General features: G+C 39.3%; 7 protein-coding genes across 9 annotated transcripts; 2 read left to right on the top strand and 5 right to left on the bottom strand.

Moving 5' to 3' along the window:
- Window positions 1–5,454: 5,454 nt before the first annotated feature.
- On the top strand, window positions 5,455–16,792 carry mnx1.L (motor neuron and pancreas homeobox 1 L homeolog). Its single transcript, NM_001096823.1, is given in 3 exon segments — window positions 5,455–6,217; window positions 12,465–12,625; window positions 15,776–16,792. Coding segments are annotated over 3 exon segments (1,002 nt in total). The 5' UTR covers window positions 5,455–5,742; the 3' UTR covers window positions 16,142–16,792.
- Window positions 16,793–51,590: 34,798 nt separating this feature from the next.
- LOC121394851 (histone H3.v1-like) lies at window positions 51,591–52,609 on the bottom strand. The gene is made up of 3 exons (XM_041567031.1): window positions 52,442–52,609; window positions 52,190–52,276; window positions 51,591–51,822 (listed from the first exon to the last, which is right to left on the bottom strand). Exons 1-3 carry the CDS (start codon window positions 52,603–52,605, stop codon window positions 51,618–51,620), a joined length of 456 nt encoding a protein of 151 aa, XP_041422965.1. The 5' UTR covers window positions 52,606–52,609; the 3' UTR covers window positions 51,591–51,617.
- A 5,780-nt stretch (window positions 52,610–58,389) lies between these two features.
- LOC121394850 (protein SQS1-like) lies at window positions 58,390–59,684 on the bottom strand. Its single transcript, XM_041567030.1, has 3 exons — window positions 59,533–59,684; window positions 59,281–59,367; window positions 58,390–58,607 (listed from the first exon to the last, which is right to left on the bottom strand). The coding sequence occupies exons 1-3, from the start codon at window positions 59,646–59,648 to the stop codon at window positions 58,421–58,423; spliced, it is 390 nt and encodes a 129-aa protein (XP_041422964.1). The 5' UTR covers window positions 59,649–59,684; the 3' UTR covers window positions 58,390–58,420.
- Window positions 59,685–65,480: 5,796 nt separating this feature from the next.
- Window positions 65,481–66,470, bottom strand: LOC121394849 (histone H3.v1-like). Its single transcript, XM_041567029.1, has 2 exons — window positions 66,095–66,470; window positions 65,481–65,727 (listed from the first exon to the last, which is right to left on the bottom strand). Exons 1-2 carry the CDS (start codon window positions 66,211–66,213, stop codon window positions 65,508–65,510), a joined length of 339 nt encoding a protein of 112 aa, XP_041422963.1. The 5' UTR covers window positions 66,214–66,470; the 3' UTR covers window positions 65,481–65,507.
- A 12,211-nt stretch (window positions 66,471–78,681) lies between these two features.
- On the bottom strand, window positions 78,682–96,589 carry nom1.L (nucleolar protein with MIF4G domain 1 L homeolog). Its single transcript, XM_018267144.2, has 11 exons — window positions 95,489–96,589; window positions 92,503–92,627; window positions 90,144–90,339; window positions 88,978–89,301; window positions 88,772–88,882; window positions 87,061–87,225; window positions 86,082–86,203; window positions 85,080–85,212; window positions 83,434–83,565; window positions 81,915–82,024; window positions 78,682–80,228 (listed from the first exon to the last, which is right to left on the bottom strand). Exons 1-11 carry the CDS (start codon window positions 96,497–96,499, stop codon window positions 80,051–80,053), a joined length of 2,607 nt encoding a protein of 868 aa, XP_018122633.1. The 5' UTR covers window positions 96,500–96,589; the 3' UTR covers window positions 78,682–80,050.
- A 7,409-nt stretch (window positions 96,590–103,998) lies between these two features.
- On the top strand, window positions 103,999–215,624 carry lmbr1.L (limb development membrane protein 1 L homeolog). Of its 3 annotated transcripts, none has more exons than XM_018267142.2 (17): window positions 103,999–104,176; window positions 124,144–124,216; window positions 126,830–126,869; window positions 131,116–131,255; window positions 136,630–136,733; window positions 170,913–171,039; window positions 172,523–172,591; window positions 174,146–174,210; window positions 177,208–177,280; window positions 184,071–184,151; window positions 186,402–186,478; window positions 187,378–187,455; window positions 189,072–189,145; window positions 193,124–193,214; window positions 195,980–196,046; window positions 210,629–210,790; window positions 211,796–215,624. In XM_018267142.2, the coding sequence occupies exons 1-17, from the start codon at window positions 104,114–104,116 to the stop codon at window positions 211,867–211,869; spliced, it is 1,458 nt and encodes a 485-aa protein (XP_018122631.1). In that variant the 5' UTR covers window positions 103,999–104,113; the 3' UTR covers window positions 211,870–215,624. The 3 variants fall into 3 exon arrangements, with proteins under 3 accessions (XP_018122631.1, XP_018122628.1, XP_041421732.1); XM_018267139.2 differs by lacking the exon at window positions 103,999–104,176 and adding an exon at window positions 105,652–105,869; XM_041565798.1 differs by lacking the exon at window positions 103,999–104,176 and adding an exon at window positions 106,936–107,110.
- A 1,778-nt stretch (window positions 215,625–217,402) lies between these two features.
- Window positions 217,403–259,663, bottom strand: LOC108718741 (RING finger protein 32-like). The gene is made up of 9 exons (XM_018267136.2): window positions 259,511–259,663; window positions 257,060–257,155; window positions 253,182–253,455; window positions 246,815–246,957; window positions 243,259–243,291; window positions 240,752–240,876; window positions 239,853–239,961; window positions 221,328–221,495; window positions 217,403–218,025 (listed from the first exon to the last, which is right to left on the bottom strand). Exons 2-9 carry the CDS (start codon window positions 257,129–257,131, stop codon window positions 217,789–217,791), a joined length of 1,161 nt encoding a protein of 386 aa, XP_018122625.1. The 5' UTR covers window positions 257,132–257,155; window positions 259,511–259,663; the 3' UTR covers window positions 217,403–217,788.
- Between the last annotated feature and the right edge of the window lie 28,695 nt (window positions 259,664–288,358).

Genomic DNA, 288,358 nt, shown 5'->3' with positions numbered 1-288,358 from the left:
ACTCATGCAATATTACTTAGGGAAATTAATATATTAAAGGGACCATTAGCATCCGGCGCAATCCAATCCGCTGATCGCTGGAGATGAGGCCACACACACACACAGCCCTTGTAAAGCAATGACAAAATATCACCAGCCATATCCATAATGAAATCTGTGATGGATTTTGTGAGCTCTGTCTTGTAACGTTCTATTCTGTATCTTTTCTCCTTGCCCCCAAACTTATTTTCCTTTCAATCCTGGGGACATCGCCCTTCTCCTGTGACACTGCCAGCCTAAGGCTTTATTCTCACTTACCTTTCATTTGTTTTATGGACACAAATGAACACATAGAAATTATTACATATTGTATACGAAAATAAATGTTAATTATCTATATATATAGAGATTCAAAAGTTTATACATACAGCAATCAAATGCTAAGTTATGTATCTATATGTCTAAATCTCTCTCTTTACCTATATATGAATATTTCCTCATTCCACTGTTTAAAATAGACATCTATAAATAACATTTAGAGCGCACAAAATATCCGTATTGACGCGCCTTTGCTGTATGTGTCTAGCAGTGATTCCTGCTTAAAATATTGTTTTCTCATTTTTATAAAGATACATGGAACCCACCAATTAATTGCCCCAAGAGCTCACTTCCAGCCTTGGTCTTCATGTTCCACATAAACTATGGGTCATTAATTCAAGGGGTAACAAAAATGAGTTCAGGGGAATTCGCACCACTTTAAATTAAAAATAAAAAAAGATCTAATGGATGTATGCGTATTTTTTTTTTAAATTAATGTCATCAATATATCCATATTTCCCTGTTATATATATATATATATATATATATACACATCCCTAGCATCAGTTTCTCAATTTTACTATGACATATTTATTCATCTGTATCTATATTTTCTATTCGCTTATTTAGGTATCTATCATTTTTAATTCTAATATATCATTTTTATATATTACTTGCTATATCTATCGCTCTATTGTTTCATATATATATATATATATATATATATATATATATACAGACTTTATTTTTCTTTATACACACACACATATATATCTTTATCTATATATATATATATATATATCTATATCTATATATCTATATCTATATCTATATCTATATCTATATCTATATCTATATCTATATCTATATCTATATATATATATATATATATATATATATATATATATATCACTGACATCTCTGTGCATGTATATTATATTATAGTAAGCCTGAGTTGAGTGCAGTGAATATGATGTATATGGTGGTGTATTACAGTCTATTATACCATGTTCAGTACAAAGTCATTCCTGCAGCAATACCTACTAATCCTGTATAATCCATTCACCCCCTGACAGCAGAGAGGGGCCCCCAGACTGGGGAGATGGGAATTGCCTGTGCCTAGTTTGGGGCTGATTTGTTGGCCTGGGTTACCATGGCACTAAATCTATAATGCTATGTACAGTGTACGTGCCACTGCCTGTGGGATACCTGCTATAGCAATGCCTTTTATATTAATAATATTAGTAGCACTGATATTATTACTTGCAGTGCCATTAGAACTAATAGCAGAATTACTCTGGATGCAGCAAGGGCGATCGTATTCTATACTAATACACCTATGGTAACTAAAAACAGGGGTTTGTCCAGGGAGCTTGCACTCTGCCTGATAATATACACAACTGACCAGTGTGGCTGATCTGCTTATCTAAATTATTATGTTATTAACCCGCTACTACAAGATATTAAATACGATTTGCATTGCTCTCTATACCATAATAAATGATAATGATACTATATATTATACTCATGCTTTATATACTAAGCTGCCATACACCACCAGGAGTACACACCTTTGTTACTTGTCATCATTAATTGTGTATAGTAGATTTTTTAACCTGTGTAAATGCACCTGAACTGATTATTGTATGCCACACACACACACTATAAATAAATATACATGCAACCCCATACATATAAAAATATAGACACAGTGACAAACTTAAAAACACAGAGAATTACATCAAAATACATGAAGGACATATACACATACACATACACACACAGTCAGGTCCGCATACAAACTCACACAGACAAAAATACACACACACATGTACACATACATACATGAATATTTATTAAAACAAATATAACAAACAATACCAAAAAACATTCTCCTGCACACATTCATACAGAATAGACACATTACTAATTGGAGCACTTGTACCCGACTGATAAAATGGAAGAACATTTATATAAATGATCCCTTTAAATGGGCGGTTTACCTTTTAGTGTGTTATGGAATGGACAATTCTAAGTAACTTTTCAATTGGTCTTCATTATTTATTTATTTATTTATTATAGTTTTTGCATTATTTGCCTTCTTCTGACTCTTTCCAGCGTTCCAATGAGGGTCACTGACGGTGACCCCATCTAAAAAAACAAATGGTCTGTAAGGCTACACATTTATTGTTATTGTTACTTTTTATTACTCATCTTTCTATTCAGGCCTCTCCTATTCATATTCCTGTCTCTTATTCAAATCAATGCATGGTCGCTAGGGTAATTTGGACCCTAGCAAGCAGGGGCACCTAATAAGAGGGGTTCTTTATTAATACAAAGAGCTTACATGATGTGTATGATATTGGTATAAAAGAAAGTAGTCAAACTGAACGTGATGTAAATTCGTTCGTGCTAATAAATGAACCCATAACTGTGTACAAAGGATTATATCCTTACTGTAAGTGCAGGGGGCTGGGGCACACGCACACGGGCAGATTGGTTTAGCCCAAAAAAAACCTTGTGTAGGCGCAGAGGAATTACTTGATTTATCTCTATCTACAGCCTTGACAGCCCCGAGCCCTTTATATTATATCTGCCTTATTATTGCGTCACATTTCTGGAGGTTACAAAGACCCTCACAGCGAGAATCCTCTCAACCTTCACCTGCAGCTCAGCATCACCTGTACAAACACTGGGGTCGGTCACTGCACTGTGTATATAACACCAGTATAGAAGCACCGGCTGATACACTCACCTCTACACGCTTCCAACTATTATCTGAAATCTGTACAACTTGCCTATCTTTTTACTTATCTATGATATAAAATGCTAACTTGAATCTCTTTTCATCCCTCACTTTATTTACCCTTTAAATTATCAATCTGTTCATTTATCTGTTTATGTCTCTTCTTAAAAAGATCTGTTTATCTACCATCATCGTCACCACCATCCTCTATCCATTATCTATCTATGTATCTACAGTATCTATCTATCTATCTATCTATCTATCTATCTATCTATCTATCTATCTATCATCTGTCTGTCTGTCTATCTATCTATCTATCCATTATCTATCTATCATTTATCTATCTCTGTCTATATCTATCTATATATCTATCTATATATCTATCTATATATCTATCATCATCTATCTACAGTTTCTATCTATTTATTTCTGTCTTCTATATATCTTTAATTTGTCTATCAATAATCTATCTATCTATCTATATGTAATATGTATCTATCCATATATTTATCTATCTGTTTATATTTACATCTATTTATCTATCTTTCCATTATCTATCTATTATCTATCTATCTATCTATCTGTTATCTATCTATCTATCTATCTATCATCTATCTATCTATCTATCTATCTATCTATCTATCTATCTATCTATCTGTTATCTATCATCTATAAATCATCAATCTATCCATTATCTATCCATCTATTTATCTATCTATCTATCAATTATATATCTATCCATTATCTATTTATATATCTCTGTCTGTATCTATCTATATATCTATCATCATCTAGCTACAGTATATGTCTATTTATCATCTATTTCTGTCTTCTATCTATAATTTGTCTATCAATAATCTATCTATCTATCTACTGTATCTATCTATCCATCCATCCATCCATCCATCCATCCATCCATCCATCCATCCATCCATCCATCCATCCATCCATCCATCCATCCATCCATCCATCCATCCATCCATCTATCTATTTATCTATCTATTTATCTATATATCTATCTATGTATAGAATATTATTACTATTGTTTTGGTGGCAGATAGTAGCAGTAATGTAATGTCAGTGGATCGCACTTTCTCGCTGGTTTAACCCTGGAATTTATATTTTCCCCGAGTAACACAAATGACGGAGGTTGAGGCACATCTTGGTCAGGGAATAAGTTAGATTAGTTTGTTTGTGTGCAGTTTAATAGTAGTCAATGTGGGCAACAGTGGCCCAGCAGCTGCTCCTGAACTACAACTCCCTGTATTGCCAGACACAAACAGCTGTTGAGTCCCAGGCTGATTAACTCAGTTACAGTGTAACTAAAAGTCCTGACTATTCATTACTCAGAGGGGTGACAGTGTTAATTATTAATTATGCAGGTACCAGTGGGTGCTGCTGGTGGAATAGTTATATTGTGTTTTTTATTGGGCATAGCTGGGAAGTTATTGAATCCCTACCCGGTGTGTCTGTGTCATGAGCTGATGTCAGTGTTTAATGGGTTCATTGGCTGAGTAAGAGTATGTGTGTCTGTGTATATGTGTGTGTGTCTGTTTGTATGTTTGTGTGTGCTAGTGGGTAGTGGTGCCTATGTGTGACAATCAGCCAGTGTGTGTAATAGTGCCAGGATGGTAGTGTGTAATGCTGTGTGAGTGTGTAATGTTGTGTCAGTGTGTAATGTGTAATGTGTGAGTGTGTGAGTGTGTCAGTGTGTGAGTGTGTGAGTGTGTAATGTTGTATCAGTGTGTGAGTGTGTAATGTTGTGTCAGTGTGTAATGTGTAATGTTGTGTGAGTGTGTGATTGTGTAATGTTGTATCAGTGTGTGAGTGTGTAAGTGTTAGTGTGTAATGTTGTATCAGTGTGTGAGTGTGTAAGTGTTAGTGTGTAATGTTGTATCAGTGTGTGAGTGTGTGTGTGTAATGTTGTATCAGTGTGTGAGTGTGTGAGTGTGTGAGTGTGTAATGTTGTATCAGTATGTGAGTGTGTGAGTGTGTGAGTGTGTAATGTTGTATCAGTGTGTGAGTGTGTGAGTGTGTGAGTGTGTAATGTTGTATCAGTGTGTGAGTGTGTGAGTGTGTGAGTGTGTAATGTTGTATCAGTATGTGAGTGTGTAATGATGTGTAATGTGTGGGCCCTAAGGTTGAAGGCAGAACCTTCTCACCAGCCGCACAGCTGCCCGGACCTTCCCATTCACTGACAGGTCTCAGAAGGCACCAATAGAATCCGCCCTCCAGTGACTGACCTACCAATCAGGGAGGGTGATTGGAGCGGCCAATAGGCAGGCAGCACGGGCCTTGAAGTGAGAGCAGTGGGGCTGCAGCCGGAGTGACCAGTGACAGCGCTGCTGGAGTTACTGAAGCCTCATAGTCTCTTACCTGTTACTCCTGAGACTCACATCTCACCTCTCACTCCGACCTCCTCATACTCAGGGGCCACAGCAGCAAACGCCGCGCCCCACAAGGAAAGTGACAGTCTGTCCGGCAGAGCTGAAGCCTGAGGCACAGAGAGCGGAGCAGGAGGAAGGTCCCTCCATTATACTCAGGGGTCGCGGATTCTTCTATCCGCAGATCACAGACAGACTGGTAGAGACAGTGTCAGTGAGTTGAGCCCATCGGATTCCCTCCTGCACACAGCGCAGTGTCACTGTTTGCCACTATCACTCCGCAGGGAACACACGGCTGGAGGGCCCGCACAGCTCATGGAGAAGTCCAAGAATTTCAGGATTGACGCTCTCCTGGCGATAGATCCCCCCAAGGCTCAGACCTCCCCATTGGCTCTGGTCACCTCGCTGTCCTCCTCGTCTCTCTCCGGGAGCCCCCCGTCCGAGCACACTGACAGCCTCAGGACTGACTCCCCCTCCCCTCCAAGGACTTGTGGACTGGTCCCTAAACCAGGTTTCCTGAGCAGCCACCAGCACCCCCCAAACATGATGTCATTGCACCCCCAGGCTGCTCCAGGGATCCCCCCTCAGGCCCTGTATGGACACCCGATGTACAGCTACTTGGCAGCGGGGCAGCACCCAGCTCTGTCCTACCCCTACTCCCAGATGCAGAGCAGCCACCACCCCCACCCCATGGACCCCATCAAGATCAGCGCTGGCACCTTCCAACTGGACCAGTGGCTCAGAGCCTCCACTGCCGGCATGATGCTGCCCAAAATGGCAGACTTTAACTGTGAGTAACACTATTTGTCTATAACCTGTCACTGCTGCACTAGGGTTACCCCAAAACATTGCACCCCTGCTGCCCAGTCTCTTTGTACCCCTAACCCTCTCCTATAACTTACCCAAAACTGATTGCTTGCGACACTGTATCAAACCAACCTGTCATTTATTAATCCTGCGTCTGGAAGCAAAGCGCTCACTAATCGCAGCGACTGTAATTGGACAAACTCATGTCTCCTTTATTAACTATACAGTCCCCTAGATATATATATACATGATACACACAATATAACATACAGCTTCTTGTGTTTTTATATTTACATATTTGTTCCTAAACACAACAGACATGTGTAGCCATTATAATTGTAACAACCTCCACACTCCCTTCCATATTTATTACAAATATATTATTCATAAATGCATCGCCACCTAAAGAAATCCCCAGATTCAAAGAATACATTATCTTAAATATCTTAAATGTATTTATACAGTACAATATGCAGCAGGACTGGATATAATCATTTTAAAACATAAATGTTTATCCTAAACTGAGTGTAATAATGTAAATATAAAATACAGCCTCTCTTTCTACTACTTACACACACACACAAACACACACACACACAAACACACACACACCAGTATAAATATAAACGTATAACTTGCCTGTAGTCCCATTAAACATTGCTATTGAAATGCAAGTACAATTAATAATCAGACATTAATACCTTCCGGTCTAAACTGTACAGATTTTACATTAAAGCACCATTAGAACCGTCCCCTTTAATCACCTAGTAACACATAACATTTGTATGGCATAATGCTGTTATTTTCAACAACACAATGTACATACTATTTGCAGCTTTACTTTCAATTTATAATGATTGTAAATTTATAGACAATAAAAAATGATTTTAATTTAATGTCAGCCTGTGAGACAAACAATACAGGACACACACAGATATATATATATGTCTGTGTGTATCTATTTTGCTTCCTATCTAGAATATATCTAAATATAACGGCTATATATATATATGTATATATATTTATTTATTTATTTTTTAAAAGACTGAGATTTCTGATCTGCCATTAGATAAAGTTCTCATTCATTGAATAAACAATAGACTTTTTTTTATATTGTTCCTGTATTGTTTAATTATAGGGAGAGTGCAGCGGTTTTGCCCAGAGGTACTTATTTTACTAGGAGCAAGCTAGTGCTATTGTTTCTAGGATATATATATATATATATATACACACACATATTTGGCAACAAACTCATCTGTATTTCTGCCTTTTACCCTGATTTGAGTTTGAGCTGCAACTTTAATTCTGCCCCAGAATGTCCTTCTGTTTCCTCTGGGCATGTCTAGTATAGGAGTGTATAAAAATATATATATTGGCATAACTATAGATGAAGCAGGGGGACCCAGGAAGTATAGGGACCCCATAAGGCCCTTATTTATGTACCATTTCAATAAATATTGGTAAAACAAATCCACCTCTCAACATTTTGGGGGCCTGAAAAATAATTTGCTGTGGGGCCCAGTAATATCTAGTTAAGCCACTGTGTATATGTGTGTGTATATATATATATATATATATATATATATAATATATATATATATATATATACACACACACACAGACAGGCTCTTGATTAGCCCTCAATTGCCTATGTGTGATAGATAAGGCATGCTGGTGTACTTTAATATACCTACTATATATATATATATTTATTTATATAGATATATAGATATATTTTTATATATTTATATAGGTATACAATAATATACCTACTATATAAATATATATATATATATAAGTAGGTATATTATAGTACACCAGCATCTATCACACATGGGCAATTGAGGGCTAAACAAGAGCCTGTCTGTTCTCTTATTTCATGTAACAGGGGCTACAGTCTGAGTGGGTGATGTTTGTGCTGGGAAATATCAGGCAGGTGAGAAATTCTGCTTTTCCACAGACTGGTCATCCAGCTCACATATGATGTGTTTGCCTTGTAGAAATGTGTCCCAGAAATGACAAATCTCTGAATAGAGTTTGAAGCCGCTCCCAGCGAGTGAGACCCCCCACTTGTGCTTACCATTGTGTTTGCACTCTCCCTTCCCCTCGCGCTGTTGCAGATAAAGCGATTGCAGAAAGCCTTCAATGCGTCTGAACGAAATGAAAGCAATTTTCCCAGAATGTCACTGCCATTGAGTGGGTAACACTTCCAGAGACGAAGGTCTCCTCCAATTTCCTTTGCACTGGGGCTGTAGCGGCGTCTTTTCGTGCCTGGGATTCGGTGTGGGGCTTTTTTATGACATTAATAAAGGATGTAATGTAGAAAAGGTGTTGGTGGGAGCGACGATCAAACAGAGCTGGGAAATACTCCTTTTATTAAACATGCCTTGTTGGCTTTTATTGGATAACATGTGTTAGAGTCTGCTGGGCCTACAGGGGCATCTACCTGCAAGACGCGATCGAAATAATCGCAAATTCGCTCGATTTAGTGAATTATTCACTCCCAAAGCTTGCGACTATTACTCTTTATATTTATTATATATTACTATTACTCTCTGGGCAGACTGCAGATTCCTCTCTGTATAGACAAGATCTAACCCCCCTCCAGGGACATTAGTCTATTCCATTTAATTAGACTCATTTCTGTATTAGCAATCACCGTCGGTTCTCCTACAGAAATACTTTCATACAGAATATAATTTCGCTTTTTATTTATTTTTTTGTATTTATTTTTTTCTTCCTTCATATCATTTCTTCTACTGTCAAAAAGTCATTTATTTCATGTCTATAGCTGAGTTTATTTTACCCAATTGCGCATTGAAAGAAATGTTATTTTCCAAGCAGGTTCGGTTAATTTTAACGGATCCCCTTTATGGTCTCGTTTTCTTGCGCCTAAAATAATTAACTGCTTTGGCTGCATTACAGGAGTCACAACCGGCAGTGCAATAACCAATTCTTGAACATTTGTAAAAAGAAAAAAAAATGTATTAAAATTTTCTTGTGCAAAGTGATAGTTTTTAGATGGAGTCCCCCTTTATAAACCATTAGGTATATTGCGCCTTAGCAAATATCCCTTGTGATTGTGCGTATAAACAGCCCACAATTGCTCTAAGGATCCAGTTTAAATCTCTGACTTGCTTTGTGCTGATTGATCAATCAGATAACAGAGGTTTGAATTAAAAGGCAAGGATCACACTCCTGAATAAACACGGTGTTTACCTGATAAGAAACTTATTAGGGAGGATGAAATCAGTGAAACAAGCCTTATCTCCTGCTGATTAGCAAACCAAAGTCTCCACTTTCTTTTCCTCTGCTTAATTGCGATCAGTCGCAGCGAGGTCATGAGTCTTTGGACGCAGAAGGCTGATGCATTCGATTGTATATCATGTATTTAATGGCTGGTAAAACTGTAATACCCTCATAGATACACATTGACTAAATGAATGAAATAACTAGATGTTGTTACTAGGGAATTATATGCACTGTGGAATTGTATGTGGAATTTATGTTCATAGGCAGCCACACTCTAATCTGGATTTTCTGTATTCTTTAGGGTGTAGGTTCAAAACCTTTATTGCATAATTAATCCCTTAGAACCTCACTCCAAATGTTAGTGAATCGAGTCACCTTTATTTGCATGAATATTTGTGTCCAACGTTTCTGCCCCCCTTGGAGCCATTTTCAAGGATGTGTGTATAATATATATATATATATATATATACAGTCCAAATGCTGGTGCACTCAAAACAAACGTTAATGCCTAGGTGCTGGTTATAGCAAAACATGTATAACGAAAAAAAGAACCGCACTCACAGGGCTTTATGAAGGTGCAAAATCAAAAATTGATGTTTATTTCGACGTTTCGGCTATTCACTTAAACTTCCTGATGACGGCTTAAGTGAATAGCCGAAACGTCGAAATAAACATCAATTTTTGATTTTGCACCTTCATAAAGCCCTGTGAGTGCGGTTCTTTTTTTCGTTATATATATATATATATATATGTATATATATATATATATATATATATATATATATATATATTTATTTTATTAATCCATTTAAAAAACGTTTCGGTCTCCTCCTAAGACCTTTATCAATGATAAAGGTCTTAGGAGCAGACCGAAACGTTGGCCTGTTTTTAAATGGATTAATAAAATAAATATGTTTTAACTTTGTTTGTAATACCGGTGTGCTCCACCTCTTTTTGATATATATTGATGAAGCATGTAGTGGAGGCACCCGGATTTTCATAACTGTGAACGGTGTGCGGGAGAAGCTTGGACTATATATATATATTTATTTATATGGAACATGGAGGAGCACTCACCATATATATATATATATATATTTCAAAAAAGACCAGCAACACCAGGATTTTTGTGTATCAAAACGAAGTGTATTCAATTATTGCAGGTATAGCCGACGTGACGTTTCGGTCCACGCAGGGACCTTCCTCATGGCAACTGCCATGAGGAAGGTCCCTGCGTGGACCGAAACGTCACGTCGGCTATACCTGCAATAATTGAATACACTTCGTTTTGACAAAAATCCTGGTGTTGCTGGTCTTTTTTGAAATATTTGGATATTGTACCGTGCACCCAGGGAACTTGACGTCAGCAGGGTGCTGCCCAAGTGAAGATATATATATATATATATATATATATATATATATATATATATATATATATATACCATTATATATATATATAATTCTCCAATGAGTATCCGCACTCCAAGGCAATATAGATAAAGAGAGGGGTGCACGGTAATTTTGCATACACCAATAGTTTCCAAACCAGCACTCCCTTTAATGAAAAAATGTAATTTTTGTAACAATAAAGGTTGGAAGCAGATACTATGTAACAATAAAAATTAAAAATTTTCACTAAAGGGAGTGTTGTTTTGGAAACTATTGGTGTATATATATATATATATATATATATATATATATATATATATATATATATATATATATATATAAGCAGCAGGATGTCGGCACAACTAGTGTAGGAGTATACGGTGCCTGGGTGCAGAAAGCTCAAACAAATGTATATAGGCGCAAAAACAACTGACTTTTCGGCTAGATCCCTAGCCTTTCTCAAAACCTTTGAGAAAGGCAAGGGATCTATCCGAAACGTCAATTGCTTAATAAATACCTTTATTTTTTTGTAAGTGCTGTGAGTGCGAGCCTCTGTTGTGCCTCTCTCTCTCTCTCTCTCTCTCTCTCTCTCTCTCTCTCTCTCTCTCTCTCTCTCTCTCTCTCTCTCTCTCTCTCTCTCTATATATATAGTAATTCCAAGTGGGCAGCACTCTGCCTTTATATATATATGGAACATGGAGGAGCACTCACCAAAATATAGAGGAAAAAATACCACACTCAACAGATTAGAAATAGAAAAACAAAAGAATGTCCAACGTTTCGATCACATCTTCCTCAGGGAAAAAATCTAACAAGAGTGTAAGCAGTGCAAACCCTGTGCAAAACATGGCACCAAAAACAGGAATCCAATTAATTATCATAGAAACCCAAATTGGGAGTAAAAAAAAACGAAAGAAAACTAGCCTAACAAAAAATAGCAAAAGCAAATAAAATGAAAGCAAGCGATAACTGTAGATCAAGCAAGTTATGGAAAATCGTTAAAGTCAAGCAGCTGTTGTTGGATTATTCATAGCGTAATACAAAGAAGAAACAAAGTATTTAATACAGTTCCTTGGGGATAACCAAAGATCCAAGTGAGACATATAGGATTTACTAGATATTGGATAGCAGGTTGAGGATTGTTGCCCAGGCATTGGGTCCAACATGGCATATATATATATATATATGGGGCCAGCTTAAATATATTGCAATATATGGACAAACAATCCCTGTTTTGTTTAAAGGGTAAGGCATTTTTCAGTAGCAGTATGCACAAAATGTCTCTGTCTTAAATATATTGATAATGGGTTGAGATATATATATATATATATATATATATATATCCAGCCATAATACAGAACTGTATATATATATATATATATATATATATATATATATATATATATATATATATATATATATATATATATATATATATATATATATATATATAGCTCTGCCTTTGTATTGGATAAAAAATCAATATATATCGCCAGATAAACGGGCAGTTGGAAATAACTGAGCCATTGTGTTTGTGTATGCTGGGTACTGTATATATTTATGTGTTGCTATTTTCCCTCCCTCCCCAGCCCAGGCCCAATCCAACCTGCTGGGAAAGTGCAGAAGACCAAGGACAGCGTTTACCAGTCAGCAGCTGTTGGAACTGGAGCACCAATTCAAGCTGAACAAGTACCTCTCCAGGCCGAAACGCTTTGAAGTGGCCACTTCCCTGATGCTCACTGAGACGCAGGTAAAGCAGTCAGTGCTTAATCGCTTGTACCCCCCAAGTCTCTCTCTCCCACCGACTCTCCCACATCAAACACTATTGTCACAGGGAGGTTTCAATCACAAGCACCTCTTAAAATCAGATATTGCCTTCCTTTGGCATCACTGCAGAGCTTTGATTTTCTGGGCTCACAATTGCTTTATTATATTCAACACCCCACTCCAATCTGACTTTAGGAGAAAGGAGATCAAGGGACTTGGGCCAATTGAGTTGTGTGTGTTTATATCTGTATATTGTGTATTATATGACTAGTAGATCCCCAGTTCTACAGAAAACACAGACCTTTCCTTTCATACGTAATCTTCATTAAAAGAAAGGAATGAGGGATTTATAGAAGATACTAGACCTTACTCCTTAGAGAAATATATGATGATACTATGTATGTATTTGTTGAAAAAACACAATAAATAATAAGAAATAAAAAAAAAGAAAGGAATGAGGTTTTTCTTCTCCAAGCCCTATATATAAAAATCTTTCTTTTTCACTAATATCAGTTATATATTTGTCATCTATAATAATTCTCAAACCTATATAAACTGTGATTGTATCCTCTATAGCAATAGTAATTCTAGCACCTACATCAATTGTTATTGAGAGTCAAGCAATTCTGACATCTATATAAACTTTGATTCTGTCCTTTATATAATAATTCTAGCTCCTGTATCAACTGTAATTTACTACAGTAATTATAGCACCTATATAAACTGTCCCTCTGGCCTTTATAGTACTTGTGGTGCATAGATCAGATGATGTACTTCAACATCTATTACTGTGGCAGCATAGAACTGCTATAGGTACTGATATAGTTAAAGGAGTGGTTCACGTTTAAGTTAACTTTTAGTATGTTATAAAATGGACAATTCTAAGCAACTTTTCAATTGGTCTTCCTTATTTATTTGTAAAAGTTTTTTTAATTATTTGCCTTCTTCTGACTCTTTCCAGCTTTCAAATGGGGGTCACTGACCCCATCTAAAAACAAATGCTCTGTAAGGCTACACATGTATTGTTATTGCTACTTTTTATTACTCATCTTTCTATTCAGGCCTCTCCTATTCATATTCTAGTGTCTTTTTCAAATCAATGCATGGTTGCTAAGGAAATATGGACCCTAGCAACCAAATGGCTAAAATTGCAAACTGGAGAGCTACTGAATAAAAAGCTAAGTAACTCAAAAACTACAAATAATAAAAAATGAAACCAACTGCAGGTTGTGTCAGAATATCACTCTCTACTTCATACTTAAAGTTAACTCAAAGGGTAACAACGACTTTAAAGCATGATTTAAGTAACAGAGATCATGGCATGTTAAAATAAATGCTTAGAATACATGGGATGCAGGTGTATGGATTGGAACTGATACAGGCGTTTACAAGGCATGTGATTCAGGTACCCAGAATCAGTTAGAGTACAGGTAACAAGAAGTCACATGATGCAGGTGCTGGGAATACAGCAGGTATAGGTACTCAGAAGGCACATGATGCAGGTGCTGGAAATACAAGTGTTATAGGAATGCATTTGGAGTGGGTGCTGGGAACACAACTGATACAGGTACTTTACCCAGCATGTGATGCAGGTGCCGGGAATACAATGAATCTACAGAACTGGGGAGGACTTGCATCATGTGTGCAGATTGGTGTAGGAAATGGCTTTTTAGATGAAATTATAATCAGTGGCTCCAAACCTGCCTCCCAGAGCTGGAGTTCAGAAATCTTATGTTTGGGCAATTTTCTTAGCCAGATTTATTGAAATGGTATTAAGTAGCATTTCCCTTATACAGTATGTAGCTGTAGTTTCATACAATAACTCCAGACCAAAGATACTGAGGCTTAGGGCAAAGCAGGCTATTCCCACTGGTAAGCTGGACTTGCCAAACGCTGGGGCAGTGGCGTAACTAGATATTACTGGGCCCCACAGCAATTATTTTTCAGGCCCCCAAAATTTTTAGCAGTTGACTTGTTTTACCAATATTTATTGAAACTGTATATGAATTAGGGCCTCGTGAGGCCCCTATACCTCCTGGGCCCTCCTGCAGGCGCAGGGTCTGCTTCCTCTATAGTTACAACCCTGCGCTGGGGTATTACTCATACAGTGGGTACTGGGAAAATCACACTGCTCTGGAGTACTCACAAATACAGTACTAAGGTACTCACACAGACAGTACTAGGGTAATCACACAGATAGTACTGGGGTAATCACACAGACAGTAATAACACAGACAATACTAGGGTAATCACACAGACAGTACTAGGATAATCAACACACAGACAGTACTAGGGTAATAACATATATAGTACTAGGGTAATAACACAGACAGTATTAGGGTAATTACACAGACAGTACTAAGGTAATCACACAGACAGTACTAGGGTAATAACACAGACAATACTAGGGTAATCACACAGACAGTAATAACACAGATAATACTAGTGTAATCACACAGACAGTACTAGGGTAATAACACAGACAATACTAGTGTAATCACACAGACAGTACTAGGGTAATAACACAGACAATACTAGGGTAATTACACAGACAGTACTAGGGTAATAACACAGACAGTACTAGGGTAATAACACAGACAATACTAGTGTAATCACACAGACAGTACTAGGATAATCAACACACAGACAGTACTAGGGTAATAACATATATAGTACTAGGGTAATAACACAGACAGTACTAGGATAATCAACACACAGACAGTATTAGGGTAATCACACAGACATAAACTGTATATTCTGCATTTGTTCACCCCGTGTAATTTAATCTCCTAAACTAGACACAGGCCTGTCCGTACAGTTATATATATATAAATGTGCGATTCTATTGATCTGTGTATTTACTTATTTCTTTATAAATTCATGCTGATTTTGCCAGTTTTTTCCCCCCTAAAATTAGACAATACATTTTTCTATTTGTTCTTTATTTATTGTTTACCTATGCAGAGGTAGTGTTGTAATTGTGTTCTCCCTAGATTAGACATTATTGTTTAACAGAGATGAGATACAAATGTAAAATAGGAATATGGGGACAATAATGTAGAACTTTGAGCAAACTACCCCGTTATGGATCTGGAAAGAAATGGTTATAACAATGTCTTTGTTTCTGCCTCAGGTGAAGATCTGGTTCCAGAACAGGCGCATGAAATGGAAGAGGAGTAAGAAAGCCAAGGAGCAGGCGGCGCAGGACTCAGCAGAGAAACAGCAGAGGGCAGGCAAGGGCAGCAGCGAGGAGAAGTGCTCGGATGAGCTGCAGGAAGAGAAGAAATCCTACCATCTCCATCCCAGGGGGGAGCCCATCAAAGGGAACGGCCGCCTGCAGCCCAGAGACTATACAGACAGCGAAGAGGACGAGGAGGAGGACAGGGAAGAGGAGGAAGAGGAAGATCACAGAGGGGAGGGGAAGCGGTTTTACCATCATTCTTCTGACTGCACATCCGAGGAAGAGGAGAACAGCCACAATAAGCAGAGCGGCCACTGAGCCAGTATCACCCTGGCACATCATTGTCCTCCCTTCCCTAAAGAGACTTGTATTAGAGGAGCCATGTGATCATTGTTTTGTGCTAGTACCCAGGCCCGGACTGGCAATCTGTGGGTTCTGGCAAATGCCAGAGGGGCTGCTATAAGGTGCCATAGAAAGTCAGTATTTAGTGGGCTGGTGGGGGCTCTTTGGGCCTCTGTGTGCTTGAAATGCCAGGGCCTATTTTAATTCTCAGTCCGGACCTGCTAGTACCACCCGCCGACCCCTTAGCGGAACCCCGGGCACTCAGACTGGATGAGCCCAGTCCATTCCAGCACCATGGAGAGGTCCTTGCCCCAAGCACTGCCCCATCATCACTGGGTATTGACTGTATTATCCACTATACTGACTGACTCTTCCCTGCTGGGGGGCATTTGTTCCCAGGCAGGGTCATGGGGGTTACACAGGCTACTGGGAGTCCCCTACTTTTGTGTTGACACCATCATAAGAAAACCCGCTGGGCACCTGAAGGCTACACTATAGGCTGTCTTTATTTTTGTACATTGTATTTATAAAGAAAAAAAAATACCTCTACATATGCATGCTAAATTATTATTTAGCCTCCTCCATCATAACGATGGTATGTAAAATAAATTTTGTTTTTTACTTGTATGTATCTAGTCGTTTTATTTTCACAAAGATTGGCCAGAAATAATATATATAATATCTGTCTGCAATATGTATCTACTGGGCCTTGTATCCATTTATCAGTTCATATATATCTATTCTGATTATTAGCTCCTCTGTTATCTATCCATATCTATACCCCTTACTTCCTTATTATCCATCCCGCATTCTTCAGTCATTAGCACCATTGGTTTGCATAGCACAGCATTGTACAGAACTTAACACTAAATACCCTTCTGATTATTATTCAAATTAATGCCTTCCTCCTTTCCTTCTTTCTTTTCTTGCCTTTCCTTTACTTTTACCCTCCCAATTATTTTCTTTCCCTTCCATCCATCTCTCCATCCTTTTTCCTTTGTTTTCTTCCCTTCTCTTCTATCCCCCACCTTTCCTTTCCTATCCTCCTATTTCCTTCCTTCCTATCTTTCCTTTCTTTTCCTCCCTCCTTCTCCCTCTCACCCTCCTTTCCATTCCTCCTCCCTCCCTCCCCATCCATCATTGTTTCCTTCTTTAATCATTAGCACCATTGTTTTGCATAGCACCAAGTTATACAACACTTCACAGTAAATACCCCTCTGATCATTTTTAGATTTAATACCATTCTCCTTTCCTTTCCTTAATTTCTTTTCTTTCCCTTCCATCCCTCCCTCCCTCTCCCACCTTTCCTTTCCTTCCTCCCTCTTCCTCTCCTTACCCATTCCCTTCCTTTTATTTGCCTTCTTTCCTTTCTCCCCCTATACTTTAATTTTACCCATCCCTCCTGGTTTGTTTCCATTTCTCCATGCTTCTTTACCTCTTCATTGGCACCATAGGTTTATATTGCACCAATTAATGCTGCACTTCACTATAGTTGCCCCTCCGATCATTTATTCCATTTAGTGGAGGTTGAATTATGATTCATGTCCTAATGGAGCTTTGCAATTTTTAGGACCCTTTATATTTCTATTTAACTCTAAAATGGTAAATGATCAAAAAATTCTAAATATACACCCTGTTTAACTTTCCTCTGTCAGTTTCTCTTATTCTCAACGTATTTGTTTTTGTTTCTCTTTAACTTTCATTTTGTGTCTCTGTCTATCTTATTGCCAAGTGCAGTGAATGTAAAAATAACAACAAATAAGTCCCATAAATCATTAACCAAATAACAATATCTTATTATAGGTCTTATATCTAACCTTAGTATGGTGTGAAATTCACTTTCATTTTTTCTCATCAAAGAAAATGGGTATACTGAACATTTTGCTACCCAGTTTAAATGCATACATTTAGTTAATGGCAGCTCTCATAGCGACTTATTAGTAGCTCACACTGTATCTCATCCACAAACTGCAGTGAAACAGCGCCCTCCGGCTGCCACAACAACAGAATCCTTACTGCACCAAGTGATTTAATCTGAATTCAGCATTTTTCTGTTATCCCCAGTGGAAAAAACCCGACATGCAAAATGAAAAAGTTTATTGTTTTTCAAACGACTCTGTATAATATTCTTTTTAAATGGGAAGTAAACCCCATTTTGAACCAGCGCTGAATGAATATGTGCTGCCTATTATTTAATATGTCTCACTATCTATGATTTATGTTTTTTCTTGCACTAATCAAGACGAGTAGCTAGTAATACAAATCAAAAGTTTACATATATGCCCATAAGGGTGCTGCCACAAATGTTTATTTAAGTCATGACTACATTTTGACCACTCAACCTTTTGGCCACATCCACACAAGGTCACAACTACAAAGTTCTATTATATAAAAAATATAAATAAAAGAAAATAAACATGTTATCATGTTGTACATTAATGCTGTTGTTGTCACAAAAAAAAAAGCAGCTTCCCTACAGCAGAATCATGAGAGCCAACAGCTTCAAGCAGGGAATTTGTATTTGAGAATTTGCCTGATGCTTTTACATTACCCATCTGATCCCCATATTCCTGTTTGAGGGGGCTGCCATAGAAACTCTAACTGACAGTTTAAGAAGGGACAGTCAGGCTGGCTAAACAGTCAGGGTTAGGAACTTCAACTAATAAATACTAACAAAGCAGAACTATCAGTGAAAAACACCCAACATGACATATAGGTAACTTTTAATGTACTATAATATTTTGAAAAGAACATTTTTAGTGTCAGTATCGCTTAAAGAAGAAATGTGATCTGAATATTTCAGTGCAATGTCCTGCTGTTTGTTACAGTAGCCTTGCAGCAGGAGGTCAGGATCAGCACAAGAATGAAAGAAGTATGGCAGTACTGCAGTATGAGAAATAGATCCCTGTCCTGAAGAGCTTACAATATATAATCTCCAGTTTGTAATGAGACCTTAAAAGGAGAACATACTGGGAAAATTAAGATTTGTTGTAAATATGAACACATGGAGTCTAACTAAGTAATTAGCGCTTCTTTGGGAAGAAGAGCAATTGCTGGGCTCCCTTCATTATAGTGTCACTTTGGAGCTGTTTGTCAATTCTCCCTTGGACCTGACACTTGAAGTCATCATAAGTGTGGGGTGAACTGATGTCCTCCGTAAAACTCTGTTAAATTCTCTTGTTTTGTGAATACACTTGTGCTCCCAGAAGTGCAGAGACAGAGGCATCAGAGTTTAGAGAAAGAAGAACCTGCAGCAGTTTGAGACCACTTGATTGGGCCTAATTTGATTGTAGAAACTCTACAACATATAATTTGGATAGTGCATGGAAAGCACCCCTTATCTCCCCCATAGGTATCCTATTGTGTTACAATCCTATATCAAGAAGTCAGAAAGGGGCGTGGCTTATTAATCCAGGGCATGGAACAACATGGCAGCTAAATAGTGCCAAAATGTTTTGGCCACCACCATCATATCTCTTCTGTACAGAGATATACCATGAAACTATGCCGGCATAGGTATTATTGTCTACTAAGCACAATTCTGCAGGAAAAGTGACTGGTATTGTAATGCACTCAGGGGCCATATGACAGAGGAAGGGGGTTCCAAGAAACATAAAAGTGTGATTTGTGGGTCATCTTGTGGGTAACTGGGGTAATTTAGTTGAATTGTGGGCGGAATTACAACATAATGGGGACTAGGGTTGCCACCTTTGGGGTGCATAGTATTGAGGGCAGGGCAGTGATGTAGGCAGGGCCGGAACTAGGGGTAGGCAGAGTAGGCACATGCCTAGGGCGCAAAGCTGGGGGGCGCCTGGCACGTACCTGCTCTGTCACCTAACCCCTTTGTCCGGGCCCGTCTCTCCCCGACTGGCGCTGATAGTCTCTCGGTAGTTATGCTTCTGTGCATGCGCGCATGTAAATTTGCGCATGCGTACCTGAGCGTAGTTTCGCGCATGCGCACTCCAGCACGCACTCAGCCGGCGCCGTGGCTGGCCAGGTTGCCTAGGGCGCCTGGCTGGGTTGGCCCGGCTCTGGATGTAGGAACAGGCATGATGACATCAGAGGTGGGCACAATGATGTCGGTGGAGTTATGACACCGGGCGAGGCTATTGTATCATCGTGAGACCACGATTATCTCGAAATGATTGTTTAAATGCACAATGTGTCCATCAACTGAAAAGACCATTTCAAGCAATATTGCCAGCAAAACTGAAGAGTAGCTGCCTGCTTGGACCTGCAAACATAGATAGATTGCACTGGGACCGATAATCTGGGACAGATTTTTAAACCTGCCCGATCAATTTTCTGACAGATGTCGGACAAAAAATCGCAAGATGTACGATCGTTCTAATCCCACTAACCGTACGATAATTTGACGGATTGGTCGGACTGCACTGAAATCGGTCGTTCACCAAAGAAGAATCTTTGCGTCTATGGGGACCTTTAGGTGCAACTGCCTGGATTTCTATCGAGTTTTCGCAATATTTCAAAGTATTGAAACCACACAGGTAGCAACCCCATCTCTAGCTATATTCTGCTTGATGATTATGCCCAAACCTTTAATGACAGGTATGAGATCTATTATATAAAAATCAGTTATCCAGAAAGCTCTGAAATACAGCAATGCTAATTTAGAAAAAAAAATCTTATTTTTGATCGATTTGCTTTTTTTTTGTATCTGTAATATTAAGAAATGAACTGCACTTGATAGTAACAAAGCCATGTCGAGGTGAGTATCTTAGTATTTAAATGTTTTTCTTGTATTGGACAGATTATTGTTCGGGTTTCACAAGGCTGAAAATCGAACAGAAAGTTGAGACCCGAACAGGCCTTACAAAAACCGAACTGTTCAGATCAAAATCGAACTGGTGGCAACCCTAATGGGGACCAATCAGGGTGGATCAATTGTGTGTCCGACCTTCTCACTGGGGCCCCATTCTACTTGTTGGCAGGGTCCTCAGCCCTGTTGACCAATAGGTTCATTATTAGGGACCACTCGGGGGAGGGTCTTGCTAACCTAATAATATGGGGCCCCTTGATTCCTGATGGTGAAACTGCACATGAGAGACAGAACTTTTTTAGTGTTTTTCGGCACTCTCAATTAAAGTTAGAGGGGATTAGGAGCACTTTTACCTCTATCCAGAGAGATACAAAACATTGCAAATTGTCTTGTGTTCCACTACTCTTATTGTATTTTGACAAAACCTTCAACTCTTCCAGTGTTGCCTTCTTCTTTGTCACAGAACCTGAAACCTGGACACATAATAATCAGACAAGCTGGGCCAATACAACCCAAGCTTTATTGTAACATGTCGAGGGGAAATTAAATGAAAGTGTTTGACAAGCTGCATGGAAGACAAGGAAGGCTTGACTTTATACAATGGTGCTATTTAATCCAGGCTCACCCATGTGTCATGGCACCAAAGTTGATGTGCGCTCATTATACCCCACTTGCTAATGTCTCACTTGACATCCAGATGTGACTATACGACACTGTCCCCGGGTCTGGAGAAGTGTTAAACTTCGCTGAATAACAGAGTCTATTGACACAGCTTTTATACTTTGCTAAGTGCAGGGAAGATCATTGACATCAGGTAAAGGTGCCTAAATTAAAGCCGCCAGGTTTCTTTTCCCAGGGCCATTTCGAGTTCCGCTCTCTCCGACTCAATAAAATCTTTCAGTGAGACTCAGTAGCAAGTTATCTAATTAGGGGGAAGCACTTTTAGGACAGGAACAGATAAGGTCCTGATAGAGCCATGTGTGGTGGAGAGTGTGTGTTTACACATCATGTGGAATTTACTCACATTCCCAGGCTCTGCTTTGCCTTGTCCTGAGAAAAAGTTGGTAATGGTCCTGTTGGATCTGTGTGAATGTGAAGAAGGGCAAACATTAGGCTATAGTCAAAGATCCTAAACATTTCACACCAGGGCTGCAATGGTTCTGGGTTAATAAACCACAGCAGTATTTCCCATCAATCACTGAGCTCTGAAATGCCTGGGACAGAGAGAGGCTCACATAGAATTTCCCTTGGCTTACAGTGAGCAACAATTCTGTTTTTTGGGACCCCCGTGGTGAAAGTTTATGTTTGAGAGCTATAAATATAAAGGCACTTTCACAATGGCAGATTTAGTCAATAAACTAAGCACCTATCTCTATTTACAGGAGCACCAATGCCCTACACAATCTACACGTTTCATAGAGTGTGTGTTTGCACTCTCCATCTACAATATAAATAGGACTCATGTCCAAGTAGTGAGATACCTGAGCAATTGTTTCATGGAATTTTAGTGCTATTGGGCCATACATAGAGGGGAAAATGGCATCAATGTGATGGAGGAGCATCCCAATGGTTGGTCAATAGGTAGAAGTGCAGAGAGGTTGTGCATTTGATCTGTAACAGGCACCATATGAAGATAAAGGAGAAATGAAACAGGGTTTAAGTTTTGACAGATACAGTTTGCCCCAGTGATACAATAGGCATATTGCAAAGGCTAATGTGTGGAAATAAGAATTAGTTTGGGCCTTCGCTGGTTTTCACATTGAATTGTATTGCATTGGGCTGTTTTTTTTCAGGAAGAAAGGAGATATCTCAGGGTCTCAACTGGAAATCAGTAAACAACTGTACTGCTCATTGATATTCCATTCTGTATAGGAGGGTCCCTTTGAGAACCAGAGCATGGTAGTGACGTCTTATGTTTGTTGACCACGACTTCCCAACCTGGTCTATTACCTGGAGGATGCAAATAAATGTGACTCTTCTGGCCATTGCAGAGCAGCTGTAGTTTGTAAGGCTAGTAGTGAGTAGTAATAGTAGGGCAATATAGCAGAACTAACACTTTATCTGAGTGTCTATAAAGATTCTTATTTATCCAGGTCATGATATACAGTATCTACTAGAATAAGTCAAAGACAACTTCACACCGAGTTTTTCTTGAAAATGTTTCACCACTCATCCGAGTGGCTTCTTCTATTAGATACTGTCCTTTATATGAGTTGCCTAGCTTCTATTTTTTCAATTGTTGTTGAAGTGGTTGTCAGTCTTTTTTTGCTTTAAGTCCCCAATTGGAGGATGAACTTCTGGTTGAAAAAGTCCAATATACTGAAGCACACTGCAAATTGTATAAAATTCAAAAGTGTATTTTATTGGCTCAAATGTGAGCAGACGTGGCAACGTTTCGGGTCTCACAGGACCCTTTCTCAAGCCTCTTCTGGTTGAAGGCCCCATTTAGCTCATATTAAAGTCACAGATAAAGGAAAATTTGTTTTTTTTATTAGCCATCCAGTCATTAGCCATTCAAGTTTTTTCCTCCCGAAATTCACCCTAACTGACCTTCAAGATGGACTCTATGACAACAAGTAGACATTCTCTCCAAATTTCACCCTTTTTGGTCTTCAGCCTAGCCTCACCTGCCACTGCTCCATGCCTACCTCCAGTAGGTGCTGCTCCACAGTTTGTGGCCACTAGTTTAATGCTTATAGGTCAGAAACATTGGCATAACTTGTTGACCCTGTGATTAACTAGTAATGGGGAATGGGGCTGGAGGGCCTGGGAGAGAGGGTGCCAATTAAAGGTCAAAGCCTACCCCCTTTTCCCTTCATGCTGCCTGCACCCTCAATGCAATTCTTTCTTTCGTTGACATGTGGTTGGAGTCCTGGTTGGTGTGTCTCGGTAATTTAATATGGAGGATGGCCACTGGTCAGAAATTCCTATTATAAATAATGGGGCCCATTCAGGTGATAAAACCTGTACCATTTCCATGTAGCAACTATGACTACCCAAAAACTGCACCTTATATAAAATGTGGGTTTTTTTACCTGCTATAACCATATTTCAACATTTTATAATACGTATATCACTGTTGGGCTAATTTATAAACACTGGGCAAATTTGCCCCTAGGCAACCAATCAAATGCTTGTTCACTGTTTAACTAGCAGCTGGCTGAACAAAAGCCAATCACTGATTGGTTGCTATGGGTTACTGCCCATGGGCAAATTTGCCCAGTTTTTATAAATGAGCCTCTGTTTCTTTAAATTTATTTCTGGATATATCTGGATATTTTGATTTAGGAAAGACCTTCAAATTCCATAATCAATATTGACTTTTACACCCCTAACATTTGGCACCAGAAAGACCCAAACGAAGAAATATGTTCCTTCCATTAGACACCGCCACATTCACATCTCATTATCCTGTTTTGTCAGCAGCGAGTATATCTGCGGACTTATGCGTTTCATTTTATTCTAACATTAAAGAGCGCTTGCCATTTTGCTTCAGGCGCAAACACAACGTGTTATTTATTTATAAGTTTATTAAAAAAACGTTTCAGGTGTTAAAAAAAATCATCATCAAACCTCCGACTCCTGTAAAATTTGCAGCAGCCCCTTCTGCCGAGGGAGGCTTTTTCGTTTTCATAAATTTAACACGTTGGTAAGATTTTTATTTGATTTATTTATTTCATTTTTTTTTTGGCAGACCACATGTCCAACATCTGGCTTGCATTCTGCTGAAATGGATCCATCCCCTGCTATATTAACTATACTACGTAATGTAGCATTTTATTATTTCATGTTGCAAAGATCAGACTGCCAGTGTGGTGGGGCAGGTTCTGGAGAATGACATTTCAATCCAGCAAAAAAAAAGAAAGAGTCCAACATTAAAGGCTCTTTTTTCTTCCTTTTAACGTTCTTCATAATTCTTGTAGTTAATGCAGGTATTGAAATCTAGATTCTAGACCCATAGTTCCCATTGGCCCATAAGTTCAGATTTTTGTTGTATCTAGGAGTGCAAAGAGATATTCTTCCCAAATTTTACCTAAAGCATTCTTCTAGCTGAGTCCCCTCAGCTCCAGCCTGCCAGGGCAGGATGAATATTTTTCTTCCTTTTAACGTTCTTCAAAATTGTTGTAGTTAATGCAGGTATTGAAATCTAGATTCTAGAGCAGTGGCTGTTGGATTTTTCTGGTTCATGCCCAATTTGGAGGTCCATCCTTTGGTCAGGGATAGGAGAACATTGAGGTAACAGTCATTGAGCCCATAGTTCCATGAATATTTAGGACTAAGATTTGTCTCAACCTAATTGGCCTTCAAGATCAGATTTCTGTTGTATCTAGGAGAGCAAAGAGACATTCTTCCCAAATTTTACCCAAAGCATCTTTCTAGCTGAGCCCTCTCAGCTCCAGCTTGCCGGGGGGGAGGGGGGCAGCCTTACAGTTTTGCATTCACTATTCTAGAGCAATTGGGGAAGTATTTCATAATTCAATTTGGCTATAGCATTTTGTTTCCTACTGTACACACCTTGCTCATGATGGTACAGATCCAGGGTCTAGCAAGCTGATTCCAGTATATATTTAACAATCTGATCACACATCTTTGTCTGATATGGCCATTGGCCATCCATGTGAGGTGCCAAATATTACAGGTCTAGTCCTTGGCCCGGGGTCCAATAATCACATCATCCTGCTGGCCTGTGGGGACCTGTCAGATGAGGACCACATCAACATGCCAACACAGTCCTCACTGACAGGATTTCCAAACCTGCCCAATAAATATCTGGATTATTATTGGCTAGATATTTGTCAGACAGGCAGTGCTGATTGCACCATATACGGGCCGCTAAGCTGTTGACTTGTTCTGGATGTGCTTAGTTGGCAGCTTTTATTGACCCATGCTTGAGTGGGGCTTATTTACATTGGTTGCTTTTGGTAACTGCCCTGTTGCACCTATCAGCGACTATTTTTCATCAAACTACTACAAGTTAGTCATTGGAAGATCTGATTGGTCATTCAGGACAAGTTTTGTTTATCTGTAAACTTTCTATGAACTTAGGTGGCCCTTTAGAGGTGGACCTCTAAAGGGGAGCTTACATTTAAAAAAAAAATATTGTTGTATGCCCCAAAATCCACAAATCAAGGGATGATATAATCCTGATTTTTAAGCATGTCATTAATGGATAATGTAAGGTACAATTTTAGGGGAGTGCTATTTTGTAAGGCACCCCCAGTGATTCTGTTTAGTTACCTGCTACTCCAGGCTGGCACTCCTCTTCTTCGAAAAAACGCACCAGCCTGGGGTACTGATTGCTGAGTGGCATACTGACAATTTTTTCCTTCTCCTAGGTTTTGTATTGCAGAAGCTTTTGCCCAAGCCCAAAGGGAGATGTTTGGAAGACTGGAAAAAGATGGCATGGAACCTAGAAAACAGTACATTGGCTGCTTTGGTTTTTAAAGAAGGGGCAAGGCAGCCCAGGGTAGCAGGTATGCAACGAGAATCACTGGAGGAGGCTAAATAACCTCTTTTTATTTTAATTTAATGGGCATTGGGAGTACATTTTGCATAGTTATCATCAATGTGTCCCAAGACAGAATAAAAGATATACATGTTGCCTTAGCATCCTATGTATAAAAGGCCCTAAGCGAACTTGATTTCAACTTTTCTTTAAAAGGAGAAGGAAAGGTTAAAATTAGTAAGCGTTATCAGAAAGTTACACCAGTAAACCCTCCAACTAATTCTGTCAAAGTCCTCTGTCAAAAGAAACACTACATTTCTTTCCTTCTATTGTGTACACATGGGCTTCTATATCAGACTTCCTGCCCCGAGCATGAGCATGCTCAGTTTGCTCCTCTTCCCCTCCTCCCTTCTCTGCTGTAATCTGAGCCCAGAGCTATGAGTGAGCAGGAAGTGATGTCACAGCAAGCTAATATGGCAGCTGCTTTCCTAAACAAACAGAGACAGTGTCTATAGCTTTTTACTAAGGTATGGAAAAGCATTCATTGTGGCTAATCTATTGGCAATCAACTGCCTTGGTAGCTTTCCTTCTCCTTTAATTATATAGTAAAGGGTACATTTCTCTCTCTGTCTCTCTCTCTCTGTCTCTCTCTCTGTATATATATATATTTATATATATATATATATATATATATATATATATATATATATATATATATATATATATATATATGCACTTCTCAATGAAATAATACATATGTTAAATGACCAGATACTCTCAAACAGGAGCACTTAGCATTTAGGATCTAGTTCCTCCGTGAAAACCAAGGCCTGCTGCAGAATACCTCCCAGTGCTGTACATTGTGATACAGTCAGAATCGTGATTCAGCTCAAACCTTTAATAGCCGCGGAATTTATTTCTCTAATAAATTTAATGATCAATTCATTCTCTTGTCAGTGTGGCTCTTCCCCAAATCAATTATAGCAAATTTAAATATAATCACTGGCTCGTCCTCACTTGCTCAGGGCCACATCTAACAATTCATTTCCATTAATGAGTTACTGCTCTTGTCCGATTTCCTTTTATTCAAATGTAAGATTGCCCAGGTCAACGCCTATGGAAATGAGGTACAGCTGGGAAGGAGGGACACTAAAAAAGAAGGAATTCAGTATGAGAGATCCAGAGAGAGAATGTGGCTACAGAATGCTGATAGGAGGAAAGAAGAGACAAGTAGCTTCCGAATTAAAGGCAACGCATAAAAAAGTTGCAGCATGTTTAACCTTGCTTGGTCTATATAAAGACTCTTGGGGAAAGATGGATTAAAACAACATAGGCCATAGATGTTTTAGGGGGTTATTTACTAAAACTCAAATTAATCTCAGTTTTTTATGAAATCAAAGTCGACCAAACTCCCTTCCACATACCAAACTCAGGCCTGGATTTCGGACTTGGGCGTCCCTAGGCCTACTGGGTCTACTGCGAAAACTTGATTTTTTCAGATTATTGGACGAAAACCCTTACTTATTAGGGATGAACTGAATCCACTATTTTGTATTTGGCCAAACCCCTAAGTATTTCGCGAAAGATTCGCCCGTATACCGAACAGAATTAGATTCCTAATTTGCATATGCAAATTAGGGGTATGAAGGGGGAAACATTTTGCTTCCTTTTTGTGCCCCTAATTTGAATATGCAAATTAGGATTTGGATTCAGTTTGGCCAGGCGGAAGGATTCGGCCAAATCCGATTCCTGCTGAAAAAGGCCAAATCCTGGCGAATCCCGAAACAAATCATGGATTCAGTGCATCCCTACTGATTATCCAGCTGCGCGGATCATGTCAATAAAAAATTCAGGGCCAATGACTTCTACATGATATGGACAGGTTTGAGATTAAGTAATTTTCCATTTGTAGTAACTTTGGAGTATAGTAAAAATATAAATATACGAGTTTTTGCTTCCACAAAAAATTTTAATTTTTCTCCTAAAAAACAACTTGACCAGAAAAAAATCGAGGTTTAATAAATAGGCCCCTATGTGTTTTGGTGGGAACTCTCTGCCCCACTGCCAAGGTTGCGCCTCCCCCCAAGACACTCAAGGTATATATTTGGGTTCCATATTGTAAATAGAAGACGAAAGAGCTCTATTTTGTAGCACCCCCCTTCCTTTCAAGTGTGTCAGTTTCAGAGACCTAATTTGAGGCGTACCGCAGCTGGAAGTCATTAAAACATGAATTCATTAATAGTCATTCCCAATAAAACACATAAACGTTCATTAAACTTGTGTACAAACTCATGGGGAGAGGCGGTTATTTACAGTAATTGAGAATTGCTGCTGCAAATTTGCAATATAGCACCAAGGGGGGGGATTGAAGTGGACCAATTAAAGTGAAGTGGACCAATTATCTGACATCATCAAATATACAGTGGCTGTGAGATCATAAGTTGTTTTTGTTTTATAGTTCCAAGACCAATGCAAGTGCCCCCTGAATGAAATCATTAAAAATTAAGCTGATTATCCTGCTATGTCCTGCAGTCACTTACTGATGTCCTTTAGCATGTTAGACAGCACCTACTCAGAAAAAGCATGTCTAACTATTGGTGTAAAGATACCTGGGGGGCAGCACTGATAGACAGATAGATTCATATCAACAAAGAGGTCCTCTCCACTCAACGCATTATCAATATATATGGGATATTAAGACATATTGGGCAATAAGCTACCAAAAATGCCCACAAAACAGGAATTGTTTGTTCATATATTTAGTGATCCCCAACCAGTGGCTCTTAAGTAACATGTTGCTCACCAACTCCTTGGATGTTGCTCCCAGTGGTCTCAAAGCAGGTGCTTATTTTTGAATTCTGGGCTTGTAGGCATGTTTTTCTTGTATAAAAACCAGATGTACTGCCAAACAGAGCCTTATGTAGGCTGCCAGTCCACATAGGGGCTATTAATAGTAAATCATAGTCCATATTTGGCACCCTTAGGAACTTTTACATGCTTATGTTGGTCTCCAACTTTTTTTTACATTTGAATATGCCTCATGGGTAAAAACGTTTGGGGACCCCTGATGTATTGCAGATATTCAAGCTGGCCAACTACATTAAAGTCATTGTTGGTCTACTCTGGCTTATTGCACAAAATGTCCCAATATCCTTAGCATATTGGCAATGGGTTGAGTGCAAAGGACCTTTTGTCTTTGTCTATATGAATTTTGCTGTCACACCCTTATTGCATCCCTGCCAAACAGTTTGAAATTTAGTAGTGCAACTAGCTCTTTTTTGCTGTGGTATGCAGAAAAATCAGGGAGCAGGTAGAGCAAGGCAAGATGACAACTGTAATGTGTTACTGTATATTGATGGTGCCCCGTTTATACCAAGCCAAGGCAAAGGCCTTCTGCAGTTGCTGGAAATGATAATGAATAGTCAGGGGGTATTGTGCGCATTATGCATATTTATCGCCAGGGAAGAAATAGAATTTACTGACATGCAGTGGAATTACCTTTTATCTCCCTATTTATAGCACTGTGATAAAGTCTTACTTTTGCCAGATAGGTGCACAGATGCCAACCTTCCAGGGGATTTGGGTTATATCCACAACATACACAAGTCATTAACCCCACCCTGTTACACAGTGACCGTGCATTGCCAGATTTGCATCTGTTGACCCTTTAGGCAATAGTACGACATTGAGGTAGAAAGGCCTTATAATGGAGGAATGTAATAAAAGTCAAAACAAAGAGCAAAACAATTAGCACAAAAAAGTATAAAAAGTCTCATTTCCTAATGTAATACTCTTCCTTAAAGGGATCCTGTCATCGGAAAACATGTTGTTTTCAAAACGCATCAGTTAATAGTGCTACTCCAGCAGAATTCTGCACTGAAATCCATTTCTCAAAAGAGCAAACAGATTTTTTTATATTCAATTTTAAAAACCGTTACCGACTTTTATTACATTCCTCCATTAGAGGCTGCTCTTGGTACCAATATTTATATCCCCAATAGAGCCAAAGCAAGGGGCATATGGTACCCATCTCTGTTGGTCATTTTAAACTCAACCCTTTAATATCAAACCAATAAATCCCTGCATACAGAGGTCATTAGCAATATGGAAAGGTGCAAGAGGAAGCAACATGTATAATTACTGGACCGCTATTTCAAATTAAACATCTTATTGGTTGCTAAGAGTTACTAGACTTGAAGCTATCATATTACATTACCACCATTAGAGTGTATCTTGTAATTGCTTTATAATCACTGATTATTAGGAAATAAGGGAAATTCATTTGTGTCCCTTGAGTTGTAGAGTAACAGTCGGGTATGTGTGGAAAGGACACAATATGTAGAGAATGCCTGTATGCCTTGTAAAAACGACATCTGGAAAAGACAGGAGCACAGACAACCTCATAAAGCAGCATATTCTTATATCATCTCCGAGACTTATTCAGGAGACATTGAGTTGTAAATGTAGGGTGGACAGGAGCCACAGAAAGGATCAGTCAGCCTTCTAGACTTACGACGTAAACTAACAAATAAAAGTGATCAGCCCTAGCAGACTTGCTACAGGTTTTACTAAACATTTATTTGACTTCACTTCACCCATATTGGGAAGGGCTCATGATAGCACATTATGCACCGTGGAGGCACCTCTTCCCAGAAATAGTATTGTTTCCCCCATCCAGAGCATCAGCCCACGACTCTGAGAAAAGTGCCGACCATTATCCATCCCACATGTACCTGTCCTCAGGCGCTTCTGGGCGCCATTTATATCCAGTGTACTTACAGTCAAATCATCTACAGTATGTGGAAATATCATGTTTTCTGGATAATGTCTGTTATATCTTTGTTTTATTTCTGGGCTGTGGGGCTTTATTGTTAAGCAGATTCCATATGTAGCACATACATTCCATTACACAGACATTTCTGCTAAACAGGCCTTCTGTATCACTTTACTGATACACGTTCTGTTCTCTTTTATTATCCCAGCACCGAGAACAGGTTTTGTAATGGAAAGATGTCACACGTCAGGTAAGCAACAAGCTAGATAACACTATGGGGGTTATTTACTAAACTAGTTGGCTTTTTGGGATAAAACTCAAATTTTTCTATTTTTTTTTAAGTCAAATTTTTATGAGATTTATTAAAGCCCGATGGGCGGATTCCTCTGGCAGGCGCCCGTAGGCTCGTGGTCCGATCACCCGGCCACACGGTCCTAGTGCCCTCCAGCACTCCCCCCCCCAGCACAATTGCGCTTAAGTGCCGGCGAACAGGGGATGCACAGGTCTGCCATAATGCGGCTGGACGGCATGCCGCCCCGAATTTTTTGCCGGCCTAGGCCCGGGCCTTTGTGACCTCGCCACAAATCTGGGCCTGCCCGATGCAGCAAAAAAGCCAGAGTCTGAAAATTCACCATCTCAAACCTGCAGTTGGAATTAGACCAAAAAATGCAACCCTTTCAGGATTTTCAGAAATAAGCCCGAAAAAATGGTGCGATTCGGGGTTTCGCTCAATTTTATCGAGTTTTTACCTGAACCTATTAAATTTAGCTTTTTTACTAATAAATAAGGTCAAATCGTGGATTCTAGCTTGGTCTGACTTTTATATTTAAATAGTCAGAAAAATTTGTATTTTATTAAATAGCCTTCCCCATATATTGAGTGCGTGGATTATAATCTTAAAGTTAAAGTGCCATTATACCCTGAGAGTTTCCATCAGAATTGTGTTTAGGACTGTGGAATAACTGCTCTGCCATAATATTATGGTGTCTCTCTCAGTCTTTAAAGGGGTTGTTCACTTTTGAGTAAACTTTAGTATAGTGTAAACAGTGATATTCTGAGACAATTTGCAATTGGTTTTCTTTTTTTATTATTTGTGGTTTTTGAGTTATTTAGCTTTTTATTCAGCAGCTCTCCAGTTTGCAATTTAAGCAATCTGGTTGCTAGGGTCCATATTACCCTATCAACCATGCATTGATATGAATAAGAGACTGGAATATGAATATGAGAGGCCTGAATAGAAAGAGGAGTAATAAAAAGTAGCAATAACAATACATTTGTAGCCTTACAGAGTGTTTGTTTTTAAGATGGGATCAGTGACCCAAATTCAAAAGCTGCAAAGAGTCAGAAGAAGGCAAATAATTAAAAAAAACTATTTAAAAAAATAAATAATAAAGACCAATTGAAAAGTTGCTTAGCATTTGTCATCCTATAACATACTAAAAATGGACTCAAAGGTGATCCATCCCTTTAAGAAAACCTCATGAGTTGTCTCTTTGGCTTTGGAGAGTTCCATCTACAGCCTATTTTGTTGGCTACACATTTAGAGATGTCAGACAATGACTCCTGTGCCCTTTTCCATCTTTTTATTAAGGGATTATAACACAATAGGAAGATGTGGTAAAAAAGAAGGATTCTGGAAGACCAGTAGGGTTGCCACCTTTTCGGTTTGGACCCGAACAGTTCGGTTTTTCTAAGGCCTGTTCGGGTCTCAAGTTTCTGTTCGGTTTTCGGCCTTGTGAAACCTTTAATTTGGCCACATGAAAACCAATCAAATACCAAGATAGTCACCTTGACATGGCTTAGTTATTCTGAAGCGCAGTTCATTTCTTGTTATTAAAGAAACAGAAATAAGGAAATCAATCAAAAATAAGAAATCGTTTTTCTAAATGAACATTGCTGTATTTCAGAGCTTTCAGGATAACTGATTTCTGTATAATAGATCCCATACCTGTAATTTGGTCTTACTCATCTAGCAGAAAAGATAGAGGGAGGGTTTCCAGCCGTGTGGGTTTCAACTGAACATCTCAGTTTGCCAAAGGGCTGTCCTTTCAAAACTTTCTGTCCCATTTAAAACATTGCGAAAACTGGACAGAAATCCAGTGATGTAATAACCCTGACACAGCATCATAGCTCCACGACATCATTGTGCCTGCCTCTGATGTCATCATACACACCCCAAGATCACTGCTCCGCCCCCAAAGCTATCTGCCCCGCCCCCATTGTTCGGGTTTAGCCACCGGCAAAGGTGGCAACCCTAGAGACCAGCCTATGAAAACATAAGAGCTTAGGTTAAGTTTACAAGGCAAACTGCTCCAGTTAAACCTTTGTTGATGCTCAATGGTTAAAAAAACAAGACAAAAATAATTCCAAGTTCACCAGTTTCCATTAGACAAATGCAAAGATGAAATTGTCCTCTGATGAATCTTTGGCCCTAATGATGTCTACTTGAGTACTTCGCAACTAAATTGTAAACTCACTTCTACCCATATAGTAATCTAGTAATAAACCTTAGTGCACCCCCAACTTTTTGGGAGAGTAACAAAGAATTAGAGAGGCTTAGCATGCTGAAAGGGGTTGTTCACCTTTGAGTTAACTACTAGTATGATGTAGAGAGTGATATTCTGAGACAATTTGCAATTGGTTTTTATTTTTTATCTGTGTGTGGGAGAGCTGTGTACACTTGTCTCTCCTCTCTATGGTATCTGTGCAAGCAGGGGGAGGAGCCGCACCCTCTGTGAGCTGACAGGAAGAAAACCCTCTGTGAGCTGACAGGAAGGAAGAGGGGGAGAGAAAGTGCTGCTGGGAGAAAGGAAGTGCTGCTGGGAGCAGCAGAGTACAAGTACATACTCCCAGAGTTTGTGTGTGGGAAACTTAGTAGGGAACCCCAGTGACAGAAAAGTGCGCTCTGTTCAGGGCACAGAAAACCAAAGGGAATCCTTCTCAGGACTTTGAAGCCACTGCCACATAAGTGGGGATTCCCTTCAGCAGTTCAGAGATCATTAGCTGTGTTATTTGAGTGAAGTTGCTCCTGGCTGGCAGGCTACCTGTATCACTGCAATTGAAAGGTATAGTGTCCTGTCAAATAAACACATTAACCGTCCCTCTGTGTATGTGTATTGCGGGTCAGAGAAGTTCCCAGGGAGGGGTATTAAATTTCAGCTAGGGTTGCCACCCGGCCGGTATTTTACCGGCCTAGCCGGTAAAACACCTGCCAAGGCCGGGGCTGGTTTTACAAATTTACCGGCAATGTAGCTGCAGGTAAATCTATAATACCCCTATCAAAAGCCCTTGGCCTGCCCCAATCTGCTGAAAACTTACCTTTTTTTCCCGGCGTCTGTCCAATCGCGTGTCGTGGCTCCGCCCCATTCAACATCACGGCACGCCCCCTCTGATGTCACGACACACCCCTTCAACGTCACAACACGCCCCTTTCTTCCCGCCCCCACCATGGCCGGTGGAAATCTTTTTGTCCTGACCTTGGGTGAAGGCACGCCATGTTAAAGTGTACGTGCTCTCTAGGGATGCACCGAATCCAAGATTCGGTCAGGATTCAGCCTTTTTCAGCAGGATTCAGATTCGGCTGAATCTTTGTGACTAGTCGAACCGAATCCTAATTTGCATATGTAAATTAGGGGCGGATAGGGAAATCACAAAAGATTTTTTTTCCACTTTTTCCTTTACTGCCCCTAATTTGTATAGGCAAATTAGGATTCGGTTCGGTATTCGCCCGAATCTTTCACCAGGGATTCGGCCAAATCCCAAATAGTGGATTCGGTGCATCCAAAGTGCTCTCCCATATAGCGGAGGCACAGGACTCCTGTAGCGCCACACGCAACTAAATGCGTGCTAGATCTCATGCAGTAGCAGAAGAGGGCTATATGTGGTTTTTTGAGTTATTTAGTTAATTCCCCTAGCAACCATGCATTGATTTGAATACGATATTGGAATATGAATAGCAGAGGGTCTGAATAGAAAGATGAGAAATAAAAAGTACCAATAACAATATAAATTGTAGCTTTACAGAGCTTTTCTTTTTCAGATGGGGTCAGTGACCCCCATTTGTAAGCTGGAAAGGGTCAGAAGAAAAAGTCAAATAATTCAAAAGCTATAGAAAATAATTAATGTAGACCCTTTGAAAAGTTGTTTAGAATTGGCCATTCTATAACATAATAAAGTTAACTTTAAACCCCTTTAAAAAGAGCCTGCGATGTTTTTACTGGTGTAGAATCTATTATCCAGAAACCCATTCTCTAGAAAGCCCTGAATTACAGAAAGGCCATCTCTCTCATAGACTCCATTATATAGTGAATAAAGTACCCCCTCTTGTAAAATATAAGGATATTATAAGTTACCGAGGAGTTTCATGACCATATAAAAACACGAGGCCGAAGGCCGAGTGTTTTTATACAGGTCAGGAAACTCCAAGGTAACTTCTAATATCCTTATATTTTACAACTGGGGGTACTTTATTTATTATAATACACAAGTTTCGGTGAGTCATGTGACAGAAATGACATCAGAACTCACCGTTTATAACTGATGACATCAGAACTCACCGTTTATAAGGATATAATTTACAGGATATTCATGGCTTTTGTGTATTATAACTGAATAATTCACGGTTTAAAAAACGATTTACTTTTTTCTCCGTAACAATAAAACAGTAGTGTGTACTAAGATATAATTAATCCTTATTGGAGGCAAAACCTTGGGTCTATTTAATGTTTTAATGATTTTTTAGTAGACCCAAATACAGCTATGAGATCCATTATCTGGAAACCCGAATTATGGGAAAGACATCTCCCATAGACTCCATTTTATCCAAATAATCTAAATTTTTAAAAATGATTTCCTTTTTCTGTGTAATAATAAAACAGTAACTTGTACTTGATCCCAACTTAGATATAATTAATTCTTATTGGAAGTAAAACCAGCCTATTGGGTTTATTTAATTTTTATAAGATTTTCAAGTAGACTTAAGGTATAAATATCCGAATTATGTGAATATCCATTATCCGGAAAACACCAGGTCCTGAGTATTCTGGATAACAGGTCCCATACCTTAACTAGATATAATTATAACTTTTATTCTTAATGAGGCAAATGTATGTCAGAAAAGCCAATACAAGTCAGGCTTTCTGTTGTGAATTGCGCCGCTCCAGTATACACTGTATCCTCCCTGCTTTTTCTGTTTCTCTGGCTTTATGCGCCTCTGGTTCTTTTTTATTTAGGAAAAATCTAATTTGGGCATTTGAGCACTTCCATAAGAATCTCACCACTTTATATAAAATGTGCTGTAAATGTCAGGTGCATAGGTTTGTGATTTACAAGACTTTTGTAACAAAAGCTGCAGAAACGATGCAATGATAGGAAAACCACTTGTAAAGTATTATTGTATAATGTTCAGCCATAAAGCTACAGTTTCATCTGTAAAGACCGCGGAATTCCGATGGAGCCAGCGCTAGCGTTCAGCTTATTCAAAGGGCCCTGTTAACTGTTAGCGCTAATTTTTTACCAGCGTTCCTTCAGAAATCTATAATTGTCATGGAATAAGCTCCCTAGCCGGCTCTTTTATTGTGCCTGTGATTTCTGGCCCATTTAAAACAAGCTATGGCACAGCCACAAAATAAGGGATTATGGGGTCCGTTTACTAAAGCGCGGTAAAAATATGCGCACAAAATATAGACAAATTTGTCGCCAAATCTGTTTTCGCCAGTTTATTAACTTGCAATAAATATAAATTTGCAAATTTTCTTGTGCAAAAAGATGTTATAGCCCGTTATCGCATTCGCTGAAAATATCGATACATACACATTAACGCCTGGTTTACTAAACAGCGAATTGTGCAAAAGACAACATTTAAGCAAGAATATTCGCAAAATTTTCCCGCCACCTATGTCGTGGCGTAAAAGTATTTTTTCGCCAGAAAATTCTCAAGGTGCAGGAAATATCCCATAATACTTTTTTTTTTTTTACCCATCATTCTTTGCTGACAGGAGAGAGATCTGTAGCTATTGCTGACAGAATGTTTAGGCTTCTGCTTCTATCTGCTGCAATTTCAGCTCAGAGTCGTATTATTGGCAGCGGCATCACAGTCCAAGGATTCGTCAGTCTCTACGCTTTTTTGGTTTCAATGTGATTGGCTACATTAAACTGTGCATTTCTATGAAGCAAAGAGATTGACAGGTATGATTTCTTATGGGTTTATATGACACATACATGTTTGATTGGTGTTACTTTGGTAATGTTGTTGGATGGTATAATCATCAGTCAATAAAGTTTGAGTTTTGAAGATGCATTTCTGGCCATAAATGTCACGGTAAAAATTGGCATAATAACCGCCATAAAACAGCATAAATATTTGCAAAAAACTTAATTTGTCGCCAGAAAATTCACAACTCGCTAAAATTACCGCTAACATAAGATGGTGTGTTAATGTAGTTACTGCAAGTGATCGCAATGACTTCTGCGCGCATGACTGTTTAGTAAACTTAGTCGCTGCGAATATTCTGGCGGAAAAATATTCTCAGCGATAACATGCGGAAACTTAGGGGCAAATTCATCAAGGGTTGAATATCGAGGGTTAATTAACCCTCGATATTCGACTGGGAATGAAAATCCTTCGAAAATCGAAGGATCTTGCGCAAATACTGCGATCGAACGATCGAAGGAATAATCATTCGATCGAATGATTAAATCCTTCAAATCAAACGATTCGAAGGATTTTAATCCAACGATCGAAGGATTATCCTTCGACCAACAAAATTTAGCCAAGCCTATGGGGACCTTCCATAAGCTAACATTGGGTTCGGTAGCTTTTAGGTGGCAAACTAGGGGGTCGAAGTTTTTTCTTAAAGAGACAGTACTTCGACTATCGAATGGTCGAATAGTCGAATGATTTTTAGTTCGAACCCTTCGATTCGAAGTCTAAGTCGTAGTCGAAGGTCAAAGTAGCCCATTCGATGTTCGAAGTAGCCAAAAAACACTTTGAAATTCGAAGTTTTTTTTCTTCTATTCCTTCACTCGAAGTTAATGAATTGGCCCCTTAAATTCATATTTACCGCACTTTAGTAAACGGACCCCTATATCTGTAAAGTCAGGGATGTTACAGAATCAAAATAATCAGAATAAACAGACAGGCATCAATATCAAGTGGTAAATGAAATCAACTTAAAGGGGACTTTTCAAAAATCTCGCGGGTGTAAAATAAACAGCTTTTATTAGGGTTTCGTATTGGTTATGAGATTGAACAGGTTATTTTAGCGTGTCGCCCCAGAGCAACTGTTTGTTTTCTCGCCACAAATAATTCTGATTGGCAGTTGGGTGTTCCAGTTTGATGCTATCATTCCATTCAGGGCACTATCTACATGGAGCGGGTATGTTCTCCCCATGTCTAGGTGGGTTTCTTCCCACACCCCCACACAAATATATAAAGGCAGGTTAAAGGGGTGGTTCACCTATAAATTAACTTTTAGTATGACATAGAGAATGACATCATACTATATTATGGCATCTCTCTCTCTTTACAGGATTTAAAGGAGTTGTTCACCTTTGAGTTAACTTTTAGTATGGTGGAAAGTGATATTCTGAGAATCGGTTTTCATTCATTATTATTTGTGGTTTTTTTTTGAGTTATTTAGCTTTTTATTCAGCAGTTCTCCAGTTTGCAATTTCAGCAATCTGGTTTCTAGGGTTCAAATTTCCCTGCAACCATGCACTGATTTTAATAAGAGACTGGAATATGAATAGGAGAAGCCCCAATAGAAAGAGGAGTACAGGTATGGGATCTGTTATCCTGAAACCAATTATCCAGAAAGCTCAGAATAACAGAAAGGCTGTCTTTCATAGACTATATTTCATCCAAATAATTCAAATTTTTAATGATTTCCTTTCTCTCCGTAATAATAAAACAGAAGCTTGTACTTGATCCCAACTAAGATATAATTAATCCTTATTGGAAGAAAAACCAGCCTATTGGCTTTATTTAATGTTTACATGATTTTCTACTAGACATAAGGTATGAAGATCCAAATTATATAAAGATCTATTATCTGGAAAACCCCAGGTCCCGAGCATTCTGGATAACAGGTCCCATACCTGTAATAAACAGTAGCAATAACCATACATTTGTAGGCTTATAGAGCATTTGTTTTTTAGATGGGGTCAGCGACCCCCCCATATGAAAGCCGGAAAGAGTCAGCAGAGTCAGCAAAGTAAAAAATTATTAAAAAAAAAATAATGAAGACCAATTAGAATTGGCCATTCTGTTATGTTAGACATCCAGTCACTCCAGCCTTTATACATTACATTTTTGGCTAACTAACTATATTAGAAACATGTTTTATTTTGCACAGTTTCTATTTTTATACTGAACAATTATTTTAAGCTCCACTGGGGAGGGATTGATGGAATGATTTATCATGTTGTTAATGAACCGCCAAATTTGTTGGTAATATTATAATAATAATGTCAGTTAGTTGGACCCTCTTCCAGAATGTTTGGGACCTGGGTTTTTCCAGATAAAAGATCTTTACATAATTTGGATCTCCATACTTTAAGGGGCAGATTTATCAAGGGTCGAATTTCGAGGGTTAAAAAACCCTCGAAGTGAAATCCTTCAAATTCGAATATCGAATTCGAAGGATTTAGCGCAAATACTTCAATCAAACGATCGAATAAAAATCGTTTGATCGAACGATAAAATCCTTCGAATCGAACGATTCAGCGATTTAAGCGATCAATCTAAAGATTTTTATTCAATAAAAAAAAAGCTTAGAAAAGTGCTGGGGAAGGTCCCCATAGGCTAACATTACAGCTCAGTAGGTTTAAAGTGGCGAAATATTTTTTAAAGAGACAGTGCTTCGATTATTGAAATGGTCGAATAGTCGAACGATTTTTACTTCGAATCTTTCGAATCATTCGATTCGATCGAATTTGACCAATTCGATGGTTGAAGTACCCAAAAATACTTAGAAATTCGAATTTGTTTTCATTTGAATTATTCACTCGAGCTTAGTAAATCTGCCCCTAAGTTTACTAAAAAATCATTTAAGCATGAATTAAACCCAGTAGGGTTATTTGGCCTCCAATAAGGATTACTTATATCTCAGTTGGAATCAAGTACAAGCTCCTGTTTTATTATTACAGGAAATAATTTGGATTATTTACATAAAATGGAGTCTATGGGACAATGTCTTCCCTTAATTCTGAGCTTTATGGAAAACGGGTTTCTGGATAATGGATCCTATACCATGGCCAACAGTGTGACCCCTTTTGTGCTCAGGGCTAACTTAAATGGGGGTTTGAGCAATGGCAGTCACCCATGACTCATCGTGGGGCCCATAGAGTGCCAGCCCCGTTTTTTTGGAAGGAATTGCTACGGCTGGTCATTCTGTTGTGTAGTGTAGCATTTTTGTTTTCAACTCTTAACCGGTATTGTTACCCTTATACTGGGTCATTACAGGGTGCTATGTCTGTCATCAGTACTACTTGTAAAGAAGGTTCTGTAATTATAACTTCAGTGTGAAAACCCTTGAAGGTGCCTACAAGAGAGAATTCTGGTGCAAAAAGTATCTAGACCAGTCCACTGTGTGTAGGTTGGGATCTTGTGCTTTAGTAAGGGATAACAATATAGCCCTACTGTGGACACTTGAAGAGTCAGAATATGGAATATGTACAAGTTATACAGATGGATGCAAATTACTTTTACGGGTATGGGACCTGTTATCCCGAATGCTCGGGACCTGGGGATCTTCCTGTAATTTGGATCTCCATACCTTGTCTACTAGAAAATCATGTAGACATTAAAATAACCCCAATAGGATGGTTTTGTCTCCAATAAGGATTAATTATATCTTAGTTGGGATCAAATACAAGCTACTGTTTTATTATTAGAGAGAAAAAGGACATACGGTACTTTTATATAAATTTGAATTCTTTGGATAAAATGGAGCTCTAATTCAGAGCTTTTTGGTTTCCAGATAACAGATCCCATACCTGTACCAGTATCCAAGGATTCATTTGGCTGAGGATGCTGGGAATTCAAAAGTGCTGGTGGCTTTGAGCTCTGTATTACTCTGTTATATCTATTCGACGTATGGCTGAACTTTTCCCCAGTACATTTCCCCAGTACATGCATATGGACAGCTCGGTTATGAAGAAGAGGCTGTGCACTGCCCATTAAGACCACATTATAAGAATTACAGGGAGCTTAATAGAGCTCATTTGATGAAGTTGTGGTTTATGTGATGCTGGCAAAACCACAAGGACATTTCATTAATGGATGGGAGAACGCTGCTGGGCATTTCGGAGAGATTTAAAGGGAAAGTAATGCTGGGTATGTTATAATTCAGCCTGTGCATGGAGGGAGGTAGCTAAATTTGCACCTTTTTCATCACTGTTGTAGATAGGTTGAATTTTTGGGGCTGTGGTTGGTCACCTGTGCTCATATTCCATCTACGAGTGCAGCAAATTGCACAATGTGGAAGAGGCCAGGGCTTTGTGAGGCCAGTTGTCTAACACCTTGCGATAATCTGCTTGTACTTTTCCATTTTTCAGCAATTCTTAGCACATTTTCCTTTAAATCACTTTCATTCCTTCCCCCCAGCCCCACCAACAACTTTTAGTTCAGGGAACATCTGGCGGTTGTATAATGATTTACGAAGTGAAAGTGTTAAACGTGGCCCCCAGCTGGAGGGAAAAAGACACGGCTTTAGAGATTTTATTAGGTGCCCTATTATGGAAAATAAAGTTTAATCCATCCATAAAAGCCTATATCTGAAAAACATCCTTCCCCGTTATGACCAGGGACAATAGACACTTTCTAGCATTTAACTAGACTGTCCATATTGCCTGGTCTCTAGGGGAAAGCCACAAAAGAGATTCCAGTGACATAGGTAGGAAATGTTTCCCTTTCTTCCGAGCCTTAGACATATAATTGCCCTGATGAGACTGCAAGGTATACGTCTGGATAATGGAGTCAGATTTAAAGAGAATGTTCTTAACAGGGTCCATACGCTATGATGCAGATTAGAATATTCTTAGACAATTCTGTATCATTTTAATGGTTTCTGTCTAACTTGAACTTTTAAATTGCCGTTTGCAGAGGTCGTTGCATTCTAAGGTTTGAGTTGTATTGTTGCTGTTATCTATAATTTTTCTGTCTATTTACATCCATCTGTATTCATCCTGCCTCTCATTCAGTCCCCAGTTAGGGTCATTATTATAATTTTATAATAACACAATTTATATCACTGAACTGCAATTATAAGGAATTATATGCAAGCTAGGGTCCCCCATGTCTTCTTCTGTACGCACTGCTGGCAAACAAAGCAACATTGAATGGAAAGTAAGGTACAAATTTCTGCATTTCATTCTAGCCGAAGTGATTTGGGGCACAGTGCCAAAAACAGACTACTGATTGAGCACTTTCCTGATTTAATCACTGACCCATACCTCTTACTGTAATTGTCATCAGCTGAGGGGTGCAGCATATATGGAATAAGAGTCACCCCCAAATAGTTTCATGGGTTTCTAGCCCCCTTAGCTCATAACAAGGTTACAGATATATAGAAACATTGGGGTAACAGTCACCCTGCTATAGTTCCAGGGGTACCCAGGGCACAAATAAGCACTCACCCAAAATCTCCCTCTAACTGGCCTTTAGATTGGGCCCCCTTAGCTCATAACAAGGTTACAGATCTATAGAAACATTGGGGTAACAGTCACCTTGCTATAGTTCCAGGGGTACCCAGGGCACAAATAAGCTCTCACCCCAATTGTCACCCTAACTGGCCTTCAAGTTGGGCCTCCTTAGCTTATAGGAAGGTAACACATATATAGAAAAATTGGGGTAACAGTCACTCTGGTATAGTTTCAGGGGTACCCAGGCGGTAGATAAACACTCACCCTAAATTTTACACTAACTGACCTTTAGTTTGGGCCCCTAAAGCCTTTAGCTCATAGCAATGTCACATTCATTTTCAGACTGGGCCCCAACATCCACTGAACTGGGTCTGCCAGGGGCTTAGTGCTAATTTGGGAACCATTGCCCTAAACAGTAACCCAAAGACCTTCAGGAAACAGTAAAACACTTTGGGGAAAGTGCTGAATACAGAACCAATTTTTCAAAAAAAAACTTTCAGTCCTCTCCTTGTTTGGCCATCTTTTAATGAAGAAAACCCATATAACTTTACTGATAATATTCCAAATACAGCGCTAAAGATATTTATTGTACACAGGGCTGCTAACGTTATTTCCAGTATGTGTTTGTGTTTGTGATTCAGCACAGACCCTAGCAAGCTAAGCAAGTAAAATCCATTAGATTGTCCAAATTAAATGAATGCTAATAATATCAGTCCATATTATGGCTTCTGCCAGTAATAAAAGGTTGTTTGATTGCATAACCACAGGCGGAGGTTTACTGGCTGGAATATTTTGTTGCTGGTGTACTGGCCAAACATTATTACCATGTATAAACATTTCATTAATATTTAGGGTTCTCTCACATCCGAGCCAGTAGACCCTGGTATATTGATCATATCTTTAACCTTATAGAAGTCTACTAAGCACTATATATACAGAATAAAAGCTTCACTGAGTTCCTGTCCTATACAGGGCTGTTTTGGGATAATGGCAAACAGCAATTTTAGTTTACTAAATAAAGGGATTATTAATCACATCACCAAGGTGAGATTTTACCCTTATAAACATGTCTCTAAAATTCTATAAAAATCGTATAGAACTGAATAGGTAACTATAAATTGTGTTTTTTTTAAGGCTCACGTAATATTAATAAAAGGACTCATACAGCTCCTTATTCACAATCATGAATAAGTCATGTTTGATTTGTTGTTTTTTTTTTTTGCAATACATCTTGAACAAATAGGGGCAGATTTATCAAGGGTCGAATTTCGAGTCAATGGGAGTTATTTTAAACTCCCATCAACTCGAAATTAGAATAGAAAAAAGACCAAGCAAAATGTATTAAAATATTCAAATTTTATTTTTTAATAATTTAATTTTACTTCAGGTGAATAGGCTGTATTCGATAATTTGAATCGAATTCGGATCGTATTTGATTGAATTTAAAGAGACTGAACATGATAAATTTCGATAGAATTTCCTATTTTGGATTTTTTTGGGAATTTGGACTATTCCCTAGTCGAAGTACATTCAAATAACCTCAAAATTTGAATTTGAAAATTTGACCCTTGATAAATCTGCCCCCTAGCGTCTAGTACAAAAACATCTAAATAACACGGGCAAAGTTTTATTTTTGTTTTATTTCAAATATGCGAAAACATCAAGAAATCATTTATGCATTCAAATGCAAAAATGTATAAAAAAGTTCATTTAAAAAAAGGAAAACCCTTTGTGGCCTGCCCACAAATCTTCCTTTCTAAGAGATTATGTTTCACTCTCATTTAAAAAGAGGGAAATACTGTGATTTGTCACCCTTTGTGGCCTGCCCACAATTATGGGATTATGTTTCACTCTCTTCTTCAATTTCCTCTTCTTCATTCTCCTCTTCTTCAATTTCCTCTTCTTCATTCTCCTCTTCTTCATTCTCCTCTTCTTCATTACTTTCCTCTTTATCAGTTTCCTCTTCTTCATTAGTTTCCTCTTTATCAGTTTCCTCTTCTTCACCAGTCTCCTCTTCAGCATTAACTAAGGTTTCATTCTCGATTTCAAGACTAGGTTTACTACAACATAATAGGATAGTTATATTATATAACCTGCTTGCTTTATGAAACAACTTAAAGCATAATCAATGTATCCAGGGTTCCCCTGTTTTGGGCATTTATAGATTCCATGCAGAATTTATGCACTTAAAGGAGAAGGAATGTCTGTTTGCACTTGGGGGTGCCAAATGTTAGGCACCCCCAAGAGATTGTATTGACTTAACTGAAACCCCTCACTTGGGGGTGCCTAACATTTGGCACCCCAAGTGTAAACAGACTTTCCTTCTCCTTTAATACCCCCTGTTTTCATCCCTGTGAGATGGAAGTGTATGCAAAGTTATGGATTTAGGAAACTATGAAGAAAGAAAACGTCATTCTTACTTACCTCTGAGACTGTGCTACTGGGGTGCTTACTGTTGGGTTTTCTACATCCCCAGATTCAACTTTTCTCTTCAGTTTCACATACAGGTAACTAAAAATAAAACAAAAGTTCACAACTCATGGACACTTTCTTAATGGTGTTCTATTATTAAAAAAAATTGGGATTTTTGCTCTGTGAATAATGTTTAATAATTTGAAAAACAGAGGCATTGGGGTGAAATTCTAAAAAAAACAACCAAAACAAAACTATGGCTAATTGTGTTATTGACTTACATTCCAACTCCTGACAAGATTGAGGTTATCACGAGAATCGTTCCCATAACCATCACCACTATAACTGCCGCCTTCTTGGCACTGCTGTTTGTAGCCGGCGGCTCTGTAGTAGTCATTATAGTGGTTGTAGTGGCTGCAGTTGTTGTTTGTTCCTTGGCCCGCATTGCCCGTGACTCAGCTGTAAAAAAAAAAAATCAAAATTATTAAGTGAAGTGTGCAAATGGCATTAAAGGAGAAGGAAAGCTAAAACTAAGGAAGCTTCATCAGAAAGGTCTATATAAATACACTAGTAAACCCTCAAAGTAATGTTGCTCTGAGTCCTCTGTCAAAATAAACACCACATTTCTTTCCTTCTATTGTGTATACATGGACTTCTTTAGCAGACTTCCTGATTCAGCTTAAACCTCCAGAGCTAGGGCTTGAGCATGCTCAGTTTGCTCCTCTCTCCCCCTCCCTTTCCCCCATCTCCTCCCAGCCCTGTTGTAATCTGAGCCCATAGCTATGAGTGAGCAGGGAGAGACTCAGGCAGGAAGTGATGTCACACCAAGCCAATATGGCAGCTGCTATCCTAAACAAACAGAGAGTTTCTAGAGCTGTTTACTCAGGTATGGTAAAGCATTCTAAAGAATAAATATAGTGTTACAGCTTGCCCTATTGTGGCTAATCTATTGGCAATAAATTGCCTCTGTAGTTTTCCTTCTCTTTTAAATGACTGATATAATAAGCAAGTAAAAAGTGGCACTCAGCTTTATGCCCACGCAAGTGTCTGCCCCACAAATCATTCAACAGTAAAGTAGTCCACATATTAAACACGTCAAATTCCCCATAATCTTCCCTTTAAAGATATGATGTTCAAAGACTCACTAGAAGTTTCCTTTGCTTCCAAAACGTCAATTTTGATCTTGGAGGCGGGCATAAACACAATGTCATCCACCTTCATCATGAATTCATAAACTCCACTGTCTGTGGTTTCGGTGGGATTGATGATCAAGGTACAGTTCCCAGTTGGCACCAGCGATACAAAAAGCTGGTACTTATTACTGTTCTCATGGAAGGTTTGTTCTTTCTCACCGTAAAGGTGGATTAAAGGGGTGTATTTCCCCCCACCTACGGGAACTTTACCCCATTCTAACTGAAGTACGGATGGATCAATTGCATGGTCTGCGTAGAACCTGCATGGAATCAAATTCCGAGTATGGGCCTTCAGTGTCAGTTTATGCCGGAATAATGTGAACCGTTTCAGAGCTGAAAGAAATAAAATTAAAATGGTTACAATGTTATTAGACATAGAAAGCTAAGAAAATCTATTTATTATTATTATTATTTATACTGACACATAAGTGCAGAATAATAGAATCCTATAATTACCCGATGCAGGCTGGCAAGAAAGGAGTAGTCCAATGAGCATCATCATCATGAATTGAAAAGGACCCACACAGGGAGGTCTCTCAAAGTTCTTGTATTTCTTCTGCTGCACAAAGATACAAAGGAGAATTAGTGGAAGAACCTGGGCTGTCAGTATAGAACCACCATGTCATAAAATTAATAATTAATAAATATCATAATCTACACCATTTATTTATCTCACATTGCTATCTATACAATGCCGTATACGATCCTTACGCAGTAATCGTCTACAAATTCATTAAATTAAACCTTTTTCATATTGAACTTGTGTTCTTGCTCATTCTACTTAAAGGAATAATGTAATGTAAAGCTTAACTAAAGAAGTAGACTAGAAATGCTGTACATTAAGTTTTGGGCTTCTGTACCAGCCCAAGGCAACCACAGCCCTTTAGAAGTAAAGATCTGCGTCTCAAAAGATGCCCCAGTAGCTCCCCATCTTCTTTTCTGCTGATTCACTGCACATGCTCTGTGCTGCTGTCACTTACTGAGCTTAGGGACCCACTCACAATATACAGTACACATAGAATAGAAATGTCACAATATAAGGCTGATTAGTAATTAATACAGATAATTACTACATGGCAGCACAGAAACCAGTGCAATTAGCATCAGAATTTAATAATCAGCCCTGTAGCATCAGCTTATATTACAGACACACTTCATTTTCTGCTGGATAATTTGAGACGACCCCTTCAATAAACTCAGTATAAAATATAGCATTTTTAACCATATTCATGTTTAGGGTTTACCTCTCCTTTAAAAGCAAATCTTGCAGCCTACCCATCACTTGTCATAGGAAACAATCAGCAATTGGACCTTAACCAATGCAGAATTTATAAGTTTGCAAAATAATATTATGGGGGTTATTTACTAAACTCCGGTTGGGTTTTTTGGGCCAAAACTCAAATTTTTAAGGTTTCTTGTTAGAAACTCAATTTTTTTTATCAAAGCCCAATGCAGCAAAAAGCCCGAGAATCCCCAATCAGACCTGCCGAGGTTGTGTATAAGTCAGTGGCAGATGTCCCTCTCCTATTTTGAATTTTCGGTGGTCTGCGCTGGAAGTAGCCCAAAAAATCCGACCTTTTAGGGCAAAAATCCAAAAAGTTCAAGCTTTTTGGACGAAAAGCCATAAAAAATCTAGCAATTCCGGAAAAATCTCAGAAAAAAATGTATGGTTCAGGTTTAGGCTCGATTTTATAACGTTTTTACCCAAACCAATTCAGGTTTTTGAATAATAAATAAGGTCAAATCGTGGATTCTAGTTTGGTCGGACTTTTTTTATGTAAAAAAATTCAGATTCTAATAAATAACTCACTCCCCTTTGCAACCTTGGGACAAATGAGGTCTCAGATTGATTTGCATTTGATACGATTGTGATATATAAAAGTACATTTATATTTTAAAATGTGTTACTTTTGATTAATAAAATAACAGCATCTGGTATATGATATGATAGTAGGGTCATGTCCTTTGCTTTTTCTGTATTTTACTGGATTATAAGGGTTGCCTACTTAATCTATACAATCCTGTACCCCCTCACCCGAAGATAATTACAGATATTATATTATAATAAAATAGAATATTATAGAATTTTTTTCTATACTCACAGTTCTTTTCTCTACACAGTTATTCATTTTTTCAGCAATATCAAGGTTATTCTTTGTCGTTATTTGTTGTTTTAAAAAAGATAGATTGAGCAAGATTGTTAGATGTAACATCGTTCGCGTGTAAAAGCAAACTGAGCTGGGGAATGGGAAGCTCACCTGGTCATTGTTGTGTTCATGATGTCACAATGTCAGTTACTATAGCAACCCCATTGTGACACTCAGCAGTAAACAAGATTTGCAACCAGACATTATGACCTCATTGTTGCAATGTTGCTGACAGCATCAGAAAAGAAAGCTACGATAATCTGAGTTTTATTATTCTTTGTTTGTGCAATTTATATAAACGTGACAAACAGTGATGCGCAGACAGAAAAAATATAGTTGTCTGTAACACGGAGAGATTTTATAAGCAAAACAAGAAGAGAGAGTAGGAAAGTCACTGTAGCTGCTGTAGTGATGATGTCATAATGACCCTATCAGTTGCTATAGTAACAGTCTAGAGACTGAAGTGAAACAGTAGAGCTACAGTTAAGTAGGGCTAGAGTTAAGAAATGGAAATAAACACAGGATTCATTTAAATTTCTTTTCTATCCTTTATGTTTATAGCGCCAATATTGGTCTTACTCAGCTCACTACTGAGATTTTACATTGTTTAAATCAGTCCCTTCTTCAGTGCCACTTACAACATAAGGCTCTCCTCCTTGGTTCCAATATAAACATAAATAGAGGAGTTTAGTATAAAGCCTAAACAAAAGGAAACCAACAGTCAGTTATTGTTTTTAAATACAGGTATGGGATCCGTTATTGGGAAACCCATTATCCAGAAAGCTCCGAATTACAAAATGCCTGTCTCCCATAGACTCAAGTTAACCAAATAATCCAAAAATGTATTTCTTTTTTCTCTGTTATAATAAAACAGTAGCTTGTACTTGAACCCAAATAAGATATAATTGATCCTTATTGGAGGCAAAACCAGCCTATTGGGTCTATTTAAAGTTTATATGATTTTCCAGTAGATTTAAAGTATGAAGATCCAAAATGCAGAAAGATTCATTATCGGGAAATCCCTAGGTCCCAAGCATTCTGGATAACCGGTCCCATTCCTGTAATAACATTAAAATGATAATAATAATGAGAAAAAAGAGAAACACCATGTGATGACATATCCGTTATCACAGAAGTTTTCAGAAGTATTAATAAAACAACATATACGTTCAGTTTTACGGAGGTACAGCAGATATACTAATGAGCTTAGAATGACTTTCTAAGTATTGAGTCTAAGAGGGTTATTTATTAAAGTCCAAATGCCAAAAACTCAAAAAATGCAGAATTTTTAGTGAAGAAAAACCCTCAAATTTATTTTATATTTTTTTTATTATACCCCGAAGATGGAAAAAGTCTGAATCCGAAAATACGCCATCGCAGACCTGTCGAGGTTGTATATAAGTCAATGGGAGAGGTCTCTATCCTATTTGGACGTTTCTGTGGTCTGCACAAGAAATTAGCCCTTAAATCTCAATATTTTGGATTTTTCAGGCAAAAAAATAAATAAATTCTAGCTTTTCGGATAAAAACCTGTAAAAATCATACGATTTGGATTTTCACTCTATTTGATCGGGTCTATCCTGATCCGATTATATTGTGCTTTTATTAATAAATAATATCACATCGTGGACAGTAATGGACAAATTTATTCACCAGGCGCGAATTTGTGGTGAAATTCCGCGTTTCTACGCCAGAGAATAAATTAGCAAATTTGCAGTGAAAACAATTGGAATTTATTGCCCGACAATTTGGATGCCGGCGACACTTAACGGACTCCCATCGACTTTAATGGGCGTTGGCAGTTTAAAAATTTTTCGACAGTTTTGCGAATTTTGCGGGAAATTTGTGGAGAAACGGGACAAATTCACTCATCACCAATCGTGGATTCTAGTTTGGTCGGAACTTTTTATTTAGGAAAATCTAGTAACACCCTTAGAGAGCCAAGTCACTGCATATTGCCCATATTTATTGAACAGGTGCCGTTATGTCTTCCATGAGACAGATACCAATTAAAATAGAAATCCATCTATATACTGTTCTCTCCAGTGAATTGGAATTAAAGATTCAGCAGCTACAGGTATGGGATCCAGAAACCTGTTATCCAGAAAGCTCCAAATTATGGTAAGGCCATCACCCATAGACTCCATTTTATTAAAATTGACTTTATTTAATATTACATACATTTTTAAGTAGACTTAAGGTAAGGAGATCCAAATTACGGAAATATCCCATATCCGGAATACCCCAGGTCCCAAGGATTCTGGATAACAGGTTCCATAGCTAAAGAACAAAAGCTGTAATGGCTTAACATTCCCAATGAATTTACAAAACATATCTAAAAAATACAGGCATGAGACCTGTTATTCAGAATGCTCGGGACCTGGTCCATCCTGGATAATGAATCTTTCTGTAATTTGGATCTTCATACCTTAAGTCTACTACAAAATCATGTAAACATTAAATGGGCTGGTTTTGCTTCCAATAAGGATTAATTATATCTTAGTTGGGATCAAGTACAAGCTACTGTTTTATTATTACAGAGAAAAAGGAAATCATTCTTAAAAATTAGTTTTTTTTTGGACAAAATAGAGTATATGGGAGATGGCCTGTATGTAATTCCGAGCTATAATGACTCCAAGTTGGTTCTAGGAGGTCCCCCATAGGCTAAAACAGCAATTCGACAGGTTTTAGATGGCAAGTAGTCGAAGTTAAATTTTTAAAGAGACTGTACATGATAGATTTCAATATAATTTTCTATTTTTTTCAAATTCGATTTGAATTTGGACTGTTCCGTAGTCGAAGTCAAATAATCTCGAAATTTGAAAATTCGATTTTTCAATTTGACCCTTGATAAATCTGCCCCCTAGCGTCTAGTACAAAAACATCTAAATGACACGGGCAAAGTTTTATTTTTGTTTTATTTCAAATATGCGAAAAGAGATGCTTTCCAACATCTACAAATCATTTTTATATTCAAATGCAAAAATGTATTAAAAAGTTCATTTAAAAAAAGGAAAACCCTTTGTGGCCTGCCCACAAATCTTCCTTTCTAAGAGATTATGTTTTACTCTCTTCTTCAATTTCCTCTTCTTCAATTTCCTCTTCTTCAATTTCCTCTTCTTCATTAGTTTCCTCTTTATCAGTTTCCTCTTCTTCATTCTCCTCTTCTTCATTAGTTTCCTCTTTATCAGTTTCCTCTTCTTCACCAGTCTCCTCTTCAGCATTAACTAAGGTTTCATTCTCGATTTCAAGACTAGGTTTACTACAACATAATAGGATAGTTATATTATATAACCTGCTTGCTTTATGAAACAACTTAAAGCATAATCAATGTATCCAGGGTTCCCCTGTTTTGGGCATTTATAGATTCCATGCAGAATGTATGCACTTAAAGGAGAAGGAACATCTGTTTGCACTTGGGCCTGCCAAATGTTAGGCACCCCCAAGAGATTGTATTGACTTACCTGAAACCCCTCACTTGGGGGTGCCTAACATTTGGCACCCCAAGTGCAAACAGACTTTCCTTCTCCTTTAATACCCCCCTATTATCATCCCTGTGAGATGGAAGTGTATGCAAAGTTATGGATTTAGGAAACTATGAAGAAAGAAAACATGTCATTCTTACTTACCTCTGAGACTGTGCTACTGGGGTGCTTACTGCTGGGTTTTCTACATCCCCAGATTCAACTTTTCTCTTCAGTTTCACATACAGGTAACTGTAAAAATAAAACAAAAGTTCACAATTCATGGACACTTTCTTAATGGTGTTCTATTATTAAAAAAAATGGGATTTTTGCTCTGTAAATAATGTTTAATGATTTGAAAAACAGAAGCATTGGGGTGAAATTCAAAAAAATTGGCTAATTGTGTTATTGACTTACATTCCAACTCCTGACAAGATTGAGGTTATCACGAGAATCGTTCCCATAACCATCACCACTATAACTGCCGCCTTCTTGGCACTGCTGTTTGTAGCCAGCGGCTCTGTAGTAGTCATTATAGTGGTTGTAGTGGCTGCAGTTGTTGTTTGTTCCTTGGCCCGCATTGCCCGTGAGTGAGCTGTAAAAAAAAATCAAAATGATTAAGTGAAGAGTGCAAATGGCATTAAAGGAGAAGGAAAGGCTAAAATTAAGTAAGTTTATCAGAAAGGTCTATATAAATACACCAGTAAACCCTCAAAGTAATGCTGCTCTGAGTCCTCTGTCTAAAGAAACACCACATTTCTTTCCTTCTATTGTGTACTCATGGGCTTCTGTATCACACTTCCTGTTTCAGCTTAAACCTCCAGAGCTAGGGCTTGAGCATGCTCAGTTTGCTCCTCTCCCCCCTCCCTTCTCCCAGCCCTGTTGTAATCTGAGGCCATAGCTATGAGTGAGCAGGGAGAGACTCAGGCAGGAAGTGATGTCATACCAAGCCAATATGGCAGCTGCTATCCTAAACAAACAGAGAGTTTCTAGAGCTGTTTAGTCAGGTATGGTAAAGCATTCTGCAGAATAAATATAATATAGTGTTACAGCTTGCCCTATTGTGGCTAATCTATTGGCAATAAACTGCCTCTGTAGTTTTCCTTCTCCTTTCAATGACTGATATAATAAGCAAGTAAAAAGTGGCAGTCAGCTTTATGCCCACGCAAGTGTCTGCCCCACAAATCATTCAACTGTAAAGTAGTCCACATATTAAACACGTCAAATTCCCCATAATCTTCCCTTTAAAGATATGATGTTAAAAGACTCACTAGAAGTTTCCTTTGCTTCCAAAACGTCAATTTTTATCTTGGAGGCGGGCATAAACACAATGTCATCCACCTTCATCATGAATTCATAAACTCCACTGTCTGTGGTTTCGGTGGGATTGATGATCAAGGTACAGTTCCCAGTTGGCACCAGCGATACAAAAAGCTGGTACTTATTACTGTTCTCATGGAAGGTTTGTTCTTTCTCACCGTAAAGGTGGATTAAAGGGGTGTATTTCCCCCCACCTACGGGAACTTTACCCCATTCTAACTGAAGTACGGATGGATCAATTGCATGGTCTGCGTAGAACCTGCATGGAATCAGATTCCGAGTATGGGCCTTCAGTGTCAGTTTATGCCGGAATAATGTGAACCGTTTCAGAGCTGAAAGAAATAAAATTAAAATGGTTACGATGTTATTAGACATAGAAAGCTAAGAAAATCTATTTATTGTTATTATTATTTATACTGACACATAAGTGCAGAATAATAGAATCCTATAATTACCCGATGCAGGCTGGCAAGTAAGGAGTAGTCCAATGAGCATCATCATCATGAATTGAAAAGGACCCACACAGGGAGGTCTCTCAAAGTTCTTGTATTTCTTTTGCTGCACAAAGATACAAAGGAGAATTAGTGGAAGAACCTGGGCTGTCAGTATAGAACCACCATGTCATGAAATTAATCATTTTATCATAATCCACACCATTTATTAATCTCACATTGCTATCTACAGTATACGATCCTTATGCAGTAATCGTCTACAAATTAAATAAATTAAACCTTTTTCATATTGAACTTGTGTTCCTGCTCATTCTACTTAAAGGAATAACGTAACGTAAAGCTTAACTAAAGAAGTAGACTAGAAATGCTGTACATTAAGTTTTGGGCTTCTGTACCAGACCAAGTAGCAGTAAAGATCTGTGTCTCCAAAGATGCCCCAGTAGCACATAGAATAGAAATGTCACAAGGCTGATTAGTAATTAATATAGATAATTACTACATGGCAGCACAGAAACCAGTGCAATTAGCATCAGAATTTAATAATCAGCCCTGTAGCATCATCTTATATTACAGACACACCTCATTTTCTGCTGGATAATTTGAGACAACCCCTGCATTAAACTCAGTATAAAATATAGCATTTTTAACCAAATTCATGTTTAGGGTTTACCTCTCCTTTAAAAGCAAATCTTGCGGCCTACCCATCACTTGCCATAGGAAACAATCAGCAATTGGACTTTAACCAATGCACAATTTATAAGTTTGCAAAATAATATTATAGGGGTTATTTACTGAACCCCGGTTGGGTTTTTTGGGCCAAAACTCAAATTTTTTAGGTTTCTTTTTAGAAACTGAATTTTTTTTTATCAAAGCCCAACGCAGCAAAAAGCCCGAGAATCCCCAATCAGACCTGCCGAGGTTGTGTATAAGTCAGTGGCAGATGTCCCTCTCCTATTTTGAAGTTTCTGTGGTCTGCGCTGGAAGTAGCCCAAAAAATCCGACCTTTTACGGCAAAAATCCAAAAAGTTCAGGCTTTTTGGACGAAACCACAGATAAAATCTAGCAATTCCGGAAAAATCTCAGAAAAAAAATTTATGATTCAAGTTTAGGCTCAATTTTATCACGTTTTTACCCAAACCAATTCAGCTTTTTGAATAATAAATAAGGTCAAATCGTGGATCGTAGTTTGGTCAGACTTTTTTTACGTAAAAAAATCGGATTTTGATAAATAACCCCCCTTTGCGACCTTGGGACAAATGAGGTCTCAGATTGATTTGCATTTGATACTACTGTGATATATAAAAGTACATTTATATTTTAAAATGTGTTACTTTTGATTAATAAAATAACAGCATCTGGCATATATGATATGATAGTAGGGTCATGTCCTTTCCTTTTTCTGTATTTTACTGGATTATAAGGGTTGCCTACTTAATTTATACAATCCTGTATCCCCTCACCTGAAGATAATTACAGATATTATATTATAATAAAATAGAATATTATAGAATTTTTTTCTATACTCACAGTTCTTTTCTCTACACACTTATTCATTTTTTCAGCAATATCAAGGTTATTCTTTGTCGTTATTTGTTGTTTTAAAAAAGATAGATTGAGCAAGATTGTTAGATGTAACATCGTTCGCGTGTAAAAGCAAACTGAGCTGGGGAATGGGAAGCTCACCTGGTCATTGTTGTGTTCATGATGTCACAATGTCGGTTACTATAGCAACTCCATTGTGACACTCAGCAGTAAACAAGATTTGCAACCAGACATTATGACCTCATTGTTGCAATGTTGCTGACAGCATCAGAAAAGAAAGCTACGATAATCTGAGTTTTATTATTCTTTGCTTGTGCAATTTATATAAACGTGACAAATAGTGATGCGCAGAAAGAATAAATATAGTTGTCTGTAACATGGAGAGCTTTTAAAAGCAAAACAAGAAGAGAGAGTAGGAAAGTCACTGTAGCTGCTGTAGTGATGATGTCATAATGACCCTATCAGTTGCTATAGTAACAGTCTAGAGACTGAAGTGAAACAGTAGAGCTACAGTTAAACTAGAGTTAAGAAGTGGAAATAAACACAGGATTCATTTAAATTTCTTTTCTATCCTTTATGTTTATAGCGCCAATGTCTTACTCAGCTCACTACTGAGATTTTACATTGTTTAAATCAGTCCCTTTTTCAGTGCCACTTACAACATAAGGCTCTCCTCCTTGGTTCCAATATAAACATAAATAGAGGAGTTTAGTATAAAGCCTAAACAAAATGAAACCAACAGTCAGTTATTGTTTCTAAATGCAGGTATGGGATCCATTACCGGGAAACCCATTATCCAGAAAGCTCCGAATTACAAAATGCCTGTCTCCCATAGACTCAATTTTAACCAAATAATCCAAAAATGTATTTCTTTTTTCTCTGTAATAATAAAACAGTAGCTTGTACTTGATCCCAACTAAGATATAACTAATCCTTATTGGAAGCAAAACCAGACTATTGGGTTTATTTAATGTTTAAATGATTTCCCAGTAGACTTAGAGTATGAAGATCCAAATTGCAGAAAGATCCATTATTGGGAAATCCCTAGGTCTCAAGCATTTTGGATAACCGGTCCCATACCTGTAATAACATTAAAATGATAATAATAATGAGAAAAAAGAGAAACACCGTGTGATGACATATTTGTTATCACAGATGTTTTCAGAAGTATTAATAAAACAACATACAAATTTAACGGAGGTACAGCAGATATATTAATGAGCTTAGAATGAGTATTGAGTCTAAGTGGGTTATTTATTAAAGTCTAAATGCCAAAAACTCAAAAAATTCAGAAATTTTAGTGAAAAAAAGCCCTTAAATTTATATTTTTTTAATTATACCCCGAAGATGGAAAAAATCTGAATCCGAAAATCCGGCATTGCAGACCTGTTGAGGTTGTATATAAGTCAATGGGAGAGTTCGCAAGAATTAGCCCTTAAATCTCAATATTTTGGATTTTTCAGGCAAAAAAATAAATAAATTCTAGCTTTCGGATAAAAACCTGTAAAAATCATACGATTTGGATTTTCACTCTGTCTGTCCCTATCCGATTATATTGTGCTTTTATTAATAAATAATATCACATCGTTGACAGTAATGGGCAAATTTATTCACCAGGCGCGAATTTGTGGTGAAATTTCGCGTTTCCACGCCAGTGAATAAATTAGCAAATCTGCAGTGAAAACAATCGGAATCGATGCCCCAACAATTTGGACGCCGGCGACACTTAACGGACTCCCATTGACTTTAATGGGCGTCGGCGGTTTACAAATTTTTCATCAGTTTTTCGAATTTTACGGGAAATTCGTCAAATTAGTGGCGAAAGGGACAAATCCGCCCATCACCAATCGTGGATTCTAGTTTGGTCGGACTTTTTTATTTAAGAAAATCTAGTAAAGGTCCCAAGGATTCTGGATAACAGGTTCCATAGCTATAGAACAAAAGCCGAAATGACTCCGGCTTAACATTCCCAATGAATTTACAAAACATATCTAAAAAATACAGGCATGAGACCTGTTATCCAGAATGCTCGTGACCTGGTCCATCCTCGATAATGAATCTTTCTGTAATTTGGATCTTCATACCTTAAGTCTACTAGAAAATCATGTAAACATTAAATGGGCTGGTTTTGCTTCCAATAAGGATTAATTATATCTTAGTTGGGATCAAGTACAAGCGGAGAAAAAGGAAATCATTCTTAAAAATGTGTTTTTTTTTGGATAAAATAGAGTATATGGGAGATGGCCTGTATGTAATTCGGAGATTTCTGGATAATGCATTTCCGGATAACAGATCCCATACCTGTATTACAAAAAAAAGTCCAAAAAAGTTGTCTTTTTTTAAACTTTTATGTAGCTGTGCAAATATGTTCTTTATGCTTTTATCAATATTTTTTTGTCTCTGATGCTGGGGACTTCAAATTCTCTCTGTACCCATTAGATTGTGGTGCTATGCCTTGTAATGGGGTTGTTCACCTTTGAGTTAACTCTTAGTATGATGTAGAGAGTGATATTCTAAAACAATTGGTCTTCTTTTTTTATTATTTGTGATTTTTTTTATTTATTTCACTTTTTGTTCAGCAACTCTCCAGTTTGAAATTTGACAAAGTTCAAAGTTTTTCCCCCAAAAAACTTTTTGAGTCCACCAAATGACTCCAAGTTGGTTGTAGGAGGTCCCCCATAGGCTAAAACAGCAATTCGACAGGTTTTAGATGGCAAGTAGTCAAAGTCAAATTTTTAAAGAGACTGTACATGATAGATTTCAATATAATTTTCTATTTTTTTCAAATTCGATTTGAATTTGGACTGTTCCGCAGTCGAAGTACATTCAAATAATCTCGAAATTTGAAAATTCGATTTTTCAATTTGACCCTTGATAAATCTGCCCCCTAGCGTCTAGTACAAAAACATCTAAATGACACGGGCAAAGTTTTATTTTTGTTTTATTTCAAATATGCAAAAAGAGATGCTTTCCAACATCTACAAATCATTTTTATATTCAAATGCAAAAATTTATAAAAAAGTTCATTTAAAAAAAAGGAAAACCCTTTGTGGCCTGCCCACAAATCTTCCTTTCTAAGAGATTATGTTTTACTCTCTTCTTCAATTTCCTCTTCTTCAATTTCCTCTTCTTCAATTTCCTCTTCTTCAATTTCCTCTTCTTCAATTTCCTCTTCTTCATTAGTTTCCTCTTTATCAGTTTCCTCTTCTTCACCAGTCTCCTCTTCAGCATTAACTAAGGTTTCATTCTCGATTTCAAGACTAGGTTTACTACAAAATAATAGGATAGTTATATTATATAACCTGCTTGCTTTATGAAACAACTTAAAGCATAATCAATGTATCCAGGGTTCCCCTGTTTTGGGCATTTATAGATTCCATGCAGAATTTATGCACTTAAAGGAGAAGGAAAGTCTTTTTGCATTTGGGGCTGCCAAATGTTAGGCACCCCCAAGAGATTGTATTGACTTACCTGAAACCCCAGGCCGGTGCTCCTATCAGCAGAAAACTGCACCGGCCCTGGGTTTTTCTAGTGAGCACCACGGAGAGATTCTCTTCTGTCTTCTTCTTTCTTCAAATTTCCCGGGGCAGACCCATGCGCAGTAGAACGAAATAGCGACTTTTAAGTTAAAGTTTGGCTTTACGTTCTACTGCACATGCACAACTGCACGAAGAAAGAAGATGCCAGAAGAGGATCGCTCCATGGAGCTCGCTGGTATAACCCTGGGCTGGTGCAGTTTTCTGCTTATAGGAGCACCGGCCTGGGGTTTCAGGTAAGTAAATGCAATCACTTGGGGATGCCTAATATTTGGCACTCTCAAGTGTACGAAGCCTTTCCTTCTCCTTTAATACCCCCCTGTTATCATCCCTGTGAGATGGAAGTGTATGCAAAGTTATGGATTTAGGAAACTATGAAGAAAGAAAACATGTCATTCTTACTTACCTCTGAGACTGTGCTACTGGGGTGCTTACTGCTGGGTTTTCTACATCCCCAGATTCAACTTTTCTCTTCAGTTTCACATACAGGTAACTGTAAAAATAAAACAAAAGTTCACAACTCATGGACACTTTCTTAATGGTGTTCTATTATTAAAAAAAATGGGATTTTTGCTCTGTAAATAATGTTTAATGATTTGAAAAACAGAAGCATTGGGGTGAAATTCAAAAAAATTGGCTAATTGTGTTATTGACTTACATTCCAACTCCTGACAAGATTGAGGTTATCACGAGAATCGTTCCCATAACCATCACCACTATAACTGCCGCCTTCTTGGCACTGCTGTTTGTAGCCGGCGGCTCTGTAGTAGTCATTATAGTGGTTGTAGTGGCTGCAGTTGTTGCTTGTTCCTTGGCCCGCATTGCCCGTGACTCAGCTGTAAAAAAAAATCAAAATGATTAAGTGAAGAGTGCAAATGGCATTAAAGGAGATGGAAAGGCTAAAATTAAGTAAGTTTATCCGAAAGGTCTATATAAATACACCAGTAAACCCTCAAAGTAATGCTGCTCTGAGTCCTCTGTCTAAAGAAACACCACATTTCTTTCCTTCTATTGTGTACTCATGGGCTTCTGTATCACACTTCCTGTTTCAGCTTAAACCTCCAGAGCTAGGGCTTGAGCATGCTCAGTTTGCTCCTCTCCCCCCTCCCTTCTCCCAGCCCTGTTGTAATCTGAGGCCATAGCTATGAGTGAGCAGGGAGAGACTCAGGCAGGAAGTGATGTCATACCAAGCCAATATGGCAGCTGCTATCCTAAACAAACAGAGAGTTTCTAGAGCTGTTTAGTCAGGTATGGTAAAGCATTCTGCAGAATAAATATAGTGTTACAGCTTGCCCTATTGTGGCTAATCTATTGGCAATAAACTGCCTCTGTAGTTTTCCTTCTCCTTTCAATGACTGATATAATAAGCAAGTAAAAAGTGGCAGTCAGCTTTATGCCCACGCAAGTGTCTGCCCCACAAATCATTCAACTGTAAAGTAGTCCACATATTAAACACGTCAAATTCCCCATAATCTTCCCTTTAAAGATATGATGTTAAAAGACTCACTAGAAGTTTCCTTTGCTTCCAAAACGTCAATTTTTATCTTGGAGGCGGGCATAAACACAATGTCATCCACCTTCATCATGAATTCATAAACTCCACTGTCTGTGGTTTCGGTGGGATTGATGATCAAGGTACAGTTCCCAGTTGGCACCAGCGATACAAAAAGCTGGTACTTATTACTGTTCTCATGGAAGGTTTGTTCTTTCTCACCGTAAAGGTGGATTAAAGGGGTGTATTTCCCCCCACCTACGGGAACTTTACCCCATTCTAACTGAAGTACGGATGGATCAATTGCATGGTCTGCGTAGAACCTGCATGGAATCAGATTCCGAGTATGGGCCTTCAGTGTCAGTTTATGCCTGAATAATGTGAACCGTTTCAGAGCTGAAAGAAATAAAATTAAAATGGTTACGATGTTATTACACATAGAAAGCTAAGAAATTCTATTTATTATTATTATTATTTATACTGACACATAAGTGCAGAATAATAGAATCCTATAATTACCCGATGCAGGCTGGCAAGTAAGGAGTAGTCCAATGAGCATCATCATCATGAATTGAAAAGGACCCACACAGGGAGGTCTCTCAAAGTTCTTGTATTTCTTCTGCTGCACAAAGATACAAAGGAGAATTAGTGGAAGAACCTGGGCTGTCAGTATAGAACCACCATGTCATAAAATTAATCATTTTATCATAATCCACACCATTTATTAATCTCACATTGCTATCTACAGTATACGATCCTTACGCAGTAATCGTCTACAAATTAAATAAATTAAACCTTTTTCATATTGAACTTGTGTTCCTGCTCATTCTACTTAAAGGAATAACGTAACGTAAAGCTTAACTAAAGAAGTAGACTAGAAATGCTGTACATTAAGTTTTGGGCTTCTGTACCAGACCAAGTAGCAGTAAAGATCTGTGTCTCCAAAGATGCCCCAGTAGCACATAGAATAGAAATGTCACAAGGCTGATTAGTAATTAATATAGATAATTACTACATGGCAGCAGAGAAACCAGTGCAATTAGCATCAGAATTTAATAATCAGCCCTGTAGCATCAGCTTATATTACAGACACACCTCATTTTCTGCTGGATAATTTGAGACGACCCCTGCAATAAACTCAGTATAAAATATAGCATGTTTAACCAAATTCATGTTTAGGGTTTATCTCTCCTTTAAAAGGAAATCTTGCAGCCTACCCATCACTTGCCATAGGAAACAATCAGCAATTGGACCTTAACCAATGCAGAATTTATAAGTTTGCAAAATAATATTTTGGGGGTTATTTACTTATCTCCGGTTGGGTTTTTTGGGCCAAAACTCACATTTTTCAGGTTTCTTTTTAGCAACTCAATTTTTTTTATCAAAGCCCGATGCAGCAAAAAGCCAGAGAATCCCCAATCAGACCTGCCGAGGTTGTGTATAAGTCAGTGGCAGATGTCCCTCTCCTATTTTGACATTTCTGTGGTCTGCGCTGGAAGTAGCCCAAAAAATCCAACCTTTTAGGGCAAAAATCCAAAAAGTTCAAGCTTTTTGGATGAAAAGCCAGAAAAAATCTAGCAATTCCGGAAAAATCTCAGAAAAAAAATGTATGGTTCAGGTTTAGGCTCGATTTTATCACGTTTTTACCCAAAATAATTCAGCTTTTTGAATAATAAATAAGGTCAAATCGTGGATTCTAGTTTGGTCAGACTTTTTTTATGTAAAAAAATCGGATTTTGATAAATAACTCCCCTTTGCAACCTTGGGACAAATGAGGTCTCAGATTGATTTGCATTTGATACTACTGTGATATATAAAAGTACATTTATATTTTAAAATGTGTTACTTTTGATTAATAAAATAACAGCATCTGGCATATATGATATGATAGTAGGGTCATGTCCTTTCCTTTTTCTGTATTTTACTGGATTATAAGGGTTGCCTACTTAATCTATACAATCCTGTACCCCCTCACCCGAAGATAATTACAGATATTATATTATAATAAAATAGAATATTATAGAATTTTTTTCTATACTCACAGTTCTTTTCTCTACACACTTATTCATTTTTTCAGCAATATCAAGGTTATTCTTTGTCGTTATTTGTTGTTTTAAAAAAGATAGATTGAGCAAGATTGTTAGATGTAACATCGTTCGCGTGTAAAAGCAAACTGAGCTGGGGAATGGGAAGCTCACCTGGTCATTGTTGTGTTCATGATGTCACAATGTCAGTTACTATAGCAACTCCATTGTGACACTCAGCAGTAAACAAGATTTGCAACCAGACATTATGACCTCATTGTTGCAATGTTGCTGACAGCATCAGAAAAGAAAGCTACGATAATCTGAGTTTTATTATTCTTTGTTTGTGCAATTTATATAAACGTGACAAACAGTGATGCGCAGACAGAAAAAATATAGTTGTCTGTAACACGGAGAGATTTTATAAGCAAAACAAGAAGAGAGAGTAGGAAAGTCACTGTAGCTGCTGTAGTGATGATGTCATAATGACCCTATCAGTTGCTATAGTAACAGTCTAGAGACTGAAGTGAAACAGTAGAGCTACAGTTAAGTAGGGCTAGAGTTAAGAAATGGAAATAAACACAGGATTCATTTAAATTTCTTTTCTATCCTTTATGTTTATAGCGCCAATGTCTTACTCAGCTCACTACTGAGATTTTACATTGTTTAAATCAGTCCCTTCTTCAGTGCCACTTACAACATAAGGCTCTCCTCCTTGGTTCCAATATAAACATAAATAGAGGAGTTTAGTATAAAGCCTAAACAAAATGAAACCAACAGTCAGTTATTGTTTTTAAATACAGGTATGGGATCCGTTATTGGGAAACCCATTATCCAGAAAGCTCCGAATTACAAAATGCCTGTTTCCCATAGACTCAATTGTATCCAAATAATCCAAAAATGTATTTCTTTTTTCTCTGTTATAATAAAACAGTAGCTTGTACTTGAACCCAAATAAGATATAATTGATCCTTATTGGAGGCAAAACCAGCCTATTGGGTCTATTTAAAGTTTATATGATTTTCCAGTAGATTTAAAGTATGAAGATCCAAAATGCAGAAAGATTCATTATCGGGAAATCCCTAGGTCCCAAGCATTCTGGATAACCGGTCCCATTCCTGTAATAACATTAAAATGATAATAATAATGAGAAAAAAGAGAAACACCATGTGATGACATATCCGTTATCACAGAAGTTTTCAGAAGTATTAATAAAACAACATATACGTTCAGTTTTACGGAGGTACAGCAGATATACTAATGAGCTTAGAATGACTTTCTAAGTATTGAGTCTAAGAGGGTTATTTATTAAAGTCCAAATGCCAAAAACTCAAAAAATGCAGAATTTTTAGTGAAGAAAAACCCTCAAATTTATTTTATATTTTTTTTATTATACCCCGAAGATGGAAAAAGTCTGAATCCGAAAATACGCCATCGCAGACCTGTCGAGGTTGTATATAAGTCAATGGGAGAGGTCTCTATCCTATTTGGACGTTTCTGTGGTCTGCACAAGAAATTAGCCCTTAAATCTCAATATTTTGGATTTTTCAGGCAAAAAAATAAATAAATTCTAGCTTTTCGGATAAAAACCTGTAAAAATCATACGATTTGGATTTTCACTCTATTTGATCGGGTCTATCCTGATCCGATTATATTGTGCTTTTATTAATAAATAATATCACATCGTGGACAGTAATGGACAAATTTATTCACCAGGCGCGAATTTGTGGTGAAATTCCGCGTTTCTACGCCAGAGAATAAATTAGCAAATTTGCAGTGAAAACAATTGGAATTTATTGCCCGACAATTTGGATGCCGGCGACACTTAACGGACTCCCATCGACTTTAATGGGCGTTGGCAGTTTAAAAAATTTTCGACAGTTTTGCGAATTTTGCGGGAAATTTGTGGAGAAACGGGACAAATTCACTCATCACCAATCGCGGATTCTAGTTTGGTCGGAACTTTTTATTTAGGAAAATCTAGTAACACCCTTAGAGAGCCAAGTCACTGCATATTGCCCATATTTATTGAACAGGTGCCGTTATGTCTTCCATGAGACAGATACCAATTAAAATAGAAATCCATCTATATACTGTTCTCTCCAGTGAATTGGAATTAAAGATTCAGCAGCTACAGGTATGGGATCCAGAAACCTGTTATCCAGAAAGCTCCAAATTATGGTAAGGCCATCACCCATAGACTCCATTTTATTAAAATTGACTTTATTTAATATTACATACATTTTTAAGTAGACTTAAGGTAAGGAGATCCAAATTACGGAAATATCCCATATCCGGAATACCCCAGGTCCCAAGGATTCTGGATAACAGGTTCCATAGCTAAAGAACAAAAGCTGTAATGGCTTAACATTCCCAATGAATTTACAAAACATATCTAAAAAATACAGGCATGAGACCTGTTATTCAGAATGCTCGGGACCTGGTCCATCCTGGATAATGAATCTTTCTGTAATTTGGATCTTCATACCTTAAGTCTACTACAAAATCATGTAAACATTAAATGGGCTGGTTTTGCTTCCAATAAGGATTAATTATATCTTAGTTGGGATCAAGTACAAGCTACTGTTTTATTATTACAGAGAAAAAGGAAATCATTCTTAAAAATTTGTTTTTTTTTGGACAAAATAGAGTATATGGGAGATGGCCTGTATGTAATTCCGAGCTATAATGACTCCAAGTTGGTTCTAGGAGGTCCCCCATAGGCTAAAACAGCAATTCGACAGGTTTTAGATGGCAAGTAGTCGAAGTTAAATTTTTAAAGAGACTGTACATGATAGATTTCAATATAATTTTCTATTTTTTTCAAATTCGATTTGAATTTGGACTGTTCCGTAGTCGAAGTCAAATAATCTCGAAATTTGAAAATTCGATTTTTCAATTTGACCCTTGATAAATCTGCCCCCTAGCGTCTAGTACAAAAACATCTAAATGACACGGGCAAAGTTTTATTTTTGTTTTATTTCAAATATGCGAAAAGAGATGCTTTCCAACATCTACAAATCATTTTTATATTCAAATGCAAAAATGTATTAAAAAGTTCATTTAAAAAAAGGAAAACCCTTTGTGGCCTGCCCACAAATCTTCCTTTCTAAGAGATTATGTTTTACTCTCTTCTTCAATTTCCTCTTCTTCAATTTCCTCTTCTTCAATTTCCTCTTCTTCAATTTCCTCTTCTTCATTAGTTTCCTCTTTATCAGTTTCCTCTTCTTCATTCTCCTCTTCTTCATTAGTTTCCTCTTTATCAGTTTCCTCTTCTTCACCAGTCTCCTCTTCAGCATTAACTAAGGTTTCATTCTCGATTTCAAGACTAGGTTTACTACAACATAATAGGATAGTTATATTATATAACCTGCTTGCTTTATGAAACAACTTAAAGCATAATCAATGTATCCAGGGTTCCCCTGTTTTGGGCATTTATAGATTCCATGCAGAATGTATGCACTTAAAGGAGAAGGAACATCTGTTTGCACTTGGGCCTGCCAAATGTTAGGCACACCCAAGAGATTGTATTGACTTACCTGAAACCCCTCACTTGGGGGTGCCTAACATTTGGCACCCCAAGTGCAAACAGACTTTCCTTCTCCTTTAATACCCCCCTATTATCATCCCTGTGAGATGGAAGTGTATGCAAAGTTATGGATTTAGGAAACTATGAAGAAAGAAAACATGTCATTCTTACTTACCTCTGAGACTGTGCTACTGGGGTGCTTACTGCTGGGTTTTCTACATCCCCAGATTCAACTTTTCTCTTCAGTTTCACATACAGGTAACTGTAAAAATAAAACAAAAGTTCACAATTCATGGACACTTTCTTAATGGTGTTCTATTATTAAAAAAAATGGGATTTTTGCTCTGTAAATAATGTTTAATGATTTGAAAAACAGAAGCATTGGGGTGAAATTCAAAAAAATTGGCTAATTGTGTTATTGACTTACATTCCAACTCCTGACAAGATTGAGGTTATCACGAGAATCGTTCCCATAACCATCACCACTATAACTGCCGCCTTGGTTGTAGTGGCTGCAGTTGTTGTTTGTTCCTTGGCCCGCATTGCCCGTGAGTGAGCTGTAAAAAAAAATCAAAATGATTAAGTGAAGAGTGCAAATGGCATTAAAGGAGAAGGAAAGGCTAAAATTAAGTAAGTTTATCAGAAAGGTCTATATAAATACACCAGTAAACCCTCAAAGTAATGTTGCTCTGAGTCCTCTGTCAAAAGAAACACCACATTTCTTTCCTTCTATTGTGTACTCATGGGCTTCTGTATCAGACTTCCTGTTTCAGCTTAAACCTCCAGAGCTAGGGCTTGAGCATGCTCAGTTTGCTCCTCTCTCCCCCTCCCTTTCCCCCCCTCCTCCCAGCCCTGTTGTTATCTGAGCCTATAGCTATGAGTGATGTAACACCAAGCCAATATGGCAGCTGCTATCCTAAACAAACAGAGAGTTTCTAGAGCTGTTTAGTCAGGTATGGTAAAGCATTCTGCAGAATAAATATAGTGTTACAGCTTGCCCTATTGTGGCTAATCTATTGGCAATAAACTGCCTCTGTAGTTTTCCTTCTCCTTTAAATGACTGATATAATAAGCAAGTAAAAAGTGGCAGTCAGCTTTATGCCCACGCAAGTGTCTGCCCCACAAATCATTCAACAGTAAAGTGGTCCACATATTAAACACGTCAAATTCCCCATAATCTTCCCTTTAAAGATATGATGTTCAAAGACTCACTAGAAGTTTCCTTTGCTTCCAAAACGTCAATTTTGATCTTGGAGGCGGGCATAAACACAATGTCATCCACCTTCATCATGAATTCATAAACTCCACTGTCTGTGGTTTCGGTGGGATTGATGATCAAGGTACAGTTCCCAGTTGGCACCAGCGATACAAAAAGCTGGTACTTATTACTGTTCTCATGGAAGGTTTGTTCTTTCTCACCGTAAAGGTGGATTAAAGGGGTGTATTTCCCCCCACCTACGGGAACTTTACCCCATTCTAACTGAAGTACGGATGGATCAATTGCATGGTCTGCGTAGAACCTGCATGGAATCAGATTCCGAGTATGGGCCTTCAGTGTCAGTTTATGCCGGAATAATGTGAACCGTTTCAGAGCTGAAAGAAATAAAATTAAAATGGTTACGATGTTATTAGACATAGAAAGCTAAGAAAATCTATTTATTGTTATTATTATTTATACTGACACATAAGTGCAGAATAATAGAATCCTATAATTACCCGATGCAGGCTGGCAAGTAAGGAGTAGTCCAATGAGCATCATCATCATGAATTGAAAAGGACCCACACAGGGAGGTCTCTCAAAGTTCTTGTATTTCTTCTGCTGCACAAAGATACAAAGGAGAATTAGTGGAAGAACCTGGGCTGTCAGTATAGAACCACCATGTCATGAAATTAATCATTTTATCATAATCCACACCATTTATTAATCTCACATTGCTATCTACAGTATACGATCCTTACGCAGTAATCGTCTACAAATTAAATAAATTAAACCTTTTTCATATTGAACTTGTGTTCCTGCTCATTCTACTTAAAGGAATAACGTAACGTAAAGCTTAACTAAAGAAGTAGACTAGAAATGCTGTACATTAAGTTTTGGGCTTCTGTACCAGACCAAGTAGCAGTAAAGATCTGTGTCTCCAAAGATGCCCCAGTAGCACATAGAATAGAAATGTCACAAGGCTGATTAGTAATTAATATAGATAATTACTACATGGCAGCAGAGAAACCAGTGCAATTAGCATCAGAATTTAATAATCAGCCCTGTAGCATCATCTTATATTACAGACACACCTCATTTTCTGCTGGATAATTTGAGACGACCCCTGCAATAAACTCAGTATAAAATATAGCATTTTTAACCAAATTCATGTTTAGGGTTTACCTCTCCTTTAAAAGCAAATCTTGCTGCCTACCCATCACTTGCCATAGGAAACAATCAGCAATTGGACCTTAACCAATGCAGAATTTATAAGTTTGCAAAATAATATTTTGGGGGTTATTTACTTATCTCCGGTTGGGTTTTTTGGGCCAAAACTCACATTTTTCAGGTTTCTTTTTAGCAACTCAATTTTTTTTTATCAAAGCCCGATGCAGCACAAAGCCAGAGAATCCCCAATCAGACCTGCCGAGGTTGTGTATAAGTCAGTGGCAGATGTCCCTCTCCTATTTGACATTTCTGTGGTCTGCGCTGGAAGTAGCCCAAAAAATCCAACCTTTTAGGGCAAAAATCCAAAAAGTTCAAGCTTTTTGGACGAAAAGCCATAAAAAATCTAGCAATTCCGGAAAAATCTCAGAAAAAAAAAGGATGGTTCAGGTTTAGGCTCGATTTTATCACGTTTTTACCCAAAATAATTCAGCTTTTTGAATAATAAATAAGGTCAAATCGTGGATTCTAGTTTGGTCAGACTTTTTTTATGTAAAAAAATTGGATTTTGATAAATAACCCCCCTTTGCGACCTTGGGACAAATGAGGTCTCAGATTGATTTGCATTTGATACTACTGTGATATATAAAAGTACATTTATATTTTAAAATGTGTTACTTTTGATTAATAAAATAACAGCATCTGGCATATATGATATGATAGTAGGGTCATGTCCTTTCCTTTTTCTGTATTTTACTGGATTATAAGGGTTGCCTACTTAATCTATACAATCCTGTATCCCCTCACCCGAAGATAATTACAGATATTATATTATAATAAAATAGAATATTATAGAATTTTTTCTATACTCACAGTTCTTTTCTCTAAACACTTATTCATTTTTTCAGCAATATCAAGGTTATTCTTTGTCGTTATTTGTTGTTTTAAAAAAGATAGATTGAGCAAGATTGTTAGATGTAACATCGTTCGCGTGTAAAAGCAAACTGAGCTGGGGAATGGGAAGTTCATCTGGTCATTGTTGTGTTCATGATGTCACAATGTCAGTTACTATAGCAACCCCATTGTGACACTCAGCAGTAAACAAGATTTGCAACCAGACATTATGACCTCATTGTTGCAATGTTGCTGACAGCATCAGAAAAGAAAGCCACGATAATCTGAGTTTTATTATTCTTTGTTTGTGCAATTTATATAAACGTGACAAATAGTGATGCGCAGACAGAAAAAATATAGTTGTCTGTAACACGGAGAGATTTTAAAAGCAAAACAAGAAGAGAGATTAGGAAAGTCACTGTAGCTGCTGTAGTGATGATGTCATAATGACCCTATCAGTTGCTATAGTAACAGTCTAGAGACTGAAGTGAAACAGTAGAGCTACAGTTAAGTAGGGCTAGAGTTAAGAAGTGGAAATAAACACAGGATTCATTTAAATTTCTTTTCTATCCTTTATGTTTATAGCGCGAATGTCTTACTCAGCTCACTACTGAGATTTTACATGGTTTAAATCAGTCCCTTCTTCAGTGCCACTTACAACATAAGGCTCTCCTCCTTGGTTCCAATATAAACATAAATAGAGGAGTTTAGTATAACGCCTAAACAAAATGAAACCAACAGTCAGTTATTGTTTTTAAATACAGGTATGGGATCCGTTATTGGGAAACCCATTATCCAAGCTCAGAATTACAAAATGCCTGTTTCCCATAGACTCAATTGTATCCAAATAATCCAAAAATGTATTTCTTTTTTCTCTGTAATAATAAAACAATAGCTTGTACTTGATCCCAACTAAGATATAATTAATCCTTATTGGAAGCAAAACCAGACTATTGGGTTTATTTAATGTTTACATGATTAATGAGCTCAATCACAGTACAGATACTGTCATTCTTTGACTGGGGGCACCATGCAGGTGGCATATAGATCTTCAGGGCAGAGACAAACGCTCAGATTCGGGTAGATTAGTTGCCCAGTGATAAAACGCATCTTCTTTGGACGACTAATCTCCCTGAACTGCCTCCCGCCGGCTAGAATCTAAATCGCCGGCGGGATGGCACTCGGAGCACTTCATTTTCCGAAGTTACCCGAAGTTTCCTCGTGAGGCAACTTCGGCGACTTTGGAAAACGAAGCACACCGATTTCCACCCTGCCAGCGATTTACATTTTGGCCGGCGGGAGGCAGTTCGGTGAGATTAGTCGCCCGAAGAAGAGTAGATTTGTTGCTGGGCGACTAATCTCCCCGAATTTGAGCGTTTGTCTCTGCCCTCAAGCAGTAAAACAAGCTCCTACAACATAATTAGCCAGAGTGATTGTTTCAGTGGGGGTTTGGGATTAAAGAGTATCAATTATTGATTGAGGTGTAATTTAGCCAACTGCTGTTTGTCCAGCTGTGTCGGAACAAAAAGCCCAGTGACATGTTATCACCTGTTATCATTCTAAGTACACACAAGAGCAAACTACTTTTATGTCCCATTACACACACACAATCAGTAGGTCCCAAATCCCAGCAAAGGGTTCACCTGGTCTCTTTCTAATGTATTGCAAGGTCATCCAACCCGCTCAGGTGAAACCTAACACCCTGGGGTCGGCAGGAAGGTCAACCAATTATGAGGCTTTCTACAAACACAACTGGGAACTGTGAGATGTACTATTTTGCTTGCCGTGATAAATAAGACCTTACACCGATGCCTTCAACATTACTGGGACCCTCTCCGTGCGGATAATGAGATGTTCTGTATTAGGGATATTTGCTTGGATTTTATTATTATTATTTTTTCCAACAAGATATTGAACCACTCGGTGAAGTTTGCTGTTGGGTTGGGGAGCAGTTACATTGATGATGACTACAGATATATGGCTGCTGCTATATACTGTAGGCCAGGCCCGGACTGGCAATCTGTGGGTTCTGGCAAATGCCAAAGGGCTGCCTTAACATGCCATAGAAAGTCACTATTTAGTGGGCTGGTTTGGAGCTGATTGGGCCTTTCTGTACATGTAATGCCTGAGCCTATTTTGACTGCCAGTCCAGACCTGCTGTAGGTATAGACCTGTAACCAGGGTTGGACCAGACCAGCCGCAGGAATCACAGTGCACATGCCTGGGCGGCAATAACATTTTGCACACACGCGTGACTGGGGGGGCCGGAGGGTGGGGTGGGCCCCATTCCAACCCAGTCTGTCACTAGGCCCCAGAAGACAATGGACGTCACATTTTGGTGATACTGCTCCAGAAATTAATTTTAGATTACTGGCAGGCCCGGATTTGTGGAGAGGCCACCAAGGCCCAGGCCTAGGGCGGCAGGATTTTAGGGGGCGGCATGCTGGCCAACTACATGCACATTAGTTCAGAAACACTGGGGCGGCGCAGGAGATACAATTGTTTTTAAAATTTCCTGCATGCCAATCCCCATTGCTCTGGTTCCGATGATAAAAATTTGATTGAATAAAAGGGAGGGGACGGGGCGACGAATGACAGCGGGCCGAAGGGGTTCCTGCTATGTAAATCCAGCCCTGATTATTGGCTTATAGTATATAGTCCCATATTTATCTAAGTTCCATTTTTCTGGTATAAATGGCATGGAAAGGCCTTCACTGTACATCCAAAGATGGGAGCATGTTGTGTAGAAGGAGCAGGAGTCCAGTGGAGAATTACAAGCTACAGGCACTGTGGGGGTAAATATAACATATAAAGTCAATAAAGTACCCCCTATTGTAAAATGTAAGCATATTATAAGTCACAAAGGATTTCTATGACCATATAAAAAGCACAAGGCCAAAGGCAGAGTGAGTCATGTGACAGAAATGACATCACTAAACTTTGTTTATATATAGATATAATGAAGGGTACACAGTTGAAAATTATATTATAGGAAATTCTGCACAGGGCTGGTTTCAGTGAACAACCCTTCAGGTGTCTCCTATTCAAACCATTGGCTGGTTGCTAGGGTCACATGAATCCTAGCAACCACATAGTTTAAATTCCAAACTACAGAGCAGTAAAACAAAAAAGGGGATACATACAAACGATGGCACTATTGTTGCTTGTTTAGTTGCAGTAACAGTGCAGTCCAGGGGTATAGCATGTGTAGATGACTGCCCTCTAATGGAGATCTCACATGAATCAGGCTGCTTCTAACAACAGTATAGTCTCTTATGACTCCTATTCTTGGACAATCAACAATATTTTTTAGCAGTTTTTAGTTTCTTGGAACTATTGTATTCTGCATCTGTACAAAAACACTTTTCTTGGGTCACTGAATGAAATAACCCGGTCCATGTTCCTGCACGGTTAGAGACTATACTGCAGGTAGGGTTGCCACCTTTTCAGAATTGTTTTACCGGGCTGGTGGGGGGCGGAAACAAAAAGGGGTGGGTGTGACGTCAAAAGGGGCGGCTCCGTGTCATTCACTTCAAGAAGGCCACAAAAGCTAAGTTTTTACAGGGGATTGGGGGCAGGCCGAGGGGTCTTTTTAAGGGTATTACAAATTTACCGGCAGCTACATTGCCGGTAAATTTGTAATACCTGCCCCGGCCTTCGCAGGTGTTTTACCGGCTAGGCCGGTAAAATACCGGCTAGGCCGGTAAAATACCGGCTGGGTGGCAACACTAACTGCAGGGATCCCCCACCTTTTGAACCTGTGAGCAACATTCAGAAGTAAAAGGAGTTGGGGAGCAACACAAGCATGAGAAATATTCTTAGGGTGCCAAATAAGTGCTGTGATTGGTTATTTGGTAGCCCCTATGTGGATTTGTGTAGATTGAGGCTCTGTTTGGCAGTGCACCTGGTTTTTATGCAACCAAAACTTGCCTCCAAGCCTGGAATTCAACAATAATCACCTGCTTTGAGGCCACTGGGAGCAACATCCAAGGGGTTGGAGAGCAACATATTGCTCATGAGCTACTGGTTTGGGATCACTGCTTTACTGTATATATATTGCTAAATTTAAATTCTCTACAAGAGTCACTTCTGTCTACAAGATTCCAAATGCAGGTCAACTTACCCTCTAAAAGATGGGTCAAAACAAATGTTACTTGGGATTGAGGATAGTGGGGTACAGCTCTTAAAGGGCACCTGTTGCCCTAAAATATTTTTTATATTTTTCCCTCCTGGTGCGGGTGTCCTAGCACTGGCGGGGTCAGTTTTTTAAAGATAAACTACTGTGACCCCCAAAAGGAGTGTGGGTTCTAATAGCCTGCACCTTTGGTGGGGGAAAATATTTTATCATACGAGGTAAAGTAAATGTAAGCCCTCAAAACAAACAAATAGAGCACTTTTGAAACTGACTTTTTAAAAATAGTTTTTTTAAGATATAAGAAGTTTTCACACTGCTGATAGGATGAATGTGAAACAACAGCGCCACCTGCAACCTCCCCCACCCTGACTCCGTCGGCAGAAAACTGAGAAAAGAAAAGCTTTGGGATGTTTCTCCCTTGTCTGAGCAATACATTTTATGGACCAGCAGGTGGCGCTGTTGTCTCAACTTCATTATATTAGCTTTGCAAAAACTCCTCATTATCTTAAAAACTAGAACAAAAAAAAAATAATGGAAATTGCAAAAGTGCTCGCAATAGTACTCTGAGTAGTTTCAAATTCATATGGTTTGAGGGTCAATTCAATTAGCTTCAACCAGAGTCCAAAGACCACTGGAATAAGGGAAACAGTTTCCATTCTTCATGAAGAAAAAGCAAGGAATAAATATTGAGTGTAGTTAGCTAAACCGGGATGTCGTGCTGTGTTCTTTAAGGGAAAATAAATGGAAGATTAATCCTGCTTATAAAAGGAATCTATTTTCCTCTAAAGTTTTTTCATTGGAACGAGAGCGACAGAAACTTAAACCCTGTGACGCGCTCCGTTTAATATGGAACCGTCGGAGAGCATTTCAGCCAGTTTGGCTCCCAATGTAGAAAGCAGCCGGCGCAAACTAATATGGAGAAGTCATTTTCCCTTGTGTGAGCCTGGGCCAGCTTGTGGCATTTCTCTATACAGACAATGTCATTACGCAGAGCCAGGAAAAGTGGCCCCTCTCAGGGAACAGCCAGAACCGACAGTGCTTGTCCCATAGGAAGCACGGAACACTATACGGCAACGTTAGCAGAGAAAGATCTGAATAATAAAACAACAGACCTGGCTTGGATGCTTAATATAAAATATCTGATTCTTTTAACAAAATTCCTACACACATTCCTGCCCGATTAGACAGGAGTAACATCTCATCTTGTAAGCCATGAAGCACAATGCAACTGCCTGAGAGTATAAATAGATATCTACTGTATATACCAAACCGCCCAACATTTTGGAAACAGAAAGAGGGACAAAAAGATTTGCCACGCAGATTTAGACATTAATATTCTGAGACAATGTGCAATTGGTCTTTATTTTCCATTTTATGTTTTCAGTTATTTATTGTTTTGATCAGCAGGTATCCAGTTTGGAATATGGTTGCTAGGGTCTTATTTGCCCTAGTAACCAGGCAGTGGTTTGAATGAGAGACTTGAAGATGAATTATAGAAGGCCTAAATAGGAAGCTAAGTAATACAAATGAACAATAATATTAAAAATTGTAGCTTTAAAAGAGCAATCGTTTTGAAAGATGGAAAAAGACGGAACAGGAATACAAATAAATAAAAGAAAAAAATTAGAAAAAATAAATAATGAAGACCAATTAAAATATTACTAGGAATAGGGTATTCACAGCAGTGCAAGGTTGGAGCTGACTGAAAGCTCTTGTGCTGAGGACTGGGGTATCTCCAGGTATCCTTTGTGCCCAGCGTCAGTAGGTTTGCTGGGGGGGCTTCTGAACAACTGGATATCCTAGAGTTTAACAATCTTGTTAAAACAAGGCTCTTCTAGGGTACTAACAAGCAACTGCAACATCAATGGCATCACAAAACAAATCCCCAATGATAGATGTTTAAAACTGGCGGCCTTTTTATAACACACAGCTGGGGCGGTTATGAGCAAGTAAATGGACCTTTATAGGGAGGAACAAGAGACAGGTGGGGAAATGATCACATTCTCAGCATTGGCTTGAAATAGGGCTCTCAGGGTACAGTGTGGGGTTAAACTCACCAATATAATAATATATTATTATACCACTAATATTTCTATTGCATGGATGATGATAGAGCCAGCCGGTTATTTTGTGATTGGCACTATTTTGGGTCAGGTATATTGGGGCAGCTCAGAAAGGATGATCACAGGAGAGAAAAGTGATGGCTCAGTAGTAATCCACATGTAGTACAGGCGGGAGCTCACAAAGGAGCCTGTAGTAAATGACCACTAGCTCAGTGTTCCAATCTTGCTTTTCTAGATCTACTTTGGTAGTTTAATAGTTACTTTAATGGCTAATGCCTTGTTTCTTAAACTTGGTGTTGTACTACAAACTCACTGTAAATAGATAAACAAAAATGTTGGAGCAAGGCACTCTGGTAGGCCCCGCATAGATCAGACCAAAGAATGGGTAAAAATATGAAAATTTTATTTACATAAGCATCTCTCACCTAACGCGTTTTGTGTCACTGGGACACTTAGTACTACATTTACATTTCTCCATAGTGCGAGTGTTTAGGGTCTTAAGGGGTACAAAAGAGCTCCTCTTAAATTATTAGGAAGGGGGGCTGCATCAAATCCTGAAACTTCCAAAAGGCAAATTGTTGTCTCTTCAGCTACGGAAGCATTTTATCGCCGATAGATTAGCTGCAATAGTGCAACCTAGAATGCTATATTTATTCTGTAGAATGTTTTATCATACCTGAGTAAAAAGCACTAGAAGCTCTCTCTGTTTGTTAAGGATAGGAGCTGCCATATTAGCTTGATGTGACATCACTTCAGACCTGAGTCTCTCCCTGCTTACTTATAGCTCTGGGCTCAGATTACAGCAGGGAGGAGAAGGGGGGAAAGGGGATGAGGAGCAAACTGAGCATGCTCAAGCCCAAGCCCTGGAGGTTTAAGATAAAGGCAGGAAGTCTGATACAGAAGCCCATGTGTACACAATAGAAGGAAAGAAATGTGGTGTTTCTTTTTACAGAAGACTCAGAGCAGCATTACTTTGAGGATTTACTGGTGTATTTATATAGACCTTTCTGATAAGGCTTACTTAGTTTTAGCCTGTCCTTCTCCTTTAAGAAGGGGTTGGATGGTGTTTAGCAAGTGAGGGAATTAAGGGTTATGGAAGATAGCTCATAGTAAAAGTTCATCCAGGGACTGATCACATTGCATCTTGGAGTCAGGAAGAAATCTTTCCCCCTCTGAGGCAATTTGGAGAGGCTTCAAATTGGGTTGTTTGCCTTCCTCTGGATCAACTGGCAGTTAGGCAGGATATATATATATATATATATATATACATACGTTGTCATTATTGCTTCTCCATTCCAGTCAATTCCATGAAATGTTCTTAAAAAAGATTGCACAGGGGTTGATTTTCCCCAGAACGGAGAAAAAAGTGAGACCTGTCTACCTATACAAAAGTTTTGGGACGAAGTTGTACGTTATTGCAAAACTATATGCAAATCAATATACAGGTATGGGATCCGTTACCCGGGAACACATTATCCACAAAACTCCCAAATTACGGGAAGACGGTCTCCTGTAGACTCCTGACCCTGACTCCTGTAGAGATTTTAATCAAATAATTGCAGTTTTTTTAATAGCCTTACAGTATGGAGATCCATATTATGGGAAGACCCCTTATCTGGAAAACCCCAGGTCCTGAGAATTCTGGATAAGAGGGCCTATACCTGTATCAGCTACTCCCACATGCCCAATATTTGATAATGAGGCAAAAAATTTCAAAGGCATTTAAAAAATTGGCAGGTATAGATTCAGCAGTCAGTAGAAAAGCTGTATTGAACTGCTGGACCTCAGATGTACCCTCCAACTCTGGAATTAGTGAAATTAAAAACTTGACTTTGCCTACCATATGGAAGGTCGATAAAAGTGTGTAGACCAGATCCAGTTTTACTGTGTGAAATTGCAGTCATAATTGCAATAACATGGTTTGTTTTGCTGTTCATGCATTGGACTGTGGTGCAAATAAAAACATTGTCAGATTGAAATAAAGCACAAATTAGGGGACAGGTAGGGGGTAGTCAGCGCTATGTTTGTGGGTCTGAAATCAAATGCAGATACCTCTGGCAATACTGAAAAGGCAGATTGCAGTGTCTAAAGCGCTTAAAAAAGCCAGATTCATTAATAAATTACTCTTATGTTGAAGAATGCTGGGAGCTATAGTCCTGCAACATCTGAGGATAATAGGCAAAGAACATGTTGCTCTCCAACCACTTGGATGTTGCTCTCAGGGTCCTCAAAGAAGGTGATTATTTTTGAATTCCAGGCTTGGAGGCAAGTTTTGGTTGTATAAAAACCAGGTGGACTGCCAAACAGTCTCCTGTAGTCTGACAGTCCACATAGGGGCTACCAAACAGCCAATCACAGCCCTTATTTGGCACCCCAGGAACTTTTTGCATACTTGTGTTGCTCCCCAAATCTTTTTATTTTTGAATTTGGCTCACGGGTAAAAAAAGGTTGGAGACCAAACTGATTAATAAAATCCTTCATGCAATCAGAATTACCTATGAAGGAAGGGGTTGTCCATCGAAATTTGAGAAGATATGGTCCCCTTGGTTAGATAGTCATGCAATTGAGGCTACTAATTAATTAATTAACTACTTAATTATTTTTCACTGACGTGATGTTCACATTCAACACCTAACAAATGTGGAATATTTAAATCCTGTAGTAAGACTTTTCCATACTATACTACTTGTATTCATATGCTATTTGAAATGACTGTATAGCGTACACCTTTCTTCCTTTCCTTTGTGTTTATTGTTGTTGCTTGAATGTAATAAAACAAAATAAAACCTTTAAAAAAAAAAAAAAAAAGTTTGGGGACCCCTGGTCTTTACAGCTGAAGAAGAAAACACAGCTGTATACTCATACCAAGAAAGAAGTTTGTCATTTGCAAGTCACACTGCTAATTTCATCTAAATCCTTTCAGTTTGAATGGAGTAATTTTCTACAGGTATGGGATCCGTTATCCAGAAACCTCTGATTTTTTGGAAAGGCCGTAGACTTCATTTTATCCAAATAATCCAGACTTTTAGAGATGATTTCCCTTTTCTCTGTAATAATAAAACAGAAGCTTGTACTTGATTCCAACGAAGGTATAATTAATCCTTATTGGAGGCAAAACCAGCCTATTGGGTTTATTTAATGTTTACATGATTTTCTAGTAGACTTAAGGTATGAAGATCCAAATTACAGAAAGATCCATTATCCAGAAAACCCCAGGTCCAGACCATTCTGGATAACAGGCCACAGTCCGTCATGCTGGTGAAACCCACATGTTCAAAAATAAGCACACAACACAAAGTCCTCTGTAGAACAAGATGTTTCTTTATTGACATCTAGTGGCTTGTACCACAATTACGGTATAAAGGCAACAAATAATTTAGTAACCAAAAAAAGTTACAGAAAACATGACTGGAGGGTAGCTGATTGTATACAATTACTATATAGAAACTGGCACCCTTTTAGCGCCATGTGCTATACATTGATATATGGATACTGCGCAACAGATGATGCTTATTAAAGGGGTTCTTCACCTTTAAATTAATGTTTACGTATCAAGTAGAGCAGTGATGTGTGGGGCAAGAAATTCTCAACCCGCTCCCAACCGTAACCTGCCCCCTACCAATCTGCACCCAGCCCACCGTTCCCCCTCTGATTATAGACCAGCGCCCGTTCCGCAGTGATGTCACATAAGGGGCGGGGCGAGTCTATAAATATAGGAGCAGGAAGCCGGCAGTGCTAAGTCTCCGAAGATTTAGTATAGGAGCTTGCCCGAACCCATGGGTTTCAGGCCGGCACCCACAGATCACTAATGTAGACAAATTGCAATTAATCTTTATTTTATTGTTAATGTTTTTTTTAACTATTTAGCTTTTTGTTCAGCAGCTCTCCATTTTGGAATTTCAACTGCTATCTGGTTGCTAGGGTTGCAATTTACCCTATAAACTAGGCAGTGGTTTGAGATAGACTGGCATTTGAGTAGCAGAGGGCCTGAATACATAAGATAAATAATAGAAAATAATAAAAATAACATTTTAGCCTTGAATTGCAATAGTTTTTTTTTAGCTGCCAGGGTCAGTGACCCCCATGTGAAAGCAGGGAAGAGTCAGAAGAAGAATTAATTAAAAAATATATAAAAACTGAAGGCCAATTGAAAAGTTGCTAAGAATTGGCCAGTCTATAACATACTAAAACTCAACTGAAAGGTGAACCACCCGCTTGATATAAATACCATCACAACAGACAATTGCAGTGAGTTATTAAGGTCCTAAAAAGCTTAAATCATTCTGCCCTTCACAGTAGATGCTGTGGATTTGCCAAGAGCCCCATTAAGCGCTGGTATCTCTTCTTTAAGTCCATAGGAGTTTCGCTGGTATTGGAAGCTACAACATCTCCCTAAAGAAGTACCAATAAATCCTGCAGCAGTTATGGTACATCTCAGTTTGCAGCAGGAAAAACACTGATTGGGATGCCCAACGTTGCTGTTGTTTTTTAAACTAACCAAGTCCATCTTGTTTCTTTGAATGTTATAGTTCAGACTGTAAGAGTGACCGCTCCTCGGGCTCTTATGTTTTATTTAACTTTGGAAACACCCAAAATAGTGAGAAGGTTTGGATGAGAGGGTTGCTGCTTCATATTTACTCTCTGGGCACCTTGGTACGAAGACTTGTAGTCGTCCTACAGCCGTAGCCTGTTTTCCTTTGACTGTAAAGCTCTCACTGCTAAATCCACTCTCTGGATCAGCACATCAGAGTCCTCTTTGCCTTTCTGCTCCCGCGCTCCTTTCAGAAGGAAATGTGTAAGGAAGAGCTTCAGGCCTTCTCTCAGGATGCCGAGTTTGGGGTTCTCCGACACCCTGCATAGGGAAACAGAGCAGGTTTAAATCTACAACATCATAAGCAAAGTGACTAAGGAGGTATTATGATAACAGCTTTAAAGTGTGAACATGGTCTAGTAACCCGTAGCAACCAGAAATATCCTTTTACACAGCAGACCGGAACATGTTCCATGCTTATTGGTTGCTATGGGTTATAGAATCCCCATGTACACTATAATAGCTTAAACTTTATATATTACAAACAGTGATGTCATTAGGTAGCCGCTAATACTTATTCGAGTACTCCATCACAAGCAATATGTTGCCTTTGTTATGAAATTTAAGGGATTATGTAACAGCAACTACTAGCAAAAGTATACAGATACAGCTAGGGACTGCAGAAAATACAACTTCCAGTATCCGATTAACTGCCAATGGCTGTCAGGGAGATGCTAGGGGTCGTGGCGCAATAACATCTGCTATTGTACTTTTTATAATCTGATCTTTTAATAACTTTTCATGGCATTTGTGATTTTAGAAAAATAGAGTTTAATCATAAAGCCCTATAACCACTAAAATTCAACCTTTAGTAAATGGGCCTATAAACATTTAAAAAATAGTAAGCAAAATCTAATTTAACAGCTATCTACTAAAATTCCCATTATATTAAAGGCCTCCCGTGTTCTAATTAACTCAATTAGGGATGCAGGATTAGGCCGAATCCTTCTGCCTGGCTGAACCGAATCCGAATTCTAATTTGCATATGCAAATTAGGGGCGGGAGGGACTTTTTGTCACAAAACAAGGAAATAAAAAAAATATTTTCTTGCATGCAAATTAGGATTCGGTTCAGAATTCGGCCAAATCTTTTGCGAAGGATTCGGGGGTTCGGCCGAATCCAAAATAGTGAATTCAGTGCATCCCTACTCATAATATTATGCCGCCCCCAAAACAAGGGAAGAAAACATGCATCAATGACGTGCCTTAGATAAATAGGTCAGAGCCTACCACTGACATATGTAGGAACCTGTGCAGGTATGACAAATAAACCTATAATCGTCAGGATATGATAAATACAGGTATAGGATCGGTTATCTGGAAACCCACAAAGCTCCGAATTATGGAAAGGCCATCTCCCATAAACTCCATTTTATCCAAATAATCCCAATTTTATTAAATTTCCTTTTTCCTCTGTAATAATAAAACAGTAGCTTGTACTTGATCCCAACTAAGATACAATTAATCCTTATTGGAAGCAAAACCAGCCTATTTATTTGTTTATTTAACGTTTACATGATTTTCTAGTAGATTTAAGGTATGAAGATCCAAATTAGAGAAAGATCCGTTATCTGGACAACCCCAGGTCCTGAGAATTCTGGATAACAAGTCCCATACCTGTATGTCTATCAGGGCATCATACAAAAAGCCCTTTGGTGCCTAATTCACCATTAGGCTCTTTTATAAAATACAGTACATACAAAATACATAATAAATACAGCCCATTGTTAATCTGAGGTCCTCTATGACTGTCACTCTGTCAGAAATTAGATTTCCTCCCTTACTGTTGCATAATAAAGTCAACTCCATTTAGGGTTTGTTACTCTCCTCTGGATCCTGCATTGTTTTTGTGAAGGGCTGAAATTCATGGACATGTTGGAAACTCACACGGTGTGTATCTCACTATGCATTCAGTACCAGACTAACACATTACTTATAGACCACTTACTTTCCAAAGATCTGAACAAGATCTTCAGCCTCCAAATCCATCAACAGCTGATTTAAAACTTGCCGCAGGAAAGAGACTTTGATTTTATCCAGCTCACTGAATTCAATGGTCTGCAGATAGAAATCAAGAAATGGAATTACATTCTGACTCTGAAGTCACAAAGAAGACAACATCGCGGACCCCTTACAGAGGGTTTATGGTACAGATGCACCGAATCCACTATTCGGCCGAACCCCCGATTCCTTCGCGAAAGATTGGGCCGAATATTGAACCAAATCCTAATTTGCATATTGAAATTAGGGGTGGGAATGGGAAAACACTTTTTTACTTTCTTGTTTTGTGACAAAAAGTTACGCAATTTTGCTACCAGTCCCTAATTTGCATTTTCTAGGAAAGACAGATTCGGCCAAAGCCTGCTGAAAACCAAATCCCGAACCAAAGATTCGGCCAAATCCTGCTGAACGCCAAATCCCGAACCAAATCCTGGATTTGGTGCATCCCTAGTTTATGGTATTTTTAAAGCAGTGTTTCACTTTCATAATAATAAAAAAAGCTCGACCAAACTCCCATCTCCGATTTTAGCTTATTTATTAATAAAAAAATTGATTTAATCGGAAAAAAACATTAAAATCGAGCAAAAACCTGAATCTTACAAATATTTCGGGCTTTTTCCTCCAATTTTTTTCCAGTTTTTGCCTGACAACCCTGAAAAAGATTGATTTTCTGACGATAACTTTAAATTGACATGGGTGCCTCTCTCATTGACTTATACAGGACCTCGACAGGTCTGAGATGGCGGATGTTCAGATTCTGTTTTTTTTCCTGAATCGGGGTTTAATAAATTTGAGGTTTTTCCCCCACAAAAGATTTATCGCAGAAAAAAAAAAAGGTTTACTAACAAACAATAGTTACAGGGGTGGTTCACTTTTAGTATGTTATTGAATGGCTAAGCAAATTTTCAATTGGTCTTCATTATTTATTTCTAATAGTTTTTGAATGATATGCCTTGTTCTTGACTCTTTCCAGCATTCAAATGGGGATCACTGACCCCATCTAAAAACAAATGCTCTGTAAGGCTACACATTTGTTGTTATTGCTACTTTTTATTACTCCTCTTTCTATTCAGGCCTCTCCTATTCATATTCCAGTTTCTTATTCAAATCAGTGCATGGTTGCTAGAGTAATATAAACCCTAGCAACCAGACTGCTGAAATTGCAAACCGGAGAGCTGCTGAATAAAAAGCTAAATAACTCAAAAACCACAAATAATAAAACAAAAATGAAAATCAACTGCAAAGAATATCACTCTCTACATCATACTAAAAGTTAATATAACAACCCCTTTAAAAAAAGTATATTTAAGTAACCAGTCAAATCATTGTTTTAGAAGCGATTGGTCGCTGGGCGACTAATCTCCCGAAATAGCAGCGTGTCTCTGCCCATAAAAGGAATCAATATTGTCACCTATAATCCAACTGGCACCATTTGCATCAGGGGAAATGGTTAAAGGCACAGTTACCTTAAATATGGAGAGTGGAAGGGACTTGCTTTTAATCAGGTGACTCAGCAGACTAACAAGGTTACTCAATGTGGCTGCCGATAAACTTCCCAAATCCCGGAATTTGTCCCACATGCTGAACTGGAAAGTCATCTGGAAAGAAGGAAAAAAAAATGATATACAGGAATGGGATCCATTATCCAGAAATCAGTTATATAGAAAGATCTGAATTATGGGATGACCATCTCCCATACCCTAAATAATCCAGTGATTTATTTTTTCTCTGTAATAATAATAAAACACAGTAGGTTGTACTTGATCCCAACTAAGATATAATTAATCCTTATTGGAAGCAAAACCAGCCTATGGGGTTTATTTAATGTTTACATGATTTTCTAGTAGACTTAAGGCATGAAGACCCAAATTATGGAAAGATCCATTATCTGGAAACCCGCAAGTCCTGAGCATTCTGGATAACAGGTTACCTGTATATAAAATTTATTGATGTTTAACAATAATGTGTAGTTATTTAGTTAGATTCTATGGAGTTACTTGATCTGCTCGTATATTCAGCCCTAACAATCCATTTACCGGGGAGGTCTGCCCCCACCTAATTTTCGCTTCCCACAGGCATCATTTAGGGTGTTAGGGTGCAGCCCAGAAAACTCGGATTATACCATAAGCAGCAGGGCTGTCAAAAGTAAGGGGGCATAGACAGGAATCCTGTGAAGGGCCTTGACTGCTATGACAGGGATGGGGGGTTGGATAAGTTGGCAGGGCCCCATACATGGAGCAATATTTCAAAAGAGAGATGTGAGGACCTTCAATAGTAAGACACGATCAGTTAAAAAAATGAAAAAAATAATTTTTTATTGGCCCATACACAGGCCAAGAAACAATATAATTTTTTTACATATTTTATCCCTCTCTCACAGCCCTAAGCTTAGCTTCTCAACAGCTGCTCAGAGCCCACTGAGCATGTGAGTGTCACAGACACTTTCCAAGATGGTGACCCCCTGTGACAAGTTTGAAGTCCTGGATCATTGCTGCTATTGACAAGCTGAAACTTTAGGCTGGTGCAATAAGCCCAGTATATAAAATATGGCATTTTTGGCTATTTTTAGGGTTTAGTTCTCCTTTAAGTGAATAGCATTAGTAGGGGTAGCTAATTGTCTACCTCACAATGAGCAAACATGGAGTAGCCTCAATTTCCCTGCTTAGCTAAAGAAATAAACTTTTTTGTTTTTCAAACAATAGCCAAATAGTATATTCAGCACAAGCAGCAGGTTTATTGATCCACATTATTTAAAAATATATTTTACTTTTATTTGTCATGTTCTCAGCTCATAGTCTCTCTGTTACCCCCATAAGGCCAGAGATGAGGGACAAAAGACAGATCTTCTGCACTCGCCCATATCAATATATCATAGCACATTCCCTTCCCTGTTGCATTAGGGGGTGAGATGTTTAAGGGAACAAGATAATGATGATACACATCTTGATACACATTGAGCTGAATGAAAATGGGTCTGTGCTCTGCATACATTGTTCTGTTTGTAATTCTTCTTTCTTTCTCTCTTTCTTCCCTATATTGTTTTGCAAGACCTACTTAGGAACTAAATCCCCAATAGCCAGTCACGTCAGACTTGACAAATAAAATGCATTACCTGGAAACGTCTGTCATATTCACAGAACTTGCTAGCGAGGAAGGCATAGAAGGGGTTAAAAACCTTCTCCTGAAAGCAGCAGTCAATAAGGACATGCACAATCTCTCGCTCCTGGTGCTCCTTCAGCCCAAGCCTGCATACGCAAAAAAAAATACGTGTTATAATATATATATATATATATATATATATATATATATATATATATCCCTATACCTATATAATACACAAAAGCCATGAATATCTTGTAAGCGATATCCTTATAAACGGTGAGTTCTGATGTCATCAGTTATAAAACGGTGAGCAGTGATGTCATTTGTGCCACATGACTCACAAAAACTTGTTTATTATAATAAATAAAGTACCCCTTGTTGCAAAATAGGAGGATATTAGAAGTAACCTCAGAGTTTTTAAATGGTCATGAAACTCCTCAGTTATTTATAATATCCTTATAATTTACAAGATATATATTCACTATATATACACACAAAAAGGCATATATCACTATATCCAGAACAGGAATTGTGTTTCCTTATGCTCCTACCATACCCAGCCAACCTGCCCCGGCTTCCTTGCATGGATTTAAATGTATATAAAAGTATGGGATCCATTATTCGGAAACCCGTTGTCAAGAAAGCTCTGAATTATACAAAGGCTGTCTCCCATAGACTCCATTTTATCCAAATAATCCAGATTTTTAAAAATGACTTCCTTTTACTCTGTAATAATAACACAGTAGCTTGTACTTGATCCCAACTAAGATATAATTAATCCTTATTGGAAGCAAAATAAGCCTATTGGGTTTATTTCATATTTAAATGGTTTTCTAGTAGAAATAAGGTATGAAGATCCAAATTACGGAAAGATTTGTTATCCAAAAAACCCCAGGCCCAGAGCATTCTGTAGAACCTGTACTGGCATATACTGGTAAATTACAGACCTATTTAACTATTTTTAACAGCAAAACGTATTTCCCCCTTTAATGGCCGGCCAAGTCGTACTCACTTCAATAATTTCTCGAAGGCATCCAAATAATCTTCACTGGTCATTAGAACACAAAATATATTTCTCCTGATGTCCGTGTTCATCCTCTGCTTGCGTGCCAAGTCCATGATCTTAGAGCTTACCTATACAGGGGCAAACACACACATATCTATACATCTATCTACGTACCCTTTAAAAGTTGAGTCTAGTTCAAAGAGTGCAGGAACCATAAAGGGGGAAGACTCAGCTATAGTTATTTATTGGGGATGAGTTGTGTGTTTAGAGGGGGGGACAATGATATCATTCTGAATATGAAACTATTTATAGTTATACTAAAGTTTAGCCTCTTCACTGGTTGGCCTGACTATTCTAAGCTCCTGCTCAATAGCTACAAGGACAGATGGACTGCCAAGCAAGATCAATAAGTGCAACCAGACTGTTCCACATCCCAGACATACAGAGATCAGCAAGACAAACTATTATGCAAGACGCGAAGGGGGGAATCCTGCAAAGGTTACTGACTGATGTTGTCCTTGCGCAGAGCATTCCTAACTGAGATGAGAACACTCAAAAAACTGCTGGCTAAGCAAAATGGGTGAAAGGAGAGAGAGACTGCAATTCTGACATCACTGCAGTGCCCTGCCTCCTGGTGGGTGGGGCCCTTTACCCCACTGTTTCCGTGGGTGGGGCCCTTTACCCCACTGTTTCCGTGGGTGGGGCCCTTTACCCCACTGTTTCCGTGGGTGGGGCCCTTTACCCCACTGTTTCCGTGGGTGGGGCCCTTTACCCCACTGTTTCCGTGGGTGGGGCCCTTTACCCCACTGTTTCCGTGGGTGGGGTCCTTTACCCCACTGTTCCTGTGGGTGGGCCACCTAACCACATTGTTCCTGCGGGTGGGGCCATTTACCCCACTGTTCCTGATGGTGGGGCCCTTTACCCAACTGTGTCCCCCATGATGTTAGAGAAAATGTAACACATTCAGGCCCAGAAGTTAAAATACCTTTCCAATTGCCAACTGTTGGGATTTGTTAGCAGATGAGTCAATCATTGGTGCTCCACTCCATGAAGAACCAACAATCCACCAACGCCCCACTTTATCTGCAGCCAGGAGGTTTTCTAGAGAGACACGGAGGCGAGTGTCGCTGCCAGACTTACTGCCATGTACCTATAGGAAAGCAAAAAGGGACAATGCTTTTTAGTCATCAGAAGTGTCTTTGGATGGGGTGCAAATAGGGACAACTGCCCTGAACCCTGCAGAGCAGCAGTAGTAAGTAGGGTGCTGGTGGCTGTAGCGCAATACACCATACATGGTTTAATCTTTTTCTATCTAAGCAACATCTTTGCTTGACATCCAGGGGATGACTTTGACGTAGTTGGCCAGCTTAAATATATTACAATATATGGACAAACAATCCCTGTTTTGTTTAAAGGGTAAGGCATTTTTAGTAGCTTAAGGTACAAAATGTCTCAATGTCTTGAATATATTGATATATATTGATCGGTTGAGTGCAGAGGTTCTCTTGTATTTGTCTATGTGAATTTTATGGTCACAACCTCTTTGCACCCCCGCTTAATGTTTTTAGGAAATTAGTGGTGAGCACAACTTTTCCTTGTTTATTATAATTTATACAGGGGCAGTGACCAGCTCATGTTGTAGTTCCCACCCTTTCAGCTAAAGTCAGGTGATCCCACTGGTGGCCAATAAAAGGGCAGCCAAGTTTGGGAGTTTTACTTTGAAAGCAGCAATTAAGTTGCGAGTAAAACTTAGTCCCTTTATGAAATGTATAATGAAGCAACAGAATTCTTTATGAATCAGATGCAATTTGAGTGTAGAACTGGCCACACCGGGGTGATTTTGACGTAGTTGGCCAGCTTAAATATATTGCAATATATGGACAAACAATCCCTGTTTTGTTTAATGGTTAAGGCATTTTTAGTAGCTTTAGGCACAAAATGTTTCAATGTCCTTAAAGGAAAACTATACCCCCAAAATGAATACTTAAGCAACAGATAGTTTATATCAAATTGAATGACATATTAAAGAATCTTACCAAACTGGAATATATATTTACCAAAATATTGCCCTTTTACATCTCTGGCCTTGAACCACCATTTCGTGACTCTATCTGTGCTGCCTCAGAGATCACCTGACCAGAAATACTACAACTCTAACTGTAACAGGAAGAAGTGAGGAAGCAAAAGGCAGAACTCTGTCTGTTAATTGGCTCATGTGACCTTACATGTGGTTTGTATGTGTGCACAGTGAATCGTACGATCTCAGGGGGCGGCCCTTATTTTTTAAAATGGCAATTTTCTATTTATGATTACCCAATGGCACATACTACTAAAAAAGTAAATTATGATAATGGTTCATTTACATGAAGCAGGGTTTTACACATGAGCTGTTTTACCCAGTATCTTTTAATAGAGACCTACATTGTTTGGGGGGTATAGTTTTCCTTTAATATATTGATAATGGGGTGAGTGCAGAGAACCTCTTGTTTTTGTGAATGTGATTCCAGGCCTAAACTTACCCCAAGCTTATGCACTTTATTTAAGAGCAGCGACCGTTTCTAGATGCTTTCCTTCCTGCCCCTGATCACTGAATAGGAGAATGTGCACTGGTTTCTTGCTTCTAGAACAACCATTAAAATCGCACCATGGCCTTGACTGTGCTTTATTGCATGTAGGAAAAACACAAGCATCCTTACCAAAGAACGCTGCAATTTTCTTAATTTTTCCACGGGTTCTGGGTCATAGCCAGGAATTTTGCGCATGTCGTTATTCTTTAGCGCCAACATTGTTTCAAGCATAAACTTAACCTACATGTAAAAAAAAAAAAAAAAAATTAATTACAGGACGTCAATTAAAAACATTATCTCCATTTTCGGAAAGTACAAGCCAGTTTGATGCTTACTCTGGTTTGGTCTTGGAATTTCTTGCCTGCTTCACTAGCTTTGGTTTGAGCCTCACTAATCAGCTCCTTCAGGGCCAGAGCATCATCCTTCCTCAGGGAGAAGCCCACATTCTTCAGCAAGAGCAAGACTAGTTCAATGTCAATCTCTGTGAAGGTGGACACCAGTTTCTTGAGAATGTCAAACAGCAGGGGGCACTCCATCACGTGGAAGTTGTACAGGTGCCCGATGAGGATGAGGAGGTTGTCGCACTCTTTGCTTTCAGTGTTTTTTTGGTAAAGGTCGTGAAATGCCTTCACCGTGGTTTCTAGAACATGTGCTCCGACCTGCAGGTAACAACAGGCGTCCAATAAGAACATTCATTTTAGGTGTCCTTGGAATGTGAGTCATAAAATAAAATTGCGCCTGTATCAAAAGCATGTCTCTGATCAAAATATTTAATTCAACATGATTTTTAAATGGGTTGTTCACCTTCCAACACTTTTTTTCAGTTCAGTCGGTTTCAGACAGTTCACCAGAAATAAAGACTTTTGCCAACTACTTTCCATTTTTTACTGGTTTTCCAAAATTTGAGTTTAAAGTTGAATGTCCCTGTCTCTGATGTTTGAGTCTGGCAGCTCAGTAATTCAGGCGCAGACTCTAAACTGTTAGTTAATACATTTCTCAGCAGCATCTCAGGAATATTTAGCAACTATTGTATCAATTCTAACAGCTGCCTGTAATGAAACTCAGGGATTCTGCTCAGCAGGAACAGAAATGTATCAACTAAATATATCTATTGAGAACAGTTTACAGGGTCGGCGACCCCTTCCCAGAGCTGCTTTAGAAGGTGAAAAATTAAACTTTAAACTTCAATATTAGAAAACCGGTCACACATAGAAAATAGAAAGTAACTGGAAAAAGTCTTTATTTGAAATCAACTGCACTGAAAAAAGTGTTGGAAGGTTAACAACCCCTTTAAAGGTAAAAACCTTTAAAACTATACAAGTATTGTCTATATTTTTTCTATCAAATAGCCAGTAAACTCTGAAGGAATAACTTGCTATGGGCACGGAGCATTCCTTCTCTCTACATGAATATTCATACAGATGAGTGAGGGGTAGCCATACTGTTTGCTGCAGCTGACAAACTCAACATCAACACACCTAGAAAGGGCGGTTCTCTTTACCTCAATGCCGACAGTGTGGTGCAGGATGCTGACAAGAAGCACATGCTCCATCATCAGGCGATCGGGCATTCTGGCAGGAGTGATGCAGGCGTCCATGAGGACCTGTGTCAGTGTCTCGTTCATGTCCTTCCTGCTGTTGCTCATGTACAGTTCCTCCAGTTGCCCACTAATAGAAGCCATGTTTGGCTCACTTAGCCTAAGGCAGAAAAGACACACTATTACTCCTGCTCTTTCCACTCTTAATCTTACGCTCACCCCTTCTTGCAGTAGAACATGCAAAATCCATACTGCACCTAAAGCTTGCCATACTTGTGCCAATGAAAACTGGGTAGATGTCAATCTGGCAGGTTTGAAAACCCTGTCGGACAAGAAGAGCATTCGATTTGTTGATGGGGCCCTTGTCCAATAAGTCTTCATAGACTCCATTGAGTAATCAGACCAGATGGAGTAGACCTGGCTGTGTATGGCCAGCTTTAGTGTGTAGAGGAGAACAAGGTGGTCCAGAATTAAATGTAAAGTAACTCACCATACAGTGAAAGTGGTCCGGGTGCACCAGCCCCAGACTCCCAGCTTTAGGGAGCGGTACAGCAGAAGATAAGGAAGCAGAGCTGTCCGGCACTGAAACGGTTAGGGTGCTTAGTCATGAGCCCATGACTAAGCACCCTAAAAGGTGCGAAACGCGTAGGGTGGATGGAGATGCAAATATATTTTTAATTTTTCTACTAATACAAATATCTTTTAACCGAATATCTCTGGTCCTGTGGATCCGTTTGAGTGCCGGACAGCTCTGCTTCCTTATCTTCAGCTTTATTGTGTACACAAAGAACCTTGAACATAAGCCGCCCGTGTTCCTGCTTCAGGCACAAGCAAATGAGCGGCTGTAGCATCTGTCTAAGGAACTGGAAGCAATAACATTCCATGTATATGGCTGCTGTGTATGAGAATGTGTACAGCAGTTCTGTGCCTTGTAACAAATGCACAATCAATGTTGTACTGGGCTTTAGATGCCTTTATAAGTATAGAGTAAATGTACCAGACAAAAAAAAAACTCACAAAAGTTCAGTTTAAGGGGTAAAAGGCTTTGGCACTCAGTGAGGAAGGGACAGGTGTTCCCGAAACGTTTGATTGTAACTGCAGTGTCTGGTAGCACCATGGAATAAATTGGGATCACCCCTATTGCAGCATACTAAGGTATTGGCGTTTTTTTGTGTTTAAAAAAAAAATCAACCAACTTGCTGAGACAGGAACGGGGGTGGGGGGGATACAGTGAGCATTTTTAAATTAAAAAGACCCAAATGCTTACAAGTTAAGTAGATGGGAGGTGATGATTTCAGGTAGTCCAACCAGCCTTAGCCGTATCCTATAGCTCTAGGGAATGTCAACCCAAAATAATTTTTTTTGCCTAATAAAATAAAATATTGATTACATTTTTCTAGGTTTTTTTCAAGTTATTTGTATACGTTATGCTATGAAAACCAATGTTTGTCTGTCCTGGTGGCTCAGACTCTTGATACAATATAAGACAAGGCAGCTGAGTAAGAGACCTGACTTTGCTGGGGAACTTTCAATAGCAATTGTCTTTTTAGAAACAGAGCACTTAAAATGTTTAAAGGTCACCTGTTGTCAAATTATATTATTCCAACCAAAAGTGCGGGCTAACAGATCCCAAACTTTTTTTTTTTTTAAAAAAATTGCCCCCGCCAGCGCTAGGACACTCTCACTGGGAGGGAAAAAAAAATACTTTAACTGTCAAACGGAGTACGGTGGATGAGGATATTTTTTGCCAACAGGTACCCTTTAATAAATGTATATTGGAAAGTTGCTTAGAATTAGGTTTTCTTTTATTAGGCACATTTTTATTTTGGAGTTGACTTGCCCTTTAACCCTCCTCTCCTAATTCAACGAGTTCATTTAGCTCTTCAGTGCCCAAAATGCCAACAGCGGCCCTTGCTAATGCATCATGCTCTGCTGAAGACAGATGAGCTCATTTACGCACGGGGACCATGGGAATGTGCTCCTAACGTACAGACATCAATACTTCAGTGAATGACAAGAACAAAGTGCGGAGTGAAGGAGAAAGAAAAAATATAAACCTGCGGGTATAAAGGGGAAACTTCATATATCAGCAAATGGCACGTGGAGCCACTGCACCAAACACACGTGTAAATTAATTAGCACTAGCACTTGAGTGATTTAGCTTCATGCAGTTTCCCTCTGTCAATTAAAAATATGAACTATAAAGAGCCTGATGCACTCCAGGCCTGGAGCCAAGAGAGAGCACACAACTCAGGGAAGAGGGCAAGCTCATTCCCACGGGACAATCAATTGCCTGTTATTGAGGCGCCCAGCCGCACGCTACCTGTTCAATAACCCTTTCACGCTCTTCTTCAGCCGCTGCAGCTCTTCCCTCCTCTTTGCATCCTCAGCCTGGGAAGCCTGTCTGAGATGTGGTGGGATGTACTTGGAGCCTTGCTCTTCTGCATGCTGACAAAGACAATTGTGTTTTTGAGTTAATAATACAGACAAGGACCTTTAAAACATTACTATGACTTCAATTTCCAAGACAACTTAGGGAATGTAATAAGAAGCTTTGGGGAGTTTTGGGGCCCTACAATGACTTTGCTGTGGGGCTCACAAAGTTTTCATTACACCATTGCCCTGTTACACATGAAAATTATTAATTGTACCCCTGGAGAGGCTTTGCTTCCCCTTTGAACAACACCAACCCCTCCAATAGTGCTCTGTTTGCCTGCCCTGTGCCTAAAAACAAGGGCAGCACAGTAGGGCCGACAGGCCAGTCTCAGGTTTAAATGAACAGTACCATCAAAAAATGAAATTGTTTTAAAGTAATAAAAATATAATTCAGTGTTGCCCTGCACTGGTAAAACTGATGTGTTTGTTTTAGAAACACTACTATTATTTATATAAATATGCAGCTGTGTAGCCATTCGAAAAGGCTTAGGTTACACAGCAGATCAGATCTGTAGAGCATAATGATATCTCTTATTCACTATTTACTGTAACCTGTGCCATATAGAGCTTTTTCAATTTCCGCCATTGCTACACAGCAGCTTGCTTACGTATATAAACTATAGTAGTATTTCTGAAGCAAACACATCAGTTTTACCAGTGCAGGGCAACAGTACACACTATTTTCATTCCTTTAAATCACTTTAATTTTTTGTTGTTACTGTTCCTTTAAGCTTACTCCTCTCTTCGCAGCAATCTCATGGTAGGAGCACGTGCAGTAAATGCAGATCCAGACCTGTCAATCACTTGTAAAAGAAGAGTAAGTAGCATATTGTGGCACCCACTAAACCAGTGGTAGTACTCAGCTTTTTCTGAACAGCTAATGCAAATGGAGCACTAGTGGGAGGGGAGAAGTTGTGTGTGTGTGTGTGTGTGTGTGTGTGTGTATATATACACACATATATATACCAAAAGCAAATGAACTGCACTCACAGGACACTCCTACACTCAAGCCTTCTTCAGGAAGGCTCACTTCCTGAAGAAGGCTCGAGTTTAGGAGCCGATACGTCGTAATAAAACCACAATTTTCGCACTAATTTTAAGTCCTGTGAGTGCGGTTCATTTGCTTTTGGTTTATATCATTATATAACCAGCACCCAGGCAGCTGACAACTTTGTATGTGGGTGCTCCAGCTCTATCAAAGGTATATATATATATATATATATATATATATATATATATATATATATATATATATATATATATATATAGAGATATATATATAGAGATATAGATATAGATATATATATATATATATATATATATATATATATATATATATAGAGCCGTTGTCCTTTGTATGTGGGTGCTCCAGCTCTATCAAAGGTATATATATATATATATAGAGCCGTTGTCAGGATTAGCATTAGTGTAGACAACTTTTCATTATAGCCTATGGGAAAACACGCTGAGGCAGTTCAGGGAGATTGTCGCTCAGAAGACGAGGCGATTAGTCGCCAGGCGACAAAATCTCCCTGAATCTCCTCATGTGAACTAACCCTTAAATGAAAGATAAAAGGTTAATCAGCAAATAAAATGGACATGGCAGCTCAGAAACTCTGCATTCTGCATCAGAATAGAAGAACAGTAGCATCAGCTTCTATGACAGACTAGTATTATTTTCTGCGTGATTTTCAACAGCCCCTAAGCTTAGCTTCTCAACAGCAGCCCAGAGCTCACTGAGCATGTGCAGTGTCAGTGACACTCAAAAGCTGGCCTAACAAGATCCATCAGTTGAGAGATCCTGTGGACAATTCTGGAACCCTGGATCATTTCTTTGAAAGGGTTGTTGAGCCTGTCTGCTGGCACAGTAAGATTAGTATATAAATTAAAGCATTTCCGCATTCATTTTTAGACTTTAGAAATGAATAATGGAAATTTGTGGGCTAGTCTGGAAGACTGGATGTCCCCAACTTTTTTTGTTTACCCACAAGCAACCTTCCTATGTAAAAAGAGTTGTGGAGAAACACAAGCATGAAATACTTTCCTGGCTGGTGCAAAATAAGAGCTGTTATTGGCTATTTGGTAGCCCCTATGTGGACTGGTAGCCTATAGGAGACTCTGTTTGGCAGTACACATGGGTTTTATGCAACTGAAACTTGCCACCAAGCCTGGAATTCAAAAATAAACAACCTGCTTTGATGCCACTGGGAGCAACATGTTGCTCATAAGCCACTGGTTGGGCATCACTGCTCTAGCCATCATATTTGGAGAAAGAAAAAATCAGTGACAATACTGCTTGTAAAGTGAGATATTGTGTACAAATGGACCAACATATGTAGCATATTCCTTTATCAGGAAAAGTCTCAAGTGAAACCATAAATGGACAATAGTAGTCTAATGGCTTCAAGAACTTTAAAGGGTAAGTTAAGCTCAATAATTACATGTCAATGTCTTGTAAAAGGGAAGGCAACTTTTTTTTTTACATAATTATTTACATTTTAATTCTTACTGAAGTGTCAGGGTGTGAATATGACCCGATATGTCAGTGCTGCAGGCAGTCAGCAAGAGCTTTGACTAAACTAGGAATGCACACCAAAGCCAGCTTCAAAACTTCTCCTCATTATACTTAGTTGTTTCTGGTGGCCGAAGAGTGAATTAGGAAAACGGTTTAATTGCTAGCTCCTATTTAAAGACAGCTGAAACTATGTCTATACCACGAATACTGTCTGGGATCAGTTCCTGTGTATACTTTCTGTTCCCTTTCACTCTGTGCTTCACGTATTTTAAAAGAATAAATGAAATCATTGAATACAACAAACATGACGTATACAGAGATATTATGCAGAACCCAAAACAGACACGTGCATGCATACCATGGCATTATCTCCAGAACCAAGGGGCACCTGGCCCTTTTCACACCCCTGCTCTTGCTCAGATGCTTTGTGCTCCTCAGGTTTCTTTCCCAAATCTTGATCTGTTTCTTCATCTTGTGATTCCTGGTCCTCATCCTCCTCAACCGATTCCTGGGCTTCAACTTCCTCAACCAATTCCTGGTCCTCGTCCGATTCCTGGCCCTCTGTCTCCTCTCCTGAGTCTTGATCCATGGGTTGATCTCCTTCATCACCACTGGATTGCCCTTCACTAAACTTCTCTGAAAGCTTATGCAACTTCTCTGCAGTGTTACCCAATTCATCCTCATCATCGTACAGGCCAGACCCAGATGCCCCGGGCTCCAGCATCCCCAGAATATAATCCAGTCCATCCTGAGTGAATGACTGTGGGAGAGAGCTCTTGTTCTTCCTCTTATTCATCCTCAAACTCTTCTCCAGCCTCCTGATCTCCTTCTCCTCCTTTTCATTGGCTTCCAGTAGCGCTTTCCTTCTCTTCTCCTCCTTGATGGCAGCTTGGCTCTTCTTGACTGACCCACTGGCAGCTTTGGGTTTCCCAGCAGATTCCCCCATTCCAGCCTTGGGCTTCCTGGAAACCTCCCCCATTCCAGCCTTGGGCTTCTTATCTGATTCCCCCTTTGCAGTCTTTGGTTTATTACCCTCTTGCCTGTTGGAAGTATTGACTTTGCCTCCATGCTTCTCCCCCTGTTTCCCCCCTTTGGGTCTCTCTTTCCTATCAGGGGTCTGGGCTGTGGGTGGTTGTGCCTCTTGGGTCCCTGGATACCTCCGCTCATAGTACTCCTTCCTGCGGAACTTCTTCTCCTGACGCTTCTCTTTCCTCAGCTCTTTGCGCGTTTTCTTTTTCCCCCCTGGGTATCCCGTCAAGTTGTCCCCTGAGACACCGCTGCCTTCAGCCTTCTCCACGAACTCCTGTACAGAGAGTTTCAGCTTCTTCATCCGCCCGGAGTCATCCCGGCCCGGCGCCTTACGCTTCATCCTGCTGCCTCAACTTCAATCGTTCATTCGCCGTGCCTAATCCACGCCTGCGCTGGGCGCCGCCATATTGAGGAGAACGAGATGCAGCCTGGGTGCAGAGAGTACTGTATATAACAGAGGAGAGCGACGAGCCCACAGTTCCACCCATTGAGCGCTACTGGTTACTGCAACTTTATTTTTACTGTAAAAAGAGAAAATGTAGCCACCCATGCTGACTCCAGGGTTGGCTTTAGTGTAGAGCAGTGATCCCCAACCAGTAGCTCGTGAGCAACATGTTGCTCTCCAACCCCTTGGATGTTGCTCTCAGTGACCTTAAAGCAGGTGCTTATTTTTGAATTCCTGGCTTGGAGGCAAGTTTTGGTTGTATAAAATCCAGATGTACTGCCAAACAGACCCTCCTGTAGGCTGTCAGTCCACATAGGGGCTACCAATAGCCAATCACAGCCCTTATTTGGCACCACCCAGGAACATTTTTGTGCTTGTGTTGCTCCCCAACTCTTTTTAAATCTGAATGTTGCTCACGGGTGAAAAAGGTTGGGGACCCCTGGTGTAGAGCCTACAGCTTCATAGAGGCCTCTAGGGAATGCAACATTTGTAGTGACATACAATAGCGAATTCTACATGTACTTATTTCAATATAAAAATAAACCTTTATTGTTTTAAATATATTAAAATGTATGTGAACTTCTACTGATGTGCTCCAGACTAAAATCAATTGCTCCAGTCATTTGTCTCTATGTAAGTGAAGGCATTCTACAAACAGGGATCACACTTTTATGATGATAAAGTTGCTAAGGAGAAGACAGAGATAATTATATGCCACATAGTGGAATGGGGCTGTGAGATAGTTGACATTGTAGGAAATTCCATGGAGGAAAAATATGCTCTGTGGGGAGGAAGGAATTCTGAATGACCTGTGTGTATTATGTTTATTTTCTAGGCCCCTAGTAAGTAAAAATGGAGGGAATCTATATATGTCTTCCTGAAGGCCTGAGGCAAGAGGAGGTCTCATTATAGGGATATGAGGTAAGCCATTGCCTTAGGGTTGGCCAGTATTTTACTGGCCTGGCCGGTAAAAATGATGGTTCATCCCAATGTTATTAATAGGGAAATAAGGTAAATATATTGGAAGACCGGTATTTTTTTTCCAGAAAAGGTGGCAACCCTAGTGATACTCTTTGTAGAGCATGGACCCTTGTGGCAATGGCCAACAGGGAGTTAGTCGCCCCCAATAAATCTGCATGACTCCCCAAATTGAAGTAGCTTACTGTCGCTACCCCGATGTCGGACTGGGGGTGTGTGAGCCCACCAGGGCTGCCAGATCAGGGGCCTGCACCCCGGGCCCCCCCTCAGCCACCCCCACAGGCCTCCCACCCCAGCCGCAAATCCCCCTCTGTCCCCTCCATCGTGCATACCTTCTTCATGCGCTGATGCGTTGACGGCTGCAATCAGGTGGGGGTGGCCTGGATGGCGCTTAGGTAAGAAGCGGCTCTGCCAGCCTTGGGGAGCAGGTCTGGGCCGGCAGGGCCACAAGGGCTTGGAGCCCACCTAGGGCTGCCACCTGGCCGGTATTTTACCGGCCTGCCCGGTAAAAATTATGGTTGACCCTAATATTATTAATAGGGAAAAAATATAAATATATAGGAAGGCCGGTATTTTTTTCCAGAAAAGGTGGCAACCCTAAGCCCACAAGGTTTTTTTTCTGGCGTCCTGCCTGCACAGTCCGATCCTGCTCTACGCTCTCCCCCACTTTGACACTTCTTGACCACTCCTTTCTCACTCCTCGACACCCACCATTGCACCTCTCCACCATTACACCCTAGTCATGTGCCTCTTCTGTCTGCCCCTGGTTCTGACCAGTGGTGGAACTACCTGGAGTGCAGGGGGTGTGACTGCACCAAGTTCTGCACCTGCCTGCCTGCCGGCGGTTCACACTCTTGCGAATCTGCCGTGATCTCGACTTTCGGGGGGGATGGGGGCACGGCTGCATAGCCTGTACCCGGGCCCTGTCCCTGGTAGTTCCGTTACTGGTTCCAACCCTGCCTGCCTATACAGAAACTGATAAGCTGTCAACTCAGTATGAAGGTTCAAGTCAGCAGCTTTTGTAGGACTGTATATGGCTTTACAAATTCCAAAATGTAAACATCACTATTAAAGCATAAGACTGTTGCGGTAATTATAAATGCACAAGGTGCAACATACTGAGGTTACCACCCTGAAAATGTTCCTCAACATGTAAGATAACCAAGCAGAGATCTATTCCTATTGCATTCAAGGTGATTGGTAACATTTTCATTTCCTAGCTACCCTAAAGTTCAGGACAAGTTTTTGTATCTTCTTCCTTCATATTGTTGAAAAAAATCCATTAATGAAAGGGATAATTAATAAAAGGTCCTTGAAATGTATTTTTGTGAATAGGCGGCTTTCGCAGACACAAAGCAAATAATGGAATGTGCAAAAGGGTTGAATTTTTACTGTTGAATTCAACCCAAAGGAAAGAGATTTCAAGAAAATATACAACAGTGCTATAAATAAGCGAAGGGACGAAATTGAAAAAGATCCCATAAATAAAGGGTGAAACTGGGACGTGCCAGATATACCATGGAAGAGTGACAGGCAAAGGCAAGAAAAATACATTGGCAACTTATTTTCAGCAACCTTGATTAACGCCGAGTCTTTAAGCCGATTCCGCGTAGAGAGCCAATCCATTCATTACAATTAATGAGACAGAATAAGAATGTATAGATTAAAATGCGCTGCCCATCAGCCTTTATTAGTCACCCGCTATAATTATTGACAGGGATCAAGGATATTAAGCTTCAAAAAGGGCTGCTATTTCTATTAACGCTCTTGAGAGGAATAAAATACATTTAAATTTAATTAGCAAGGAACATCCATGATTTAGGAATAAATCTTGCCCTACGAGGTTTAAGAATGAATTTGATTTATGCCTGTTTTGTCTGTTCTTAACTTTTCTGTTAGAAAGTCCTTCAAAATACGGGCAAGTGGGGAATTTCAGGGACAGGGGTTTGTGTGCTGCTGAGGCATGGGAAGGAATACCGGTCAATGGGAACACTTTGCCAGGTCACATGATTCCTGAATTCTAATGTGTAATAAAATAATTTCCAACCTTCATCTGTGTTCTGTTAAAGGGGTGGTTCACCTTTGAGGTAACTTTAAGTGTGATGTAGTGAGTTATATTCTGAGTCCATTTATAGCATCTGTTTGCTAGGGTCCAAATTCCCCTAGCAACCATGCACTGATGTGAATAAGAGACTGGAATATGAATAGGAGGGGCCTGAATGGAAAGGAGAGTAATAAAAAGTAGCAATAACAATACAGTTGTAGTTTGTAGCCTTACAGAACATTTGTTTTTTAGAAGGGGTCAGCGATGCCCGAGAGCTGCAAAGTGTCAGAAGAAAAAGGCAAATAACTATAAAACTATAAAAAATAAATAATGAAAGTTGTTTAGAATTGGTTATTCTATGACATACTAAAAGTTCATTTAAAGGTGAACCATCCCTTTAATGATTGGCTCTGAGTTCTGTCCCTAATATTCTTATACTGGCTGTAACCAGGACTACTTCATTGAAAGTGTAGGGATGCCATACCTCCCAACTGTCCCCTTTTTAGAGGGACAGTCCCTCTTTTGACAGCTCAACCCGCAGTCCCTCGTTTGTACTGAAAAGTCCCTTTTTTCTCTGCACTGAACAGCCAGAAAAAGAAATAAAGTTTCTAAATTTTTTGGCAGAGAGCCCAGAACAGCCACAGCTTCAGATATGATACTTTTGTAACAATTTCAAGATAAGCAAATAATTAATTTCAACAATATAAGATAACAGGTCCCTTGGGAGAAGTTAGACTCACAGCTTAACAGCCTCACGAGGAAACTCCGGGCGACTTCGGAAAATGAAATGTGCATTGCCGCATGCGATTTTCATTTTACCTGGCGGAATGCAGTTCGGGAGATTGTCGCCCCGAAGAAGAGGTGATTTGTCACTGGGGCGACTAATCTCCCCGAATCTGCTTGATTGGCCTGACCCCTAAGGGCAATTCACCTTTATTAGCAAAACTGTAATAACTAAAAAAAAACAACACAGAAATATGTTCAAACTTTCATAACCTACCAAATTTTGTAAAATGAAAATGGTAGTTAGGGGGTGTGGCCACAAAATGGGCGTGGTCAGATAATTCACTTTTTTGTCCCTCTTTTTATTTCCAAAATGTTGGGAGGTATGTGATGCATGCACCCCAGCAAGCAGTTGCATCCTCTTTTTTATGCAGGTATTCGCAAATGACTGCATTGCATATAACGTGCAGACATGCAGGAGGCTTGAACCTCACTTTTACACTGGGCTGTACTACTAGCTACTTCTGATGGATCCTTGCAGCCGTTGCAATTCCTATGGTGTCCTAGGGGGTTCCATTTGTGGCCTTTTCACATAACATCCCCAATTAAAGCACACTAGACCCCTTTTCACTTTTTTCTTAGTAGCAGGCCCTAGGCCTCTGACACTGCTCTTCTCACACGCTCCCCTTCATGTGCACACATGAAAAATTTCCCTAATCAAGTCCTGAACACTGAGGATTGGCACATCATGGGAGATTTAAAAAAAATCTCCTGCACATCCCCAGTGTTTTGAACCAATGCAGATGCAGCAGAGTGACATGCTACCCCTAAAATTCTACCTCCCTAGGCTTAGGCCTTTGTAGCCTTCCCACAAATCTAGGCCTGGTTCAGTGTCGGACTGGGCCAGATCCGCTTCTCAGTGACGTGACCCCTCTTTGTCGGGGCTCGCTTAAAATCAAAATTGCGCGCATGCATGGCACCGGAGCGCCTGAGCGGCAGGGGGGCGGGAGAGGGGCCCGGGGCTAGTAGCCTGGCCTGGGGTTAGGGGGTTTATAAACTATCACATGACCACCACTACTGCTGCGACAACGGATTGGCAATTATTCATCATTTTCGCCCCACAAAGTTGAAAGGAGGACTAAGCATTCTGAATGAAAACCTAACCAATAATTGATATCCTAAGATGGAACCTATTTAAAAAAATTGTCAAACTGGCATATACATATCAATAAAAATGGGGAGGGTTATTTACTAAAATCAGAATTTATCTAATTTTTTTAAAAAAATAAATAAAAAACCACAACCAAATTCCGAGGCCTGATTTTACTTTATTTATTATTTTTAAAAAAATCACAATTTAATCAGTTCTGGTAAAAACTCGTATTTTTGCCCGAAAAGCCCATAATGGTCGGACTTTTTGCTGCATCGGGCTTTACTAAGTCTTGAAAAATTTGAGTTTTAAAATTTTTTAAGCAAATAACCACCTAAGTCTTCATTTAGTGATTTTCTGTGTGACACTCACTGATCACCTGACAGGATTTAAAGTCACAGATATAAGTTAGCATGTAGGTGTGTCCCTAAAATGGCATTTTTTAGGATTATGCAGCAGCTCTTACAGTTGAGATTTATATTTGTTTTCTTCTTCTTCTTAATGCCATACACCCAGGACTTTGTATATATCATATTTTATAATGTATCTGAAGAAGTTTGTAGCTCAGAGGATCCATGGCATGCTTTCCATGATTTTACAAAATATTTATTTATAATCTAGACATAATACTGCTTTCTCACAAAGATATATATAGGTCCGGTTCGACCCTAGGTACTGGACCCAACAGCACCTTCCACATATGGAAATGACATCACACGGCTGCGCGTGACATCACATCCAGTATACGTCCCATCCAGTATGCGTCACATCTAGCACACAGTGCAGCAGGCCTTATACCCCTCACACCCCCAGCTCCTCCTGTAGTGCCTGGGGCTGTTTATTTAACATTTTTCTCAAATTAAGTTATCTATTATTATGGCTGCCCCCCAAAATTTGCAGCCTTGGCACAGGCGCTCGGGTGCCTATCAATATATATGGCCTTGCTTTCTCACACCTTTAGCAATGAGCAGGCCCGGACTGGCAATCTGTGGGTTCTGGAAAATGCCAGAGGGGCTGCCATAAGATGCCATAGAAAGTCACTATTTAGTGGGCTATGGAAGCTGCTTGGGCCTCTCTATAATTGGAACGTCAGGGCCTATTTTGACTCCCAGTCCAGACCTGGCAATGGGGTATAGAATAGTGCAATGATATCACTCCTTACACGTGTGACTGCATTCTTTACATCCAAATACATTTACTGAATGTCCTCATTAAATTCCTCATAGTACTATCCTCAAGCAGTAGGTTCCTGTTGTACCACCCCTGGACTATCAGTCATGAGATAAAAAAGGGAAACTCAGTTAAAAACCTAAAAATTGTGTGTTCTCCTTGTGGATTAAAAGAAGGGTTATGCCATTTGAGGGGGATGCTTCTTTTAAAAGTTTTAGCAGATGGAAAGTCTTATGTTGGGCACCCTGAACTTGGTGGACCATTGGCAAATGCCCCTTTTGCTCATTTATTAAAATGGCCCTGACCAGACCTTTGCTAGTAATAAAAAAATCGAACTAATCTACTTTTCCCAAAGTAAAAAAGTTAAATTTTTTGAGGGTAGTTCCACTAAAAAAACGTGAATTTTTTGCATGCCCTGAAGTTGCTAAAAGAACCCGATGAAACCTGTCGAGTTCATGTAGAAGTTAGTGGTCCCTTTACCATTTGAAGATGTTTTGTGCCTTCATGATTTTGTTTTTTTACATGGGTTTGCACTAGAAAACTTGATAATATTCGAGTTTCTTCCCCGCTTGCATTCAATCGAGTTTTTTTCATTAAAATTTTTCCACAAATAAGCAAACATTCAAGTTGTGAGTTTATTTGAGTTAGATAAAAACCCGACAAACTTGACCTTTGATAAATAACCCCCTTAGTGGCAGGTGGGGGGATTTCTTTAGTTTTTTTTAATATGTAACATACACTGCTCATCTGGGCACAGAGCAGCAGGCCCAAAAGTGCTTATAAATATGGCCCTGCCTGTGGCCCTTTTTGGGCTGTTGGTGCTAGTGAAACAGTTATAGTACAGAAACATGAAGCTGAAGGTTTCCTGTACCAGGTCTATATCACACAGTCAAGGCCTGTCACAGTTAGAGCTTAAGGGGCCCCAGGAATTGCAGGGTAAATGTTCGTCCCAAGTACCCTAGATATACCAGTTGTCCAGAGCTTTACACAAACTAAAAACTACAGTCTAAAGGCCTTTATTCAAGTCAAGCGTCCATTCCTTATGTGAATGTTAATGTGTGGTTACATTTATCCCTGAGCTGGGACAGAAAACGTGAGGAAAAGCGATTGTCTTACAGACACATCGCCTTCGTCTGTCTCCTCACACTGACTGACAGCAGGAAGGGCCAGGCACAGGCAACAATGAGAATTCCAGCCAATCAGAACTCTCGGTACAGCTGCAAGCGGACTGGCGAATGGGATGTGCTGTGACATGCCGGTAGACTGTGGCAGGCAGGGTGTGAAGGGGCGGGTCCGCAGGGTGGGAGGAGGAAGTGGCTGTGCATCCTGAGTGCATCCTCTTTGTTATTGTTTGAGCTGTGAGTGCTGGGTCGGTGGGGGAGTGCAGGGCATGTTCTTCTGGGCCAGTAGCTGCACTTTAGTTTGGGCTCCACCAATATGAAGAATGGAAGAAGATGAGGTGTCCATCAGGGAGCAGAACTTTTACAGCCAAGTTAGAGAGTGCATAGTAAGTACCAGACTGTCATGTGCTGCAAGTGTACTCAGTGTCCTGCATTAGACTCACAACTGTCACTTTATGGCATGGGCAAAGGAGCTGCCACTGGGGAGTGGGACAGGCTTAGACTCTTTGTTGTTTTCCCAAATTATTCATTTGCCTTGAGTTATATTGGCTGTCACGTATGTCTCTAAATGTGTGTGAGCCTACATGTCTCTGAATATGTGTGAGCCTACATGTCCCTAAATGTGTGTGAGCCTGCAGGTCCCTGTATATGAGCGCTTGCATGTCCCTAAATGCACGTACTTGCATATCCCTATATATGTGTGAGTCTGCATGTCCCTAAGGGCAGAACTCCACAATCCGATTCAGTGCGCTGGGTCGCGATACGAGGAAATGTAGGGGATCAGTCGGAGGGGCAGAATATAATGTATGTTAAGGAAACATCGCAGATACAAACTACATGCATCCGACAGTTGGATGCATGTAGTTTGTAGCTGCAATGTTTCCTTAACATACATTATATTCTGCCCCTCCGACTGGTCATCTGCGTATACTCACAGTGCGACCCAGCGCACCGCATCAGATCGTGGAGTTCTGCCCTAAATGTTTGTGCATACAGGTCCCTAAATGTGTGTGCCTGCATGTCCCTGTATGTGAGCGCTTGCATGTCCCTAAAGTTGTGCACATGTATGTCCCTAAAAGAGTGTGCCTGCATGTCCCTGTATGTGAGCTTTTTCATGTCCCTAAATGAGTGTGCCTGTGTATGTGAGCGCTTGCATGTCCCTAAATGTATGTACTTGCCTATACCTAAATATGTGTGCGCCTACATGTCCCTAAAGGTGTGCACATGTATGTCCCTAAAAGAGTGTGCCTGCATGTCCCTGTATGTGAGCTTTTGCATGTCCCTAAATGAGTGTGCCTGCATGTCCCTAAAGGTGTGCACATGTATGACCCTTAATGTGTGTACATGCACGTCCCTAAAAGTTTGTGGACTTGTCCCTAAATGAGTGTGCCTGCTGGTCCCTGTATGTGAGCCCTTGCATGTCCCTAAATGTATGTACTTGCATATACAAATATGTGTGTGCCTACATGTCCCTAAAGGTGTGCACATGCACGTCCCTAAAAGTTTGTGGACTTGCACACAGACAGAGTACCCTGTACACAGTAAACTAAAATACAAAAAATACTAAAGGTCAACTTCCCCTTTATTCAAGTAAAGAGTCCATTCGCAATGTGAGTGCTACAGTGGGGTTATATTTATCCCTCGGCTGACAGAAAGCAGGAGGAAAAGTGAGAGTCTTACAGACACACCGCCGGCATCTCTCTCCTCACACTGACTGACAGCAGGAAGGGACAGGCAACAGTGAGAATTATAGCCAATCAGAACTCTCGATACAGCTGCCAGCTTTGGGTCACTTCAATGGCTGGCGAATGGGATGTGCTGTGACATGCCGGTAGACTGTGGCAGGCAGGGTGTGAAGGGGCGGGTCTGCAGGGTGGGAGGAGGAAGTGGCTGTGCATCCTGAGTGCAGCTCTTTGTTATTGTTTGAGCCGTGAGTGCTGGGTCGGTGGGGGAGTGCAGGGCATGTTCTTCTGGGCCAGTAGCTGCACTTCAGTTTGTGCTCCACCAATATGAAGAATGGAAGAAGATGAGGTGTCCATCAGGGAGCAGAACTTTTACAGCCAAGTTAGAGAGTGCATAGTAAGTACCAAACTGTCATTTGCTGCAAGTGTACTCAGTGTCCTGCATTAGACACACAACTGTCACTTTATGGCATGGGCAAAGGAGCTGCCACTGGGGAGTGGGACAGGCTTAGTCTCTTTGTTGTTTTCCCAAATTATTCATTTGCCTTGAGTTATATTGGCTGTCACGTATGTCCCTAAATGTGTGTGAGCCTACATGTCTCTGAATATGTGTGAGCCTACATGTCCCTAAATGTGTGTGAGCCTACATGTCCCTGTATATGAGCGCTTGCATGTCCCTAAATGCATGTACTTGCATATACCTATATATGTGTGAGTCTGCATGTCCCTAAGGGCAGAACTCCACAATCCGATTCAGTGCGCTGGGTCGCGATACGAGGAAATGTAGGGGATCAGTCGGAGGGGCAGAATATAATGTATGTTAAGGAAACATCGCAGATACAAACTACATGCATCCGACAGTTGGATGCATGTAGTTTGTAGCTGCAATGTTTCCTTAACTTACATTATATTCTGCCCCTCCGACTGGTCATCTGCGTATACTCACAGTGCGACCCAGCGCACCGCATCAGATCGTGGAGTTCTGCCCTAAATGTTTGTGCATACAGGTCCCTAAATGTGTGTGCCTGCATGTCCCTGTATGTGAGCGCTTGCATGTCCCTAAAGTTGTGCACATGTATGTCCCTAAAAGAGTGTGCCTGCATGTCCCTGTATGTGAGCTTTTTCATGTCCCTAAAAGAGTGTGCCTGTGTATGTGAGCGCTTGCATGTCCCTAAATGTATGTACTTGCCTATACCTAAATATGTGTGTGCCTACATGTCCCTACAGGTGTGCACATGTACAGTATGTCCCTAAAAGAGTGTGCCTGCATGTCCCTGTATGTGAGCTTTTGCATGTCCCTAAATGAGTGTGCCTGCATGTCCCTAACTGTATGTACTTGCATGTCTCTAAATATGTGTGCGCCTACATGTCCGTAAAGGTGTGGACATGTATGTGAGCTTTTGCATGTCCCTAAATGAGTGTGCCTGCATGTCCCTGGCAGGCAGGGGCGGGTCTGCAGGGTGGGAGGAGGAAGTGGTTGTGCATCCTGAGTGCAGCTCTTTGTTATTGTTTGAGCCGTGAGTGCTGGGTCGGTGGGGGAGTGCAGGGCATGTTCTTCTGGGCCAGTAGCTGCACTTCAGTTTGGGCTCCACCAATATGAAGAATGTGTCCATGAGGGAGCAAGTTAGAGAGTGCATAGTAGGTACCAGACTCTTATGTGCTGCAAGTGTACTCAGTGTCTTACATTAGACACACAACTGTCACTTTATGGCAAGGGCAAATGAACTGCCACTGGGGAGTGGGACAGGCTTAGTCTTGTTGTTTTCCCAAATTATTCAGTTGCCTTGAGTTATATTGGGGTCATGTGTTTCCCTCAGTGTGTGTGCCTACATGTCTCTAAATGTGTCTCTAAATGACCCTGGATGCAGTCAGTTTGCCTTTAACAAATATTAATATATATATATATATATATATATATATATATATATATATATATATATAGACAAATACAAGATTCCTCTGCACTCAACCCATTATCAATATATTTAAGACAGAGACATTTTGTGCATACTGCTACTGAAAAATGCCTTACCCTTTAAACAAAACAGGGATTGTTTGTCCATATATTGCAATATATTTAAGCTGGCCAACTACGTCAAAGTCATCCCATATCTGGCCAGTCCTACGCTCAATTTTCATTTGATTCATTAAGAATTCTATGGTTTCATTATACATTTTATAAAAGGGACGAACACGTTTTACCTGCAACTTACTAGCTGCTTTCAAAGTAAAACTCCCAAACTTGGCTGCCCTTTTATTAGACACCAGTGGGATCACCTGACTATAGTTATTATATATAATAGCGCTGGTGTCGGCACTCCCAAATCATCAAAAATCAAAGAGGCAAAAGTGCTGGTTAAAGCAGGTTTATTTTATCCAACGTTTCGGTTCTATATTAGAACCTTCCTCAGGGAACAGAAACGTTGGATAAAATAAACCTGCTTTAACCAGCACTTTTGCCTCTTTGATTTTTGATGATTTGGGAGTGCCGACACCAGCGCTATTGTACAATTAATTTTTGCTCTGGCACCCAGACCTCACTACACTTTTGGTTGTGCGCTCCACACGCAGCTTCTATATATATATATATATATATATATATATCCTGATGACGGTTCAGAGAGAACCGAAACGCGTTGATGTGGGGTAGATTGTAACACTCCAATAAAAGCTTTTTTCACAATACCCGTGAGTGCTCTTAACTACATATCTATATGCCATTTTTTGAAGAAGCACCAGGGACGTGATTGATTGATGGTGAGTGCCGGTTGAATAAATTGACTATATATATATATATATATATATATATATATATATATATATATATATATATAGTTCAAGTCTTTTGAAAACTGTGTTTACTGTGTGTTGTAAACTTGCTTAAAGCGTACCTTATCTGTTGCTGTGAAAGTTGCCATACAGGATCTTGTTAGGGCCCAAGGGCTAACCTTGCATAATAAATAGCTGATTAAAACTGTAGAATACATGAATCATATATATACATCTACCATAGAGACCAGTCACTACAGTTGTTCAAAGGACACACTTTACAACATGACAAGCAAATTTGTTTCCCAGGAAAGTCCTTCGTAAAATGTTTCTGTCTGACTCTCATAGTCCCTTTTGCCAGTGCTAAAGAAAGGCTCCTATTCTCATATTGGGGGATGCAAACCTAATAATACCATTTGCATGGCAAAAGAAAATGCAATTTGAAGTAACATTCTAACATGCATTAATTTCCAATGATTTAAACAAATTTGTATTTGTTAGTTTTAATTATTGATATTTAAAGCTGTCTGTCCCTTGGCTTTATAATACCTTATGGGTATGGGATCCGTAATCCGGAAACCCATTATCCTGAAAGCTGTGAATTATGACAAGGTATGAAGATCGAAATTACGAAAAGATCCCTTATCCGGAAAACACCAGGTCCCATACCTGTACAGAAAGGTGCCATAAAATGATATAGATACCCTCCTGACATTTCTTTTTATTCCTTTGCATGCGCCTCCGCAGGTCTGTTATCACGCTGGCGTCTGCTACATTGTTTTAAGAGTCAGAACTTCCAGTGCAGGGAACAGCAAGTGACAGACAGAAACTACTTTCAATTAAAACTCCAAATAATGATGAAACCACTGAAAAATTTGAACGAATGTATATTGAAAAGTATTAACTGACAAGTAATGTGTTGTCATTGTAGGTACCCCGCCCCTCTTTTAGGCCTTATACTCTTATCAGCCACAAGTCAGCTACACTGCTTATCTGCTGCCTTTCAGGAGCTACATTGCTCTGCCCACGGCCGGGAAGTCAAGGATTTTGTCCTCAAGAACAATTGTGCTCTGTTTATAAATATAAAGTGTATCAATGGTTGCTGCCTTCTGATCCTTAAAATATGCAAAATGCATTGACATTGTGAGATTTTAGAAGGCCAAGTACAAAGGGAAAGCCCAGTTGGTGTTAGTATTGTAGTAGGCCTGTTCTGTTGTATAAAGTAACATTTACAAAAACATCGTCAGGGGGCTCATTTAGAAATACCGGCAAATGTGCAAGTGGGCAGTAACCCATAGCTACCAATCAGAGATGATCTTTTTTTTCAGCCAGCTGCAGGTTGAACAGTGAAAACAAACATCTGATTGGCTGCCATGGGTTACTGACCAGGTTCAAATTTGATCAGTGTTTATAAATGGCCCCTCACGTGTATACATTTAAATGGTAATTAGGCCATCATGAGAATAATGAGTATAATTGTGCTGTCATAAATATGTTGTGTAATTATCCTTATATGAGTATAATGAGGAAAGTATTCTGGCGAATATCTAGTATAGGTAAATCTAAAAACAACTGGACTTGCTGAGTAATCAATGAAGACGTTTCACTACTCATCCGAGCAGCTTCTTCAGTTCAACTGACTGGTGTGGGAAGTTCTCGGCATATAAACTCTTCCACTTATCCAATCACAATGGCACATTGTAACTCTTCAAAGAGGTGACATCTGAAGAGTTTATATGCCGAGAACTTCCCACACCAGTCAGTTGAACTGAAGAAGCTACTCGGATGTGGGATACTAGCATGAAGGATATAATGCATATAATAAGATGCATAAATGGCTATCATGTCTTAACACAGGTATGGGACCTGTTACCCAGAATGCTCTGGTGCCTGGAGAGATATGGATGTAATATGGATCTTCATACCTTAAGTCTACTAGAAAATCACGTAAACATTAAATAAACCCAATAGGCTGGTTTTGCTTCCAATAAGGATTAATGATATCTTATGGTGGCCATACACGGAAGATCCGGTCGTTTGGCGATGTTGCCAAACGAGCGGATCTCTCCCCGATATGCCCACCTTGAGGTGGGCAATATCGGGCTGATCCTATTGTGGGCCGTAGGGACAGCGGGACCGCATCAACAAATAGATGCGGCCGCAATCCGACGGGATTTTTCGTCCCATCCGATCGAGATCTAGCCGACTTTCTGGGGCCCCATACACGGGCCAATAAGCTGTCTGTCAGCAGCTTTTATCGACCCGTGTATGGCCACCATTAGTTGGGATCAAGTAAAAGGTACTGTTTTATTATTACAGAGAAAAAAGGAAATCATTTTAAAAAATTTTAATTATTTGATTATAATGCAGTCTATGGGAGATTGCCTTCCCGTAATTCTGTGTTTTCTGGATAACAATTTTCCGGAAAACAGATCTCATACCTTTAATTGCAGTTCATCAGCTTCGATCTGGGAAAATTACAGAAAAACACTTGATAACTTGGTGTATTTATGAGGTTCACAGGGGTGTAAAGTAACAAACGCTTGTCTATGAGAAGTTACCAGTAATATGGCAAAATTTGTTGTACTTGTGTTTCAGTAAATTGCCGATGTTGTGGCAGTTTTCATGTTTGGCAAAAGTTTGCTAAAACCTGTGGAGGTCATGTAGGAGTCAATGGCAGAGGTCCCTTTAACCATTTGAAGATCTTAGCCTTTATGATGTTTGAGTTCTTTTTGATGGGTTACACTCCATCCACTTCTGTGATAAAACTCAATTGATTTGAGTATTCAGGTTTTGCAGTCCGAATTCACTGATTTGAGTTTTTTACATTCGAGTTGTTTCATAAATTAGAAAATATTCGAATTGTGAGTTTATTCGAGGTATAAAAAAAACTCAGAAACATCACAAACACGGTCTTTGATAAATAACCCCTGAAATGTAGCATTTTAGTAAATAAGGTCTTAGGTCGGAATGGACTTTGAATGGGCAGCATATATTGGCTCATGTATGGCCAGCTTTAAGCGAGGAACCAAGTATAGTGGTTAAGTAGGGTGGGCCACAGCGTGTCTGTGCCGAAAAAAATATAGGTTGTTGTGTATACGTAAATACAAATATGTCTAATTCCAAGGGATCTAAATGTTTATTCCCTTTCCCAGAGCTTCTGTACTAGGCACAATGTGTAGGTATGGAATGCTTGAGGCTGGGGTTTTCCAGATAAGGGGGTCTTTCCGTTATTTGGATCTCCATACTTTTTGAAACTAATTGAAACATTAGATAAACCCAATATGGTCTGTTTTTTCCAATAAGGATTAAAATGATATCTTGGTTACGATTAAGTATAAGATACTGTTTCATAAGCAACTGAAACTCCTCTGACCTTGAAGGCAGAGACCCAAGGTGCTTGCTTCTCTCAGTGCTAGACCAAGAGTTCCATTTGCCAGAGTTCAGAACCACGAGTTGGGCTGAGAAATAGCTGTGGTTTCTATATTTGTATTTGGGGATGGCTGTCAGCCAGGGAACAGAAAAGAGGAGATAATTAGGTGCCCATAAACCGACCATCTGGTTGATGTTCAGCTATTTAGCTTTTGATTGAGAATGCCATGCTAATGGACAGGCCTAATTCGTTTTTATTTGCACAGGGATTTAGAAGTTTGGGCCCAGTCCGTGTATCTAACAAACTGTGTTGCCCCACTTACTGCAATTTACCAGCAGATGCTGCATTAGAACACCCATTTCCCTAGTTGATGTTTGACCTGTAGAACTCAATGTCATGTACTTGAGATAGATATAAACTTCTCAATTGTTCTTCCTCTGTCCCAATGGGGGAAGAGTTAATGGAATCCATTTTTGGGCTTTGGGCTAAAATTCTCAAATAAGATTAACCACAGGGAAAGTCAACCAGATGTGACCTTCATAAACAGAAGTTAGTTATTAATGGACGATGATACCTCTGGTGTGAATCGAGGTAGACAGTAGCTGGGCCTACCTCAAGGTCATAGCAGTTCATACAAATTATTTTACAGAGGTCACTGTGCTTGAGAGGTTTTCAGTCTGGCCACTCATTCAAGGACTAATTTGAGGACATCCAACTGTCCACTGGACAAAGTGTTAGCCAATGTAGTTTTAAATCAGCGGATGGTCTATTTCAGGGGTCCCCAACCTTTTTTGCCCATGAGCCACATTCAAATTGGAATAGTAAATTCATATTTTCAAATTTTATTTTGGTCTAAACTCTCAACTTCGAATTGTGAATTATCCAAACTTGATTCGAATTTTAATTTCGAGATTTATCAAGCCTATACCCTAGGAATAATTTGACTGTTCATGTATAAGTCAATGGGAGAGGTCCAGTGAGCAATTTGAAGATAACTGACATTCTAGTTATTTTCAGAGAAAAAACTTGATTGAGTTTAGTCGAATTTGATTCGAGTTTTCGGGTCGGTAATATTCGTTTGAGCTTTAGATATTACATTTTTTTCTTAAATAACCTCACGATTTAATTTTGAGTATATTCAAATTTATTAGTTAAAAAAAACTTGCATGAATTCGAAATTCGACCTTTGATAACTGGGCCTCCCCGTGCAACCAAAATTTGCCTCCAAGCCAGAATTTCAAAAATAAGCTACTGCTTTGAGGCCACTAGGAGCAGCATCACCTTGACACTAGTTGGAGATCAGTCAACATATTTTGATGGTCTATTATCTGGTCACAGCTTATATAGTTTGATATGCCAAATTCAGGGGTTCCTATACATGCAATTAGGATTACTGGAAACAGACAGAAGTAGACTCATCTCAAAAAGTGTGGGGACCTATTTTTTGGTATGATTTATCTGTGTTGAAACAATGACAGGGGTTTCTTTAGAATTAAAGGTACACAAGAAGGAATACGAGTAGCTAGTAAGTCTAATCAAATACTGGTCCTTGAAACAGGCCCACAAGAGTCAGGATAGAAAGCCTCTGGTTGGAATACTGCTCTCTTGTGGCTTCCTTATTTAAACGCACCATTAGGAAATTACCCTAGAACAGGTAAAACAACCTAAAATATTTGAGGGTGTTCACTTTAAATTGACTTTTTTTGCAATGCAACCTGGTCAGCAAAATACTGTATAAAACAATGGGGCTATGACAGAAGTTTAGTGTGACTATATAGGCAAGATATGCACTCATAAAAATTAAATTTAGGAGGAAAATGTTGGCATTTAATTGTTTAATAAATCCCTTCCTAAATCTGATGAAGCAGCATTTTGTGCAGGTGTGACAGTTGGCTTTTCAAACACTTGGCATCGATTCACAGAATTCTTGGATTCATTCTGTCTAAACAATAGGAAGCCTACAGTGAAGCCAAGCGAACTGAAGGCATCTGTGAGAACCTGGGGTAATGAAATGAGCTTCTGAAGCTTTGGGGTGGGTACCCCCCGTTGTATTGAAATTTTCATAGAAAGTTGTATCACCCCTGGTCAAATTGTGTCTTTCAGGCAAAAACTGTGTAAGTAAACACAACCTCTTCATGGTTCAATGCTAAAGGGGATGTCCACAGGCCAAGAATCGATTACTCAGTTGCTCCTCTTCTGCCACCTTTAGTACATTGCCTCGGCTCGGGTGCAGTCAGACCTGGCTGATATAGGCACTGAAATTTGCAGAGTCTCCACCCGAGCCGAGGCAATGTACTTGGGTGCAAGCCGATTGAATATCGAGGAGTGGAGAAAAGCAGGCCGAAATCTGGTACAGGTGGCCTTAGCTTTAGGTTCTCGCATGTCCTGCATAGATGCCATACGGGGGTGTGATTTGGTAACAATCCATGTACAGTGAGGTCTAGATGTAGATTTATGTTGCAGTTACAGAAAGGGTGAAAGATTTTTCCACAGTAGCATGTAATTTCCACAGTAGCATAATCAAATGTTTGCCTTTAAAAGAGATTATATAAATAGGATAGGAATTTTGAAGTTGATATTCCTTGAACATGGTGGTTCCTGCTTAGTAAAACCAAGGTTCTATCACTTCTGATGTATGCTACATTCATAGGTTAATCATTTATAGCAAGATAGACAGTGTGATCACTAGAGGTATGGTCAATATGGTCCCTATAGCTGTCCATTCATTCGAAGCTATATATTTGGTTTTCCAAGTCTTGGGCTGATCCCTTTGTTCGGATCCTGGAACCACGATAACATGGGTGGTCCATGGAGACCATATTTACGGCTAGATGGCTATTGATAAGGATTTTCCAGTTTTCCCTGATCAATAGCTTAATAAACCCTGATCAGACATCAGTGCGTAAGACTGGTCCCAATGGGATGTCTAAGAGGCTCAGTGGTTGTTACCTTGAAGCTGGGTCCTGACTTTGATTCCAGCTTGGACACTATCTACAAAGAGGGTATAGGTTCTTCTCATGTCTGCAAGAATTTCCTCGGGGTACTCCTGTTTTCTTCCCACCTCAAAAAAATATTTAAGGAGATTGTCTTCTGATAAAATTGACACTACGACTTAAAAAAGTAAAAAAAAAATACATATTACATTATGAAGTTAATGGTCCTTTAAAGGGAAACTATCGTTAAAATAACAATTTAATAAAAGCTTCAGTATACTGAAAATACAATCAATTTAAAATTCTGTACCGTTTCTGAAATAATCGAGTTTATCTTTACTATTCCTCTCTCAGCATCTGTTTCTCTTGATTCTGTCTTCTTGCTGTTGGGTTTCAAATATTCATTGACAGATAGATCCAATATATCTTATAGGGGGGCTCCTTTTGCCTTGAAGATGTATTAGAGCTCACTCTATTAAAATCATCAGACATCATGTCTCTCTACATGCAGGATTTGTGCAAAAGGCAGTTATTTTATTTGTACTGGAATCAGTTATTTGAATGAAGCGCTAACTCATCTGCTAGGTAAGGAGCCCCCCTATAAGATATATTGGATCTAACTGTCAATGACTATCAGACACCCAATTCCTGAATGAAGAGAAACAAATGCTGAGAGAGGCATAGTGAAGATAAACGCGATTATTTCAGAGGAACGGCAAAGAATATTTAATTGATTGTATTTAGAAAGTTTTGTATTTCAGTATGATGGAGCTTATATTAAATTTTCATTTTTGCGATAGTTCCCCTTTAAGCATGAGCCCATATGATAGAAGCTACTAATGCACCTCTATAAGCAATGGGCTCTGCACATTACTTTCTGGAGTTATGCTGGCAACTTATCTGCATTTATGGAGATATGAAATGAGCTGTTTTTCATTTACTTTTTACCGTTTGTAATTTGGAAAATTAGAGGTCCATACGTTTGCCCTGACATTAATTAGATTTAAAGTTGTAATTTATAACCCGAACTTGACACTTTTTTATTTCCCGCAGAGCACTTATTTTATTAATTGTTAGGCTAATGAATCGCCGAGCTGTTACCGGAGGGGAAATTGATGGGGTTGCTGCTGCGTATCGCAAATCCTTTGTCTGGGAATACAAGCACCATTCCTCCCAGATCCATTATAAAGTATAGCCCTGACAGATGCCAACAGTGAAGTGCTGCTGTGTGATGCCTAAAAACGCATTTTTATGTAGATTTACCAATCCACGAATAACTTGATGTCAAATGAATCTCCTCGGCTCCCGAGCAGAGAGAAGAGAAAATAATTCTGTTTGATCTATAAATGGTTTAATTGCCTTTTAAAACTGATATTAGTTCCTTTTATATGTAGATATTTCACTTTTAATTGATAAGCTGAATGCGTGCCAGGCCTCATAGATTCATGATCCGCTCATCTCATTAGTGTTGCAAATTGAACCTTAAGCTTTTGCCTACAATGCTAATATTACAAAGATTATGGAGGCCATCATATAGCAGCAAATAAAGACAGAGGCAGCAACGCTTATGAATGTTAGTTGTATGGATCCAAATAGTTACTGATAACTATTAGGATCCATTTAGATTTGTTGAAATGCCTCTAACTGAGTAATTAGGATGCCATTTTTTGTTGAATAATACCGGCCTTCGGGTCAGGGCATGGGTGGGGAAATGGGAAGGGCATAGGCGTAGCTGTACTTAAAGGGGTTATCTTTCAGTGGAGAGGGTCAGAGAAGGGAAGGATTTATAGGGTATATAGTGGTGATGTGCGGGCCGGGCTGAATTCCGGTCGGCGGGATTGTGCCGGCTGCCACATCAAATCTTCGGGTCACGAGCGGATCCCTCCGGCTCACCCTGTCGTAGGGTTGCCACCGGCCTGTCCGGTAAAAATGATGGTTGATCCCAATATTATTAATAGGGAAAAAAGATAAATATATAGGAAGGCCGTTATTTTTTTCCGGAAAAGGTGGCAACCCTACCTGCCCGTGATCTAACGCTGCCAGTTTCTGGCTCCTCCATTAATAGATTGGCACCTACCCCACCCAGCCCCTTTCATGACGTCACTGCGGCACTTATTTAAATGCAGGAACCGGGCAGGTTGGTTGATGGCGGTCAGGGTAGGGAGTGGCTACAAAAACCGGACCCGCACATCACTAGTATATAGCCCTAGCTGGCCAGTTATATACTGTTATATACTGGCTGGGTGGCAACTCTACCTGTCAATTATCAATCGTTGGGCGATACAGTCGAAAACTGTCAAACCTAATCTGGGCACATATGGCCATCGTATGTCCTTTATCTAATCATAAGTCCTTTATCTAATACAGATGTACCAAAGTACTAAAGTCTGTTTTAGATCAGTCGGTTTGGTAACCAGGATGTCCAGGGCTTATTCATATCGCTGTCACTGCAGAGTGGTCAAGCATCTTTATGAATGGGGAACCCAGAGGTGCGGCTTCTACCTTTCCGACCCATTTCTACTACTTACTAAGGTGGACATACACTATAAGATCCGCTCGTTTAGCAAGGACGCCAAATGAGCGGATCTTAACCCGATATGCCCACTAACAGCGTGGCAATATCAGATGAATCCGAACGTTCGACCCTGAACAATCAGATTACAATAGTACGAATGGGCTCTGACGGGTCGCAGGACCGCATCAACTAGCCGATGCGGTACTGGATTGTACAAAAAAATCAAACTTGACCGATCTATATCTGCCCGATTTTTGGCCTGATATCGATAGGGAGGATCCGTCGCGAGCCCCCACACATGGGCAGATAAGCTGCCGAATCGGTCTAAAGGACAGATATGTACGTGTATGGCCACCTTTAGAATGCATAGAGTTGTCAAGCAAATACTATTATCAGACTGTCTAAAGGAACTAGTAGTGTATATTTATCAAAACTCTACTGTGGAAATATCAGTTATCAATAGGGACGTACCAAATTCACTATTTTCGGATTTGGCTGAACCCCCTGAATCCTTTGTGAAAGATTTGGTCAAATACCAAATCTGAACCCTAATTTACATATGTAAATCAGGGAAAGGATGAGTGAAAGAGAACCGTGATAAAATGTCACAGGTAGGGTTGCCACCTTTTCTGGAAAAAAATACCTTCCTATATATTTATCCTTTTTCCCTATTAATAACATTGGGATCAACCATCATTTTTACCGGCCAGGCCGGTAAAATAACGGCCAGGTGGCAACCCTAGTCACGGGATGTTAAGGGTTTGGTTTTGCAAGGCACACGGATTTGCCAAAGTCCCGCTGGAAAAGGCTGAATCCAGTCCGAATACCATACCACAAAACTGCATGGTTCAATGCCAGGCTGCAGCTGTAAAGGCTAATAAAATCTAACACTATGGGGCAGATTTATCAAAATATGAAATTAGAGTGCATCACAATAAAAATCACCCACTTTCTATTCAATCTTAGGGGATTTTTAGAATCATATTTATCAAATGGTGAACTTTCAATAGGGATGCATTGACTCCACTATTTTAGGATTCGGCCGAATACTGAACCTGAAACCCCAAATTGGATATGTAAATTAGGGAAAAAATAACCACGTGTGCAGTGGTTAAACGTTTTTGACTTCCTTGTAGGGATGTACCGGATCCACTATTTGGGATTCAGCCGAATCCCCGAATCCTTGGTGAAAGATTCGGCTGAATACCGAACTGAATCCTAATTTGCATATGCAAATTAGGGCCAGGAAAGGAAAAAGTGGAAAAAAATCTTTTGTGACGAAGTCACGTGATTTCCCTACCTAATACATATGCAAATTAGGATTTGGATTCGGTTCGGCCAGGCACAAGGATTCGGCCTAATCTGAATCCTGCTGAAAAAGGCAGAATCCCAAACTGAATCCTGGATTTGGTGCATACCTACTTCCTTGTTTGTATGAGGAAAAGTCACAGGATTTTTCGATTTCGGTTTGACCAGGCACTTGGATTTGGCCGAATCTGAATCCTGCTTTAAATCTTGGCCGAATTCCGAACCGAATTTTGAACTTGAGAGGGTTCACTGCGCTTGTTTAATAGCTTGTAGCTTGATCTGTTTGTATTTCTGTTTCCTGTCTCTAAATCCTTGCTATGTACCCCTTTAGATTTGTAGAATAATCACTGGCACCGATACAGGAAATAAATTATATTCTGAGACCTCAGCTAATGGAGATTTTTTACAGCATTGTAAAGACCTTGATTATTCTTTGTGCCCTGTTAGGGGAGAACAATTCCATGTTAGTAACCCCGGTGTACTTTCTCTTCTTGTTTCCATTGTTCTTAGTAATATATTTCCTGTGCTCTGTATAATGTTTTAATTAAAGTGCTTATACAGGATTATTTTTATGAGGGTTCTAACCAGTAATTTCCATAGAGAGCACATATCAGGAAATATAGAATAAGTCATGTGGCTTTCTTCTTAGGGTATACATGACCAAACCAAAATAAATTCTGGGGTCCATTGATATTCTTATGGAACCACTAAATGGGCAGCACATTGGCTCAGTGCTTGGGTTCCAGGTTTGCTTATGAGGTAACGATCGGCATAGAGTTTAGGAAACAAGAGATTTAGCGTTCCGTGAGTGCATGATGCTGAAATATAATTCTAGGCATGACTGGAATGCAGGGATTACATTGCTCATATAAACATCTGCCCAAAATCTCTTTCAGCTGCAGGAAAGAGACAGGAGCATGTAGTCCTGGTATGCTAAGCACAGCTACTCGTGTGAGCAAAGCATTGGAAACCTTTAGCACACGAAGCAGCTTTAAAGAGATTCTGTCATGAGTTTTTATTTTCTAAATGACACTGTTTACAATTCTCTCTACAATATAAAATTTCATTCCTGAACCAGCAAGTATATTTTTAGTTGTAATATTGGTGTGTAGGTGCATCTCAGGTCATTTTGCCTGGTCATGTGCTTTCAGCAAGAGCCAACACTTTAGGACGGAACTGCTTTTTGGCAGGCTGTTGTTTCTCCTACTCAATGTAACTGAATGTGTCGCAGTGGGACCTGGATTTTACTATTGAGTGCTGTTCTTAGATCTACCAGGCAGCTGTTATCTTGTGTTAGGGAGCTGCTATCTGGTTACCTTCCCATTGTTCTGTTGTTAGAAGGGATGCGGCGAATACAGGATTCGGCCAGGATTCAGCCTTTTTCAGCAGGATTCAGCCGAATCGAATTCAAAACCTAATTTGCATATGCAAATTATGGGCAGGGAGGAAAATCACGTGATCTTTTTTTCTCACAAAACTAGGAAACCCCCAGGTCCCGAGCATTCTGGATAACAGGTCCCATAACTGTAGTACAGGTATAGGATGTGTACCTTTATCTTCTGGGTTTAAAATCAAATAAGCTGGTGTTGCTTCCAATACAGGTATGGGATCCGTTATCCAGAAACCCGTTATCCAGAAAGCTCAGAATCACAGAAAGGCCGTCTCCCATAGACTCCATTTTATCCAAATAATCCAAATTTGTAAAAATAATTTCCTTTTTCTCTGTAATCATAAAAACAGCAGCTTGTACTTGATCCCAACTAAGATATAAGTAATCCTTATTGGAAGCAAAACCAGCCTATTGGGTTTATTTAATGTTTACATGATTTTCTAGTAGACTTAAGGTATAAAGATCCAAATTACAGAAAGATCTGTTGTCCAGAAAATCCCAGGTCCCGAGCATTCTGGATAACAGGTCCCATACCTGTACTGTGTAGTTGGATGGGGAAGGCAGCAAGAGCACCTGAAGAAGTCAGATTGGAGCTTTTAGAGAATAGCATGCACTATATTAATGGCCTTTTTTGCCCAGACCACAGCATTATTCCTTTATAATTAGGAAGATCACCTACTGACCATTTTATAGGAATTTTCAAATATTTGTCCATATTTGGTCCCACCAACGTGTAATTCTTGCTCACCGATAAATTCTTCCCTTATCACAACTCCACTTACAATTGCTGTAGGAGTCATTTAATGGCAACACTAAAATCCTTGATGTATATTTCTTTAGACACTGCCGATTGTTATCTGCCTCCCCATATGTTGCGCTAATTCCCCAGACTTCATAACCACCTGCTCTCTATTTGCTGAAAATGTGAGGATTATTTTATTCCATAATTCCATGACTGTTGGGTGAAGGAAAACACCTATATCTATAGCTCTGAAAATGACTTACAGGGCAAGTCAACCCCAAAATAAAAATTTGCCTAATTAAAGGAAACATAAATAGTGATGGGCGAATTTGTGCGAAAAATTCGCGAAACGGCGCCGGCGTCTCGTTTTTGACGCCGGCGCCCGTTTTTGACGCCGGCGCCCGTTTTTGACGCCGGCGCCCGTTTTTGACGCCGGCACCCGTTTTTGCCGCGAATTTTCGCGGGCGTTTCGCGAATTCATTCGATGGCGGCGAAACGCGCAAATTCGCCGCGAATTCGCGCCTGGCGAATAAATTCGCCCATCACTAAACATAAATCTAAGCAACTGTGCAATATACTAGGGATGCACCGAATCCACTATTTTGGATTCGCCCGAACCCCCAAATCCTTTGCAAAAGATTCGGCCGCATATCGAACCAAATCCTAATTTACATATGCAAATAAGGGGTGGGAAGGGAAAACATTTTTTACTTCCTTGTTTTGTGACAAAAAGTCACGCGATTTCCCTCCCTGTCCCTAATTTACGTATGCAAATTAGGATTCGGATTTTGTTCGGCCAGGCAGAAGGATTCGGCCGAATCGTGCTGAAAAAAGACGAATCCCGAACCGAATCCTGGATTCGGTGCATCCTTATAATATAAATTGATTACAAATGTTTTATTATTTACATAAGTTATTTGTGTATGTATAAATATTGAAAGCAGGGGAACTAAGACTTTTGCAATATTGTTTAAAAAGTTGCAACCAGGAGTTGAGCAAATGCTGCTTCCAAAAGCAGTTGTTTTTACTAATAACTTTAAAAGCAATTTTTAGTAAATGTATATTGAAAAGTTTTCTTTTATTAGGCAAATTTTTATTTTGGTGTTGACTTTTACTTTAATGTCTGTTTGGTTGATCCAACAGGTTACAGTACAATACAGGTTCATGTGTGGGATTATTTAAATATTAATAAAACCCAATGGGATTGTTTTGCTTCCAATAAAGATTAATTATATCTTAGTTGGGATCAAGTACAAACTACTGTTTTATTGTTACAGAGAAAAAGAAAATCATTTAAAAAAAATGTAATTATTTGATTAAAATGGAATCTACTGGAAACGGCCTCTCCGTAATTCAGGTCTTTCTGAATAACAGGCTTCCAGATAATGGAGTCTATACCTGTATTTGTTAAGTGGAAAGGATGTACTGTACAAATGTTTCCGACATGATGTTTTTATTTTATTATACGTTCCTTACCCTTTTATATTATTTTGTACAGGTATTGGATCCGTTATCCAGAAACCTGTAATCCAAATGATTTCCTTTTTCTCTGTAATAATAAAACAGCAGCTTGTACTTTATCCCAATATATAATTAATCCTCATTGAAATCAAAACCAGCCTATTGGGTTTATTTAATGTTTAAATTTAATGTTTAGATTTCCTTGTAAACTTATGGTATTAAGATCCAAATTACAGAAAGATCCATTATCCGGTAAACCCCAGGTCCCGAGCATAATAACACTGAGTTGAAATAAAACAGAAGGGTATTCTGAAGGGTTTTTGTAAGTCCTACAATTTGGCAAATACTGCCTTAGACCCACTTATTAAAGGCGTGGTTAACCTTTAAATTACCTTTTAGTGTATATAGCTATTGAAATTCTGAGATTATTTGCAGTTGGTCTTCATTATTTAATTTTTTGCAGTTCAGTTATTTAGGTTTTTGTTCGGCAGCTAAGATATATTGGGCACAAAACTCAGTACTAAAGCAAAAATAAACGTAAACCATAAATCACCAAGTATGTAACATGGTCCAGGTACCAACCCCAGACCCTTGAGTTTGGTATTTCAGCAGCTATCTGGTTGCTAAGATCTTGAATGAGACACTGGAACATGAATAAGTAATAAAATGTAACAAAAGCAATACAGTTGTAGCCTCACAAAGCAATAGTTTGTTGCCAGGGGGTCAGTGACCCCCATCTGAAAGAGACAGAAAAGCAATGCAAATGTTTAAAAATCAATAAAAAATATATAATGGAGACACAGCTAAAAACAATGCTGAATCCCAGCAACAACCCTGATCTGTTCTCTGGAATGCTGGTGAAGGTGGGGCGCATTAAGTTCCCCTTTAAATATTAAACCTTAATTGATCCCCAACCGGTGGTGTGTGTGCAACATGTTGCTCTCCAACCCCTTGGATGTTGCTCTCAGTGGCCTCAAAGCAGGTGCTTATTTTTGAATTCCAGGCTTGGAGGCAAGTTTTGGTTGTATAAAAACCAGATGCACTGCCAAACAGAACCTCCTGTAGGATCCCAGTCCATATAGGGACTACCAAATAGCCAATCACAGTAACGATAACCACCCAGTAACATTGTTATGCTTGTGTTGCTCCTCAACTCTTTTTTACATCAGAATGTGGCTCACGGGTGAAAAAGTTTAGAGACCCCTGGTGCTTCCTGGACCCAATTACATGGGTGTACTCCTACTGACTCCACGATCGATCTCCAATTAACTCATGCATATTCCCAAATTAGAATGCTTAATTAGCTAGTCTGGGGTAAGTAAGAGTGGGGGGCATAAATTAAGGTGGTTAAAGAAAAACTATACCCCCAAACAATGTAGGTCTTTATAAAAAGTTATCACATAAAACAGCTCATATGTAAAACCCTGCTTCATGTAAATAAACAATTTTCATAATAATATACTTTTTTAGTAGTATGTGCCATTGGGTAATCCTGATTAGAAAATTGCCATTTAAAAAAAATATGGGCTGTCCCCTGGGATCGTAGGATTCACGGTGCACACAAACAAACCAAACCTGTTAGGTCACATGAGCCAATTAACAGACAGAGTTCTGTCTTTTGCTTCAACACTTCTTCCTGTTACAGTTAGAGCTGCAGTATTTCTGGTCAGGTGATCTCTGAGGCAGCACACAGACCATCACAAAATGGTGGTTCAAGGCATGAGATGTAAAAGGGCAATATTTACTTAAATATATATTCCAGTTTGATAAGATTCTTTAATATGCCACTTAATATGATATGAACTATCTGGTGCTTAAGTGTTCATTTTGGGGGTATAGTTTTCCTTTAAGGCTGCTCTGTTTGGGGAATGGTGAGGTTGCTGTAGGCATTAAAGCACACTAAAGCCGACCATACACATTGAGATCTCTCAATCAGCTAAACGATTAGCAGCCATTGGTCTCCAGAGTGACGGACCAGTTGGACTGACCCAGTGTTCAGTACTTTATGACTGTATCACACAGTGGCCCATGCAGTGAGGTTAGCTGCAGGCTTTATCCATAGCCCAATGTAGCTCTGGCCCATCAGCACTTTTCTGTTCTGTCCAAACACCGTTCAACTAATCCCTATGCATATATGGCTTGACCAGGCTCTGAATATGTTTTTCTCTTTCTCTCCACAGATATGTTTTCTCTTGTTTGCCATTTTATACATTGTGTCTTACTTCGTCATCAAGAGATATAAAAGGAAAGGAGGTAAGCACATCAAGACCCACTTTATTATAGAATTGGCACTCATTATTGATGGAAAGAGCAAAAATCAGAACCCAACTCCAACCGTACCCACCCATGTCTGCACATCCATCTTTTTTAGGAAGGTGGTGGGTCTGGGATATATTTTTACCCCGTTGGCACTTTGGGGATGGCCAGAGCCCTCATACATTATCATGAGAGGAATCGACAGACTAGAATTTTTATAGAATAGTCTGAATGTATTTCACTGGGATGTCAGATGGGTCTATTTAAATGTTGAAAGGGTCCATAATGCTCTTGCAATAAAAGGCCAAGTGCCCCTTGATACGGCTTTGTGTGCAGGCATCAACATGTCCTAACAGGCAGTGGGGGAGATAAGAAACATCACCTGAAGCAGAGCAAACAAAGTTTAGTGTAAATATAAAAACTAGGTAAATAAATAGGCTGTGCAAAATAAAAAATGTTTCCAATATAGTTAGTTAGCCAAAAATGTAATGTATAAAGGCTGGAGTGACTGGATGCATGTAATAGCCAGAACACTACATCCTGCTTTTCAGCTCTCTAACTCTGAGTTAGTCAGCGAATTTCAGGGGGGCCACATGGGACATAACTGTTCAGTGAGTTTGCAATTGATCCTCAGCATTTAGCTCAGATTCAAAAGCAACAGTTATAACCCATCTGCCCCCCCCTCTAATCACTGATTGGTTACTGCCTGGTAACAGTGGAAACCAAGAGAGCTGCAAAGCAGGAAGTAGTGTTCTGTTATGTTAGACATCCAGTCACTCCAGCCTTTTATATATTGCATTTTTGGCTAACTAACTATATTAGAAATATTTTTTAATTTGCACAGCCTCACTATTTATCCAGTTTTTATTTTTATACTGAACAATTCCTTTAAATTAGTAGGTGACGGCCGATGGTACACGGGGTGACCTAAACCACCACTGCTGCCTCCCATTCATTTGAATGGCACATTTGTTACATTGTTGGTACTGGCACTTTGCAGCCCAAACATTCTGCACTTAGAGCAGTGAACCCCAACTAGTAGCTTTCGAGCTACTTGTTGCTCACCAACCCCTTGGTTGTTGCTCCCAGTGGCCTCAAACCAGGTGCTTATTTTTTAGTCCCAGGCTTGGAGGCAAGTTTTGGTTGTATAAAACTAAGAAAAAGGCACACTGGCACACAAGTTGTGAATGCAGGTGAAAACCTTGCTAAGTTTTATTACTGGAAGTGCAACGTTTCGGGGCAAGCCCCTTTGTCAAGCATACAAAGGCACTTGCCCCGAAACGTTGCACTTCCGGCAATAAAGCTTAGCAAGGTTTTCACCTGCATTCACAACTTGTGTGCCAGTGTGCCTTTTTCTCAGTATCTATTTGAGGTTGCCGGTTACCTCTATCACTGGGCAACAAGTGGATTTGGATCTATCTGAAAAGACAGGTGTGCGGGAGCAATCATACATTTGGTTGTATAAAAACCAGGTGTAGTTCCAAACTGAGCCTCCTGTAGGCTGCCAGTCAACATAGGGGCTACCAAATAGCCAATCACAGCCCTTATTTTGCACCACACAGGAACATTTTTTTTTTATTTTTTAATTTTTTATTAACAGATTTTAACAGTACAGTTATCACAGTGCCAAAGACATAGTCGACAATCAAGATAAAAGGCAGTCCAGCAGAACGCACAGCGTACAAAATTGCAATATGATGGCATAATAACAATACCCAATCTAGATCATCAATTCCATATGTACCAATGAGAAATCAAGAAAAGGGAAATAGTCAAAAATAATCAAAAATAAAAACAAAAACAACAAAACAAAAAAAAAAAAAAGGGGAGGGGGGGGAGAGGAAGGGGAAACACAGGAACATTTTTTATGCTTGTGTTGCTCCCCATTCAGTGAATGGTAGACGGCACTGACAGTCTGTGGGTACACATAGGCACAGTGATATCAGAGATTTAGGGCAGAACTCCACGATCCGATGCGGTATGCTGGGTTGCGCTGTGAGGAAACGCATGCGACCAATCGGAGGGGCAGAATATAATGTAAGTTAACGAAACATCTCAGCTACAAACATGCATCCAACTGTCAGATGCTAACGCCACACACTGCGTCTTCATCTGACAGTTGGATGCATGTAGTTTGTAGCTGAGATGTTTCATTAACTTACATTATATTCTGCCCCTCCGACTGGTCGCCTGCTTCTCCTCACAGCGCAACCCAGCGCACCGCATTGGATCGTGGAGTTCTGCCCTTACTCTCGTTCTCTGCTCATGATCAAAGCTTATTGGTTGCTATAGGTGATCATCATAGTGATCACTACTTTACTGCACTGTAGCACTCAAACTTAAACACGATTTGTTCTTTCAAATAAATAATGTGTATCTTTCAAGGTATTTAAGCAAAGAATGAGTTGAATTCCTGTTCTTTTAAGTATGAAGGAATTTGCCCAATATGCTTATGAAAACATTCTAGTTCTGCTTCGGGCAAAAATAGTTTCAGAATGAGGTTCTGCTTTGCAAGAAGGTGCATTTTTACATCTTGGTTATATCTGCAAAATATTACATGGATTTTAAGGAAAAAAAATCTAAAAAAAAATTCAAATCCTTGTCTTTCAGATGAACAAGAGGATGAAGATGCGACTGTCAATCGAATCTCGTATGTACACCCTATTGTGTTTGCATTTACTTTTAGCAGAAAGAAAGGCAAAATCACTGGGAAGAGGTGCCAAAACATTAGGTCCTACAGGCTGGGGCAGTTTTCAGCAAACAGAAGTACTGGCCCTGGGTCTCATGGAAGGAAGGGATTATATTTTGGCACCCTCCCTCCAGTGATTATGTCTTTCCTTCTCCTTTGGCCCATGGATGAGACTGAGATTTGTAGCCCATGGTTAAAATGCATGACTGCGGGCAACAAATCTACTGAAAATGCTTCTCCATTGGCAACAACTGAAATCACCAATGGTAAAGCCAACACATTGCTTTTTTCTTCTGGAGTCGCCCGACTGGAGACTTTGCAATGAGTTGGCTTTACCACCAGGGATTTCAGTTATTGCAGGTGGAGAAGCACTTTTCGAAGATTTGTTGCCCACAGTAGTGCATTTTTATTGCCAGAGAAGCTCAGCCATCACCCTTATAGTGATCACTTCTCTCAGCTTCTGTACACTATCCCTGTAGTCATATATCTTATTACAAAATATTTACCAAACCTAATTATTAAGACCAGGGCTGCTTTCATATATCATGCCTACCTGGTCATGCCCATAATAGCAGTCATTTATCAACAATGGGAAAATTTGCCCATGGGCAATAACACATGGCAACCAATCAAATTGTTGCATTCACTGTTCTACCTGCAGCTGGCTGAAGAAAGCCACTCACTGATTGGTTACTATAGTTTACTGCCCATGGGCAAATTTGCCCAGTGTTGATAAATGAGCCCCACTGTCCCTATGCACATTAAGGGTGAGGACACATGCTCAGACAACAAATCTCCTCTTCTTCAGGGCGACTAATCTCCCAGAACTGCCTCCCACTGGCTAGAATGTAGATCGCCATGGTATGGCACTCGGAACGCTTTGTTTTCCGAAGTTGCCTCACGAAGAAACTTCGGGCAACGTTGGAAAACGAAGTGTGTGCCCTGACCCTAAAGTGCTATCGCAAAAATTTAAATTTAATATAAGCTTCCTCATACTGAAGTAAATACAATCAATTAAAAATTCTGCATTGTTTCTGAAATAATCAAGTTTATCTTCACTATTCCTCTCTCAGCATCTGTTTCTCTTCATTCTGTCCTCATGCAACAGTTGGTGTCAGATGAATGATCCAAAATATCTTATAAGGGGGGGGGGGCTCCCTTTCCTAGCAGATGTATTAGAGCTCACTCAAATAACTGATTCCAGTACAAACAAAATCTAAGAAAATAACTGCCTTTTGCACAAATTCTGCATGTAGAGAGACATAATGCCTGGTGATTTTAATAGAGTGAGCTCTAATACATCTTCTAGGCAAAAGGACCCCCCCTATCACATATATTGGATCGTTCATCTGACACCCAAATCCTGAATGAAGAGAGAACAAAGAGAAACAGATGCCGAGAGAGGAATAGATAAAGATAAACTTGATTTTTTCAGAAACGGTAAAGAATGTTTAATTTATTGTATTTCGAAAGTTTCTTATTACCGTATGATGAAGCTAATATTAAATTTAAATTTTCGCGATAGTTCCCCTTTAATCGGCATTGGGCTCTCTCCTTGCTGATGGCAGCCTTTAGTATGACAAATGAGAAAATGTAGTACAATCTCATCTACACTAAAGGTGGCCATACACAGAGAGATCCGCTCGTTTGGCGAATCCTAACAAATTGTAACGGGCGGTCGGATCGCGGGACCGCATCAACGAACAGATGCGGCCGCGATCCGACGGGATTTTTAGTCCCATCCGATCGAGATCTGCCCGACTTTCGGCCAGATCTCGATCGGGGAAGCCCGTCGGGGGGCCCCATACTCGGGCCAATAAGCTGCCGACTCGGTCTGTCGGCAGCTTTTATCAGCCCATGTATGGCCACCTTAAGACAGGCTGAGTGTAGATGGTATTGTACCACGTTTTCTCATCTGTCTCAGGCAATAACAACACACATTCCATAAACAAACAATCCCATAAACACATATCAGCAATTAATGGCTGGTGCTTAATGTCTGGTTCTTCTAAAAGTTGCTTTTCAGCCTGAGTTTATGAGCTTGTATGTTGGGGAAGCAAGTTTTTATGTGTAGCTTTAGCTTTTAAAGCTGGTCATAGATGCAAAGATCCTATCGTATTAATCAAGGATTCGTACGATTTTTCGGACCGTGTGTGGAGAGTCCCGACATTTTTTGTCCAGTGGAGATCGGACAGGTTTGATTTTGTACCGACCGTCCAGCCGGAGCCCATTGTGCTCTCATTGTAAGCCATAGGGCCGAACGTTCAGATTACCCCTGATATAGCCCTGCCCGTTAGTGGCACGTCGGGGAAAGATCGGCTCGTTTGGTGATGTCACTAAACGATGCGGATCTTTGCGTCTATGGCCACCTTAACTCATTTTATCATCCCACATGGTACCCATGAAGACATCTAACCTTGGAATAAATAAACAGGTGCCTGCTGTACCCATACATGAAACACTGTGGGGTAACTGGCTACTGAATGGGGTGTATTTAATTTGCCATACGTAAGTCAATGCTCATTGATTCCAAAGAGGAATCCAAGGGAAAGGGATAACACCAAGACATTGGCCCTGAAACATCAATTCACAAAGTTGGGCTTTGTCTTCTGTAATTTGTATCAGCTAATGTGATTACTGTTCATATTCAAACTTGTTTTGTAGCTACGAATTTAACCTTGTGTCGTTTCCCATAGAATGATAATGTTCACCAGCCTTGTACATCATATAAATATATATAATTCATTTAGTGCCCTCTTCTGGTAGGTCCCTGTGCTATCAACTTTATTTTAACGGACACAATTTTTTAGTAACTGATTGTTACTTTAAACTCAGTCTTTTATATACACAGGTATGGGACCTGTTATCCAGAGGACTTGGGATTTTCCAGATAATGGATCTTTCTGTAATTTGGATCTTCATACTTATGGGGGTTATTTAGTAAAATCCGAATGTATCTCATAAAAAAAAAAAAAAAAAAAACAGGTTAACTCCCATACCAAATTTATCTTTATAAAAAAATCTTGATTTAACCGGCTCACGGAAAAACTCAATAACCTCGGGTGAAGACCCGAATCACTCGAATTTTTTTGCTTTTTCCGGAATTGGTCAAATTTTTCGGGCCTTTTTCCAGAGTTTTTACCCAAAAAATTTGAGCAATTCGGGAAAAAGCAAACAAATTAGAGTGATTCACCCGGGTTTATTGCGTTTTTTGCCCAGAAAAAGTCAGATTTTCGGGCTAAACCCTGTGCAGATCACAAAAACTTCAAATTGTGCCTCTACCATTGACTTATATAGGACCTTGACAGGTCTGAGATGGCGGATTTTCAGAATCAGACTTTTTGCAGTATCGGGGTATGATAAATCTCTAAAAATTTGCATTTTATAGTGAAAAAAACAAACATTTTTGTAGATTTTAACATTCGGATTTTAGTAAATAATCCCTTAGTCTACTAAATAAATCAACTAGCCACAGAGGCATAAACCTGTGGGGTTTCTTCTGTCCTTCTACTCAGTTATAATGTAAAAGCTAAAAGTTAATAGTCCATTGAATGTTAAAGGAGAACTAACACTGAACAAAGAAGTAGCTAGAAATGCTGCAGTGTATGCTTTGTGCTTCTGTACCAGACCAAGGCAACCACAGCCCTTTATAGCCATCTAAGGTTTGGTTAGCCTTTAAGACTAGTACAACATCAGACCAGATGGGGGCAGCGCAAGCAGAGTGGTTGGCACCTAACTTGGTGTGGCCAGGGTGTGTCATGGGTTGGCCATAATCTTCTAGATTTCAGCCCTGGGGCAGTTGAAATCTCTGCAACTTTATATTACTATTTATATGGTTCTCTTATTTGTCACTGACACATTTCCAGACCTACCTTATGTCCAAATGTTTCAGTAGTCAGTAAATGTCCAGCTATGATTTAATGCAGCTATGGTCACTTACATTTCTTGGCCTATTAATAAAAGACTGTAAAGGAGTGGCCCGGGCACTCCGTGTTTTCTGATACATCAAGTTTCCTACTGCAGCACAAATAAAATTCACTGTCAATCCAAATTGAAATTTCTTCTGTTAAATAAAGTAAAAACCTGCTATGGATAAGTAGTCAGAAAAGCAGGATCTACCCCCCATGTGTAGCAGATGCAGTTCTGACGTGTGCATGCAACCCAAGGGAATTTGGACAGCCCTTAACTGCATGTGTTTGTATTTCAGGCTTTTCTTGAGCACCTTCACACTTGCAGTTTCCGGAGGGGCAGTTCTTCTTCTGCCATTTTCAATAATCAGCAATGAGATCCTCCTGTTTTTCCCCAAAAGCTACTACATCCAATGGTTAAATGGCTCCCTCATCCATGGTAGGTACCTGCACGTTCAGTTCTATCTCATTACATGAGTTATTATAACCACCCTGTTCATTAAAGTGCAGAGGCAGTGTTATGGAGATGACAGAGGGTCTGGTGCAAGGAGGGGAATCAGAGCAGTGACAGTGTTATGGAGAGGGTCTGGTGCAGGGAGATGAATCAGAGCAGTGGCAGTGTTATGGAGAGGGGAGATGAATCAGAGAAGTGGAAGGGTTATGGAGCGGGTCTAGTGCAGGGAGAGGAATCAGAGCAGTGGCAGTGTTATAGAGCAGGAGATGAATCAGAGCAGTGGAAGGGTTATGGAGCGGGTCTGGTGCAGTGAGGGGAATCAGAGCAGTGGAAGTGTTATGGAGAGGGGAGAGGAATCAGAGCAGTGAAAGGGTTATGGAGCGGGTCTGGTGCAGAGAGGGGAATCAGAGCAGTGACAGTGTTATGGAGAGGGTCTGGTACAGAGAGAGGAATCAGAGCAGTGGAAGTGTTATAGAGCGGGGAGATGAATTAGAGCAGTGGAAGGGTTATGGAGGGGGTCTGGTGCAGGGAGAGGAATCAGAGCAGTGGCAGTGTTATAGAGCAGGGAGATGAATCAGAGCAGTGGAAGGGTTATGGAGCGGGTCTGGTGCAGTGAGGGGAATCAGAGCAGTGGAAGTGTTATGGAGAGGGGAGAGGAATCAGAGCAGTGGAAGGGAAATGGAGAGGGTCTGGTGCAGGGAGTGGAATCAGAGCAGTGGAAGTGTTATGGAGAGGGGAGAGGAATCAGAGCAGTGGAAGTGTTATAGAGCAGGAGATGAATCAGAGCAGTGGAAGGGTTATGGAGCGGGTCTGGTGCAGTGAGGGGAATCAGAGCAGTGGAAGTGTTATGGAGAGGGGAGAGGAATCAGAGCAGTGGAAGGGTTATGGAGCGGGTCTGGTGCAGAGAGGGGAATCAGAGCAGTGACAGTGTTATGGAGAGGGTCTGGTGCAGGGAGAGGAATCAGAGCAGTGGAAGTGTTATAGAGCGGGGAGATGAATCAGAGAAGTGGAAGGGTTATGGAGCGGGTCTGGTGCAGTGAGGGGAATCAGAGCAGTGGAAGTGTTATGGAGGGGGGAGAGGAATCAGAGCAGTGGAAGGGAAATAGAGAGGGTCTGGTGCAGGGAGTGGAATCAGAGCAGTGGAAGTGTTATGGAGAGTGGAGAGGAATCAGAGCAGTGGAAGGGTTATGGAGCGGGTCTGGTGCAGAAAGAGGAATCAGAGCAGTGGAAGTGATATGGAGAGGGGAGAGGGTCTGCTGCAGAGATAAGAATCAGAGCAGTGGAAGTGTTATAGAGAGGGGAGAGGAATCGGAGCAGTGGAAGTGTTATGGAGAGGGGAGAGGAATGAGAGCAGTAGAAGTGTTATGGAGAGGGGACAGGGCCTGGTGCAGGGAGAGGAAACAGCAGTGGAAGTGATATGGAGAAGGGAGAGGAATCAGAGCAGTGGAAGTGATATGGAGAGTGTCTGGGTCTGCTGCAGAGATAAGAATCAGAGCAGTGGAAGTGTTATAGAGAGGGGAGAGGAATCGGAGCAGTGGAAGTGTTATGGAGAGGGGAGAGGAATGAGAGCAGTAGAAGTGTTATGGAGAGGGGACAGGGCCTGGTGCAGGGAGAGGAAACAGAGCAGTGGAAGTGATATGGAGAAGGGAGAGGAATCAGAGCAGTGGAAGTGATATGGAGAGTGTCTGGATCTGCTGCAGAGATAAGAATCAGAGCAGAAGTGTTATAGAGAGGGGACAGGAATCAGAGCAGTGGAAGTGTTATGGAGAGTGGAGAGGAATCGGAGCAGTGGAAGGGTTATGGAGCGGGTCTGGTGCAGAAAGAGGAATCAGAGCAGTGGAAGTGATATGGAGAGGGGAGAGGGTCTGCTGCAGAGATAAGAATCAGAGCAGTGGAAGTGTTATAGAGAGGGGAGAGGAATCGGAGCAGTGGAAGTGTTATGGAGAGGGGAGAGGAATGAGAGCAGTAGAAGTGTTATGGAGAGGGGACAGGGCCTGGTGCAGGGAGAGGAAACAGAGCAGTGGAAGTGATATGGAGAAGGGAGAGGAATCAGAGCAGTGGAAGTGATATGGAGAGTGTCTGGGTCTGCTGCAGAGATAAGAATCAGAGCAGTGGAAGTGTTATAGAGAGGGGAGAGGAATCGGAGCAGTGGAAGTGTTATGGAGAGGGGAGAGGAATGAGAGCAGTAGAAGTGTTATGGAGAGGGGACAGGGCCTGGTGCAGGGAGAGGAAACAGAGCAGTGGAAGTGATATGGAGAAGGGAGAGGAATCAGAGCAGTGGAAGTGATATGGAGAGTGTCTGGATCTGCTGCAGAGATAAGAATCAGAGCAGAAGTGTTATAGAGAGGGGACAGGAATCGGAGCAGTGGAAGTGTTATGGAAAGGGGAGAGGAATGAGAGCAGTAGAAGTGTTATGGAGAGGGGAGAGAAATCAGAGCAATGTACGTGTTATGGAGAGACAAAGTGAGACTGTAGGTAATGGGGTCATCTGTCTGCAGGTGTTAAGGATTAACCCTTTTGGTGCATCGAAAGGGTTAAAAACCTTCCAATCCAAAACTGGAACTTAAAGTGATACTATTGCGAAAATAAAAAATTAATATAAGCTTCAACATACTGAAATAAGAAACTTTCTAAATATAATCAATTAAATATTGCACACAATTGCCATGTTTTTTTTTACCCACAATTCCAGTTAATAGATCCTATCCTTTTATTTATATACACTTCTTTCCTTTATGAAATCTTTCTGATGTCCACCAGATGGTGCCAAAAGAATATGCCATAGTCACAAAAATAACATATCCTGAACCTTTTTTTGCACAATATAATGTTTTTTTGTAGACAGTAACATGTTTTTTAATATCAGCATCATTAGTGAACATGCCCTGATTCCTTACATATGTGAATATTAATAAGCAGCAAAATACATATATAAATATGTATATTTTCTGTTTAAATGGCATAATAGAATAAGACCAGTAGTCCTTAGCTATCATGCGTGTTTTAACCCTGCCATGCCAAGATCTCACCTAGGGTTAACCAATTTCCACCAATTCATAGCTTATTGGTGCTAGATCAGAAGAGAATTTACTAAAGGACCAGTTGGCCACTTTGTACATGTAATTGCTGCAAAATATGTCACCCCTATATAAAGCACAAGAATAATAATCTTTAAAGGGGAACTATCGTGAAAATGAAAATTTAATATAAGCTTTACCACACTGAAATAAGACACTTTCTAAATAGAAACAATTAAAAATTCTGTACTGTCTCTGAAATAATCAAGTTTATCCTCACTATTCCTCTCTCACCATCTTTCTCCTCATTCTGTCTTCATGCAGCAGTTGGCAGTCAGATAGTCATTGACAGTTAGATCCAATATATCTTATAGGGGATCCTTTCCTAGCAGATGTATTAGAGCTCACTCAAATAACTGATTCCAGTACAAACAAAATATAACAAAATAACTGCCTTTTGCACAAATCCTGCATGTAGAGAGACATGATGTCTGGTGATTTTAATAGAGTGAGGTCTAATACATCTTATTGGCCAAAGGAGCCGCCCTATAAGATATATTGGATCTAACTGTCAATGAATATCTGACACCCAACTCCTGCATGAAGACAGACTTAGGAGAAACAGTTGCTGGAAGAGGGATAGTGAAGAATGTTTAATTTATTGTAATTAGAATTTCAGTATGATAAAGGTTATATCAAATTTTCATTTTTGCGATTGTTCCCCTTTAATGTCAGCTCTAGCAGCAGTTCTAACCTTTTCTTTGCCCAGTTCGGTATTCTTTTTTAAAAGGATATATTTTACTGACCATTTTTTAAACTGCCTGAACAGCAACAACTGAACATTGTTTTATCTCCTGAATTACTGTAATTACGGTTTTTCCGAGTCTCGTAAGCTGGCCTCTAGAGGGCATCTATTATTAAAGGAGAACTAAAGCTTAGCAAAATAGTAGGCTCGATATAATTGATATTATATTTTAGGGTTCTGTACCAGCCCATAGCAACCACAGCCCCTTAGCAGGGAACAACCGAGATGCATGGCCATGATTTGTAAAACATTTGCTTACTTTAGAGTAAATTCCTGTACAGGTTATGTACAGTTGTTGGCTGCTTATAAATTATGGCCCTACAGGAGTACAAACAAGGTCAGACAACCTGGGAAAAGTGGAGATTTAGGTAAGAGTTAAGCTGCTAGGAAGTGCGTGATCACGTCATAGAATTGATATCCTTCGAATCTTAACATTTCCATTCGAGAGTGATGATAGAAGTGAAGGCCTGTTAACTCCTAATGTATTGAAACCTATATGAAAGCTGCATAGATCATCATGCCCCCCCTTCTGGGCCGGGCAGAACAGCAAAATTAATTTACTAACAGAAAGCGTCTCCTGACCATTCTCTGCTCACTTCTATCACTTAAAGTCACGGAGATGACTATGTACAGGCAGGGCTGTATTTGCCATATAGGCACTCAAGGGTCCATGCCAGGCAACAGGTTCATATATGGTTATTTAAATGAGGTGGAAAAATAAAAAACTTTTCCGATACTGCTATATATTTGTCGGCTAAATCCAAGTGGGGTACCTGAATGCCCAAAATAAGTACATGCACAATAGAGTAGTGCCCTTCTGTGCATGCGGCGATTGATAGCCAAGGGAGGCGGGCTGTAGTCCGTTGCCCGGAGAATGCTTAACTAAAGAAGTAGCTAGAAATGTTGTACATTATGTTTTGAGCTTCTGTACCAGCGCAAGGCAACCACAGCCATTAAGCAGTAAAGATCTGTGTCTCCAAAGATGCCCCAGTAGCTCCCCATCTTCTTTTCTGCTGATTCACTGCACATGCTCTGTGCTGCTGTCACTTACTGAGCTTAGGGACCCACTCACAATATACAGTACACATAGAATAGAAATGTCACAATATAAGGCTGATTAGTAATTAATACAGATAATTACTACATGGCAGCACAGAAACCAGTGCAATTAGCATCAGAATTTAATAATCAGCAAACCTGTAGCATCAGCTTATATTACAGGGGAAGCTCATTTTCTGCTGGATAATTAGTGACGACCCCTAAGCTTAGCTTCTCAACAGCCAATCAGAGCCCACTGAGCATGTGAGTGTCACAGACACTTTCCAAGATGGTGACCCCCTGTGACAAGTTTGAAGTCCTGGATCATTGCTGCTATTGACAAGCTGAAACTTTAGCCTCGTGCAATAAGTTCAGTATATAAAATATGGCATTTTTAGCTATATTCATTTTTAGGCTTTAGTTCTCCTTTAAGTGAATAGCACTATAGGAATATGACACAATATGTTAATATTATCATTATTTTCCTTTTATATTTCAGGTTTGTGGAACCTGGTTTCTCTCTTTTCCAATCTCTGCCTTTTTCTTCTCATGCCATTTGCCTTTTTCTTCCTTGAATCAGAGGGCTTCGCTGGACTTAAAAAGGTAATTTTTTTTATTCCTCCTCCCCCCACACCCACTCCGATCCTACACAGAGACACAAACATAGCAGTTTTTGGTACAAAAAAAAAGGCAGAAAACTAATAAAGTGAGTACCACAGTGTGCTGGCTGGTTCCAGGCCAAATCAAAATTACAAGAGGAGCAAATGATTTTGCATGGGAACAGATGGGGATGTGTGATGTGTCGAGGTGCTGCCAGAACTCCCTCGGAGTCCGTTTTCTGTACGATCTGCAGTTGGGGCAATCAAATAAGAGGCGACACTGTAAGGTGCTGCAGGGGGGGATTGAACTCCACCAGTCATTTCATCTTATACCTTCTCATTTTATCATTATAGTACGAGGTGGTAAAGTAATATGGGTGCAATGAGATTGTGTTCGGGCAGAAGAACACATAGTTTATCCTTCTCAAACAAGCCTGTGCCGAAGTGAAGAGATGAGTGCTAGCTTCATATTCTTACACACGCGTTTCACATTTCCGCAGTGTTTGCTCTGCTTTCGATTAAGCCAACAGCTCATTGAAATAGATACAGGTCTACTTGTTATGGTACAGTTATTTTATATCGCAGTTACCTGGGTGTGCTTAGTCGGCATTAAACACCAAGGGATCTTTTTTTCTTTCTTTTTTTTTTTTTTGCTTCAGTGCATTTATCTCCTGTATTAACCCGGGATCATGATCTCCAGCTGTAACAGAATTCTAAAACATAAAGGAGATATGGGGATTGAAGGATCTCATAGTGTTAGTCAACTGGACCAGCTAGTAATCCCATTGGATGCTGGCTGGTGCAAGTTCTTCCATAGTGCTTAGACACATTCTGGGATTCTCAGATTAAAAACTGCATTGATGCTATACTACACATAGTCACTATGTAGCACCGAAGAGCAGCAATTACATTTTAATTTCATAGGCTAGAAATGTTGTTCATTATGTTTTGGGTTTCTGTACCAGCCCAAGGCAACCACATCCATTTAGCAGTAAAGATCTGTGTCTCCAAAGATGCCCCAGTAGCTCCCCATCTTCTTTTCTGCTGTTTCACTGCACATGCTCTGTGCTGCTGTCACTTACTGAGCTTAGGGACTCACTCACAATATACAGTACACATAGAATAGAAATGTCACAATATAAGGCTGATTAGTAATTAATACAGATAATTACTACATGGCAGCACAGAAACCAGTGCAATTAGCATCAGAATTTAATAATCAGCCCTGTAGCATCAGCTTATATTACAGGGGAAGCTCATTTTCTGCTGGATAATTAGTGACGAGCCCTAAGCTTAGCTTCTCAACAGCTGCTCAGAGCCCACTGAGCATGTGAGTGTCACAGACACTTTCCAAGATGGTGACCCCCTGTGACAAGTTTGAAGTCCTGGATCATTGCTGCTATTGACAAGCTGAAACATTAGGCTGGTGCAAAAAGTTCAGAATATAAAATATGGCATTTTTAGCCATATTAATTTTTAGGGTTTAATTCTCCTTTAAAGGGACACAAACCCCAACCATAAAGATGTGCCACTGCACCCACTAGTTCTTTATAGAAGTTGAGAAAAAAAACTTACACATGGAAACCAGTTGACCAATAAGAAATCAACTGACATATAATTTAATTACAGAAGCAAGAGAATCGACCAGTGATAATGCTGATCATCCGTCTTGCCGTTCTCTTACATACAGTTATATTGTGTGCATTTTTATTACAATATATTACATTGGAATCAAACATGGGGATAAAGGGCAGTGCTGGGAAACTGTGCTTTGTGATTCCAACTCCAAATGCAGGAACAAACAACATGGAGCCAGATTTATACAGGTCATTTGGGATTGTCATTGGAGGATTATTTTGTATTTTAATGCTGCCATAAGCCCTGAAAGCTGGGGGAAAGTTTTTCGTGAAGTATTCCTTAGAGCAGGAGTCCCCAACCTTTTTTACCCATGAGCCAAATTAAAAAATTAAAACAGTTGAGGAGCAAAACAGACATGCAAAAAGTTCCTGGGGTACCAAATAAGGTCTGTGATTGGCTATTTGGTAGCCCTATGGTGGCCCTAAAGGAGGCTCTGTTTGGAAGTACACCTGGTTTTTATGCAACCAAAACTTGCCTTCAAGCCTGGAATTCAAAGATAAGCACTTGCTTTGAGGCCACTGGGAGCAACATCTAAGGGGTTGGTGAGCAAGATGTTACTTGTGAGCTACTGGTTGGGGATCACTGCCTTAAAGAATACATCCCTGATGTTGCTTTACTACATCTCCCAGCATGCCTTAAACTTGGTACTATGTTAAAGTATGCTGGGATTTGTAGTCCAGAATCAACTGAGTAAAGTGTGGTCAGGCCTGGGCCTAGGGCAGTAGAATTGTAGGGGGGCGGCCAACCACACCCACATTGGTTTGGAAGCACTCGGGATTCACAGGAGATACAAGTATGGGACCTGTTATCTTAGAATGCTTGGGACCTGGAGCTTTACGGATAACGTATCCTTCCATAATTTGGATCTTCATCCCTTAAATCTACTAGAAAATCATTTAAACATTAAATAGGCTGGTTTTGCCTCCAATAAGGATTAATTATATCTTAGTTGGGATGGAGTACAAGGAACTGTTTTATTATTACAGAGAAAAAGGAAATCATTTTTAAAAATTTGCAGTATTTGGCTAAAATGGAGTCTGTGGTAGACAACCTTTCCGTAATTCGGAGCAGTCTGGATAATGGGTTTCCTGATAACTGATCTCATACCTGTACAATAGTTTTTAAAATTTCCTGTGCACCAACCCCTATTACTCCGGACCCGATGCTGAAAATGTGCTCACTTACACAGAGGAAGGGGAGGGGATGGGTGCGATGAATGGCACCTGCTATGTTAATCCGGCCCTGAGTGTGGTTGAGCAGTGCAGTGCAGCAGGGTGCAGTGTCCCTTTAATATATGACATATGGTGGTAGGGATTGCATTAAAGCCAGTATTTTATAGGACCAGAAAGCTGTCTCCATTAAACTTTAAACTCCTTGCCTCAATCCCATTAATAACTGTTAGGTCTTTCGTTATTGAATGGGTCTTGAGAATTTTTGGATTCAGGACCTGTTAGCCCATAGCAAATTTATATATATAAGAAAACATTTGCCAGTCCTACGCATCCTGGCTAATTATATCCTATACCTGTATAGGTATGGGATCCGATATCCGGAAACCCGTTATCCAGAAAGCTGCAAATTACAGAGAGGCCGTCTCCCATAGACTCCATGATTTCCAAATAATCCAAATTTTTAAAAATGATTTCCCTTTTCTGTGTAATAATAAAACAGTAGCTTGTACTTGATCCCAACTTAAATATAAATTATTAAAGTTAAAATTATATTTTAGTAGACTTAAGGTATGAAGATCCAAATAACAGAAAGATCCGTTATCTGGAAAACCGCAGGTCCTGAGCATTCTTGATAACTGGTCCCATACCTGACTGAGCTTGCTAAACCACCACTAAAAATGGGACATCCGGGGGGCGTGACCGGAAGTTGATCGGGACGGAAGCGTAAGGTAGTAGCTCCGTGCCCGTGCTCAAGAATCCTGCCGTGACCCTGGAAGAACCACTAGGTAAACAGCGGAGGAGAAGCGGCGCAACTATACTTCTTTGAGCCAGGACTCGGCTCTGCTGCCTGCATGGGGAGAAACCGTGGAGCGGGTTCGCGCACTGGTGCGGTGGTCAGGGCTGGGGACGCCCAAGATGGCGCCGGGTCTCACACAGGATCCCCTAGCAGCGTGCAGCAGCGTGTCAGGTGCAGCACGGATCAAGTGGAGAAGGGGAAGAGCTTCCGTGCTTCGGCTGCGTTGAAATTAGGAAAGTATGCCAGGGACCCTTCCCATAGTGATAACATCCAGGGAAGTCAGTGTCCTATATCCCCTGAGGCTCCCTCTTGTAGTTCTGGGATGTCTTCTCCTGTTAGTAACCCAGACATGCAGATAACAGAACATGCCCAACCAACACTTGCTGAGCTTATGTCACTTATGAACAGCAACCATGTTGTGACTATAGCAAAGATGGATGATCTTAAATCAGACTTTGCCTTGTTAAAGAACGATGTGCAAAAGATAAGGGAACGTACAACAGAGGCAGAGAAGCGGATTAGCACATTGGTGGATATTATCACTCCTATTCCAAATAATCTTTCGGAGATGGCACAGAAAGTTCGGATCTTGGAAGCGAAAGCAGATGACCTTGAAAACAGGTTCCGCAGGAACAATATAAGACTTGTGGGCTTGCCTGAAAGGGTGGAGGGTAGTGCACCTGAAATATTTTTGGAAACTTGGCTCAAGGATAAATTTGGCAGTAATATTCTTTCGCCAACATTCACAGTGGAGCGTGCCCACAGAGTCCCAGCCCGACCTCCTCCTCCTGGTGGTACACCTCGGACATTTATAGCCAGGCTACTGAACTATAGAGATCGTGATAGAATTCTCCTGGAAGCCCGTAAAAAACAGGAAATTATCCATGAGAACGCTAAAGTCTCTATATACCCGGATTTATCTATGGAAATACGCAAGCAGAGGCTTAAATTTACAGATGTTAAAAAACGTCTACGACAGGTTAATCTGATATATGCAATGATGTTCCCAGCCAGACTGAGAGTCCAGGATGGTGACAGAGTGCACTTCTTTTCAACACCAGAAGAGGCTAACGCGTGGCTGGAGAGCAGGCCCCGGAGATCTCCACTTAATTAGATCCTGAGGGAGCGGATAGAATAAGTGAATGGGTGGACTTATTGACTGGTTCGGAATTCAATAATTATGAGCACGGGTTACATGGGAAGGTTGATTTTTATTAACAGAAGGCTTGGTTAACTCGATAGGTCATTGCTAGGAGCAAATAGAGCTCCTCCCCGTAGGGAAAATTGCTTCTTGTGTTATGGGTTTAGGTCCACCCAGGGTTTGGGGATGGGCAGGGTGGGTAAGGGGTATATGTGGGAGGGAATCTCGTATGTATTTGTTATGCTGTGCCTCACATACGCTTATCTCAATTAAGGTAATTTTTAACAATTTATACCCTGATAATACAGTCCAACTTTTACCAGTATGCAGTCCTCCTTGAGTATTGTCTCCTGGAACGTCAGGGGACTTAACTGTAAATACAAACGAGCCCGACTCTTTGATTACATCAAAGGGCATAAACCGGTGGTTCTTCTTTTACAAGAGACACATTTGGTGGGGCAGAAACTTCTCTCGCTTAGGAAGCAGTGGGTGGCTCATGCCTACCATGCTCCCTTTTCTACCCATGCTAGAGGAGTTTCTATACTCATTAAGAAAGGTGTTGCTTTTGAATGTATGGGGGTCAGAGTTGATTTTTATGGTAGATATATAGTACTCCATTGTAAGCTGGCTAATCAACTCTTCACGCTGGCTAATATTTATTGCCCGCCACCATTTTCCTTACCCCTACTAGAACGGGTGTATTCAGTAATTGCCTCCTTTCCGAATGCTCCAACTTGTCTGTTGGGAGACTTTAACGCTACACTTGATCCCCAGCTGGATAGGTTGGGCCAAACTAGCAGTTATAGCCGGGGGTTGAAGCAATGGATAGATAATATTGGTTTTATGGAACTTTGGCGTTGGAAGCACCCGAGTGAGAGGCAGTATTCTTGTCATTCTACTAGTCACACTTCTTTATCCCGTATAGACTTAGCCCTGGCCTCTGCTGATTTTGCACAACAAGTTATTTCGGTTGAATATCTTCCTAGAGCATTTTCGGATCACTCACCTCTCGTTATCTTGCTTCGTGTGGGGGATCGGGGCCCTAGAGCCAACTGGAGACTGTGTCCAGTATGGCTCTCAAATACCCAGATTAGGGATCGTTCCCAAGAGGAATATATATCTTATTGGGGAATTAATCAGGGCACGGCCTCCCCAGATATCCTGTGGGAAGCATCCAAGGTGGTGGCACGGGGGGTATTGGTTAGTGGTATAGCGAATGCTAAGAAAATGGCTAAAGCAGAGGTTGTTGAGGCGGAAATGGCCTTTACAGAGGCAGATGTGTTTTATAGTCAGTCCCCTACAGAGACTATTCATCAGGTGTTGGTTCAGACACAAAGAGATTTAGAGCTGGCACAAACTAATTTGACTAGTAAACGTTTATTATATGCTAATCAAGGAATATTTGAACAAGGTGATAAAGCGGGTAAACTACTGGCAAGGCTGGCTTCAGTCAGAGATTCACAAACTTTAATAGCACAAATACAGGATCCTGGAGGGAGTATGGTTAGTGCCCCAGAGGATATACTTAATGTTTTTATTAATTTTTATGAGATCTTATATCGGACAAAAGCTGATTACTCACAAGACCAACTAACTTGTTATTTGGATTTAATTACCCTTCCTAGCCTGACACAGGTAGAGAGGGAGTACTTGGATGCTCCTATCTTGGAAAATGAGGTGGCGGAAGCTATATCGGCTCTCCCTTCTAATAAGACTCCGGGCCCGGATGGTTTCCCGGCTGCTTGGTACACATTACAGGGGAAACCCTTGGTTAGACATCTCCACGAAACCTTTATATATGCCTATGAAAGAGGGACTCTCCCGCCTTCATTCTATGAGGCAGTTATTGTGTTGATAGCAAAGGAGGGTAAAGACCCTGGGTTGTGTGACTCATATAGGCCAATATCACTTATAAATATGGATGCTAAGGTGCTTGCTAAAATTTTGGCCACTAGACTAGCTAAAATAGTCCCCTCTATTATACATAGGGATCAATCTGGCTTTATGCCTACTAAATCTACTGCTATTAACTTGAGGAGGGTGTTTACACATCTTCAGACTAAACATACAAACGCTGGGTCTAGGATTATTGTGTCTTTAGATGCTAATAAGGCATTTGATTCAGTGGAATGGCAGTACTTGTGGGCAGTTATGAAGAAATTTGGATTCAGCCCGGGCTTTTTAAGATGGGTTCAAATGCTGTATCTTAAGCCTACAGCATGTATTAAAATCAATGGCATGGTGTCCTCCTTTTTTCCCCTGGCTAGGGGAACTAGGCAAGGATGCCCACTGTCCCCACTCTTATTTGCAATAGCAATTGAACCTTTGGCTGCCTGTCTTCGCCAGGCTCCAAAGGTTGTGGGATTTAAATATGGTCCATTAGAGGATAAAGTTGCCCTATATGCAGACGACTTGCTTCTATTCTTGGAAGACTCGGGACCTTCCTTGCAAGAGGCCATTAGTATTATTGAGAGGTTCGGCATCTATTCTGGGCTAACTATAAATAAATCCAAGTCTGTTATTTTTCCTATGGATCAGATATCTACTCAATCTATTAATCCCCAGGGCCTCAGATGGGTTAATAGTTTTAAATATTTGGGCATTACCATTTCTGTTGACCCTAGTTCGTATATTTTAAACAATATTAATCCAATCATAGAGCAATTTAGGAATGCAGTTAGAGTCTGGTCTCGTTTACCTATTTCTCTTTGGGGTAGAATCAACCTGTATAAAATGATTTACTTGCCTAAGTTACTATATAAATTGCATAACTCCCCTATATGGATCCCTGAGCGGTACTTTCGTAAAATCAACTCTATCTTACTCCCTTTTATATGGGTTAATAAGTCTCCACGTATTGCGTGGACCTCACTAACAGCTACGCTCGAAAACGGAGGTTTGGCTTTACCTCATTTACGTTTTTACTTTTTGGCCAGTCAACTCTACCATATTCATAGTTGGTTCCATAGTGATGAGGAGGATCCTGGTTTGTTATTGCTGGCCTCCACAGTTGGCTCTTTGGAGGCACTTAAAAATATACCATATCGACGGTTAAGTGATTATGATAATTATCCATCCACAATATCTGTTCCATTTAAAGCATGGCGGATTGTTTGCGCATATACTGGCCATAAGCCTCCTTTGATCTCTCCTTTTTTGCCACTATGGAGGAATTCTAATCTGCCTCACTTTGGGACCCTTCAGGATGTCGTTTATTGGCATTCAAAGGGTCTTAAATGTTTGGGAGATATTTTGACAAATCAAATATTCCCTAATTTTCAACAATTGCAGATAAAACTTAAAGAACCAAAATTACAGTTTTTTAGATATCTCCAACTACGCCATGCCTTTAAAGCTCAGTTTGATACTCTGGAGGTGAAGTTCAATATTCCTCCAGTAGAGGTAATACTTCGAGATCCAAAGAGGGATAAATTGATTTCTAGGCTTTATCAGATACTCATAGGTACTATTCCTCCACCATTTAGTAGGGCCCAGAGGCGTTGGGAAAAGGTATTCCCTGCTCTTAGTGGGGAACAGTGGGAGGAGGCTATTGACTCACTTTATTGTGATTTAATTTCTTTGCGTGACAGGCTGGTCCAATACAAATTTATCCATCAATTATATATAACCCCTAAAAAGCTTCAGTTAATGGGTAGAGAATTGGAAGCCAGATGCCCAAGGTGCCAGGAGTTGGATGCATCTTTTCTGCACCTGGTGTGGCATTGTCCTCCAGTGCAGCAGTTTTGGAAGGATGTGTCACAGTATTTGGCTGATAATTTAGCGTTTCCCCAGGTGCACTCCCCGGAAATTTGTTTATTGGGACTGGTGGATGATCTTGTACCCTTAAGCAAAACTAGAACACTTATGAGGGTTATACTGTTCTATGCTAAAAAGTTGGTGATAATGAACTGGATGGGTAAAAATAGTCCCACTGTCATTCAATGGGTTAATTTAATTAATAAAATACTTCCGTCTATTAAACTTACTTATCTGGCTAGAGGGTGTATGGGGAAGTTTGAGAGAATATGGGAATCGTGGCTGGATATTAATCCGATGGGGAATTTTTAGGAAGTGGAAACAATATGTCAGTTGAGGAGGCACCTATATAAGAGATAGCATATAACATGGGCAGAAGGTAGGGGGTGGCATAATATAGTGTATTTATGGTGGCAAAAGTTGCTTTTTATGTGAGGGCGAAAGAAGGTACTATTGTTCTACTATTGTTCTACTCCTAATAATATGCGGATTGGGCCTGTATTGGTTGGAGAATCTTATTTGTTTATAATTGTGACAAGAAGATATGCGATAGAATACTAAACATGAAAGTGAGATAAGTGAATTCCCTGCCTCCCCCCTTTTTTGGGGGATTTTTGTGGGGTTTTTTTTTCTTTTGTAAATGTTTCTGTGTGGTCGCTGGGTTTGTCTTTTTATCTTTGTATGTAGTGAGGGTGAGTTTTAACTGGTACAGCTGAGCTCTGGAAGGAACAAATAGGGTTGGGGGGGGTTTTTTTTTTTTTTTTTTGTAGGGAACCAACATCCCTAAAGAACACTTGCACTTGTTAATCATGAGTAAATTCACGAGCACTAAACAACAAGGCGCTAATATGGGTTAAGCAACAAGGGTAATGCGCCGCAGTACTACAAGTAATTGGTGGGTATTTTAGCACTGGCACTATTGTTCACTGGCATTAACTAATTATTTTTCCTTCTTATTTAGTACTATTAGCATCGCCACTGGTTTTAAAGGGGAAGAAGAACTAATAAATGGAAGGATATAAGTTATTAATAATATATGTTAAATTCACAACAGTAATTTAAAACAACACTGGTATTTTAAATTGATAATGCACAGGTATCATGTATAGGTATGGTGAATTGTAACAATACTGGCTGTATACAGAGACACTTATTAATAATATCACTTTAAGGGAATTTTAACCGATTGGGGTTCAATTGTATGATGGGATGCTCCTTTTAAGATTCTATTTTTCATGCTGCTGTACTGGAATGTATGTAATTAACTGTTGAAAATAAAAATAAATTAAAAAAAAAAAAAAATGGGACATCCATTGGGAGTTATATTCAGCTTTTTCTGGTCGGTAGTCTACTTGTGCACCGGGTGTTTTTTGCTTTTATCCTACTAGTGCCTATTGGTTTATAAATCAAATTCCTAATCTTGTTTTAAATTCTGTGCACATTTTGTGGCATCAAACAGTAGGACTATCAGTTGAACCATATGGCAAGGATTGTTCTACCTGATATAACCTGCAGGAGGTGCTGTTGGCCAGTGTTTCACTTATCTAAGGGGATAAAGACGAGTAAATACGAGGTGCTAGAAACGGCCTCAGATCGACTCTTTTAAAATCCCCAGTCCACCGTGTAAAATAACAAGTAGTCCTAACTAAAACCCCGGAAAAACAGATTTTGAGCAGCACAATTTGTTTACATTGCTTTTTTATACTTCACGTTTGGCTGCAATGGATTAAGCCAGGTTTTAGGCTGAAGCCATTACACATGAATAGGAGACCCTTTATCCAGAAAGCCCCTAATTAAGGGAAGGCCGTATCCCAATTATTTTTATCAAATAATTCCAATTTTAATAATTTCCATTTTCTCTGTAATAATAAAACTTTGTACTCAATACCAACTAAAATGGAATTAATTCTTATTGGATGCAAAACCAGCCTATTGGGTTTATTTGATGTTTAAATAAATTTTAATAGACCTAAGGTTTGGGGGTCTAAATTACAGAAAGATCTGTTATCTGGAAAAACTGTATTATTTTTGGTGCCAACGAGAGGTTTCAGGGCAGTTTGTAATGCATGATTTTTGAGATTGTGATGTATCCCTATTTTAGTACAAGTATGAGATTCCTTACTTGGAAACGTGTTATCCAGAAAGCTCCAAATTATGGAATGACTGTCTCCCATAGACTCCATTTTAGCCAAATAATCCAAAGTTTTAACAATGATTCCTTTTTCTCTGTACTGATAAAACAGTAGCTTGTACTTGATCCCAACTAAGATATAATTAATCCTTATTGGAAGCAAAACCAGCCTATTGGGTTTATTTAATGATTTTCTAGTAGACTTAAGGTATGAAGATTCAGATTACTGGATGCATTACCCAGAAAACCCCAGGTCCCGAGCATTTTGGATAACAGGTCCCATACCTGTATCATATACACTTTTATAAACTTGGCTGTAAATGCTTCTTACAATGAGAAAGGTTTAGCGCAGAGTCAGTTGAATGTGGTTGCAGAACACAAAGAAACACAGATTCATCATATTTTAGCATAAACCAAATCCCACTTCATCTAAAAGGAAACAATATTAATTATTAAAGCCATGATTAATCTTGGGGGGGAGAGGCTGCTCCTCTCATATATATGAGTCTAGTGTAATGGTTTCCCAGGTGTGTCTCACAGCAGAAGGTTGTAGGGTGCGGCCTCAAGACCATCTGGGGGTGAATGTTTTTTTTATTGTCTTGGATACTCCTGTTACAGAGATGTTTTTAATATATTTCTATGAGCCAATGGAGCCTGAACAAATGTTGCTTCTCAGCGATGGTACATCATAATAAATATATATATATATATATATATATATATATATATATATATATATATATATATATACTGTATATATACATCTCCATAGTGGACAGCACTCCATAATCAATCAGAATAAGTCAAGCATTAAATCTTTGAAAGGTTTATTGGTGGTTCCGGTTTGCCGCTTCACCGCTACTATGGCCCAACACGAGCAGGTTTGGCAGCGCAGACCCCCTGATTTGGTCGGACCTACACGACCTCAGCTGGCACGATGCGCATATACCAGTAGGTAAGGGGGATTGTATGTCTTTGCGTGTATTCTTTCTCTTGCACTTTACACCTTCTGCTTTTTTCTCACACATGGTTGCTAGGCACCATAGCAACAAGTATTTGGCGCCATTTTCTGCTTAAAATGGCTGTCTGTGTTTGTGGCACTGTTCTCACCCTGACGAAGATTCCTGTGCGGAATTGAAACGTTGGTCCACCAATAAACCTTTCAAAGATTTAAAAAAAAAAAAAAAGGTCCACCAATAAACCTTTCAAAGATTTAATGCTTGACTTATTCTGATTGATTATGGAGTGCTGTCCACTATGGAGATGTTTGTAAAAGTTTTACGGCCTGGCACCCAGCATTTGAATTACCCTTTTGGTTGTGCGTTCCTACTTCAACTGGATTACTGTATATATATGTATATATATATATATTCAATAAGGATAACAGGTCCAATAGAGTTGCAGCCCATCATATATATATATATATATATATATATATATATATATATATATATATATATATATATATATATATATATATGATGGGCTGCAACTCTATTGGACCTCAACAAAACCAGATGGGACTTATCCTCCAATAGTATGGGCCCAATTATTGCAAAATACACACATAATCGTATTAAGGAGTAAAGATAAAAGGCAATATTTATTTAACTACCATGCCACAGATACTTAAAACCATTTAAAATAAATAAAAAACAGCGCTGCGCTGGGTTCAGGGATCCCTTTAACCCCAAATAACCACTTATAAAGAGGACTCCTCTATGTAGGATTTGGTGGAAATTTGATTATGTCTAGGTGGCTCAACAGCCAGTATTCCAATCAAGCGTTAGTAGGTACACATGTAAATCCAATTGTTCATGTGAGGGAACGAAAGTGCATCCTTATAATTCACATCCGCAAGATATTGCAGAGAAGAAAATCCTGGTTATATAACACTAAATAGCGTGCTGCAGCTTAGTGAAGGTTACTATCTCCCGCGGGTACAATAGTCCCCGTGATGGTTTGCGGTGCAAAGCCAGTATATCAGGTTTAATGTCTTTGCGGGTAACTGGATTTGCCAATGTCTACTGTCCCATCCATATATTTGCAGCCGCCTATTGCTCTCACTGGCCAGCTGAGAGGTTGCGGCTTCGTGATACTGCGATCACTGACAGTCACCGTATTGTGGATCACGAAGCCGCAACCTCTCAGCTGGCCAGTGAGAGCAATAGGCGGCTGCAAATATATGGATGGGACAGTAGACATTGGCAAATCCAGTTACCCGCAAAGACATTAAACCTGATATACTGGCTTTGCACCGCAAACCATCACGGGGACTATTGTACCCGCGGGAGATAGTAACCTTCACTAAGCTGCAGCACGCTATTTAGTGTTATATAACCAGGATTTTCTTCTCTGCAATATCTTGCGGATGTGAATTATAAGGATGCACTTTCGTTCCCTCACATGAACAATTGGATTTACATGTGTACCTACTAACGCTTGATTGGAATACTGGCTGTTGAGCCACCTAGACATAATCAAATTTCCACCAAATCCTACATAGAGGAGTCCTCTTTATAAGTGGTTATTTGGGGTTAAAGGGATCCCTGAACCCAGCGCAGCGCTGTTTTTTATTTATTTTAAATGGTTTTAAGTATCTGTGGCATGGTAGTTAAATAAATATTGCCTTTTATCTTTACTCCTTAATACGATTATGTGTGTATTTTGCAATAATTGGGCCCATACTATTGGAGGATAAGTCCCATCTGGTTTTGTTGAGATTTTGAAAAGTATATGTGGACACCTCCAATTAGGCCATTTCAAATTGGAGAGACACCTTGCGCAATCAATTTAAGTATATAAGACTCTATTGGACCTGTTATCCAGAATGCTCAGGACGTGGGGTTTTCCACATAAGGAGTCCTTCTGTAATTTGGCTCTATTAGAAATCATTTTAACATTAAATAAACCCAATATAATTATTGTGCCTTCAATAAGGATTGATTATATCTTAGTTAGGATCAAGTACAAGGCACGTTTTTAATACTACAGTGAAAATGAAAACTTCTCGTAAAAATGTGAAGTATTTGATTAACATGGCGTCTATGGGAGACAGCCTTCTCTTAATTCAAAGTTTTCTGGATAACAGATTTCTGTATAACAGAACTCATTTCTGTACAAGTCTGTTGAAGGTAAAGTTAGGTTCCCTGCATGTGTTCTCTCTGCTTATACTGAACCCTTGCAGCAGAATCAAGCTATTGCTCTCTAGTTAATAGCTATTCATGTTGAATCAGGGACTCATCAAGTTATTGTCCTATTCTAGGATAGAGGAAGTATTTGGATTGCTTGGTTGTATGTTTGTGAGATTCTGCTAGAGTGTTTGCCAAGTTGTGCCTTTTTTTCCTGCTTGTTGTGGAGCAAGTGTCCTTCCTATACCCTTAGTTTATAAACTGGAAGTTGTCTTCATCCTCCTTTTTCTGTTTGTTGTGAAAAAAGATTCAAGTCCTTCTTTTCTCTACTTCAAGTGGTGGAAACTCTTCATTTCCTTCTTTTTTTTGTTGTTGTTAAGAAATAGTTAATATGGTATAAGCTGTACTTATCCTTTTGTTCCTTTTTTCTTGTTGTTGTGGAGGAAGAGTCCTTCCCATCTTTCTCTTGGTTTATATGGTGGAAGCCCTCCTCATCCTCTTCCATTTCTCTCATTGTTTTGGAGGAAGTGTCCTTCCTATCTTTCCTCTTGTTTATATGGTGGAAGCCCTCCTCATCCTCTTCCTTTTTTCTCATTGTTTTGGAGGAAGTGTCCTTCCTATCTTTCCTCTCGTTTATATGGTGGAAGCAGTCCTCATCCTCTTCCATTTTTCTCATTGTTTTGGAGAAAGAGTCCTTCCTATCTTTCCTCTTGTTTATATGGTGGAAGCCCTCCTCATCCTCTTCCTTTTTTCTCATTGTTTTGGAGGAAGTGTCCTTCCTATCTTTCCTCTCGTTTATATGGTGGAAGCACTCCTCATCCACTTCCATTTCTCTCATTGTTTTGGAGGAAGAGTCCTTCTCATATTTCCACTGTTTTATATGGTGGAAGCCCTCCTCATACTTTTCCATTTCTCTCATTGTTTTGGAGAAAGAGTCCTTCTCATCTTTCCTCTGATTTATATGGTGGAAGCCCTCCTCATCCTCTTCCATTTTTCTCATTGTTTTGAAAGAAGCGTCCTTCTCATCTTTCCTCTGGTTTATATATTGGAAGCCCTCCTCATCCTCTTCAATTTTTCTCATTGTTTTGGAGGAAGAGTCCTTCTCATCTTTCCTCTGGTTTATATGGTGGAAGCTGTCCTCATACTCTTTCTTTTGTTCTCATTGTTGAGGAAGAGTCTTTCCCATCTTTCCTCTTTATTATATGGTGGAAGCTGTCCATCCTCTTTCTTTTTCATTGTTGTGGAGGAAGAGTCTTTGCCATATTTCCTTTGGTTTATATGGTAGAAGCTGTCCTCATCCTCTTCCTTTTTTTCATTGTTAAAGTGGTGGCTAAAAAAATAAGTTAACTGTTAGTATGTTATAGAATGGCCAATTGTAAGCAACTAGTTTTTTTTTAAAATAATTTAATTCCTCCTCTGAGTCTTTCCAGCTTTTAAGTGTGGGGGGGGGGGGGTCACTGACCCCATCTACAAAAGAAATGCTCTGTAAGTCTACACATGCATTGTTATTGTTACTTTTTATTACTCATCTTTCTATTCAGACCCTCTCCTATTGCAGTCTCTTATTTTCACTTTAGACCCTGGCAACCAGATTGCTGAAATTGCAAACTGGAGAGCTTCTGAATAAAAGGCTAAATAACTCAAAAACCACAAATAAAACAATTGCAAATTTTCTCAAAATGTCACACTCTACATCAGTTAATACAACGGTGAACAACCTCTTCCCATCTTTCCTCTGAGTTATATGGTGGAAGGTGTCCTCACCCTCTTCTTTTTTTGGTTGATGTGGACAATGAGTCCTTCCATCTTTTATGTTGTTTATGTAGTGTAAGGTTTTTTGTTGCTCTTCCTTTTTTATAGTTGTTCCCAATGTTTTTCTAGTTTATGTGGTGGAAGTTGTCTTCCTCTTCCATTTTTGGTTTAGACAAGGAAGCTCTTTCATGTTAATTGCCTTATAGGTGCATTCAGTGATGGGGATAATGGGGTTGCCACAGTCACCAATGTAGTTTCATGGCAGGGTTGCACTTTCCTTTTCACTGGTGGTTATGGAAGCCGTCTCACTATTTTCCTTGGTTTCTGTTTGTTGTTGAAAAATATCTTCTACCTTATCTATTTCCCATCTTTTCCTTTGTTATATATTCAAATATAATACACAAAAGCCATGAATACCCTGTAAATTATATCCTTATAAACGGTGAGTTCTGATGTCATCAGTTATAAACGGTGAGTTCTGATGTCATTTCTGTCACATGAATCATCGAAACTTGTGTATTATAATAAATAAAGTACCCCCAGTTGTAAAATATGAGGATATTAGAAGTTACCTCGGAGTTCCATGACCTGTATAAAAACACTCGGCCTTCGGCCTCGTGTTTTTATATGGTCATGAAACTCCTCGGTAACTTATAATATCCTTATATTTTACAATAGGGGGTACTTTATTCACTATATAATGCATTATAGCAATCACCTGTATGTCACCATATAATAGAAATCATTCATTATATTAGAAGATTCCGATACATATACAGGTATTGTATTTGTTATTCAGAATGCTTGGGACCTGGGGTTTCCAGATAACAGATCTTTTCGTAATTTGGATCTTCATACCTTAAGTCTACTAGAAAATCATGTAAACAATAAAATAACCCAATAGGCTGGTCTTGCCTCCAATAAGGACTAATTATATCTTAGTTGGAATCAAGTACAAGTTACTGGTTTTTTTTATTGCATTTTTAAAAATTTAGATTTTATTTAGATAAAATTGAGTCAGTAGAAGACGGCCTTTCTGTAATTCGGATATTTCTGGATAACTGGTTTCCAGATAACGGATACCTGTATATTAAATTAAAACTGTGCGTGTATTGTGGGATATTAAGGTGTATTGTGGGATATTAAGGGGCAGATTTATCATGGGTCGAATAGTAAATTCAAATTCAAATTAAAATTTCCGAGTGTCAAAAATTCACACTTCTGAATTTTAATCCCCCTATTCAAATGTAAATTCAAATGTGAGATTTATCACAACTCAACCATGGAAACAGTCCTAATTCGAATATTCGCCAATTAAAACCTTCCCGAGTTCATTTAAAAGTCGATGGCAGAGGTCGGTTGAACCATTGGAAGATATTAATAGCCTTCCTGACATCCAAGTTTGTTTTTGGGAAAAAAACTCGATTTGTACAAATCGAATACAATTTGAATTTTCGACTCTGAACCATTCGATCGAATATTAGACATTCAAATTTTTTTCTTAAATAACCTCCCAGTCGAATTGTGAATATATTCAAATTACAAAAAAATTCACATGAATTGGAAATTCTACCTTTGATAAATGGGCCTATAAATGACATGGTTTTGTTTGGAGACCAGTAAGAAGCAAGCATAGGTAGGCTAATTAGACCATTGGGTTGTTTTTGTTGCTGCACCACTTTAATACATTCCCCCCACTGTGTGTTAATTCATTAGTGAAAAAAGTCTTCAAAGCAGCGGCTTAATCTGCCTTTAAATGACTGTAATTTCATTATTTTTGGCTACACTGGCCTCTCGCCGCTGCTATTAAATGCGCGCATTTTTCCAGATACAGTTGAGATTTTGGCTGTTTATGATGGGGCAGAATTGGGGAGTGTGTGCGATTCATTGGGATCTTTTCCTCCCTCTAGTTTCCCGACGGTAGCCTCGTCTAGCGAATCATCTCAAGTGGGAAGAGTAATTGTGCCTTGAACCAGTTTATTATGCTTTAGTACATATAAACTGTAAATTAGCGACTCTTTGTGCAATACTTCATTGAGCCATCAGACTTTGACCTCTGCTGTAAACATTTCATTCTTACCAACCTGCCCCTTCTCCCGAGGCACCTATAATAACCCCTTAACTAATGGGCTTGATTATGAGTATTGGATTTGTGCCATCATTCAGCTCATAAGCACACAAATCCAACAGAATTCTCTGCTTAGTTTCTAATTAAACCCCTGTGTTAATGTAACTGGACGTTTTAGGCCCGGAGGGGTTGTCTATGGACTTTTAAAGGTCTGACATGGCTTTTTTTCTCCCTCACTATGACTTAGTTTTATGACCACCACCTCTACATCCCTTTTCTTTTACTGTAACTGTGCACACTAGGAAAGGACTTGTAAAACATGGGGCTTTATATAAGCAAATGTGGTGAGTATCAGAGACCCTTCACTACATATGGAATGTATATGGGCGCTGCAGGTGATCTGTGAGTTACTGGATCATACCTGCCTCTGCAAGAATGGCAGCAGCCTCTCTGAACTTACATTTGGGAAAATTTAAACATGGAAGGAAAAAAAAAGAGGAAAACTAAAGCTTATTATTCTTGATTTAAAAGATTATTGTACTTGAGAAAAAAAAAGATTATTATAACGTCAATAAATAAACAAAGGGGCATTTCCTTATATTGAAACTAAAAGGGCTTTAGACTTTAGGATTGGATCCCTAACTAGTAGCTTGTGAGTAACATGTTGCTCTCCAACCCTTTGGATGTTGCTCTCAGGGTCCTCAAAGCCTCTTATAGGCTGCCAGTCCACATAGGGGCTACCAAATAGCCAATCCCAGCACTTATTTGGCACTCTAATGGACTTTGTTGCTCCCCAAATCTCTTTACATTTGAATGTGGCTCACGGGTAAAAAAGGTTGGGGAGCCCTGATATAAGGAGACATATAAATATGACCAGGTTCCATCTATGGAGACAAAATGTCCCTAATAAAAGCATATATATTAGGGATGCACCGAATCCACTATTTGGAATTCGGCCAAATCCCTGAATCCTTTGTGAAAGATTCGGGCGAATACTGAACCCAATCTGAATCCTAATTTGAATTTGCAAATTAGGGATGGGAAAGGAAAAAGTGGGAACATTTTTTTTGCTTCCGTGTTTTGTGAAAGAAAAGTCGTGATTTCCCTTCAGTACGGCCAGGCACAAGGATTTGGCCAAATCCAAATCTTGCTGAAAAAGGGTGACTCCCAAACCGAATCATGGAGCGAGAGAGAGCGTTCTATTTTTTCTAAATGAAAATATATTGGAAATGTTTTGCAGACGTCCACTTTAATTATATATGAACACATGCCTTGTCATATCATCCATGATCCAGTAACCTGTTATCCAGATTTACGGGAAGGTAACAGTCTCCCATAGTAAATAATTCCGAACTGTTACCCAGCATTCTCGGAACCTGGAGTTTTCTGGATAAGGGGTCTTTCTGTACTTTGAATCTCCATAATTTTATTGTACTCAAAAATAATTTCAGCATTAAGTAAACCCAAAAGGACTGTTTTGCCTCCAATAAGGATTAATTATATCTTAGTTGGGATCAAGTACAAGCTACTGTTTTATTATTACAGAGGAAATAGATGCTTAGAATCACAATTTCTTTCATTAGGAACTTTTTTATTTTGGGGTTTATGTGCCATTTAACCGTTTCACATTAAACTTGGCAAAACAGTCCATCTGCAGCAGTCACTTTTATTTTGAATATTCCAGTTGATGGATTTTATGATTATAATAAACCACATGACACCTGGATTTTGCGCTTATACTGTTTCAAAGAAAATGAAATGCCATTGATTGCGTTTCAGTATTATCTTCATATGTTCCATATCTAGCGACACATTCCGTCCCCCTTAGTAAGGTGCATGGATTCCCGACCATCGCTCTGCAAGTCCTTGTATTAAACTGCATCACGAGCAACAGCAACATCCTGGGCAATTACTCAAACGATCCAGACATCCCCCCAAAACGTTCTGTAGGATTAAGAGGTTAACTCCTAAAACATCAAACAAATTGCCCAATAATAAAAGCAAATAGCACAAAAAAAAAAAAAAGAAATGTAAGGTAACTTCCTAGTGTAATTAATTAGGTGGGCCAGGTGGAAACGAAGAGGTCGGGTCTCCTGTTTGCAAGCTCTATAAAGCTGGGTTACATGACAGCACCACGGCGAGGGAAGAAAGATTTTTTTAATATGTGCTTATCCTGTGTCACAGTTTGAAATTGTCCTGGTTTTTCTCCCTGATGGCAAACTTACATAAAAGTGACCCTTTACTGTATTTTATAGCCAGACAACTTTTTTTTATTTATTTATTTACCAGCGTTTTAATTCGTATCAGGCCTCCATCTTCAGGAGTCACAGGAATGGTAAGAAGCACGACCCTGTCTGTCTCACTCGGCCTCCGTTTCATTTTTTTTTTTGCCACTGATCATCCATAAATTGCTGGAAATGAGTGATTAAGGGAGTGCTGCTTAATGTTAGCAACACATGAAGGTTTTCGGTATGACTTTTTGTGGGTGAGAGGAAATCATGTACAAACAATAAGGAAAGGCCCCCGCTGCGAACCTTACAGGGGAATTTGACTTGCATGCTGGTTTGATCTCTGTGTTCTGTTCCCGTATTTTGGGGGGATATTTCGGCAGCTGCTTTTCTGAGGCAATTGCCCGGAATAAGGGAAGTATTAGGGCTTCATGGATATGTATGTGTCTTTGACCAGCTTCTTACGTTGGGAAGTAAAATCCTAGTGTGGCCTTTTTGAGTTCCTATACTGTAAATGGAACTCAATTTCTTAAATACCCTGGGAGGATTACCCCACACCTAACCCTAATGGACCTTAATAATTAAAGGGGGTTGGCCTAATGGAGAAGGCCGAGAAGTTTTAATTCACAATGTATCTACAGTAGTGGAAATAAGTCTAAAGCAGAGGTCCCTAACTGTTTTTACCCGTGAGCCACATTCGAATGTAAAAAGATTTGGGGAGCAACTCAAGTATGAAAATAGTCACTGGGGATGCTAAATAAGGGCTGTGGTTGGCTATTTGGTAGCTCCTATGTGGACTGCCAGCCTACAGGAGACTCTGGTTTGTATGCAACCAAAAGTTTGCCCCAAATCAGGAATTATAAAATTAGTACCTGCTTTGAGGCCATTTGGAGAAACATCCATGGGGTTGGTGAGGAACATGTTACTCTTGTGTCACTGGTTGGGGATCACTGCTCAAGAACTGAATAAGCCACTTGGATTAGTGGTGAAACATTCTCAAGAAAACCAGAAAGTCTGGTTGCTTTAGATCTATCTCTACTAGATACTATATATCATGACTTGGATGAATGAAAATCTTCATAGTTATTTAATTCAGAAACCAAGGCTGGTTTCACACAGACTGACTTCCTAGATAACAGTCCACAGACCAATAGGTGGTATATTGTACTACTATGCAGGGAAATTGGACTTTGATTGATCCCTGCTGCTGTTCTGGAATTTTGGGATTTGTTGACTTCATAGTCATGTGGGTATCAACATCTTGGCACGTAAACATCTATGAGAGCAAGTAACCGCTCTTTCAGTCCTTATACACCCATGTTAGTGTGTATGGAAGAAAAGGATGGAAGACATAGACCAAAGCAGGACTAGCTGCTAGTGAGTTTTATTGCCACAACATGTTTCTAGCAACACACTCTTTATCAAGTGTGGATGGAAGTAAAACTGAAATACAATTCCTAAGAGAAAGGTCATTTGCATATCCTGAAATATAGTACAATTGAATGATTCTTGGAATACCCAGCAATGACAATAAGCATTCACCCCAAATCTAATCTTAAGATATTTTATTTATCTGAGCGAAAATTCGGCTGCCCTTAGAGTGCGAAGCATCTCTAGCGAAGGGATAGTGTATGTCTCAATCCCCTTGATAAGATTCTTCCTTCACTTTGCACCTGACAATATTTTCCTTTTGGAACATCAAGTTGTGCAATTATATGCGGATCGTGCATGTTTATCTGCTTGCTTGTATGCAGGGCTTTGTGCTAAGATAAGAGTCTGCTTCTCACTGTTCAAAGAATATTCCCTGATTTGCCTTTTTAGCCCCTTTTCATTTGGAACCACTAACTACTTGAGCAGTTGGAGATCTTCGTAGACTTTCATTCAGTTTATCGTACATTAGTTGACAGTGGAGGTTATGTGACCACCTATGGGTGCACACCATCATCTATTATGCCTTTTTTTATAGAGCTGACAATCAAATTGTTCATCATTCACAGGAGACCCTGGCCCAGTCGAGGTCCTCGTTGCATTCACCCAACACACTTGATGAAACACACTGTTTATTCAGAAGTTCATTAACCTGCCCGTATCAGGTCAGATTTGATGCAGTGAGAAAAAGGTTTGGGAAAAAAACTAGAATTGAATTTGGAGAAAGTCTTTTTTTCTCCTCGAATTGAATATCGTCCAGTTTTCATGGGATAAACCATGAGATAACCTTTTCCTCACTGAATCGAATCTGGCCCGATATTTGGGGGAAACATCCCCATTGCTAAGTACATGTTTAGTACCCAGCAGAGACTTGAGAAAAAGGGGTTTTTCTCCTTGATACAGCTTTGGAAGGTATGCATTAACTAAATCCTTTCCACTGCTTGATCTAACCAATCACTGCATAAACAGAGGGGTTGGATGTTTATGCTTTTAAACCATCCATGGCACTGATCTAATGTTGGCTGAAGGTCTAAAAAAGCAGATTGGAGTTGGGAATTGGCAGAGTTCCCCTTACAACTCATTATCCCTCTTCTTGGAGGTAGCTATATCAAAGTCTTTACTTACCCCTCTATGCAGATTCTGTCCAGCTGAGTTCACAGCAGCCATCTTTTTCTCTTCAGTAATCTTTGGAATGAGATCAGCGAAGAGTCGCATGTGCAGTTGAAGCAATTTTCTGTATCGCAACAACTGCGCATGCGTCGAAACTCACAGAAATTGCTGAAGCACCAGTCTCATTCTGAATATTACCGAAGCGACTGAAGATGGCTGCCATGAACGCCGCTGGACAAAATTTGCACTGAGGGGTAAGTAAAGGGTTAGGGGTATTTGCCCGGGGGGGGGGGCAGCTAGGCTATGTAGGGTAGGGGAGTAGGGTTTTTTTTATTAAGGGTTTGTTTCTCCTTTAAGTCTAAGATAGTCTAATTTAAATATTGACCTATAAGGGAAGTATTAGGGCTTCATGGATATGTATGTGACTGTGACCAGCTTCTTACGTTGGGAAATAAAATCCTAGTGTTCCCTTTTTGAGTTCCTATACTGTGAATGGAATTCAATTTCTTAAATACCCTGGGAGGATTACCCCACACCTAACCCTAATGGACCTTTATAATTAAGAGGGGTTGGCCTGATGGAGAAGGCCAAGAAGTTTTAATTCAGAATGTATCTACTGTAGTAGATATACGTCTAAAGCAGAGGTCTCCAACTGTTTTTACCCGTGAGCCACATTCAAATGTAAAAAGAGTTGGGAGCAACTCAAGTATGAAAATAGTCGAAAAAAGAAAACCAATTGCAAATTGTCCCAGAATATCCCCTTTAAATATTTATGCATATATGCTACAAAGTTTTCCATCAGGGGTCTTGATTCCCCCTCCCCCTTATCTCTCTTTTTAATTTGATACTTTTTTTTTTTTTTTTGGCAAATCTTTTGGAATTGTCCATCACACATGTGTTTATCATTGTGCTTGTCAGGAGCTTCTATATGGTTTCCCCGAGACTTTTATAGAACATGTTGAAAGGACGCAGAGCCCCACTGTAGCAATATGCTGAACGCCCCTGCGGCAGGAAAGGGCTTAAACTTTATACATAACATGAACTTGTCAGGCCTTACTTTATTCCACATTTCATACCCACAGGCCACAACAAGTAATAGGTTACTAATAAGAAATGCGGCGCGCTTGCAAGGGAGGGAAAAAAATGGGGGCGGAGGGGGGGGGGCACTTCTCTGTTTATTTGGCATTAAAGCAGATATTTATTTGGCTATAAAGTCATTCATTCAGTCAGAACAGAAAGTTCAGAGCTGGAAGCTCAGTGAAATGTTTACCAGCGCTCAAGTGAATTATTGTACATTATATTACAGGCCACTTACTCATTCCATTAGTACTGCCAGAGACAAACCTTGTTTAATCAGTCACATCAAAGGCAATAGTTTTGTTCCTTTGCATTTTCGACATGAACCGACATTTTTTAGAGTAAGAAATAAGGTCATTTCTTTTCCCCCCAAGATCATTAAACAATCAACCTCACTTAAAAATGTATTAGTTTTTTTTTTCACGTGTTTCCTCCAAAATGGGGTCCAATTCGCTCTCTGATTTGGCTCATATGTGTAATCACCTTATAACTGGATGTTTTGCTACTGATTTGTTCAGATCTCGGAAATCTTTCAAATACATATTGGTGGGATTTTAGCTTTTCCAGAAAGAATTGTATTTGCGCGGAACTTATGTTCCAATGCTCCCCGAGTCATCTCTGTAGTGGTCCCAGGCACTGGCTTAGGCCACCTAGAGGGTCTCCTGAAGCTGCTGGGCCCCAATTCAAATCTCCTGACAGCACACTGCGTAGTTGTACCTTAAAGGAGATGGTATAAATCACTGTGTGGTGCCAAATGATAGGAATCCCCAGTGATCCAGTTAGCCCAGGGACCTTCTCAGCGAACACCACCAGCCCAGGGACCTTCTCAGTGAGCATCTCTAGCCCAGGGACTTTCTCAGTAAACTCCACCAGCCCAGGGACCTTCTCAGTGAACACCACCAGCCCAGTGACCTTCTCAGTAAACTCCACCAGCCCAGGGACCTTCTCAGATAACACCACCAGCCCAGGGACCTTCTCAGATAACACCACCAGCCCAGGGACCTTCTCAGATAACACCACCAGCCCAGGGACCTTCTCGGTAAACTCCACCAGCCCAGAGACCTTCTCAGTAAACTCCACCAGCCCAGGGACCTTCTCAGTAAACTCCACCAGCCCAGGGACCTTCTCAGATAACACCACCAGCCCAGGGACCTTCTTAGATAACCCCACCAGCCCAGGGACCTTCTCAGATAACACCACCAGCCCAGTGACCTTCTCAGATAGCACCACCAGCCCAGGGACCTTCTCAGATAACACCACCAGCCCAGTAACCTTCTCAGATAACACCACCAGCCCAGGGACCTTCTAAGATAACACCACCAGCCCAGGGACCTTCTCATCGAACACCACCAGCCCAGGGACCTTCTCATCGAACACCACCAGCCCAGGGACCTTCTCAGTGAACATCACCAGCCCAGGAACCTTCTCAGTAAACTCCACCAGCCAAGGGACCTTCTCAGTGAACACCACCAGCCCAGGGATCTTCTCAGTAAACACCACCAGCCCAGGGACCTTCTCAGTTCTTCTCTTCTTTAATACTCTTAAAGGGATACTGTCACCGGAAAACATGTTTTTTTCAAAACGCACCAGTTAATAGTACTACTCCAGCAGACTTCTGCACTGAAATCCATTTCTCAAAAGAGCAAACAGATTTTTTTTATATTCAATTTTGAAATCTGACATGGGGCTAGACATTTTGTCAATTTCCCAGCTACCCCTGGTCATGTGACTTGTGCCTGCACTTTAGGAGAGAAATGCTTTCTGGCAGGTTGCTGTTTTTCCTTCTTAATGTAACTGAAGGAGTCTCAATGGGACATGGGTTTTTACTATTGAGTGTTGTTCTTAGATCTACCAGGCAGCTGTTATCTTGTGTTAGGGAGCTGCTATCTGGTTACCTTCCCATTATTCTTTTGTTTGGCTTCTGGAGGGGGGGAGGGAGGGGGGTGATATCACTCCAACTTGCAGTACAGCAGTAAAGAGTGATTGAAGTTTATCAAAGCACAAGTCACATGACTTGGGGCAGCTGGGAAATTGACAAAATGTCTAGCCCCATGTCAGATTTCTGTGTACAGGCTGTAGGGTGTTAGTACAGGTATAGGATCCATTATTCGGAAAGAAGTTATCTTTCTGAATTACAGAAAGATACCTTGAAAGTATCTTGTACTTGAGCCCAACTAAGATATAATAAATCCTTATTGGAAGCAAAATGTAATGTTTACATGATTTTTTAGTAGACTTAAGGGGTTATTTATCAGAATCCGAAATCTACTCCGACCAAATCCGCATGGGTTATTTCCCCTTATTTATCAATACATGTTCCTGAAAATTTCCTGTGCGGGGAAATATTCTAAAAAAAAAAAGAAAAATTAGAATCGTACAAAAACTCAGGTTATTTTTCGCCCGAAAATCACAAAATCTTCGGATTATTGCACGAAACGCAGCGCAGATCAGCATATCTTTGGGACTTCTCCTATTGATATGTATACAACATTTGCAGGTCTGAGATGCCCGATATTTGTATTCTAACTTTTTCCATCCTCTGGGTATAATAAATCCCCCATAAATTGGTTTTTATAGTCATAGTTTTTGGCATTCAGACTTTAATACATAACCCCCTTAAACTATCACTGTCCAAATTACCCCTTATCCGGTAAACCCCAGGTCTCGAGCATTTTGGATAACAGGTCCTGTACCTGCTGGTGTGCCCACAGTATCTAATTACTATCCAGCTTCAGCAATGTTGAGTCACCCCCTTGAATCACCAGGGTTAAAGCAATGTTGGCTTATTGTAACTGGGTTGTAACACTACAGGAGAGCTGTGGGACAAGACGAGGAAGGTTATGGTCAGACAGAAGTCAACAGTGGAGACTTGGGTAAAACTGAAACTGTAAGTGTACAAATGGGGGGAAAATACCGCTTTAAGTGAAATTTGAAGGTGTAAAAAGATTCAGATGTAAGTATATCAGCCCCTAGGAGTTAATAGTTAGGCAAGACTTTAACATTCTAATAATCCTTTATGTTGGTGAGAAGTGAGCCCTGTTCAACCGAATGATCATCTAATCAGCAGCTCAAGCTCCAGAGGCAGGTGATGAACACATATGTTTGCTCTGGCTTGGTTCCTTAGAATAACCATCAACTGGTGTTTCTTTTCATATTGCTATTTATCTGCCGCAGATGATGGAATATGTCTGCCACAGCCCAAATGGACTGTCAAGCCGACCTTACCCTCGCGTTACTAAGAGACCTCTTTTTGTCCCAGGGGAACAATAGGCACAATATTTATTTGAAATGCAGACATTTTTCCCAGGGTTTGTGGACGGGTGGAAGCAAAATGTAAGAAGTCATGTTTGCTTACCTTGCCACAGGTCAGAATGTCTGGCAGTATAGCAAATATCAGCGCCTGCAAGCTCCTCGCCCCGTTTTGCTTGTTTTCTGTCAATATTTTGTTTAGGGAAACCTCCTGTTGCTGTGCAAACATCATCCTGGGATGAACTGAATCCTGTACTATACGGTATGGGATCCGTTATGCAGAAACATGTTTTCCAGAAAGCTCCAAATTACAGGAAGGTCATCTCCCATAGATTCCATTATATAGTGAATAAAGTACCCCCTCTTGTAAAATATAAGGATATTATAAGTTACCGAGGAGTTTCATGACCATATAAAAGTACGAGGCCGAAGTCCGAGTTTTTATACAGGTCAGGAAACTCCGAGGTAACTTCTAATATCCTCATATTTTACAACTGGGGGTACTTTATTTATTATAATACCCAAATGTCGATGAGTCATGTGACTGAAATGACATCAGAACTCACCGTTTATAAGGATATAATTTACAAGATATTCATGGCTTTTGTGTATTATAAGCAAATAATTCACATTTGTAAAAAATAATTTCCTTTTTCTGTGTAATAATAAAACAGTAGCTTGTACTTGATCCCAACTAAGATATAATTAATCCTTAGTGGAAGCAAAACCAGCCTATTGGGTTTATTTCATGTTTACTTGATTTTCTGGTAGACTATAGGTATGAAGACCCAAATTACGGAAAGATCCCTTATCCAGAAAACTCCATGTCCCGAGCATTCTGGATAACAGGTCCCATGCTTGTACAGGGAACATTCAGACACAAATTGTCATGTGTTTTACCAGCAATAAGGCTGCAATTTTATTGCTATTGTTTCTTATCTCTCTATCAGGGCCTCTTCTATTCATCTTTCAGTCTCTGATTCAAACTATTGCCTGGTTGCTAGGGTAAATTGCACCCTGGCAACCAGAGAGCTGCTGGCATTCCAAAAAGTGAAATTATTTAAAAGCCGCAAACAATAAAAAAAATGAAAACAGTTTGCATATTTAATTTATATTTCATAGTAATATACCCCTTTATTTTTAAGGGTACCCGGATAACTCGTGGGTGGGGGGTCATCTTTCCAGTTTAATAGGTTGAGGTTGAATTTATTCACCTTAAAGTTAACTGTTCATATGTTATAGAATCAAAATTCTATGGAGCAGGCACTCCATAAAGACAATCTTCCACCAGGTAGTTGAAGCAAAGTTAAATGGTTTATTGTGTCCACAGCCTTATGCGTTTCGTGTTACAAACACTTAGTCATAGTATGTTATAGAATGAACAACTTTTCATTTGGGCTTCATTTTTTATCGTTTTTGAATTATTTCCCTTCTTCTTCTGACATTTTCCTGCTTTCAAATGGGGTCACTGACCCCATCTAAAAAAAATGCTCTGTAAGGCTTCAATTTATTATTGCTACTTTTTATTGCTCATTTTTCTATTCAGGCCTCTCCTATGCATATTCCAGTCTCTTATTCAAATCAATGCATGGTTGCTAGGGGAATTTGGACCCTAGCAACCAGCTGAAATTGCAATACTGTGAATACAGTTTTAGACAACTAAAGTTGCTTTTTAGCAGATGATTGCAATTCTTTTTATCCCTGGAAGAATTCAACCATATTAAAAAACGATGGACTCGTGCATACGTGCATATCTATTTTAATGACTATGTAGGAAATACCTTATACCTTTTTTTGTATAATAATTTAGGAGCTTATCATTGCTGCCTTGTAGCACTGGGGTCCTAGGGTTGGAATTTAAAGCCTAAGAGGGTGCTTTACATATTAGCTCAAGTAGACAAAAAGGTGGCAGTCCCAACACTTGACGCGTTTCGGGAGTATGCCCTTAATCATAGGCTTTATATATAACCAATTACAGTACAATGTCTAGTTACAGTATTAATTAGTAAATATATTAAATTAGTTTTATCAAATCAGTCATTGCAGACTGAGACTAAGATCCTGTTGTATCCAATGAGGACAATGTGAGCTACAATTTGTAATATGTGTGGCCTGCCCCATAGAAAACAATTAGACATATTTTTGCTTTCTGCAAATTATCAGTTACAATGTTGACTCACGGACCCAGAGCAGAGACACATTTATTAGGGATGTACCAAATCCAGGATTCGGTTCGGGCTTTGGCCTTTTTCATCAGAATTCGGATTCAGCCGGATCCTTGTGCCTGGCGAACCGAATCCTAATTTGAATATGTGAATCAGGGCCGGGTAAGGAAATCACGTGACTTTTTTTTACAAAATACATTTTTTTTTCCACTTTTTCCTTTCCTGCCCCTAATTTACATGCAAATTAGGATTTGGTTAGGTATTTGGCCGAATCTTTCACCGTGATTCAGCCAAATCCCAAATAGTGGATTCAGTGCATCCCTAAAGTGTTCTAGAAATCCAGGTCTGCTATATATTTATTATTAATATATTTTATTTCCTTTATTCTACTTGTTAGGTGAGAAACATTTACACTATTAAAGTGTCAGTGGCCAGACCTGGAGTCTTTTCATTTACAGACATCATGATCAGGTCTGCTGCATTGCCCGAGCCCCACTTTTTGTCGTTCTGTTGGTCCTTCGGTGCCCAGATACAAGGATATAAGTGTTGTTACTCCGTGTGTCTGTGCAGTGAGCAGAATCAGTTGCAGGCAGGTGCCTATAATAAGGCTCTTAACCTTATCAAGGATTTCCGGGGGACATCAATATGCTGGGTCTGAAGGTCGAATGCCTGGATATGTAACTAAAGATACTGCTAACAGTCTAATTTATGGAGGCCCGTCTGTATTCAATTTGTTCATCTTACACACTATTGGACTTTTTTCTTTTCTTTTAATCCAGTCCAACTTCTGATAATATGATCTGGCCCTTTATCCCTGCCTTGTTCTTGCATTGCTATGTCATGAAGTTAAAATTTCTCCTTCAATTACCGGCCCTGACTGAGCCACAGAGATCACCTAAAGGTTGCCTACGTCACATTCCTATCCGTCTCCATTATTTCTGGATTAATTGCAGTTGCCAGATCTCCTAATTATATTGTACCACCAAGAGACCACATATATGTATCTTCTGCATGTATCATTATTCCTCTTTTTATTATCTTATATTGCTATAAATGGTGCTCCGCTTCATCCTTGCAGAAGTCTCCATTGTGCACTTGCTCCCATACTGCATCCATTTTTGTCTTCTTTTATGTGCTTTGTTTGAACTCTTTACATGAAGCCAGCAAAATGGACACCAAGGGGTAAGACAGGGCAAGAAGAAGCAGGAAAGACACTAAAGATTTATCAAGGGCCGAATTAGAAATTAGAATTTTCGAGTTTTTTTTTATGTAAAAGCGTCAAATTTGACTGGGGCATTATTCAGATTCGATTCAGGTTTTTTTATGGTCAAAACTGTCAAATTTGACTGGGGAGTTATTCAAATTTGATTAGAGTTTTTTTAAAAAATTCAAATTCGCTTTTCGAGATTTATCATACACTGGCCCTTGAAGAACTCGAATTTGACTATTCACCACCTAAAACCTGCCGAGTTGCTGTTTAAGTCAATCGGAGACGTCCAGGGATCACATTGGAGTTGTTTGTAGCCTTCCTGACTTTTGAGTTTTTTTCGGAGGAGAAAAACCCATATCAATTTTTAAAAATTCGTATCGAATTCACCCGAATTTAAAAATTTTTATAATAAATTTTGATCGAATTTCGAGTTCATGGGAGTTATAAAAACTCACATGAATTCGACCCTTGATAAATGTGCCTCTTAATTTGCTGATGGCCTGTACAGACATAGGTATTCCTCTGTAGAAAGCACAATAGGAATAAATTAGGGATTCAGTTCCAAATCCTTGTGTTTGACCCAACCAAATCCGAATCCTAATTTGTATATGTAAAATAGTGGCGGGTAGGGAAATCACATAACTTTTCATCACAAAAGAAGAATTTTTTCCACTTTTTCCATTCCTGCCCCTAATTTGCAAATTAGGGGTCGGTTCGGTATTCGGCCAAATAGTGGATTCGGTGCATAGAATGAAAGTGGGTGAATTTTTATGTGGTGAGCCCTAATCCCACACCACGATTCATTTACTCCTATTTGTAAGCATGTTATGGGGGCTCTGAACCAATAAGGGACTTCAAAGAGAAACCCGGTCTGAGAGTACAGTCCCCATTGTGTATATTGTAGGTGAAAATAGTGCAGGTATGGGACCTGTTATCCAGAATACCTGGCACCTAGGATTTCTGGATAATGGATCTTTCTGTAATTTGGATCTTCATACCTTAAGTCTAATAGAAAAACATTTAAACGGTAAATAGACCCAATAGGCTGGTTTTGCTTCCAATAAGGATTAATTATATCTTAGTTTAGATCAAGTACAAGCTACTGTTTTATTATTACACAGAAAAAATCTGGATTTATTAGGAATATGTAAATATAGATACATATACTATGTGTGTCTAGCAATCTCCTTTGAATTAAAATATGACATTCAAAATATTGATCACATCACAAGATCATTGTATTATTATGTATAATGTGTGAACATAGCAATACCCTATCTAGTACCCCTACATAGGGGCTTATTTATCAAAGAGTGAAGTTAGAGATCGCCACAGTCCACTAGAGTGAAATTCCACCACTCTCCATTCATTTCTATGGGATTTATCAATGGGTGAAAGTTCATCCTTTGATCAATACGACCTTTCAAAATCCCATAGAAATGAATGGAGAGTGGCGGAATTTCACTCTAGTTGACTGTGGCGATATCTCACACTTCACTCTTTGATAAATATACCCCAATATTCTGTATACAGAGATGTGTTTTCCTAGCTGAGACCCGTTAGAATCAGAGTAGACTTTGGTGTTCTTTGCAAAAGAGTTGTCATGGTTACTACATACGTGTTGTAAATTACCAAATTACGATAATGGATTTGCTGGCAAGCTTGTAGTGTAATAGGGTAAGGATATCTAATATGTAAATGAAGAGCTAGTAAGTAAAGTAGTGAGAATAAGGGGCAGATTTATCAAAGGTCGAATTTCAAAGTGAAATATACTTTGAAATTCGACCATCGAATGGTTATACTTCAACTTCAAATATCAAAGTCAAAGTTTTTTTTTACCGAATTTGACCGTTTTGCTGTTGAAGTAAAATCGTTCGATCGAATGATTAAATCGTTCGAATCGAACGCTTTCATCGATCGATCGAATGATTTTACTTAGACTACAAAAAACTTAGGACAATGCATTAGAAGGTCCCCATAGGCTAACATAGCACTTCAGCAGGTTTAATTTGGCAAACTATTGAAGTTTTTTTTAAAGAGACAGTACTTCGATTATCGAATATTCAGAGTAAATTCGAAGTCGTAGTATCCTATTCAATGGTCGAAGAATCCAAAAAATTAGTTCGAATTTTTTTACTTTGAAAAATCCCTTGAATTCACTTCGACCCTTGATAAATCTGCCCCTAATGTTAGAAGGCTGTATCTGTTTGTCAGATGAGAAGCATGCAAATACAGGTATGGGATCTGTTATCCAGAATGTTCAGGACTTGGGGTTTTCCAGATAAGGGATTTTTCCATAATAATCTTCATGCCTTACGTCTACTACAAAATAATGTAAACATTAAGGGGCAGATTCACTAAGGGTCGAATTTCGAAGTAAAAAATACTTCGAAATTCGACCCCCGAATTGAAATCCTTCGACTTCGAATATCGAAGTCGAAGGATTTAGCGCTAAACGATTAAATCCTTCGAATCGAACGATTCGAAGGATTTTAATCCAACGATCGAAGGAAAATCCTTCGATCAAAAAAAGTTTAGCAAAGCTATGGGGACCTTCCCCATAGGCTAACATTGACTTCGGTAGGTTTTATCTGCCGAAGTAGGGGGTCGAAGTTGTTTTTTAAAGGGAAAGTACTTAGACTATCGAATGGTCGAATAGTCGAACGATTTTTACTTCGAATCGAATTCGAACGAATTTAACCAATTCGATGGTCGAAGTACCCAAAAAATACTTTGAAATTCAAATTTTTTTCATTCGAATCCTTCACTCGAAGTTAGTGAATCTGCCCCTAAATAAACCTAATATTCTGGTTTTGCCTCCAATAATGATTAATTATATCTTAGTTGGGATCAAGTACAAGCTACTGTTTTATTATTACAGAGAAAAAGGAAATCATTTTTAAAAATTGTATTTGGATAAAGTGGAGCCTATGGGAGATGGCCTTTCCTTAATTTGGAACTTTTTGGATGACGAGTTTCCGGATAACGGATCACATACCTGTATATATCTGATAATAAGTCAGTGTTTACTTATACAGGTATGTGATCCGTTATCTAGAAAACCCGATATCCAGAAATCTCCAAATTGCGGAAAGGTCATCTGCCATAGTCTCTTTTATTCAAATAATCCAAATTTTTAAAATTGATTTCCTTTTTATGTGTAATAATAAAACAGTACCTTGTACTTGATCCCAACTAAAGCTGACCATACACGGAGAGATCCACTCGTTTGGCGATGTCGCCAAACGAGCGGATCTCTCTCCGATATGCCCAAATTGAGGTGGGCAATATTGGGCTGATCCGATCGTGGGCCTAAGGGCCCAACGATCGGATCCTAACGAATGGGAACGGGCGGTCGGATCGCGGGACGGACAGATGCGGCCGCGATCCAACGGGATTTTTAGTCCCATCCGATCGAGATCTGCCCGACTTTCGGCCAGATCTCGATCGGGGAAGCCCCTCGGGGTCCCCAAACACGGACCAATAAGCTGTCAACTCGGTTTGTCGGCAGCTTTTATCGGCCCGTGTATCGCCACCTTTTAATTAATCCTTATTGGAGGCAAAACCAGCCTATTGGGTTAATTTCATGTTTACATGATTTTCTAGTAGACTTAAGGAATGACGATCCAAATAACGGAAAGATCCATTATCCGGAAAACCCCAGGTTCCGAGCATTATGAATAACAGGTCCCATACCTGTACTGTGACTTTATTAGTTGCATTACTACTAATGCCCACATGAGGGCTCTAGAGGCTATGAAGAATTTCACCCCGATAGCTGGAATGCATTAAAAAAAAACAAGAATAGATGACTTTATCTTTACCTGTGCAAAGCTTGATGGGCTTTGGACTTGCGCCAGCTCCTTCTCTCCATTCCCTTGATTGGAATCAGAGATACAATTTGCTAATCCACTTTCTCGGCCACGACTATCAGTAAAGTGATCTATCTTTAAATGGCTGCGCAAAACTGCCTCTGACGTTATCAGGAGAGTTCATTTTTTTTTATGTGCAAATTCTATAATCAATCAGGGCTGTATTTTATTTTTCATCTTTAGTCATAGAAAATGAACTTTATGCCAGGGAACCCACCGTGGTTCTGTGCACTGATCATGCTGTTTGTTTTACCCACAGGGAATCAAGGCTCGCATCTTAGAGACCATAGTCGTGCTCATTCTTCTTGCTCTGCTTATCTTTGGCATCGTATGGGTGGCATCTGCTCTGATTGACAACAGCTCCGCAAGCAAAGAATCATTATACGGTAATGCTGCCTGGTTCTGAGCTGTTTTACATCAGCTACAGGTATGGGACCTGTTATAGGGCAATGATCCATCGTGCGGCACTCGATTTCTCCTCCCTGCCTTCTATAGGAGATAGCCAGGGAGGAGAAATCGTCCTCATATTTTCCAACAAGGGGCACTTTATTTATTATAATACACAAGTTCCACTAAGTCATTTGACAGAAATTACATCACTAAGTTCCGAAAGTCCAAATCACTTAGCACCATATATAAGGATATCTTTCAGTAAATATGTCTTCTAGAGCAGAGGTCTTCTGACTTTCCCCCATAGATACTAAATATCAGCCGTTCAGCACAACAGTTTGAGTAGAGTTCACTCAAGATCTCTGCTTAACTAACATTCTAGCTGGGTTTCTGGGAAGGGAATTAGGCATGCTTCCTAGATCTCATTCTTAATGGCCTTCCAAATAGATCCCAGCTACTGGTCTTGACTTCCTATAAGGGTCCTCAACCTTCCTTACCTATGAGCAACATTCAAATGTAAAAAGAGTTGGGGACAAACATGAACAAAGTTTCTGGGGGTTCCAAATAAGGGCTGTGATTGGCTATTGATAGCCCCTATGTGGACTGGCAGCCTACAGGAGACTCTGTTTGGCCATAAACCTGGTTTTTATACAACCAAAACTTGCCTCCAAACCTGGAATTCAAAAATAAGCACCTGCTTTGAGGCCACTGAGAGCAACATCCAAGGGGTTGGTGAGGAAAATGTTGCCACTGGTTGGGGATCACTGCTTTAGAGGGACCTGCCCCATAGTTTGGGATCCTCTGTTCTAGAGTAAGAGGTGACACTGGCAAGTGCATTGTGATCACAGTACAAAAGAATTTAAGTGCTAGACATTAAACGGTCAGAATCAACTAGGGGCGGTCCTTGGAACCAATGGATACTTGGCAACCAGGTGTTGTAAAACTGCTATTGCCTCCTGAAGTTCCCCAGAAGAAAGACGTGCTACTTAGCAGCCTTTTCTTTGCTCCTCATATTTATCAAAGAGTGAAGTTAGAGATCACCACAGTCCTCTAGAGTGAAATCCCACCACTGTCTTTTGAAAGGTGTATTTATCAAAGGATGAACTTTCACTTTCAACCATTGATAAATACTCTTTTAAAAATCACATAGAAATGAATGGAGAGTGGTGGAATTTCACTCTAGTGGACTGTGGAGATCTCTAACTTCACTCTTTGATAAATATACCCCTTTGACTGACAGGAATATCACCCTCAGGATGGGTTCACCTCCACTAGAAAAATTGATTTCACTAATAATTCAGACTGTGGCTTGAAATAAAGGACAAGCAGCCTAAACATGCCATTCCTATTCTTTTATGGTTATACTCTATGGTGATGTTAAGCCAATAGTCCCAGGGAGAGAGAGAACCACAGGAGAAATGAATGCAAGTGAGAATCCTTTTATACACAAGTTATATAACATTGCTCTTTCTCTTGCAGACCTCTGGGACTGTTACCTGCCGTATCTATATTCCTGCATTTCACTAATGGGATGCCTCCTATTGCTCCGTAAGTAATGTCGACTTCAAACATTAACACCTGAACAGCATTAAGTTTCCTTAATTAGGGAACATTACCCCAAACATAATATTTTGCCTAATAAAGCAATATGTCATTCTAAACTTTCTATTATACAGTCGTTAGCAACTATTAAAGTTCTTAGTAAAGTCATTCCTTTTCTGCACTGCTGGTTCTGAAACAGAGGAGCACAATTCAGCCTTGCATGCTCCCTCGCAGGTCTTAATCCTCTGGCTTCTGCCTCATTGTTTCGGAAGTCAGAAGCAGCAGTGCAGAGAATAGAAAGGGAGAGACAGACACTGCTTTCTAATTCTATATCAATGACGCTTCCTAATAACTACAAAAGTGGTGGAAATGTGTGATGATTGAATATTGGGAAGGCCTCTCCTATTCATATTCCAGTCTCTTATTAAAATCAATGCATGGTTGCCAGGGGAATGTGACCCCTAGCAACCATATTGCTGAAATTGCAAACTGGAGAGCTGCTGAATAAAAAGCTAAATAATTTAAAAACTGCAAATAATAAAAAATTAAAACCGATTGCAAATTGTCTCAGAATATCACTCCACATCATACTAAAAGTTAATTCAAAGCAAACAACCCCTTTAAGACTCAGATATAGTAAATAGATGCCGATATTACATTTGATGTTATCTATCGTTGCATTCATTGCCTTATTTCAAATGATGGAGATTCTATAAAGCAGGGGTCCCCAACATTTTTTGGCCAGATGGACCGGGGGAGTGGATTGTGTCCAATTCTGGAGCACGGCGTCCAATTTGTCATGCCGGCGTCCAATTCGGGCGCACAGCGTTAATTGTCCCATAGGCTCTGGCCCAGATGAAGATTGTCTGCTGCCCAACGGTTGGGGAACCCTGCTATGAAGGAAGGATTTCCTAAACTCGGGTGAATAGGATTGACCTGAAAACTCGAATCGCATTTGATTTGAGTTCTTCCCCCGAAAAAAACTCGAACGTCAGGAAGGCTGCAAACAACTCAAAATTGATCCCAGGACGTCTCCCATTGACTAAAACAGCAATTCGGCAGGTTTTAGGTCGAATTTGAGTTCTTAAAGGGCCAGTGTATAATAAATCTCGAAAATCCCATTCGAATTTTTTTTAAAAAACTCGAATCGAGCGTGAACAATTCCCTAGTCGAATTTGACAATTTTGCCCATAAAAAAACTCGAAAATTTCAATTTTACAGCTCGATCCTTGATAAATCGACCCCTTAGTGTTTTAGAATTCCAAGCGATACTTATTGTAAGTTCCCTGTCATGATGGAAGGGTACTAAGTGTATTAAGTTTGTTGCTCCTTACAACTGCTCCATTATGGATGCCACGTACGGATCTAATGTGCTTCAGGCCTGTTAGGGCGCCCTCTGCTGGTCTCTCCGCATATGAACTTGCTCAGTCACACAAAATGACATTTCTATTTGTATCTTCTAAATGGGATTTAGTTGCCCACTCCCAACTATAAATTCATTCTGCTGTTGCTTTGGTTTCCATACAACCTTCATTAAGCCTTATCATCTTCTTTTCGTAGTATGTACCCCGGTGGGCCTGTCTCGCATGTTTACAGTCATGGGCCAGCTACTGGTGAAACCAACCGTGAGTAGTTGTTACACAGTATTGTATGTTGAGCTGGGGTCAAACCATTCCTAAGAGGGGGTACATGTGACCCCCCCATCCCATTGCTAGAAAATGGCATGACACAGAGCTTTTAAAGTTCCCCAAATTTAGAAATTCTGTAAAGTTTGCTTAAATCAACATTCCAATGTTTTGCCCAATAGATATCTGGCTGAAATCTGTTTATACAGTAGAACCGCCATTCTACGTTTGTAAAAATGGTTTAAAATCCAGGAAAATGTAAAATCAGGGAAATGTGTTATGGTTTCACTGTATATTTGTTATAATCTGCCAGATATATGTTTAGAAATAACACCAAACGACGACCGCATTGCTGCATTCCACTCCCAAGGGATGTGGGATGTTTTCATCATTGAACTTGATCATTCTGATTTGGCCATAGAAACCAAACTAGCAGTGTATTTTTCCAAATCTTTCACAAAGGATTCTGGGGTTCGGCCGAATCCAAGATAGTGGATTCAGTACATCCCTAGTGTATGCCCGGCTTTAGTCTGCTCTTTAGAAAAGTGGAAAAAAGTGGAGTTTTCATTTGGCAGGATTTTGGGGGCTAGTTCTAAAAATGTATTAACTAAGGCTCCATGGAACACAACAGAGAGAACAAATCCAAGATGGCCAACAGCTTCTGCTCCAAATTAAACCTTTTACATACAGTATAACATTTTACATATAAAATTTTACAATAATAACTGTCTGTTCAAAATAAAATCCATGTTTTGGGGGATAAAATTCCGACACCTGAAGAGCCATTGGCAGGGCATTCCTCGTCTATTGGACTTGTATAATGATATATCTAAAAGAGGACACACTCTGTCCCAGGGGTGGGGTGATTCACCTTTGCTGAAACATTTAGTATGTTATAGACTGGCCAGTATTTCTAAGCAACTTTTCAATTTGTCTTCATTATTGATTTATTTTATAGTTTTTTTTAATTATTTGCCTTCTTCTGACTCTTTCCAGCTTTCAACTGGGGGTCAGTGACCCCATCTAAAATACAAATGCTCTTTAAGGCTACAAATTTTACATTATTGCTACTTTTTATTACTCATTTTTATTCAGGCCTCTCCTATTCATATTCCAGTCCCTTATTCAAATCAATGCATGGTTGCTAGGGGAATTTGGATCCTAACAAACCCAATAGCTGTAACTGCAAACTGGAGAGCTGCTGAATAAAAAGTGAAATAAGTCAAAAACCACAAATAATAAAAAATGAAAACCAGTTGCAAATTCTCTACATTATACTAAAGGTTAACTCAAAGGTGAACAACGCCTTTAAAGTCTCAGCATTTCTGTAATTTGGTTTTGTATTTTTGAAGGCCCTGTTACTGCTGTGACTAGACATTTCTGTAGCAAGGCTTATACTGTGGCCCTCAAGCTGTACAGAATGCACCTTTTACATTCAGGGTGGGGCATTGCAATCCCCTGTGCACACAAGGCAGTGAAATTCCAGATTGTGCCTGGTCTGATGCTAATTGCACTCCCTGTATGTTATGGGGCAGCTGCTGAATTATGCCTATGTTATTGCACTCCAGCTAATTACTGTCACATAAGCTAACAGAGCCTGAGAGTGACAGCTTCAATTAAAGCACAAAGGGAAGATTTTTTTCTAAAGGTCGGACTAAGGAGTTTTTTCATGTCCCATTTCAACACTTGAAGTGAAGTAGGTGCGCCCTGCTCCTCCAGCCCATTATTCACTCTGCACATTGACGCTTCCTCTTGTTGTTCCTGGGCTGGTTTGGAATTCCTCTTGCATTCCAGATATGCCTCAGATATTTCACTCGTGCTCTCCTTGAGAATGTCACAGCCCCCTGTCCCTGGAACCCGTAGCCTTGAGTGCCAAATTCTGTGGCCATTATTCATTCAGCTGCCCAGAGACAAGAGAGGCAGGGTATTGTGGTGGCAGCTTTAAGGTTATGAATAAGGATTACATCACATATTGGCACCCCCAGTGTATCAATACATTGTTCAAGAGATTATATATATATATATATATATATATATCTTGTATCTATACCTAAGGGCTTGCACTCATATAGTAAAATTGCAGGGCGCCCTTGAGAAACCCCAATACATTGTTCAAGCTCTATATATATATATATATATATATATATATATATATATATATATATCCTCCATGTTCCATATATATATATATATATATATATATATATATATATATATACATATATATATATATATATATATATATATATATATAGTCAAATACAAGACTATATATAATATATATATATTAGGGATGCACAGAATCCACTATTTTGGATTCGGCCGAACCCCCGAATCCTTCGCGAAAGATTCGGCCATATACCGATCCGAATCCTAATTTGCATATGCAAATTAGAGTGGGAAGAGGAAAACTTTTTTACTTCCTTGTTTTGTGACAAAAAGTCACGCAATTTCCCTCCTTGCCCCTAATTTGCATATGCAAATTCGGATTCGGTGTGGCCAGGCAGAAGGATTCAGCCGAATCCGAATCCTGTTGAAAAAGGCTGTATCCCAAACTGAATCCTGAATTCGGTGCATCCCTAATATATATATATATATATATATATATATATATATATTATATATATATATATATATATATATATATATATATATATATATATATATTGTTTTGTATATATATATATATAGTTTTGTACCTTAGTGCTGGCACTTATATAATAATATTGCAGTGTGCTCAACCTGGCGATTAATTTGGGGTGAACACTTGCTAATGTTGAAATTATATTAAGCAGACTTCGGTATGGTGAGCCATACTAGAGAAATCCCTTATCCAGAAACCAGAGGTGCAAAGAACTCTTAATAATAGATCCTACACATGTAACCTAGTGATAAATAGGGGCAGGCCTTTGGCCAAACATTGAACCAGAAAACCAAAAAGTATTAACTGTCAGTTGCGTGAAATATTGGATTTGCTAATTCCCCTTTCCCGTTTAGATCCTGGAAGACATCGATGAGCAGATTTACATGATACATTTACAGGAAGAAGCACTGCAACGGAAACTAAATGGTATTATTATGAATGACATTTGTATATTTGAGTGTTGTTTGTTGTGTGTTTTATCTTAATGTTTACTCTCCCCCTCCCCCAAAACCCACCTGCTAACAGTCCTTGTTATTCAGCATGGGCCTTATATTAATAAGACACTACAATAAACCTGACTTTGACAAAATGGGCAAGTCCCCGTAGATTTCTCATAGTTCTCCTTGAGTGAACCAATGATAAGCCTAAATTAGCCTGTCCATGTAATGCATGAAAACATGATTATGAAGGCAGTTTATCAGTCAGATCTCAGTGCAAAAGACTTGAAGGCAGTCAGACCTTTGTTTAAAGTACAGGACACAGCTGATCCAAAGAGAAAATTGCATGCACAAGAATGTAAGTACAACTAACCCACTGGGAAATGGTGTAGCTTGGACTTAGCATGGACTGCATACAGTCTGGACCAACAGTGGAATGGGGGGGTGCCGGCTCTGGCTATGTACAGTCAGATTGAAGAGATCATTATTTGGTGTATAGTCATTTACTAGAATTATGCAAGTTCAGGCTTTCCTTTTGGGCAGATCCTTTTTCCTAATGGATTAAACTGGACTGCCAATTTCCATGATGGACATATTCATATAGTATGATTGGGAACAGATATCCTATTCATCATTTTGACTCCCAGCAGCCTAAACTTGCAGTATGCCTGTTGGGAATGCTGGGAAGTGAAGTTCACTGCAGGTGAAGGGCACAATGTAGGCACTCTGTGAGCAGAGGCTATTGACACTTTCAGCACAAATACAGATGAGATAGTCATTATCCCCAAAGAATTCGCCTTATCTTGAGCCAACTTAATCTACATGTAGCAGTACAGCTAAGTGATCAGAGATTGCTATCTGACAGGTCAGTAGGAGATTACCCATGTCCCCCCCCCAGTAGGTGCCCATTAAGGATTTGGCTGTAACGGGTTGATTGTACGTGTAGTAGCAACAAAAAGGAGTGACTGCCACTTTCCGACACTTTGCGCGGCAGGTAATGCTACTCTAAGTGTGCCCTTTAGGAACCCATGCAGGTAACAAAACAAATGTCCGATGACATCTCCTGTCCGCTACCTGGAATACAAGAAAGGTAACTCTGACTCCAAGAAAAACAATCGGCAGAGGTTAACGTCAGGAGGGGGTAATAGCCATCAAGACAAATAGCTTCTGCCTCCTCCCGTTGGGATGTGCTGTCATCACTGTGAAACAGGTGAAGTAGAAAAGGAAGAGGGAGATGAATGGATTATCCGCTTCCCACACATACCTGAACAAGTACCTTCCAAATGGGCTCCAAACCCCACAGAGATTGCACAATACAGACTGTTGCAAATGATCCAAGTATAGGAGAAGGAAGAGGAACTCCAGCAGTATTACTGCAAACAACTTTTTATTCCAGGCAGAGGTAAACACAACATGTTTTGGGTTCAATACCCTTTATCAATGGTATCAATGAAGTTATTCACTTGATAAAGGGTATTGAACCCGAAACATGTTGTGTTTACCACTGCCTGGAATAAAAAATTGTTTGCAGTAACTCTGCTGGAGTTCCTCTTCCTTCTCCTATACTTGGATCATTTGCAGCAGTTGCAGCACAGATCAACTATTAAGGAATTTGGAAAAGCTGTGCTAACCACCACCCCCCTCTTCTATTTGGACAATACAGACTGTGTTTTGCTTCTCAGAACCATACTGATTAATAGTACAGTGCCTTGTTCAATCATGACTACTTTAGTTTGGCATAAATAACCTAGATCTGGGCTGTCCAGGTGTTTTCCCTTAGCCCAATCTGGCCCTCCAAGAGATTTGTATGACCCTCACACTTTCCAAGAACTTCTCTTGGATGACACCACCATTTAACTATAATCTGGCCCCTGAAATGTAGTAACAAGTAATCCACCCACCAATTGGGAACAGTCCTAGTCCTTAACTTTCTACTTCCCATTTCCACTACCAATAAAAATACCCCCCTGGTAAATTCGACTGTATTTCTCCTTGCTGCCACTCCCAGAATATCTTTCTTTCTTTGTTTCCTGCCCACCGTTCGCAAAATGTTGGCAAGTCTGTTTAGATTTCCAATACATTGATGTTGAACGAGACATGATTAACACCAGGACCATACAGGGTGGTGTTGAATGTAGGCCAGGGCAAATCTTACATTATTAAAGATCAGAACAGAGAAAGGATGAAAATTTAGAGCAGAACAAAGACGAGGCAAGTTAATTGTTTCCATTAGTTCTCTTGCGCAGTTGGTTCATTTAAGATTTATTCCGTCACAAGGAGTCCTTGCACTTCCAAATATTGTGCTCGGCACCTTCTTTCAGCTTCCTATTCGGCTGCAACTGAGCTGTGGCCACCACCTACAAACCAGCTGGCAACTTCCCACTGTAGGCTGCATAAATTGCCGCAGTGCATTTGTCTTAAAAGAGGATTCACGTCAGTCGCTCGCTGCCCACTTGAAATAACTCCAATGGTTTCACCACCATCGCATCTGATTCATGCCGAAGTGCAAGCATAATGACATTCATTCATTAATGCATCGACCAATTGCATCAGACGTATTTCCCACTGGCTACCTCAATTAAAAAGCTGCATTGTGAGTAAAAAAAAAAATCATGGCGCTTACTCTCAAAATTGCACTTTGCTCAGTGCACTTGCAATTGTAAATGACCCCTATAGTTACAATGTCTTTTGATATTTGACTGCTAATGAGATCTGACTGTGGCTAAAAATGCCATATTCTATATACTGAACTTATTGCACCAGCCTAAAGTTTGAGCTTGTCAATAGCAGCAATGATCCAGGACTTCAAACTTGTCACAGGGGGTCACCGTCTTGGAAAGTGTCTGTGACACTCACATGCTCAGTGGGCTCTGATTGGCTGTTGAGAAGCTAAGCTTAGGGCTCGTCACTAATTATCCAGCAGAAAATGAGGTTGGTCTGTAATATAAGCTGATGCTACAGGTTTGCTGATTATTAAATTCTGATGCTAATTGCACTGGTTTCTGTGCTGCCATGTAGTAATTATGTGTATTAATTACTAATGAGCCTTATATTGTGACATTTCTATTCTATGTGTACTGTATATTGTGAGTGGGTCCCTAAGCTCAGTAAGTGACAGCAGCACAGAGCATGTGCAGTGAATCAGCAGAAAAGAAGATGGGGAGCTACTGGGGCATCTTTGGAGACACAGATCTTTACTGCTAAGGGCTGTGGTTGCCTTGGGCTGGTACAGAAGCACAAAACATAATGTACAACAGTTCTATATACTTATTTAGTTAAGCTTTAGTTCTCCTTTAAAGCTCAGAGCATTTTGTAGAAAATGGGCACAAAACATGGCGTTCCAGGCATAAGCCAAATCAACTAAAGCACCTTCTGAGGAACGTAAACTGATTTCTTGCCAGAACAAGCCCGGATCTGCTTTTGACCTTCTTCTGTAGCACAGAATGCCCGAGGATGGACAGAGATCAGTAATGACAATACCAAGGTTCAGCCTCTCAGAATTGTGTTACAAATTACTCATTGTTCCTAAAATGTTAATCTGGAACTGGGACAATTCTTCTAATGTAGCAGGAATGTAGGTGCTTATCTTGTGCACAAACAAATCCCCGACACCTTGCCTTTTGATTAACCTCCGCAAATTCCTCTTATATCTAATTACACTCAAATTAGACGTAGGAAGTTTCCAAATGTGTGTATCCAAATGTATAATTATGTGCCACCTTCTCCGAAAGAAGAAACGAGAATGTGCTCTGAGCGGCCTTCAAGCTCGGCGGGGTAATCGAGCAATATGATTTGTCCCTTTCATCTCGCCCTATCCACAAAAAAAAAAAGTAAAAGTGCAGGTACGATACACTGATTTCCATAGAACATTAGAAATAAAAGTTGGACTTGTATTAAAAAAAATTGCCTTTAGCTGTTCCTTTTCCCAGATCCGCAGAGAGACGGGTGGGGCACGATCAAAAATCGGCTTATTTGATCAAAGTTATTGGCTTAGAAGGTATCTTTGTAGCGTTAAAGGGGAAAAAAAGATGAAAGGTGTTGTTTTTATTGCAGGCTAGTAAGTGTAATTTCAAACTAATTGGGGCTGAGATGCCAATCATCTTAACGCAGTGCAAATAGATACTCTTACAGTCTCCTTTGAGGTGCGAGAGTCTGATGTTGGGGCTGGAAGAGAAATAAAATAGTAATGTTAAATTGACCTTAAATGAGCTGCTTTGTGGTTTGAGTGGAGAATCCCTTCTTGCTTTTCCCTAACCAGCCCGTGCAAGTCCATGTCTACCGATTTGATCAATTGGCTAGACTGCTATGACACTCGACTTTGTGCACATCTTTGAAAGCCATGAAAGAAATCAGAAGCTCTGGAAGTTTTTATTCGTGCGAGGGTGGATAGATAACAAGATTTTAATGTGTTTTACGGAACTTGGCAAGGGGTTTAAGGAGGTATGCCTTGCTAAAGAATGTGGATCTACAAACACTTCTGATGGCAACATGCCGCTAGAAAGATTGGATTTGACGGTATATTAGAGCTGCTTGGCCCATGCCCATCCACCAGGCTTCTTTCATCCTCCCAACGTGCCAATGAACCCATTCTGCTCTACTCTCTATATACTTATTTTATGTTGAATATGCTGTTAACTCATTTTATTCTCTACTTTTTGGGCTACCAAGTAGGACAAAAATGTAAAAGAATCAACAAAAACATTTTTGGAAATTTTGAAAGCCCTTTTGATATTTCAGCACAGCTTTTAAGGTCATTATGTTTTTAGCCCACCCCAATGGCCTTTAGGATAGTCTTGTGACTGTCTCGGTCATCCTTTTCTATAGTCCCTGCCCTTGGGAATAATATCCTTACTTGAAGGCTTTGAACACTTTAGTTTATGAATATAGGGGGGAAAGGCCTCCTGTGCATTTCCAAGTTGGCTGATAAGGCAGAACATTCGCTGGATCAGGTCATTGGTTGTCACAGTATTCAAGCTTAGATTAATATCTGTTATAAGAAAAAAATCGGCTCTATCCTAAAGAAAGGTGGATGAATAACTGACTGTATAAATGTAATGGTCCGGGTATGTGAAACCCCAAACACTAACATGCTAGGCAGCAATAACAATTAAACTATGGCTCACCCGATAACGGCATTGATCCATGTCTGTATACACCAGCTCCGTCACTTTCAGGGTCAATAAACTTAATAAATCAATCGAACAAATTAGAGTTCGCACTCACAAATATCGGCGGATGGTTCGGGTGATGCGCACCAAACCTGTAGCTTGGGGTCCTGACGTGTTTCGTATCTACTGATACGTAATCATAGGCCATGAGTAGTTATCAGTAGATACGAAACGCGTCAGGGCATACGGTTTTAGTAATATGGAAGAAGGTCAAGTTTTATCTTTACCGGCTGATTAAGGAGTGTGTGCTCATTTCGTTTATTCGTAGATTAATATCTATCAATCATTCTACAGTTCCCTAGGCAGTTAGTAAATGTGTGGTCATCTTATAAAACAAAAGGAGAGGGCAATGGGCTCTTCCTAAATCACCCACTATACAACTTTGTTCACAATTACCGTCCCTTTTACCAGTATATATTTTTCATCCTCTATATCAGTGATCCCCTACCAATGACTCGTGAGCAACATGTTGCTCACCAACTCCTTGGATGTTGCTACCAGTGGCCTCAAAGCAAGGGCTTATTTTTGAAATCCAGGCTTGGAGGCAAGTTTTAGTAAAAACCAGGTGTCCTGCCAAACAGAGCCTCCTGTAGGCTGCCAGTCCACATAGGGGCTACCAAACAGCCAAGCACAGCCCTTATTTTGCATCCCCAGAGACTTTTTTCATGTTTGTGTTGCTCCCCTACTCTTTTTTATAAGTGTGGCTCATGACTAAAAAGTTTGAAGTCCTCTGTTCTATATATTGCCTATGGGATATACCTGTATAATGTGTTTGTTCTGTGGGGAGGAGAGTAACATTTTTGCTTGATGATTCTACTAATATACGCCTTTATACTGCAGTAATTTTGGGGTTCCTTCCTTATTATTATTATTGTCCATCTTTGGAAAGATCAAAATATTTATAACTGTAGGTCCCCAAGGGCCTTAGATGCAAGTGTAGTAGGAATAGGCTAACTGGTTCACACTCAACAGAGTAACTCCTCACCAACCCCTTGGATGTTGCTCTCTGTGGCCTCAAAGCAGGTGTTTTTGAATTCCAGGCTTGGAGGCAAGTTTTGGTTGTATAAAAACCAGGTGTACTGTCAAACAGAGTCTCCTGTAGGCTGCCAGTCCACATAGGGACTACCAAATAGCAAATCACAGCCCTTATTTGGCACCCAGGGACTTTTTTCATGCTTGTGTTGCTCCCCAACTCTTTTTATATCTGTGTGTGGCTCATAGCTAAAAAGGTTGAGGACCTCTGCTCTATATATTGACTATGGGAAATACCTGTATAATGTGTTTGTTCTGCTTTATGATTCCACTAATAGAATTGCAGAAATTTTGGGGTTCCTTCCTTATTGTCCATGTTTGGAAAGATCAAAATATTTGTAACTGTAGGTCCCCAAGGGCCTTTAATGCAAGTGTAGTAGGAATAGTCTAACTGGTTCACACTCAACATAATAACTCCTCAGCATACTGTATAACATTACATATTAGATTAATGGTATTTCTAACATGAAAGTTTACAGACTAACAACCACTAATAAAGTGTAACTGCAGAGAAATTGATCTGCAAACCCCTGGGATTTCACTACTGCACTAGTATTCATGACTTTCAATTTTTAACAGGAAGAAATTATACGCCAGATTACAGCACGAAGAAGATTGAACACGACCTCCTGAATGCCAGGTCCATGAAATCTAAATTAGGTGGGTTGATATATCTAGACTAGTGATCCCCAACCAGTAGCTCATGAGCAACATGTTATTCACCAACCCCTTGGATGTTGCTTCCAGTGGCCTCAAAGCAGGTTTTTAGTTTTCAATTCCAGGCTTGGAGGCAAGTTTTGCATAAAAAACAGGGGTACTGCCAAACAGAGTCTCCTATAGGCTGTCAGTCCACATAGAAACTACCAAATAGCCAATCACAGCCCTTATTTTGCACCACCCAGGAACATTTTTCACGCTTGTGTTGCTCCCCAACTCTTTTAACATCTGAATGTTGCCTATGGGCAAAAAAGGTTGGGGACCCCAATGTGTAGACTATTTGATCACAAGGACAGATTATATGTAACATGTTTGTTCTATACCAACGAACATGTCACAGACTGCCTTTTTTATTATGCACTGATAATTGGATTTAGTTGCAGTTACTGGTTTAAGAGTTTCTGGGCACAGTATAAATTAACTTTTAGTACAGGTATGGGTCTTGTTATTCAGAATGCACAGGACCTGGATTTTTCTGGATAAGGGGTCTTTCTGTAATTTGGATCTCCATGGTTTAAGTCTGCTAAAGAATATTTAAGTATTAATTAAACCCAATAAGATTAATTATATCTTAGTTCAAGTACATAGATCAAGAACAAGCTACTGTTTTATTATTACAGAGAAAAAGGAAATCATTTTTAAATATCAGAATTATTTGGATAAAATAGAGTCTATGGTAGATGGCTTTATAATCTGGAGCTTTTTGGATAACAGTTTCTGGATAACGGATCACATACCTGTATGACATAGACATTAATGGTCTGAGACCATTGGGTTTTTAGCTTTTTGTTCAGCAACTCTACAGTTTGGAACGTCAGCAGTTATCTGGTTGCTAGGGTTTTGTTTACCTTAGCAAAAAGTAGGGATGCACCGAATCCACTTTTTTGGATTCGGCCAAACCCCCGAATCCTTCGTGAAAGATTCGGCCAAATACCGAACCGAATCCGAACCCTAATTTGCATATGCAAATTAGGGGCGGGAAGGGGAAAACATTTTTTACTTCCTTGTTCTCTGACAAAAAGTCATGAATTTCCCTCCCCGCTCCTAATTTGCATATGCAAATTAGGATTTGGTTCGGCCGGGTAGAAGGATTCGGCCGAATCCGAATCCTGCTGAAAAAGGCCGAATCCTGGATTCGGTGCATCCCTAGCAATAAGCAACAATGGGTTGAATAAGAGACTGGAATATGCCCCCTATTTGAAAGCTGGAGAGATGCAAGAAAAAGGCAAATAATGCAGAAACTATAACAAATAAATAATATGCCATGTGCAAAGTTGCTAGGAATAGGACATTCTATAACATACTAAAAATTAATTAAAGTCGAACCACCCCTATAACAATTTTTTATATCAGTGGTTTTCAAGCTTTTTTCAGATTAAGCCCCTTTAAAGTTCCAACCTTTAGTGGGGGGGTTAAAGGTCCAACCTTTAGTTGGTTGAAGGTAGGGATGCACCAAATCCAGGATTCAGTTTCGGACTTTTTGTTACAAAACAAGGAAGTAAAAAATATTTTCCCCTTCCCACCCCTAATTTGCATATGCAAATTAAGATTGGGATTTGGTTCGGTATTCAGCCGAAACTTTCGTGGAGGATTTGGGGGTTCGGCCGAATCCAAAATAGTGGATTCTGTGCATCCCTAGTTGAAGGTACAACCTTAAGTCGAGGGGGGGGGTAAAAGGTACAACCTTTAGTCAGGGGGGTTTAAGGTCCAACCTTTAGTTGGGGGGTTGAATCCCCAACCTTTAGTCGGGGGGGGTTAAAGGTCCAACCTTGAGTCGGGGGCTGAAGGTCCAACTCTTAGTCGAGGGTTGAAGGTCCAACCTTTAACGGGGGGTTGAAGGTCCAACTTTTAGTCGAGGGTTGAAGGTCCAACCTTTAGTTGGGGGGGTTGAAGGTCCCAACTTTAGTCGGGGGGTTGAAGGTCCAACTTTTAGTCGAGGGTTGACGGTCCAATGTTTAGTCGGGGGTTGAAGGTCCAACTTTTAGTCGAGGGTTGAAGGTCCAACTTTTAGTCGGGGGTTGAAGGTCCAACTTTTAGTCGAGGGTTGAAGGTCCAACCTTTAGTCGGGGGGAGGTTGAAAGTCCAACCTTTGGTCAGGGCACCCTTAGCTCATAATAATTGTTATATATGTAGGAAAGACCAGCCTGATTCAGGGAAAGCATTATCTTCTTTTTTCTATTCAATCTTTTAAAGAAAGACGCAAAAATGCTTCCGCCTGGCAAAGGAACTTGGTGTATCCAGCCGTCATGATACTTCTCCTCATTGCAACAGTAAGAATCAACTTTATCCATCATTGCGCTGGTGTCTGTGTGTGTGTGGTTCCATGAACAGGATCACCTCATATGTGGGTGCTTTCATTTCATCTGTGGGAAGTAATGCACAGCTATTAGTGCAACCATCAGAATGCCCCACATGCCATAACCAAAATGCTTGTCCTCCCTATTCTCATTCCCCTATTCAAGGGCAACATAAATATTAAAGAATAATTGCTATTTGGAGAATGGAATAATGTAGCTTCTTAATGACAGTTCTAAATGACACTGTTTACACTGCAAATAATTCACTCTACAATATAAAATTTCATTCCTGAACCAGCAAGTGTATTTTTACACCAGGTCATTGTGCCTGGTCATGTGCTTTCAGAAAGAGCCAGCACTTTAGGATGGAACTGCTTTCTGGCAGGCTGTTGTTTATCCTACTCAATATAACTGAATGCGTCTCAGTGGGACCTGGATTTTACTATTGAGTGCTGTTCTTAGATCTACCAGGGAGCTGTTATCTTGTGTTAGGGAGCTGCTATCTGGTTACCTTCCCATTGTTCTGTTGTTAGGCTGCTGGGGGGGATGATATCACTCCAACTTGCAGTACAGCAGTAAAGAGTGAAGTTTATTAGAACATGAGTCATGTGACTGGGTGCAGCTGGGAAACTGACAATATGTCTAGCCCCATGTCAGATTTAAAAATTAAATATAAAAAAATCTGTTTGCTCTTTTGAGAAACGAATTTCAGTGCAGAATTCTGCTGGATCAGCACTATTAACTAACCTCCATCATTATGAATATTTAAATATTGCTGAAGAGCTTCATCCTCGTCCAGCCGCTGCCAGTGTTCTGAGGCCTACGGTTGCCGCTCTGTTTTCGTCTCTTATCCCCTTGGTTTTCTATTGCAGTTTTCCTCCGTCATCTTGGTTTCCTTGAACATTCTGCGTCTACTGGTCGATGAGACGGCAATGCCAAAAGCTTCCAAGGTACAGTAACTGCTTTGGCACCCAATGAGCTCCAAGCTCTCTGTATCGGCAGCAACTTGTTAAAGGGGAACTATTGTGAAAATGAAAATGTAATATAAGCTTCAGCATATTGAAATAAGAAACTTCCTAAATACAATCAATTAACTATTCTGTACCGTTTCTGAAATAATCAAGTTTATCTTCACTCTCCCTCTCTCAGCATCTGTTTCTCCTCATTCTGTCTTCTCATGCAGCAGTTGGGTGTCAGATAAATGATCCAATATATCTTATAGGGAGGTTCCTTTTGCCTAGAAGATGTATTAGAGCTCAGTCTATTAAAATCACCAGACATCATGTCTCTCTACATGCAGGATTTGTGCAAAAGGCAGTTATTTTGTTAGATTTTGTTTGTACTGGAATCAGTTATTTGAGTGAGCTCTAATACATCTGCAACACAGGGAAGTGATGGAGTCTTGGGGGGATTGGGGATTGGGCACCCTAAAAAGCTTCTCTGAAAACAACTGAAGGAGTTGGATTTCTTTTAACTGTTAAATAATTTGAAACACTTTTCCCTGGGCTTTTGCTTCTCCAGTTGTAGAATGTATTGTAAAGCAGGTGTAAAGAACAATGTAACGCCCCGGCCTGTTGTCTGCCTTTCCCTTTTAGCTTGATATTCTCTGGCACGGCTCTTCATCCTCGCCCTCTATATCTGCGCCGAGCTCTGATGATACGTGTATATTAGTTTCAGGAGATGTCTGTATGTCTGAGGGCTTGGATGGGAGCCAGCGCTCTGATCTCGCTCTGTGTATAGGCACGGATTGATGCTCGGCAAGCATTATTAAGCAATTCTTTCTACACACAGCCTTAAAGGAACAGTAACACCAAAATGTGAAAGTGTTTTAAAGGAATGACAATATAATGTAGTGTTGCCCTGCACTGGTAAAACTGATGTGTTTGCTTCACAAACTCTACTTTAGTTTATATAAACAAGCTGCTGTGTAGCCATGGGGGCAGCCATTCAAGCACAGGATACACAGTAGATAACAGATAAGTACTACTATAGTTTATATAAACAAGCTGCTGTGTAGCCATGGGGGCAGCCATTCAAGCACAGGATACACAGTAGATAACAGATAAGTACTACTATAGTTTATATAAACAAGCTGCTGTGTAGCCATGGGGGCAGCCATTCAAGCACAGGATACACAGTAGATAAAAGATAAGTACTACTATAGTTTATATAAACAAGCTGCTGTGTAGCCATGGGGGCAGCCATTCAGGCACAGGATACACAGTAGATAACAGATAAGTACTACTATAGTTTATATAAACAAGCTGCTGTGTAACCATGGGGGCAGCCATTCAAGCACAGGATACACAGTAGATAACAGATACGTACTAGTATAGTTTATATAAACAAGCTGCTGTGTAGCCATGGGGGCAGCCATTCAAGCACAGGATACACAGTAGATAAGTACTACTATAGTTTATATAAACAAGCTGCTGTGTAGCCATGGGGGCAGCCATTCAGGCACAGGATACACAGTAGATAACAGATAAGTACGACTATAGTTTATATAAACACATTTTTTTTTGTTATGATCAATAATTAACATTTTAAACTGTTTTTTCCGCAGGGATCCGGTTTTGGGGATGCCTCGCTTTTCACATTTGGATTTGCTGGAGCAACGCTTGAAATTATCTTGATTTTGTATCTTTTTAATTAGACGCTTATTATATTTGTGTGCAGGGCCGGGACTAGGGTTAGAGGCACATGTCTAGGGGGGGGTACTAGGACCTCTTCTGCCTTTTGGTACTTTGGTTTTTGCCTCCAGCACATCAAGACATCACTGGTGGGGGGGCGGCTTGCCCGGGGGCTATCTCCTGCACTGCTTACGTGTTTGTACAAGTATGGGATCCATTATCCGGAAACTCGTTATCCAGAAAGCTCTAAATTACAAAAAAATTATCTTTTTCTCTGTAGTAATAATAATAATAATAATACATTATCTTGTACTTGATCCCAACTAAGATATAATTAATCCTTATTGGAGGCAAAACCAGCCTATTCGGTTTAAGGGCATGTAAAGGCAAAAAAATAAAATCCCATTTTTACTTTCTTTAATGAAAAAGAAACCTATCTCCAATATACTTTAATTAAAAAATGTGTACCGTTTTTATAAGAAACCTGACTGTATGCAGTGAAATTCTCCCTTCATTTACTGCTGTGGATAGGAATTGTCAGATGGTCCCTAACTGCTGAGCAGGGAAACAATCATATTTATGAACAGCAGGGGGAGCCCCCACCTTACTTCCCAGCCATGCAGAACTCAAGCAGCTTTGTTTATGACGATCCCTAAGCAGCCCAGACCACACTGAGCATGTGCACAGTCTTAGTCTTGCAAAGATGTTTAACAAAGTTACAAGATGGTGACATCCTGTAGCCAACTTTGAAAGCATAAATTATTTGTTTGATTAGGCTTGTGGTGCAGTAAGTTCATGTTTATATTTAGTATACAAAATACAGCATTTCTAGCCTTATTCTATTTTAGACTTTAAATGCCCTTTAAAGGGATCCTGTTATCGGAAAACATGTTTTTTTCAAAACACATCAGTTAATAGTGCTACTCCAGCTGAATTCTGCAATGAAATCCATTTCTCAAAAGAGCAAACAGATTTTTTTATATTCAATTTTGAAATCTGACATGGGGCTAGACATTTTGTCAATTTCCCAGCTGCCCCTGGTCATGTAACTTGTGCCTGCACTTAAGGAGAGAAATGCTTTCTGGCAGGCTGCTGTTTTTCCTTCTCAATGTAACTGAATGTGTCTCAGTGGGACATGGGTTTTTACTATTGAGGGTTGTTCTTAGATCTACCAGGCAGTTGTTATCTTGTGTTAGGGAGCTGCTATCTGGTTATCTTCCCATTGTTCTGTTGTTAGGCTGCTGGGGGGGGGAAAGGAGGGGGTGATATCATTCCAACTTGCAGTACAGCAGTAAAGAGTTATTGAAGTTTATCAGAGCACAAGTCACATGACTTGGGGCAGGTGGGAAATTGACAGTATGTCTAGCCCCATGTCAGATTTCAAAATTGAATATAAAAAAATCTGTTTGCTCTTTTGAGAAATGGTTTTCAGTGCAGAACTCTGCTGGAGCAGCACTATTAACTGATTCATTTTGGAAAAAAATTTTTTTTCCATGACAGTATCCTGTTAAGGGGTTATTTATCAAAGGTCGAATTTCTGAGGTTTTTTTTCTACCTCAAATAAACTCACAACTGAAATGTTTGCTTATTTATGAAAAATCCCAAATGTAAAAAACTCGAATTAATGCAGTCGGGGTAAAACTTGAATACTTGAACTGATCTCAAATAATAGGGATGCACCGAATCCGGGATTCTGCCTTTTTCAGCAGGATTCTGATTCGGCAGAATCCTTCTGCCCGGCAGAATTGAATCCAAATCCTAATTTGAATATGCAAATTAGGGGTGGGGAGGGAAATCAGGTGACTTTTTGTCACAAAAGATGGAAGTAAAAAATGTTTTCCCCTTCCCACCCCTAATTTGCATATGTAAATTAGGATTCAGTTCGGTATTCGGCTGAATCTTTCGTAAAGGATTCGGGGGTTCGGCCGAATCCATAATGCTGGATTTGGTGCGTCCCTAAAAAATTTAATAAATAAATAATAATATAATAATAATAATATAATAAATAATAATAAATATAATAATAATAAATATAATACATAAAATAATAAATAAATAATCATATAATAAATAAATAAATCCTTTAATGTTTAAATGATTTTTTTAGTAGACCTAAGCTATGAAGATCCAAATTACAGAAAGATCCATATCTGTAAAATAGGTCTCATACCTGGTCCCATGCTTTATATACATCAGACTTGACCGATGCTTCTCAATCTCAAAATACATATTTATTATGAAGCAGGAAAATGAAGGCACCATTGTCTCCCCTTCTTTCTTAGGGTGAAGACACATGTGGTGATTCGCTGCAACTTTTTGAAACCCGGATTGTGGCGACTTAGCGTCCGTAGGCAAACGTAGAAGTTGCCACCTGCTGCCACGATAAATCACAGGTCGTTTGCGGTATGGCAATTAGTTGCCGTGACTCGTTTCAAAAGTCCCAACGAGGAATCACCAAGTGTGTCTTCCCCCTGGAATTTTGAATGACTTTCTGACCGATGTGGTGTGATCTGCCTTTAAGTGGTCCCCCTTGGCGAAATTTATACTGTAAAGAACTAGAATCAATGTTTCACCTCTCCAGCTCAGATCTGCCGAAATACTATGGAAATCGATGGGGACTGGATATTCGATTTCTCTGGATATCACAAACATTAATCTTTTGAGTCATTTTGAGAATCACCTGAAAGCTGAAGAGCACGTGGAATTTCGATTCTAGCCTGCAGGAAGGCTTTTCGGGGAGATTAGTTGCCCGAAGAAGAAGCCATTTGTCACCGGGTGCAGTAGAGCGAATAGGCGAATTCTTCGTTAAATCAGCTTTTCAATCTACTGCGCATGCACACCCGAGAGAAGAAAGAACAAGCATGAAATAGATCGCTCCATGGTGCTCGCTGAAATAACCCCTGGGCCGGTGCAGTTTTCTACTGATAGGAACACCTTGGGGGTGCCTAACTTTTGCACCCCCAAGTAACTTCAGCCTTTCCTTCTCTTTTAAGGGTCAGGGCACACAGGCAGATACAGGGAGATTAGTCGCCTGCAAATCTCCTCTTCTTCGGGCGACTAATCTCGCGGGCTAAAATGCAAATTGATGGCCTCATGAGGAAACTTCAGGTAACTTCGGAAAACAAAGCGCTCCGTGTGCCATCCTGCCGGTGATTTACATTCTAGCCGGTGGGAGGCAGTTCGGGGAGATTAGTCGCTCCGAAGACGAGGAGATGTGTCGCCGGGCAACTAATCTCCCCGAATCTGCCTGTGTGCCCTGACCCTAATTAAAGGATAAAGAAAGCCCTATTCCCCAAAATAGTAGGTGTCCATAGTGAATTGAATGGTTTGTTCCCTGGAATAGTGCACTTTATATCTTAGTGGTACCGCCTTGTTAACCCAATTCCCGAGTCTTCTACTATAGGTATGAGACCTGTTATCCAGAATGCTCAGGACCTGCGGTTTTCCGGATAACAGATCTTTCCATAATTTGGATCTTCATAACTTAAGTCTACTAGAAAATCATGTAAACATTAAATAAACCCAATAGGCTGGTTTTGCTTCCAATAAGGATTAATTCTATCTTAGTTGGGATCAAGTACAAGCTACTGTTTTATTATAACAGAGAAAAAGGAAATAATTTCTTAAAATTTGGATAAAAATGGAATCTTTCTGGAGGGATGGGTTTGTGGATAATGGATCCCATACCTGTACTGTGCATGAATCTAAATCAGAGAGAGGGGCGACTGGGAAACGAAGGTGATACATTCAAATCCCCTCAGGCCGGAGCAGTAATTAAATGAAACACAATTTTTGATACGTGTGCCCCAAGTTGTGTCTTCAATAGACACTGGCAGTGCAGGGACCGACGGGGATGGGAGGGAGGGAGGGGAGAGCCATGTTAATCCTGTGCAAGTACTTGAGATGTTTTGTACCTTCAGTCCCTAATATTTGCTTGAGCCCTGGAGTGAATCCTTTGAATTTCCCTTCACCTTGATTCTCACAGCTATCTCATGGTTTCTTCTGTCGTCGGCTTCTATAGCCTGCGCTTTTTTAGCAGTTTCACTCCCAGGAAGGATGACACGACGATGACAAAGGTACGGCACAACTGAAGGTGCTGATGTAGCCGCCAGTCAACCTTGCACCCCTCGCCCATCCCTTTCTTTCCCGGCCCAAGTGAGTGGCCTATTTAGCGATTGAATGGCTCATTTGCAGCAGTGGGGATTTGTTTGTAAGCTGCGTAAACACAAACTGGAACAATCCTCCCCACGCTCGATGAGTGGGAAAAGAGACGTTTGCTCTGTTTGCTTTGCCCGGCCACCATTCAGCGCTACAAAGCAGCGGCCGCTCTCGTTAGGCAGCCATTGAAAAGCCGGAGAAAGGGGTTTACTTTCTAATGAGTCACCATGATTGTGCCCCATGTACTTCACCCAGGCCTGTTTGAGATGTGAAGAACTCGGCTGCTACATGTAACACGGGCTCCGACAATTCACATTGAAGTCATTAAAATTAGACTGAAGGGTCCCATTCAGCCGCTCCAGGCAGGGGCACAATTTGACAAGAAAGCTGTTAAGTCAGGCCTTCACACAAGCGTGGATCCATCTTGTATTGTTCCCTATTCCCACAAGTAACCAAGGGGAAGGCATTTGCTTTTTAATTGCCCCTATAAAGCTATTGCCTTTTATTCCTGCGACTGTATTGAGCCACTGTTAACTTTCTGCCTGGGCCGGGTATCACCCAATCACTCCAACCGCTCCAGAGAAGAATCGATTTTGTTCCTGGATAATAATTCAACTCATTTGTGCATTTAAAAGACTTAAACGGGTGGTTCACCTTTATAGTATGTTAAAAAAATGGCCAATTCTAAGCAACATTTCAATTGGCAGAAAAAGAAGGCAAATAATTCAAAAACGATAAAAAAAACAAATAATAACTATTATTTGTTTTTTTTATCGTTTTTGAATTATTTGCCTTCTTTTTCTGACTTTTTCAAGCTTTCAAATAGGGGTCACTGACCCCATCTAAAAAACAAATCCTTTGCAAGGCTACACACGGGGAGGCCCATTTCAAATTCATGTGAGCTTTTAAAAACTCCCATAAATTCAAAATCCGACCAATCGAAATGTATTAAAAAAAATCTAATTGTAACAAAAAAAATGTTTACAACTCAAATGAATTCGATTGACTCGAAAACTCAAATCGATTCGATTTGAATTTTAAAAAAAACTCGATTAGAGTTTTTATCTACAACTCGAATCGAGTTTTCTAAATTCCAAAAAAATAAGAGTTTTTTTAAATTCAAATCGAATGCCATTCGAGTTTTCGAGTCAATCTAATTCATCCGGGTTGTAAAAATTTGTTTGTTTTTTTTTAAAAACTCGAATTGAGTTTTTTAAATTCAAATTGAATTTAATTTGAGTTTTTAGAGTCAATCTTATTCATCCGAGTTGTAAAAATTCGATTTTTTTTAATACGTTTCGATTGATCAGGAAGGCTGCAAACAACTCCAAATTGATTTTTGGAGAAATAACTCGAATTGAGTTTTTTAAATTCAAATCGAATTTGATTCGAGTTTTCGGGTCAATCTTATTCATCTGAGTTGGAAAAATTAGATTTTTTTAATACATTTCAATTGATCAGGAATGTCAGGAAGGCTGCAAACAACTCCAAATGTCATTTTAGAGAAAGTAATTCGAATTGAGTTTTTTTTAAATTTAAATCGAATTCGATTCGAGATTTTGAGTCAATCGAATTCATCCGAGTTGTAAAAATTTGATTTTTTTTTTAATACATTTCGATTGCGAGGAAGGCTGCAAACAAGTCCAAATTGATCCCTGGATGCCTTCCATTGACTTAAACAGCAATTTGGCAGCTTTTAGGTGGCGAATAGTTGAATTTGAGTTCTGAAAGGGCCAAAGTATAATAAATCTCGAAAATTGGATTCTAAATTTAAAAAAAAAAAAAAACTCAAATCGAATTTCAATAACTCCCTTTTTGAATTTGACAGTTTTGACCATTAAAAAATTCGAAAATGTTAATTTCGAATTTTCAATTCGACCTTTGTTTAATCTGCCCCTTACTGTTATTGCTTCTTTTTATTACTCATCTTTCTATTCAGGCCCTCTCCTATTTATGTTTCAGTCTCTTATTTAAATCATAGCATGGTTGCTAGGGTAATCTGAACCTTAGCAACCAGATGCCTGAAATTGCCAGCTAGAGAGCCGCTGAATAAAAAGCTAAATAACTCAAAACCCACAAATGATATAAAATTAAAACCAGCTGCAAATTCTCTCCGAATGTCACTCTCTAAATCATACTAAAAGTAAATTTAGAGGTGAAAAATCCATCTAAAGAGGAACTTCACCCGATACATGCCTTTTTTGTCTATTAAAAGGAAAGTCGTTCTAAGCAGCTTCCCATGATACATTCATTGCACATTCAAAGGGGTTAAAGTTATTTGTAAATGTAATTGCTTTTGAAAAGCAGTGTCTGTCCCGTTGTACTTTCTGATTCTGACGCAGGAAACAATATAACAGAGGACCAGCTGATTAACAGACCCAGGGGGGAATTGTCTTTTGCTACATTGTTTCAGGAGTCAGACCAAAGACTAAAATGGACAGACGTGCACTGCTTTCAGTAGCAGGTGTATTTGCACATAACTAAAACACTGATTTTTTTTTTTTAATGGATGTTGCTTAGGAAACAGTTTTTGGGTGTAGAGTACCTTTAAGTCTAGGCCTGCTGACGACCCAGGGCAGCAAATATTGGACCGGGTCAGAATAAGCCGCCTTGACTCTGTTGTACATTGTCTCGTATGCTCTTTCATTCTTACACCTTCCTTCTTTATTCTGCATTTCTGTAGGTCATTGGGAACTGTCTGTCCATCCTCGTCCTGAGTTCCGCTTTGCCAGTCATGTCCAGAACATTAGGTAAGATGATTTACCCGATTAACCAACAAGAATCTCTTTTGGGCCCTAACATAACACTGCAGGAAGGTCACTGGGATAAATGTATGCAGGTATCGTGGCTGTACAGCTGGAGGCTTGCGGACAGGAACTAGGGTTTGATAGTAGTGATGTGATGGGTTGGTTGGGTTTGGGCTGACTTCCACACAAGACCAGGTCGATTGTGGGTTTGGGTTGAGCTCTTCCTTCTGCTCTTCCTTCTACTCTTCCTGCCCTCAACTTTTCTGTGCCAGCTTCAGCTTCCAGTTTTTTCTAGACTTGCGCCTGTGTGGCCCCCCCCCTTCTGTGACATTGGGGCAGGGCAGGCACAGGTCTTTAAATAAGGAGGAGTGTTGGGCTAAGGTCGGGTGCAGGTAGTGAAGGGGCAGGTTAGAGTCGGGTGCAGGTGGTGAAGGGGTGGGTTAGAGTCAGGTGGTGAAGGGGCAAGTTAGTGTCTGGTGTGGGTTGAATTTTTGTTGACCAGCACATCACTAGTTGGCAGTGGATGAGGTAGTTACCTAGGGTATCAGAGGAGAAGGGGTGCCATTACAGAAAGAAACAAGAATAAACAAATGACCTGCATGGAGGGTCCTGAGCGAGTTTGGGTGATGGGAGAAAACGAATATGCAACTTTGGGGGAGAAAAAGTGAGTGGGAGCAATGGGCCAAGTGATATTGCCTTGGGTACAAATACTACATGGCCAGGCTCTGCTCACAGGCAGTGGACACATTAGGATTTGAATAACCCCCAGCCTCCCTCTGATTGGATATTTGGCCTTTCACAGGCATTTTATTAGTGATAAGAGATGGTGGATTATCAGGATGTGGGGGGGGGCAGGATGGTAGGGGATAGACTGTTAAATAAACCCCTGGGCATCACAGCTTATGTTGAACACCGGTATATAGCAGTAATCGTACAGTATATATAGTAGTATTCATACAGTGTATATAGTAGTATTCATACAGTATTATAGTAGTATTCATACAGTGTATATAGTAGTATTCATACAGTGTATATAGTAGTATTCATATAGTGTATATAGTAGTATTCATACAGTGTATATAGTAGTATTCATACAGTGTATATAGTAGTATTCATACAGTATTATAGTAGTATTCATACAGTGTATATAGTAGTATTCATACAGTGTATATAGTAGTATTCATACAGTGTATATAGTAGTATTCATACAGTGTATATAGTAGTATTCATACAGTGTATATTGTAGTATTCATACAGTGTATATAGTAGTATTCATACTGTGTATATAGTAGTATTCATACAGTGTATATAGTAGTATTCATACAGTGTATATAGTAGTATTCATACAGTGTATATAGTAGTATTCATACAGTGTATATAGTAGTATTCATACAGTGTAGTATTCATACAGTGTATATAGTAGTATTCATATAGTGTATATAGTAGTATTCATATAGTGTATATAGTAGTATTCATACAGTGTATATAGTAGTATTCATACAGTGTAGATAATAGTATTCATACAGTGTATATAGTAGTATTCATACAGTGTATATAGTAGTATTCATACAGTGTATATAGTAGTATTCATACAGTGTATATAGTAGTATTCATACAGGGTATATAGTAGTATTCATATAGTGTATATAGTAGTATTCATACAGTGTATATAGTAGTATTCATACAGTGTATATAGTAGTATTCATACAGTATTATAGTAGTATTCATACAGTGTATATAGTAGTATTCATACAGTGTATATAGTAGTATTCATACAGTGTATATAGTAGTATTCATACAGTGTATATAGTAGTATTCATACAGTGTATATTGTAGTATTCATACAGTGTATATAGTAGTATTCATACTGTGTATATAGTAGTATTCATACAGTGTATATAGTAGTATTCATACAGTGTATATAGTAGTATTCATACAGTGTATATAGTAGTATTCATACAGTGTATATAGTAGTATTCATACAGTGTAGTATTCATACAGTGTAGTATTCATACAGTGTATATAGTAGTATTCATATAGTGTATATAGTAGTATTCATATAGTGTATATAGTAGTATTCATACAGTGTATATAGTAGTATTCATACAGTGTAGATAATAGTATTCATACAGTGTATATAGTAGTATTCATACAGTGTATATAGTAGTATTCATACAGTGTATATAGTAGTATTCATACAGTGTATATAGTAGTATTCATACAGTGTATATAGTAGTATTCATATAGTGTATATAGTAGTATTCATATAGTGTATATAGTAGTATTCATATAGTGTATATAGTAGTATTCATACAGTGTATATAGTAGTATTCATACAGTGTATATAGTAGTATTTATATAGTGTAGATAATAGTATTCATACAGTGTATATAGTAGTATTCATACAGTATTATAGTAGTATTCATACAGTGTATATAGTAGTATTCATACAGTGTATATAGTAGTATTCATATAGTGTATATAGTAGTATTTATATAGTGTAGATAATAGTATTCATACAGTGTATATAGTAGTATTCATACAGTGTAGTATTCATACAGTGTATATAGTAGTATTCATACAGTGTATATAGTAGTATTCATACAGTGTATATAGTAGTATTCATACAGTGTAGTATTCATACAGTGTATATAGTAGTATTCATATAGTGTATATAGTAGTATTCATATAGTGTATATAGTAGTATTCATACAGTGTATATAGTAGTATTCATACAGTGTAGATAATAGTATTCATACAGTGTATATAGTAGTATTCATACAGTGTATATAGTAGTATTCATACAGTGTATATAGTAGTATTCATACAGTGTATATAGTAGTATTCATACAGTGTATATAGTAGTATTCATACAGTGTATATAGTAGTATTCATATAGTGTATATAGTAGTATTCATATAGTGTATATAGTAGTATTCATATAGTGTATATAGTAGTATTCATATAGTGTATATAGTAGTATTCATACAGTGTATATAGTAGTATTCATATAGTGTATATAGTAGTATTCATATAGTGTATATAATAGTATTCATATAGTGTATATAGTAGTATTGATGGTGCTTGTTTGCTATGGGCACACAGAACTATGGGCCATATAAAGGGCCAGGCTTATATATAATGTTATTTTAGAATCAGGAGTAGAGAGTTGGTTGTGGTGCATTATATTTGCTAGTGTAGGAATATATACAATGTGCTGTATTCAGTGTGGTCGGCTTGTGTCCATGGAGGAGAAGTGTGTGTCGCTGAGGGAAGATCTCACTAACATGAGCAAATCTGTCCTGTTCCACCAGAATATTTCTCAAATACACAAAGGCAAGAGATTAGAAAGCTGTTAGCACTCGGCGACGCTCCCTTCTGTATCCGCGCCACATCCACTTGAGTAGCAGGACTTGTGTCATGACGTAGACGCGTGATGTCACGGTGCCGCGCTTGGTGCAAAAATTGAAAATAAAAGGACATCGGTTCAATGCCCAATTATAGGTCCCAATTACTGGTGTTCCTGGGTGTTTCTAAATTTATATCTAACTGATCTCTGGACTTTCTGACTCTTGCTTTGACTCTGACTTTCATCCTTTGAACTTTTGCCTGAACCTGACCACCATTATTTCCCAACCCTTTGGCTCGCGCAGATTGGATTTCCGGGCTGCTGCTTCCTCCTGGGTCCGCTACTGGAGCCGTAAGGCCCCTGACAGAAGCCAGTGTCTCAGATATCTCAGGATTAACATTCCTCTCTCACATTTACTCAAGAGCTACAAATAAATCCAAGAACGTTACTTTTCTAATGAAAATAATATAGTTATTCTTTTATCCCCCGGGGGCAGTGTTTACCCTGGTGTGGATTAACCCTGCTGTTACTCTATGAGGGGCTCACAGTCGACATGAAGTGAAAGAGTAAACACAACAGTGTGGGAACTGAGGAGCCGCCTTAGTCTCACTGAAGCCACAGCAGCTTTGCTTGTTTGCACAGCTGATTTTGTGGTCACTATAAAGCAAGTATAAAGTGGGTATTAAACAGGTACAGGTATGGAATCTGTTATCCGAAAACCCATGATCCAGACAGCTCTAAATTACAGGAATTGTTATCTCCCATTATTATCTCATTATAATCAAATTATTCAAATTGTTTAAATGATTTTCTTTTTCTCTGTAATAATAAAACAGTAGCTTGTATTTGATCCCAACTAAGATATAATTTAGCTTTATTGGAGGCAAAACCAGCCTATTGGGTTTATTCAGTGTTTAGATAATTTTTGCAGACGTATGGAGATTCAAATAACGGAAAGACCCCTTATCCCCCAGGTCCCAAGTATTCTGGATAATACATCCTATACTTGTTTAAAGCAGGAATAAAGCAGAAGTACAGCAGGTATAAAGCAGGAAAACAAAAGGAATAAAGCAGGAATACAACAGGAATACAGTAGGGATAAAGCAGATATACAGCAGGAATACAGTAGGAATAAAGCAGAAATAACAGGAATACAGTAGGAATAAAGCAGAAATACATCAGGAATACAGTAGGAATAAAGCAGAAATACAACAGGAATACAGTAGGAATAAAGCAGAAATACAACAGGAATACAGTAGGAATAAAGCAGAAATACAACAGGAATACAGTAGCAATGAAGCAGAAATAACAGGAATACAGTAGGAATAAAGCAGAAATACATCAGGAATACAGTAGGAATAAAGCAGAAATACAACAGGAATACAGTAGGAATAAAGAAGAAATACAACAGGAATACAGTAGGAATAAAGCAGAAATACAACAGGAATAAAGCAGAAATACAGTAGGAATAAAGCAGAAATACAGTAGGAATACAGTAGGAATAAAGCAGAAATACAGTAGGAATAAAGCAGAAATACAACAGGAATACAGTAGGAATAAAGCAGAAATACAGTAGGAATAAAGCAGAAATACAACAGGAATAAAGCAGAAATACAGTAGGAATACAGTAGGAATAAAGCAGAAATACAACAGGAATACAGTAGGAATAAAGCAGAAATACAGTAGGAATAAAGCAGAAATACAGTAGGAATAAAGCAGAAATACAACAGGAATACAGTAGGAATAAAGCAGAAATAACAGGAATACAGTAGGAATAAAGCAGAAATACAACAGGAATACAGTAGGAATAAAGCAGAAATAACAGGAATACAGTAGGAATAAAGCAGAAATACATCAGGAATACAGTAGGAATAAAGCAGAAATACAACAGGAATACAGTAGGAATAAAGCAGAAATACAACAGGAATACAGTAGGAATAAAGAGACAGAGGAATAAAGCAGAATAACAGGAATACAGTAGGAATAAAGCAGAAATACATCAGGAATACAGTAGGAATAAAGCAGAAATACAACAGGAATACAGTAGGAATAAAGAAGAAATACAACAGGAATAAAGCAGAAATACAGTAGGAATAAAGCAGAAATACAACAGGAATACAGTAGGAATAAAGCAGAAATACAGTAGGAATAAAGCAGAAATACAACAGGAATACAGTAGGAATAAAGCAGAAATACAGTAGGAATAAAGCAGAAATACATCAGGAATACAGTAGGAATAAAGCAGAAATACAACAGGAATACAGTAGGAATAAAGCAGAAATACAACAGGAATAAAGCAGAAATACAGTAGGAATAAAGCAGAAATACAACAGGAATACAGTAGGAATAAAGCAGAAATACAGTAGGAATAAAGCAGAAATACAACAGGAATACAGTAGGAATAAAGCAGAAATACAGTAGGAATAAAGCAGAAATACATCAGGAATACAGTAGGAATAAAGCAGAAATACAACAGGAATACAGTAGGAATAAAGCAGAAATACAACAGGAATAAAGCAGAAATACAGTAGGAATAAAGCAGAAATACAACAGGAATACAGTAGGAATAAAGCAGAAATACAGTAGGAATAAAGCAGAAATACAACAGGAATAAAGCAGAAATACAGTAGGAATACAGTAGGAATAAAGCAGAAATACAACAGGAATACAGTAGGAATAAAGCAGAAATACAGTAGGAATACATTAGGAATTAAGCAGAAATACAGTAGGAATAAAGCAGAAATACAACAGGAATACAGTAGGAATAAAGCAGAAATACAGTAGGAATAAAGCAGAAATACAGTAGGAATAAAGCAGAAATACAACAGGAATACAGTAGGAATAAAGCAGAAATACAGTAGGAATACAGTAGGAATAAAGCAGAAATACAACAGGAATAAAGCAGAAATACAGTAGGAATAAAGCAGAAATACAACAGGAATAAAGCAGAAATACAACAGGAATACAGTAGGAATAAAGCAGAAATACAGTAGGAATACAGTAGGAATAAAGCAGAAATACAGTAGATAAAGCAGAACTACAAAGGAATACAGTAGGAATAAAGCAGAAATACAGTAGGAATAAAGCAGAATATAGTAGAAATACAACAGGAATACAGTAGGAATAAAGCAGAAATACAGTAGGAATACAGTAGGAATAAAGCAGAAATACAACTAGGATACAGTGAGGAATAAAAGCAGAAATACAGTAGGAATAAAGCAGAAATACAACAGGAATAAAGCAGAAATACAGTAGGAATAAAGCATAAATACAACAGGAATAAAGCAGAAATACAACAGGAATACAGTAGGAATAAAGCAGAAATACAGTAGGAAATACAGTAGGAATAAAGCAGAAATACAGTAAGGATAAGCAGAAATACAACAGGAATACAGTAGGAATAAAGCAGAAATACCGTAGGATAAAGCAGCAATATAGTAGGAATAAAGCAGAAATACAACAGGAATACAGTAGGAATAAAGCAGAAATACAGTAGGAATAAAGCAGAAATACAACAGGAATACAGTAGGAATAAAGCAGAAATACAGTAGGAATAAAGCAGAAATACAGTAGAATAAAGCAGAAATACAACAGGAATACAGTAGAATAAAGCAGAAATACAACAGGAATAAAGCAGAAATATAGTAGGAATAAAGCAGAAATACAACAGGAATCCAGTAGAATAAAGCAGAAATACAGTAGGAATACAGTAGGAATAAAGCAGAAATACAACAGGAATACAGTAGGAATAAAGCAGAAATACAACAGGAAATAAAGCAGAAATATAGTAGGAATAAAGCAGAAATACAACAGGAATACAGTAGAATAAAGCAGAAATACAGTAGGAATAAGGCAGAAATACAGTAGGAATACAGTAGGAATAAAGCAGAAATACAACAGGAATACAGTAGGAATAAAGCAGAAATACAGTAGGAATAAAGCAGGATACAGTAGGAATAAAGGAGAAATACAACAGAATACAGTAGGAATAAAGCAGAAAATACAGTAGGAATACAGTAGGAATAAAGCAGAAATACAGTAGGAATACAGTAGGAATAAAGCAGGAATAACAGTAGGAATAGAAGCAGAATACAACAGGAATACAGTAGGAATAAGCAGAAATACAGTAGGAATACAGTAGGAATAAGCAGAATACAGTAGAATAAAGCAGAAATACACAGGAATACAGTATCAACAGGAATACAGAGGAATAAAGCAGAAATAGTAGGAATAAAGCAGAATACAGTAGGAATACAGTAGGAATAAAAAATAAACAGGAATACAGTAGGAATAAGAGAAATACAGGTAGAAATACAGTAGGAATAAGCAGAAATAAACAGGAATAAAGCAGAAATACAGTAAGGAATAAAGCAGAAATACAGTAGGAATAAAGCAGAAATACTAGAATACAACAGGAATACAGTAGGAATAAAGCAGAAATACAGTAGGAATAAACAGAAATAAACATCAGGAATACAGTAGGATAAAGCAGAAATACAACAGGAACAGTAGCAATAATAAAGCAGAATACAGTAGGAATAAAGCAGAAATACAGGAATACAGTAGGAATAAAGCAGAAATACAGTAGGAATAAAGCAGAAATACAACAGGAATACAGTAGGAATAAAGCAGAAATACAGTAGGAATAAAGCAGCAGGAATACAGTAGGAATAAAGCAGAAATACAACAGGAATACAGTAGGAATAAAAGCAGAAATACAAGCAGAAATACAGTAGGAATAAAGCAGAAATTACAGTAGGAATAAGCAGAAAATACAGTAGGAATAAAGAGAAATACAACAGGAATACAGTAGGAATAAAGCAGAAATACAGTAGGAACAGCAGGAATACAGTAGGAATAAAGCAGAAATACACAGGAATACAGGTTAAAGCAGAAATATAAAGCAGAATACAGTAGGAATAAAGCAGAAATACAGGAATACAGTAGGAATAAAGCAGAAAACAGTAGGAATAAAGCAGAATACAATACAGGAATACAGGAAGGAAATACAGTAAAGCAGAAATACACAGGAATACAGAATAGGAATAAAGCAGGAATAGGAATACAGTAGGAATAAAGCAGAAATACAACAGGAATAAAAAGCAAGAAATACAGTAGAATAAAGCAGAAATACAACAGGAATACAGTAGGAATAAAGCAGAAATACAGTAGGAATAAAGCAGAAATACAACAGGAATAAAGCAGAAATACAGTAGGAATACAGTAGGAATAAAGCAGAAATACAACAGGAATACAGTAGGAATAAAGCAGAAATACAGTAGGAATACATTAGGAATTAAGCAGAAATACAGTAGGAATAAAGCAGAAATACAACAGGAATACAGTAGGAATAAAGCAGAAATACAGTAGGAATAAAGCAGAAATACAGTAGGAATAAAGCAGAAATACAACAGGAATACAGTAGGAATAAAGCAGAAATACAGTAGGAATACAGTAGGAATAAAGCAGAAATACAACAGGAATAAAGCAGAAATACAGTAGGAATAAAGCAGAAATACAACAGGAATAAAGCAGAAATACAACAGGAATACAGTAGGAATAAAGCAGAAATACAGTAGGAATACAGTAGGAATAAAGCAGAAATACAGTAGGAATAAAGCAGAACTACAACAGGAATACAGTAGGAATAAAGCAGAAATACAGTAGGAATAAAGCAGAAATATAGTAGAAATACAACAGGAATACAGTAGGAATAAAGCAGAAATACAGTAGGAATACAGTAGGAATAAAGCAGAAATACAACAGGAATACAGTAGGAATAAAGCAGAAATACAGTAGGAATAAAGCAGAAATACAACAGGAATAAAGCAGAAATACAGTAGGAATAAAGCATAAATACAACAGGAATAAAGCAGAAATACAACAGGAATACAGTAGGAATAAAGCAGAAATACAGTAGGAATACAGTAGGAATAAAGCAGAAATACAGTAGGAATAAAGCAGAAATACAACAGGAATACAGTAGGAATAAAGCAGAAATACAGTAGGAATAAAGCAGAAATATAGTAGGAATAAAGCAGAAATACAACAGGAATACAGTAGGAATAAAGCAGAAATACAGTAGGAATAAAGCAGAAATACAACAGGAATACAGTAGGAATAAAGCAGAAATACAGTAGGAATAAAGCAGAAATACAGTAGGAATAAAGCAGAAATACAACAGGAATACAGTAGGAATAAAGCAGAAATACAACAGGAATAAAGCAGAAATATAGTAGGAATAAAGCAGAAATACAACAGGAATACAGTAGGAATAAAGCAGAAATACAGTAGGAATACAGTAGGAATAAAGCAGAAATACAACAGGAATACAGTAGGAATAAAGCAGAAATACAACAGGAATAAAGCAGAAATATAGTAGGAATAAAGCAGAAATACAACAGGAATACAGTAGGAATAAAGCAGAAAATACAGTAGGAATAAAGCAGAAATACAGTAGGAATACAGTAGGAATAAAGCAGAAATACAACAGGAATACAGTAGGAATAAAGCAGAAATACAGTAGGAATAAAGCAGGAATACAGTAGGAATAAAGGAGAAATACAACAGGAATACAGTAGGAATAAAGCAGAAATACAGTAGGAATACAGTAGGAATAAAGCAGAAATACAGTAGGAATACAGTAGGAATAAAGCAGGAATACAGTAGGAATAAAGCAGAAATACAACAGGAATACAGTAGGAATAAAGCAGAAATACAGTAGGAATACAGTAGGAATAAAGCAGAAATACAGTAGGAATAAAGCAGAAATACAACAGGAATACAGTAGGAATAAAGCAAAAATACAACAGGAATACAGTAGGAATAAAGCAGAAATACAGTAGGAATAAAGCAGAAATACAGTAGGAATACAGTAGGAATAAAGCAGAAATACAACAGGAATACAGTAGGAATAAAGCAGAAATACAGTAGGAATACAGTAGGAATAAAGCAGAAATACAACAGGAATACAGTAGGAATAAAGCAGAAATACAACAGGAATAAAGCAGAAATATAGTAGGAATAAAGCAGAAATACAACAGGAATACAGTAGGAATAAAGCAGAAATACAGTAGGAATACAGTAGGAATAAAGCAGAAATACAACAGGAATACAGTAGGAATAAAGCAGAAATACAGTAGGAATAAAGCAGAAATACAACAGGAATACAGTAGGAATAAAGCAGAAATACAACAGGAATAAAGCAGAAATATAGTAGGAATAAAGCAGAAATACAACAGGAATACAGTAGGAATAAAGCAGAAATACAGTAGGAATAAAGCAGGAATACAGTAGGAATAAAGCAGAAATACAACAGGAATACAGTAGGAATAAAGCAGGAATACAGTAGGAATAAAGCAGAAATACAACAGGAATACAGTAGGAATAAAGCAGAAATACAGTAGGAATAAAGCAGGAATACAACAGGAATACAGTAGGAATAAAGCAGAAATACAGTAGGAATACAGTAGGAATAAAGCAGAAATACAACAGGAATACAGTAGGAATAAAGCAGAAATACAGTAGGAATACAGTAGGAATAAAGCAGAAATACAACAGGAATACAGTAGGAATAAAGCAGAAATACAACAGGAATAAAGCAGAAATATAGTAGGAATAAAGCAGAAATACAACAGGAATACAGTAGGAATAAAGCAGAAATACAGTAGGAATAAAGCAGGAATACAGTAGGAATAAAGCAGAAATACAACAGGAATACAGTAGGAATAAAGCAGGAATACAGTAGGAATAAAGCAGAAATACAACAGGAATACAGTAGGAATAAAGCAGAAATACAGTAGGAATAAAGCAGAAATACAGTAGGAATAAAGCAGGAATACAGTAGGAATAAAGCAGAAATACAACAGGAATACAGTAGGAATAAAGCAGGAATACAGTAGGAATAAAGCAGAAATACAACAGGAATACAGTAGAAATAAAGCAGGAATACAGTAGGAATAAAGTGGGTATAAAGCAGGAATACAGCGGGTATCAAATCGGTATAAAGTGGGCAGGGGGGGCAGTCGCTACACGGGTTATTGAGAGGAAGGTGTTTGCTGGGGCCCAATGGTGCCAAAAAAAAAAAATTAAAGAAGAAGGAAAAGCCTATTTAATTGGGGGTGCCAGAAAACATAGCGATCCCCCTACTTACCTCACACCCAGGCTGGTGCTCCTATCAGGTGAAACTGCACCGGCCCTGGGTTATACCAGTGAGCACCACAGAGCATTCGGCTTAAGGGATGGGCGAATTTTTCGGCCTTGTTTTGCCGCAAAAATGACGACCATAGACTTGTATTGCGTTGTGCGTCAAAAAAACGGTCAAATTCGCCCATCCCTATTCGGCTTCCTTCCGGGGCAGACGCAGGCGCAGTAGAATGAAATAGCGACTTTTTAGTTAAAGTTCTGCTTCTCACTCTACTGCGCATGCGCTTTATTCCGTGGTGCTCGCTAGAGGCGAGTTTTATCCTGATAGGAGCACCGGCCCGGGGTGTCAGGTAAGTACATGTGATCACTTGGGGGTGCCTACGTTTTGGTACCCCAAGTAAATAGAGCCTTTGATAAAACGCAACTATTTTTCTGCCTCCCAAACGACATTCCTGAGTGGTTTGCCATAGAGATGAATGAAAACGAGGAGAGAGAAAGGAGGAGGGACAATGGGAGCAGCTGTACAAACAGGATTACTAGAGAACATTAGTACAGGGAGTCCTGGGCTGCATCACATTACACGTCACGCCGCTGACTCTCTATACATGAAAGAGGATAAATACGCTCAGCACATTCATACTCAGCTCTCGCTCACATACAAATGCAGCAGCAGCAGCTTTTATAGAAATCAAAGCGAGCGCCGGAGCCTCCATGATGGAAAAGGTAAACGGAACGAGGAGAAGGAGAAAACCCCCACGGGGCAATTGTCACAATTATTGGTACAGAGACGCTGTCTGTACAACCTGGAGATTGGGAGCCTAGTGCAAAAAAAGCATGCTGGGATATTAAAGGGGAGATAAACCCCCCAAATACACTTTTGGATAATGAAAAAACACTCTGTGCGATATACATTAATTAGAGAAGGGAGATGGTTTTAAAGGAAAACTATACCCCCAAAATGAACACTTTAGCAACAGATAGTTCATATCATATTAAGTGGCATATTAAAGAATCTTTTTAAGTAAATATTGCCCTTTTACATCTCTTGCCTTGAACCACCATTTCATGATGGTCTCTGTGCTGCCTCAGAGATCACCTGAGCAGAAATACTGCAGCTCTAACTGTAACAGGAAGAAGTGTGGAAGCAAAAGACACAACTCTGTCTGTTAATTGGCTCATGTGACCTAACATGTATAGTTTGTTGGTATGTTTGTGAGTACAGTGAATCCTACGATCTCAGGGGACGGCCCTTATTTTTTAAAATGGCAATTTTCTATTTATGATTACCCAATGGCACACACTACTAGAAAAGTATATTATTATGATAATGGTTTATTTACATGAAGCAGGATTTTACATATGAGCTGTTTTATGCAATATCTTTCTATAGAGACCTACATTGTTTGGGGGGTATAGTTTTCCTTTAATTGTGTAAATGAAATTGTTATTGAAATGACTATGGCTGTCGTTGCCTTTTGGCTTTGGAGCAGAGCCGCTACATTGTGACTTGTGCTCTGATAAACTTCAGTCACTCTTTACTGCAACTTGGAGTGATATCACCCAACAATAGGAAAGTAACCAGATCACATAGGGATCCCCAACCTTTTTTACCCATGAGCCACATTTAAATGTAATAAGGGATGTGATTGGCTATTTCGTAGCCCCAATGTGTACTGGTAGCAGGGTGTTCTATTTGACAGTACACCTGTTTCTTATGGAACCCAAACTTGCCTCCAAGCCTGGAATTCAAAAATAAGCACCTTCTTTGAGGCAACTGGGAGCAACATCCAAGGGGTTGGTGAGGAGCATGTTACTCACGTGGTACTGGTTGGGGATCACTGAGATAACCGCTCCCTAACACAAGATAACAGCTCCCTGGTAGATCTAAGAACAGCACTCAATAGTAAAATCCAGGTCCCACTGCGACACATTCAGTTATATTGAGTAGGAGAAACAACAGCCTGCCAGAAAGCAGTTCCATCCTAAAGTGCTGGCTCTTTCTGAAAGCACATGACCAGGCAAAATGACCTGAGATGCACCTACACACCAATATTACAGCTAAATACACTTGCTGGTTCAGGAATGAAATTTTATATTGTAGAGTGAATTATTTGCAGTGTAAACAGTGTCATTTAGAAATAAAAACTACATTATAAAAATTATGACAGAATCCCTTTAACTTAAAGGTGACCAAGCCAACTAAAAACTTGGTATGAAAACATCCATCTAGAACGGGCGTCCCAAACTTTATTTTACTGCTGACCCACATTCAAATGTAAAAAAATGTTGGGGAGTAACACAAGCATTAAAAATAGGGAATGCCGAATAAGGGCCATCATTGGATAATTGGTAGCCCCAATATGGACTGACAGCCTATAGCAGACTCTGGCAGTACAACTGATTTTTATTAGGGATGCACCGAATCTACTATTTGGGATTCGGCCGAATTCTTGGTGAAAGATTCGACCAAATACTGAACTGAATCCAAATCCTCATTTGCATATGCAAATTAGGGGCAAGGGAAAGGAAAAAGTGGAAATAATTTCCCTACCCTCCCATAATTTACATATGCAAATTAGGATTCGGTTCGGCCAGGCACAAGGCAGAATCCCGAATTCGGTGAATCCCTAATTTTTATGTAACTAAAACTTGCCTCCAAGCCTGGAATTAAAAAAACAAGCACCTGCTTTGATGCCACTGGGAGCAACATCCAAGGGGTCGGAGAGTAACATGTTGCTCACAAGTTAATCTAGAACATACAAAATGCTAATTTAAAGGTGAAATTACTGTTTAAGCGAGTGCCACAAAATCAGGCTTTACCCTCACTGGGAAGTTCTGGGCAGATTAGTATAAAACCTCATTGCACATTGAGTCTGTCCTTATGTTCTCCTGCTGTACAACTGCCGCCTGCTTAGTGGCAATTTCTGTGGCAACAACACAATATGTAAAGGTGAAACTGCCCCAGACAGAGGAAGCCGTTTAACTTCTGCACTTTGACTTTGGGGCCCCCTTATCATCATTGTTAAAACCCAACTGGAGTGAGAAGCACAAATAACGTAACAATGTTCCTTCTTCTTTCTCCTGAGCTCAGGAATCACCCGATTCGACCTACTGGGGGACTTCGGAAGGTTTAATTGGCTGGGGAACTTCTACATCGTGGTCTCCTACAACCTGATGTTTGCGGTCGTCACGACATTGTGCCTGGTCAGAAAATTTACGTCTGCTGTACGAGAAGAGCTTTTAAAGGCAATAGGTGACTAAATACTCGTCCAGCCACTTGTTACCCTGAGATCTACTTCTTGTTATTTCTGAAACTAAACAGGGACACTGGGCTACTCCATGTTTTTAACTTCCTGGTTCTTGCGAGGTGAATAATTATATTTATCAGTTTTGGGTCGAGCCTGAACCTGACCCTAACCTGCCCCCTCTCAACCTGTATCCGGCCCGCCATTCCCCCTCTATTTATAGACCCGCGCTTGCCCAGCAGTAACATCACAAATTGGGCGGGCGCAAGTCTTTAAATTTTGGCGCTGGAAGCCGGCAGTACTAGGTCGCGGGTGGGGAAAGCAACCTGAAGATTTTGTGCAGGATCCGGCTCAAACCTGCCCGAGCCGCGGGTCCCACCGGTTTTCGGGCCGGCCCGCACATCACTGCTTTGTACATCCATCATAGACTTCTAATTATCTATAAGCAGTCAACAAAAATCAATGGGAGGGAGTTGTTTATCCAGAACTCATTTCATTAAATTAAGCACTCTGGAAAATAATAAGTAGGGGTATAGAGCTGTACACTGCCCTTTATAGTAACAGTAGGGAAAGACACATTTAGAACAGAAGGGTCCCTGGATAGTTGATATCTGACAATACAACCATTTTTTTTCCAGTCCTCCCAGTCCTGTCAGTGGAAATGCTTGAGAAGGAATTTAAAGGACAAGCAAAGTTCCCAATCTCACAACAGATGAAAGTCCGCCCATGGACCTAGTCCTTTGCAAAATAATACAAAAACTTTTCTTGAGGGGTTCACGGTTTTGTTTTTTGGCCTTTACCTGCTATAACAATCATACACCCTTTCCAAACCCCGTTGTTATACTATAAATGTCCTGTAAAGTAGATGCTTAGCGATGTCATCCGTTATAATCGGTGTTCGTGATGTCATTTCTGTCACATGACTCACTTGAGACTTGCGGCAGAAATCATATCTGGCTTGTGCTACATTGTTACTGGTTGAATAATAAGCCGCGCATGTTCTTTTTTTCCAGGTTTAGACAGACTTCAGTTGTCGAATGAGTCGAGTGATTCGCCATCCCCTAATGGTCACCAGAAATCGCTGTGATGCGGGACTGAATCCGGTGACATTCCGCTTACTTCTCCGGGGCTGGGGCAAAGAATTGTGTCAGGCCGGGTGCTGGCACTTTTTGCTATTGGGATAAGAGCGATGTAGCTGTCACGGGGGGCACGAAAATCCGACAAGGCATTTGGACCAACGTATCACAATTCCATGTGTCCTCTGTCCAATTTGCTATAGAATGTAAATTGTACAGGGCCACCCGATGGCCAGTGCTGTAGAATTTATATCATCAGGTTGGTCGAGGCTGAGTGATGACATCATAGTTTGGTGCCCAACGTTGAGCCACACAGGAGCTGAATTGATTGGCCCTTTGTGTTCCTGTTGTTGGTATTAGACAACAAGAGGGTGGCACATGCAAAGTGCTCTACGCCCAGGCTATCATTGAAAAAGAACCTGGCACTGGACTTTCCCGCTATGCAATGCCACCCACATGAAAACAATGGCGGGGGGCTGGTGCTAGAAGTAGTAGTACACATGGAAGTAACGTCTGGGAATACAAAGGGCTACTACTGAAGTTGCACGGAGCTGCCGTATATTTGGCTTCTGTTGCAATTCTGTGGTTTTTCGTTCACGTTTGGGCCACATGCCACTTGGGCCTAGGTTGTTTGTCCCTGTATCAGTTAAAAGGGAACCCCGGACAGATATAGTCTTAAAAATACATAATTGCAGCCAAGGAAAGGCAGTTTTTGGGGTGCTAGCGGTCCCAGGACTATATGGGGCATGCCTGGAGTCCGAAAGGCTGTCAATCTGTGGCTGCTTTAATTCTGCACTGGTTACTGATGTCTGGATTCCATCATCCAGAACAGGGGTCCCCAACTGGTGCCGCAGACAGTTGTGAACTGGGGCGCCGAGCCTAGCGACCAATTAACGCGGCGCGCCGAATTGGACGCCGACCCCCCCCCCAAAAAAAATTGCCTCTACACCGGTCCCCGGCCCAAAAAAGTTTGGGGACCCCTGATCCAGAACACACAGTCTTACATGTACTACTCCTATATGACTTGGCAGCATCATATCACCTCTGTGGAACACTCTTTCTTTAATCTTGCCCCCCCCCCTTTTTTCTTTAATATATCAGGATATAGCCAGCCCGCTGCTACCTGCCATGAATATTTAGTTGCTGAACATCAGGTCTTGTGTGTATTTTTTTTATATGATATATACAATGAGCTTTCTGTACTCATGAACCATAGCTTGGCTTGGGGTATAGAGTGGGCCCCTATCTCTGTTACTGTGAATATCCCGGTGTGAGTGTGACTATAAACCTGGAGATCACTCTTGTGTTTGTGTTTATTATTGGCTACTGAGGGTTTTAATCTCATTTTTGTAATAGCTTTTGTATTATTGTGCAGCCGTTGCCATGCTGTGGCCCTTTAACTCCCAGAAGCCTTTGGCACGCTGGGAGTCAAGAGTTGCACATCCATTTCTTATCCATTGAAGCTTTGATAAAGCGCTCGTACGGGCGATTATTTCTTAAGAAAAGTTCTGAAACCCTTGTTTTTTTTTAACCTAGAATATTGCATTCTTCTGACATAGTTTCATATTTGTTTGGCACTTTGTTGAGTTAAACGGAGGTGTTTACATACGAACTGCTCTTTTATTTCATCTATGCACATGGGGATACGACGGCAATAAGGGGCTTTGTTTTATTTTACCCTCGGTTTTATTTTTATGTGATCGCCTTTTAATTACCAGGGTGGTATGATCCATGTTAAAGGAACCTTCGTGATTCCACGTACGGTGGCGGAAAAGAGCACTTGGGTTATATAAGATTTAGTTAGTTATGGCGTCGCAGTATTATGTATTTAGTAGGGATGCACCAAATCCACTATTTTGGATTCAGTCGAATCCCCAAATCTTTTGTTAAAGATTCGGCTGAATACCGAAATTTGCATATGCAAATTAGGGACAGGAAAGAAAAAAGTGGGATAATCTTTTTAACTTCCTTGTTTTGTGATGAAAAGTCATGTGATTTCCCTTCCCGTCCCTAATTTGTATATGCAAATTAGGGTTTGGTTTGGCTAGGCACAAGGATTCGGCCGAATCCTGTTAAAAAGGCCAAATCCCGAACTGAATCCTGGATTCGGTGCATCCTTAGTATTTAGGGCGCACAGGTGGTGGTGGATCTAGATATGCAGTAAACAGGGATCTTGTAATGCTCCTAAATATGTTGGAAAGGGAAAATTCACCTGCTGATTACTATTGGGGTAATAACCCCCCGCTGGTGAATATTTGAAGTCACAGTCACCATATAAAGGAGAGGGGCCACCACGGTACTTGATCCATTCCTCTTCACGACTTGTCTCGTTGCGATATCATCAACTGCAGCACTCAAGTCCCGACACCACCAGTAGTCTTTTAGATAATGGAAGTGATCGTTGTACTGGAAGTCAACATTTGGGGATTTCTGCTTTAGATATTGCAGCTCCCTTTGTTGGGCTTCTCTGCTTTACAGCTGTTACTTCCTCCTCTGGAATTATATCAGGATTTGGCACTAGCGTGTCGTTCATGAGGTCCAAGTCAAGTCAGGGTATAAGCGCAACATACTAAGGGAACACTAAATCAGCCCATTTCACTACCCATGTGCTGGGCCAATGGGATCATACTACGGGCCCACAGAGATCCATTGGGAGAGGACGTATCAACACATAGATGTGGTCCGTGCCGAATGGATTTTTCAAATCCATCAGACGCCATTCACAGGCAGTTGGTGACTCGGCTCCTCCATACAAAGTGTCAGATTTTATTAGCTCAAGTATGGTCAGCTTCCTCAAGGCAGGTCTTCATTCAAGGGATCTTTTATGCGTTGTATGCAGGTGCTAGGTGCTATTCGCGGGAGGCATGTGTAGGTGCAGCTACCTTTGTACAGCAGGATTCTGCAATCACACCATAGAGATTCCACAAGGATGATGGCCCCCTCGAGCTGGGAGGTTGGTTTACTTTGTGAACATTTTCGTGCTGGTTTTTTTTTTTATTTCTACCTCCTCCACACTTGGGGGTTTGTTACAAAATGTCCTATCAGCAATTCATATAGCGAAAGCTTAGACCAAAACCTGAACTGTGTGAGACGAGTACGTCGACTTGTATTTGCGAAGTTTATTTTGTAATACAATTTTATCGAAAGTGAGTTCAGAATGAATTTAAGCCATAGACGCAAAGATCCGATCGTTCGAATCCTCAAATGATCGGACTTTCCCATCTCCCGACCTGCCACTAACCTTTCAGATCAAATAAAGTAGAAAAAGAACAGAAGAGCCGATGTTCTGCCCCTGACAGCAATCGTACGAAAGTTATGTCCAACAAAGCTGGTGAAATCGCCCACTGAAAATCGTACGATCGGCAATACTTATTATAATATTATATAATACATATTATCGGCCGCCGACAGGAATCTTTTAACCTGTCCGATTGACCAAACGACTGATCTCCGTGGGACGAAAAATGTAGGGACTCTCCACCACCGGTCCGAAAATCGTACGAATCCTCGATTCTTATGATCGGATCTTTGCGTCTATGGCCAGCTTAAATCTCGCTGGACAAAAGTGCAAAAGATTTTTATTTCTTTGTCCGGCGTCGGCAAAGGGTATTTTTCAAGACTGAAATGTGAACAAGATCACTTGCGGTAGTGGTCTGTAGTCTCCGTTTAGTGCGTTGCATTTTGTGTGCGTTGTACTGGAAAAAGTTTATTTGTATTTTTGTAAATGTGTATATCGATCAATAAAAAAAATGTTTTTGTTAACAGATTGGGGTGTTTTGGATAATTCCTTTTTTAGGAACTGTGCTCATCATATGGTGGTCACATGGAGGTAGCCACATGGCAGCTCCATAGATACAACATGTTTGGGTTCTGTTTTCCCCTGTGGTCATGGTCCAGAGCTTGAGGCGTTTCCTTTGTTCAAACTCAGTGGAAACGGATGAGGGATGAGCAGTCAATGGCACTACTTGAGTCAGTCCAAACAACGTGTCTTTCCCATAGATGCAAAGATCCGCTCGTTTGGCAACATCTCCAAACAAACGGATCTTTCCCCGATATGCCATTAACAAGCATGGCTATATTGGGGGTAATCTGATTGTTTGGCCGTATAGCCGAACGACCCGATTACGATGTGCCATGGGCTCCGGCGGGATCGGTCGGGTCAAAATCAAACCTGACGATCGACCAAACGACCGATCTCCTCCGGACAAAAGATGTCGGCACACCCCCCACACGATCCTCGATTCGTACGATAGGATCTGTGTGTCTATGGCCACTTTTAGTGGCTGTTTTAGTTTACTCACTCCCAATGACATCAGAGTACAACCTCGCGGCTACAAGGCCAACACAGCCTTCTAGATTTTGCAAAGAGATTACACAGTTGAAGGACTTTGTGAGGAAATAGGAAGCCAAGCAGCCAAAATGTTAGGCAACCAATAAGAATGGAAGTTGAATCAAGGCTGAAACTTCAAGCACAATCTGTTACATTTTCAAAAGAAGCTAGGGAAAGCAAACCAAGAAAGAAACAACTAAACAACAGACTAATACAAAGGGATTTGGAGGGGTGAAATGACTATTTTACATGGATCACTCACAAACATCAATACAGTGCGCTTCACTACATTACAATTGATATTAGAGACAAAATGATTTTAATGTTAGTGTCCTCAACATTGAGATAGTTCAGCTCTCTCCTGTTGTTGAAATGACAAGAGCTGCATGAACATCAAATGGTCAAATATCAAACATTGCGTTGTCCTGTTGCATTATCTTACATCATCTTGAGGAATCGCCCTTATGCAGATCGATACATTAAAGGGAACCTGTCTTCTGAAAAAATTATTCCAAATCCTATTTTATCACATTAATCAATCAAAATAAACTTTAATTGCACTATATAAATTATTTGAATCTTGTTTCCTTCAGTCTGGGAATTCATAATTATAACAAGCAGGCAGCAGCCATTTTGTGGACACTGTTATTAAGACAAGCCTTGTATCATCTCAGAATCTTGTTTGTGCACCAGAATAGGGGACCTGGTGTCCATCTCCATGTCCTGGCTACACAATTAAATGGTGAAGAGACTGGGGGACCTGATGTCCATCCCCATGTCCTGGTTACACAATTAAATGGTGAAGAGACTGGGGGACCTGATGTCCATCCCCATGTCCTGGTTACACAATTAAATGGTGAAGAGACTGGGGGACCTGATGTCCATCCCCATGTCCTGGTTACACAATTAAATGGTGAAGAGACTGGGGGACCTGATGTCCATCCCCATGTCCTGGTTACACAATTAAATGGTGAAGAGAATGGGGGACCTGATGTCCATCCCCATGCCCTGGTTACACAATTAAATGGTGAAGAGAACTGGGAGAATATGGGGAAAGCAGTGACATCTAGGAAGTGCTGAATGGAAAGTGAAAGTAATTGCCTGCCTAAGGCCTAGAGGAGGGGCAGACAATATTTGATTGACAGCTGGGATTTTTAGATGTGTTTACAACAGCTATGAATTGTTTAATAAAAAAAAAGAATTTGGATTTCATGTTTATTTTGAAAAGGACTTTTATTAAACATTTTTATGTCTGGGTGACAGGTCCGCTTAAAATTTGAATTTCCTCGATCTTCGTCGAGTTCATTTTCCCAAGTCGGTGACATCCGGAAAGTAATCGAACATTCAGTTCTAAAATCCCAGATTTCATTCATTTTAGTGGTATCTCGGTAGATCTGAGCTAGGGGGATGAAACTACAGATACATTTGAATTCATTCTAAATCTCGAAAATCAGGATTTCAGGATTGCATAAAAACTGGAATTTTATAACATCCATTGGCAAATCATAAATGGTGGGGAAATTAATTTAGCTCACATTAGTCTTATTAAACGTGAATCTCCGACCTTGCCTCAAAGTATAAGGGGTAGAGAAACCAATAATTAAATTGGGAGCAATTTTTTCTTGTAGGGGGAGCGGCATAAAGGACAAATATAGGACTCTCCTACTGTGAACTCCTCAAATGCATGAAGACAAGACTGATGAAACACATGAGAGCAGGATAAAAGAACGACTGGACGGGATGAGTGGCTGCTCCGCTCCTCGTTCCTCTGAGTATCACTGTTGCAACACAGCGGCATGATGCATATTGGACAATCGAATATCTCTTGTCGGGCAGCCTAGAAACAATAAATAGCATAAACGGTGTTAGTTACAGAATTCTGGTCACGTTATAAACAGAAAGTGCTGAAAATCATATAAGTTTACTTCTGCTTTGGTACTGTCTGATGATCATGATTGGCTTTTATGTCCTGGTCCCTATGGGGTTATTTACCAAAATCCAAATTTATCTCATAATATTAATAACAAAAAACTTGACCAAACTCCCATGCCTGATTTAAGCGTATTTATTAATAAAAAAAACTCAATCCAAGTGTATTCTGAAAATAAAATCTAGCGAAAACCCGAATCATACAAATTGTTTGGGCTTTTCCCCGAAATCTATTGAATTTTTACCCAAAAACTGGGATTTTCGGGCTAAACCCAGCACAGACCACGACAACTGGTAGAATTTTGGATTCAGGCTTTATGTAGCATGGGGGTATAATAAATCTATAAAAAAAAATGGGTTTTTGTTCCCATAATAAATCTGAGTTTTTTGCCCAAAATGCCCAACCAGATAAATTTGAGGTTTAGTAAATAACCCCCCTAATGTTCTCTCTACTGGACAGATTTATCTTTTACAGACTCCAGCTGCCCCACATTTGCATCTCTGGATTATTGAGTCATCCACAAATCAGGAGACTAACATTAAGAACAAATGGAACTGGCCCATCTGGCAACTAAACCCTTCAGACATTCCTCTACCAATTGCAAATGGCCATCTGAAAAGAATGATAGCTGTGCAGGTAATACCTCCACACATGCTTCTATTTCAACATTAGGATGACAATAGCAGCTGCTTCCCTTTACCAAGCTGTGGAGTTGCACAGAACAAACATGCCGTGCCCCACCTATGCACATCCCTCACACGTCTAGCACCCATATTTATGTCAGAAGCAAAGAAATTGAGATCAGGATATGGTTTGCACATAAGTTGCCTGTTCGCACTTAAAATGTTTAAATTCATATTTTAATAGACTAACAATTAAAATGTTGTACTGAATTTCATCACTGAAGAGAGGAGAGTATGTCATGTGATTAAAAAAATCCCTTTTTGATCACCTCCCTGGAAAGGTATGTTGAGTGACAGTGCCATGAAAAGCTGGGGTGGGTTGGTTCTATGTCATTAAGTGCTGGACCACGGGGTTATGAAATACTGGGGACAGTGGCTTATGACACGTTTGACCACTTATGTCATGAAATGCTGGGGTCACTGTGTCATAAAATGCTGGGGTCACTGTGCCATGAAATGCAGGAGCAACTTCATCATGAAATGCTGGGGTCACTGTGCCAGAGAGAGTTACTTACGACAGGGGTATCTGAATGTTATTCTATCTAAAAAAAACAGGTATATTGCCATTACAAAACTAAATCCACAGGGTAAGCCAACTCCTAATCTTGACTGAGGGTGTAATATAAACATGTCCGAAACTGGTAACAAGAAAGATCACGTTCTTTAAAGTCATTATTGAGAAAAGGCCAATTTATGTCACAGGAGGTGATTCCATGGCATTAGGAGAATTAAGAGACAATGACAAAAAGTTTGTTCGTTATTAGTCAGCAACTCCGGCTCTTAAACACAGACGATGTTGTTAAATGTTCAGGTTACTGAAAGGAAAACAATGTAATTACACATTTTCAAGAAATCCTACACCTTTATTCAAAACAAAAATCCATCTTGAAAATCAGTTGGGAACTTGATCTAATCAACACACTAGTAATGAATTCATAGAGTCAGTGCATCCAATATCCTTCCAGGATGACCATTGCCACAATCCTAAATCTTGACAAAAGGATCCAGTAAACTACTGGGCCTGCTAATTGCTGGACAATGTACTAATTAAACACCATTGTTATGAGAGTCCCATTGAATAAAAGGGATACATGACTCACCTATAAACTTTTCAACAGACCCCGTTACTTGCTTTATTCAATTAAACTTTCAAACTGGGTGGGTCATTTGAGTGCAAGACCTTTCATTTGCAGAAGATCTTAGAAAGCTTAGAGTACTTAGTGAATCTCAATTCCATGTGCCCTGTCTGCGAACTGTGGTTGTGAATCATCATGAGAGTGGCTAATATAAAAGTAGAAATAGTGTGCACCGCTTTTAATAATAAAACAAACAATAAGGAGTCCCCTCTACAATGGGTGCACTTGACTTTCCCCTTTGCGACCATTTTTATGGTGGGAGTACTGTAAAACAAGCTGAATAACCCAGACCTTCAGGAGATCATGTCATATACCCAGGGCTGTCATCAAAAATCACAGGGCCCTGTACAAATTTATCTTGGCCCCCAGTCCACCCACCTCATCGGTGGCCAGAGCCCCCCGAACAAGCTAAAAAATTGGTGCCAGGGCCCCCTACAAGTTTAAAAAAAACGAATGGTGCCAGTACCCCCTGCAAGTTAAAAAAAAGCATTGGTGTTAAGTGAAACTTACTCTTTAAAGTTCCTCCGCTCTTTTCTGCCTTCTTTGTTTCTTACCGTTGCGGCTTCTTCGTTCTTTTCCATTGCCGCTTTTTTGTTCTTTTCAGTCTGCGCTTCTTCGTTCTTTTCCGTCACTGCTTCTTCGTTCTTTTCCGTCGCTGCTTCTTTGTTCTTTTCCGTCGCTGCTTCTTCGTTTTTTCCGTCGCTGCTTCTTCGTTTTTTCCGTCGCTGCTTCTTCGTTCGTTACTTTCCATAGCGGCTTCTTCATTCTTGTCTGGCACGGCTTCTTGATTCTTTTCCGTTGCGGCTTCTTCATTCTTTTCCGTCTTGGCTTTTTCGTTCGTTCTTTTCCATTGCCGCTTCTTTGTTCTTTCTGGTTACTGCTTCTTCGTTCTTTTCCGATGCTGCTTCTTCGTTCATTATTTTCAGTTGCACCTTCTTAATTCTTTTCCGGCACGGCTTCTTCGTTCGTTCTTTTCCGTTGCCGCTTCTTTGTTCTTTTCTGTCGCTGCTTCTTCATTCTTTTCCGTCGCTGCTTCTTCGCTCTTTTCCTTCGCTGATTCTTCATTCATTATTTTCCGTTGCGGCTTCTTCATTCTTTTCCATCGCGGCTTCTTCATTCTTTTCCGTCTTGACTTCTTCATTCTTTTCCATTACGGCTTCTTTCTTCTTTTCCATCGTGGCGACTTCATTCTTCCTCGGAGCAGCATCTTCAGCGGCACGGCCAGGCCCCCCTGAGAGCCAGAGATCGGGTGGGCCCGGGACAATAGTCACCCCTGTGCCCCCTGATGGCGGCCCTGCATATACCAACCTTTTCATACACCATGTGCCCCATGGCAAAGGGCCCATCTGCTTCATGAATGATCATAGCAATATAGAAATATTATTTTTACCTTGATCTGGATCCTTTCCCATTCCTCTTCACTGATTTGTGAAGTGTAGCTCCCTTCCACTTGCTGGAGAACTTTCCGACTGGCGGCGACTGAATGGTCGATTTCGTTGAAAAGGACGTCAATATCGGTGCTCAATGATCTCAGCAACCTGTCAGTGATTTCTGTGAACTAACAATAAATATAAAGGTCAGGGAACTTATAACAATAGTAATCATATCATGCCTGGCTAACATTTTTAAGTACTTGTGGTTGCATCCCTTCAGGCCTAGAAGTCTTATAACCTAATCTATTGACAACTTGTTTGAGCTAAGCCTAAGAACTGCATTATAGAGATTTATGTAAACACTTGCTCCTCTAAGTGTGTATTAAGAAAAAATAACCAATAAACACATAATGATAATGCTTTGTTTCTTAATGAACTATTTTGGGAGATTGGACTTTGCAAACGAAGCAATCAATTCCTCATTTTCTGTTTTTTCTACTTGATTGCTAGTTGTAGTTTTTAAATGCTTTCTGGTTGTTTCCCAAAAACATAGGATGATGCTTAGTTCTATCACATTTCTCTCCAATAGCATATTTTTGTAGTTGACTATTTGGCCTTCTTTTCTGCTTTTCACTGGAATAAAAATCTGAAATGCTATCTTGTTGCTGGGTGACCTACCCTAAGGCTAGATAAACTACCCTTAGGCTAGATATTTGTTGTTATTTATATTTTATAGCACTTAACTTTCTCTTCCAACCCACTGATTGTTACCAGTCTGCCATAAAAACCACTACCATTGTGATGGGACAGGTGTAACATAGGGTATCCCAAACCCAAAACTCCATGGACCCTGTCTCAGCTCACTCTTCTGCCTATAGCAGCCTTTGGCTTCGGGAGGAGCCCTCCGCTTCTCCGATGCCACCAGGTCTTAGTGTGAGAGAACCAAAGAGACAGTTCTGGGCAGGCTAGGGAACTGAATGTGTAGTAGTAGAACGGGATACAAGAAGCTTTGTTGATGGCCACTCCAGGCGTAGTCAAGGTCACAGGCCAGGGTCAAAACCAAACAGGAATGCAGTACAGAATCAGAATTGAAGATTAGTCAAAACCATGCAGCAAGATAGCAAAGTCAGGGACAGGCAATGGTCAGTAACAAAGATCAGCACACCCAGGAACTATGGAAATAGACCTTACGTTGGGCAGTGAATGTTTGGTCGAGCGCCCCTTCAAATATTAAAATTTTGCACCAAACCACGATTGTCACAAGGCTCGCCAAAGTAAAAAGACCCACGCATATAGGCGCGCGTCAAAACCCAGAAGCAGCGCTCATCGTAGCACAGAAGTTAGCGCTGAGGGCATCCCCTCAGGGAGTGCGTTGGGTGTTCCCGCTGGCCCACTGGACCCCCAGTTGGTCTTGGTTGGGTTAAGGCTGGATCTGGAGACCTGCGCAAACCTGAAGTGACATCACCAGTGGGCAGAAGTGACATCACTGCGGAGGTGGAACAACCAGGTCGGGGGAAACATGACTTTTAACTTCAGAAGGTGGGGGGAATGTAAGCTGGACTGCTGACCATCTGCATGTTCATGGGCTCAGGGTCTTTCTGCCCAAAACCCTCATTCTGCTGGTACCCAACCTGATGCAGGAGTGCTAGCAGAAGTGGTTGGTCCAGAGGGCAGGATGCTAACTTAATGGTGCAGAGGTTTGTAATCCAGCTCTGTATATCTGTATATAAGGTATATATTTCACCTATACACCCTCCTGTAGTACAGTGCGGTGGAGCCTATTGATACTTTGTAGAAAAAGTCCTTTCTGTTGCCAGTAAGTCGGGTCCATTCAGCATAAAACAGCAAATAAAGCACTGGTTACACCGGAGAGAAACTTCAGCTTTATACATTCATCATCGTACAGAAGACAATTCCATTATGCCATAATGAATTATCTGGAATTTCCAGTTTAAACTTCACTGAACTATTTCAGTTGAAACGAGGACTATTTAGCCCATTTCTGCATTAGAAACATTTCGTGACGCAGCCGTGGGGCTTAAATCACTGTTTGCTCAGAAAAAAAAACGAGTCGTACTTATTTCTGCCGAAACCCTATCGTCTGCATTGTGTTCATGTGAAAGCAAGTGGGGCCTATTCTGTCGCGAGACAGCTTTTATAAATTAGAGTGCTAATGTAAACCAATTAACCATCGTGTATGCCTTTTATATTCCCCTTCTAATTTATCTCTGCTAAAAGTTCCTTTTGTTCCCTAGAATAAACAGACGTGCAAACGTGTTCTGGTCATGCTTGTCATGGAGATGAATGGCTGCAATAGGTGTGTCTTTTCACTTATTAACCATAATGAATATATGGAGAATTAACGGGATTTCGCAGGATTAGGAGCCTCTGTGCCTTGTTTACTTTCATAAGGCATTTGTTTAAGAAATCACACATTTTTTAAGTTTCTTGCGTTTGAAGATTAACAAGCAAGGTTCGTTTATGGATATGAACATTTTTCATTTTGGAGGGGAGGGATAACGATACTCAAAGGGAAAACATCTCTTATTTCTAAGTAGGGATTGTAATTCATCTGTTTTCCGTGACACAAGCAGTAAAGAGTGAGAGCTTAGCTTATATTTACACGCACACACATAGTTGATTCAAAAATGATACAGAGGTGTTACATACATTATATTTTATATGGGTGACATCACACTGTGATGTAATAATATAAGCTGGCCTGTGTCTAGGCCCACCAACAGCAATCATAGTGGGGGCCCCAATTATGACTAACCAATCACCTGGACACTCTGCCAACAAGTAGAATGGAGCCGCAATGAAAAAAATGACATGGTCACGCTCTCGGCCCAGTCACAGTTAGCCCCATTACACCACAATGAAGCGCACAATCAATCCAAGGCTCGCCCTCCACTCACAAGTCATCTCAATTCACAACCTTCTTGTCTTTCGTTGTAAAGTTTGCCCAAAGTCTAGTCACCCCCACCAACCAAATCAAATGCCTGTTTTCAAACTAATGCTACCTTCCCATAGCGATTCCAAGCTAGAAAAGTGCAGAAACCGTAACCTTAAAGGGATACTATCATGGAAAAAAAACATTTTTTTCAAAATGAATCTGTTATAGCACCAGCAGAATTCTGCACTGAAATCCATTTCTCAAAAGAGCAAACAGATTTTTTTATATTCAATTTTGAAATCTGACATGGGGCTAGACATATTGTCAATTTCCCACCTGCCCCAAGTCATGTGACTTGTGCTCTGATAAACTTCAGTCACTCTTTACTGCTGTACTGCAAGTTGGAGTGATATCACCTCCCTCCCTTTCCCCCCCCAGCAGCCAAATAACAGAACAATGGGAAGGTAACCAGATAGCAGCTCCCTAACACAAGATAACAGCTGCCTGGTAGATCTACGAACAGCACTCAATAGTAAAAACCCATGTCTCACTGAGACACATTCAGTTACATTGAGAAGGAAAAACAGCAGTCTGCCAGAAAGCATTTCTCTCCTAAAGTGCAGGCACAAGTCACATGACCAAGGGCAGCTGGGAAATTGACAAAATGTCTAGCCCCATGTCAGATTTCAAAATTGAAAATAAAAAAATCTGTTTGCTCTTTTGAGAAATGGATTTCAGTGCAGAATTCTGCTGGAGCAGCACTATTAACTGAATCATTTTGAAAAAATTTTTTTTCCCATGACAGTATCCCTTTAAAACTATTTGGAAGAAGAGTGCAGAAATGGATATTACATATTCGGAAGATGCCACACAGCATAGCCTAATGATTGAAATCCAAAGTGATGCGGTGGGTGCTCATACTAGGTTTGAATGTAGTGAACTACAATGGAAGATACAGTGTAGGACACAGACCCTCAGCTATGGACCCCTATACTGCATATTATGATCATTTAACCCATGATATATAACGAGTTATGCGTCAACACAAAAGAATTATCACTTTCTCGCCTGCCACAGGTTTGCCTAGTCTAAGAACAGCAAATTTGTAGTCCATCTTTTATGAAGATCAGTCTCTTGATTATCTTGCTTCACCTTGATCTTGTGCATTCAGTCATGTCATTATCAGTACTAATGTTGGCTGTGCCATTATGCAACACAATTTCAACCACAACATTTGAGTTGACCTGCCTTTTAGGGGCAAATTCACTAAAGGGCGAATTTTCGCCAGTGAAGGATCCACCACACTTCGCACCACTTCTCCAGTCTTCACTACGCTAATTCACTAAAATGAGAAGTTGCGTCTCTGTAGGCGAATGCTGGTGACGTTTCGATAGAATGAATTGGTCAGCTTTCGCTAATTTCATTCATTTCTGCCTAGTGAAACTTCGTTAGTACTCTTACACTTAGGTCAATTTGAATAGGGCGGGTACATGTAGGTCATATATATGTCTTTATTGGAGATGGTGCAAATACTTGAAGTGGCCACTTATTATCACAAATATCCAAGGAAGCAAAATAAAGACAAGAGAGAACCTCTAGACACGAGCCCACCCTAAAAAAATGTGGCATGCCCCTCAAGTGGTTGGGGGAAAAAAATGTTTAATGGTCATGACTTTTGAAGGCAAATCCATCTTTAAAATATGAAAAAAACACCAGAGTTTTTTTTAGAACTTTTCTGACTTTTCGGCATACAGGATATGATGTCACTGACATAAGATTGAGGAGGATGTAGCTTCATCTTATCAGTTCGCCAGGTCTAAGCTGGTGAAGGAAACTCTGGCAAAAGAGGAAATGTTCTGTAAAATTTGCGCTTCAGTGAGTTTGCAGAGTAACGATCCTGAAAATGGGCCTGCCGATAGAGCGTGAAACTATGCTATTGACGGTCTCTTTCGTTAGCGAATTGCCCTCTATGCCTGTTGGTAAATTGGCGATGTCCTTGCGGATGAGATTTCTGGCGAATTTACTCTAGCGATAGCCATCTTGCCCCTTAGTCTTCTTAGAACCCACTATCCCTCTTCCACTCTTGTTTTTGACTTGGACATGACCTCTCCATCCTTGCTTTTCAGGTCCTAGCCCTTAACAAAACTTGAACTAGGTCATCTCATTGCCAACACTGGCAGCCACTGATGGAAAAGCCATTTGAGATCTGCTGTAATCTACAAAACACTTGCAATTTTGACAAGCTGAAGCCATTATGCCCACTTCCATACATCAGTGACACACTGGAGATCTCCAGGTGAAAGTTCACTGTTCTCTGAAGCCCTTATCCTGGAGCTCACGGCATCGACAAGACAAAAGGACTTCCATCTGCTTCCATTTCAGCTCATATTCAAAAAAAGCAATGAAGAAAAGCAACCACCTGTAACTTTTTGCCTTAATACAGAAAACATTTGAATTTTGTCGAGAACAAAACTAAAAATATGTGTTAACAGATTTGCAAAGACTCAGCCTCTTAAGTAGTGCGTACAAAATAGCTCTCTACAGATTAAGACTGTATTACAAAAAAAAAAAAGAGGAAAAAAAAAATACAAAAGAACGTATGTGAACTTTGTGCACTTTGGGGAGTAGTTTCTTTTCAAGTAATCCATCTTAATGTCAGCAAATTGCTTACTAATGTGTTGACTTATGGCAATCCTCAAAAGCAAAAAGGAAAGGCCTGGAATTTACAGCAGATCTATGAATCGGTGATAAGCTTTTTACTGGGTTAATATCCTCTTATGAGATCCAACTCAAACCAGAAACAGAAATATGTGCCGCCGCCATCTGTTAAAGCGACTCAAACGCCGGCATAAACCTTGCCCCCTGTTATAACCAGCGCTGAAATCTCAGTGAGAAATTTGGGAGAAATCACATGAAACATGCCAAAGCCCTCTCCATTATTTCACAGGCAAACTATCTGCTTATAAAGAGCAGCGCTGACATTAAGTTCTGCTGCAAGATAATGTAACGCATATGAGAAAGATTTAACAGCAGCAATAAAATGTCCAACTTCAATTAAATGGCTTATGCAAGCACAGTTTATTGGGAAGGATCAAAGAGCCTCGCGACTCGGTGTATTGCAATCTAGGGAACAGTTTGCTTTCTGTACACACTGATTGTGGATATTGGCAGAAATTAGATGGTTTCCGTGACCTTTGAGGTACCCTTAGATCTCAGTAAAACTACTGTGGCTCTGTCTGACATACAATAAACATATCAGTCTCAGGTCACATCCTTGCTACAATAAAACAGTAAAAAAAAAAGGAACACGGTAACTCAGGAACACGAAGGAGAAGAAAAAAAGAAAAACTTGTATCCGAAACCATTTGTTTTCATTCATTAAAGTATTTTCCTGCAGCGGAATCTGTTCATTTGGTGAAAAGGCCGAGCAGAGGAGCACATATGGATCAGGGAGAATGTAGCTTGCAAGGGGTTCTAAGTGTTCAGCTAAACAAAGGGGCTATTTACAAGAAAAAAACACAGTTGTGGTCATGCACTCACTGAAACTTGGGTATTATAATAAATATAGTAAAGCATAAACCGTAAGAAACCGCTCCAGCTCACCCTGACGTCCTTAAAGGGATACTGTCATGGGAAAAAAAAAAATTTTCAAAGTGAATCAGTTAATAGTGCTGCTCCAGCAGAATTCTGCACTGAAATCCATTTCTCAAAAGAGCAAACAGATTTTTTTATATTCAATTTTGAAATCTGACATGGGGCTAGACATTTTGTCAGTTTCCCAGCTGCCCCAAGTCATGTGACTTGTGCTCTGATAAACTTCAAAAACTCTTTACTGCTGTACTCTAAGTTCGAGTGATATCACCCCCTACCTTCCCCCCCCCCCAGCAGCCAAACAAAAGAACAATGGGAAGGTAACCAGATAACAGCTCCCTAACACAAGATAACAGCTGCCTGGTAGATCTAAGAACAACACTCAATAGTAAAAACCCATGTCCCACTGAGACTCCTTCAGTTACATTAAGAAGGAAAAACAGCAGCCTGCCAGAAAGCATTTCTCTCCTAAAGTGCAGACACAAGTCACATGACCAGGGGCAACTGGGAAATTGACAAAATGTCTAGCCCCATGTCAGATTTCAAAATTGAATATAAAAAAATCTGTTTGCTCTTTTGAGAAATGGATTTCAGTGCAGAAGTCTGCTGGAGTAGCACTATTAACTGGTGCGTTATGAAAAAAACATGTTTTCCGATGACAAGATCCCTTTAACCTGGTGCTCAGTCCTCAGTGTCCCCATTGTATTGCCAGACAAACTTAATTGTTGGACGGCACTTCTGGAAAAAGGCTTTATTGTAGCAGACAGCTGGTAAAACACCTAACGCGTTTCGGGATTATCTCCCTTAATCATAGGCTTCCATGACAATATCAAAACACAAGGCCGAACTCCGAGGTGACTTCTAATAATCCTCATATTTTGCAACAGGGGGTACTTTCAGGGCTGGATTTACAAAACTGCCGTTCATTGCCCCCTCCCCTTTATTCGTGCAAATTTTCATCATTGGGACCAGAGCAATGAGGATTGGCGTACTGGAAATTTAAAAAAATTATAGTAGCTCCTAATCATCCCCAGTGTTTTTCAACCAATTAGGGTGTGGTTGGGCAGAATGCCGCCCCCTAAAATCCTGCCGCCCTAGGCCTGGGCCTTGGTGGCCTTTCTACAAATCCGAGTACTTTATTTATTATAATACTTAAGTTTAAGTGAGTCATGTGACGGAAATTACATCATTTAGCTCCGATTATAACCGATGACATTACTAAGCACTGTTTATAAGGATATAATTTACATGGCTCTTATTCATGGCTCTTTGTATTATAATCCTATTAATTACTTCCATCAAAAGGTGCTCCTTGCAATTCCGCATAGTTGAGCTTGGCGCTGCTCTGTCCCACCCCTCTTGTGAAGTGCGCCTGTTGATGATGGAGAACTCTGGAGGTACCACCACCTCCAAAAATGATGGTAGCTCCAGGGTTTCCAAGTGGCACCCCCAAGTGATTGTATTGACTTACCTGAAACCTGGGATGGTTGGATGGCTCCTATCAGCAGAAAACTGCACCAGCCCAGGGTTATTCCAGTGAGCACCATGGAGCAATCCTCTTCCGGCTTCTTCTTTCTTCAAATTTACCGGGGCAAACGCATGCGCAGTTGAATGAAATAGACAACTTTTTAGTTAAAGTTCAGCTATTCGTTCTACTGTGCATGCGCAGCCCCGCGAAGAAAGAAGAAGACGGAAGAGGATTGCTCTGTGGTGCTCACTGGTATAACCCCGGGCCGGTGCAGTTTTCTGCTGATAGGAGCACCAGCCTGTTGTTTCAGGTAAGTCAATACAATCACTTGGGGGTTCCATAACAGTTGGCACCCCTAAGTGTACGAAGCCTTTCCTTCTCCTTTAATGCAGCACCCCCCCCCCCAGAATTCCAGCATTATGTGGGCCAAAGGGGGTGTTATGTCTGACGTACTTGTGGCACAACAGTGTACCTAATGCAAGTGTGCTTGCACTTTGCCATAAATCAAAAGCAACTGCCGTGAAAGTTTGGTTGACGGATTTTCCGATGATTAGCATGAGAGTAGCGTTTGCACCAAGCTCTGTGCACTGCTCCTATTGACGGACGCCACTGATGGAACCCTGGTGCCACTGGGTTCCTCTGCGTCAATAGATGCAACTGAACTTGATTTGGAACAGGAGGCAGGAAAGAATGAGAGGTGTTGAGCGCATTTTTTACAAAAATAACTTTACGTCCAACTGACTGCAGGGAAGTTTACAGGAAAACAACTGCAGAAGTGTACATAAATGACCCCTAGAGTGCACAGAATCGGGTACAGATTTATTTTTGATACCAAGCACCCAAAGTGACAAAGTTCAAAGATGTTCAGTGCAACATCGGCCGATTTGCCACAATTACATCAGACATATCACCCCCCCGCCACTGCTATTATAGTGAAATTATGGTTTAAAATATTGCATTGTGGGTAAAATTGCATTTTGCACAATTTGCTCAAAATCACTTGTAAATGAGCCCTGTAGTAAGGAGGAAGAGGGAGCTGGTACACAGGTTGAGTATATCTGAAACTGCATCTAAAACAATGAAACCACCATTATAAACTAGTCTCATGCAAGTGTGGATTTACCAAGCAATTAAATTATGTTCAGTATAGGGAAAAAGAATTTATGTCGGCTCAAATGGTCCTATAACTGATGCTAGAAAACGGGAAAAGGAAAGGAACGAAAGTTCTCTAATTGTGCAATGAATAAACATTCAAAAAAGGTGAGAATCAATCTTATGACTCATTTGAGCTCACCCTTAAACTCTTTTGACCCAGGTGTGTAAGAAACCCCGGGTCCAGCACATAGATCCAATCCCGCAATTAACTCAATCACGGCTAATAAGGAAAAACACTCACCGAACGTGCAGGGTGGCCCGGGTGCATCGCCCCGAACCCGTAGCTGGGGTGAGTGAGGAAATGTGCAGAAAAACGGCAAGCACTCCTGGAGCCACTCGTAGGTAAAAACAGCTTTTATTCAGTCGGTTAAAACATGGAATCCTGACGCGTTTCGTATCTTAACGATACGTAGTCATAGGCATAATGAACAAGGTAACATATCGGCTTATTTAAATTAATAAACCGGAAATGACATATAGGATGACACTATATTTAAATCTCCATAGGTTTCTTTAACCATTTCGTGTACATCTACTAAAATGTGTTATATAAAATACAAAATTACACAGAATGTTTTCAAACTGACTGAAGAAAAAGACCGAAAACAATTTTCTTGCAACATATCTAACTATGTAACCAGATGACCTACTCCTGCGATGTGTATCAATCTATGTTTCCAAGATATATTAATCTCTTAAACTAATGTTGCCATTTGAAAATCATGGGGCAACAAGTTACGATTTTCATTTTAACCTTTTTTGTACTTGCTAAAATTAGCTACATTCACTTTTCAAAAGGAAAGAAACTGTTAACAGTTAAACTATAACTTTCACAAAAGATTGAAAATACACTATATGCACCAAATAATAAAATATAATATAATGAACAAATGAAAAAATGAAAGGAATGGAAAAAATGAAAAATGAAAAAAAGAAAAATTAAAATTAAAAAAATGAAAAGAATACATATTATAAGCAAATAAACAAAATGTAATTAACTACAGGCAGGCACTACATATGTGTAACCCACTAATATCCCATTTTTGTGGGTCAGACACAGCAGGAGATATCAAACCTACAATTCAAACCCACTGGTTGTCGCGTTCCTAAAGAAAAAATCCAAAAAGCCTCCCTGTGGAGGAGCTTGTCCATCAAGCTCCCTCCTCTATATGCAGGCTCGACTTTCTCTATGCCCTGTATGGTAAGTTTTGTAACATCACCACCATTACACTCTAAAAAATGTCTAGACACTGCCGTTGATTTACTTTTTGATGCAATTTGATGAATGTGCTCTCTCATTCTATCTTTTAATTTCCTTGATGTACAACCAACATATTGAATCTTACATTTTTTGCAGTTCAAAAGATACACTACCCCTTTGCTATTACAGTTAATATAATTCTTAATTTTAAAGGTCCTCCCCAAACTGTTACTTACAAAATCCGTAGAAATCATAATCCTTTCACAAGTAACGCATCTATTCGAACCACACTTGTATGTCCCCTTAACATCCAACCAAGTTCTGTTTTTCCCTTTTCTTTGTACAACACTTGGGGCCAACAAATTCCCTAGAGTAGGAGCACGACGGGTAACAAACTTGCAACCATTACCCAGGATCGCTTGTAAGTCCATATCACCATATAAAATTGGTAAATGTCTCTTTATTATTTTCTTTACTATGGGATATTGTTTGCTATAGGTGGTAATAAATGAGAATGAGAGAGCACATTCATCAAATTGCATCAAAAAGTAAATCAACGGCAGTGTCTAGACATTTTTTAGAGTGTAATGGTGGTGATGTTACAAAACTTACCATACAGGGCATAGAGAAAGTCGAGCCTGCATATAGAGGAGGGAGCTTGATGGACAAGCTCCTCCACAGGGAGGCTTTTTGGATTTTTTCTTTAGGAACGCGACAACCAGTGGGTTTGAATTGTAGGTTTGATATCTCCTGCTGTGTCTGACCCACAAAAATGGGATATTAGTGGGTTACACATATGTAGTGCCTGCCTGTAGTTAATTACATTTTGTTTATTTGCTTATAATATGTATTCTTTTCATTTTTTTAATTTTCATTTTTCTTTTTTTCATTTTTCATTTTTTCCATTCCTTTCATTTTTTCATTTGTTCATTATATTATATTTTATTATTTGGTGCATATAGTGTATTTTCAATCTTTTGTGAAAGTTATAGTTTAACTGTTAACAGTTTCTTTCCTTTTGAAAAGTGAATGTAGCTAATTTTAGCAAGTACAAAAAAGGTTAAAATGAAAATCGTAACTTGTTGCCCCATGATTTTCAAATGGCAACATTAGTTTAAGAGATTAATATATCTTGGAAACATAGATTGATACACATCGCAGGAGTAGGTCATCTGGTTACATAGTTAGATATGTTGCAAGAAAATTGTTTTCGGTCTTTTTCTTCAGTCAGTTTGAAAACATTCTGTGTAATTTTGTATTTTATATAACACATTTTAGTAGATGTACACGAAATGGTTAAAGAAACCTATGGAGATTTAAATATAGTGTCATCCTATATGTCATTTCCGGTTTATTAATTTAAATAAGCCGATATGTTACCTTGTTCATTATGCCTATGACTACGTATCGTTAAGATACGAAACGCGTCAGGATTCCATGTTTTAACCGACTGAATAAAAGCTGTTTTTACCTACGAGTGGCTCCAGGAGTGCTTGCCGTTTTTCTGCACATATGTTCAGTATAGGCACATATTATTCCAATTGTGCTTTGTGTCTCTCCTCTGGTAGACGGCTATTGTTTTTCCAGCACTATTTACAAAAAAAACTCGTGTTCGGGGACATGGAGATATTCCACTGGCCTGGAGCAGATATAAAGTGATCTGCGTTGTCCCAAGAAAACATAACTGGGGCTGATTTAACAAATATCTTAAACTTTTTATGAGTGGTAGTGATGTATAAATGTCACAATTTATTGTCGTACTGGAACAGTTTGTAACAACAATAAATGTCATTTACTATATCTGCATCTGGGATTATACATTCAGATTGTTGTGGGGCGAACTCTGACACGCAGAAGCCCAACCCAAGATGTTAACTCCCTGAGAAGCCACCTGCCCTTGGCTTATTTATATACTTGCATCTGTTTGCCCCGCCCTCTGTGATGACATCAGAAATGGGCAGGTCAGGCTTGGATATATAAATAATGACTGCACATCAGTGGGGTTAGGGTTGCCACCTGGACAGTATTTCACCAGCTTAGCCAGGGCCATTATTACAGATTTACTGACAATGAAATTGTTGGTAAATTTATATTCTGCTGAAGTTCCACCCCACAGCCTGCTCCAATGTCCTGCCAATCTTCTTCTTCCTGCTCCTGTCTAACTGCTGTCAGCTCTATAGAACTTGCTACATGCCCAATCCGCACCATCAGGTCACCTTCCTGGTTGGCCCCTCCCTTTTGTCATTGCCCTGCCTATTTTTTTTTATTTACCCCAAAGGGTGGCAACACCAGGTTGGTAAAGGGTGAGTTATGGTCAGGTGTGGGCAGGGTCCCCATCAAGGGGGCACAGGGGGTACAAGTGACAGCCCAAAGCCGTGCCGCCTCCTTCCGAAGTCCTGAACAGCCAAAATGCGGAAGTGCTGAAAAGCCAAAGTCCAGAAGTGGCAAAAAGACCTGAAGTCGTGAAAACAGTCGAAATTCAAGTCCTGAAGCGGGAAAAAGACCCAAAGTCTCTAAAGGAGGCGAAATTCAAGTCCTGAAGAGTTTAATTCTACTGAACACCATTTGTGTGTTTTTTTATTTTTTTTAAGCCCCTTTCACCAATGTTTTTTTTAAAAAATATTCTCTGGGCCCCAATTTTTTTTTAACTTGTAAGGGGGGGCCCTGGCACCAAAGTTTAAAAAATATTCAATTCACTGTTTTTTTTTAAAAAAAATTATGGGGGACCCTGGCACCACAGTTGTTTTTTAACTTATAAGGGGTCCCTGACCATCAATAGCTTTTTATAACTTGTGTGTGTGTGTGGGGGGGTTACCTTTTTTAGCGCTGATGTCTGTGTGGTATTTTAACTGTGGTGTGGGCAGGATTAGGGGTGGGGCTTGGAGGCTCCGAAAATGTTTTTGTACAGGGCCCCGTGATTTCTAATGGTGGCCCTGGCACAGCCCCAGCACATTGCTAATGGGTACTGATACCCACTGAAAATGAACTGTTGCCTCTACAAACCAGGAGAACACATTCGGACAAGTCTATTAGCTTTGATAAATATGTCAATTCATCAACATTTTCATGGTTGCTAGTGAAAGTTTCCAAAAATCAAACATCTCCTCATTCTTCTTAAAATACAAGAATCCAAGAAGAATGTTCCATGAAAAAAATCTGAAATATTGAGTCGCTTTTATCCCCCACATTGTCAAGGCAATGAGTGTGCAAATGGCCAGAATGGGCAACAATATTGGTTCTAGTGTGAAAAAGTTAGCAACATTGAAATCCAACTTATATTTACCTTACGTTTGCATTTTTATAATGGTTCAGGTTTGCTCTTCTGTTACTAAACAAGAGCCGCAGCATTGTGTTCATTTCGTAGCACACCCACTGGACTAAATCATTTGTTATTGACAATCAATCCAATAGTAAATAGATGCTCGTCAGGCTCTCACCATCCAAAGCCATTAACTCGGAACGCATTATTTTTTTCACTGCTCACCTATTGGAGATAAATTAGGCCGTGTCTGCCAAAAAGGCTGGAGAGCACAAAATGTTGCCTTGTGTACTGCACCTAACGCTCCACATTCACTTGCTTAATATGAGTAATATTCTCCTTTTAATGGCAGCCATTTATCAGCATGGACGTGTGCCTGCACTCTTGGATTAGCACACAAAGAAATGCAAAGTTATTTCCAGTAATTCCCCTTTGCTTATTAGAGCAGTGATACAAAGCACTCAATACCGACGCCTATTTCTCTGCACAAGTAAAATGACAGATATACTTCTCCTTTAGCAGTAATGTTGCCAGTGGCATGGGTCAGAATTTTAACACTTAGGGGGTCATTTATTACGTTTCGAGTTGTGTTTTCCATGAAAATTTTAGTAGATTTTTTATGCTGATATGAGCACCGGCCCGGGGTGTCAGGTAAGTAAATTTAACCACTTGGGGTAATTAACTTTTGGCACCCCCAAGCAGGGCCGCCATTAAAAATCACGGGGCCCCGTACAACCTGGCCCCGCCCACTCCACATCACATTTACAAGACCACACAGACATAGTGCTAGAAATGGTAACCCCCACACACACAAGTTATAAAAAGCTATTGGGGACCAGGGCCCCCCTATAAGTTTTATAAAGAAATATTGGCTCCAGGGCCCCCCATAAAAGTTTTTTTTTTAAAGCATTGGAGCCAGGCCCCCTTCACAAGTTAAAAAAAATTGAGGTCCCAGAGAATATTTTTTATAAAAACATTGGCTCCACGGCCCCCCTTAAAAGTTAAAAAAATTTAGGCCCCAAGGAATATTTTTTACAAAAACATTGGTGCCAGGGCCCCCCTTACAAGTTAAAAAAAACTGGGGCCTCAAAGAACAATTTTTAAAAAAACATTGGCGCCAGGGCCCCCTTTATGTGATAAAAAAAAGATCGGGGCCCCAAAGAATATTTTTTTAAAAAAACATTGGCGCCAGGGCCCCCCTTACAAGTTAAAAAGAATTGAGGCCCCAAAGAATATTTTTTATAAAAACATTGGCTCCAGGGCCCCCCTTACAAGTTAAAAACAATTGGGGCCCCCAAAGAACATTTTTTAAAAAAACATTGGCGCCAGGGCCCCCCTTACAAGTTAAAAAGAATTAAGGCCCCAAAGAATATTTTTTATAAAAACATTGGCACCAGGGCCCCCTTACAAGTTAAAAAAAAATTGGGGCCCCCTTTAGGCCCGGTACACTTTTACCCCCTGTGCCCCCCTGCTGGCGGCCCTGCCACCAAGTTCAAATGACTTGCGCTGCAGGAATGCGTGTTTTTACGTAGCAGTTTTTAAAAAGGCCATCTCCTGCATAAATACGCACGTGAAACCCCACAGCGCTGATTTACAGCAGTGTTGGAAGGCGGTTTTCAGCCAGGCATATTGTTGCTTCAAATTGCATTTCCCACAACCTCCTGCACTACGTGCCAGATTTCCAGACTGTGTTTGGAGTCATAATAACCGGCCCAAGATTTTTTGTGCCATGGTGATTGGTCGTTTAGTCGACCAGACAGGTTAGAAGATTTCTGTCGGCTAAAGATAATACAGTTAGACCCATAAATCTTTGGACAGAGACAATTTTTCCTAATTTTGATTCTGAACATGACCACAATGAATTTTAAATGAAACAACTTAGATGCAGTTGAACTGCAGACTTTCAGCTTTAATTCAGTGGGTTGAACAAAAAGATTGCATAACAATGTGAGGAACTAAAGCCTTTTTTAACACAATCACTTCATTTCAGGGGCTCAAAAGTAATTGGACAAATTAGAAAACTGAAAATAAAATGTTCATTTTCTATTAGTTGGTTGAAAACCCTTTGCTGGTAATGACAGCCTGAAGTCACTTTTTGGACTCAAGGACATCCCCAGATTCTGGGTTTCCTCCTGTTTAATGCTCTGCCAGGCCTTTACTGCAGCGGCTTTCACTTGCTGTTTGTTTGTGGCCTTTCTGTCCCAAGTTTAGTCTTCAACAAGTGAAATGCAGCTCAATTGGGTTCAGATCAGGTGACTGACTCGGCCATTCAAGAATATTCCACTTCTTTGCTTTAATAAACTCCTGGGTTGCTTTGGCTGTATGTTTTGGGTTATTATGAAACGCCTCCCAATCAATGTGAGTGCATTTAGCTGGATTTGAGCAGACAGTGTCTCTGAACACCTCAGAATTCATTCTTGTGCTTCTGTCCTGTGTCACCTCATGGATAAACACTAGTGTCCCAGTGCCACTGGCAGCCATACACGCCCAAGCCATCACACTGCCTCCAAAATGTTTTCTACATCATGTGCTATGCTTTGGATCATGAGCTGTTCCACATCTTCTCCATACTTTTTTCTTGCCATCATTCTGGTAGAGGTTGATCTTGGTTTCATCTCTCCAAAGAATGTTTTTCCATAACTGTGCTGGATTTTTTACATTTTTTTTAGCAAAGTCCAATCTAGCTTTTCTATTCTTGATGCTTATGAGTGACTTGCACCTTGCAGTGCACCCTCTGTATTTACTTTCATGCAGTCTTCTCTTTATGGTAGACTTGGATATGGATACACCGACCTCCTAGAGACTGTTGTTCACTTGTTTGGCTATTGTGAAGGGGGTTCTCTTCACCATGAAAATGATTCACCACTGTTGTCTTCTGTGGACGTCTTTTTGTGTTGCTGAGTTCACCAGTGCTTTCTTTCTTTCTATGGATGTACCAAACTGTAGATTTTGCCACTCCTAATATTGTATCAATTTCTCAGATGGTTTTTTTCTGTTTTTGCAGCTTATGGATGGCTTGTTTCACCTGCATGGAGAGCTCCTTTGACCACAGGTTCCCAGCAAAATCTTCCACATCCAAGCACCCCCCCCCCCTCAAATCAACTCCAGGGCTTTTATCTGCTTCATTGATAATGACATAACGAAGGAATTGCCCACACCTGCCAGTGAAATAGTCTTTGAGTCAATGGTCCAATTACTTTTGAGCCCCTGAAATGAAGTGATTGTTTTAAAAAAATGCTTTAGTTCCTCACATTGTTATGCAATCTTGTTGTTTAACCCACTGAATTAAAGCTGAAAGTCTGCAGTTCAACTGCATCTGAGTTGTTTCATTTAAAATTCATTGTGGTCATGTACAGAACCAAAATCAGAAAAAAGTTGTCTCTGTCCAAAGATTTATGGGCCTAACTGTAACTCTGCATGTATTGCCTAACACTATCCATGGGTGACTGTTACTACTATTTCTGGACATCACTTTTTGCAATTGCTGTTTGTCAATTAATGGCCAGAACATTTGTTATTTTTCCTACCTTATTTAATCTGAATGGTTAGTTGTAGATTGGTACATTGAAACAAACGATCTTTCGTCGTACAAAGAATAAAATCTGCACATCTTTAGTCACTCAGCAAGAACAAACTATCTTGTCACTCCAGATGCTCCACTAAATGTTAAAGTGATTCTGTCATGATATTTATGATGTCGTTTTTATTTCTAAATTACACTGTTTACACCGCAAATAATTCACTCTACAATATAAAATTTCATTCCTGAACCAGAAAGTGTATCTATTATTAATTGTAATATTGGTGTGTAGGTGCATCTCAGGTCATTTTGCCTGGTCATGTGCTTCCGAAAGAGCCAGTACTTTAGGATGGAACTGCTTTCTGGCAGGTTGTTGTTTCTCCTACTCAATGTAACTGAATGTGTCTCAGTGGGACCTGGATTTTACTATTGAGTGTTGTTCTTAGATCTACCAGGCAGCTGTTATCTTGTGTTAGGGTGCTGTTATCTGGTTACCTTCCCATTATTTCTGTTGTTTGGCTGCTGGGGGGGAAAGGGAGGGGGTGATATCACTCCAACTTGCAGTACAGCAGTAAAGAGTGATTGAAGTTTATCAGAGCACAAGTCACATGACTGTGGGCAGCTGGAAAACTGACAATATGTCTAGCCCAGGGGTGCCCAAAAGGTAGATTGGGATCTACAAGTAGACCTTTAGCTGGTGATCAGTAGATCTCAAGACACTGCCAACAAACGGCTTGTCTAAATCACCCTCCTGTCTCATGCTTTTCATTCAGATATTTATTTCTATAAGGTTACATAAGAAATGGGTGTTTGTTAAATATTTCATTATTTATTTTCTCATAAATCAGTATTTAAGTAATATTTTCCATGGAACAGAATGCTAACAATGTTATTATGGATGTAACATAATAGGACGACATCACTAAATGTAGACCTCGCATTAGTAAAGTATGGGCACTCCTGGTCTAGCCCCGTGTCCGATTTCAAAATTAAATATAAAAAAATCTGTTTGCTCTTTTGAGAAACGGATGTCAGTGCAGAATTCTGCTGGAGCAGCACTATTAAATGATGCATTTTGGAAAAACCATTTCCCATGACAGTATCCCTTTAATACCCCAGAAAGTACAAGGAACATCTTCTAGTGGGGGTCTAACACCTCCTGTCCCTGAGTCTCCAACACTGTGGAAATTGTATGAATGAGACCGTCCTTGGTCTTTCCTTCTAACCAATTCTTTCTGATGGAAACTGTTCCTTTCCTCATACCAGCAGATTACAAGATTGATTGCGTTTCTCCCCACAGTAAGATAGACGACCCTACTGCACAGAGAATGCACTGGCAAACACATGAATGGAGCCAATTGGATGGAGCTCGAAAACTGAAACAGTTTCTTGACATTTCATTACACAAAAGGCTTTGCTTTTATCAGTTCTGAAGATAAAATTCTACTGTACCTTTTCTTCAAAGAATTTTCTTCTTAGCTTAGGGTTTTTAGGAGGTATTGTTTGTCTTAGTTTTTTGTACCACTTCCTTACAATGTAACCCCTCCAACATGCCTGAATTCTGTGAATACATAATTATATATATATGATATGACTCACATACATATTACACATACAGTATTATAAAGAAGGGCAAAGTGAATAGCGATAGAGAGGTGATGTAGCTAAATACAAATAAGTAATAATATTATTTATTATTACTTATTATAGCCTTACATTATATTTTATTCACTCTACTGCCAAAAGTATCCTGACATGTAACATTACAATTTCTTATTCAAAATGAATGTGATCCTCCCTTTGCTGCTATAACAGCATCTATTCTTCTGGGAAGGTTTCTACAAGATTTTGCAACTAGGGATGTACCGAATCCACTATTTTGGATTCAGCTGAACCCCCGAATCCTTTGTGAAAGATTCAGCCGAATACCGAACCGAATTCAAAATCCTAATTTCCATATGATTTTTTACTTCCTGGTTTTGTGACCAAAAAGTCACGTGATTTCCCTCCCCGTCCCTTAATTTCCATATGCAAATTAGGGTTCGGTTTGGCCAGGCAGAAGGATTCAGTCGAATCCGAATCCTGCTGAAAAAGGCCAAATCCTGGCCGAATCCTGGATTTGGTGCATCCCTAGTTGCAACATTGTTGGTGGGATTTGCTTCCGTTCAGCCACAAAAGCATACGTTTGGGCCACTGACGTTGAGCAGTCAGGGCTCGACATTGACTTTTAAATACCTGCCAACTCTTCCTTAAAAGTACTTATTTACTAATGTTTAATTTGTAAAAATACAGATTTTTTTCTAAATGAAATGCAGCCCCTAAACTCAAAGCCTAAGTGCAATGTATATTACCGTGTGGCACAGTTAGCTTTGTAAATACGAGCTCCGTCATATATGACCCGGGTCTGATACTGGTTTCTTCTACACATTGGGCATGTCTTTCTACCCGTGAACCTTTCATATGCTTCCAAACATGCCTGGGAAGGAAAAATAATAATAATAATAATAACATATGTACATGAAGTCACTGCAACATTATAATATAAAACCAATGTACCATTTAGATATACATATTCACTATAATATATATATGTAGCAGATATGTTATCTAGAAACCCATTATCCAGAAAGCTAAAAATTACAGAAAAGGCTGTCTCCCATAGACTCCATTTTATACAAAATAAAACTTGGCTGCCCTTTTATTAGCCACCGGTGGGATCACCTGACTCCCACCCTCTCCAGCTATAGTCAGGTGATCCCACTGGTGTCTAATAAAAGGGCAGCCAAGTTTGGGAGTTTTACTTTGAAAGCAGCAAGTAAGTTGCAGGTAAAACGTAGTCGTCGCTTTGTAAAATGTATAATGAAGCAATAGAATTCTTAATGAATCAGATGAAAATTAAGCGTAGGACTGGCCAGATATGGGATGACTTTGACGTAGTTGGCCAGCTTAAATATATTGCAATATATGGACAAACAATCCCAAAACTTTAATGATGTAACAATATATATATATATATATATATATATATATATATATATATATATATATATATATATATATATATATATATATATATATAGCATTTCGTTATATACACTCAAACATCCAGTTATACAGCCACTTCACTATAATGCAGGTAACGGGAGTGATTTATTAAGCCCTTGCAAATGAGCCAGATAATTATTTCCAATACAGGACGTGGGCAGGCAACAATCCTATGGGTTTTTTTTAGGGAGACTATGAGAATAATGGCATACCCAATTAGTTCCTATTGAAAGGAAACCGGTAAGTACTGAATTGTGATGTAGGTCAATGGATATGTTATTAGTTAAAAGTTCAGCGTAAGCATTGCCTCATAAATTAACACAATGAAATTTTATGTTATAGTTAAACCAGTCCTAAGCAACTTAAAAATTGTTTCATTTGAATGCTGTTTTCAAACTGCGATGTAAATGCTGTCTGGTAGTTGGGGTCACTGACCCAGGCAATCACAAACCTTATTTTCCGTATGCCTTCAATTATTGTTACGCTCATTTTTTTTTTTATAGCCTATCTTTTTTTCAAGGACCTTTACTATTTATCTTCCAGTTGAATTTCAAACTGCTCCCTGGGAGCTTCAGGAAAAAAAACTATTACAATGTCACAAACATTTTCTCAGAATTGTATTGTGTACATTGTATTGAAAGTTAAAGGGATACTGTCATGGGAAGTTTTTTGTTTGTTTCAAAACGTATCAGTTAATAGTGCTGCTCCAGCAGAATTCTGCACTGGGATAAGTTTCTCAAAAGAGCAAACAGATTTTTTTATATTTAATTTTGAAATCTGACATGGGGCTAGACATATTGTCAATTTCCCAGCTGCCCCAGTCATGTGACTTCTGCTCTGATAAACTAAACTTCAGTCACTCTTTACTGCTGTACTGCAAATTGGAGTGATATCACCCCCTCCCTTTCCTCCCAGCAGCCTAACAACAGAACAATGGGAAGGTAACCAGATAACAGCTCCCTAACACAAGATAACAACTGCCTGGTAGATCTAAGAACAACGTTCAATAGTAAAATCCAAGTCCCACTGAGACACATTCAGTTACATTGAGTAGGAGAAACAACAGCCTGCCAGAAAGCAGTTCCACCCTAAAGTGCTGGCTCTTTCTGAAATCACATGACCAGGCAACATGACCTGAGATGCACCTACACACCAATATTACAACTTGAAAAAAAATACACTTGCTGGTTCAGGAATTACATTTTATATTGTAGAGTAAATTATTTGCTGTGTAAACAGTGTATTTTGGAAATAAAAAAAATACACCATAAAAATCATGACAGAATCCCTTTAAATTTCTGAGTGCTTCAATACTTTTTGGGGGATAACAGGAAATGTGGAATGCAGAAACGTAAGGCCACAACAGCTGGAAGAATACAGTAAGGAATGCCTACTGAGTGCCTATTGACAAAATTTATAAAGGTACTTGCTACTGATGGTTGGTACATGGTTGCGAATATTGACGCAGGGATGTAGGGAACCCTGGATTTACCATCACCCTTTACCTGGTGGTAGCTCCAGGGTTCTCCCAGTGGATTACATTGACAGTGATTCGGGCGCAAATTCAATTTTTTCAACGCATGTTCAGGAAATGACAGAACCTCTACTTAGCCAGTGCTAGATGCAACTTGCATCAAATTTGTGCCAAATAGAAATTGTGTTTGCACACAAATCAGAGCATGGCCAAAATTACACTGGAATTATGAAAAGCTTATTTAATGAAAGTGTCTGGCACCTGCAGTCTTTTCCCCACTAACTGAAGGATGAAATAAAGCTGACTCCATCTGTATAGCAATATACATTTATTACTTACCCTGTGAAAAACATGAGAACAGCTAAGGAGTACCTGTAAGTCAAACAAATGTAGATTATATTAGTGCATTCATGTATTAATGTAGGATCTGTATTAGTAAAGTTTTTATGTCTACAGTATGTATGCATACTGCTGGGAACTATATATATATGTATAACTATGTATAACAGAGCAGAAAAGTAGACACAGGGAAGACAAGCATTATGAGAATAGAAAAGAAAAAAGTATAGTAATAAATAAGTATAAATATATAGAGATTAAGCGACATATTTATTAAGGGTCAAATTGTTTTTTTTTATGGTCAAATTTAACAAGGGAGTTATTCATATTCGATTCGAGTTTTTAAAAAAATTCAAATTCAATTTTCAAGATTTATCATACTCTGGCCCTTTAAGAACTCAAAAGGATAGCTGTTTAAGTCAATGGGAGACGTCCTGGGATCAATTTGTCCTTCCTGGCATTCAAGTTTTTTCAGAGAAGTTTTTTAAATTCGAATTGAATTTCGGGTCTATTCTATTCATCCGAGTTTTAAAAATTTGATTTTATTAATACATTTTGATTGGTTGAATTTCAAGTTCATGGGAGTTCACGGGAGTTTTAAAAAACCGACCCTTGATAAGTCTGCCTCTAAGTGCCTTGTGCTTAAAGATACAGTAGGAAGGAGTTTCCTGGCCCACAGAGCTTACAATCTAAGCGGATGAATAACATACAGACACAAATTGTACGGAAAAGTGTACAGAGGTTTGGGCATTTGCTCTTAAAAGCCAGGACTGGATCGGACAAGGTATGTTCTAGTCTCCAAAAAAGTAGGATCTGACTTTATGAAAAGATTGAGTTAGAATTCAGGGATAGAATTCCAGAGGGAATGCCACAAGGTAGAAAGGTTTGAGACCAGAGACAGTAGTGAGTGTGGATGGTGTACAAAGATGGTGGCTCTGAGAGGAGAGGAGGAGACGGCCATGAACATACTGTGAGACAAGTGAAGAAATGTAGTGAGAAGCAGAGGAGGGAAGGTCCTTGACTGTTAGTAGAGGGATTTTATATGATATCCTTTGCTTAACAGGCAGCCATGACAGATATTTTTACCTGGGGATGAACAGGTTCCCTTTTAAGGAATGATCCAATGAAAGAGTTTAAGATTGATTGGGAGGGAGAGAGTGGGAGTCTAGGAGACCAGTTAGTAAGAGATTACAGTAGTCTAAACAGGAAAGAATAAGGGCATGAATTAGTGTTTTAACTGTTGGGAAAGAAAGGGTTATGTCTTGTGATATTACATAGGAAAAAGTGGCAGGTTTTGGTCTGTGGTATTAATATAGTTAGAGAAGGAAAAGGACTGGTACAAGATAACCCCCAGGCAGTGTCCCGAAATAACAGCATTAATGGTCATGCCATAAATAATAATAGTAAAAGAAGATGCTGGGCCAAAGATCATCAGCTCCATTTCAGCTGGGTTTGAGGCAGCGTTGATTCATCCAAGAGAAAATGGTTACGAGGCAGTTATAGATCTGGGTCTGAGTGTCAGAGATTAATGATGAGGAGTCTACATATATCTGTACGTAATACAAGGAATGCTGCTATATGTTAAAGGATATGCTGTGACCATCACAAACAGTATAATAATAATATAATAATAATAAATAATACAATATATGGCCAATGGTAACCGGTCAATGAATCTGCACTAAATTATCAGGACACCATCAGGACATACCTTTCTATACACACTATTAACTAGCACCAAATATAAACCGAGGGCTCTGTAATCTGTTTAAGTGTTCTCTAGATGGCAGTAAAGTCATTTTTCTTTTTTGTTGAAATACTACATGTGTGTTTCTGTAAAAAAAAAAAAAACAAAACAAACAAACTTGTCTTTAACTAGTTAAATGTCTCCCGTTTTGTCCAAGTGCTACCATGATTCATGCATATACTGTAATGTACAAAAACGATTACACATGAAATTCTCTACTCAGTATAATACCAACTATGTGCAGAAATCCATTGCTGTGAATGTACCGGTAGCTTTAGAGATCGAATGTGTTTAGAATATGCAGAGCGATTACATAGTTAGTCACAGTGAATTGCTGGATCAGGGCAAACTTTAAAAATATTTAAAAAACCCATGAGTAGAGGCAAAGACACACGCTCAGATTCGGGGAGATTAGTTGCCCAGTTTTAAATCGCCTCTTCTTCGGGGCTACTAATCTCCCAGAACTGGCTTCCGCCGGCTAGAATGTAAATACCCGACGGAATGGCACTCGGCGCACTTTGTTTTCTGAAGTCGCCCGGAGTTTCCTCATGAGGCAACTTAAGGCGACTTTGGAAAACGAAGCATTACAAATGCCATCCCGCCAGTGTTTTACATTCTATTCAGCGGAAGGCAGTTCGGGGAGATTAGTTCCCCCGAAGAGCCAACTTATCTCCCGGAATCTGAGCGTTTGTCTCTGCCCTTACTTATGGGTTTTTAAAATATTTAAGGGCAAAGTTTGCCCTGATCCTACACTCACAACAATGGATTTCTGCACATAGCTGGTATTATACTGAGTAGAGAATTTCATGTGTAATCAGTGTGGTACACGCTGGCCGGATGGCATTTGGAACGCTTTGTTTTCCAAAGTCGAGTTAAGTTAAGGAAACTTTGGACGACTTCAGAAAACCAAGTGCCCACCGGCTAGAATGTAAATTGCTGGCGGGAGGCAGTTTGGGGAGATTAGTCGATCCGAAGAAGAGGAGATTTATCACTGGGTGACTATTCTCCCCGAATCTGAGCATGTGTCTCTGCCTTAGGGGTATATTCATCAAAGAGTGAAGTTAATAGTGAATTTCCGCCACTCTCCATTCATTTCTATGGGATTTTTAAAGGCGTATTTATCAAAGGGTGAACTTTCACTTTCACCCATTGATATTGTGAGCTGCGGAATTTCACTCTAGTGGCGGAACTTCACTCTTTGATAAATTTACCCCTTAGAGTCCTGCACCAGGTCGGGTACCCGCGGAATACCTGCAAAGTGTTAGGGTTTTGAGCAAAAAGTACCAGATTCCCTGGGCTTGATCCCTCCCTTGTGGTCCCAGGAGCTTTCTTCCCTTTTCCTGCAGTTTTAGCAAAGTGATGTCACTTCCGGTGTTACGTGGCCCCCTGGGTCGAAGGGAAAGTTGGGCTATTGTGGGTAGGGTTGGGTAGCTGATTAGTGGGGGGGGGGGAAACTTGTGTGTTGTGGGTCACGGATATGTCGGGTACGGGACTAACAAGATGGACCCGTGCAGCTAACTACCATGACCTTGGCACCTGCTGGACCAAATTTCCTGAGAATGACCCCGTCCCCTCTGTGACTGTCCCAGACTGCCTATTCTAGTCTATTCAGTGCTGCTGCTGCTGCCTACTCTCATAGGGTAATATAGGCAGAAACTTGACTTTCAACATGTTATCTCCAGATAATAGGTACCGGTATTATTGGTATATGGTTATACTATATTGTCTCTTGTCTGACAAATACAGGGAAAAAAAGATCCAAATTCATTGCTCATATTCCTTATACAGAGGTACAGCCAAGGAAAATACCTGGGAATGGATTCCAAATGGCTCTTTACATATAACACATGGCTGCAGGGAGTCTCCTTGGTTGACTGATCTTTGTTTGACTTTCAGCCATTCTTCATTTGTTAATGGCAGAGCAGGTGCCCGAACGATACCCAATTTCTGAGCTTTAAAAAGAGAAAGGTAGTTCAGGATGACTGGGACGAAATTATCGAATCTTTGTACAAACCTCTTGTTAGCACTAGGGATAAACTTGTTCAGTTTAAAATTGTGCATCAGACCTATCTTACCCCACAAAAACTGCATGCTATGGGTAAACGTGATTTACCTCATTGTCTGAGATGTAGTGAACAGCTAGCCGACTTTATTCATATGATGTGGCACTGCCCAGTTGTGCAAAGGTTCTGGCACCAGGTTACTCAATTTATGGGAACGGAACTAGCCTTGCCCCAGGTACTTAACCCTGCCACTTGTTTGTTGGGACTAGTAGATTCCATGGTACCCAGAGCCCGAACCAGAACCTTAATGAGACTGCTCTTGTTCTACGGGAAAAAGACTATTGCTCTACACTGGATGGGACCTTCACCCCCGACTTTGCGGCACTGGATTGCTCTTGTTAATTCTCAACTGAAACTTTAAAAACTTACTTATGTGGCAAGAGGGTGTCCAGGGAAGTTTGAAGACGTCTGGTCTCCATGGACTGCTGTCACTTATTTCTCCAGCCACCTTATTGCTGTCTATTGTTTTCTTTCTTTCTTTCCTATCCTCTAATTTTTTTTGTTGTTGAAAAATCAATAAAAAGCATTCTTTAAAAAAAAAAAAAAAAAAAAAAAGAGAAAGGTGGGTCATCTACCTCGTCTTTGCCCTTTAGACACAGCATTATTTCTCAATTCTATTAAAGTTGTTGTTCAACTTTAAATTAACTTTTAATATGATGTAAATAGTGATTTTCTGAGACAATTTGCAATTGGTTTTCATATTATTTGTAGTTTTTGAGTTATTTAGCTTTTTATTCAGCAGCTCTCGAGTTTGCAGTTTCAGTAATCTGGTTGCTATGGTCCAAATTAACCTAGCAACTAAACATTGATTTGAATAAGAGACGATTAGGAGGGGCCTGAGTATAGTTAAGGGATGTGTTATCTGGAAACCTGTTATCCACAGACTTCATTTTATTCAAATCACTAATCAACTATTTTGGATTAGGCCGAACCCCCGAAGCCTTTGCAAAAGATTCGGCCATATACCAAACCGAATCCAAACCCTAATTTGCAGATGCAAATTAGGGGTGGGAAGGGGAAAATTTTTTTTACTTCCTTGTTTTGTGACAAAAAGTAACGAGATTTCCCTCCCTGCCCCTAATTTGCATATGCAAATTAGGATTCAGATTTGGTTTGCCCGGGCAGAAGGATTCGGCCAAATCCAAATCCTGCTGATAAAGGCCGAATCCTGGCCGAATCACGAACCGAATTCTGGATTCGGTGCATCCCAAATCCAAATAATCCACATTTTTAAAAATTATTTGCCTTTTCTCTGTAATAATAAAACATGAATTGTGTTGTTGCTAATAAAAAGTAGCAACAGCAAAAAGGGGTTAATTATTGAAATCCGAATGTTAAAATCTTCAAAAATTTTTGTTTTTTTCATTAGAAAATGTTAATTTTTAGAGAAAAAAAGACTCCGATTTTTCGAGATTTACTATATATACCCTGATGCTGCAAAAAGTCCGAATCCAAAAATCCTCCATCTCAGACCTATCGAGGTCCTGTATAAGTCACTGGGAGAGGCACCTATCTCAATTTGAAGGTTTTGTGGTGTGCGCTGGGTTTATCCCAAAAATCTAACTTTATCAGGGTTTTTGGAAATAACTCGAAAAATCTGAGCGTTTTCAGGAGGAAAAGGCCAAAAAATTAGAGCAACTTGGGTTTTCGCTCGATTTTATGGACTTTTTCTGCGATCCAATTGAATCGAGTTTTTTTTATTAATTGATAAGCTTAAATTGGGCATGGGAGTTTGGTCATGGTATTTTTAAATTAAAATATGAGATAAAATTTGGAAAGGTGAAAGGACCAAATTAATCAAAAGCACTGCCAAGAGTAATGTCCCAGGTTCAGGTTGGCAAACTACCATAATAAAGGGAAATACGTTGTTGAATTTACATCAGCAAAGTTATAGTACATTATACAGGTATGGGACCTGTTATCCAGAATGCTTTCCAAATAACGGATTTTTCTGTAATTTGGATCTTCATATATATTCATAAGTCGACTAGAAAATCATGTAAACATTAAATAAACCCAATAGGCTGGTTTTGCTTCCAATAAGGATTAATTATATCGTAGTTGGGATCAAGTACAAACTACTGTTTTATTATTACAGAGAAAAAGGAAATCATTTTTAAAAATTCTTTAATTATAATGGAGTCTATAGGAGATGGCCTTTCTGTAATTCTGAGCTTTCTGGATAACGGGTTTCCGGATAATGGATCCCACACCTGTACTCGCAATGGCAGTGTGTATGCCCGTTGTGCTGATGGAAAGATTGGTGAGGAAAGTTCACCCTTTAGCAAACAAAAAAATGAATAAATAAACAGTCATTTGCAACAAAATAAATAAAGGGCAACATACAGGCACCTTCTGTACGGAGATACGTCCTGCTTTGTATTTGATCACATTTCCTTCCATTAACAGATATTATTATTATTACCCCTGTGACTATAAAGATAGTTTGTGCCTAACATTTAGCGTAACTCAGGCAGGGAGAATCCAAAGGAGCGCAGAGTAATTATACTGTCACCATGATAGAACAATGAGACGATACAGTGAGTGAGCAGGGAAGCAATGAATTCTGCTATCACAATATTTCCATAGAAGACAAGTTAAACGTTTACTTTAAGGGTGAATGGATTTCTCAGAGGAAGTTGGTTACATTAACACTTTAGCTAAAGGAATGGCTTTCTGGCTTACTATAGGGGGATTTACAGAGTGAATGATAGTAAATTAACTTGCGTAGCAGAAAGAAATGTACTTGAATGCACAGATGATCAGAGACCTGAGGTATGGGATCCCTTAGCAAGAAACCCATTATCCAGAAAGCTCTGTATTATAAGAAGGCCACCCCCCCCCATAGACTTGATTTTAAGCAAATCATTTTTAAAAAATGATTTCCCTTTTCTCTGTAATAATAAAACAGTAGCTTAGACTTGATGGTAACTAAACTGCATGAAACCATATCGGTGGCAGAACCATTGTATTGAGTCTATAGAAAAAAATAATAACGAAGACCAATTGAAAAGTTGCTTAGAATTGGCCATTCTATAACATACTAAAAGTGAACCTGAAGGTGAACCACCCCTTTAATAGTGCTGCCCCAAGAAACTTCTGCACTGAAATCAATTTTTCAAAAGAGCAAACAGATTATTTATATTTATTTTTACATGGGGCTAGACATGCTGTCAGTTTCCCAGGTGCCCCCAGTCATGTGACTTGTGCTCTGATAAACTTCACTCAATGTTTAGGCTGGTGGAATATGGTAAAATTCCGGCGAGATTAGTTGCCCATTGACAGATCTCCTCTTCTTCTTCTTCTCCCTGAAATGCCTTCACTCCGGCATGAATGTGAATAGCCAGTGGTATGGCACTTGAAATCGATTCGGTTTTCTAAAGTCAACCGAAGTGAGGTAACTTTGGAATGCCCAAATGCCAGATTTGGATCAAGGTGCAAAGCACAGGGGGCACTTATCTTCTCTAATAAAGCACAAAGGGTTATGATTTTGCACCCATTAAAGGAGAACTAAACCTTAAAAATAAATACGGCTAAAAATGCAATATTTTATATAATGACCTTATTGCAGCAGCCTAAAGTTTCAGCTTGTCAACAGCAGCAATGATCCAGGACTTCAAACTTGTCACAGGGGGTCACCATCTTGGAAAGTGTCTGTGACACTCACATGCTCAGTGGGCTCTGAGCAGCTGTTGAGAAGCTAAATGTAGGGGTCGTCACAAAATCTGAATCTTGAAATTGGGCCAGTTATAGGAAAGAATACTCATACATATATCACTCAAGAGTGAAGTATTTGTTTTTATTTTGTTGGTAGATTAGTCAAAGTCCATTAGGCACAAATTAACTGATTTCCTCCAACCCCCTTTATGTGCAACTAACATAATATAGCTCATTACTGACTTTGTACCATACTCATACTTTCTATGATAACAATCCATACATCTCCGTAATATTCTTTTCCTTATTTCTACTTGTTTCAGAAAGTCAACATAAAGGTACAACAAAAAAAATGAGGGACAGATGGATTGGGAACAAAAGGAAGGAAGTATGGGAAATAATCCGCTTACCAGTCCCCACATGTTTTGTTTAAAAATGAATTAAAAATCAATATTGCTTGTGGATAATGGATTTTCATAACATGTAATAAACTTCCTTGTCTTTTAGAATAAACGCTGATAACAACAATGCGAGCTGCTCTTTTGAAGATTTCTAAGCGGGGCAAAGTTGCAGAAGCAAAACCCATTTCTAATGTACAGAGGCTTTAACAAGTCTGCTTCTGAGCTTGTATTATATTATATTATATTGTAGCCTACTTATACTGCCTCCCAATGCTTTAGCAGGCCACTTGCATTTCCCACTTTTTCTGCTGATTCACTGCACATGCTCTGTGCTGCTGTCACTTACTGAGCTTAGGGACCCACTCACAATATACAGTACACATAGAATAGAAATGTCATAATATAAGGCTGATTAGTAATTACTACAGATAATTACTAGGGATGCACCGAATTCCACTATTTTGGATTCGACCGATCCCCGGAATCCTTTGCGGAAGATTTGGCCGAATACCGAACCAAATACGCATGTGGGAAGGGGAAAACATTTTTTCTTCCTTGTTTTGTGACTCCCTCCCCGACCCTAATTTGCATATGCAAATTAGGATTTGCTTCAGCTAGGCAGAAGTATTCGGCCGATTCCGAATCCTGCTGAAAAAAGGCCGAATCCTGGCATAATCCAGAACCGAATTCTAGATTCGGTGCATCCCTAATAATTACTACATGGCAGCACAGAAATCAGTGCAATTAGCATCAGAATTTAAAGGAATTGTTCAGTGTAAAAATAAAAACTTGGTAAATAGATAGGTTGTGCAAAATAAAAATGTTTTCAATATAATTAGTAAGCCAAAAAATTAATATATAAAGGCTGTAGTGACTGGATGTGTAACATAAAAGCCAGAACACTAATTCCTGCTTTTCAGCTCTCTTGGTTTCCACTGATTGGTTACCAGGCAGTAACCAATCAGTGCCTTGAGAGGGGGCACATAAGTTATAACTGTTGCTTTTGAATCTGAGCTGAATGCTGAGGATCAATTGAAAACTCACTGAACAGTTGTGTCCCATGTGGCCCTCCTTCAAGTCGCCTTCTCAGAGTTAGAGATCTGAAAAGCAGGAAGTTCTGTTCTGTTTTGTTACACATCCAGTCACTCTAGCCTTTATACATTACATTTTTGGCTAACTGACTATATTAGAAATCTTTTTTATTTTGCACAGCCTATCTATTTACCCAGTTTTTATTTTTACACTGAACTGTTCCTTTAATAATCAGCCCTGTAGCATCAGCTTATATTACAAACAAACCTAATTTTCTGCTTTATAATTAGTGATGACCCCTAAGCTTAGCTTAGCTTCTCAACAGCTGCTCAGAGCCCAATGAGCATGTGAGTGTCGGAGACACTTTCCAAGATGGTGACCCCCTCGGTGACAAGTTTGAAGTCCTGGATCATTGCTGCTATTGACAAGCTGAAACTTTAGGCTGGTGCAATAAGTTCAGTATATAAAATATGGCATTTATTGCACTTAGGGTTTAGTTCTCATTTAAGGCTAGTTCCCTGTCAACTAAATGTAATCATGCAGATAACTTCTCGTTTTGAAGAAGATCTATACTTGTACACTGCACTTGATTATCATTTTTAAAAAATCCCAGGCTCCTCCCAAATATGAGCATGTCTCTTACCCCGATGGACTGTTCCTACAACTCTAATGTGTCTCTAACTAAAGCTCAAGAAAAAATTGGTAACAAATATTTTAATTTTTCCCACTATTCAAAAAATGTGGCTGGTTCTGTCGAATCTGACACTCGTCTATTTTAAGTCCAGCTAATCAAGATGTTTCTCCTAACCATGGACAGTTTGGAGGTAGGAAAGTCAGTCATTCTTTTAGAAAATCTTGTGTTTATCTTATAAATAGATGGCTACAGCCATATACAACTGTATTTTTATTATACATTATAATAAATAATAAAAGATAGTTATTTTTAAGTTATCTCCTGCATTGCCATGTGATAGCAGCAAAATATAAACAAGTAGAAATCAGTTGAAAATAACAATTACTTGCCTAGTGTTAATGGCTGAGGAGCGGGATCAAGAACATACTCTTCCTCTGTAGCAGGCTTTTCTGTATGTTTGATAACTTTTCTCCTAATGCCGGTATCAACCACAGGCTTCCCAGCATATTTGTTCACAGCCCTACCGTTACCTGTCTCCTTCATCCTTTTTAGCCCTTTAACCGGATGAGCTAAGGAAAGGTGCTGGAGTTGAAGGTTCTGTAAAATGTGATCTTGTATTGCAACTGCTGTAAGTATAAAAGGCTCTTGCTTATAGGAACCACCCTAGGAAGTAAGAAAAAAAAAATCGAGGATTTATTCAAGTCAATCATGTTGCTTTCAGCATGCACAACCATGGACAAAAAGATGGCAAACTTGTAGCATTACACACTTTCTAGAATTAATTTACTGTAATAATAATAATGTACTTGATCCAAACAAAGATATCATTAATCCTAATTGGAGCCAAAACAATCCTATTTGGTTAATTTAATATTTACTAGACTCAAGGTATGGAGATCCAAATTACGGAAATACCCCTTATTCGGAACACACCAGGTCCTGAACATTCTGGATAACAGGTCCCATACCTGTAAGAAGCTATTAAAGACTACGGTCTATGCATTTATATAGCCTCCTGGGACCTCTAACACTCTTATATTATACATTATGGAGTATATAATTTCCTATACAGGTATGGGATCAGTTATCTGGATTGTCACTTGCTTGGCACAGCCACGATACAAGTAAATCTTTGCCACCTACAAGAGTGTATCATCAGACTGATGCAGTCTTTACCTGGCTGGCTTTCTAACCTGACAGATATCAGGCCCCATACACGGGCCAATAAAGTGCCGACTCTCAGCAGCTTATATCAGCCCATATATAGGCAACTTCAGACTGACATGAGAATCATTATTACCTGAACAGCTGCTAGGGAAAACAAAGAAAAAGCATTGGTTAAATGCATATCTCTAAATGTAATGGGAGTTTGAAGGGAATAACAAAAATGTTTGCTTAAAGAAAACAAATGCTACAGCAACAGTTTTTGGTCCTATTTATTTTCTTTTTATGCTGAAAACAGGTACAAAGAGAAAGAAAAACACCCACAGACCAGTGCCTGATGGTATGCAGCGTTTTCTTGTCTGTGGAATCTTGATCCAGGTCTCTCATTGTGCTCAAACAGTCTAGCATCAGGGAATAAGGAAACAACCAAGGACAAATACTTCATGGTTTATTTTCACTCATCTATCATCAAAACATTTAATAATTTCAGGGACTGTTAACTCCTTTTGCATGCCTGGGAATGAATATTGCATGCTTGGTTCAAGACATGTGAATGGCAGTGTTGTTATAAGCACTCCCCCAGCAGGAATCTCAGCCATGAAACACTGGTATGCTGTGAGATCTCCTTTATTCCTGGAAGAAGAAGGTATTAAACTGTACACCTGACTTGTTTCAGTATGCGGTGCTATATATTTTATAGCACCTATACAAGTTATAGGCCCCTTTAATGCTTGTAGTTCTGTAACAGCTGGAGGGACCACAATTCCTTCTTCCTGACTTATTTGGTCAATGAAAAAGAAGCTAAATATCATGTTTTGGTTAATTCTGCCTTAAAGATCCCACTGTAGAATCCATAAAATACCTTTGTTAAACTATATAATCATTTTGCAGAACTTATGGTCCCCAAAATCTTTCAGAATTGTATTTAACCTCTCTGGAAGTAAAACTTGGGTTGATTCACGGTTTGTTTCTGAAGGACAAAAAGAAAAAGTGCCAGGAAATTGTGTCCTGGGGGTGGGAAAAAATTGATTTAAAAGAAAAGTTACACTATAAAGTACTTTAAAAAGTGGTTGTAAACAACAGGTAAACAAACAACGTGCCAGGGAAGTTAATTACCTAGGGGCAGATTTATCAAGGGTCGAATTTCAAATTAGAATTCTAAAGTTTTTTTATGGTCAAAACTGTCAAATTCAACTAGGGAGTTATTGAAAAGTGATTTGAGTTTTTCAAAAAAACTAATTTGATTTTTGAGATTTATCAGACTCTGGCCATTTAAGAACTAGAATATGATTATTCCTAAAACCTAAAACCTGTTGAATTGCTGTTTAAGTCAATGGGAGACGTCCAGGGATCAATTTGGAGTTGTTTGCAGATATTCGAGTATTTTTCTATTGGGTCAATCCTATTCACCCGAGTTTAAAACATTTTATTTTTATATTAAATTTCGGTAGAATTTCGAGTTTATGGGAGTTTATGGGAGTTTAAAAAAATCACATGAATTTGAAATTGGACCTTTGATAAATGTGCCTCCTAATGTGTTTTACACTAACCTGGCAATATAAGTGCTGGAAAGCTTCCTGTTTGCAGATTGCATATAGAAGGTTGCAGTTTAAAATAACCTAAAATATTTCATAAATATTTAATTGTTAGTTTTAAAAAAAGTGCCAAAATGTTTTCTATATAAAGGCACCCACCCCCCTGAAGCTACCCCCTAAACATTTGCTTTGGGTGTTTATATAGAACATCCCTGCACATGTCACGTTATTGGTTATTCCACCATCTTTCTACCATAGAGAAACACCCACTGCAAGGAGTTCTATGCCATCCTTTCTATAAGGGACCCACACAGCAGGTGTATATATTATGTAGGGATGACTATATTATGTTATGGTTGTGACATGACGTGTATTATAACGAACAATATACTGCCAGCTACACTTTATATGTACTTTATGTAGGGATGCACCGAATCCTTCTTGAAAGATTCGTTGAATACCAAACCGAATCCGAACGGGAAAGGAAAAAGTGGGAAAAAAATGTTTCTACTTCCTTATTTAGTGACAAAGAGTCACTCAACAAAGTTTTCTCATCCTGCCCCTAATTTACATATGCAAATTAGGATTCAGATTTAATTCAGCCAAACACAAGGATTCAGCTGTATCACAATCCTGCTGGAAAAGGCAGAATCCTGGTTGAATCCCAAACCGAATCCTGGATTTGGTGAATCCCTAATTTTATGATATTGATGTCTAAACTCTAATGAAACTACAGTCCTTAGTATAAGGGATATAACGAATCCTTCAGTTTTGGCAAATTTGAGCCCTTTTCAGCCAGGTTCTGATTCAGCTGAAACCAGGTAAAACAAACCGAAACCCTTAAAATCATGTGACTTTAGGTCACGTGATTAAGCGGATCAAAATTTTGTTCAGCATTCCCTCTTTCATTCCCTAATTTGCATGTTTGCAAGTTTGGATTCAGATTTGGTTCGGGATTCAGCCAAATCCTTCCTGAAAGATTCAGGGTTTGACTGAATCCCAAATAAAGGGTGCATCTCTATTTAGAAGTTCCCTTTGCAGCCTCAAATTTGATTTGAGGACATTTATCTTACTTGTTAAACATGGGCCTATGCTAAGCAATATTTAATTGTGGTTTTAGCATATTAGCTCCTTCTGGCTCTGCTTGTTAGGGATCAGAGAACCCAGCAACCAAAAAACAACAGATTGATTGTGAGTCTTCAATGTTATTATTTTTTATTGTTTATTTTTCTGATTTCCCTGCTACGTGGTTGGTAGTGTAATTAAGCCCCTTCAATCAGACATCAATTGAAATATCAAGCCTCACAGTGGTAGAACAGGAAGTTATAATAATATTAACATCACAATAAATAGAAAATACAGACCAATTGCAAATGTCGAAAACATAGACCTGTGAAGAAACATGCACAGTATTGTGGGAACTGGAGCCTTGGCTGTAGTAGAGCTGGCATCCTCTACAGGTTTCAAGAGCCAGAACCAACAGTGCAGAAATGGACAAAGAAATGTTTTAAGCAACTGAAATTTTTACTTCCTTCATTTTGGTTGGACTGTCCCTTTAAAAAAATTACCTTGCAACCCCGTGAAATATTGGTTGCTTGATTGTAGGTTCTGGAAGGCTTTGAACTCAAATGATGATACATCCTTTGTCCAGTGATGATTTAGCTCTGCAACGGAAACATGTACAGTTGCTGCTAAACGGATACAACATAGCATATGTATATAGTCCATATAATGATTATAGGTAAAAAGTGGAAGCAGTCAGAGGAAAAGCTGACCCTAAACAAGGTATTATCTTTGCCATCTCTTATCAAGCATATCCATATAGCATAAGTGAAAATCCCTCTAATCTTGTAGGCAATAATGGATATATGGCACTGGTTTCACTCTGGGCTAAAAATTATCATTGTTTTTTAAAATGGCCCCTTTATTGGAGTTCCCCATATATATGCTATAGACCCAGGGGGGTTGACCACCAGTTGGGTGGGTTCAATTTTGAAATTTGGCCAACCATTACAGGTTAGTGTTAGGTGCAGGTCAGACTGGGAAAGTCGGGAAAGTCCACTCCTACACTGCTCCTGGATATTCCCTGTGTTGGAAGTGGAGACTTGTATGGGTTGTGTAGGAATTTTTTTGCACCCTAGAACCCAGATTGCTTAAAATGCAAATTGAAGAGTTTCTGAAAAGAAAGCTAAATAACTCAAAAACCTTAAATAATAAAAACCAATTGCAAATTGTCTCAGAATATCACTCTCTACATCATACTAAAAGTTAACTCAAAGGTGAACAACCCCTTTAACTATATGCTTGGGGCACTGCCAGCCCCCTACAGTAGTTGCAAGCAGCCCCACATTTGCAGCCTGGGAGTAGCAGCCTCATAAGTAGGGTGGCCCAGGCCAGGTTCACTAGATATAAAATTAAAATAGCAGGAAGTTCCTGGAAACACCCAGGCGAGTTCAATGGTGTAGACAAGCGGTCCCCAACCTTTTTTGGCCCGGGACCAGTGTAGAGGTAAATTTTTTTGCAAGGACTGGGGGGGTCGGCCTCTAATTCTGGTGTGCTGGCGACCAATATGGCGCGCCAGCGTCTAATTTGGGCACGCCGGAATCCAAATTGGCGTGCTGCGTTAATAGGACGTTAGGCTCGGCGGCCCTATACAAGACTGTCCGCTGCCCGGCTCTGGCCCGTGGCCCGGCTGTTGGGGACCCCTGGTGTAGACTCGGGGACAGTCTGAGGAGAAACAATGAAAAAACCTGTGGTCCTGTCCCTCTAGTTAAGTTTTCCAAACTGTGGGAGTTGAATTGTAGCTTGGGGGGGCAGCTGGGGGGGGCTTATCCTTAAGGCCAGTATAGGTCCCCATAGATGCAAAGATTTTTCTTTCCTGAACGACCGATTTTAGCGAAATCCGACCAATCCGTCAAGTTATAGTGAGGTTAACGATCGTACATCTTACGATTTTTCGTCCGACGTCTGTCAGAAAATTGATCGGCCAGGTTAAAATATTTTTATCGGTCCCAGTGCAATCTATCTATGTTTGCAGGGCCAAGCAGGCAGCTACTCTTCAGTTTTCCTGCCGATATCGCCTGAAATGGTCTTTTCATACCTCCCAACTGTCCCTTTTTCAGAGGGACAGTCCCTCTTTTGACAGCTCAACCCGCAGTCCCTCATTTGTACTGGAAAGTCCCTATTTTCTCTGCACTGAACAGCCAGAAAAAGAAACAAAGTTTCTCACTTAATTGGCTTTTAGCAGAGAGCCCAGAACAGATAACAGGTGCAAATAAGATACTTTGTAACAATTTTGAGACACAAAAAACAGTTTAGATAAGGAGAAATATTTTTCATAACCTGCCAAATGTTGTAAAATGAACATGGTAATTAGGGGGTGTGACCACAGGAAGGGGCGTGGTCAAAAAATGCCGCTGTTCTACGTGCGAAAAAATTTTTTGTCCCTCTTTTTACTTCCAAAATGTTGGGAGGTATGGTCTTTTTAGTTGATGGACAAATCGTACATTTAAATGTTCGTTTCCAGATATCATGGTCTCACGATAACGAAATGATCTTTTAAAGATCTTCACATCTGTGGCGGCTTTAGGATGAGACTTGATCTATTAGACAGTTCTGGAAGGCCAGCAGCATGAGGGGAGTGGAATTTGGGGTGAGCCCATCCTTGCTGTCCCTCATAATGTTGGAACTGGGGATTGTAAACATCTGTAGCCTTTGTATAAATAAATGGGGACTAGGATTAAAAAAGTTTAAAAAAAGCCTCTGTCAGGGAAATGCTTCAGCACAGGGGCCTCCAGCTGCATATTCCTTATACACAATATTTTTAAACTTTGCCATTAACCCTCAAGCGACCCCGAGAAGCTGGGAGTCCAGGGAAAATGTCAGTATCTCCTGTTGTCTCTATTAAATGTGATGGGAAACATCTACACCCCCAAACCCCACAATTACACACTCTTTACACACCCATCATCCTTCACACCCCCACACACACACACACACTACTCGAGCGCCACACCGACCTCTTCTATCCAGGGTGCTGAACGTTGCCAGGCAACCACAAGCGTCGCATTCGAGCGGATGTGGCGTCACTGGTCAGTTCCCTGCTCTGATTGGTTGCGTTGCACCGGGCTGTGCTCCTTGTTTGGGAGTTAACGCGCCTCTGGTTTGGTGAGAGCGACTAGTTGCTGTTGTTACAGATTTGTTTATACTCGCGAACTTCCATGTCTCGATACAGAGAGAATAGATACCTGCTGGGGTTATTTCTTAAAGGGGAATCCACCTCACAACTGTAAAATGTCATTCTAAGCCCCAACTTTCTGAGATACATTTACAATCGTTTTAAAGTTATTTATAAAGGTATTGCTACTGAAAGGAGTCTTTGTTCATCCTTTTATATTATATGTGTCTGATAATGTTGTTATTTGTCCTGCCCCAGGTTTATTAATCAGCTTGTATCTACTACATTGTTTCATAAGTCAGGACCAGCAGTGCAGAGAATAGAAATAGCAATAAACTGCTTTTAATAGTAATATATATTTACAGATAACATTTTGAACCCCCTCCATGTCTTATTACAGTGACACCCCATCCCCCTGCAAATGTAAATATGAATCAGATGGGGTTTGTTTTTAAATGAATTTTAGTATGATGTAGAGAGTGAAATCCTGAGACAATTTGCAATTGGTTTTCATTGTTTTATTATTTGTGGTTTTTGAGTTATTTAACTTTTTATTCAGCAGCTCTCTGGTTTCAGCTATCTGGTTGCTAGGTCCAAAATTCCCCTAGCAAACATGCATTAGTTTGAATAAGAGACTGGAATATGAATAGGAGAGGCCTGAATAGAAAGATGAGTATAAAAAGTAGCAATAACAATACATTTGAAGCCTTACAGAGCATTTGTTTTTAAGATGGGGGTCAGTGCCCCCCATTCGAAAGCAGGAAACAGTCAGAAGAAGAAGGCAAATAACTAAAAAACTATAAAAAAAGATAAAAAAAAGAAGGGCAGTTGAAAAGCTACTTAGATTTATCCACTCTATAACATATTAAAATTAACTTAAAGGTGAACCACCCATGTATTGGTGGTTGAAGAGGTGGGTGAAGAGCTCTACAAGTGTTACTTCTATTGTAGGTCAGACATTGCTTGACTTCTATCATTTTAAGGTGACACTAAAAACACCAACGTGTTTTAATGTAATTAAAATATATTGTACTGTTGTACTGTTTCCTGGTGTGTTTGATTCAGAAACACTACTATAGTTTATATAAACAAGCTGCTGTGTAGCCATGTGGGCAGCCATTCAAGCACAGGATACACAGTAGATAACAGATAAGTACTACTATAGTTTATATAAACAAACTGCTGTGTAGACATGGGGGCAGCCATTCAAGCACAGGATACATAGTAGATAACAGATAAGTACTACTATAGTTTATATAAAAAAGCTGTTGTGTAGCCATGGGGGCAGCCATTCAAGCACAGGATACACAGTAGATAACAGATAAGTACTACTATAGTTTATATAAACAAGCTGCTGTGTAGCCATGTGGGCAGCCATTCAAGCACAGGATACACAGTAGATAACAGATAAGTACTACTATAGTTTATATAAACAAACTGCTGTGTAGACATGGGGGCAGCCATTCAAGCACAGGATACATAGTAGATAACAGATAAGTACTACTATAGTTTATATAAAAAAGCTGTTGTGTAGCCATGGGGGCAGCCATCAAAGCACAGGATACACATTAGATAATAGATAAGTACTACTATAGTTTATATAAACAAGCAGCTGTGTAGCCATGGGTGCAGCCATTAAAAGCACAGGTTACATAGCAGATACCAAATGTAGAATCCCGTTGTATTATATTACAGAGCTTTATCTGTTATCTGCTAATTAGCCAGTACCTTTTTTCCTTTTATAGTTGAATGGCTGCCCCCATGGCTACACAAAGCCTATTTACATATAATATTGTCTTTGTAAAGCAAACACATAACTTTTACCAATGTATAGCAACAGTACATGACATGATATTACTTTGATATTACTTTCAAATGCTTTTACTTTTTTGTGTTACTGTTTCTTTAAGTATGAGTTCCAAGTAAGGTTTTTACCTCAAATATCACTATAACTGACCTTCAAGCTGAGCTTCAGCTTTGTCTTGGAGAGAATATAGGTATACTCCCCAAATAGCACCTTAATTGGTGTTCAGGGTGACCCCCCCCCCTTCATTGCCTCAGCCTCCTCCTCCCAGTGGGGGGCAACAAACTCTGTAATTTGAGATAGGGCAGTGTTTTTAGATAAAGACTGAAATCTATTAGATATTTATAATGAAACTGAAGCAGAGCATAGAATAATAGCTCCTTATTAGAATGCGATTAAGCCACTCCCACCTATTTACTTTATTTAAAAAATAAATTCAAGATTAAAAAATTGCTTGTACATGTAACCTGTTTAAACCATACATTGGCTTGGCTGACTATAACAAATTTTCATAATTAAAAACAAAGTCTATTTTTTTTGTTTTCAATGTCCAAGGGCAGCCGTTAAAATTCTGATTTATTTCTGCTTTAAGGGGGTTATTTATCAGAGGTTGAATTGATTTTTACCCGAAAATCTTTAGTTTTCAAGGGTATTTTTCAGTCAAAACTCTTATTTTAGTGATATAAGATTAATTTATTATACCCTGAAGCTGAACATGTTGAGGTCATGTAGGAGTCAATGACAGATTTCCCTTCAACTATCTGAAGATGTTAAAGTGGTGGTTCACCTTTTTAGGTAACTTTTAGTATGTTATAGAATGGCCAATTCTAAGCAACTTTTTAATTTGTTGTCATTATTTGTTTTATTTTTTAATTATTTGCTTTCCTCTTCTAACTATTTCCAGTTTTTAAACGGGGGTCACTGACCCCATCTGAATACAAATGCTCTGTAAGGCTACACATTTGTTGTTATTGTTACTCTTTATTACTCATCTTTCTACTCAGGCCTCTTCTGTTCATATTCCAGTCTCTTGTTCAAATTGTTGAATAAAACGTGAAATAACTCAAAAACCACAAATAATAAAAAAATGAAAACCAATTGCAAATTGTCTCAGAATATCACTCTCTACATCACACTAAGGGGCAGATGTATCAAGGGTCGAATATCGAGGGTTAATTAACCCTCGATATTCGACTGCCGAATGAAAATCCTTTGACTTTGAATATCGAAGTCGAAGGACTTTGCGCAATTCGTTCGATCGAATGATCGAAGGAATAATCGTTTGATCGAACGATTAAATCCTTCGATCGAAGGATTATCCTTCGATCAGAAAATTGTTAGCAAGCCTATGGGGACCTTCCCCATAGGCTAACATTGGCCTCGGTAGGTTTTAGCTGGCGAACTAGGGGGTCGAAGAAATCTTTAAAGAGACAGTACTTTGATTATCGAATGGTCGAATATTTGAACGATTTTTAGTTCGAATCGTTCGATTCGAAGGTCGTAGTCGAAGGTCGAAGTAGCCAATTCGATGGTCGAAGTAGCCAAAAAAAAACATTCGAAATTCGAACTATTTTTCCTCTATTCCTTCACTCGAACTTAGTGAATGGGCTTTCAAAAGTTAATTTAAAAGTGAACAACCCTTTTAATAGCCTTCATGATGGTCGGGGGTTTTTTTCAGTGGGTTTCGCTCAAAAACTCGATTAATTTGAGTTTTCGGGTTTTTCATCATGAATTTACTGATTCAATTTTTTTCCTAAATCAGAAAACATTCCAGTTGGGAGTTCATTCGAGGTATAAAAACTCAACCTTTGATAAATAATCCCCCTAATGTCCGTATTTTGCCCCCCTCGAGCCAAAACGCGTTCATTCCTTGAGAATGAAGCAAATCTCCAGCCCTTTTTCTGCAGACAACACAATTAGCGATAAAAACATGGGATTCTTTCCGTGGGCTGATGAAAGTCGTCTCTTGTTTGCCGTGTCAAACAAAAGCATGCTTATTTGTCACATTGTGGTTTGTGTATCTTTTTAGAAGCTTTCAGCTTTGATCTCAATCAAGATACAGCGAGTAACACAGATGGCCAAAGTGCTTTGCCAGTGATGTATACTGTCACTCCGAGAGAGAGAGAAAAAAAAGTCAACAAATAGAATTACAAGTTAAAAAAAAATACCACACTGCTCCTCTAGACTTGTACATTCTTGCAAGAAAACGTAGACTTTACTTTTTTTTTTCCTCCTTGAGTTTAGACAAAGGTGTGGAGCATTTTATTAGTTGCATGTTCTGTTCTTTGTGAAGAATCGAGGGGAAAAAAAAGGCATTCTCTATAAGTCCAAAATCTGGCCCTTGCTTGTATTCTTTTTAAGTCAACAAATGCATTTAATAGGCGCTGCTGAGATGTGCTTTCTTTCAGCTGTCATCAGAAAAGATTTTCCGAACGTGCTTGCAATACACACAGGGTTCGTGGTTTGTTTTTAATAAATGGCTTTATAAATAGCTTTTTATTTACTCTAAGGAGCAAGAGCAGATACATCAGTCATGCTGTTTTTTGTGCATTCCTTTTTAACCGCCGCTAAATGCATTGTTGATGAATTAAAAGCCCTGCTTCCTAATACACAATAGGAGTTATCTGGAGAAATGTGAATAGGACCTTGGGATAACAGGCCGATTAGAGAAAGGGAATGCACAGGCACGGAACATTGCATCATGGGATTCCCTTAAAGGAAAATGACTTGCATAAAAACATTTCTTTACATTGGGCGCTTGTGATTGTTTTTAATGCGTTGTATTTTTTATTTCTTTTTAAATCCAAATGCCAGATTTGGATCTTCATACCTTAAGACTACTAGAAAATCACGTAAACATTAAATAAACCCAATAGGCTGGTTTTGCTTCCAATAAGGATTAATTATATCTTAGTTGGGATCAAGTACAAGGCACTGTTTTATTATTACAGAGAAAAAGGAACTCATTTTTAAAAATTTGGATTTATTTGGATAAAATGGAGTTATTTGGATAATTCGGAGCTTGCTGGATAACGGATCCCATACCTGTAATAAAATCAAAGGTCAGTAGATACAAAATACAAATAAAATAACGTAAATAAAGCAAAATAAAATACAACAAAAGAAAAAGCTTTATCATGACTGCTAAACATACCATTCAACTTAATAATTGAACCTCAAGAGAAATATTTTGTGTATCTTTTTTGCTCAAAAATTAGATACCATTTTCTTATGTATTCTTCTCTGAACTTATCACTACTAAATCTAAATTAGATGCTTTCAAATGAGCATAAATCTTAAAGATAGGAGAAAACATTTTACCAGGTGGGAGGGGGTTGATCCAATACTTCTAGATTGATCTTCTCACCTCTGCAAAGAGGAGATAACGGAATTTTGTTAGGTTTGGACTCTCTTTAAACTCTATACTAAAATAGATTGGAAGGCTTTTTAGTCATATTAATGGATTTAGTTTCATTGAGATAGTTAAAGAAGAAGGTATAGTCTTCTCAATCTCTAGCCATAAGGAACTTATTGAAGGGCATAACCATACAAAATGAAAAATGCCAGAATTGATATTCTTACATTTAGGGCAAATTGTACTATTAAGGATAGTTGTTGTAGTTAAAGTTTTATAGGCCAAATGTATGCAATACAAATGTTGTTCCCACCATATTTCAGTATCAATGAAATTGTTATAAGCTTTCAGAGATGAAATTAATGTTCAGGAAATATAGTTGTATTATGAAATAGGGACCATTTAGTAGTGGTTTGGTCTACACATAGTCTAGGGCCCCTATTAAGCCACAAGTTACTAGTTAATTATTATTAGTGATATTAACAATATCTAGATTATTGTATCAATGTATCAAGCACGTTCGAAATGGGATATTGATCTTAGGATAACCACTTAGTGTTAAGTATAGATTTGTGATAGCATCTGAGTTGATAATAAGATAATCCATCACCTTCATGGAGATCATATTTCAGTTTAAGAGACTGCATTTTTTATCATCACCTTCCCTTTCAATTCCATTAACATTTGAATGAAGCATCTTAGAATCTGAGGAAACAAGTTTATATGGCTTCTTTAATAACAGAACAGTACTCAAATTAAGAAAGAAGGTCTTCAAGGTAGCACCTCCTACCTTATTTTGTTTGAGCATGTAGCACCTGAAGTCCAGGTAGAGCCAGTGTGAGACTGTGGACCGTTTGGACCTCTAGAGGAGCTGAGATCAAGGGCCCCTGACACTGAAGTGCCCTACCACCAATAACATCTCCACCCCGGGCCCACTAGGTGGTGGTCCATCTGGATTTCTCCAGACATCCCTGTAGGCCAGTCTGACCCTTGGTAGAGTAACTAAAGTTTTAGTCATGTTATTAGTTATAACTAAATATTACCTAGCACTTTCCGTCCCTATTCCAGTGCAATCTGATCTACCCACTAGAGGTCCGTGTTTACAAGAATCAATTTGATCAGAAGCCACCAACCTACCAATTTATTGGTAGGTAACTTATGGACCACCTGAATGCAACTTGTATAAACCATGGAGAACATAGGGACTGCATGTAGTTAATGCTCTGGGCTAAATGCAGAACCCCAAAAACAATTCCAACCACTGCGTTGGGCCTAGATTTAACAAGATACAATATCAGATGCCATAGCATTATCATATCTGGTGTGTGTATTAACTAAGATAGGGCAGTATCTCCACACCTAAATGCAACTTGTATAAACCATGGCAACATAGTGACTGCATGTACGTAATGCTCTGGGCTAAATGCAGAACCCCAAAAACAATTCCAACCACTGCCTTGGGTCTAGATTTAACAATATACAATAGAAAGTGCCATAGCATTAGTATAGCTGTTGTGTGTATTAACTAAGATAGGGCAGTATCTCCACACCTGAATGCAACTTTTATAAACAATGGCAACATAGGGACTGTATGTAGTTAATGTTCTGGGCTAAATGCAGAACCCAAAAAAGCAATTCCAACCACTGCCTTGGACCTAGATTTAACAAGGTACACTAGAAAGTGCCATAGCATTAGCATAGTTAGTGTGTGTATTAAGTAAGATAGGGCAGTATCTCCACATTTTATGGCATTCAGTGAGTAATACCCTGGGCCCATAAAGAGACACTGGCTAAACCAATAAGTAGCTCAATAAGTAGAGCGGTAGACTGAATTTTTCAGGCATACTGGCTCAAAACACTTATTTTGTAGAGTAGACTGTGTTACACTAAAGCAGAGATGTCCAACCACAAGATCCTATAGTTAACAGTAAATTACAACTCACTCTTTCACTGGTGGTTGTGCTTCAATTACAGCTGATGAGCCGCAAGTTGAACATGGCCTCAGGCCATTATAGACACCTATCTTAAATTTTCCATAGATAAAGACGATTAAAAAAAAAAACCAAAGATTAAAAAAATTCATGTTACACATTTTGTGGCCAGATGCCATTTTGTCAAAGAACACGGGTCTATGATAGAATGGCCATTGGCCATAAAATGTGTAAGAAGAATTTTCTACCCCCATGTCTTTATATAAGGAATTAAAACTATGAATTTTTAATGTAAAGGAGGTATGGTGCTTAGAGAACAGCACTGCCAGTTTGTGTTTGGGTAAGGTTGATGGGATCCTTAAAGGAGAACTAAACCATAAAAATGAATATGGCTAAAAATGCCATATTTTATCTACTGAACTTATTGCACCAGCCAAAATTTTCAGCTTCTCAATAGCAGCAATGATCCAGGACTTCAAACTTGTCACAGGGGGTCACCATCTTGGAAAGTGTCTGCAACACTCACATGCTCAGTGGGCTGTTGAGAAGCTAAGCTTAGGGGTTATTGCAAATTTACAAGCAGAAAATTAGATTGGCCTGTAATAAAAGCTAATGCTACAAGGCTGATTATTAAATTCTGATGCTAGTTGCACTGGTTTCTGGGGTGGTATGTACCAACTATCTGAATTGTTATTTATCAGCCTTATATTGTGACATTTATATTTTATGTGTACTGTATATTTTTAGTAAGTCAGTAAGTGACAGCAGCACAGAGCATGTGCAGTGAATCAGCAGAAAAGAAGGTGGGGAGCTACTGCGGCATGTTTGGAGGCACAGATCTTTACTGCTAAAGGGCGGTCGTTGCCTTGGGCTGGTACAAAAGCTCAAAACATAATGTACAACATTTCTAGCTACTTCTTTAGTTAAGCGTTAGTTCTCCTTTAAATAGCAGGGAATCCTTGTATAGTTCCAGTGGCCCTTCAGCCTTCATAAGAGCCAGCTGTGATTTAGGAAAGTCATTTACTTTACTGTGGTGGTAGTCTCTATATTAACTACAGTTGCGAATGTTCTGGTACCATTTAGCAAATGAATAAAAGACTTTTCAATAGGTCTCTTTGCCAGAAGAGGGAGCTATGGAACTTATTAAAAAATAGACTTTCTTTGCTTCACCATTTCAGTGGAAAGTAAAGGGTGGATTTAAATGGCTGTGATGTAACTCCATGGTTTAATGTGGAAAATCATTTCATGATTGATTAGAGTTAAAGAAGGTAGAACTTTAAAGTGGATGGATTTTTATTTCTGACTTAAACCGCTAGTAATGAGACCTGAGTGTTCATCCTATCAGTTATCGATGACACATGTGGGACTATTTAATGGGCCTCTGTCTTTGAAGAAGAACTGTCTCATTTCATATTAATAAAGAAATTAATGAAGACATAACGGATTTGTAAAGGAAAAAGAAAGCACATGCCGATAATGCAAACAAGCCGTAGACTTTGCTAAACAGAGAACTAGCAGACAGTAATAGAGGCGAGCGATACTGAATTGCTCGATGTGAGTGAAGATCATTTGTATTAACCTTCATGCAAAACACAGCAAGCTGCAGCAGGAGTCAGAATCAATCAAAATTCAATTCGCATGAAATTTCTATTTCGAAACCAAAAAGCTCACTTACCTTCTATAACCATATACCATTTAATGCTAAGAGATAAAAGGGACTTTGTAGGGATGCACCGAATCCACTATTTTGGGATTTGGCTGAATTCTGAATCCTTCATGAAAGATTTGGGCAAATACCAAACTGAATCTGAACTCTAATTTGCATATTCAAATTAGGGCTAGGAACATGGTTAAAAAACTTTTTACTTCCTTGTTTGCTTGATGAAAAGTAATGATTTTAAAAGAGAAGTTAGGCACCCCCAAGTGATTGTATGTAATTTCCCGGGGCAGACGCATCCGCAGTAGAATGTAATAGCTGACTTTTTCGTTAAAGTTCGTCTTTTCTCGCGGCTGTTCATGCTGAAGAAGCCAGAAGACGATCACCCCTTGGTGTTCGCTGGAAGAATGCTGGGCCGGTGCAGTCTTCATCTGATAGGAGCACTAAAAGGTCACCAAAATGTTTAAAGGTTAACCTGTTTTACCAATATTTATTGAAACTGTCTATAAATTATGGCCTTGTGGGGCCCCTATACCTCCCGGGCTCCCTTGCAGTCACAGGGTCTGCTTCCTCTATAGTTACAACCCTGCCTCCAAGTTAAAATAACTTTCCTTCTCCTTTAATCGGATTTAGTTCAGCCAGGCGCTTGGATTCTGCCGAATCCGAAACCTAATGAAAATCCCGACATGAATCCTGGATTCATTGCATCCCTACTATTGAGGTTATCTTCACATTTTTTGTTATTTTCAAATTTATTGGGCCTTTTTCTGCTTGCATGGGGGCATCTATTTCCAGATTCATCTGCATATTTGTTTCCAGCAGAAACCTGTCTTGCTTTATGATACTGTCCAACAAAACACCTGGTATAAGAAGCAGTAATTGCATAACTATTTTCCTTTACTTTTAATAGTATGAATGAGGTTGTCACTGACTGAAATTTGCAGTTTTATTCTTGATTAAGCTACAGTTGTCGGCTGACTGTCAGCTACCTTCCACATCAATTCCTGTAGTCCATAAAGCTAGTGTAGGGGACTGATAAATGTATCCCCATTTACTTGGCATTACCTCAAAGATTGTGCCCAAAGGGGACCCTTAGTCTAAGGGAAGGAGCAATGCCGATTTCCTGGGTCACAGTATGACCCCTAGCTATCACAGCTTGGCTACTAGGTGGTGCTGTGCTATAATATATAATGCCTGAGCCATGTGGATTTGGCCAGATGATTCTGCGAGAGGCTTTTGCCTGAACTTCTCCTCAGTGGATTTGAGCCTCCCCTGGAGTTATCATTAGTCATGACTAGTAAGGGGTAGCTAGATCCTGTAATGGTTTCTCTAGGAGAGAAAGCCAGATTAGGGCTACCTATATTGAGCAGCTTTGACTCCACTGAGGAGTGATAGAAGTGATTAGATCTCAAGGGCATTGTTGTCTGGTCAGGGAACCAGAGACAGGGCAATTGGGTATTAGATAGCTACCCCCTTGGTTTCCCATGAAAAGTGTCCCCAGAGTATATTATACTATATTCCCCTCTCAATTACTATTATAGGAAAACTTTACAATTGGTCATTATTGTGAGTATGTATTGATTTTACCCAATGGTTGCCTTCTGTGTCATTGTGCCATTCTCCATTGTGGATCTGTGTTAATAAATCAGTTCAGTTATTGTTCAAGAACCACTGGCGCCAACTTTATTGTGCACTGCATACATTTATAGTTGTGCAACACCCTGCCTTCACACTGTTGCGAGGGCTCAACCCCTGGGAATTAAGGTCTCCTCCGGAGCACATTATTGGGGTGAAGCCCATAGTTAGAGCAACGGTGCTTAATAGACTTACACTAGTAAAGGGCATGGCCTGATGAACAGGCTTGTGGTGTTATATCTATACTGGTTTCCTACCGGCCTTGTGGCAGAAGAATTTACTTTTTTTAATATCATGTACTTAGAGGTACCATAAATCTATGCAAGAATGAATAAGTGATGTGCTACGCTCTTCACTGGGGAGACAGATGCCACATAGATGTATTAGAGAAAGAGCAGCATGCAGTGGGACATAGGACTGCAGTTCCACTCCCTCCTTTGTGCCCAGTTGCATTCATTTATTTACATTTACTTGAGACCTGAGAGAAGGACATTCATGCAGGCTCTCTTAGAGACAAGTCATTGTTTCAGGGGCTTCTTGTCTCTGCATAATGCAGCTTTAGGCTAAACACTTGTTCTTTTTGCCATGCAGACCAAAAAGGTTCAGGCCTAGGACAGCAGGAATTGTTCTACATTGTTTGCATTTTATCATCTTTATTAAAGTTAATGTTGCTAGGTTCTTGATTTAGAATAGGGTAGAGCAATAGAGACATCTATTCCCCCCAAATGCTAGGGGACACAGCACAAACTATAAATGTCTCTGAAAGGCTGTTCATATTTGTTTTGCTCTATAATAGACTGCATACCCAACAGGAATATTGTTAATCAATCCGCTGGAATACAACAGTTTTGTGCATTATTTGCCCAAAAATCCATCACAATACTGCATCCATTTATTTTATATATCCATCACAACAATCTGCAATCAATTTATTTGCCTATATATTCATCACAACAGTCTGCAATCCATCTATTTCCATGTATATCCATCATGGCACCCTGCAATCCACAACAATTTGCAACCTATTTATTTGCTCATACGTCCATCACAACAATTAGCAATCCATTTAATTGCCTATATATCTTCCACAACAATTTGCAAACCATTTATTTGCACATATTCATCACAACAGTCTATTTCCATGTATATCCATCATGGCACCCTGCAATCCATTTATTTGCCAATATATCCGCCACAACAATTTGCAATCCATTTATTTGCCTATATATCCATCACAACACTCTGAAATCCATTTATTTGCCAATATATCCACCACAACAATTTGCAAACCATTTATTTGCCCATATATCCATCACAACAATCTGCAATCCATGTATTTCCCTGTATATCCATCATGGCACTTTGCAATCCATTTATTTGCCTATATATCCATCACAACATTCTGCAATCCATTTATATGCCATATATCCGCCACAACACTCTGTAACCCGTTTATTTACCAATATATCGGCAACAACATTCTGCAATCCATGTATTTGCCTTTATATCCATTATGACACTCTGCAATCCATTTATTTGCCTATATATCTGCCACAACACAGGCATTTGCCTGTTATCTGTCACAGCAATCTGCAATTCATTTATTTGCCTAAATATCAACCACAACACTTTGTAATCTGTTTATTTGCCTATATTTAAATGTCATGACACTCTGCAATTTATTTATTTGCCAAGGTGTGACTAATGTCACTAGTGCTGGTCTGCTCTAGTGAAGTAATGATGCAGCAGCATGCAAGTCACTGCATTATGTTCAATAACAATATAGAGCAGGATTCAGTGACCCCTGTCACTTTTTCTCCCTTATCTACTTGGATGGACTATTTATTACTCTGAAAGATGGATCTGCACATCACTGGGACTTTTACTATAGTGGTTTCAATTGTCTTTTGTATTTACTTGAATATGGGTAGGCTGAAAAATTACCCTTGGCAGTGGCCACAACCTCTTCACTCAATAATTGGGGTTGGGGTAGAGTGTTTAAATTTCTATTTGGTTTTGGATTCTGGTAAAAAGAGCTCTCTGCTCGAAACATGTAGTGGATCAATAAAAGCACAATTTTTGCAGCAATGTACTGCGTTTGACCAAGTTCTTATCTTCAGTCATTTCACCATGTCTTGGTGCCAAATTTAAATTGAAATTTAAAATGAAATGCCTTTCTAGGAAAGTTCCTTAATGCGCTCTACCTTGTTTAATATTGCTGATTTTACCAGCTCTTTACCCTTTGCCTGTTCCAGACTATTCTGTTTTCTGCCAGCCTTGTCCATTATCCAGTGTCGGCCTGGCCCACCGGGATACCAGGAAAACTCCCGGTGGGCCCAGGTATCAGTGGGCCCTCCTGCTTCTAAACATTTGGCTTATTTCATGGCCATTAGCTATTTCAGTATAAAGAGACTAAATAGCTGGAATAATAGGTTATAGTATGTAAAGAAAAGAGAATAGGAGAATAGATGTTGAGTGAGGAGAGGAAGAAAATAATAATTAGAGTAGGCCCCTGGTCTAAGGGTTTTTGGTGGGCCCCTGGTGTCCCAGTCTGACACTGCCATTATCTATTTTTGACTATGGGTTTGAATAACGCTCTGGATAGTAAGTTATTGGACTTTGGCCTCTTGAACAGAGTCAAGCTTCCTTTTAAGTCCTTATTTCCGACGACTGTTGTGGATGATGAACAATCTCTGTTATGTGGTGTGTTGGCACTATATAAACAAAACATCATAATATGCATTATTTGACTCTATAACCCACTAAGTGACCATCACATACAGTACAACAGGTATCGCTGTACTCCATCCTTCAGTCTACTCAAGCAAGGTTGGCACTTTGCGGACACAGACAAGACATGAATGCTTCCCTGACATAACATGAGCCATCCCCTCCCCAGTACAGTATTGACTGCGTCATGGAAGAAGCTATTGGAGAAGAGCATCCTCGTGTCAGTTCTCCTGACCTGCCGTTGAAAAATTTCAAAGACAACATCAGCTGCTGGCATCATGGATCAGGTAACTCTGACAAGAGGGTTAAGTGATACTCAAAATATTTCTTAATCGAGACACATTCCATGCATTTAATGTCTGCATCAAAGGGAACATCGTCCAAAATGTAAGAGGTTTCCCCTTTCATAAAAACAAAATTAAAAAAGTTGCATATTTTCAGCAGGTTTTCAAGGATGAGAGCAGCTCTGTCATAATAAAAAGCAAAGTATGTGACGGTCGGGCAAATAGTTGTGATGGTTTGTGGATTTGTTAGCAAGTTATTTTTATGTATATATTTTTGTACAGATGTTTGATCCTAGTTTACGACACAAATTTGGCATCAGGTGAAGACAAGTGTCAAGGTTTGATCTTGAACGTGATAGGATTCCTTGACGAAAATAGCGAAAGTTTTGCTATGTGACCTTGCATGTTTCTGTTATGGAAGACAGACTTCTATAAAATCTTTAAACTTATTGAGACACGTATATTAAGGAAGCAGAATAACTGAATGGATTCAAATGGTATTTCGTTATACAGATATGGGACCTGTTATCCAGAATGCTCGGGACCTGGGTTTTTCCGGAAAACAGATCTTTCTGTAATAAGGATCTTCATACCTTAAGTCTACTAGAAAATCATGTAAACAATAAATAAACCCAATAGGCTGGTTTTGCATCCAATAAGAATTAATTATATCTTAGTTGAGATCAAGTACAAGCTACTGTTTTATTATTACAGAAAAAAAGGGAATCATTTTTAAAAATTTGGATTATTTGAATAAAATGGAGTCTATGGAAGAGGGCCTTTCCATAATTTGGAGCTTTCTGGATAATGGGTTTCCGGATAACAGATCCCATACCTGTACTACTCTTTAGCATCATATTATTCATAATGTTCCCTGTTACTGAGCTTGCATTTATCAAACTTCTAAAAAATAAATTCCATTTTTTTGCCATTTCAGCCATGACAAATGAACTGGAGATTTTTTTGCATGTTTTTAAAATCTTGGGTATATATATAGTATAGTATATAGTATAGTACCATATTCATTTAGTTTGAAAAAAGACAAACAATTTTCAAGTTCAACCCCTTCATCAAAACCTTTTTGAAACCCGTCTAACTGCTAGCTCTTTCATAGGACTTTGAAAAACCCCAGCTGAAGCCTCCCAAATTTGCCTCAGAAGGCGGAAAAATCCTTTCTGATTCCAAGATGACAAACAGACCAGTCCCTGGATCAACTTTGTACTAAAAACGAATTTCAGTAATCCCATATTTTCTTACTCGCTAAAAAGTCAAACAATCTTATCCAATCAACCCTAGAGACTTCCACAACTTTTTTCAGAAATGTATATGGAACCTCCTTTCTTCTTATTGGAATGGCTGCCCTTATGTCTGCTGGAAGGACCTACTGGTGAATAAAGCGTCAGATAATTTATTGTATAGTCCCCTTATTCATAAGGGGATTTTATATATAGTTTGACTTCTCCAGTGTAACCAATCCCAACTTGGGCAGCCTTTCCTTATAACTGAGACCTTCCATACTTTTAACCAGCTTAGTTGCTCTTCTTTGGGCTTTCTCTATCTCAGTAATGTCTGATTTGAGCACTGGTATTATTTGAGCACTGGAATTATATCTCATTTGAACACATTTGTTACTTGAATTCTCCCAAGCTTGATAACACCACAATACTAGTAAAGAATACTCAACAATGCTTAAAAATTCTCGATTAAGTTGAGTGTTAGAGAAATTCCCTTTCAAAAAAAATCCTGAAGTGCCCATTGGTTGGAATGCATCTCAGGAGGCCTGATTTCCCAAATTCTTCTTGTTGCTATTAAAAAGACCCAAGAACATTTAATAAATGCAAAAAGAATTTAATTTTCTTTCATCTAAAACATGTTATATTTCAATCTCCACTTTTAAAAAAAGCCTTCCTAGCTCAATAAATCAATAACTAAGGAAGCTTACATATACAGTCCAGTAAAGGTGGGTTTCAGATCTGTGACGTGCAATAAAATGGTCTGTTATAGTGGCACATAAACTCTCAGCCATTAAGAATGACACAACAGCTGCCTTTAACGAAAGGAAATATTACCCAGCAACGCTAAATGCCAAAATAAAATACACTACCCTATTGCAGCCCAAAATAATTCATTTGTAACACTTCTCCCTGTTACTTCGAATAGTGTTGCTCTAAACAGAAGTTTTCACAGAAGAATGCCGACTACGCTTCATGTACCACTAACAATAAAGTGTGCCCCATGTGTGCCACGGCTCATTCCCAGCTGAAGATGATCAAAGAGTAGCAAATATGCCTCGTGGGAATACAATTCCAAGACATTGTTGTGGGTCTCTCAATATTACCTGCTTAAACAGGGTGGGAAAAAAAGAGAGGTGCATGTGTAGTAGTGATGTGCAGACTGTGGGCGTACCTGCGGGTCAAGCGGGTTTAGGCCGACCTCTGCACACCCTTTGCGGGTAACCTTACACTGTCGGCTTCTGGCATTCTTTGTTAAACCCTCCCATCTGCCCATTTTGTGACATCATCAGTGGGGCAGTGCAGGTCTATACTGTATATATAAAGGGGAGGAGGTGGCTGCGGGCAGGTTCGGGTTGAGTTGGGTGCAGGTCGAGTTTTTCTCGAACTGCACATTACTAATGGGTAGCATTATACTAGGAGTGCCATACTTTACTTATGCGAGGTCTACTTTTAGTGATGTTGTCCCATTATGATCTACATCCATAATAGCATTGCTAGCATTCTGTTCCATAGAAAATATTTTTAAATACTGATTTATGATAAAATGAATCATGTTATATTTAACAAACACCCATTTCTTATGTAACCTTATAGAAAAAAATATCTGAATGAAAAGCATGAGACAGGACAGGAGGGTGATTTAGACATGCCGTTTGTTGGCAGTGTCTTGAGATCTACGGATCACCAGCTAAAGGTCTACTGGTAGATCCCAATCTACCTTTTGGGCACCCTTGCATTATATAGTGTACTGTATAGCCAGTAGAGCTTAGAAAGAAGGTATGTAATAAAGTTAGGTTCCTAGTAAGATGTTTTTGAAAGTAATATTGTCCTCCTATAGATCGTGTCTATTTCTCATTCTGTTATCTTTAGGTAGCCAGTGTAATATGAGGACATTGTTAAATACATGTAATATTCCCTCTTTGTATATTTGCAGCAATATTTATGGTTGAAATCTGTCATATACCCTGATTTTTCTGGGGTTTTTTCCAAGCCTGCAAAAAAAACAACATAAAATCTGCTTAACTGCCAGGTGATCCAGAAGAAGGCAAAACAACCAATTTGAAGCCTGGATCAAGTTGTATCGAGAGCTATTTTCAATAACTCTGTATTTCTCTTCCTAAGCTACCCAACTCCTTCTTAAAGCTACCTAATGTATCTGCCAGTGATTCTGGGAGAGAATTCCACAACTTCACTGCCCTCAGTAATTTTTCAAAAGCAAGACAAAACGTGTCTAAGAGAAATGCTTCTTTGGCCATGGAAGAAGAGAGGGGGGGCCACCAGATTTACTGCCAATGAACCCCTTTTTTAAATCAAATGATGCACTTTTTCAGAGTCATAAAGACTATGAGAAGGCAAGCACAATTCAGATGTACCACCACATAAATGAAGTTCAGATATGATGCATGGGAAATATGCAAAATACTAATTAAGTATAAATAATATAAATATAGGGCGCACTGGAATCTCAAACTCATATGAGGTTCCTAGATTTGCACTTAGCTTTGTATTTTGGTCTCTGTATGGGCTACTTAAGCTGTTGGATAACCAGTGATTCCCAAACTGTGGGACTGACCTAAACCAGTTACTGTGGAGGCCCATCTTGAAGCCCAGCTTGAAGCCCAGTTGTGTGTGATTTGGAACAAGAAATGGGTCGTCCCATTTGCAAAGCCTTTTAGGGATGTTTGAAGAATGATTCTATAGAATGATACGTAGGTTTATTGTCCTCAGGATACAGATCACGGGACAGGTGCACCCAGCCTAGACTTCTTACACAGTGAGCGGCATGTTCTGGGTAGGTAATGATTTTCCTTCCTGAAGCCTAAAGCAAATTTGTGTCCATTTATATAATGGAAACTTGTTGTTTTGTGATAATGAAGCTTAATATACTATAACATTATGACAGGTCAAGATACACTGGACCAGATTCAATTAGATGAGAAAACCCATCTCATGGTTTATCATATGAAAACTCCATTAAAACTTGTATGAAAAGCTGGCATTGACTCTGGAGATTCTGGAATCTGAATCAGTTTTTCCTCATCAAACTGTATCCAGCCTATTATATATCATATATTTGTATGAGCTATAACCCCTCCTTGCATAAGTAAGGGAGTGGAATGGATATAATGCAATGACTGTTACAGCAATCATGTGTAGGTGGCCAAATCTATTTACTTTTAGTAAAGTAATACTTTTATGTGGCTAGATCAAAGATCATTCATTCATGTATAGGCATAGACAAAATATGTATAGGGATCTTATAGAGAATATTCTAGTTAATAAAAAGCCTTTAGCAGCAATTAACATGTTTGTATGGGCCTTACACAGAGGTGTGTTCCTGAATGACTGATTCACTTGCCTTATGGTGCCATATCCCCACTTTTGTTTGTGTTCATATGAAAAGCCAGAAGCAGTGAGATATAGTATGTTCTGATATGTTAGATTACTGATTTCTAATTTGTAGTGCAGAGTCCTCCAGGGGTGCAGGTGCAGTGTTGGTGGAGCAGGGGCTTTGGTTCAGCCTAACAGCCAGGTACGGTGAGATATGAAAGAATGCACCTAAAACTCAGCTTAAAAGTAGTGAGAAACTTTCCTGCCCTAGATAGTCTTATATGACTTTATATGCTGTGCCTGCTCGCCCCACACCTTTTGTGGTGTCACCAGTGGGCGGGTTGGCACGGGTCTATAAAATCAACCCAGAAGTTGGATGCGGGCAGGCTCGGGCCAAGGTAAAGCGGGTTAGGGTCGGGTGCGGGGAAATCCCAACCCGCACATCACTAACGAACTTGCTAATCGCTGTCTAAGCTTCTGTTTTGGTCACGCATTACCATAGCAACCACTGTAATCGGTTGCTATTGGTTGGCACTGAACAGGGGCAGGCATAGTTGGTGAATGTTTAGGGCTTTGTACTTCATTTTGTGCACAAATTGCACCAAATGCCCCCTCCTGCCCTACACATTGTAAACAAGGCCTTGCAAATCCAATATGAATGAGCACTGCAGGGCACTCTTAAATGAGGACAGCTTTATCCTTATTTATTGTGGTTAAATAACATGATGATGAATGTGTTTTTTTTCAAGAGGGCCTTATAATTCTTACTTTGCTTTTATTAAATCCATATTAGGGAATACAACAACACAGATCATAATTCACAGACTCCTGCCCATCACTGTGTGAATTACATCGAGAACTTGATCCGCATTACAAGCTAAAGCCAATTTTGGAGCAATCTAGAAAAAGAATGGTAATTTAGTAAGCCAATATTGCTTTATCAGCTCCTATTTTATGGTGCCATTAGCTTGAAATTGCTATTACTTTAATGTATTTTTTATTATTACAATAAAGGTTGAGCTGATTTTACGGCATTGTGTGTGATTTGATTTTGTGGATAATGCAGCCAAATGCTGAACACTGACTTATATTTAGATTACTTAGTCATTTACATAACAGGGGCCGATTATGTAATTCTTTAGTTTGAGACTAGGGCTTGTTTGGTTGAACAGAAAGGATCATTATTCAATACACATTAGTTCTATGTCTCTCTTTCTCCACTTTTTCATAATATGAATAGGAGAGGCCTGAATACAAAGATGAGTAATAAAAAAGTAGCAATAACAATACATTTGTAGTCTTGCAGAGCATTTGTTTCTTAGATGGGGTCAGTGACTCCCATTTGAAAGCTGGAAAGAGAATAATTCAAAAACTATAAAAAAAGAAAAAAGTAAGACCAATTGAAAAGTTGCTTTGATTTAGTCATTTTATAACATATTAAAAATTAACTTAAAGGGGAACCGTCCCCTTTAATTTGAGAGCCATCCTGAAATACCTGTACATTGTCCTTTTCAAGCGAAGGTTTTGTTTCTTTAGCAATGATGCGTATTCAGCCAAAGTCTATTTTTCCAAGGTGTTAAAGGTTTGTTTTGTTCCAGTACTGACTAATAAATTCCAAATAATATATGGGAAGGATTTCTGAGTAATTAGGAACACGGGGCACGTAGTCAAGCTTCAATCGGTGACTAAAATGCAGCTGTTTGAAGAAGAAGGGATTGGTTTAAAACGCAGAAATGTTTGGGTAATCCTCCTCAGATTTAAATCTGTGAGTTCAAACATTTGCTCATGTTGAATCAGACGCTGGGCTTTTATCCCGCTGCAAGACAGGAAATTTGCATTGCTGTTATTACACCGGTGAGCAGTATAAACTTCCATATCAAGTTCCAGGGCTCTCCTTGTGATTGTGGGGCGGTTAAACCTACAAAACATTCAGCTGGCCTTAGAACAACTGGGGGAAGCAGAGAGAGCGTAAGCTGTTGGTAAATACGTCCTCATTAGGAAAGTGTCAGAGCCAGACAAAGAAAGCGATTAGTTCGTTTGTGTCTCATTTAGTTCCTGGACCAAGCGAGTTCAATTGCACATGCACTTTCATTACATAATGGATACATGGATTACACAGGAAGAATGTTTGCACATTGGAAGGTTCTCTTGGCTAAGGGTTTGGAATCTAGAGATTCATTTAGCAACATATATGGCTAAAGAGATTCTCTGCCTCATTTACTAAGTAAGGCAAATGGTTGCAATTAGGGATGTGCCAAATCCAGGATTCTGTTCGGTATTCGGCAGGATTCAGATTCAGGGCGAACCGAATTTGAATCCGTAAAACTTAAAATCATGTGACTTTTCATCACAAAACAAGGAAGTAAAAAAACCGACGAACCGTTCACTTCGAACTTGGTTCTCTTTTTCCCTTCCTGCCCTTATTTGCATATGGAAACTACAATTCGGTTCAGTACCCGGGTCGAATCTTTCACATGGGATGCAGGGGTCTGGTCCAATCACAAAATAATGGATTCAGTGCATCCCTAGTTGCAATTTGGCATGTTGATTTTCTGGCAATGTATTTTTCAGCTGAATTCCAGTATTATTGGGCTTGCTGAAAAAAAATGCATGCCTTGTTGCCCGTATCAAAATAGGTTTGTTGCCAGTGGCTGATAAATGCATATCTTTCCCACCCCACAGTTGTGAGAGATTTTCTCAGATGTTTTGCATGTGTGGATGCTGTGTGCAAAGTTACCACCAGACGTCTAGCACTCATAAATGTAGACCGTTGCCATCCAAAATGGGTTGGGCAGGTCTGTATTCATAAGGGATAGGGCAACGTGGGCATCTAGTTTGCTTGTCATTCGGACAGGTAGGCTAGGAAGTCCCAATGGGCACAAGGAACACTGGAGACCTTCCTATAAATATTACATGTATGGCACATGTATGCATCTAGTGCTTGTGTCCACTAATAGTAGACAGTTGTTTGCAATAATTACAAGCGAGCAAGCAGTGATGCCTCAATGTCTCAACCCCCTTCTTCTCACAGTAAGGAGAAGTTGGAGAACAAATAATCTTGCTGTCAACACCAATCATCAGAGGCGGCAAAGCCAAAATTTTATTTCCTAATGTTACTTTCCATGGAGTGGATTTCTTCTATTGAACAGGGGGTTCCGTGTGCAATCCCATGGCCTCCTCAATAAGCTCCTTTTAATCTTTAAATGGTTGAGTCACACTAAAAGAGACAAACTTATTTTTGATGTGGGTTTCTGTGCAGAAAGGATCTCCCCCCTCCCCAACATGCCTGGTACTCCAATGTAAATACTGTGTGGGTAGGTGTAGGGGAATCTTACTCGTAACCCTTTACTTCCCGGTATAAGAAAAACCTGTAAATAAAATTTGGGATTTATTTCAAGATGGGAAGACAATGAAAAAAAGTAGTTAATTAAACAAAGCAACAGAAAATCGGCTTTATACAGGTATGGGATCCATTATCTGGATTTGCATTATCCACAAAACTCCAAATTACGAGAAGGCTGTCTCCCATATCCTCAATTTTATCCAAATAATCCAAATTTTTAAAAATGATTTCCTTTTTCTCTGTAATAAGAAAACAGTAGCTTGTACTTGATCCCAACTGAGATATAAAGATCTCAATGAAATCCCAAATGGAAGCAAAACCAGCCTATTGGGTTTATTTAATTTTTACATGATTTTCTAGTAGACTAAAGGTATGAAGATCCAAATTATGAAAAGATCCAATTTCCTGAAAACTCCAGGTCCCAGTCATTCTGGATAATTGGTCCCATACCAGTAAATGGGGCAAACTGACAATAAATGGCTAAGAGCATCATGCTTTACACTCTTGCATCTTGGCCCTCGCCCCAAGGTTTGTGCCTAATGCTTGGCTAAAGGGAATAGTTAATACAGGGCTCCCTTGCACGTGTGTAACACAGATTGTACCTGTCAGGGATACAGGCAGAAGCCCAATGGGAGTTTGGGCACAATATTTGCAAGAGGAAGCTGCACAGGAGCAAGCACTTTTAAAAGGAGAAGGAAACCCTAAAAATGAATAGGACTAAAAATGCCATGTTTTATATACTGAACTTATTGCACGAGGCTAAAGTTTCAGCTTGTCAATAGCAGCAATGATCCAGGACTTCAAACTTGTCACAGGGGGTCACCATCTTGGAAAGTGTCTGTGACACTGCACATGCTCAGTGGGCTCTGAGCAGCTGTTGAGAAGCTAAGCTTAGGGCTCGTCACTAATTATTCAGCAGAAAATGAGGTTGGTCTGTAATATAAGCTGATGCTACAGGGCTGATTATTAAATTCTGATGCTAATTGCACTGGTTTCTGTGCTGCCATGTAGTAATTATCTGTATTAATTACTAATCAGCCTTATATTGTGACATTTCTATTCTATGTGTACTGTATATTGTGAGTGGGTCCCTAAGCTCAGTAAGTGACAGCAGCACAGAGCATGTGCAGTGAATCAGCAGAAAAGAAGATGGGGAGCTACTGGGGCATCTTTGGAGACACAATTCTTTACTGCTAAAGGGCTGTGGTTGCCTTGGGCTGGTACAGAAGCACAAAACATAATGAACAACATTTCTAGCTACTTCTTTAGTTTAACTTTCCTTGTTCTTTAAGGGACACCTATCACATAACTCTACTTATACCTATAGCAAAGGTGGTCCAGTTAATCTGCCACCCAAAGAGGTGTCCAACCTTGAAGCTTGAAGGCCAATTATAGTGAAATTGTGGGTTTTACCTAACATAGACAAACCTCAGTAGCTGTCCAGATTTTGGCTGCCCTAGATATTCCTGTTAAAGGGGTTGTTCTTGTTTGAGTTAACTTTTATAATTATGTAGGAATCTGGTTGCTAGGGTACAAATTACCCTAACAACTGTGCATTGATTTAAATAAGAGACTGGAATATGCATAGGAGAGGCCTGTTATGTTACTTTTACAACTGCAAATGTTTTCCCAAAATATTCATCTGTTTTGTGTGCAGAATGTATTGCTGGCGGCTTGATAAGTAGCATCTCTTCCCCATTCCTCCTGCTGGTTAAATCATAACAACGTGAATTGATTTAGGCCTCAGTGCTGTAGCTACCAGTGCAGTGCTTACATCATTCCCAAATATGAGACTGGGGTTTGGCACCGGCTCTCAGAAATCATTTTAAGGGTCAAGTAGAGTTTTGAAAGGTCACACGGTGCTGCCATCCCAATCACATAGATACGGATAATTACAGCTCATGCGCCTCCTCTTCTCTCTTCAACAGATACTTCCATTATACATGTATTTATATATCCTGATTCCTTACAGAATAGTCACGTGTTACTCCTTCCATAATCATCTTGGGATTTGTTTATTTATACATTTGTGAGATTTAATAGTTTCTTTACTCTTTTTTATAAGCTTTCTTATTTCTTCCACTCTCATAGCTAAACCAGCTTGGACTTTCAGAAAGGCTGTCTCCCATAGAGTTGGCAAATAATACAAATTCTTATAAAATTATTTCCTTTTTTCTCTGGAACAATAAAATGCTACGTTGTACTTAATGTTGACTTGATGGCATTGGGTTTATTTAATGTTAGGGGGTTATCTACTAAACTCTGAATGCAAAAATCAAATAATTTGTGATTTTTTTTTTGTAAAATCAGACTTTTTAAAAATCACAAATTTTTCAGGAATTTATTAAACCCAGAGGATGGAAAGTCTGAATCAGGAAATCCGGCATCTCAGACCTGTCGAGGTTGCATACTGTATCAGTCAATGGGAGAAGTCCCAATGATTTTTTGATGTGCGCTGGGTTTCGTGCAATACCCTGAAGTTTTCGGCAAAAATCAGAGTTTTCGGGTGAAAAATCGGGAAAAATCTTGAAAATCGGATGAAAAATCCAGAAAATCTGATTTTGAAAATCTGATTTTTTTCCCCCACAAAGCAAATGTTTGGGAAACTGTAATAATAAATAAGCGTAGAAAACCCGAGCGGATTTGATCAGAGTTTGTAGCAGAAAATATTGAGATAAATTCGGACTTTGATAAATAACCCCCTTAATGTATGGAGTGCTGAACTACAGAAAGATCCCATATCCATAAAACCCTAAATTCGAAATATTCTGCATAATAAATCATATAGCTGTATATGCTCTATCTATCTGTCTGTCTCTATCTATCTATCTATCTATCTATCTATCTATCTATCTATCTATCTATCTATCTATCTATCATCTATCTATCTAACTATCTATCTATCTATCTATCTGTCTGTCTGTCTGTCTGTCTGTCTGTCTATCTTTATCTATCTATCTATCTATCTATCTATCTATCTATCTATCTATCTATCTGTCTGTCTGTCTGTCTGTCTGTCTGTCTGTCTGTCTGTCTGTCTGTCTGTCTGTCTGTCTGTCTATATATTTATCTTTATCTATCATTTATCAACCAATCTGTCTATATTTATCTATCTGTCTGTCTGTCTATCTATCTGTCTTTATCTATCAATCTATATCCATCATTTATATATGTATCTATCTTTCTATCTATATCATCTATCATCTGTCTATTATATATCTATTGATCGATCTATCTATATTTATCAATCAATCAATCAATCTATTTATTATCTCTCTATGTTCTATCTGTCTATATATCCATCATCCATACATCTATCATATATCTATTTATATCAATCTATATATAGCTATCTATTTATCCATATTTACCTATTTAAGAAAATAATGAGTTTTTTTTTAGAGATAATGGAAAATGTTAGGTTTTAATGGAAAATAATAGAAAAACCATGCTTGATGTTCAATATGATTGTTGTTGTATAATTGGATTATATAGAGAGGGGGCTTAGAAGAGTGACCCAGGGCCGGAGCTCGGGGTGCAAGTCCCATTGATTAATAACAAAACGGAGTTCCCTGGGAAATACAAGGGCTGCCAAACTGACAGCAGGAACATGGAACTAACCGCCAAATATTAGAGAAGCAATGGAAGCTCATTAAATAGCGTCATCATCTCTTATTACAGACAAGCGCTGTACAATTAAGTCAAGTCTTAATTATGGCGGATTTCAATTTCCCGGAAATTGATTGGAGTAACAAGACGCCCAGTACCAGGGAACCAAGATAGGTTTTTACTATCTTGGTTTTAATGGGGAAATATCCCCTGTTTATAAGTTAAGTTTTAATAAGTCTTCTCTTCGCTATACGTTTATATTCCTACATGTCAGTGGGAGCTGCCATATCACTTGCCTCTATTTAGGAATTCTCCCTAAACAGGTGTAGGAGGCAAACAATGTAGAAGCTTCTACTCGTGGGCAGGGAAAGAAAATTCCATGGACATAGTTCCTGCAGCTATACTGTAGCTATATACAGTCTGTTGGCGCATACATAATTTGAAGTTAAAATCTATTTGCAAATGTGGTATATATCTATATTTAAGTATGTGATATTTTATCCGGAAACCCGTTATCTGGAAGTCTGTCTCCCATAAACTCTATTTTAAATCATTCTAATTTTTAAAAATCATTTCCTTTTTCTTTGTAATAATAAAACAGTACAGGTATGGGATCCGTTATCTGGAAACTCATTATCCAGAAAGCTCCGCATTTGCACATTATAGAAAGGACATCTCCCATAGACTCCAAATATCCAAATTTTTAAAAATCATTTCCTTTTTCTTTGTAATAATAAAACAGTAGAGGTATGGGATCCGTTATCTGGAAACTCATTATCCAGAAAGCTCCGCATTTCCACATTATAGAAAGGACATCTCCCATTGACTCCAAATATCCAAATTTTTAAAAATGATCTCCCTTTTCTCTGTAATAATAAAACAGTAGCTTGTACTTGATCCCAACTAAGATATAATTAATCCTTATTGGAAGCAAAACCAGCCTATTGGGTTTATTTAATGTTTATATGATTTTCTAGTAGACTTAAGTTATGAAGATCCAAATGACAGAAAGATCCGTTATCCATTTCCCTATACCTGTAGATGTATATCATGATGATATAAATGTTCAATGCAGTATTTATCATAATTAACCATTTGATTACACTTTCCTTAGCAAGCAAGCCTCATTTACGGATGCCAAAGTTCAAGTGCATTAAGGGGTGCAAAGAACAGGTATGGGATCCCTTATCCGGAAACCCGTTATCCAGAAAGATCAGATTTACGAAAAGGCCATCTCCTGAATTTGCGCTGGTGTCCACTTTGCTCACATCGCAACACTTCTCCAGGTGTAGAATCGCCAGGACAACGCTATTTCACTAAAAACTGAAGTTACATCCAGGGAGCCAAACACTGGTGAAGTAGCGCTAGTGTTACTGCGCCAAGCAAAGCGAAGTTGAGCTAGCGCTGCCTAATTTGCATACGGCGGGAAGTTAAAGTTGAATGGACGTATATGTTGCAGCAAATACATTACATTACACAAGTCCAGGGAACCTTAATAAAATAAAATAAAGTTGTTATAATGCCCTACACACGAGCCCAGTGTATAGTTTATGTGCCATATGTTAGGAAATGTAGGGGAGAAGTCTGGTACCCCAGAAAAAATTTACGATCTTTTGCAGCCCATCACCCTGAAAAATGAAAAGTTGCCAGAGTTTTTTTGGAACTTTTAAAAAATGTTCTACTATTTGAGGAATTCGACTCTATTGCACTTCGCCTGATCTGAGGTGGCAACGGCAAGTCTGGCGGAAGAGGTAACGTAAAATCTGCATCTTGCGTAGTTACGTCCATTCGCCAGAGCGCAAATTTGGCAGGCGTAAGGGAGCGAATTAATGCTAGAGTCTATCTCCTTCGCCAGCGAAGTTACACCTGCGCCCGTTAGTAAATCGGCGAAGTAACAAAATGACGTCACGCTGGCGAATTTTCGCTAACGTTAGTCACTCCGCCCTTTAATAAATCTGCTCTGTAGACTCTATTATTAAACAAATAATCCAAATTGTTAAAAATTATTTCCTTTTTCTCTGTAATAATAAAACAGTAGCTTGTACTTGATCCCAACTAAGATATAATTAATCCTTATTGGAAGCAAAACCAGCCTATTGGGTTTATTTAATGTTTACATAATTTTCTAGAAGACTTAAGGTATGAAGATCCAAATTACAGAAAGATCCGTTGTCTGGAAAACCCAAGGTCCCGAGCATTCTTGATAACAGGTCCCATACTTGTACAAGCATTTGGCATCTGGGTCAGGGTGCAAAGCGGAAAAAACATACCGGATTGCTCCAAGTCTGTGTGTGTGAAGTTCGCCATTTTCCCGTGATGAATGGGATTTACTGTACATTCCTTTATTCTACAGGCTGACTTACAAAATAGACAATTTGATATATTTAATTTATGTTGCTCTACTGTCAATTATGGCACCCATTGGGTCAGGACCCATTCTTTATGGATTATTAATTAGCCATTAAGGCTCTCACAGTGATAGTCAGCCAATCCATCACGGTGATGAATCCTCAGTTCTCCATATAGAATCCTGTATTTTTTGCTTTGTCTTTATGATATATTTATATAAAGGAAGGAGCATAACTAGAGGAGGATAATTATTCATTGCCATGGGACTGCCGTGTTTGGGGGCGGGGTGTGTGTTATTTAATATTCAGCTTTTCTGCTGTAAAGTTAATGAATAAAAGGACTCGCACCTTGAAAACGGTGTCCTAAAGGGATGAAATCAAATGAATTCTCCAGATCGGTGGAATATGTAAGATCACGCATACATTTTAATTGCACTTCATTTACTAAGTGCAGCATTACCTCATCTTTTAGTTTTAACAATGGATTTTCCATAAATCTCCGCGTGATGAAATATGATAAACGGCTCAACACATCACGGAACATGGCAGCGCTTATTAGCACTTGAGAACGTATTGATTGGCTATTTTGATTAATCTTTTATGAGTCTCTATAATATTGTGTCTGCTGCAAAGTCCTCTGCAAAGGATCCATATGATCAGCTGAACATATATATATATATATGCATTTGCCTTTCCCTTTTGGTCATAATGAGTTCCTTAGTAGGAAGCTGCTGCTAGGAGGCGAAGATTCTACTTAGGGGCAGATTTATCGAAGGTCGAGGTGAATTTTGAACGAAAAAATTTTTTTCAAGAAATTTTTTTGTGTACTGCGACTAGGCAATAGTCCAAAATTCGATTCAAATTTAAAAGAATTCCAAAAATTAGAATATCGAAATTTATTGAGTACTGTCCCTTTAAAAATTTGACTTCGACCATTCACCATCTAAAACCTGCCGAATTGCTGTTTTAGCCTATGGGGATACCTCCTAGAACCCATTTGGTGTCAATTGGTGGACTTTGAAAAATCTACGTTTTTTTGGGGGAAAAACTTTGAATCGCTATTACTTCGATTCGAACAATTCGAATTTGCCGAATACGGACCTATTTGATCGAAAACAGACCTATTCGACCAAAAAAGAATTTGACTTCATTTCGGTCGGTCTTTTTGAATTAGAATTTTGAAATTCGACCCTTGATAAATATGCCCCTTAGTCTCCACTATTTGGAAGTATAGGTATTGGACCTGTTATCCAGAATGTTCGGCACCTGGGGTTTTCTGAATAAGGGGTCTTTCTGAAATTTGGATCTTCATACTTGTAGTCTACTGTAAAATCATTAAGGGGCAGATTTATCAAAAGTCGAAGTGAATATTCGAATTTAAAAAATTCGAATTCCGAGCTAATTTTTGTGTACTTCAACTTGGGAACGG

This window comes from Xenopus laevis, chromosome 6L, assembly GCF_017654675.1.
Source record: "Xenopus laevis strain J_2021 chromosome 6L, Xenopus_laevis_v10.1, whole genome shotgun sequence".
Taxonomy (NCBI): Eukaryota; Metazoa; Chordata; class Amphibia; order Anura; family Pipidae; genus Xenopus; species Xenopus laevis.
Note: the sequence above shows the minus strand (reverse complement) of the source record. Positions and strands in the feature narration are given on the sequence as shown.

Bases quoted from the DNA above. Each gene is read 5' to 3' on its own strand.
- LOC121394851 (XM_041567031.1), bottom strand. From the start codon at position 52,605: ATGCGGGCCAAGGAACAAACAACAACTGCAGCCACTACAACCACTATA. The intron at 52,277-52,441 runs GTAAGTCAATAA...TTATTTTTACAG, and splicing joins ATCTTGTCAGGAGTTGGAAT to TTACCTGTATGTGAAACTGA. The intron at 51,823-52,189 runs GTAAGTAAGAAT...ATTATGTTGTAG, and splicing joins CCAGTAGCACAGTCTCAGAG to TAAACCTAGTCTTGAAATCG.
- LOC121394850 (XM_041567030.1), bottom strand. From the start codon at position 59,648: ATGACTACTACAGAGCCGCCGGCTACAAACAGCAGTGCCAAGAAGGCG. The intron at 59,368-59,532 runs GTAAGTCAATAA...TTATTTTTACAG, and splicing joins ATCTTGTCAGGAGTTGGAAT to TTACCTGTATGTGAAACTGA. The intron at 58,608-59,280 runs GTAAGTAAGAAT...ATTATTTTGTAG, and splicing joins CCAGTAGCACAGTCTCAGAG to TAAACCTAGTCTTGAAATCG.
- LOC121394849 (XM_041567029.1), bottom strand. From the start codon at position 66,213: ATGAATTGTGAACTTTTGTTTTATTTTTACAGTTACCTGTATGTGAAA. The intron at 65,728-66,094 runs GTAAGTAAGAAT...ATTATGTTGTAG, and splicing joins CCAGTAGCACAGTCTCAGAG to TAAACCTAGTCTTGAAATCG.
- nom1.L (XM_018267144.2), bottom strand. From the start codon at position 96,499: ATGAAGCGTAAGGCGCCGGGCCGGGATGACTCCGGGCGGATGAAGAAG. The intron at 90,340-92,502 runs GTAGCGTGCGGC...TTTCTGCCTTAG, and splicing joins GTGAAAGGGTTATTGAACAG to GCTAAGTGAGCCAAACATGG. The intron at 82,025-83,433 runs GTAACTGTGCCT...TTCTATCTGCAG, and splicing joins TTCCACTCTCCATATTTAAG to ACCATTGAATTCAGTGAGCT.
- lmbr1.L (XM_018267142.2), top strand. From the start codon at position 104,114: ATGGAAGAAGATGAGGTGTCCATCAGGGAGCAGAACTTTTACAGCCAA. The intron at 104,177-124,143 runs GTAAGTACCAGA...TTCTCTCCACAG, and splicing joins GCCAAGTTAGAGAGTGCATA to ATATGTTTTCTCTTGTTTGC. The intron at 174,211-177,207 runs GTGAGTAGTTGT...TTTCCCGTTTAG, and splicing joins AGCTACTGGTGAAACCAACC to ATCCTGGAAGACATCGATGA.
- LOC108718741 (XM_018267136.2), bottom strand. From the start codon at position 257,131: ATGTATCATCATTTGAGTTCAAAGCCTTCCAGAACCTACAATCAAGCA. The intron at 243,292-246,814 runs GTATTTTCCTTG...TTTGACTTACAG, and splicing joins CATTTGGAATCCATTCCCAG to GTACTCCTTAGCTGTTCTCA. The intron at 218,026-221,327 runs GTAAAAATAATA...TATTGTTTCTAG, and splicing joins GGGAAAGGATCCAGATCAAG to GCTGCCCGACAAGAGATATT.